This window comes from Podarcis tiliguerta, assembly GCF_965153285.1.
Source record: "Podarcis tiliguerta genome assembly, chromosome: 16".
Taxonomy (NCBI): Eukaryota; Metazoa; Chordata; class Lepidosauria; order Squamata; family Lacertidae; genus Podarcis; species Podarcis tiliguerta.
In genome coordinates, this window is record NC_139549.1 from 41,265,734 (window position 1) to 41,547,399 (window position 281,666).

At 49.8% G+C, this 281,666-nt stretch overlaps 6 protein-coding genes and 2 long non-coding RNA genes across 15 annotated transcripts; 5 read left to right on the top strand and 3 right to left on the bottom strand.

Annotated features, from left to right (window-relative positions):
* The first annotated feature begins 13,649 nt into the window (after positions 1–13,649).
* Positions 13,650–15,633, top strand: XBP1 (X-box binding protein 1). The gene is made up of 5 exons (XM_083419088.1): positions 13,650–13,993; positions 14,080–14,176; positions 14,265–14,438; positions 14,522–14,715; positions 14,977–15,633. The coding sequence occupies exons 1-5, from the start codon at positions 13,665–13,667 to the stop codon at positions 15,164–15,166; spliced, it is 984 nt and encodes a 327-aa protein (XP_083275214.1). The 5' UTR covers positions 13,650–13,664; the 3' UTR covers positions 15,167–15,633.
* Positions 15,634–17,647: 2,014 nt separating this feature from the next.
* On the bottom strand, positions 17,648–21,533 carry CCDC117 (coiled-coil domain containing 117). The gene is made up of 5 exons (XM_083419090.1): positions 21,459–21,533; positions 21,307–21,369; positions 20,991–21,203; positions 20,402–20,548; positions 17,648–20,110 (listed from the first exon to the last, which is right to left on the bottom strand). The coding sequence occupies exons 1-5, from the start codon at positions 21,524–21,526 to the stop codon at positions 19,858–19,860; spliced, it is 744 nt and encodes a 247-aa protein (XP_083275216.1). The 5' UTR covers positions 21,527–21,533; the 3' UTR covers positions 17,648–19,857.
* Positions 21,534–25,777: 4,244 nt separating this feature from the next.
* Positions 25,778–38,895, top strand: LOC310667238 (solute carrier family 2, facilitated glucose transporter member 11-like). Of its 3 annotated transcripts, none has more exons than XM_083419069.1 (12): positions 25,778–26,016; positions 29,695–29,793; positions 31,845–32,005; positions 32,539–32,663; positions 32,986–33,115; positions 33,234–33,382; positions 34,337–34,524; positions 35,793–35,903; positions 36,007–36,108; positions 36,433–36,505; positions 37,242–37,369; positions 38,455–38,895. In XM_083419069.1, the coding sequence occupies exons 1-12, from the start codon at positions 25,951–25,953 to the stop codon at positions 38,653–38,655; spliced, it is 1,533 nt and encodes a 510-aa protein (XP_083275195.1). In that variant the 5' UTR covers positions 25,778–25,950; the 3' UTR covers positions 38,656–38,895. The 3 variants fall into 3 exon arrangements, with proteins under 3 accessions (XP_083275195.1, XP_083275196.1, XP_083275197.1); XM_083419070.1 differs by lacking the exon at positions 25,778–26,016 and adding an exon at positions 26,052–26,425; XM_083419071.1 differs by lacking the exon at positions 25,778–26,016 and adding an exon at positions 26,608–26,731.
* Positions 38,896–39,864: 969 nt separating this feature from the next.
* HSCB (HscB mitochondrial iron-sulfur cluster cochaperone) lies at positions 39,865–44,770 on the bottom strand. Its single transcript, XM_083419092.1, has 6 exons — positions 44,462–44,770; positions 44,270–44,366; positions 43,871–43,960; positions 41,360–41,504; positions 40,762–40,809; positions 39,865–40,283 (listed from the first exon to the last, which is right to left on the bottom strand). The coding sequence occupies exons 1-6, from the start codon at positions 44,722–44,724 to the stop codon at positions 40,192–40,194; spliced, it is 735 nt and encodes a 244-aa protein (XP_083275218.1). The 5' UTR covers positions 44,725–44,770; the 3' UTR covers positions 39,865–40,191.
* Positions 44,771–44,806: 36 nt separating this feature from the next.
* CHEK2 (checkpoint kinase 2) lies at positions 44,807–58,057 on the top strand. 2 transcript variants are annotated; one of them, XM_083419067.1, is made up of 14 exons: positions 44,807–45,233; positions 46,319–46,443; positions 46,665–46,812; positions 48,684–48,777; positions 49,084–49,192; positions 49,971–50,027; positions 51,010–51,071; positions 51,690–51,789; positions 53,464–53,550; positions 53,959–54,122; positions 54,515–54,630; positions 55,811–55,896; positions 56,972–57,052; positions 57,879–58,057. In XM_083419067.1, exons 1-14 carry the CDS (start codon positions 44,978–44,980, stop codon positions 57,960–57,962), a joined length of 1,569 nt encoding a protein of 522 aa, XP_083275193.1. In that variant the 5' UTR covers positions 44,807–44,977; the 3' UTR covers positions 57,963–58,057. The 2 variants fall into 2 exon arrangements, with proteins under 2 accessions (XP_083275193.1, XP_083275194.1); XM_083419068.1 differs by having other exon boundaries at positions 44,839–45,233; positions 49,974–50,027.
* A 213-nt stretch (positions 58,058–58,270) lies between these two features.
* Positions 58,271–164,389, top strand: TTC28 (tetratricopeptide repeat domain 28; the record flags this gene model as incomplete). The annotated part of the gene is given in 24 exon segments (XM_083418970.1): positions 58,271–58,291; positions 58,294–58,455; positions 62,476–62,754; positions 134,214–134,361; positions 135,438–135,710; positions 136,287–136,417; positions 142,443–142,950; positions 144,108–145,449; positions 145,764–146,287; positions 147,478–147,587; positions 147,765–147,894; positions 148,123–148,341; positions 150,185–150,347; positions 151,438–151,578; positions 155,950–156,112; positions 156,809–156,988; positions 157,095–157,815; positions 158,424–158,548; positions 158,753–158,984; positions 159,113–159,189; positions 159,392–159,415; positions 159,714–159,843; positions 159,972–160,079; positions 160,541–164,389. Coding segments are annotated over 24 exon segments (7,566 nt in total). The 3' UTR covers positions 162,196–164,389.
* Positions 164,390–230,621: 66,232 nt separating this feature from the next.
* Positions 230,622–245,018, top strand: LOC310667260. 5 transcript variants are annotated; one of them, XR_014506238.1, is made up of 5 exons: positions 230,622–230,762; positions 237,208–237,351; positions 238,066–238,248; positions 243,220–243,368; positions 244,075–245,018. It is a non-coding gene; the product is annotated as an uncharacterized lncRNA (long non-coding RNA). The 5 variants fall into 5 exon arrangements; XR_014506239.1 differs by having other exon boundaries at positions 238,066–238,243; XR_014506240.1 differs by having other exon boundaries at positions 238,066–238,243; positions 244,078–245,018.
* Positions 245,019–273,062: 28,044 nt separating this feature from the next.
* Positions 273,063–275,441, bottom strand: LOC310667257. Its single transcript, XR_014506235.1, has 2 exons — positions 275,268–275,441; positions 273,063–273,613 (listed from the first exon to the last, which is right to left on the bottom strand). It is a non-coding gene; the product is annotated as an uncharacterized lncRNA (long non-coding RNA).
* Between the last annotated feature and the right edge of the window lie 6,225 nt (positions 275,442–281,666).

Genomic DNA, 281,666 nt, shown 5'->3' on the forward strand with positions numbered 1-281,666 from the left:
CACTCCTGGATTCTGCTAGCAACTGAGCCAGACATGAACTTATGACGCTCTTCACTGTAAATAGTTTGCACCAAAAATAAAGCCTGTAAAAGACAGGTCGGAGTCCTGCCTGGCTACTCTCGAGCAACCACAACAGCATCTGACACACTGCCTTAGGTTATGCCATACTTGGCTTGCCCCTAAATCCACCCCTGGACTTGTTCCTCTCCGTCCTATGGAACCCAAGTGAGCAGAGAAAGGAGAGGTCATTGCTCTGGAGCCTATCAAACTCCCTGATAGGAAGTGTGGGAAAGGGGTCCCCATTAACCATCTACCAGCAACAAAGAAATCGGCAAAGCACCATACAAATCCATTTTAGCAACAACAGAGAACAGGCCATTAGAATTGTGCAGGGCAGGCACTTAACACTGAAGACACCTAGCCTATATAAAACCGAACTGTTCTCCCATGTGTTGGAGATGGTGTCCCACTAGGGACTTAATGACACATGTGGTGGGAATATCCAAAAATAGAAACATTCTGGAAAAATGTATTTACAAAAATATATTTGATTACAAGGCAGATAGTCTCCGTGACCACAGGACTGGTGCTACTAATATACTCATGTTATGTTGCAATTAGAAACAAATAGCTCATAACACATCTATCAGTTACTGCAAGAACAACTATTATAAACTATGGACCAATGATATAATTTGGCAAACAGCATTATTGGAAAAACTAACACAAAAACATTAAAACTAGTAAGAAGCCAAAAGAAAAATGACAATTTTAATGCAATCTGGTGTCACATTATTGATTACACAAATATTGAGGCATATGGTAGAACAGTAACCAAAGTACTGGCATGCATCAAGTACATATTTTAATTTTTTCCCTTTCATCCCTCCCCCACTTCCTATAAATTCCTATAAATTATAATTGATATTGATACAAAATACCTTATAGTTATGGTCTCCAATCTAAGCAATACATTATTTCATATCTGTAATAACTAATAATTTTGGTATATACACTGACACAGTTTTGTTAATATATTCAGAAACGTTTATCTGCGTGTTGTTTTTTATTTTTTATTTTTATGTGATTGTTGTATGCCATATGCTCTGTGTAAACAAAGTTATATCTCAATGCAACCATGTTAAACAATTTAAAGATGCAAACGAATAAAAACCACATTAAAAACAAGAAACAAATAAATTGGCAAAGTCCAATCCTATACTGATGTAGTGGATCCTGAAACAGAAAGACACATGAGATTGCCAACTTCGTGGCTTCAGCTGAGTCATGTTAAGAGCAACTTCACCTGTGGCACAGCAGTCTGTCATGGAGCTTGCAAGGCTACAGGAGCCCGACCGAGACAAGAAGGTTGGCTGAGACAACTAGCTTTGCAACCCCAAAGAGGAAGAGCCAATAGCAACTGGGTCCTTGCTTTAAATAAAAAACAAAGTTTATTTATTGCAGAGGTTGGACTAGATGACCCTCAAGGTCCCTTCCAACTCTACGATTCTATGAAACAGAATTAAGAAATTGAAAGCTACTTCAGCTACATGGTTATTTTGGTTATTTTGCTTAGGGTATGGGAAGACACGTAGCATCTGTTTATTACCTGAAAGGCTTTTTTGTAATCGAGTGGACATCGAGTCGAATGCCTTCCCATTTATCCTGATCAATACTGGTAGCAACATCTTGTTCCCATAGCTACTTCAGGCTATCAGGTTCTAACCTTTAGTACTTTTCCTTAGTACTGCATGTTTCCATGTATAAGACCCCACCCCCCCAATGCATATGATGACCCCTATTTTTTTTTAATCCAAAATTAAGAAAACAATATTTTAGAGTCACCAGAACCCTAAAATTGAAATGAAAATCCAGACAATTGGATTCGTCTTATACACGGAAAAATATGGAAATTCATATATGTCAGATGTTAGAACTTCATTTCAAAAAGTGTTAGTGCCAATGTAGCCTATGTTTTTACCTCTAAGAGTGAATGGGAGTGTTGCTTCTGGCGTACCTGGAGCCAGCTGAAGGACACCATAGTGATTTTGTCTTAAATCTGTGCAGCAGTTAAGGGTTAAGTTGTTTCTAAATAAACCTTGTACGTGTTTTGAGTCCCACTTTGCCCTATGAATTTAATTGTTGTAATGGACCCTCACAGTAAAATATGTGGTGATACAGGAACAGAATGAGTGGTGATGTTGGTGGGACCAGTGGCGTAGCGTGGGTTGTCAGCACCCGGGGCAAGGCAAGTAATTTGCGCCCCCTAACCCGTGGATTTGCGCCCCCTAACCCTAACCCCCAGATGTTGCGCCCGGTGCGGCCGGCCCCCCCTGCACCCCCCCACGCTACGCCACTGGGTGGGACTAATTTTATCAACAATTCCTTCCAAATTTTAAAATTTCTATTAAAAATAGGTTGTCTAGTGTGTTCAATTTTTTCCAATGTATGAATTAGGAGTGCAATGCTTTTGATTTTTATTTGTTCCCAATTTTCAGGATATTCCACACTCAACCAGATTTTAGGATATTCATCTTCAGTAAGTGCAAAAAGACATTTTATATGAGAGACATTGTTCTAGCAGAGCACATCTGGAACACCCAGGGCTCATGTGACTTCTTTATAAAATGCTGAATTTCTGATTCTTGGTTTCCCTCATTAATAAATTAATTGATTAGTATCTGTCAGTTTTTCAGTTTTGGTTCAGCTGTTGCAATTAGAATTATTTGCTATAAAAGTAACCGCTCAGGAATAACAACCATTTCAATTACTGCAATTTTACCTAGGTAATATAGCTTAAACTTATTTTGTTGAAAAAGCTTTTTATTTATTTATTTTTAATAGAAATGAATAAGAATTAATTTTAAGATGTCATGTCCAAGTTTTAGGAATTGTGACATTCAGGTATTTAATTGACGAGTATAAGTCCAGTAGTAGTTTGTTGCATTTGGTGTTGTGGTGTGTGTGGTATATTTAGACAGAGCATTTCCAGTTTTTGAAAATTAATTTGGAGATCAGATAAAGCTCCATAAATGTTAGCACAGCTCATTATACCTAAACTAATCTAGACCTCTGCAATGGTTGTTGTAAGGGCCGTTTCATCTGCAGAGAAACGTACTATACTCTGTGGTTCAGTTTATACATGCTCTTAAGAAGGGTCCCACGCCTTAGGTTGCATCTCACTTTTTGATAAAGGGCAAGAGGGCAGTTTCCCTGCCCCCCTCCCCCTCCAGAGAGACGCTCTATTAAGTTTCCAAAACCATTTTTCTAAGGACTTCAAAAAGTAACGGCCAATATAATTTGCAAAATACTTTCCCCCCATCGTCACAGTACTGATAATGGGATATATCTCTTTCTTCCTGTGGTACAAAACATTCAGAATCTTACTAGGTCACCTGTAGATCTTTCCCATCATCATCATCATAGATTAAATCTATACTGCCCTTCATCTGAGGCTCACTGGGTGGTTTCCTCAATCTTTTTCAGCCTTCTGGCTGTTACACTTGTAAAAAATATGCATCTATATTAAAAGTATCAGTCTATATGAGTCTATTCTTTCTCCTGGCTTGGTTTGGGTATAGCTATGACTCTTGTATCTTGCCACAGTTCTGGAATAAGCACTCAATATTTAATGTCATTAAATAACAGGCACAAGAAATGAATCAATTCTTCTTTAAAACTTTTAAAATCCACCTACGCATCCATCTTGTCCAGGGGATTTGCCTGGCTTTACATTTTTAATGACTCTGTTTATTTTGCCGATTGTGATTGATCCTCATCTAGTTGTTGCACTCCTGTCCTGCCTAGATGTGTATTTATTGGTGTTTGGTCTGGTTATTTCTCAGTACTGTATACAGGTTTCCAAACAATTGTTACAATTCCAGTTAGGTTTTTTTTCTTGGTTCATACAGCCTCCTGTTTCGTTTTGTTTTTAAAGGAGGAAATAGCATGTCCTTTACATATTTGTAAGCCAATCATATCGTTCAGTATCAAATTCATAATATTTCTGATTAATATACTGGAGGGGTCCTGCAGTTTTATTTTCCTCTAAGAAATCTATTTCTGGGTTTCACCTCCTCCCCGGTTAATATTCAGTGCATCCTCTTGCTTCTAGATCTTTTATGTCTAAGTTCTGAATTCTTGATTTCTTAATTACTGTAATTAAAGCTGCTTCTGTTCCTGTCCGATCTTAAGCCAACTCCCTTCTCATATAAAGGTGCCCCTCAAAACTGCTTTCAGTGTATCCCATAGCAGACTGGTGGAATAAGCCTCTAGGCTAGCTGATAAATTGCAAAACAATAACAAAAAACAAAAAACCGTTTATGTCATCTCTGATTTTTTTCTGTTTCAAGCGTGTTAGCAATAACAGGTCAGGCAGGTCACAGAACTCACATATAGCAAATTTTTGGAGGGGGAGAGATGAGGGAGTTGCCACAGTGACCCATGGCAGCATTACAGTTTCCTTTGCTTCCTTTCGTAGGGTGCTCTGGGACACATACTGTATATGCTGACAGGACCTAAATTAGCAGTGTCCAGCCAGTAAAGGGGTTGTGAGGTCATGGCGAATAGCTTGAAACCACTGGCCAAATGTGTGGCTGCAATGTGGAGGTGTAAGCAGCCATTCAAGGCTGATCCGTTCTGCCATTCTTCATGGGGACAGGACTAAGTCTCCTTCCCCACCTCCTTGCAGATTTTAAAGGGAAAACCTAAAATCCACAGAGAAATATGAATGTTGACAAGTTGGATTTATCAGCTGGTTGACCAGTTTGTTCTTTGCATTGCACATCTGTTGAACAAAGAGGGAGCCAGCAAACAACTTTGTCTGACCCCTCTGGTTGAATCTGTTTCCTGTGACAACTGCCCTTCACTGCCTGCTCTGACTTGAAGCCTGGTGCCTGTGAATCATCAGGCAAGGTATAAAAGTCAGACACTTTGCATACTGTGTCCTTTAAATGAATATGCCATGGGGTGCTGTTTTTTAACTTTATTGTGGAAGGAGGAGTGGGGGAGTCTGTCATCCTGGTGCACGACCAGAGAGATGGAGAGGAACAGGACCACTGGTAACATCTGCAGAATGGGAATGCCAGCAATGCTCAGATGGCTTCATTTCCAGCTTCCTGGTCCTACGTAGGATCTTGAGACATTCTGAATCCCAGTTTTCCTCAGTTCCTTTATTCTGATGGGAGTGATTCTGTGGATGCCCAGACATAGGACAGCAATCAGCTCCCTCTGCTGTTAGCAAAAAGAAAAGGATTGGCCTGCCCAAAGTTGCTGCTGCACAGTCACACCTCCTGCCTCCAGGTGCGATGAACAGTTAGGGATTCTTCCTGCCCAAAGTGCACAGCTGTGCCAGGTGTCAAGCAGTGGCTCAGTCCACCTGCTTCCGGCAGTAAGGTATATATGGGCTAGTTTACATGCCTTTACCTTCAGAGAGAATACCATTGTGGGGAAATTGTAAGGAGAAAAGGCCTTAGAGCAGAGGTCCTAAAAGGGTGTGTTGTGCCACACAAGGACGTCAGGAGAAGAAGCCAAGGGCGGCAGGAGGATTGAAGGCCAATTATGTGAGCATTTCAGTACAGTACAGTATGGTACAGTACAGTAGAGTATCAAATAATTTTATATACACACACACACACACACACACACACAGAGAGAGAGAGAGTATCTACACCTCTCTTCAAGAACAGTGGCTATTCTTCTACAGGTCTCCACAACTGATGGTTGTGAACAGGGATTTCCAACTTTGACAAATATGAAAGGTTCACCACAGTTCAAGAAGGACACTGACAAACTGGAACGTGTCCAGAGGAGGGCAACCAAAATGGTCAAAGGCCTGGAAACGATGCCTTATGAGGAACGGCTAAGGGAGCTGGGCATGTTTAGCCTGGAGAAGAGGAGGTTAAGGGGTGATATGATAGCCATGTTCAAATATATGAAGGGATGTCACATGGAGGAGGGAGAAAGGTTGTTTTCTGCTGCTCCAGAGAAGCGGACACGGAGCAATGGATCCAAACTACAAGAAAGAAGATTCCACCTAAACATTAGGAAGAACTTCCTGACAGTAAGAGCTGTTTGACAGCGGAATTTGCTGCCAAGGAGTGTGGTGGAGTCTCCTTCTTTGGAGGTCTTTAAGCAGAGGCTTGACAACCATATGTCAGGAGTGCTCTGATGGTGTTTCCTGCTTGGCAGGGGGTTGGACTCGATGGCCCATGTGGTCTCTTCCAACTCTATGATTCTATGATTCTATGATTCTAGGTTAAAGAAAAGCTTATTTGTGTTGATGAAGAGAGGAGAGTTTGTCTCAAATTAGACCTGATATAAATAAGATTGCCCAGCAAAAGCAAGCCCACACCTTAAAGTACATATTTAAGAGGCTCATTTATAATTATATTTTGGAAATGATTCATGATTTTCTCTAGCTGTGTTCCATGTTATAAATCATGCACTGCTGGGAGATGTTTCTTTCTGTTTTCCAATGCAATTTTACCAATACACAATTTGGTGTCGTGTGCACAAAGTTTTATTCTGAATGTGTGGCCCAGAGAAAAAAGTTTGAGAACTACTGCCCTAGAAAGACTGAAAGGGGCTCTTGGTGTTGCCTATATTGCCTGCTCAAATCCCACAGAAATATCAATTCAGACTGCTGAAAATTATTTTTACAAACGAAACTTTCTTGTTCCCATTTGTGCTGGTGTACATAGAAGGGATTCAGTATTTGAAAGTGTTTTGATACAAGGCCATTGGAGAGGAGGTCGGAGGGGGAAAGGGATCTTGGGCAGAGGTGGATTTCAGTTGCACTGGGTGTAGCGCCTTGCAGGTGCTGTTGTGGGCACCACAACAGTTATTTAGAATGGAGTTTGAGAGGCAGAGGGGCACCAAATTTTGTTGTCACACAGGCTGCTGCTGAAATTTTAGACCCCAAGGTCTCCCACTATCTTGGGGTTGTGGTAGACAGCTGCATATGACCAGCATATCTCTGAATGCTTGCACTGCAGAACAGCAGTAGCAGAATACTAGGGCAGCCATGGGCTGCTTGTGGGCTTCCCTTAGGGGTGTGGTTGGCTACCACTGTGACAGACAGATGCTGGATTAGAAGCTAGTCCCTTGCTTTAAGTCAGCGGGGCTTCATGTTTTCTTTCATTTAACCAGATGCCTCAGGGAAGCCCACGGACAGGACAGCAGTGCCTGCTGTTCTTATGATGCAGGGGCTGAGGATTTCCTACATGCAGACAAGGAGGGATGTTCCCAGCTGGTTCAGGGAAACCTCTAAGAAGCATCTCCTCAGATAACTGGCAGCAACTGTTCCCTCCCTGATGTGCATAAGGGCAAAACCTGCCATGTGGGCCAGGACTTCTCAGAAAAGCACATGCTAGCTGCTCTCAGTGCTGGGAAAAGGGCTGCTGCTGGGAATGCAAGTGGCACAACCGCCCACACAGCCTCCCTGCTGCTGCCGCCTAAGTGTCCTAAAGGGCACCCTGGGGGTCCATAGGGCCAGGGCTAAGGCAGTGCCAGGCTTAGCTCATCCCTGCCTCTCCACTGCTGCCAGCTCTCTGGATTCATAGGCTGGAGGCAAAGATACTCCCCCCCCCCTTTTTGATTTAGTACTTTCATATTATGCTGTGCTATTGTTCTTCTTGTGTTTTCTTTTTTATTGCAAGCTGCTCTGCTTCTTATGTTAATGAGATAAGAACAATATACCTTGGGTTACATACGCTTCAGGTTACATACGCTTCAGGTTACAGACTCCGCTAACCCAGAAATAGTGCTTCAGGTTAAGAACTTTGCTTCAGGATGAGAACAGAAATCATGCTCCTGCGGCACGGCAGCAGCAGGAGGCCCCATTAGCTAAAGCGGTGCTTCAGGTTAAGAACAGCTTCAGGTTAAGTACGAACCTCCGGAACAAATTAAGTACTTAACCTGAGGTACCACTGTAAAGCCAACCTGAACCCCAGGAGGCTGCTGCTGTGCTCCAGGGCGTGGACTATCAGCTGGCTTGGGTTTGTGGCTGCCCACGGCTGATCTTTGAAGGACGAGACTGGCAATGTTGGGTGCCATGCCACTCACATCCCAGCACAAGAAAGGCTCAAGGCAGGGTCCACCTTTGCCTTCTCCCTTTACATCATATAATTCCCCTGGGCATTCACAAAGAGTCTTTCCCTCAGAAGCCTCAGTCAGACATTGTGGAATTCAGGTGGGTGGCGGAGAAACAGTCTTCTTTGGCTTCCGATGCTCTAGTTTTGGAAGTTATGCTGTAGAGTTGAGAACAGCCGCATGACTGGCTTGGCAACAGCCTGTTCGGAAGAAGAGTGGCAAAAGTAGCCTGCTCAAGCCCATGTGTCCATATGCAAATGAAATCTCCCAAAGACCCGTGTGGAGCTGGACCCTGAAAAGGCGTCTAGGCCTGATTGCTCCAATGAGAGGACCATCTGCCTGCCTGCCTGCCTTGCATGGCTTTTCCTCTTCTCCCCTGGGCTGGGGAGGTAGCTCAGTTGCTTCAAGGCAAGGACAATCTGGGCAGGCAGCCTTTGGATCAGCAAGTGGCTTTTGTTTGTTCTCCACCCCAGCTCTTCCCTCAACAAGAGAGAGGTGAGCAGCACCCGGACTTCACAGGTAGTTACAGGAAGGAATTCCTGCTCCAAACCAGGATATGCAAATAAGCAGCAGCTTACGGGAAGGGAGACTGCCAAGATCTGTAAGGCAGTTTCCCATGATAGCCGGTTCAACCAGCTGCCTTTGGAGCACAGCCAGCCTGAGGCAGCAGAGAAGGAGTGCCTGTCAGCTCAGACCCTCAGCCTTCTTCCCCCAGAGGCCTGATAGACACAAAATGGCCAAATCGGAATGGCCAAATCTAATGCACCTCTGAGGCTAGAAAGAAAGAAGGCAGTTTCCTTCAATAACTGATAGCAGTAGCAACCCTATTTAAGGAGTATAATGGTAGCAATGTTGGCATGGTGGAGATGCTCCAAGTACAGTGGTACCTCAGGTTATAAACACTTTGGGTTACAGACTCCGCTAACCTGGAAGTAGTACCTCGGGTTAAGAACTTTACCTCAGGACGAGAACAGAAATTGTGTGCCACTGGAACAGCGGCAGCGGGAGGCCCCATTAGCTAAAGTGGTACCTCAGGTTAAGAACAGTTTCAGGTTAAGAATGGGCCTCCAGAACGAATTAAGTTTGTAAGAGGTACCACTGTACTGGAAGATGGGAAGTGACCCTTAATGGAATAAGCAGCTCATCACTGATATTTTATATCCTTCACAGAAGTGCCTGATGGTAGGTGCAGTTCAGACATGGCAGTAGCAATGCGGAGTTTCTTTGCTACAAACCTTGGAGAAGATGAGGCTGGGTCCACCACAGAGAGAAGACTTTACTCTTGGCTGGGGACTCTAGGGCAGCAGTGGGCCAGTCCTTCAGCAGGGGCAGGAAGAATCATTCCTGTCCAAAATGCTCAAGGGCAGGCACACACGGCTGACTGCTGCGAGGTCCTTTCTGGATGTGACCTGCCTGGTGGGCGCTTCCTGTGAAGAGGGAAAGCTGAACTCTGAAAAATGGGACTTCCCTGGCAATTGCTGCTCCAAGGGCTTGCCAAGAAACTATTCCCCTTGGGACATGTGGCCAGGTTCCCAATGACTACTATTTCCAAGACTTGACTTTCTGCAGCCCAGGAAGAATCCTGATGCAAGCTGTGTCTCAGACAAAGTGACACAGGATGCTAATGACTCTGCAACATACTGTGGGAGGGAGGGAGCGGTCCAGGCTGAGTCTCTTCTTACTGAAATTGTCACTCGGTTTTGTTATGTTTTTAAATGTGCCCAGTTTCTTTTGGCCAGCAGCTGCTGAAAACCTATGGGATTGTGGCTGCTCACTTATTAGGCGCTTCACCCCCAAATGCTCCCAGGAGGATCCATACTTGCTTTGGTGGGTACTGTCCCATCATCGCCACATCTAGACAGCCAGTTTATTGAGCATTCCATCTGATTTTCTTGCACAAAGTTTGTGGGGAGATTATATCACAACATAGGCTGTTAATTGAGCACTCATTCCAAGTTGTCTGTGAGGAAGTTATATGGTGATGCCACAACAAGTAGTCATTATTCCACACTGTCCATGGATCACTTTATGTATTGCAAAGAAGGCTGATTTTGTTGTGCAAGAGTAACCTGAATTTGCCGGCATTCAGTTGAATCCCACCCACAAAAGAGAAACTCATTTGAAATGCCACCATAGGAGCTGGTGGCTGCATCTGCCTTTATGCCTTACAAAGGTAGGGAAAGGTATGTTGGGGGGCAGGCTGGGAAAGGGGCACACATGGCGCAGGAAGGTAGTGACTGTGCCATGTGCCAGCCCCTCCTCCAACCTGGGGAATTGCAGTTGTCCTATCAGCCAGCCCTCCATGTGCATAAGTGAAATCACGTAAAATGGGGAGCTCCATCTAAAAAGCCACTAAATTTCTTTTCTTTCTTTTTTTTTTTTTTTACTACTGTCCAGCTCTCTCTCCTGCTCTCTCCAATCCATACCAAAATATCTAGAGTTGAAGCTCTGGGGCTGGCAGGCCACAGGATTCACGGGAAAATGGCAGCAGCTGCTGCTGCTGCACTACCCTGCAAGTCAGCTGTTAGGTGGGGGAGGAGAGGGCTGAGCAGCCTCCTCAAAGCCCTGCTGCACCTCCGGTCTCTTCTGGGCTTTCTCCACCCTCACTGAGATCCTATTCGGGCTCTGGGGAGGGTCTCCTTGCGACCCATGAGGAATCTCTAGCTTTCTTCCGCCATTTCCTGGTATGATTCTATTTATTTATTATTTCCCAGCACCATATGTATACATGGTCATGCGCAAGCAGAATGCACACGTCGGGTGTGTGCCTGTATTATGTTGTAAATCGTCCTGTGATCTTCAGATGAAGGGTGGTATACAAATGTAATAAATAAAATTAAAAAATAAATCCAATGGCTCTGCTTGGAGAAATTTTAAATGCTTTACTTGCCCTGTTTCATGAGCAACTAAAAAAGGGGGGGACAGCTCCTCTGAGTGTCATCTTCTTGCCTAGTTCCCCTCCCAGAAAACCTAGACCTAATCTGGAGGAGAGAAAATGCTTCTTTCTTCCCTTCCCTCCACACTTAAGTGAAATCCTCATCCTGTCTCTCCGCTTCCTTTGCTAATTCACTTCCCCTAGATATTGTTTTTCTCCTTTAAAGTCTGTTTATCCCACTCTTCAGTGCAATTAGAGAGTCAGTCATTGCTCTCAAGCTTACCATCTAAGTCAGTGGTTCTCAAACTTTTTTCTCAAAAATTTGCTCATGCCACACCAAATCTTTTTATTGGAAACACTACAAGTAGCAGTGCTTGATTTGTAAAGTACAACACAACTACTTTATATGACCATGGGACAGCCAGAAAGTACAAAACAATGTGGCTACATAAGACCATGAATCATTCCCAAAATATAATTATAAATGAGCCCCTTACCTATGTGCCTTAAATATGTATACAAACTCAATGAGAGGTGTGAGCTTGCTTTTGCTGGGAAATCTCGTTTATATTACCGGTAGGTGTAATTTGAGACAAACTCTGATCCCTTCATAAACACAAAGAAGCCATTCTCTTTTCTGATCTTTCATATGTATCAGAACTGAAAATCCCCATTCATGCTATGTCGTGGAGAGACTGTAGAAGAATAGTCAGTGGTCTTGAACAGAGGTATGGATACTGTTTCTGGTTGTATATCCAAAAAGAGTCCAGTGACATTTTCAAGGTGCAATCATTGGAAATGGATGTCATTGTCTCATCCTGAACAGCTGCGATTTGCAAAGGAGTCTATAAGCCAGTCAAAATTTTATGTAGACAATGATGCAAAGTACTGAATCCTTCCTACCATGTTGCAAGATGTTCCTGTATGAGGCTGTTCAGTTCACTGATTGCTTGCCATCCTCTCCTGCCACAGCAGTGCGGAGTGCCATACCCTCCGAGAACCACTGATCCAAAAGGATCTAGGAGTCTTGGTTGACCACAAACTTGACATGAGCCAACAGTGTGACGCGGCAGCTAAAAAAGCCAATGCAATTCTGGGCTGCATCAACAGGAGTATAGCATCTAGATCAAGGGAAGTTATAGTGCCACTGTATTCTGCTCTGGTCAGACCTCACCTGGAGTACTGTGTGCAGTTCTGGGCACCACAGTTCAAGAAGGACACTGACAAACTGGAACGTGTCCAGAGGAGGGCAACCCAAATGGTCAAAGGCCTGGAAACGATGCCTTATGAGGAACGGCTAAGGGAGCTGGGCATGTTTAGCCTGGAGAAGAGGAGGTTAAGGGGGGATATGATAGCCATGTTCAAATATATAAAAGGATGTCACCTAGAGGAGGGAGAAAGGTTGTTTTCTGCTGCTCCAGAGAAGCGGACACGGAGCAATGGATCCAAACTACAAGAAAGAAGATTCCACCTAAACATTAGGAAGAACTTCCTGACAGTAAGAGCTGTTTGACAGTGGAATTTGCTGCCAAGGAGTGTGGTGGAGTCTCCTTCTTTGGAGGTCTTTAAGCAGAGGCTTGACAACCATATGTCAGGAGTGCTCTGATGGTGTTTCCTGCTTGGCAGGGGGTTGGACTCCATGGCCCTTGTGGTCTCTTCCAACTCTATGATTCTATGATTCCAAGTCATGATACATAGTTGTCACTAGGTGACAGCTGAAGGAGAGCCAAAGATCTTGGAGAACAAGTTGAAGGAGAGCCAAAGACAATTGCTAGCCCCTCAAGGGAGCTGGTGGAAAAGCCTCACTTGATTTTCTCCTTTGCTACCTTCCATCTGTTTCTGGCTTAATCCAGCCACCCCACTGAGCTCTGCCTACTGCAATCAGTCCCTGTCGCCATCACTGGCCCTGTGGGAGGGGTGGTGGCAGAGTAGCTGTTGTGTGTGCAGGGCCAGAATGGCATGCTGAAGAAGGGCACAGAACTGTATGCAAGGAGGGCCAGGAAGAGGGGCGAGGGTGCTTTTCTCTCCACAAAGCACAGGGAGAGTGTCCTTCGCAAAGGTCTGGCCCCACCCTAACTTCAGGAGGGAGGGCCCACCTCGTAAGCGCTGCCCATCTCCACAAGGCTCCTGGGTCTGGGCCCAGGCTCGCCTGCTGCCTCGAGAATGGCTTCTCCCAGGAGAAGGGACGGAACAACTCCTGTGGGAAGGACGCCGGCAGCATCGGGAACTTTTTACTTTAGAGCCAAGAGGAGTAACAGGGACATGAGAGACCGTGTAAAATGTGCCATAACCCTGGAAGCTGAAGGGGGGGGGGGCCGAGGAAGCGAAGCTCTCCTCCCCGGTCGGACCACGAAGCGCCTCCGCGGGAGGCCCCGGGCGGGGGGGGGGCAAGGCTCCAGGGCCGGAGGCAGCGAAGGCTGCGAAACCGCGGCTGCGAGCGAGGCTCTTCCAGGCCAGGCTCCCCCGCTCCCGCCCCTGCAGGCGCCTCGGGGCAGAGCCCAGCCAGCGGCGCGGACAGAGGCGGCTGCGCGGAGACCTCCCCCTCCGCGGGGCTTCTGCGGCTGCGCGCGAGGGCGGCCAACGTGGCGCTGCTGGGGGGGGGGGGAGCATGCGCAGCGCCGGCAGTTCCTCCGGCTGACGCAACCGCCAGCTGCCCAATGAGCGCTCTCCCTGCGGCGGCGTCGCCGCACGCTGACCAATGAGCGCGAGCCACGACGTTAGCTATGCGGAAGGGTCTGCTGGCGAGCCAGTCCGCCGGAGCGAGAGCGAGCGAGAGGAGCCGCCGCGCCGAGAGCAGGAGGAGGAGGAACGAGCCGCCGCCGCCGCCGCCGCCGCCATCATGGTCCCCCTGCCGGTCCCCGCAAGCGGGCCTCCGCCTCCCCACGCGCGGCTGCTGCTCTTGCCGGCGGCGGCCGCCTCCTCCTCCTCGGCAGCCGCGCCGCCCGCCCCCGGCGCGGCCTTGTCTCCGCCGCCGCGCAAGAGGCAGCGCCTGGCGCACCTCAGCCCCGAGGAGAAGGCGCTGCGCCGGTGAGGGGGGCAGGGAAGGCGGGCGGGCGGGCGGGCGGGAAGGGGCTCCGGAACCGGGCCTGGCCGCTGACAGCCTCTCTCCGCAGGAAGCTGAAGAACCGCGTGGCGGCGCAGAGCGCGCGGGACCGCAAGAAGGCGCGCATGGGCGAGCTGGAGCGGCAGGCCGTCGAGCTGGAGGCGGAGGTAGGGGGGCCAGGGAGGGCAGCGCGGGCCGGAGAGGGCTCCCGGGGCCGCGTCCCGCCGCTCAGCGCCGCCTCTCTCCTCCCCGCAGAACCAGAAGCTGCTGGCCGAGAACCGGGCGCTTCGCGAGCGGACGCACAGCCTGGCGCGGGAGAACCGGGAGCTGCGCCTGCGCCTCGGGCTCCCCGCTCTGGAAGCGGCGGCGGCGGCGACACCGCCGGCAGGAGCAGAAGGAGGGGCAGCACCGACGGCACTAGCGCTCAAGGTAAGAGAGCAGCTCCAAGAGGCCCCACCTGCCTCCCTGAACTGGAGCGCTCACCTGAGTGTCTCTCTCCTTCCCCCTCACAGGTGGAGATGCTGGAAGAAGATGAGGGAGAGCAGCCCGAGAGGGGCAGCACCACTGGGGCAACGGCCGGGTCCGCTGAGTCTGCAGCACTTAGACTACGTGTTCCTCTGCAGCAGGGACAGGCCCAGCAGCCGCTCGCCTTGGTGGTGGTGGCCTCCGCTTGGATCCAGACAACTCTGATTCTTCAGATTCTGAGGTGAGTTCTGTTGCAACCCTTTCTGGCCTGCGGTGCACAAATGCAGATGGAACATGGACCCCTTTGGCTTCCTAGAGCACAGCTCAGACTGGGCTTCATCCCACAAAGAACGGTCTTGATTTCCTCACATTCTCACAGCAACGGCTAGCCACCTTACTTTCACCAACGGGTTAGGCAGGTTGTTAGGAGCTGGGGAGCTGACTGGGACATCTTGGAATGGGATGTTTTTTGTGCTAATGAGAGGACTTATTCCCTTTGCAGTCTGATCTCCTCTTGGGCATTCTGGACAGCTTGGATCCAGACTTGTTCCTGCGCTATGGAGGAAGTGCAGAACCAGCCTGTGTGGAGAAGTTGCACCAAGAAGCGAGTGGAGAAGCAGATTCCTTACCAGCCTCCCCCAGTTCCTCTCTGGGGACCACAACACCCAAGCTGGAGGCCATTAATGAACTGATACGGTTTGACCATGAGTATACCAAACCCTTCTTCCTGGAGATTGTGGCGGAGGGGGAGGGCCAAGCCAATATGCTAGTGAGAATAGAGGAAGTTGTTCCTCCCTCCTCTGAAAGCGTCCCCCTGGAGTACCCCATCTCTGTCAAGGAGGAGCCTGTCAATGTTCTCTTACCTGAGCTGGGCATCTCCCACCTGCTCACCTCAGACCAGAAGCCTCAGCTCACCCCCTGTCTGCTAGATGCTTCCAGTGATTCAGGTTACGAGGGCTCCCCTTCCCCTTTCAGTGACCTGTCCTCCCCATTGGACGCAGAGTATGGCTGGGAGGAGGCCTTTGCCAATGAACTTTTTCCACAGCTGATCAGTGTGTAAAAGAGTCTCTGACTCCCCCAGTGAGCCCCTGCCCTCACAGCCAAAAGGAGAGCAGGGCTACTTATAAAGAACATTCCTCTTGAAAGTGTTTCAGCAGAACCTTAAGTATTGTTCTCATTTGTATGTTTTATCTACCCAACATTTGCCTAATGCAGAGATGAGGCGATCTAAGAAATTGGCATTTTACAGGGTTAGAAGTGGGCACCTGTGCTCTTTGAGTAAGACATTGCCCTATGAGGGGTGGGTGGGTTTCCCCCTTTTCATTTATGTAAATAATGGGGCAATTTGGGATAGAAATCTTTTGTAAAACAAAAAAAGTGTAATAATTATTTTTCCTCCGCTGCATATTTAAACAACTATCTGCAATTAAAAAAAATGGAAGTGATTTCTTGCCTGCCTTCCCCAACCTATTAAACGTGTAAAATACTTTTCCTATAGACAGTATTGCACAATTGCTGGCAATAAGGTGGTTTAGGGTTTGAAGAAAGATTATTATTATTTGGGCAGTCAGAACAGAAAGTATGGTATTGCTACATAAAGAACAGTCACTATCTTTGCACCATTCCTTTTCATTCACATTAAGATCTTGAAAGGAACAAGGTATCAAAATTGACGCTTGCTTGTTTGCCACCCGACCTGGGCTTCCCTTACTCGGTGCCAGCGCTGGACACTGGCGACACCCGGAAGCGGTGAGGGGATGGCCGATGCTGCAGTGACAAAGGCAGCAGAGGGACCCAGCGCCAGGGAGGTGGCGACGGCAGCACTGCAGCATCAGCCCCGCACACTTGTCCCTTCAATGGCACTTCAATCAGTGCTAGTTTTTTATACTTGGTAGTAAATTGCAGCCTGGTCTATTGCTGTCATTTTGTGGATCAATGGTCTCGTCAGATAGTAAAATTCATGTTAAATTGCTGTTTTAGGGGTTGTTTTTAATTGTCTGGAACGGATTACAGTCATGTTACGTTCTTTCAGGTTACATCCCGCAGCAACCTGGAAGTACCGGAAAGGGTTGCTTCCGGGTTTCGCCACTCGCACACGGGCAGACGTGCAAAATGCCGTCATGCGAAGTGGCGAATTGCAACCCGTGCGTGTGCAGATGCGCCACTGTGGGTTGTGTTCCTTTCATATTGTGAACAGGCCTCCAGAACGGATCCCGTTCACATCCAGAGTTACCACTGTAATCCATTTTGCATTACTTTCTATGAGAAAGCGTGCCTTGGTTTTGGACACTTTGGTTTTGGAACAGACTTCCGGAATGGATTCAGTTTGAGAGCCAAGGTACCACTGTACTATTAAATGCTGTGAAACTGCTTTTGATCCAGACCAGGAAGCAAGAAAATAGGCCCACCTCTCTGATTTGGAGGGCTTAGTGAACTAGACAAAAACTTCTGACTGATAAAAATAGCAGTTGCATGAAAGCAGCAGCTGTGAAAGCCCAAGAACTCCCCATATTGTTCTGAAAGAGCCAAGCAGAAGCGGTGTATGCCTTTTTTGTTGAAGTGGTTTCCAGCAACTTCCCTGCTCAATATTTCTCAGAGGTGTACATCTCATAACAGCAGAACTTGATGTCACCCATCTGACTGGGTTGCCCCAGCAATCCTGTTAGACAAGGAGCAGGTAGTCCATGTTATGTAATGAGGCACAGTACATGGTGCCTTTCCATTAGAACTTGCATTGACCTGCAGCTTCATTTCGGCTGACACAGAAATACAGATTACTACAAGTACTAAGTCACAACATCATAGGCTAAGAACTGTGCACCTGAAAGACTCAAAATCCAAGGGTGCCACTAGAAGTTGTAGGGGGAGAGCCAGATAGTTACCAAAACATTGAAAGTGCAATGTGGTAATGTGTCCCTCAAGACAGGTTTTTTTTTTGGGGGGGGGGTCCCATTTAGGCCGCTGTTAGTGCTTGAGATGCAAGACAGCTGCTCCACCTTACACAGCAACTGCAGGTGCTTTTATTGCTTTAGCGACACAATGTCACTTGCTGATTTGCAACACAGCTTGTTCAGGGAGATGGTTTGATCACTTCAGTAGGTTGTGAGTGCTCGGTGGTGTATATTTTTCAGGGCCTTCTTCAGTGGTCAAAACAGCAAGACCATCCCACAGCATACTACAAACGTTAAAAAAGTTTATTGACATACAAATTGGTCCAACAGACAGACCACAATCCAATGTTGCTTATTTCAAACGGACGGACCAGCAAACACACTCTGAGAACTCCCCCTCTGAGCTATACTTGTGTGGCACTGTCTTCCTGTGAGGAAGCCGAGACAGGTCTCAATGACAAAAATGAATTGGAAAATAAATTAAAGTGATCTGGATCTATTTACTTCTGGAATCAGAAGAATTCCCCTTCTCTCACCAGTATTTGTGGGATAAGCAGCCTCATAACCAACATGCTGTCCTGCTAGGCTTAGCCCACCTTGAGAGACTAGATAATCAAGTCTTTGTCCGCTCAGCATGTGTTCCAGCTTAGCCGCATGGCTCTAACAAGCCTCCCTTGAGTTCCTATACCAATGATTTAGGAACTTTCACCACTTTGTAAGTAAGCCAAGTTTTACAGCCTGTGCAACTTTCTGAGTGCTGTTGCTGTACGGAAAAGCACATGAATCTGACCTTTGGACAGTTTTAGACAATTTTAAGCTTACCAAATGTGTTGTCCTTTAGAACACACAAGGGCATATTCTAAAGGTCTGTATTCCCACACTTTGCTTGTGTCCTCACCATGGAGTACTTGCCCCAAACCTGGATCCTGGCATTCAGGAATTCTTTCTTTATATACCTATTTTATCCTTCCACCAATAGAAGTAGTCTTCATTAAACAGCATTCAGCCAGCATGAATGGTAACTGCAACATCTGAAAAAGAACCACCACTCACTCCTTCTGACTTCCAAGCCAGACATTTGCCTTCACTGTCTTCTCACATCAGCTGTGGAGGCCCTTCCACATGCTACCAGAGTGGGGACCAGCAGGTTCTAGCCGCTTTGTGTCCTTCCCTCCATCCTCTGAAACTTGGGCAGTTTAAAAGCCACTTCTGCTTGCATGTAGAGGACTACCAAAAAGGAAAACAATGGGATAAATGCTTTTCTCATACTTCTTTGGCCCACCAGTTGTTGCCAGGCTACATCTCCAATCTCTTGACCACTAGCCCTGCTGGCTGCAGGTGACAGTTTAGTCTTAACAAGATTGGGGGGTGGATGCACAGGGTTTCTACTCTGAATTAAGATGTAAATGTTTAGGTACAATTGTTCTAACGTTTTGAAGAAGACAAGGAGTGTGGGCAGGGAGGATTAATAAAAATAAAAAAACACACCAACAAAAAGGACATATACATAAACTCAAGTGACCATCCAGGAAATGAAGCAAGAGCAGGGGAAAATGAGTGTGGTTTTATAGTCTTTCAGGTGAGGATGTTTTGCTGATGTTGCCCTTCCTGGTGATTCTAGATTTAGGAAAGGACCATTTTGTAGCTTCCTGGCAGCCAGGAAATGGCTTTTCTGAATAAAGACACGAGGTATCATTCCAGAGGAAAGCAACTTTGTGTTCTATGGCATTCAGACAGTTGTCACTGGAGGACTGGCAGCACCAGCCATGGCTCAGATTCAGGCACAAGGTGAAATGAACGTTAAAGCTGCTGTTTTGGGCAGGCTGATACTTGTATGACATTGGTTTTGGGAATGGTTGGCCCAAAGCCATCAACTGTGTCCCAACTCCCTCAACCCAATGGAGCAATCTTTGGGAGGAAGGGGAGAGTAAGCAGGAGTCAGCCAACAGAAATGGCTCTTGACTCAAAGCTAAGGCCTGCAGCCAGCTCTGTGGCTTGGCCTCTATCCCGCCCCACCTCTTGACAATTTCTAGGCCACACTTGAGCCAGCAAGGATGCCTACAAGGTGCCCTTTCCTCACAGCAACGCTTAAGCCACACGGCTCAAGGAGCAGCAGTGAAAGCGAACACAGGCAACCAAACACTCAAGATTGAGACTCTCCTTTTGAAGCAGGTGAAAATCCTCCACTGAAGTTCCAAACAGAACAACACTTGTAGCTCAGTGGGCATTGAGGGTGGTCTGAGCCAGAACTACTACACTGTCAGCTCCTGACTTTTACTCCATGAAAAGGGAAGAAAAGTCACACCCAAAAGGAAAAATACGAACCCTACCCATCACGTTTCTTTACAAGGACTCTGAAAGCGTCTTCTGCTCCATGTTCCAGACATGTTACTATTCCACCCTAGACTCTTTATGGTCCTCACAGTCCCCTCCCCCGAAAAGTCCACTCTCAGCATGTCTGGAGAACTCTGCCTCAGCCCCTTCTTCTTTGCCTACAACTCCATCTCTTCGTCTGCACCTGCAGGGCGCCCCAGGGGGCCATAGAGGGCTGAAGGCATCTCCTCTTGCTGAGGCTGCTCAGGAAACTCTGCCGTCTGTGGGCAAAAGGCAGCTTCCTGGGCTGCTGGCTTCGTGGGGCATCTTCCTGTGATCAGTGGCTTGAAGTTTTTCACAGAAACAGGCGTCCTTTCAGTGAGGAACTCTGGGAGAGGCTTCCAAAGCACCAGCTCCATGGAGGGGCGGCTCCTGCGTGGATGAGAGCACAGGAATCACAACAGAGAATCCTGTTGCATCAACCCCTAGCCAAAGCCCTGCAATGCTACTGCTGCTCTGGAGTTCATCCCCACAGTTGCCTATTTTTAGTCCCTTCAACAACCTCCTCCTCAAGCCAAGCAGGAAGATCCTGTCACAGCCTGCCTTGCTATGGCCCTGGGCAGGGTGTGTGTGAAACTGGCAAATGCACTGTTGGTTCAGTGGACTGTGCGGCCCCCTCCCAAGCACCACCATGAGCCAGGCTTTGCTCTGGCAGCTCCTTACATGGACTCGATCATTTGCCTTGTCAGGTCTCCTTCGTAATCCCTCTTCAGTCCTGTTTTCAGGGTGTCAGAAAGAACCAAGGTGGGAAGGGTGCAGACACCTCCTGCTGGAAGGGCGCTCTCATCTTCTTCATCCTCGTCAATTATTCTAGCAACAGAAAGGGAGGGATATGAATTTTTTTCTTTCAAATATAAAGCTGTATAGAAATGAAATGAAAAAAATAATAATGATGTCACCACAAAAAAAGAAAAAGCAGCTAGACATTCCGTTGCGGCAACTGCAAGTTTAAGGTGCTGCTTGGCAATTAGCTTATACTCCAAAGTTTCCAACACGGCTGTGAAGGCAACATTGGAAGTGTTTGGGCAATTTCTGATGGAATCATTGATGGGGTGGGGGGAGGAGAAGATGAGGTCTATCAATCTCACCTATTCACCTCTGCACCTACTCACTTTCAGCCAAAGTAGAGAAAATACCAGTGCGAAAACAAAAAAAACAAGCAAACACCAGGCCAGCAGCAGCAAATCCAGTCCAGGGGGTTGCAAAAGGAGGCACCTTCCCCCCTCCTGAGCTGAACTGTCTCGGCCCCTACCTGTCCTCGATCTCCTGCAGCTTCCTGCGGGCCGCCTCGCACTGCAGCTCCCCCGCCGACTGCTCCATCTCTTCGCAGGGAACGTCCAGCGGACCAGGCAGGTGACTCTGGCCCTGCGGAGAGAGTCCCGGGCCGCACGGCTGGCCCGCGACAAGGAGCCACTCTCCCAAGGCAGGCACCGCCTCCGCCAGCCTCTTCTTGGCCTCCGGGCAGCTGGCGAAGGAATGGCGCAGCTTAGACGGGGCTCCGCGGCGGCCGAAGCTCCCGGGGGCCGCTCCCCGCCGCGCCCCCTCCCCACTTCCCCGCCGGCGCTTACCCGTCGGGCTCCCCGTCCAGGCGGCGCTTCTGGCTGCTGCGGCGGCGGCGCAGGGCGGGCGGCCTGCGGGAGAGAGAAGGCTGCGCTCAGCGGGAGCCGCCAGGGCGCCCAGGCCCGGACCCCCCCGCCCGCCTGCCCGCCCGCCCGCCTACCGTGCGCGGATCCTGGGCGGCGGCGGGGGCGCGCAGAGGCCGGCCCGGCGGGCCCCCAGCCCCTCCATGGCGCTCCCCGCGAGCGGGGCCGGCGGGGGCGCGGCTCCTCCCCCCGGAAAGGCCCCCTGCAGGGCCGCCATGGCGCGCCGGGGAGCGCAGGCGCGGGTTCACGCGGGCGGGCGGGCTCGCGCGGGGCCTGCTCGTCCTCGGAGGGGCCGCTGCTTCCGCTCTTCCGCTCCCGGGGGACGCCGGGAATGGCAGGCGGCGGCGCCCTGGGCATGCCGGGAGCGGTAGTTCCGTCGGGGAGGCGGGGAAGCCCCTTCCGCCCGGCCTCCTCCTTGCGGGGCTCCCCTCCCGCCCTCGGCTCCTGGAAGTGGGGCAGCCGGAAACGTCAGTAAGAAGCACACGACCCATTCCCCCCCCCCCTTTCCCTGTTTAAGCGCCGTCGGGAGACGAAGGGATCGCGAGGCGTCTCTTATTTTGACGGCTGCTTGCGAGGCAGCGCCCCCTAACGAGGACCCCCGGTACTGCAGGTGTAAACCAGGCATCCTCGCCGGGGACCCCGCGGAGTCGGGGCAAGGGGGGAACTGACTCGCAACATTGTATCCAGCCTTGTTACTTTGTACCCAGTAGAGCCGCGGTCTCGTTTTCTACAGTAAAAAAATTCAATATAAAATCACATCTGTGATGGATTTTCATCATTCCAATGGTGTTTTGCTCAGGGAAAGGATGGCGACCAGAAGAGGGAGGTCAGGCCTGGGGGAGCCATCACGTACTCCCTGCAAAGCCTGCCCATACCCAATAGGTGCTGGGTCTCACCTTCCAGACTCAGACAAAGGGGGATATTGGACTTGGCCTGGATGTCAGAGATTGCGGGCATCACCTTTTGCCTTAACCAGTGCCAGGAATGCTAAATAGCCCTGGCTGACAAGGCATCAGTTTTCAGCCAAGATGCCACTCCTAGTTTATGACATGCTTGTGACATATGTGTGACGATTTCAATGTGGTGTTATGGGTAATTCGGGAAAACCTTTAAAAGAAAGTGACACCCTTTGTTTGGGGCTTCTCTCTGCATCTTTTATGTTGTAGTTTGGAGTCATTGTTGCAACAATAAAGATCAGGCCTATTGGCTGCTGTTTTGCTTCTATATCCTGGCTATGTTCTTTGCTTGACTCTTCAACCTGAGCCTGCAAAACTCTTTGCAGCAGTGGCCAGCATGGGACAGTGGCCACACCCTGCGAAATGGCTTTGACTGGCCCCATACCTGCGAGGCCGAGACGGGGGTGTTGTCATCTGCACAGCCCATGACACCCCCCCCGCCTCCCCACTCTGCCCAGGCTTGCCCAGAGAGGTCACTTTGGTGCTGCTAACACAGCAAAAAACAATGCAGAATGGCAACAGTTACAAGTGACCGGTCTCTGCAGCCGCAGCAGGCACTGTGATTCCCCTGCGGTTTGACTTCACCCCTGGAGGCACATTCCATTGTCTCTCCAGACAGATGGATTGCAACCAAACCTGCTGTCCACCTGACTTCCACTCTGCTGCTGCAGCCAACTTTACAGCCCCCTCGCCCCTCTTCCCCCCCCCCCAAAAAAAAGAAAGAAAGAAAAGAACTACCGGTACTAGGCTAACAACATCCAGCTATTCTTCAGGGTTGTCTTTACTTTTTCCCACCTCCCTTCAGCAAAATGGGGCTAACAACAGGAGGCTGTTTTGCAGGGCTGGCATAGCTCACATTCTCTCTGCTCTTAAAGCACATTCTTGCAAACCTGCTCCATGCAATAGGGGTATAATCACAGACTTCATCTACATTGGTACTAACAGAGGAATTTTAAAAATGCTTACAAACTCAGGAGAAAATCACCTCCCGTTTTGGCATGAAAGCCTAAATGAGAAGGATCATGACACACCACTCTCCAGTTGCAGCTGCACTTAAATCCCAGGTACCATGAAGTGGTGGCAGCAGCAGCCCTTCACCAGGGGAAGCCAGTGGGAAAGGCTTAAAGTCAAGCCAAAAATCTCTGGTCACCTCCAGGGTTGTATTTTATGGGAAAGGTTTGAGGGCACACTGGAAATTTAGGTTTGTGCAATTAAAGTGGATTAAAGTGCCCCATTGTCCTGGTGCAACAAATTCACTTCAATCAATTAGTCTCCTATATTGGCATAGAATACGTGCATCATTTACATGGATGAGAACACAACACTGTTAACAGAACATAGTAGAAGATACTTTAGGATAAAACTGTCCAGACACCGTGAGGTATGAAAATGGCTCTTAGGACCTAGAGTGACATAATTTCATGGTTTCATTCAAAAATCTTGCCACATTCTCCACAACGTCATTCCTACAATTTGTCAGTCTGCATTTCTTAGTAAAGAAAGTGTTGATTTATGTGTAGAGATTTTTCCTGTTCTACTTAATTCAAGAGTGTTCTGGAAAGTTTTCTTTCTATGTGAAAGAAACAGGCAGAAGGTTATTGTTTGGGTTATTTCTTCTGGGAAGCTGAGTACAGCTGGTTTAAACTAGTTCTGTTATCTTTCTGTCAAGGTTGTGCTGACTATTAAAGTCAGACCAGGAGGAGCCTGGGTCTCACTTTCCCCTGTTATCTCATTGTTCCTGTGTGGTATTCTGTATGCTGTAGTGTTAAGGTTTGGTCTTATTACAACTGGATTTTGAATGTACTGGATTTGTGACCATTATGCTCATTTGCTTTCAGTAGCAGTAAAGCTCTGCTGGATGAAGTACAGTACAATTGCCTTTGGTCTATTTTTGGGAGCTCTGCAACATGTTTAAGTTTTTTTCTCCTCTGAAGAAGCTGGGGCGACACAATTGTTCAACAGATAAGACATCCTGGAAGAGTCAGAGCGATAAATCCCCTTCTTCCACTTTTCATATATTTTTTGCATAAAATGGGCAATAAAAGAAAATGTATGTGATGGATTCAACCTGTTTTGTGCCACAAGGGCAGTATCTCTTATAGGATGGGTTTTAAAAAAAAAATCTACCTTGCAAAACTGCATATGGTAAGACGTTAAATCTTTCAAGGGAAAGAGCTCTACCTAGGTGGGGATCATAAAGCTGATGTAAATATGGAGTGTCTTGGCCAAATGAGGGTGGAATTCTCAGCCCCAATGGGAAACAGGTTTTACTGGCTACGCTGCTAAGGGTTTGGAATTAAATATCTAGGATTCTGTGCTTGATTGTTTAGAATGCTTCCAATTGTGGGAACATAAGCAGTGACTTGAGTGATAGGCCACAGGTTCTGATTTTGCTCTCAATGCAAGCTAGCCATTCAGAGTGGTGGGATTCTGCCAGTATGTGGAAAGTTAAAGAGGAGGAATTGGGCATGGAATGTAGGCGGAGTCAGTACTTTATAGTGGTGAGCCACGCTTTGGTTTCCAGCAGCTCGTCCAGTTTCCAGACACATAGCTGCATGTGGCACACAATTTGGCAGGATTCAGTGCAATAATTTGGATTGGATGCATTCCAACGCCTGGTTAACTGCACCAGTCCATAATGGGATGCCATAGAGGAGTTTGGGGGCTACTTTGGCCTTAAATACCTTTACACTCCAAGAGTTGGGGTGCTTTTCTTCACACAACACCCTACCCTGAGTGCCTAAAGCAGGCACAGGCAAACTCGGCCCTCCAGATGTTTTGGGACTACAACTCCCATCATCCCTAGCTAACAGGACCAATGGTCAGGGATGATGGGAGTTGTAGTCCTAAAACATCTGGAGGGCCGAGTTTGCCTATGCCTGGCCTAAAGGGTTGCTAGCTGGTCAGAAAGGAATGACCTTGGCTTGCCCCTGTTCCTTTGGCTGAGACTCGAGATGCAGGGATCTGCAGGAGAGGTTTCTCAGGTGAGGGACCACAGAAACTCCAGGTTTCTCCTCTCACCTCCCTCCCTGGGTTTTCTCTACTGACATCCTCTTTTCTCCTTGCTGGCCTTGGACCCCCTGAATATTCTGGGAAGCAGCTCCTTGGGTTTGTCTGCCTCTTCTCCCAGTGACCGGATTCCTTTGCCAGCCTATCCACCTGGGTCTCTGGCTGGCTGCGGCCATCTTTCCTTTGGCTCTTTTTCTGCATCCACTTTGGTGTCACCAGCTCCATATTCTGGAGGCTTTTGCTGCATCTCCAACAGAATTCTGCCCAAAGGGGGCTAGTTTGAAAAGCTCTGGACTGTGACCCGCTCTTTCCAGGCAGACGTGAAGCCTGGAGACACCAAGGGATTCAGACAGCCCCATTTCTTCCCAGGTCTCTTCTCTCGCATTGTGTAAGCAGCACTCAGCTGGGAGCCCCCCCCCCCCCCGGAAGGAGTTTGCAGTTTAAAGCCAGCTTAATTTTTTGAGCCAGCAACATGTGAAAGCCAGTCAGGTGAGGGGGTCAGTCTTTCTTATTGGCGCTTGAAGGGGCCTCTAGGTGGAAGAGCTGAGATGCGAGAGAAGGGCCCTTGGATGCTTCATCAGCTCTGCGCATTGCTCCATACTCCATGGACTGCTCCAAGTGTCCTGCCAGAGGCTCGAGGTCCAAGGGAGGAATGAGGGAAAATCACAAGGTAATTGTCTCCTCCCAGCTCTCTGTTTGCTTCTTTATATCTCTCTCTTCACGGACAAATGGGGGCCCACAACAAACTAGTCACTAATGTGCATGTTTCCCTGAGCAACCAAAACGAATGGACTTTTCACAGTTGGTGAAAAAGTTCTTTGTGGGGTGACCCCCAAAATGCTTTGACTCGCTGGCAGGCTGTGATGAGTCCCAGCCCATAAAACTCCATAGACAGCCGAGTCTGGAGTACCTTGGCATGACGGCTCTGGGGTCTGCTGCAACAGCACTTTGCCACCCCAACAGTGGCACCTCTCAGCCTCCTTTTGCTGTAGCTCAGCCACCTTGGTGAGAAGGCCACCTGCCAGGTGTGGAGAATGGAGCACCAGCCGCTGCTGAAAGGTGCTGGACAGCCTAGCAAGGTAAGCAAGCTTGCAGAGTCACAGGCGACAAGGCGGCCGTGGGCTTAGGTTTCAGGGAAAAGGCAGAAGTATTGAGTCTCCTAATGCAGGAGGGGATGTGTGTGCGTTGTAGAGGCAACTGAAATGAGGATGCAGATTTGCATACCCTGATTTTAGAGGAGATCCCTTCTAACAAACAGATGGTGGGTTGTGTGAATACTTTCATGAGGCAACTGATAATGGAAATTGCAGCATGAATTTGAGAAGTATCTGCCTGACTACCTACCCAGCCTTTTAGGATACAAATTCTTCTAGAGAGGCTTGCAGGTAAGATTACACTACCTTCTTAAAAGCCCCCAAATACCCTTAGAGACCATCCTGGGTGTTCAGATTGACTCTTGATAGTTCTGTGCTCTTGATAGCTCTGGTGGCACTAGCTGTGTCATCCCTCCTTCCCCACAGAGAAGGGGCATCTGGCGCCTTTGTCATTCCGCTCCCACCCTATGCTGAAGAGGCACCGCTTCATCCTGGCCTTTGATACCTGTGAAATATATATTTCAGGACCCACCCTATTATTCCGATTGTAAATGATTTCCAGTGATTGTAATGTTGTTGCAAGCTGTGCAGCTACCTGTTGATGAAGGCTGGCAATAAATTCGACAGATAGATAGATAGATAGATAGATAGATAGATAGATAGATAAAGTCAACAGCATCTTTCGTACAGGGCAGTTGATGGTAGGTACCTGAGGGGGGATTTGTTTTGATTGTTAAATTTCCATTTTCTACCCACTGCACTTCAACCATTTTGACACCACTGTCAGTGAGTGAGCAAATATTTATATATTGGTGACTCGTGTAGAGAATTGTCCTCTCTCTCTCTCAGGGTGCAGAACAGAGAAATAAAAGCGGAGTTTAATTCTGTAAGTAATAAATGGGGGTGGGGTCAGAGTCTGGAATGGCTTCCAGGGGGCGTATGGCTGCAGCTACTGCTTCACCATCATTTCAGCTTTGGTGAAGGCATGTGTTGAGCTCTGATACTTGCTGCTGTTGGCAAGAGACTGATGGCCCAAGTGACCGCACTGAACTCTGTTTTGGGTGAAGAGTCTAACCAACTGTGCTGGAGCATCCATGTCCCTGAACAGACACCTCTCCCATCCCTCAGCCCCCATTTGCTTGTCTCAAGGTGGGTCAGTTTAATGTTGTGGCATGTCAGGAGTGAAGGAAAGGAAGCAGGAATGCGAAAAGCTAAGAGCGTAATGAATGACAGCTCCTCATCCTGTCAAGTGATTAATTCCTCAGATAATCCATCCACATCAGCATCACAAGCAGAAAGTCACGAGGCTCTCAGCAGTGATGGGGATGGTTCTCCTGCATGGCTGCCCTGCTCTGCACACGCAGCTTGTTGCCCGAGTGCTTGGTCATCTCCTTGTCTGCCAGCCTCGAGGTGAAGCCCAGCCCGCCCACCGCCCAGTCTAGGACAAAAGGGAAACAACGAGGCACTGGCGGTTGTGTCCCAAGGAAGTCCTTGCCCCCTCCCCCAGGACAAAGGCAAAGTCAAGAAACACAGTGGGAAAGGGCTTGTTTGTTTTCCAGTTTGGGGCTTTGATTTCCTCACGATTCAGAAAGTCCAGAGTGAGTCATGACTAGCCAGTAACTTTGGTGTTGGGGTGGTAGTTTTGTGTGTGTGCATTCCTTTCTGCTCAAGCCAGACTTGATCAGCCTGGGTCACATGCCAAGGGATTACCTGGCAAAGAGGCTATTCCTACGTGAGGACCAAGGCGGGAGGCCAATGGGCAGGTTTCCAGGTGGGGACAGATGCCAAACGGCTCCTGCCTCTGCTGCCTGGTGGAGCAGGATTCCTCCATCAAACAGGGCAGCAGTTCTGTGGTGTCACCCGGCAAAGCTGAGGTGTCACCCGGCAAAGCTCGCTTTGAACAGTTGGGCCACTCAGCAAACACTGTTCTGCAGCAGGCTCAAACCTCATGAGCCACCCCCAAACTTGCCTGCTCTCCTTGTTTTCCAATTTTTGCTAAAAATTGTTGCCTGCCACTTTTTTAAATTCACGAAGCAAGAATGCAAACTCACAAAGAGGAGAGCTCTGATGGGCAAGAGTGAGCTGTGCTCAGGGAGGGATCCTGATTCTGCAACTCTTGCTAAAGGTCACCATGATTGTCTTGTTGGATCAGGTAGTAGCTAGTCAGGTCCTGTGTGCTTTGCCAGGATTCTAGCGACCTGCAAGCATCTGAAGTTTGTTGGTGCTGACCCTGGGAAGCTGAACTGCATTAAGGAAAAGGAAGGCCAACACCTCTGTAGTGCTGGGAAAGATCCAAGGCAGGTGGGGAATGGAGAAGCTGAATCCTAGAATCCTAGAATTGTAGAGTTGGAAGGGACCACGAGGGCCATCTAGCCCAACCCCCTGCAATGCAGGAATGTTTTGTCCAATGGGCATGGGAGTAGCCAGGATTTTTGTTGAGGGGGGGCAGGACTTTCTATTGTTTTACTTGATCGGGGGGGGGGGGTAGCTGCCCCCTGCCCCCCATTGGCTATGCCCATGCCAACGGGGGACTCAAACCCACAACCTGAGATTAAGACTGAGCTATCCTGCCTCTGCTTTAAAATGCAAGAGGAAGAGAAGAAGACAGCTGGATGGAACACCTGGAAGCAGAGGCAGCACAAGGAGCAGAAACCCACAGGCCAAAGGGCAATGCCAGACCTGCTGTTCAGTGGGTGCCCAATTGCTGCCACTGTGCCATGCAATCAATGGTGCTTGCTTGTCTTTGTTGTTAATTCATTGGTATGCTTCTGAATTAATTGCTTGATTCAGTTTATAAACCATCTGTTCACATTTATTATGCTTGACTCCAGTGTGAGTACAAATCCGCTTCTCCCTTAGTTCAGAACTGTGGATGTTACAGGGTAGTCCAGCATCAGCCCACCTCTGCGGCAGCCTCTCTGCTGGAGAGGAGGGTGGCATAAAATGCCTGCCCCCTGGGCCTGAGGGAAGCCTTCCCCAACCTGTTTCCCTCCAGGTATTTTGGACTGCCACTGTCATCCGCCTCAGCATCATACAGCAGCCATGTTGGCTGGCTGGGGCTGATAGGACTGCTAATCCATAACATCTGCAGAGCTTGGCAAAGGCTGCTTAGATGTCAGTTATAATCTGCAAAAGTGAGAGATCCCATTCTCTGGAGGAAGGCTCTTGGGACGAGGGGTTGTGGGGGAAGGCTCCAGTCTGTTTCAAGCAGCATGACTCTCTGGACCATGAGGGTCTCTGGCTTCTTTCTCTAGCTCCCGACTTGGACGCTCCTTTTGGCTGTTTGTGCGGCAGGAATCGGAGGCACCTTTCAATATGGGTACAATGTTTCAGTCATCAATGCACCCACCGAGGTGAGATGCTGTTTTTATCTCTTTTCTATTGCTGGAGATGGGAGGGTTACTCTGCACTATTCTCTGACCTATCAAAGGCTTGGAGCAAAGTTGCCTGTTGCTTTCGTAAACCTCTTCCCCAGAAAGACTTCTTATCAAGCCATGAGGATAAATAAAAAGCTGTCAGGTTGTCGGCAGGACACACCATCGTTCAAATATCTGCATCATGCAGATGACTCATGCAGTCCAAACTAAGTGAACACTCCACCCCAGATTTGTGTCAAGGAACGGGGGCCACTTGCCCTCCCCAGATACAGGGGGGCTTTGTCCCTCTCCCTTCCCTCAGGGCTACTTTGGCTGCCATCATTGGGCAGGAGGCCACAAGGGCCAACCAGAAGAATCTCTTCCTTCCAGTCCTGCCTCGCCCCAATTGCCCCTGAGGATGGGGAGACTGGCCAAGAGCTGGTGATGGCTCCATTGTGCTGTCATAAATCGACAGTAAGGCTATAGATCGTAAAACTGAGCAAGTCTGGAGGGAGGCAGGCGGCTGCCCTCACCCATCATCAGCTGATTCCCTTTCTGATTAAAGAGTGCAATCTTGATTTACCAAAACATTTCATGCATTTTAAAAATAATTAAAACAAAGTAACCATGGAGAGATAAAAGCACGAGACTGAAAAAAGAGTGAGACAAACAGGCTGATGTCTCATGGATTGAGAGCCTGGGGCTGCACAGATAGCAGAGTTCAGAGGATGCCAGTATATTTTGGTCTGTTGAAGAGAAAGTGGCCTCCCCTTCGTCTCACCGTGACCCAGCATTCAGAAAGAGGGATTCCCTCTTTTAGAGGACAACCAGTGCCTGTGTGTAGTGCTGGTGGCGGGGGGAGGGGAGCACAGTTGGGGACATTGTCAGGAATCGGCACCGGGGGCCCCCCTGCTGGCCCTGTGAATCTGGGAAAGCCAAGCCCCACATCTTCCCCACTTTCCCTCTCACCAGCCTCTCTGGTTTCATGGTGGCCTGGCAATGGGAATATGACTGTCCTTCAATAAGAGGGTTAGGCAGCTGTTGCCATGGAAACAGAGCCACCTCTCTCTGCATGGAGAGGGGTAGAGGCACGGTGCCCACAGCCTTGAAGAGTGGCAGTGGCTCAGTGAATGGAGCACTGGGTGTGATTGCCCTAGCAAGTCCTAGCGGCTCTGCCAAGTCATTGATCAGCTGTTCACCAACAAATGTAAGCATTACCATGTCCTGACTCCTGCTGCTACTTCCTGCTTCTTGCTGCAAGGTTTCTACCTCACACTGTAAATCTCCTTTTCAAACTAACAAGATGCCCCACAGCCTGCCCAAGTCCATAAGTTAGAGGGTGGGAGGGGGCGAGGACCACAAAACCCCTGAGCACCTGCCAATTTATTTAGAAGAATTTATAAACTACTTTTTAAAAGCCTAAGCAGTATACATGAAAACAATACGAGCAATTATCAATAAACAAATAAAATAAGCAAAATTTAAAAACAAGTGAACACAACTAGTCTTGCCAGGTTTGCTTGAGCAATTTTTAGCTGGGTGTTTGCCTCATATGAAGACACAAGGAGCCTCAAAGCACAGGTACCAGTTCCTCACAAATGTGAGGTGAACATCATATGGTCCTTGTAAGAGTTCAAGGTCCATGGACTGAATTGTCGAGAGGCACCTGGGGGCGGGGAGCAACCCCTCTAGTAAACTCTGCATTCACCAGGCCCTGGCTTGCTCTCTCTCTCCTGTTGTGTAGCTGGGCAAGGACAGAGATGCTTCTGGTCAAGGTGGGAGGCTTTGGATTAGATGGGCCAAGCCCTGGGTAACTCCATGTCAGGCTGCAAGGAGATGGCTGTGTAAAGGGGATGCTGCTCACCCACGAGGTCCCACTTTCCTGGCCCAATTAATTCCTGCCTGGGATCAGGCCAACCAGCCACCATGCGCTGGGTCTGGGTCTCAAGGCAAAGAGGCAGAAGGGCTTGCTGCCCCTGGAGAAGAGGAGTTGGCCGTTAGCAGCAGCAGCAGCAGCGCTAAATGATCTCTCCACTTTGTCCTTCCAGCACATCCACAAGTTCCTCAATGACACCTGGCAGAGGCGTTACCAGGCAGAGCTCAGTTCCAGCATGCTGACCCTCCTCTGGTCCACCATTGCTTCCATTTTCTCCCTGGGAGGGCTCTTTGGGGCTCACCTTGGAGGCAGCCTGGCCATCCGCTTGGGCAGGTGAGCAAGAAGGAAGAGCACACGCTTCTGGCTTCTGCAGAAGAAGCTTCACTCTTCTGCAGGACGCTTCTTATCATAAGAAGAAAAATGGTTGTACTGCTTTCTTTATTTTTTTGCATTGCTTAATCCGAAAGATGTGAGGCCACGTACGCAGTCCCCAACTTAATTTCCCCTGCATAACAACCCTGTGAGGCTGAAAGAGTGAGACTTGCCCAAGAATAACCAGGACATTGACTGAGTGGGTCTTTCAGCTCATCTTCCAGCACTCAAAGCCAAGCACAACCCTATCAGCAAAAAGAGGAGTGTTGGGGGCGGGGCGGGGAGTCTCCAGAGGGGTGACTTTCCATTGTGTGGTTTAGTGGGAAAGAGGCCCTTGTGGATTCCAACCAGCTTATCTAAGATGTTTAAATTTGCCTGTTTCTCTTGGAGGACCTTGAACGCTGTGCCAACTTTGTCCAGGAGCCCGTCAGGGTCTGTGACAAAAAATTCTCTGTCCCTCAAGGGTGCAATCCTGTTACCCTCCTCCTTTGCAGGAAAGGAGCTCTTTTAATGAACAACTTTATTGCCATCCTGGCTGCCATCCTCATGGGAATTAGCTTTCCGGCTGGATTGTATGAATTGCTGATTGTTGGGAGATTTCTGATTGGTATGAACACAGGTAACACTTAACTTTGCACCTGGGAAAATTCACCTGGTGGGATTTCAGGGGCATTAAGGGCACATGTGGGATATGTTTGTGCACCTGTGACTTCATCAATGATCAGCTAGTGGTCTTACTTTGTGTGAGCACATCCTACTGCAAAGGGCCTTTATGTCGTTTTATTTTGTGAGCCTTTGCTTTCTTTTCCTGGTGGTGTTGTTGAGGCTGAACACCCTGTGACACCACCTATAATGAAAGGCCACCTGCAGCCCCTGAGGGTCCCCCGTGTGTGGATCCTGCAATGAAGAAGGGAGGCACTGATTTCCTCTTCCGTTTCCAGGCATCGGCCTCTGTGTGCAGCCTCTCTACATAGGCGAGGCTGCCCCTAAGCACCTGCGAGGCGCTATGGTCATGGGCAGCTCCATCTTCCTGACGGGGGGGATTCTAACAGGACAGGTTATTGGCTTAAGGTGAGTGCCGGGGCCCTCATCACCCAGAGGGGCTGCTCAGCTCAGGCCTGGCTTCTTGTCCCAGGATCAGAATGGAGCTGGCAGCCCCTTGTCTCAGCAGTGTCTGTTCTTCCTGCAGGGAGTTACTTGGCGGAGAGGCCTACTGGCATTTCCTGCTCTCAAGCAGCTGCTTCCCAGCCTTCATCCAACTCTTGACCCTACCCTGGTTTCCAGAAAGTCCCCGGTTTCTCTTCATTGACCAAGGGGATGAGATGAAATGCATCAAAGGTGAAGTCTGCCCTTCAGCATCCACTGCTCCTTGCTTCCCCCCCCACCCCCCGCTCTCAGCCCCAGACACCCTGTTCCCCCAAAGGTTGCTTACCTCCCCAGAGAGGCTTTTAGCCACGTGGGAATGTTCAGGGAGGCAGGAGAGGATATATTGTTTAATTATATCCTTCCCAACTTGTGTTAACAAGTTCTATAATTTAGCAGAGTAACATTCCCCCTTTTAAAAATTGCACAGCGGATAACGTCTTTGCCAGGCTTGCATAAGCCTCTAAAATAAGTTTCCTGGGAATTCCCCTTTATTCCCTCTTAAAAGAATAGACACAACACAGTCTTGTATAAAAGTATATAAAATAGTTTGCTCACATTCTGTTCACAGAGGTTTCCCAGAAGGCAGACTTAGATTACAAAATATATATATGTGGAATCTATCCCATAAGGAGATAGAGATGTTGCTTCTTTGAGGAATGGAGTCAGAGAGAGAGATGGGTGCCTCCCCTGTGCTATTTTGTTACCTGCACAGGTGAGGTCACGCCCACCTCTGGTCACATGTAGAGGAAGTTTGTCCCAGCCCAGGAGGAAACAGGAAGTTCTGACTGGCTGGCCCAGACACCCCCTTTTTATGTCCACTCTAGGAATGTTGTATTTGACTACTCTGTGTTTCACACCCCACAAGCCACTGCTGGTTGTTTCCTTCTGCTCCAAAGAGTTGTGAGTCCAAGGACTTGGTGTGGGGCCTTGGGCAAGCCAGTTTGTGCCCAGTCCAGGTGCACCTGTGAAGTAGCCAGCCCGACTCCTCTCCCATTGGGTGGTTGGGAGGGTGGTTTCTATGATCCAAACTGCAAGGCCCCTTGCCTGTCTCTCTCTCGAGCTGCAGCAGCTCTTGGCAGCCTCACAAAGATCTCCTGCGCTCAAAGGCCCACTTGGGCCCTAAAAGCTCTCCTCTATCCTTCCCAGCAATGAAACGGTTCCATGGCCCTTTGAACTACCAGGCAGAAATGGAGGACATCCAGAAGGAGCGCTTTGCGCTTGGTGGTGAGGCAGCCAAGAAACCCTGGCAACTCTTCACTGACCGCAGCATCCGATGGCAGCTCATCACCATCATCCTCTTGACAATGGGCCAGCAGCTCAGCGGGATCAATGCGGTGAGTACCAGGACTGAGCCACTCCCCACTCAGGAGAAGAGCAGCTCTCCATTAGGCATCGCTCATTTGCCTGCTGCCTAGTTTCCCCCCTGCCATGCAAGGACATGCATTGACACTCCAAGCAAACATCAGCCAACTTGGAAATGGCTTAGCTGCTGGGACTTCTCTAAGAGATTCCTGGCAGCTGTCACCTTGAGGAAATGCTGAGTATGGTTAGGTCAGGGGTAGGCAACCTAAGGTCCATGGGCCGGATGCGGCCCAATCGCCTTCTCAGTCTGGCCCGTGGATGGTCCAGGACTTGTCGTGTTTTTACATGAGTAGAATGTGTGCTTTTATTTAAAATGCATCCCTGGGTTATTTGTGGGGCATAGGAATTTATTCATTTTTATTCCCCCCCCCCCCAAATATAGTCTGGCTCACCACATGGTCTGAGGGATGGTGGACCGGCCCATGGCTGAAAAAGGTTGCTGACTCCGGGTTAGGTGCTCTGTTCTCTGATAGAACTACAGTTCCCAGGATTCCTTGGCTGGGAGCTGAGAGACTGAAGGTGGTGAGGAGCTGGCTCAGTGTAGATGTGTCCAAACAAAGGGCACACATGTGAAAGGACATTTATTCCCATTGTTAGCACAAACAGGGAAATGTGCATTGGGCTCAAAGGTGGACTGGGAAGGGGGCAAAATATCAGCCTTTTTAGGAACTGGGGTGACAGGGAAGTGTCTGAATGTCACTCACTATGGGAGAAACTCCAAGCCATCCTTTGTTCCGAAGCAACTGTCAGAACCAGAGTGGGGTTGTTTATCTGCCAGTTTCATCTCCAAGTCCAGCTTTCCATTTTACATACCCAAGCTGGCTGGCTGATCTGCTTCTTAAACTGAACTTTGCCTGGTCCAGTTGTCTATGAAGAGCAAAGCTAATGTCAGCCAGGCCCTCTCCCCACCCCATACTGTTCCCCTCCATGTGCTCTCCCTTGCACTGGACCTCAGCAGTGAGGGCATGGCTGGTGGCACTCTTGACCAGCCCTTTCACAGCCAGCTCACTTTCCTGTGAAGATTGGAGGGCAACCCTCCCAGGGAAGAATGCAGAGCTTCCAGGCCCCCGTAGTGGGCAAGTTAGGCACACCAGTTTTTAGAAGGTGGTAACATTAAGCAGTTTCTTTTCTTTTCTTAGCTGCTTTTCCAGGTAAGATACCTACCCAAATTAACTCTGCACAGGCCACGTTGCCTGGTGATTTGCCTCCCATGCATTATGTTTTTGGTATTTACTCACAGATTTACTTCTATGCAAGTTATGTATTTGAGGAAGCTGGGATCCCCCGAGAAAACATTCCTTACGTGACCCTTGGCACTGGGGCTTGCGAGTGCCTCACTGCCCTCACCTGCGTAAGTGATGAGTGTTCCAATTGCGCCCATCTGAATTTCTGAGGCAAGAAAGAGAATCCTCCTTGCTGCTGAGTGAGTGAATGCTTTTCTCTTCTTTTCGCAGGGCTTGCTCATTGAGTCTATGGGGAGAAGGGTCCTGATCCTGGGAGGCTACTCCCTGATGACCTTGTGGTGCATAGTGCTGACTTTTTCCCTGACGTACCAGGTAGGCTGGGTAGTCTTGTTCAGAACACATGTGGGCCAGCTGCAATGCAGCTTTTCAACATGATGCCTGCTCATGTGGTGTGCATGGGTGCTGAATCTTGATGAGCAAGGCACCATGAGAGGAGTCACTGAAGGCCAGCAGGTCTCAGGAGTCTTCCGCGCAGCAGGAGGGAAGCCAGGAGAGACAGCATGCTGCACTTGGCCACTCTGCTATTGGATTCCCACCCCCGGCTTGGCCCTGATCCCCTTCAGGGTGGTTACATGAGGGAGGGGCATGGTGGCTGCAGCCAGTGCCAAGCCTTCCCATGTTCTCTCTCTTCCCCAGGTGTACTCGTGGGCACCCTACCTGAGCATGGCCTGCATATTTGCCTTCATCTTGAGTTTTGGGCTTGGACCAGGTACCTCTTCCCAGTGATGAATTTGGGGCAGACACTGCATGTGCCCTCAACTACCCGTTGCTGGATTTTAAGTTGGGGACTTTTGGAGCCACAGGGTTTTACCAACAGGCAGAGCGGGGCTACCAACAGGATGCTGCAAAAGCTAAGCAGGCTGCTTGAAGGCGCTGAAACAGCCCACCTGCTGAGGGCAAGTGCAGGAAATGCATGGAGGCATCCTAAGTCCCCAAGAAGAACCAGGTTGCTGGACAAAGCCTCCTGTTCCCATGGTGGCCAGCTAGCTGCCTCTTCCAGGAAGCCCTGAGGACAACAACCCTCTCCCACTTGCGTTTCCCATCAACTGTTCCTCAAGATTAAGCACCATTGGATTCTCCCAGAAGCTCAGGGCAGGCATGAAGGGGATGGGAGCATCCTAGGTCAAGAGGTGGAGCTGTTATTAGGTGCATTCTCTCCATTTTATGGGCATCAGATACTACTATTCTGTACTGACGTGCCTTCCCTCCATAGACCCAAGGATGACAATAGTTGCCATGCTTTAAAATAAGAGGGAGTTGCCACAACTGTCCGTTTGTTCTTAGCATATGGCTCTGTAGCCAGATTCCAACAAAACCTAGCTGCTAGCCTCCCCCTCAAAGACATGCAAGCAGCTTCCTAATCTAGGAAAGGAAATCGTTTCATTTTCTGTTTATTGAAATACTCCCCCAGCATAGCACCACCTTTTTTAAAAATTGGTTTGCAGGTGGGGTGACGAACACTTTGACCACAGAATTATTCACCCAGTCTTCGCGCCCAGCTGCTTACATGATTGCAGGCTCGGTGAGCTGGCTCAGCTTCTTCACTATCGGGATGCTCTTCCCCTTCATTGTGGTAGGTACACTGGCAGTTTTTAGCCACCCAACCTCCCCTGGCTGCTCCCGCAAGACACCACTCAGGGGGACTCATCAGGAGATGGCGCTGCTGTGCCCGTTGCCCTGGTTTTTGCATTTATTTGTTGTTTTTATTATTATATTCCTAGCTGGGCTTCTGTCCACTTTCACATCAGAAAAGGGGCTCATAAATGTTGATATAAAATAGCGGGAACCCCAGAGAGCACCCTTCTCTATTGTCATCATCATCCTCCCCACCGCCTGACATCAATGCAAAATGAACTGAAGCTGGCCTCTGACGAGACAGCACCAAACCCTGGCTGGGCTCTATCAGCAGCACCCCTGGCTGCCCCTTTTCAGTAAAGCCCGAGAAAGATGGTTCACCTCTTAGTGCAATTGGAGGCAATTCTGTACGATGAGCTGCCCTTGAATCAGGGAGGTGCCTCATGCACGAGGGACAAATCTTCACGAATTCCTTTCCAGCTCTTAATACCTTTAGAAGCAACCCCCTGCGAAGGGAGCTGAGAAGTACATGAATGAGCAGAATCAGCTGCCAGTAAAACAGCCTGTTCAGCCCAGAAATGCATTTAGATCATGTTTTCTAAGCCTTTAATGACCTCTATTTAGAACTTGCCTCCCCAAAAAATGAAAAGGGAAAAATGCATCTAATTCAAATTCCTAGAATTGGTAAGATGTGCAATGATTCCAAGTTCACTAAGCAGGAGAGATTTCTAGCCAGTGATAGTGGATGCAAGAATTCAAATGACCAGCTTAAGCAGATAAAGCCACTCCAGGTGGGGCTTGGGGTGTTGCTCATGGTCCAGGATCTCCTTCTGAGGCCAAAGAGCCCCTCTAGCACAGCATCCTGCTCTCACAGCGGCTGGCCAGACAGATGCAGCCTCTCTGGGGAAGGCTGCAAGCAGGGCCCAAATACAACAGCGCTCTTCCCACTAGTGATGATGGAGGTAACTTGTAGCCATTGAGAGAGAAATTCATGGAGAAGGCTGAGCCATCCAGCAGTGCCTGGAGGGGCACAGAAGGTGTCCCCCCCCCCCATGTGACATGCTTTCTTTTTCCTTCTTCCAGAAAGGCCTCAAGCAGTACTGCTTCATTGTGTTTTTGATAGAATGCTGCTTGGTTGTCATTTTCATCTCCTTTGTTATTCCTGAGACAAAGAACAAAACCTTCCTGGAAATTAAGAGAGAATTCCACAAGCTCAACTTTGGTAGAAGCAAGGAACAAGAGGGAGAACTGTGCGAGAGACAACATCTTAGCAATGAGTTCTAAAGGGTGGGACATAGCTGTGAGGCGCAGGACCTTGCCAGCTGCGCCAGGGAACACTCATACCAACCGACTCTGCTAGCAGGCCAACTGTTGCTCCCCAACACTAGCAACCCCCCCTGTTGGCTACAGAGAAGTAGGCTGTTCTTGCTGCCAGGACTTTGTTCTCCCCCACCCTGTCCCTCCTTAAACACATTTTGTATCCTGTACAAGGACTCAGTTCAATAAAGTCAGCTGTTCATCTAAGTGACTGTCTTTACTGCTGAGCCACAAAGCTGTGAGATGCAGCCTGGCAAAATCAAGGTAGGACAACCAAATGAAAGGTGACCAGCTCAGCAAGGAAAGCATCTCGGGGGCTGAGATACCCAGTGGGCATCTTTTGTGACGGAGTATTTGGAAGAGGAGGGGGGAAAGGAATGGTGCCCAGGGAAATATAAACAGAGACCTCACCCTTTACACCCCCTTCAATGTAACCTTTCTGGTACTTTTAAAAAACTACCTTTAGTTGTTTATTTTGTACTGTTATAAAGTCCCTTGAAACATGTATGCAAGGTACTTCATAAACTATGGATGATAACCTACAAACTTTGGGGGGAAAGGATTGCAAAGGGACAGAAGAATTCTACATCAGTCTCTGCCCTGTACAGTGCCCATCCTGCTACTTATGCAACAGCGCATAGGTTTTAAAAAGGGATTAGACACACTGAGGGAAGATGAGGCATTAGTTGCCAGAGAAGGGCCACTGTTTTCATGCCCCTCAAGGGGGGTGGGGGCAGATCTGGCTGGCCACTACAGGGAAAAGGATGCAGAAGTCAATGGGTCTCCACCAGCAATGGTCCAGCTGCAAGGCTCTTCTTAGTGGACTGTGTACCAGTTGCTCCTAAGAGTCCTTCTAGAGCTCCACTTTGCACTAAACTGGAATGAGGAACCTTCGACTCTCCAGGTGTTGGGGCTCCCTTGAGCCATGCAAGTTGGAGTGTCCCCCCCCCCCGCAGGAAACATTCAGAACTGGACATGCTAAACAGTAAGTTGCTTAAGTGCCAGAAGATCTGGTTTCCTCAGAACTTCTACAAGCCTCACCTAGTTTGTATCACTCCCTGTCTTTCCCTGTGCCGCATCTCACAGAACAGTCTTAGACCAACTCAGCCCTCACCAAATCAAGACAGCATGTCACCATCTAGCCTAACCTCATTTCTTTAAAATTCTAAACTGAAGTGTATCCAGAGGCCACACATTTATTTTGATTTATAAGCTTGGGAGCTCAAAACAATGCATAACATGTATTTCCCAGACATAAGCAGGCCTAAATTAGGCAGTTCCTAAGTATGGCCTCATCCAAAGCAGGGTCTCTGTACTCAAGTGTTTATCGGAGAGCATCTTGACAATGGAGCAGTGAGATGCTTTCCACAGGTTGAGGAGCAGGTATCATGCCCATTCTCTTCCATGTCATGCCAAAGAATGCACTGCACCGTGGCCTCATTGCTTTGAGTTGCCTATCAAACATTCAGATGGGAACCACTCATCCTAGGAAATACTGTGAAGTCAGGAAGGGATTTTCTTCTTCTTCAGCTTTTCTTCTAGGTTTGCAAAATATTTCATTTTGGCTAGATATTTTTTGGCTTCTTGAAGATCATCTGCAATTAAACAAAGAAAAAGCAAATTTGTACTCCAGTGGGAACTTTGCTCCCAGCACTGAGAAATGGCTACACCATCAGAATCAGCACACTCCTGGCATTCAGGAACCCAAAGAACAGCAGGTTTTTGCAATATGTCAGTCAAGTGACTTCAAGAAAGTAGGGTGCTCTGCTGCTGGGCCATCCTGCAGAACTTAGTATTAATATTTCCTAACAGGACTAACCATTGTGTGCCTTAAGATCAATGTCTGTAGAGAAATGAGCCTCAATAAAACAAGTAAATGCATTCTATTTCTGAACAGCTCAGCTTTCCTTGAAAGGTAGTCTATAAGCAAGTCCTTATAATCCAGAATGGCTTTTGATGAGCACTCAGCCCTGTAAGCCATGTGGATGGCACGTGCCACATGCAGCTGGGAGCAGAAGAGGTCATTTGCAAGCAGGTAACACCCCAAAGAAAGTAGGAAGGAAATACTCCTACCATGTTCAAACGCTCTGCTCACATCCTTAATCAGCTCCTCTTGTTTAGCTGGAAGGGAAAGAAGAGGGCATTGATTTCATTTAAGACAAAGCTGTTATCTACATGTGCCTTCACCCCTGTTCATGAAGATCAGCTAATGCATCTTCACACAGCTGTATTGAACGTCAAGATCAGGAACTTTCCCCAATCTACACTCCCAACCCTCAGAAACTCTCAATCCTATCAAGGGGGTGTGGGGAAATGACGGATATAGCATCTGTTGTGCCCAAGTGGCCTGCCCAGAAGTAATAGCAGCAGCTTCTGTGAGTGGGACACTTAAACTGAGGAAAGGAAGAAAGAGTTAAGATGCAAATGAAAACCCACAGGGGAGCCTAAATTCAAAAAACCTCATTTGTTAGGGTTTGAAGCAGAGAGACAGGAGTCGTGTGTTTTTTCATCCACAGGGTGACCTTTGAGGTGGCTTTATAATTCTAAATACTGCTTCATGTTGTTCTGTGGAGGTTTTCATTACTGTGCTTTCACTCCTTGATAGATTCCCACCCCTCACCCCACTGAAAGACAGCATAGACACCTCTTCAGGCACAATTCTCCATCTTACCTGCAATAAAGTTTTCCATCTCTTCTATTTTAGCATCATTGTTTGCATCTGACAGTTTCTCGTTAATTTCCATGATTTCTGAGAGAAACTCAGGGTCTGCCTCAGTGTCTGTTCCTTTCTCCAGCTCTACTCCATTCAACTCCAGCTAGAAAAGAATGATAATGGCTTTTAAGAACTTCCTCACTTCACTCTGAAGGCAGCCTGTGAACCATGAGAATTGATCAGCACCTGTTGATGCAAAAGGCAGTAGCTACTTCCTATGGAAAGCTGAGGTAGACTGGAGCATGCAGATGCAATGCCACTGCTGGGCTGGAGATTCACTCTGGTTGGCTGCAGGTACAGCTAGCCTGAGGAGGGTGGGTTCAGCACTTTGGGAGGGAAAAAGAAAAGGAATTGAGAGTTGGTATTCTTGGCGCTCAGCTGGATAGGTGGATAGCCTTTTGGCTGTTTGTGAAACATCCACCCTGAGGGAAAGATCTACAGCCAGAGAAAGGAGTCTTTGAACTGAGTGTCAGATTTAAAGACAGTGGAGTATACAGACAAATGAGAACTGGGAAGCTGAATTTGAGAAAGGAAAAGTGGAGTTGTGAGGGAACACTCCACTTAGGTTTCAGTTCAGCAAGAAGGGGATAGATCTTCTGGAGACAACTAATCCCAAACCAGTCAGGAGGGGTGTGGTGATCCCCTGGTCTGTCATACTAATAGAGGAGCCTCAGGAGTGTGATTTATAGAAGGCTGGGAAGCCAAGAAAAAGTACCAACTTGTGAAGAAATCATCCATAAAAATGAATGCTTTAGCTTAAGTGCTACTTTTATTTCAAACTGCTCTAGTAATTAATAATACAGGCTGCTTCAAAGAATGGCAAAGCGAAATTTCTAGATTTGTCTAGCACGGGAAGAAACTGAGAATAAAGTATAAAATTCTGATAGAAGCTAAAGAAAGATGTGGGTTCTCGCTGCCAAACTTACTTTATATTATGACACTGCTTGTTTATGTTGGTTAAAAGCTTGGATACTGTTGAACAATATTCAGTTAAATTTGGAGGGGTACAATATTAAATTTGGTTGGCATGCATGCTTTTGGTATGGTAAAGCTAAAATTTATAAGAACTTTTTGAACCATGTAATTAGGAAGAATTTATATAGGGTATGGAGGACACATAAAAATCTGCTAGAAAGGAAAACACCCTTATGGCTCTTGCCTATGGAAGCAATCTCACTGAAAAGACTGAATATGGGTCAACAGTGGACAACATACAGAGACCTTTTGGACATTTTAGATCAAGAGGTAAAATTGAAGAAACTAGAAGACATCAGAAACCAGGTGACGGACTGGCTACATTACCCGCCTACTGAACGAAGTGTTTAAGTAAGATAAGCAGTGTGGATTTATGGACCAAAGTTCCAGATCTGAAAGGGAACCAGTAGAAAATAGAGGAAAATTAATTTCTAGGATGCATAAGAGTTTGTTAGAATGGGAAACAAATTATGACTTGGTAAAATCTACTATGATTCATTGGGCAAGGGATGTAGGACATAATACAGAATTGAGCCTCTGGGGAAAACTGGTTTGAAATTTACAGTATGTTATGCTTTGAAAGGGGACGCAGGTGGCGCTGGGGGTTAAACCACAGAGCCTAGGGCTTGCCGATCAGAAGGTCGGCGGTTCGAATCCCCGCAATGACGGGGTGAGCTCCCGTTGCTCGGTCCCTGCTCCTGCCAACCTAGCAGTTTGAAAGCACGGCAAAGTGCAAGTAGATAAATAGGTACCGCTCCGGCGGGAAGGTAAACGGCATTTCCATGCGCTGCTCTGGTTCGCCAGAAGCGGCTTAGTCCTGCTGGCCACATGACCCGGAAGCTGTACGCCGGCTCCCTCGGCCAATAAAGCGAGATGAGCGCCGCAACCCCAGAGTCGGCCACGACTGGACCTAATGGTCAGGGGTCCCTTTACCTTTATGCTTTGAAAGATGTGAAAATGATTTATAGAAAGTATCTGGCACTAAGTTAGCAAATATGTATAAGTCAGAATCAGATACCTTCTGCCAAGAAACAGAAGGTACATTTTATCATATGTGGTGAACATGCAAAGCAGCTAAAGGTTTTTGGGAGATGATACGTAATGAGAAGTGGAGGCAGCAGGGACACATCCCTCCTTAGCCTTTCTTTAAAGAAGCAGCTTACTGTCAACCAACATCCTCTTCTTTTCTAAACTGTCCTTATCATCTCTCTCCCAGCCTGTCCTTGTCCAGGGGCCAAACTAGGCTTTATTTCACCTGGGTCAAAGACCCCACTTGGCATCCCCCATGTGCATTTGTGTACACAAACACACAGGCTGGGAGACTCAATGGAATCCCTCTGGAGGCTTCATCTGTAGCTAGGGGTCTGCATTCTCCCCTTTGCTTCGGTTGGCCTTTGACCTGAGCCAGCAGGGCTTTGCTTCTCACATGGGTGGTGTGAGGCACTTTGGCCACGTGTGAGTGTGTCATCCTGTGGAACACAGCAGGTATCTTACCAGGTACAGCCCACGGCTCAGGGGGCTCAGGAGCGTCCGGTAGGCTTTGTTAGCCAGAGAAGAGTGTTGCTTGGAAAAATTCTGCTCCGCCTGTTGAAAGAGCATTGGGAGATAGGCTCACCGGTACTCCTGAGCCACCACTGGGAGAAAAGCGCAGCGAACCCAAACAACGGGGTTTACCTTACACTTTAACTTTACTCTGACTCGCTTGCACAAGAGGTATAATCCATTTACTGTTCTGCTCCCTCCCATGGCAAGAGAGGGTGGCAGAAGGGAAGGAGGCACCCGGCCTAGGCCTTGCATATGGAAGCGGAGGGGACGCCCCCCCTAAATAGCCATGGGGTGTCTTTCTAGGACGTCTGCGAGGCCCCCCCGGGGTGGGCGGCCTGCCCGCCTGACCTGAGGTCTCTGGCTGAAGAAGTCGGGGTGCAGCGCCCGCTGCAGGCTCCGGAAGCGCTGCTGGACGAGGCCCACGTCCACCTGGAAGCTGCGCTCGCTGCAGGCGAAGGAGAGAGAGAGCGAGCGTGAGGAGGGGGCGCGGAGAGAGACCCCCGCCCGCCCGCCCGCCCGCCCGCCCTCCAGGCCACGCACCATCCCAGGAGGCGGAAGAGGTCGGCGCGGGGCTCGGGGGGCTGCAGCGCCCGGCACGAAGGGCAGAAGAAGCGCGGCGGCGGCGAGGCGGGCGGCAGAGCCAGGCCGCAGCTCCAGCACGACGCCGGAGGCGGCGGCGGCGAGGACGAGGAGGGCGAAGGCCAGGCGGCGGCGGCGGCGGCCCAGGGGGGCGCCCGGGGGTCGAGGAGGCGCCGCGGCGCCGCCGCCCAGCGAAGCCTCCTGCTCAGCGCGTCCCACCTCATCCGCCCGGACTACAACTCCCGGCGGGCCCTGCGCGCCGGCTCGCCGCGGTTGGCTTGGGCTCGTGACGTAGGCCTCCGGGGGCGGGGCTGCCGAAAAGGCGGGAGGGAGCCGCCAGCCAGGTGCGCGGCGGGGCTGGTCTCCTCGCCGGGGGAGTCGCTGCGGAGAAGGCCTCGGGCGGAGGAAAGCGCCCCTGCCTAGCGCTCGCTCCCCCTGGGCTCCCTCGCCGGCAGCTCCTTCTCCCGGGAAGCCGCCATGTCCCACGAGGAGCCCGGAAGCGGCTCCCAGCCGCCGCCGCCTCCTCGCCCGCCGGCGGAAGGCTCCAGCAGCTCCAGCGGCACCCCGGGCGCCAGCCAGTCGTCGTCCAGCTCCGGCACCCTCAGCTCCCTGGACACGCTGCCCACGCAGGACCTGCCGCCCATCCCCGAGGACCCGGAGCCCGGCCCGCAGGAGCCCTCGCCGCAGCCCTGGGGCCGCCTCTTCAGCCTGGCCAGGGGCTTCCCCAGCTGCGGTGCGTGAGCAGGCCGCCCTCTCACCCCGGCTCCATCCCTCCGTCGTGGCCCACGAGGAGCAGCAGCGGCGGCGGCTCCCCTGGGCTTCAGACCAGAGGAAGGGACCTCTGCTTAAAGAAACCACAGCATATAGAGCTTCACCCGCAAAACGCTATGGAAAATACGCTGCTGTTGCCTCTTCAGAATCACAACTGGGGGGAGGGATGAGCAGGCACAGGCAAACTCGGCCCTCCAGATGTTTTGGGACTACAACTCCCATCATCCCTGACCACTGGTCCTGTTAGCTAGGGATGATGGGAGTTGTAGTCCGAAAAACATCTGGAGGGCCGAGTTTGCCTGTGCCTGGTCTAGAGGTGCGTTTGCTCTAAGGGAGATCCACCCATGCCAGTCAGAGAGCCTGTTCCTTTGCTAAGAAGGGTGCTCTTATGCACCAGGTGGGAAAACTCAGTGCAGCCAGCATCCTCCACTGTGGAGTTCCAGAAGAACCAGATCCAACTGGGATATTGCTTGTCCAGCTGGGATGTGATCTTGTACCCTTTTCTTTTATATGAGCACTTGGGAATAAGGCAAGTGGTGGAATGGGCTCCCAGCCCAGCCACTCGCTAAGGTGTTTCCTTGTGTTAGAAGGAAAAGGTATCGGGAATTCATCTACATGTTTTACAATCTTGGCCAAACTGCAGCAATTCTGGTCTTCCTCTATATTTGAACTGCTGTTCATTATTTTCAGCAGCCCACTATATGTTTTGCTTCCTTCTTTGTCTCTTTTTGGATGATTCCTCATTATCAGGGACTGGGGTTTTGCTGGGAATCACCTTTTCCTTCTGTTAATACCGTTCTGGTCTTTGATGCCAGCAAGCAATTGCCCTTCTGGTGAATAAAAGTAAAAGGAGAGCTTGTTTATAAACCCATGTCAGATAAATCTCTGGTAGGTTTTAATTTCTCAAAGCTTTTTGATTCAGATGGGGAGATGCCTACTATGCTTGAGCCTCCTTTGCTCTTCTCAGACCCGCAAGAGGATGCAGGTGTGTTTTCCACATGCTGTTTCCTTACTCGGGTTTTGTGCTCTTCTTTCCCCCCACCCTAGACTGCGTGAAAAATGAGTACTGGTTTGGGAGAGACCCAAGTTGCGACTACAGTTTTGCTAAGCTGAATCTGACTGAGACAGAGCTCTATAAACAGTACAGCAAAAGGCACTTCCGCATCTTCAGAGTAAGTACTGCAGAGATTCCTTTTTGCTTTCTGCTCTGGGCAACAAGTTCCACTTTGAGGAAGTTTTCTGGTGGCAGTGGGTTGTGTGCCCTTCTGGCTTGCAAGGTTTATGTGGGGCTCTTTCTGCAGAATTTGAACCCTTCCTATTTCCTTGCTTGTGATTCTGCTGTGAGGGAGACCCTGCCAAGTGGACTCTCCTAGCTCACTGTCCTTCCTCCAAGGAACCAGGGCCCGGAAGCTGCCACGTGGCCTACATTGAAGACCAAAGTGCCAATGGGACTTTCATCAATGGAAAGCTCCTTGGGAAGAGCAAGAAGCTTCCCTTGGCAAATGTTGCTGAAATCTCACTCTCCCTGCCCCACAACAAAGGTAGGATTCCTTGCAAACTCCCTGGCTTACAGGGGCATTTTGGGTAGTGAGTGTAATCCAGTTTTCAACCTTCATGGTTTTATAGTGACACAGCTTGATGAAATAGTGTCAAAATTAACCCTGAATGTAATGTAAGAGGCAGTCTGTATCAGAAGAAACGCCTCGCTCTCTGTGGGTGATAATCTCCCTCCACTCCTGTTCCCCAGTGGCTGCTGGTCAGAGTGACGCACTTGGAGCTGTTGTGTGGTAGTGCACAGGTAGACAACGAAATTCGTTAGCCCAACATGTAGGAATGGACACTAGCTTGGATGGTTGTTGTTTTTCTAACTGATTTTAAATTTCAAGTAAGAAAAAAAAACCCATACAAAGAAAGCAGTTTAGTAGTAGTACAGAAAGGAAATAAAAACAGCATCTGATGTTTGTAGTTTTAGACCTTTTAATAAAGGCAATCCAATGAAAGTGTCTCTCTATAAGTCCAGTCCCTACCTATTGATATTCCTTTTGTGACATAATTAATTTGCCCATAAGCACAATGTCACATATTTGCAAAATCCAGGCTTCAAAAAGATTTGCATTTGCAGTTTTCCCTTATTTTTGTGATCACTAATCTAGCTGCAGTTAATAAATTGAGGATGAAGTCTTTATTGGTTATTGGTTATGTTCTTAAACTGAGGGGTAAAATAAGATAGGAAGGCCAATTTGGGGTCTTATAGTAGTGATTGTCCCATTGTTTGATTGATTAATTGAAAAACTTTCCCCAAGGGAAATTTCTTTGGGCAGAACCACCACATGTGCACTAGATAGCCAGGTAAGTTGCATTCCCACCAGCAAAAGTTGGAAGTGTTATAATTAATTCTGTATAATCTAGCTGTATGTAGCATCAATGTGCTATCTTAAAAGCATGTTATTGAGTTCTAATTGAGATAGATCCACATGGTAGTTTATTCCAAATTTGTTCCTCTAATTCTTCTTCAAAATCTTTTCCCCATTTTAGTCTTAATGAAGTGAGAGGAAGACTAGCCAATTGTGTGTGGATTTTATTTTATTTTAATTTTTATTCAATAAGAAACTTTATTGTTATTACTGTATTGTCATTTTCATACAGAATGGTTATTGACATAAGCACATACAAAATGCAGTAAGAATGATGAATGTAGAAATACAAGTAGAGAAATAAAATGAGAATACATTGGGGAGGGGATAACCGGGAGACAACTGAGAGTGCAGCGCCGCGTACACTTATCACATATAAGAAGAAAAAGGTTAGTCAAATTATGTCTGAGGATTTTCTATGGTTGGGAGTGATTCCCTTTCCCAGTGGGTTGGTTGAGTTGAGTAGTTGCTCAAAACTATTTAAGTCGTGTAATGCTTGAATCTTATATTTGGCTGATTTAGAAAATGTCTAATCTGGTATATCTCTAATCAGCCACATCGTATATCTTCCATTACAAAGGAGCAGTTGATTAGCTTGGCTGGTTTTAAAAGGGGAATAAGCAAATGCATTGAGGACAGGGCTGTCAATGGCTTTTAGTCATAATGGTTGTACTATCTCAAATATAATAATATCTGCTGGAGATCATGACCCAAAGAGGGTTGTTGCGCTCATGTCTTGCTTATGGGGTTCCCATATTGCCCTCCACCTTCCGCAGTGAAGGCAGACCTTCCTGGTGTGTAGCAAAGCAATTTGGAAAGGGATCTCATTCTGTCAGCATTATTAGCGTTGTTACATATACAAACACATTGTTCTTCTGATCTCTTCCATTATGTTTGGCCACAACACTGAGCACTGGAGATCAGGAAGAAAGTTGTATGTTTTCCTTGCAATAGTAGTTATTGGACTGGGGTCTCCTCTCCTTCCTCTCGCTTTCCAGTATTTGTATTCTCTGACCTCATGGAAAGTGATCATCAGCTGGAGTATCCCAAGGAGCTCACAGACAAATATATCATATCAAAAACGTTGGGCACGTAAGTTAGAGTCTTTCTGCCTGCCTATCTTACATGTTTTCTGCAATGCTGTCTTTAGGGAAGACCACTGAGAGTTGCACCTGTGGGCCGGGGGTGGGGGAGTGGGCATCATGAGGTTTCAATGGTAGCCCTCAGTGGGGGTGAATCAGCCTCCTCGGTCTTTTGCTCCCACATCAGGGGATGAGAGAGGACAGGACTGTCCTCTGAAGCCCTGTTTAAATCTGGGGCACTGCAGGCATTTCTTTCACAGTTTCACCATCTAAATGTTAGAACCCTAACCTTGAAGTAGCCTCCTTTTTCTGCTAGTGGTGCCTGTGGAGAGGTGAAGCTGGCCTTTGAAAGGGACACCTGTAAGAAAGTGGCCATAAAAATAATAAATAAACGGAGGTTTATGGCAGATGTTTTGCCGGAGAATGTAAGTATCTCTTTGTTTTTGTCCTCTGGGCAGGGAATTTTTGATGGAGGGAAATATTATTTGTAAAGTACCTTAGCTTGTCACCTGTGCTCTGTAGATGATTAAACATTGTTTGCTTTGACTGCTGCTGATTAAGATGATATATGCAAATTTATTTGTGCTAAACAAATTGTGGATAACACACAATCTTAAATGACTCACACCTCAGTCCTAACCATATAGCATGGAAGAATCAGTGGAACTTTTGTGGCATGTGCTGAGGTTTGTGGCCCTAGTGGAATTTGCAAAGTTCCCTGATTGTGCCTATGTGAGCTTTTGTTTCAAGAAAAGTATTGACTGGTTCAGCCTCCCCCAGGGTGGATGTTTTAGACTACAGTTCCCATCAGCCTCTGCCAGCAGGGCTGTGTTGCCTTTAGCTGATGGACATCTTTACCCAAAACATCTAGAAGGCACCAGGTTGAGGAAGGCAGGCCTAGTTTCCTTTTCTGTCTCTCAAAACAATCTCCCTGATACAAATCAGGCGGTTCTACAACTCTGTGAAATTTCAAGGACTCTTCTGCCAGCTGAGCCGAGTGCCTTATGTTTGGCTTTCCTGCTTTTTTTGCTGCAGCAATGCAGGCTGTCTTCAGCACTTTTACTGAGGGCAGGAGGCTTGTGTGTGAGCTTCCTTCTGTTTCGCTGTCCTCTTGCACCGTCAAGCACCCTCAAGCTAAGCAGATGGGCTCATGCTAAAGCTGTGCAAGTGACCTTTACGCTTTGATGTTCCATTGTCTAAAAGCAGGACAAGCCTTTTAATGTGGAAACGGAAGTGGAGATTCTGAAGAAGATTGACCATGTAAGTGGGCCCTTAAACCAGGCAGCTTTAAAAATTATTTTTACCTCCCCTCTTCTCACTAAAGGCTACGGCTGGGTGATATCTGGTTTTCAACTTCACAATATATCGCCAGCTAAACATCGTGATATCTTGATATGTTACAGTGTCTGAAATAAGCATGGAGCTGGTTTTCAACTTAGTGATATATCACCAGCAATATACTGATATATCATAAATGTCTGAAATAAGGATGGAGCTATGTAGAGGCATTGGCTGGCTTCATGGTTGCTTCCACATTGTGATTTTTGCATGGCACACACGCACACTCATGATTAGCAATATATTGCCAGGTCAAAAATTATGAAACTGATATCATGATACGGACTTGAACTGGTTTTAGATGATATATCGATATATTGTCCAGCCCTATTAAAGACCTGACAGTGGTTCTAATTTATCTCATATGCTACTAGCAAGCCCATTCTCTCGGGGCAGATTCTGATGTCTGCAAAATGGAATCCACTGTGCCCAACAGGCAGAGTATTGTGGGGCTCAGCCTCAGAGGAACCTAAAGGTGTTCAGAAGCACAACAAAAATCTTAGGGGGGAAATCGCTTAAACGTGGGAGGAATTGAGGCCAGGGAATGGTGCTGGCTGACTGACTGTTGAAAGGCAGGGAGGAAAAGTAAATTAATTTGAAGTACCTTGGGAGAGGGCAACACAGGCTGGAACGGTGAACAGCAACATACCATGCTGCAACAGTTTATTGCAGTTCCCACTTATTTTTGACTCAGTGGAGTGTGGCGGTATATTTAGGTCCTATGGTGGAGATGTCATTCTTGCCCTTTGTGCTCACATTTGTAAGCATTTCCCTTTGAATTGAGAGTTCTGTGCTGTTCTTTGGCTTCAGGAAAAAGGAGCTGCTTTTGGAGGGTGTTGCTTTCTCCGAGAGCAGCTTTTTCCTAGAAAATGTTTGGATGTTTTCCTTTCCTTCCTTGCTACAGCCTTGCCTTATCAAGATAATAGACTTCTTTGAAGGAGAAGACTTTTACATTGTTTTGGAATTGTAAGTTATTCTTCTTTTGTGCTCTTTGGGGCGGAGGGAGCGGTTTTGTTCCTCAGGTCTGTGAGTGGCAGTGTCTAAAATGAGCAGTTCAGTGTGGCTATAATTAAAGAAGAAGAAAACGCAGGTGAGGACTGCTGGAAATAGAAGCTAAGGAGATGGAATGAATGGACAACCGAGACAGCCTTTCTCAGGGGCTGGATTTGTATTGGAACCAGCCCTCTTCCTCCTCGTTCAGCTGTTGTTCAGACTGTTCCATGTTTAGTGCTCAAAATAATCCCTGTGTGTAGAGGTTCTCATCTCAGAGTCAACCCTGCTCACTTGATGAAGGAGGTTCTTGGTCACAAACAAGCCTCTTAGGCTCCAGGCTGCTTCAGAATTTTCCTTGTCATTTTGGAAGATATCCTTGGCCATAGAGATTTCAGCATACAAAGACTGTCTCTCCCCTTGGCTTCCTTGCTAGTGTTTGGCTAGTCTTGGAAAACTAATTCTAGATCTTTGCATGCTACACTGAAGAATTTTGTATCCAGTGATGAAAAATAGTTGCTACTTTCCATCATGAACACCATTTCCATTTTTATTTTGACTTCAAACATGGGTTTACTCCGCTCTGTCTTTCAGGATGGAAGGTGGAGAGCTATTTGACAAGGTTCTGCGCCCAGCAAGACTGAGTGAAGCAACGTGCAAACTTTATTTCTATCAAATGCTTTTGGCTGTGCAGGTACCCCTTAACTCTGCAAAACTGGTTGTCTCCCGGTAATGTAGGGTGAGCTTGGCTTAATGACTGTTAATGTATTCACTGGTACAATCTGGAGTCTGCTTTGTTTGCTGCACCACATGGATGCAACAGCCTCTTTTGTTAAACCTCCTGATGAGCAAAGGCTGTTGTGTAGCTGCTTCAAAATATGGTTAACTAACCTTCCCCTCATCCCTGACTATTGGCTGGCTGGGGATGATGGGAAGTGGGAGTCCAACCTGGAAGTCTACAGGTTAGCTGCCCCTGATGTAGCACATGGAAACATTTACTGCATAGACCATGCAATGTCTCTAAACAGAAGTGTACCTCTCTTCATCACTTGGATAATTCACAGAAAGACATTACATCTCTGCACCCTGAGGAAGTGCCACAGCTCAGTGACAGAAAAGATAAGAGCAGTTTGCTGGATCAGGCTGGTGGACCATCTAGTCCAGCATCCTGTTCTCACAGAAGTCAACCAGTTGCCTGTGGGAAGCCAAGCATGACCCCAGCACAAGAACCCACACTTCCTGCCTGCCTTGGACTGTGGAGGTGGAACATGGCCTTCAGGGCTAGAAGTCATTGCTCACCTTATTCTCCATGAAAGAGAGCCTTTTGTTTTATTCCACGACTGCTAAGCTTTCTCAAGAGTTTTTTAATATTATTATTTAACAAAATTTATATACTGCTTGATTATAATAAAACTAAGCACTTAAAAATACAATTATCAATAAGAGACAGTTAAAGCAGGTGTTTAAAAGCAACCAGAGTCTTGGACGAGGTCCTTTGTGAAAAGCTTTGTGAAATTCCAAATACACTTTGCCGGCTGGATCACGTCTGTAAGCTTGTTGACATTCTTAAAGAACACTAAAAGGTTAGCAAGACAGCATAGCAAAAACAGTAGCATAGCAAAACAGTAGCATAACATAGCAAAACAAAACAGTAGTAATTATAATAATGTACAAAGCCCCCGCATTTCAATACAGTGGTACCTCGTTTTGAGTCCACCCCGTTTAGCATCCATTTCATGGAATGCCTGTGACAAACCTGGAAGTGCCGGAACGGGTTACTTTTGGGTTTGCTGCACGTGCAGAAGCATAAAACCACTCCACGCATGTGCGCAGAGCGGCGCTTTGTCAAGCGTCCCTTTTGTCAAGAGGATCCCGGACTCAAAACGAGGTACCACTGTACTATAAATATAACAAGATTACATAAACAACATGCAGCATCCAATAGCAAAAATAATAAGGGAGCCTCATAGTTTCACCTTAGTCCTGGAAACACCCTTCCCATGATGTTGCTCTCATGATGTTGTTTCCACTGTGGAATCCTCTTCAGATTTTTCTTTTCAAGATTGGGAGTTCAAGATTTATTTTCTTCAAGATCAGCTCTAAGCATTGAACTTGCAATGTGGACCTGTTATGTTGAATTGTTCTGCTACACTCTGGTCAATATAGATCACACACACACACACACACAAAGTTGTCAGTTGTTTTTGTTTATGCAGTGCTCGTGGCTGTGCCTGTGAGGGGGTTGACTAGGCATGGAAGGCAGGACATGGTACTCTAAAAGGAGCGGAGATGCCACTTGCAAAGGTGTGTGAGCCACAACAATCTGTTAATTGCATAATATTCTTTCTCTTTTTGGCGCTGTGCAAAGTATCTTCATGAAAAAGGCATTATTCACCGGGACCTGAAACTGGAGAATGTGCTGTTGTCATCTCCTGAGGCAAATTGCCTTATAAAGGTGAGCAGGAGTTGTCTAAGAATTCAACCCTCCCCTCCTCAACCCACATCATGTGCTTTAAACAAAGCGAGATGCTTTGACCCAGGTCTCTGATGTCGATGGCATTCCAGTGCATGCCACTCAGTTATCATGGCATGAAATATTTAAGACAGAGGCCGTGAGTGCAGGCTGTGTTTGTGAAAGACCTTGTGACTCTGCTTGGTCTCCCAGGCCCTCTTTGTCTCTCCCTCTGCAAAATCTTGCCTTCCAAGGTTTTGCTTTGGAGACGAAACTATTGTCTAGCAGTTTTTTTTTACATACCTAGGCAGGGTGGCTTGGGACACATGCAGACCTTCATTGCAAGAAGCAGGTTAAATGACTTCTGAAGTTTTGATCAATCTATTCTTGTTACTTTTCTTGTTGTACAAGATAACAGATTTTGGTCAATCCAAAATTCTTGGAGAAACATCCCTTATGAAAACATTATGCGGTACACCTGACTATCTTGCTCCCGAAGTTCAAAACTTTGCTGAGACAGGAGGGTATGGGCGCTCAGTGGACTGCTGGAGTCTGGGAGTCATTCTCTTTATTTGGTAAGAAACCCAGGGAGGCTGACAAAGGTTTGTGTCCTCCCATAAAGTGTACCTATTTGTGGGTAAAATTTTGAACACATTGACTTGAATACTTTTTATTTTTAATTTTTGTCTCTTGCCCTTCCATGGAGAACTAAGGCTGAATTCTGTGCAAGACTTACTTGGATGTGAGTTCATTAAAGTTAGTTTGACTTCTGCACATGTAGGCTCAAGCTTTAGTTGCCTGTTAACCTTGTAACAATCCTGTAAGGCTGAGTGAGGGTTGCATTTCCAAGCGCTGTTGTGGCCGTGGAGTTGAGCCTCCAATTCCCACTTCAGACATTGCCCCTCTGCCCCTTGTGGGTTTTTGGCTGCAGGGCTGCCATGTTTTTCTTCTTGTTTGTCTCAATTAGCCTCTCCGGATATCCACCCTTCTCTGATAAAAATGCTCGTCTGTCTCTGAGGGAGCAGATCGCCCAGGGAGAATACTACTACTGTGCAGAAATATGGCAGCATGTGTCAGAGGAGGGTAAGGCATTGGTGTGACCCTGCTTCTCAGGACAGAGGTGTGTCTGTTGACCATAGAGGCACCAGCATTGTTTAAATGAGAGAGCTGTCTAAAAGACTTAAGCGTCATTGTGACTCAAGCAGAAGGTTGGTAGTTCCAGCCCATCCAGGGACAGCTGTGGGCAGGATTCCTGCATTGCATGGGGTTGGGAGGGATATCCTTCGGGATCCCTTCCAATTCTACAATTCTGTTGGTGCAAGGCATGTTGGCTGGGACTCAAACAAATGACACAAACTGAACTGCTGGGGTCTTCTTCCTTGCATCAAAGGGAAGCCTGGCTAAACAATGGCGCTGAAAGGAACTACTTGTCTCTTGAAGGCTACCTGTGGCTTCCAATAGGGAGCCAAGGAGACTTACAGCATCCTCCTGGCCCTCAAACAGGTGAAAGAGGTGAGGTACCTTTTTCCTCTCCCACTTAGGAAGCAAGGGCAGCAAAACCACACAGGTGTGTTCTGAATAGCATCTTACAAGGTAACTGGCTTATGGCTTGGCACTAAGTGCATCTGCATCTCCTCAGCCACTGTGCCATGACTGGTGATGTTAATGGCAGATGCTACCGCAGTCAGACTTCCTTCCTTTCTTGCTTGGGGTTGTGGCAAGGGCTCAAGGCATCATTTTAACCCTGGTCTTCTGGGTCCTAGCGCACTTAATATCCCTCCATGGTATTCTGCATTCCAAAAAGATGTAGAGTGAGTAAGCTGTAGGAGTGGAACAATATTTTCCCATGGGTTTGGAAATTTATGGGGTCCCTTGTTAACAGTCCTTTTTGGCCCCTGTAAGACTAACCGATTCAGGCTTTGTTCCTGTACATACTTATCACAGAGCAATCCCCTTGGAATTAAATGAAGCTTATGTTTGAGTAATGTACAGTTTCTTTGGCCTGAACCCACACTAGAAATTGTGACAGCAGGAGCCTCTTCTGAATATAGGTAAGGTACTTAAACATTGAGTACTAACTACAATGTTTGTGTATCAGCTGTTCCTTTGCAAAGGAGGAGGACAGGGAGGGAGCCAGAACAGGTGGGGGCCACACATGTTTTCTCCAAGCAGAGAAGCAGGTGTGGCAGGCTGGACTAGAGGGGCCATGAGGGTTTCATTCTGTTATTGCTGAACTACAGCACATTTTGCTTTGTTGTTTCAGCCTTTGACCTCGTGCAGAAGTTGCTAGTGGTGGATCCACGGAAGCGCCTTAAAATAGAAGAGGCTTTAGAACATCCCTGGCTTCAGGTATATGCTCACCTGAGCTGTCCTATCTAGGTAGAACAGGACAGGATGATTTTGTTCATTTGTTTTGTTGAAGATGTTTCTCAGTGGCCCCTCATAACAAAATGCATCACAATCCACAGTAGAACAGCCATATATCAGGCAGGTCTTTAACAAGCATTGAAAGCCCTTATTTTGAAGTGCAGGTGGTTCCATTTGCTGGGTGCCACAACTTCAAATTGTGGCATGATAAGACCTGAACAGGCTGTGACAGCCAGGATGACCTCCTCCAACAGTTTTAGTGTATGGAATGGTCTGTATTGGACAAATACAGGTTCCAAGTTGTTATTTTTTAAAAATATATTTCTACCCCACTTTTTTCCCTGACAGGACCCAAGGCAGCTTACACATAAAAGCAATAATTGCTACAAACCTAGAAAAGTCAATAATTAAAAAAGCACTTAAACAAATAATTATAATAAAACCAGCATGGCACCAGCCCTTTCACTAAAAGCAGTCAGTTCCCAAAAGCCTGTTGGAGCGAAAAGCTCTTTACCTGCTGATGGAGAGACAAGTTCTTAGCGTTTTGTATGTCAGCGAAAGACAGCAAATGGTCAGTGTGTGGAGTCTTCACAGGGACACCATGGCAGTGAAGATAATGCCTTGGCAATATGAATGGAGAAGGGGAGTTGGGGCAGGGGCTTGTACCTTTGGCCAAGGCCAAAGACCGCATTCCACCTTGTTTACGTTTCTGCTTGCTGAATCCTGCAGATATATTTCCCTCTCTCTGAAATATAGTGGACCCTCCGGTTCTGGGGGTCCGTCTGCAACCCGAAAAGTGTCTGAGGCAGAAAATCCAAATAACTCCTCCCACTGTAGTGGAGAAGGAATTTACTAATAAACTGACAATTTGATGCCCTCCAATAGGTACCCCAGAATATGCTGCCTGCCTGAGGCTGGAGTCTGCTCCTTGCTCCTCCCATTGCCTGCCTTGTGGCCAGCCTCGTTCTTGGCTGCTTCACACTGTTAATCAACTGCTAGAATTATGCCACCCTATGATTTCATTTTAAATATATGTGCAAATACATATTCTCCACAGGATGAAAATATGAAGCACACTTTTCAACGGTTAATCACTCAAACTCAGGAGCCGGTGCCTGCATCAGAGGCCTCAACTTTGGTATCTATTTCTCATGATGGGTTGCCTGAAGAACTTGTGAATTGATTTTAGAAAATATTTGGTGGGATTTTCCTTTTTTTAAAATGGGAAAATAACTTAATTCAACACTGGCTTGTGCTCAAGCAAGCACAGGCATTTGGGAGCGCTGCTGCATGGTGTAAGGAGCCAGAGCCCTTGGGTCACCTGAGGCTTTGGGTAGGGGTTTGACAGGTGAAGCTGTAGATAGACCACTGGAGGGCTTTGTGGGGGGGAAATGAAGAGTGAGGGGGGTGCATTGACTACCCATGAAGGCACAAATACAATTGGCATTTAAAGAAGTAGAACAGAGTCCTACAACCGTATGCTAAAACCAGCCAAATCTATATGGCAGCAACATAAAATGGTCACCAGATATGAGATGGAATAAACTGAAGCAACTTTTCCAAGGGGGGTGTGGAATGGACTTCTCACTGAGGCTAAAAGTCCTCCAAGTATTTTGGAATATTTGATAGGCGGTGTCTCTTTCAGAGCGGCTGGTCTGCTTTCTCTCTCTGTTTCATTTGATCCTCCTAGATAATGCAGTCGCTTCTGGAGGCAGAGTGGTGCCTATAATGATGGGTTGTGCCAGTTCAGGCCCCATGCCCAGCCACAGTTGGCAGCAATCCATGGTTTGCAAACCCACTTCAATCCGTGGTTGCTGGTTTGCCTTGTGGACAGCAAACCATGTTTTCTCCAATCATACAAGGGGCTTTCTTAGGCACCACGGAGTGTCTGGAGCACTGCTGCACCCTTCCATGGCCTTGCAGCAGGTGGTTCCACAGGTTAATCCTCCTGCTTTCTTTTTCAGCCATCCACCAGCAGGAGGAAACGGCGCCACTCGCAGGAGCAGGCTGGTCCCTCCAAGCTGCAAAAAGTGAAGATGGCTTCTTAAGGGCTGTTTTTTAAAAAAGACAATTTTATAAGTTTATGAAGTTCTTTTAAATTGTAGTACATGAATATTTTGGTAAATAAAAAGTTTTCTAAGACTAGCGTGACCTGGTTAATTGTGAAAAACTCCCCCTGTGTATACCGTGCCTGCCCTACCTGGGGAAGGGGGCGAGTGTCCCTGGGGAAGCGCGCCTCGGTCCCTGTCCTGCCCCGGACTTTCTGCAACTTTTCGCCTGCAGTTGGAGGGAGCGGAGGAGGGGCGCGGCCGCCCCCCGGCCCCCCCAGCGGGGCGGAGCAGCGCACAGCCCGAAGATGGCGCCGATGCCGCCGCCGGCGGGGCGGGCGCGGGGCGGCCGGCGGGCCGAGGGGGCGTCGCAGCCGCCGCGGTGAGCCGAAGCGGGGCCGCCATGGAGCCCGAGGCGCCGCGGAGCTTCAGGCGCTGGCGCCGAGGAGGCGGCGGCGGCGAGCGGGATCCTCGCGGGCCCCTTCTGGCCGGGGTGAGCGCCGGGCGAAGCTGGAGGGACGGGGGCGGCGAAGCGGGGGCCGGATTCGGACGCTGGGAGAGGAGGGGGTCGTCCGGGCAGGCGGGGATTTCTTGCCGCGCCCAGCGCCACGTCCCGGCTGGATGGGGCTCCCGGCGCGGGGCTGTGGAGGTGGGAAGCGCCGCCCCGTCGGTAGCCCCGACGTGCCGGGGGGCAGCCCCTGCCGGGAGGCGAGCACCGCCGCCACCCCCTCGCGCCCTGGCCGCTCCTTCGGGGCAGCCTCCCGGCCGGGGTGGCCCGCGCCTCTGTGGCGCGCCGGGGTCTGTCTTAGGGCAGCCGGGGAAGGGCGCTCGGACAGCGTGGCTCGGGGGAGCTAAAGGCGAAACTAAGCCAACTTGAGGCGTGTGCGCTGAGGCAAGTTGGAGGGTCGGGTGATAGTTGCACACTGTGAGGCGGGCTTGTGTGTTGGCCCCTTGAGTATAAAAGCGCCCCCCCCCCCCCCACTTCCAGTGTTTGTGCAATTTTTATACAGATGGGTATCGATCTCTCTGCCCTCCCCTTCTGGCCTGCCTTCTTTCCGTTTCCTTGCCTTGCCTTTCCCTTGCAGGACGGGAGTTGTAGTCCCAAACATCTGGAGAGCTCCAGGTTGGCTGAGGCAGCTCCTGGTGTGACTGAGTTGAGCAGACCAGAGTTTCCAGATCCAGGAAGCTGCCTTGTGCCAAACCAGGTGGTGGGCTCATCTCCTTCAGAACTGTCCACGTTGGTAATGCACTTCCAGCTCCTGTGCCAGAGAAAGGCTTTCCCCTCACCTGCTCCTTACAGTACACACACACACAGGAGGCATCCAAGTTGCACAGTTTCAGCTATGCTTGCCCTATGAGAGCACACCCAACACTCCCAGAGCTGTTGTGCTGCTCAGGCCTTGCTCCCGGGGGGGGGGGGGCTGCTCTGGGACTGGTAGGGATGCTCTCCCCCCAGCATTGTTTGCCTTACAGAAGGCTGGCTGGCTGGCTGGCTGGCTGTGGGGTGGCTTCAGGGGTAACATGATTGCGCAGTTTTCGCATATATATGAAAAGCAGGGCTGGCTCAGGGAGGGTGTCCTGCAAGGAGGTCCGTATCAATGCCTTGGCAATAAAGTGGTTAATAAAGAGCTGGTTGAGAAAATGCTCTCTCCTTCCTGGGGCGAGAGGGGAGAAAGTGCCATAAGCTGAAAATCCTGAAGAGTTGCTATTCAGCTTGTTTCACTTCACAGCGGGGGGCGGCTCCCCCCTGAAGGAGACCACTTTATCCGGCATTGTCTTTGGGAGGCCTTTGGAGGAGCTGGGGCTGTGGATGCTCTTGAGTGGGAGCTGCAAGGCACCAGGTGCCGGCCTGCCTTTTCTTACATGGGCCAATGATGAGCAGGTGAAGAGCAGCAAAGCTGTTGTTGCCTTGCTTGTTTTGCCTCAAGTAGCGAAGGGTTCCTGCTGTTCTTCCAGTCCCTGAAACCCTCCGCCCCTACATGCAGCCCTAAGGGCTGAGCGTGAAGCTTCCTAGCGAGAGGGCAGATTTATTCCTTGCCTCCTAAATAAAAAGTAGTAGAATTAGTGCGGCCCATCAGGCGGCTGCAGGTTCCATACTAGTCAGCTGTCTCCATCACTGCCTTAGACTGGCGTTGTGCAGACAGTACATTTTCCTTATTGGGTCCTGCTGCCAATTAGCAGTTACTCCAGGCCATTTGAGTTACTTCTAGGCTTTCTGAGATGCTTGCAGGAGCTGTGGCTTCTGTGCAGAGTGTCTCTGGGTCCCAGCACCTGACTTACGTTGGGCCAGCTGTCCTCATGCTGTCCACCTGATTCCACCAGGTACTGATGCCGGCAATGGGTGGGAAAGGAGGAGGAGACTGAATGATAGGAAGGAGGGTGAATTACCCGCACGTTGGGACAGTTTGAAGCTAGCTTTGCTTACACCCCTTAAAGAAAAGGTACTGGAAGACAGCGATGCCTTCCTCAAGGAACACTCGGTGGCCCTTGTGGTCTCTTCCAACTCTACGATTCTATGATTCTAAGTCCTCAGGCCCCAATAGCTGGCAAATCAACCCGGATGGGGTCATATGCTTTTTGCTTCATTTTAAAAAGGCAAGCAGTAGAAGGTCCTCACCTTCCCCAGAGGCTGACCTAGGAACCACAGCGAAGATCCTTTCACTATACTAAAACCAACCCCGGCTGGTGGGATTAGCCACACATCACAGATCACATCTGAGGGTGGTGGCTTTGTACACACTTGGATTAAATGCTCTGTCTTCCTCCTCCCAAACTGACCTCCCCGGTAGCTGCTCAGCAAGGAGCCCCACCTACATTTATCAGAACTGCTGATTCAAGGAATAGTAATGCTTATTTCTCGCCACCCCCAGTTATTCACTGAACATCCTTTCATCCGTTTCCAGTGCAGTACAAATACTTTTCTTGGAGGAGAAAGTTGTCAGCTGTCAGGGCAAAACATGTTCTCTGCAACGCCACAGTAACACTCCCCGAGAACAACCCCCCGCATTTTAGCAAAGTCAAAGTCAAGGAAGCTAAGGGGCAAGCAAACTGGCACACACAGGTAGGACTGGAAGTGGTACAAACTCTGAGGCTGGGGGCATTCCTGCATCTGCGAGGCCAAGCTCTCATCTATGGCTATGACAGAAGCCCACAAGCTGCTGAAGGAAGATCATCTACAAGGAGATAATCATAGAATCATAGAATCATAGAGCTGGAAGAGACCACAAGGGCCATCGAGTCCAACCCCCTGCCAAGCAGGAAACACCATCACAGCACTCCTGACATATGGTTGTCAAGCCTCTGCTTAAAGACCTCCAAAGAAGGAGACTCCATCACACTCCTTGGCAGCAAATTCCACTGTCGAACAGCTCTTACTGTCAGGAAGTTCTTCCTAATGTTTAGGTGGAATCTTCTTTCTTGTAGTTTGGATCCATTGCTCCGTGTCCGCTTCTCTGGAGCAGCAGAAAACAACCTTTCTCCCTCCTCTATGTGACATCCTTTTATATATTTGAACATGGCTATCATATCCCCCCTTAACCTCCTCTTCTCCAGGCTAAACATGCCCAGCTCCCTTAGCCGTTCCTCATAAGGCATCGTTTCCAGGCCTTTGACCATTTTGGTTGCCCTCCTCTGGACACGGTCCAGTTTGTCAGTGTCCTTCTTAAACTGTGGTGCCCAGAACTGGACACAGTACTCCAGGTGAGGTCTGACCAGAGCAGAATACAGTGGCACTATGACTTCCCTTCATCTAGATGCTATACTCCTATTGATGCAGCCCAGAATTGCATTGGCTTTTTTAGCTGCCGCGTCACACTGTTGGCTCATGTCAAGTTTGTGGTCAACCAAGACTCCTAGATCCTTTTCACATGTACTGCTCTCAAGCCAGGTGTCACCCATCTTGTATTTGTGCCTCTCATTTTTTTTGCCCAAGTGCAATACTTTACATTTCTCCCTGTTAAAATTCATCTTGTTTGTTTTGGCCCAGTTCTCTAATCTGTCAAGGTCGTTTTGAAGTGTGATCCTGTCCTCTGGGGTGTTAGCCACCCCTCCCAGTTTGGTGTCATCTGCAAATTTGATCAGGATGCCCTTGAGTCCATCATCCAAGTCATTGATAAAGATGTTGAATAAGACCGGGCCCAAGACAGAACCCTGTGGCACCCCACTAGTCACTCTTCTCCAGGATGAAGAGGAACCATTGATGAGCACCCTTTGGGTCCGGTCAGTCAGCCAGTTACAAATCCACTGAGTGGTAGCATAGTCAAGACCGCATTTTACCAGCTTCTTTACAAGAATATCATGGGGCACCTTGTCAAATGCCTTGTCAAACTTGGCAGAGACTTTCACAGGGCTGGAGCACTGAATAATGAAAACCTGCAGTGACTTCGCAGGGTGGAAGCTATTGTGTCTTTCCTATTACTAAACAGCATTTTAGTAAGTGGAGGAAGTGCTGCTTGTTCTAGTTGATAAATTGGATAAATGCCTCCTCCTCCTCCTCCTCCCTGTCTATTTGCAGATTTCTCTGTTTGGGTTGAAGCGCTTTGAGAGCAGAAGCCCTGATGGCCCCGTGCTGAGCAAGGCCGAGTTTGTTGAGAAGGTGCGCCAGAGCAACCAGGCCTGCCACGAGGGCAACTTCCACAAGGCCATTGTGCTCTACAGTGAAGCTCTGGCCGTCGATCCTCAGAACTGCATCCTGTACAGCAACCGCTCGGCAGCGTACATGAAGACGCAGCAGTACGACCAAGCCCTCGATGACGCCATCCAGGCACGCCTCCTGAACCCCAAGTGGCCAAAGGTAGGCCCCCTGACTTGCTCTCGCCTGTGGGTCCACCCGGCCTGTGCAGCAGAGCGTCTGCACAACTGGGCACCAACGGCTCCCGCAGCAGAGGTCCGTGAGAGCCAGATGCACTGCCTTCCCTGGCTTGCTGCCTTCTGCCAGAGGGAGAGAGGAGGGCTGTGTGCTCTGCCCAGGGGTGAGGGAGGGTGGCTCCTCACCTTCTCTGGCCCCTGTAATTTTCATTTATTTATTCATTTTGTATACCGCCCTTGATCTGAAGATCTCGGGGTGGTTCACAGCATAAAAATACAAGATAAAAACACAAAACTCAATAGAAACAGGAACAAGAGCAAAACAAACCGATAAACCTACCTTCCACAAACACATTTAAAAGGATACAGGATGTTGTTCAGCCAAAGGTCCGGCTGAAGAGGAAGGTTTTTGCCTGGCACCTTCCCCTCTGGCTTCTGAGGGTCCTGTGGATAGTTCCCATGCTTTTCCAAGTCCTGCCTGTATTTAGGACATTCACAGCTATCTGCTAGTCCTTCTAAGAGTCACACTTGGTACGCTTTCCATCAGGCTCCTGGGCATGCTGCTCTCCAAAAAGTTTCCATTACTCGGCTTGCTGAGCTAGTTGTTTGCCTTCAAGCCTTGGGGGAAGGGCTCTCACCTCTCTCCCCCCCCCCGCCCCCGCATTGCAGAGTCTTGCGAAGGGGACTGTGCTATGTGTGCATGGTCACGACTAACGTGTACATGGAATTCTATTTAGCTGCTGAATGAAGAAGCCATTTCTCCACTTCCTGGGCTCTTAGGTTATGCCGCCTTTCTGCTCACCAAGTGGAACTTGGGGCCCCTGAGGGTCCTGCTCCTGCTCGTGGGGGTCAGCCAGGCCCAGAGTGGGCAAGGGCTCCCCCCCCCAGCCATTCTTCTCCCTTGCTCTCCCTTCCAGCCCCTACAAAGCGTGGCGCCAAGGGGGCTCACTGCCAGGTTGAGCTCTTGATCAGAGAGACCTTGCTCTGGTTTCCATTTCCTTGCTCTAGACACACACGCAGTTTTGTGCTGTTGCTCTGAATGAACAGCAGTAGTCAAAAATGAAGTGAGATTACCCTTGTCTTTACCCCGCAATTGACACGGACACCTGGGTGCACGGGGCCTCTTGACTTTGCTGCCTACGGAGCCCTCCCATTCCTCCCTAGCCCGCTTGCTCTGACTCCCTGGCCACCATCGTCCGGACTTGCAACAGGCAGCTCTCCTTCTTCGTGGGGGGGGGGGGGGATGCAAGCATTTATCTTGTGGCTCCCGTGCCTCTGTGACCCCCTCCAGTACCCAGAACCCAGCATCTCCCAGCGCCTGCCCTGGCGGCTCTGGAAGCAGGGAGGCTAGGTAGGAAAAGCTCAGGTCATGTGCGAAATGGGTTTCTGGGTGCAAGTGGAATCTCCTCAGCCCCACTCTTCTGACCTCTTTGGATGGCCTGCTACAGGAATCACAGTTTTGTTCTCTCCCCTTCCCCCTAAAAGTTGGATGTTCTGAGCTCCTAAAAGGAACCCCCTCGGCCCAAAAGCACAGGATAAGGACAGTATCTTGACAACCTTGTGTAGTTGCCCTATAAAAAGCAAGTGAACGAAGCCTGGCCATTCTGGAATAAATGCCTGGTGTGGACTCTCCCATGCCGTCAGCTGCTTTGCAAGGCTGGGGCATCTCTCTTGCTCTGACGGGCGTTGGAATTTGTGCCGGATGGATTGTGATGCCTTCATAGTGGGACGAAACACGACGAGGGTTTTCTCGGCTTCAGATTTTGCTCCCGAGGCAGCGAGGAACGTTGTGTTAGGAGGACTCCTCCTCCTCCGTCCGTCCTGCCTGCCTGCCTTGAGCTGCCAGCACGAGCTGTGAAAGGGCCAGTCCCTGGCAAGAAGCAGCCTGCCTTCCTCTTGGACCAGAGGCTCTTCATCCCTGAGGCCGCTGTGCAAGAGAGGAAGCCACTCTTTCCTTGGCTGCATGTGCGGCTGCGGGTCAAGGGCTGCTGAGCAGAGAAGCCCCGGACAGGCTCTTCTTAGCTCTCTCTCTGGAGAAAGCAAGGGCAATTTTTTTCTGCCATGGGTTGGGGGGGGGGGCGGCGGCTTTTGCTTCCTTTCTATTTTGCTCTTGAAGGAAATGGCAGGTTTCCCATAAATGTTTGTCTGAGGCTGTGCTTCTGTTTCCATGGCAACAAGGGCCGAGTTTTACTCCGCTGACTCTGGTGATATGAAGGCTATTAATCTGTTCCAAATAGTAGGAAACGGAGGAGTCTGGCCCAGGAGGGGTCTCTCAGCCTCCCCAGGTGCAGGGGGCCAGTCCCCAAGGCCTCTCTGCACATTATCTTTCCATTTCCCTTTGTCCTGCTGTGTCACTGAAGAGACGCAGGGAGGGGAGTGAGACCCACACATTTCAGGCTACATTTTGCAGCTTGATCCAATTGTGCCCCCAAGCTGTTCTCCATCCTGTCAGTCTGACAGCAAGTCTGCCAGAGAAGAGTCTGATAAGCCGCTTTCTTTGTCCAAAGAGTTTATATTTTCTCTTGCTGTGATGTGAGACCGATCCCTGGCAGACACTCCACCGATTGGCACTGGGCTTGGAATGAGGTGGGTGTGGGGGTGTGCCAGACACATTGGTGCTTTGTACTCTCCCAGGGAAAATAGATGTGGCGTGTGTGTTTTGTTCTGTAAGTGTGAGACTTCAGAGTGATTTCTCAGAGACACTGCAGGGCCTTCCCCAGCCCCTTTCTTCCCATGTTTCATGGGCGCAAAGCCCCATCAAGGCTGGTTCTGGGCTTGGCAGTGCCTTTGTAAAACCAGATTTGTAATAGGAATGGAACATAGACAGAGGCAGCCCATTAGTCCATCTGGCTCAGCACTGTCCCCACGGACTGGCAGCAGCCCTCCAAGGTTTCAGGTGGGGCTGTGCCGCCCACACAGAAGTGCCATTGGGGAAAGAACCGGGGGTCTTCTGCCTGCCCCACGGCTGTGCATCTCCATGTCTGGCATCTTCCTGTGAGATTGCTGTGGATGGTCCGATCCTGCCTCTCTGTTCATGTCATCTTCCAGGGCCAGATTTCGCCAAGGAGAATCTAATGGAGAATCATGGAATTGTAGAGCTGGAGGGGACCCTGAGGATCATCTAGTCCAACTTCCTGCAATGCAGGAATAGGCAGCTATCCCATATGGGGATCAGACCTGCAACCTTGGCGTTGTCAGCACCGCACTGCAACTGAAGCTCAGGTCCACGCGCAGGCGTGCCAGAGGTAGCTCATAGGGAGCCTTACCCAAAAGAAAATTGCTCTGCTGCCAGGTGGTGAAACAGAGGAGGAGGAGGAGGAGGATAAACACAATGTTTCTGGAAACCAGTGGGACACTTATCCTTTCCTGCATTTCTGCCACATAGGTAATTAATTGTTTGAAAATTGCAAATCCTCCCTCCCTCCCGCCTTCCCTCCTTTGCTGCCTCTTCTTCCAGGCCTGCTGATACTTTTGTGATCATAGAATCATAGAATGGTAGAGTTTGAAGGGACCCTGAGGGTCTTCTGCTTCAATCCCCTGCAATGCAGGAGTCTCACTCCCAGCCTCATGCAACTGTCTTGGAAATGCTTGCTAGGAGCTGAGCTTCCTGAGATACTCTGAAAAGGCCAGGCTTTCCAAGAAAATAGGCACATCCTTTTCCATTCTCTTAAATCTGTTAAATAAAATGACACAGAGAGAAGTCCATTCTTAGCAATTCCGATAAATATTAACCATTGATCCCCAGCAAGCAGCCTGATAATGCAATTATAGTTACAGGTGAAACTCGAAAAATTAGAATATCATGGAAAAGTTCATTTATTTCAGTAATTCAACTTAAAAGGTGAAACTAATATATGAGATAGAGTCATGACATGCAAAGCAATGTACGCTGTATGCCATAATCATCACAATTATAACAAATAAATGCTTGACATATCTTGCTTTGCATGTCATGAATCTATCTCATATATTAGTTTCACCTTTTAAGTTGATTTTCTGAAATAAATGAACTTTTCCATGATATTCTAATTTTTCGAGTTTCACCTGTAGTAAAAAAAAAGCAATTTTGTACCTTGTGCCACTTATTAGTTTTTAGAACATTATAACATTTAATCTAAGATCAGAAAAACACAGCCAACTTTAAATGAATAAAACATTGTGGATCCGTTAAGTTATGTTCGGTAATAATTCAATAAAATTCTGCCACATTATCAAGAAGTTGTGTTCCAAAAGTCTAAGGGAATGTGTTGAATTCACCAGTGCTGCAAAGTCCCTGATTCCATCCAGCCATTTTTGGGTTGTCTATCCAGTCATTAGCAAAAAGTGCTCTGGCTACAGCTGAAGTCTAATGGGCTCGTTCTTTATGTTCTGGTCTAACTGATCATTTCGTATAATGTAATAAAAAGAATGCTGGATGAAATGGGACTTCATAGCCTATAATCCTTGTTAATTAATGTTTAATTTTCCTGCAGTATTTTTGACATCTCGCATTTCCACTGTGTGTGTGTGTGTGTGTGTGTGTGTGAAAACCACCCTGGCATTTTCAACAAGTGGGTGGGTAATTTTTTATCTTCATTGGGACAATGCACCACCTACTCATGATCTTAGAGAAATTTTCTCTTACTCCATACAGTATTTAAAGGGAGTCTATATGCAGTTTCCTATAGATTTCCCCAGATTTCTAAGGGGATTACTCCCCAGCCCGTAGTCTATGCCCATAAGATATTGTTTTACTTGTTCAGGTCTGGTATCTTGTTTTATAAAAGGCTGGTTAAGATTTTGGTATCTGTGCCTATTGGCCTTTATACTTAGTTTTCCAAAGTCTTTAACTATGGAATCATTGAACTTTGAGTCATAAGGGCTTTAACCCTGAAATGATTATGATCCTTCCCCATTTGGAAACCTGCTATTGCCTTTATATCAGGGCTCAGCAAACTTTTTCAGCAGGGGGATGGTCCACCGTCCCTCAGACCATGTGGTGGGCTGGACTATATTTAAAAAAATAAATAAAAAATGAACAAATTCCTATGCCCCACAAATAACCCAGAGATGCATTTATTCTACTCATGTAAAAACATGCTGATTCCCGGACCGTCTGCGAGCCGGATTGAGAAGGCGATTGGGCCGGATCCAGCCCCTGGGCCTTAGTTTGCCTACCGATGCTTTATATCATCTTTTATTGACTCCGAAGGGGAGAGGCTCCAAATTGGTATTGCTTCCAGATCTGTAACAAATAGGATGATAGTAGGGGCTGCGCTGGCTCCCCTTACCAGCCTCCCTCTCATTCTCCCATATCAACCCCCAAGAGCTTCCTGCCTTCTGCAACTGGTGAGTTCATTTTCCACTTTCCCAACCCCATCTCTCTCTTCTGTTCTGCAGCCATGCTGTGCTCCAGTTTTCACCTTTCTCCCTTGGTCCATGCCTCCCCCACTTTTCTCAGCTCCTCCTTGCACACACATATTGCTCCCCTTTCCATGCCTTGTTCTTGCTTGTTCTACATATATGGGTCTCTGCTTGTTAAATTATCTGTTCCACATTACTACATTTAGTAATCACCAGGAGTGAAATACATTATGTGACGGTGCTATGGAATATTTGAGGACTCCACATCCCTTATCTCTCTCACATGAAGGGGTTGAGGAATGGAAGAGGGAGAAGTTTGAGTTCAGTGAAAAGGGAGAAGCAGTGAAAGGAAAAAAAGTTGCTGTTTTAAACAATGGCAAAAGTTAGAGTAAAGCAGGGGCATATAGATATTGAGAGGAAAATGGTAATGTTAAACAACTGCAGAGGTTTAAGTAAACAGAAAACAGTTTTTACAAGGCAAAATAGCAGAGATGGGTAGAACGATATGATACGATACAATAATCTTTATTGTCATTGTCCCATACAGAACAACGAAATTGAAAAAAATCTACATTCTACATAGAAGGCAACACAGCGGAGCCCTTCCAAATTCCCTTCTCACTGTACTCACACCTCCCTGCAAACTTCCTAGAACTAGCTTAACATCACCTCATTTTTCCTTCCCCTTATTTATTTGGCTGCTGCTCACATGCATGCAGGGTTCTTTCCAGTAATAATGTGGTTTTCATGCTTCCATTTTGTTTCCAAAACCATGTTGTCTGTGTTCTCTGCTTCACTGCTGTAACAAGTCACGTGAGTTTGCCCAAGTGGGGCAGGCCAGGGGGTGCTTTCGATGTGGGACTAGTTACAGTGCACTGCGCTTTTCAACCCTGTTTTTAGCTGGCTTGTTTCCTCCCAGTGAGGCATCTGTATGTTGGGCAGTGGCAAATTGCAGGTTTTAAGTTTCCTTTCCTCTTGCATTTTTCTCCCACGTGATGGTGCGAGGGCCTCAGCCTTTTAGAAAATCTGCCTGGTGGTTTACGGCTGCTTGAGAGCAGCAGGAGCCAGACGGTTGCAGCCTGAGATGGGGCCGTATCCTCTGTGCATACATTGCTGCAGATAACCAGAGAGAAATGGATGAAGGGAGAAGCAGGAAAGGACAGCTGTTTTGCTCAAGACTAGCCATAGTCTGAGCCTTCCTGAGCTCTGCTCTGCTTCCCATTAAGGGCATGCCATCCACATTTCTCCAAGAAAAATAGGGACATCCTATTCAATAACAACAACAATAATATTTATACCTCACTCATCTGACTGGATTGTCCAAGCCACTCTGGGCAGCTTCCAACATATATAAAAACAAAATAAAACATTAAACATTAAAAAACTAACCTATACAGGGATGCCTTCAGATTGCTTGGGGGGTTGGATAACTCCATACCTTACAAACTTTCTCTTATGAAAATAGGGATGTCCTAAGGAAAAGCAGGACATTATGGGATCAAATCAGAAACTGGGGCAGTTTCTGTAAATCTGGGACTGTCTCTGGAAAATAGGGTCACTTGGAGGGTCTTTGCAAGGGCAGTGATGAGAGGAACGCTGGTCTTTGTACTGCTGTGGCATTCAGACAAGGAGGAAGCAAATAGCTTCTCCACATGTCTTCTCGTATAGCTTCTTGACTAGACTGGGCCCCCCAGGACCCCCAGCTGTTCCCAGGGAAGGCAGAGGAGACCAGCAAGGCCTTCCTGAAGTCCCATAGGCAGAGAGTGGATATGGTGAGGCCTTTGAGGCCAGAGCTGATACAGACCTGGATGCGCTGTGTCGTTCCCCCTGCACTGGGTACCGCACAGGTCGTTCCCGCAGGACTGGGGCCTCCTCTGGCAAGAGCTGGGCTCCTGTGACACAAGAAGGAAAGCTGCTTTTTAGCTGTCAGCCAGATGCCAGGGCAGCCACTGGTGGCCAGCCTTGAAGGCTGGGCAGTTCTGGGCGTTTGTGGGTGGGGAAGATGCCGCTCTCCTGCCTTGTAGGGCAGCTGATGGAGGCCTCTTGAACGAAGCTTTTCTGGCCCACCAAGGTGTCCAAGCACACCAGACAAGAATGCTGGGAAGTCACACGTTCAGAGACGCTGCTGGTGGCTGAATGCTCAAGGGGAAGCTGAGGCTGGATTCAAATAAGGTGGGCTTATGAAACCAAGAGGTTTCTCCACCTTGGTCCCTGCTTGGCTTGATATCCAGCTCTTAGAGGCTCAGCATCCTTGGCCGCCTTTGCATTTCATTCCCAGAGAAGCTGCTGGTGTGGTGCTGCCTCTCTCAGGACCTTTGGCAAACTCCTTCCCTCCTCTTTCAAAAAGATACCTTTTTGCTGTTAGTGATTCTGGAGACTTCTCTTTTCTGTATATTGTAATGCTTTATTGCTGTATTTCTGTACTTTATGTTGCTGCTCTTAGTAGTTTGTATGGATGGTTCTAGTATATATTTTTGTATTTTAATTTGCTGAACACCTTAATACAGAGGTTTTCAACCTTTTTGAATCCACGGCTCCCTTGACCAACAACGTTCTTTCTGTGGCTCCCTTGTGGGATAAGTGGTACAATCCTGACCATCATTCAAGGTGCTGAAGGGTGTAGCAGTGCACCAGTTGAAAACTACTGGCCTATGCTATAAATTTTGCACATGCTCAGAGAAACATCTTTAGAAGCAACCTAACACCCCCCCCAACAAACAACCAGGGAAGGCACAGACCTGCTCATAGATTTCCTGTCTTGCTTCGGAACTTGTCTCTTACATCATACTTGTTTGTTTGTGCCCAGCGGGCGCCTCGGAGTGGACTTGCTTGGTGGGTGCTTGTTTTAAGAGGTCTGCTTTGGTTGTCTGCCAGAATGTCTCTTAGACTGGCGCAAAAAGTATTTTTGCAGATATGAAGTGATCTCCAAGTGGCAGAGCAAGTGTTGCTCCATCCCTGGGAGCTCGGTGCCTCGTTTTGTGTACCCCTCTAGAAATGTCTTCCTTTTGCCCCCAACTCAGCCAAACTGCGGCCTTCAAGGAGGGTCTGTGATGCCTGCCTCTGCTGCAGCCCAGCTTGGCACTTGCTTCCACCTGAGCATTGGGGTTTGTAGATGATCAGGATCCTGAGCGCAAAAAGCAGAGGCTTTCTGCTCAGATCAAGCAGGTGACAGAGGGTCTTTCTCTGCTGCAGCTCAGCCCAGACAGAGCCACCAAATGATGGTCTCTTGCCTTGATCACCAGGTCTCCATCAAGGTCAGCGGTGGGGTTTGGGGTAGCATTAATTATGTTGTGTCTGTGGGAGGCAGTGTTGCACTGAGGAGGAGAAGGCTGCAGGCTGGCATGGAGTCTTATGGAGTCTTAAACCCACCTCGCCTGCTTGCGGTTAGGAGCACAGCTGATCCTGTCTGGAGCCTCCTCTGGGCCTGGTGGGCTCTAGAACATCCCAGGCAGCGCTGCTTCCACCTCCACACCTGCATGTTGATTTGACACCTGTCCAAAGTATGGGACGACCTCTCTGCACACCAGTTTGGCTTCCCTGACTCCCTCTCCCACCTTGCCGTTGCTGTGGAGGCCCAGCAACACCTCTGGGCGTGCTCCTGGGGAAAGGCAGATCCTAGCCAAAAAGGAAGAAGGAGGCCTAGCTCTCGGCATCTCTTGAGAAGCCGGTGTTGCCTTTTGCCTGCCAGCCAACGACCGCATTTTCTTGCCCATTGATCCTTGGCTGGGCTTTCCTTTCCAGGCATCTGCAATAAGGAAACTCCAGCTGGGCGTGGAGACAGCCGCATCCCAGAGGCTCCTGCAGAGCTGGGGGTGGAAGCTTCCTGCCTTGGCTTCCGAGTGGCTTCCAGCACTTCAGTCTGTGGAGAGGCACCTGTGGGTCGCACCTTGAGGTCCGTGTGCCTGGCCAAACTGTTTGAGTGACCCATCAGTGCAAGGCGTGTCTGTCACGCCTGTGGACAGGAGGCAGCAGTGCAGTGGTGGGCTTTGGGCTTTGGGCTCGAAGGGATGTTTCTTTCTTTTATACAAGCTCCTCTGGCAGCTGCTTTCATTGCGGCCCAGAAGAGAGGGGTTGTTAGGCTATGTTTTCTTTAGTTTGGGCTTGAATGTGGCAGACCTGGCTTCCGAGGATGGCCTTGGGCAGCCTCAGCCTCCTTTTCCTCATGAATCCAGTGAGGGGGAAAGTGGAAGCTTAAGGAGCTCTAGAAAGAATGGGCAGCAAGTGGAGCACAGGAGCTCTTTGCTCAAATGTCAGGAGGCCTAGGATGGTGGCGGCTGCTGCTGCATGTTACTTTATTTATAAAAACAAAACAAATAAATAAAAAGGAAGTTTTCCTGGCTCCCTGCATGTGGGCACTTTCCTTCCCCCCTTCAGTCTCCCTCAGGATGTGTCTGGCTGGCCAGTGCAAATGGCATCTGGCTGAGATGGTCCCCTGCCAAGCCATGCTCTGCTCTGGGTCTCGTCTTCTGGGGGTGCCCTTCCCTCCCAGAAATTGCTTGCTTGCTTAGAGATGCCTTTCAAGCGCGTGAGAGCCCAGCAACGTACACATTTGCAATGAGGGCACTCCCCTTGGTATTTGATGCAGAAGTCACTCTTGCGGCAAAACAAGCTCTTCGGAGACCCTGCACAGCGATGTGAAAAGTGGAGGCTTTCAGAGGTCCAGCTTTTATAGAGTGACCCAGAAAGAGAGCTTGGGGGGGGCAGTGTATGACTGCCTGGCATCCTGCTGTCTCTGAGCAAAACAGGATGGCCAAGTAGTGCCACTTGTGAGCGATGCTCCGCCTTGTGGCTTCCTGCCTGCCTGGGCTTTGCTCTCCCCAGCATCTCTGCTCTGCTTTATTTCTCCAGTGCCCACAGTTTACTATCCTCTCATCTCCTTTTGGCTTTGTAGATTTGGGAATATTGCCTGGAAGGGGCGGGTTGATCTTCACTCTGAGTTGCTGCTGCTGTTGTTGTGTCATGTGAATTTTGGAGGATGCAACAAAATACTGAGGAGGACTATTTACTTTTCTCCTTGCTTGCTAATTGGGCCCAGCTGTTGGCCACGTGAAGAATCCTTGGGATGGCTTGAGAATGGGTGCCCCCACCTAGTCTGCTGAAGGGGGGGGGGCTAAGACATTGGTCCCAGTGGCCCCCCTCACCGGCAGAATGTTGCTCCCCCTCGTGGCACATAAAAACACAAGAGTGAAGAATGTGACTTGACCACTGAAGAATTTTTTATGAATAGGGCTCTTGTTTTTAATTTGATGAGCAGAGAACTTTCCAGGTCTGTCCCTCTCTTTCCAATCTGTCTTTAATTTGCAGAGAGATGCATTCCAGTTTTTCAAACATGAAACTGTTTAATGGGTTTTTTTTGGCTCCTCCTGAGTGCTGGTTGCAAGAGTTTACCCCGAGACTTCGCATGTTTGCTCCTCCTCCCACAGTGCAGTGAGGCAGACTTGGGGGGGGGGGGGGAGACCTTTTGCAAGATCCCCTGGTAGCCTGTTTTTCTTCTTTTGCTGCAGAAGGTAACAGGTTGACCAGCCAGCCTCTTTTCCAAAGCTGAGTGAGCCCCACTAAGAATAGTCTGCAATAAGCTTGTGCCTCTCGGGCTGCTCTGGCCTCTCTGTTAATCCTTGGTGATGCCTTTCTCGGTGGCCAGTTTGTGTGGCCCCCGTGCCTTTCCTCTGGGAGATGGGACTGGCTTCTGCTGCAGGCGGCACCTGTAGTGCACTGTCTTGCAGCGCCTTCTTTGCTCCTGTGGCTTCAAGACTTTGGGTCTGGCACCTGAGACTGTGGGGTGTGTGTGTGTGAGAGAGAGAGAGGGAGAGGGAGAGATAAGGGGGCTCAGTGGGGATGAGGGGTAACAAATTCACAGCTGGGAGCAGCCCTTAGGTTTCTCTGCTGGCCCCTGTGTTCTTCTTTTGCCCCCCCATCCCCTTTTTAGAGCTAGGTGCGTTTAATGCGATACCTTAACTGAGCTGAATTCAAACCCTAGTTTGCTTTAATTCACACTTTGAAGTTGTTGGAAGAAACTGCTGATTTGGGTTTGTGGTTCATGCTGACATAGGGAGCGTGGGCTACACCAGTTTGAAGGCCCCTCCCACCTGCCCTGGCCTCCAGTAGAATTGTAGGGTTAGAAGGGAGCCTGAGAGTCATCTAGTCCAACCCCCTGCAAGGCAGGAATATGCAGCTGTCCCTTGCGGGTTTGGCATTATTAGTACTGTACTATGTTCTCACCAACTCAGCTATCTAGTTGATCTGTGGCAGCTCCACCCCTGCTTCTTCTGTGTTGTTCTGCCTTTAGACATCCTCAGCCGCCCAGAGAGGAAGCAAGAGAGGGGTTGCCCATGGGGAACACATGTGGCATGTTGCCATGAAAAAGTAAATATGAGGAATGATATCAATAAAATATTGGCTCAGGGAAGATTGGACCTCCTGCCAACCCATTCCCTTGAGTGTGCATTTTGCTTACGTTTGAATTCTCTGTGAAGAAAATACAGGCAGTGACCATTCCTCATGGGAGTTCTGTTCCTGGCCCCATGCATGTCAGCGAAGCACATAGAAGCATGCCCACCCCCTTTCTGCTTTCCTCCAGGTCCAAAAGGACCCGCACAGCGATGTTCACACATCAATTGGTCACGCTTAAGGTGGTCACCATCTGTATGTATGAATATACAGTGGTACCTCAGGTTACATATGCTTCAGGTTACAGACTCCGCTAACCCAGAAATAGTGCTTCAGGTTAAGAACTTTGCTTCAGGATGAGAACAGAAATCGTGCTCTGGCGGTGCGGCGGCAGCAGGAGGCCCCATTAGCTAAAGTGGTGCTTCAGGTTAAGAACAGTTTCAGGTTAAGTACGGACCTCCGGAACGAATTAAGTACTTAACGTGAGGTACACAGTGGTACCTCTGGACACGAACAGGATCTGTTCTGGAGCCCCGTTCGCATCCTGAGCAGAACGCAACCTGCATCTGTGTGTGCATGGGTCGCGATTCGCTGCTTCTGCGCATGTGCGTGACATCATTTTGAATGTCTGCGCATGCGCGAGTGGCGAAACCCGAAAGCAACCTGTTCTGTTACTTCCGGGTCGCTGCGGGACGCAACCTGAAAAGATTTAACCTGAAGCAACTTTAACCCAGGGTATGACCGTACTCTGTTTGGTTGCAGAGGAACTCAGCAAAGCAGTGCTTTTTGACGAAGAATCTGTTTTCATAACAAATCCTGAAGCTGACTCAGCAGACCCTCCCAATCCCCATGGCTGAGTCTCACAGGGGCTGCTCCTGTCCTGCTTGTGACCCATCTGGTTGGCCACCGTGAGAGCAAGAGGCGGGATTGGGGGGGCCCTTTTGGCCTCATGCTGCAGAGGCTCTTATGCTGCAAAGCCAAAGCGCCCTGGGTGGGGCACAGAAGCCATGGCTCTCTGTCTGCCTGGTGGAGCATATTTTGAAGATCTCCTCCTTAACTCCTAAAGCAATAATGCTTGGAAGGTGACTGAGCTGTTCATTCCTCAAGCGTAGACTAGAGGAAGGCAGGAAGCAGCAGCAGCAGAAGGTACCCCGGGTGTGGCCTCCTGTGGCTGGAGGGGGCGGATCTTGTGGTCCTTGAAATAACGATGGGATGATTCCTGGAAGGTCACATTAAGGAAAAGACAGTTTTAGTGACTCTCTCTCTCGAGAAACTATCTGCTTATTCAGTACAAAACTGAGGTGGTTGCTGAGCGATAGGGAGTGAGCCTTGGGTCGGGAACAGGAAGCTGCCATGGCAGGACTACCCTAAGCTCTCAGGAGCCGGCTTGCAGTCGCTAGCTCATGGGGTGACCAAAAGTAATAGAACCTGTTCAGGTGGTTTTTTTGGTTCCCTGCTGATTTGTAAAGGAGTGAAGCATTCCAGGTTATTTGTGAGCATGTGTGGCAAAGAGTTAAAAGTGAAGGCGCGAGTGGGGAGGAGGAGCTGCCAAATCAGCGTGGAATTGACACTGATTAGCAGCTTAATTGTGGGAGTCCAGTGTGCAATTTCTGCAGCCTTCTGCTCTGCAGCAAACTGTCACTGCACAGCCTTTCTAGCCGCCATCTGGCAACTCTGGGCTAGTCCTGGAGCAGGTTTAATAGCCTTGTGTGCTGCTTTGTGTGTGTTTTTCAGAGAGTGGCATTCCTCCAGCTGCATTTCTGTGTCATGAAATCAGAGCTAAAGTGGGGAAGAGAAGAATGCAGAGCTTGGAAATGCAATGTTTTATGCAGAACTGCTGTGTGCAGGCATAAAGAGAAAAGAAAAGAAAGCCGCAAAACCAGAATCACAGTTCAAATGAAAAGAAAATGTATTCATTCAACATGTCACTCCTGAATGGAGATGATGGCCAAGGCTGACGTGCCATTGAACGGAATGGTTTGCTGGGTTCTGCTCCTGGGATGCGAAGAGCAGCCTTGTTAAACATCAGGAGGGTGCACTGAATTGGCTCCTGCCTCTTGTACTGGTGTTAGTTTTCAGGAGTGACCAAACATGTATCACAGGGATGAGAGGAGTCTTGTTTGCTTTGAAATCCTAAGGGATTTGGCTTCTGGAAGCTGCCTTTCCATGCTCCCCAGTGGAACGTCTTCTCTGGATCCACCAGTGAGGGATGTGCCAAGGGAGCTGTTCCTGCTGCACAGTGGAAGGAGGCCTCTTCCAGGAGATGTGTTATCCTTCCATTTCACCTGGTGCTATCAGGGTTCCTGCCCGCCCTTCTCTGAAATGTTTTCTGTACTCTGGAAGTCTAAATTACCTGTGCCTGTCCCAAAATGCAATTGCCGAAATGTGAGAGGAGACACTGTAATTCCTTCTCCTGGTTTTGGACTTCGGTTGTGGTTTTCAGACTTTGATTTTACAAATTGTTGGCTGGGATCCAGGTTGCGGGTGGTGGATTGTATGAATAGTTATGGATTTAAAAAGTGTTATTAGGACTTGTGGTCAAGGAATCCTCTTTGATGATACTCCAGTTGTCGAGAATTCTCCTGCTGGTTTCTGCAGGTGGTGGATTCCTTTGGCACTGCTCTGGGGGCACCAGGAAGTATTGTGCTCTAAATGAAATTTGTGTCCTAACCAAATTTTTCCTGACCTGATTAGGACCAGGAGCATTGAGCTATATGCTAGGCAGACCCTCCTCCGCTTGTGGCTGGGCAGGCTGATCAGGTGAGGCAGGTGCTTTGTGGGAAGAGCCCTGCTGCCGGATCAGACCAAAGTGAGCCCATCTAGTCCAGCATCTCACCGTAGTCAGCCAGATAGTTTTGGGAGACCTTCAAGTAGCAAAACATGAGCACAAGAGCGTTCTTTCTTCATGGAGCAAACTCGCTGTAGGTCTGTGCTGGCCAGCAGCTTGTGTCTGATAGCAGATGCATCTTTAGCCTTGCTCTCCAGGCATAGCCAAGCCCTCCATGCTTCAGAACTTGATTTTCGTGGCCAGGATGGTGCATGAGTTAACTTCTCATGGGGAGGGGATGCATTTGAAGATGCAGTGCTTGTGTCTGCTCAGGAGCAATCTTGAGATCATCACACTTTGCTTGGGACTGCTCACTTCAGGTGCTTGAGCTAATTCAGGGGTGGCTGAGGGGCCCTTATCTCTCCTACCCTTAGGGGCCACATAGAACAGGTGGGTGGGGCCGCCCACTTGTCAGTCACCTAACGTCATACAAAGAGCCCTGCATAGTGCTCGGAGGTGCAGCTGATCAGCAGGCTTGAAGTCGCTTTGCGCTCTCAAGCAGTATCATACAGGTTGTTTTTTTTGTCCATAGCTTTATATACTGCTTTTTAACACGTGGTCTCCAAGTGAAATGCAAACCCTCCCAATAAAAAAAACAAAACATTAACCAGATGTTTAAGCAACAAATGTCAGTACAAAGCAGTCAGAACAAAAACATGGGTGAATGGCCCTGACAGGAGGGCCAGACTCCCTCAGGTCCAGAAAAAGGAGAATGATGGGCAGTAGTCTTGCCTGCCCATCCACCTACGGGGGCCATTCTAGGGGTCTGGGGTCAGCCTCCAGCCCAGCCCAGAAGGCCCTGCTGCTTCCGGTGGAAGTCAGGCAAGGCCGTGGACTTTGGAGATGGGAGTTGGGGCTTGGAGCAATTTGAGAGAGATCCTGGAGACTGCTTTGTTGAGCATGCAGTGTTGGAGCACAGCAGGAACCACAGATTCAAGAACATAACAATGAGCGTTAACTGTGTGGTTTTTATTGTGAGGTTTCTGGGGTTCGTCTGTAGTGTAATGGCAAAGAATCTGAACTCAAGCCTAGGAAGCCCCAGGTTGAAAACTCAGCCCAGCTTTGTACTGGGCAACCTTAGGGAGGCCTCTGTTCTGCCCGCTGGCAGAAGTGGGGTATTAATCCCAGCCCACCTTACAAACGGATGGTCAGGAGAGCTGCGAAAATTCACTGTTGTTGTATAAATGCTGAGTGTGAGTAATCATTTTTGCAAGTTGTCAGAGGTGCCTGGGTCTGTGGGTGGGCATTGCTTTCTGGGGTTCCATCAGGTGCAGCTGAAAAACAAGCATGGGGAGGTTGGGATACTGGTGTTTGCATTCAAGGGGGGTGAAATTCCTCAGTTGTCTTCTACTCACATTGAGTTTGGACTGTGAAGCGATCAGTTTTTGCTAGCAAAGCAATTGCCAGGTGGAAAAGTTTCTGGTCTCCAGCAGTGGGAGGAATTAAGCAGCTGTTAGCAGCTGCACTTGAGCAGCAGGGCCTGGCCTTTCCTGGGCCAACGGAGGGCCCCAGCCCCGCTCCTCTTTCAGCCTGAGGTGCTGCTGCTGCTGCTGCTGCTGCTGCTGCGAGTTGTGTCCCTGCATGGACTGTCACTGAGAGGGAGGCTGACGTGTCCCCCATGGCTGCTGCAGATCTTGTGTCCGAGGAAACGTGTGGCTTGGCTCATGGGCTGCTCTCCACCCACACCCCTTGAGGTGCATGCTGGGAAATGTTTCCTCACCATGACCTTGGGAAGAGCTCTGCAAACCATTTCCGTAGCCAGAGTTGGACCATGGCCAGCTTCCTTGCAAATGAGAAATCAAAATGCAATTGTTGCTTGTGGGAGGCCTCCTTATTCCTTCTCCCAGCATATTTTATGGATTTATTCATCCAAAGGAACCTAAGGTGGCATCCATGGTGGCATAGTCAGGCTTTCAGGTGACTCCCTCATCTGTCATGAAACGTGTATGCTTGAATAGGCAAAAATTGAGCTTTCTGCCTCCCTCTGCTTCTCCCAACAGTTTTAAGATAGAAGTATTCTCTTGGGTTCCTTTTCAAGGAAGATTCATAAATGTAATAAGAAGCAAATGCTCATCAACTTTGCCCCTGTCACAGAGAGGAGGCCACAACGATTTAAAGAGATGTAGGACTTCACCCATGCTCATTCCTGCTGGTGGAAGATATTGAAGGAAGGATAGGAGGCTGGACATTCCCTAAGCCCCTGCCCTGGCCTTTGTTTTGAGCAAGAATTCCAGCATACAGCCATAGGGAATGTCAGTGATAACTGTTGGGACACTCCTGCAACTTTCTCCACCGTTCTGATCTTGGTGTGGAGTTTTAGCAGAAGTCAGATTTGCACCGTGTTGATTGGCAGGCCCTTGTGTCAGTGATGAAGCCACCTCACTGCAACTTCTCCAAGATAGTTTATAAAATGAGAAGAAAGATTTGATTTAGAAAAAGTGTCAGGCAAATGCTTTAAGATGGTTAAAATAAAGCTGACAGTTCATCAGAAGTACAAGGGGGTTTGTGTGTTGTTCTGTGTGATAGCATTTGCTCCAGAAGTTGCCTGTGTCTCCTTTGGTGGAACGAAGGCACCAGAGGTACACTCAGCCTCTGCCTTTTCACAGGCACAGGTGCCTTCGGGGACTCCTGAGGATGGCCCCCCTCCTGTCAGGGGATGGGCAAGAGTGGAAGGTGCCTTATACGAAGTCAGACCATTGGTCCATTTAGCTCTGTGTTGTCCACAACGACTGTCTTTCTTCTTGTTCAGCAGTTGTTCCTCCTCCAGAATGCAAATATCCCTTTGCAGTCACCTCTTGTTCCTTCCAGTCAGAAGGCAGGTTGCATTTGATCTGGCACAGCTGCTGCTGCTGCTGGGATTCCAGGAGCGGGGAATCCCGAGCTGAGGACATTCTTGTTGCTGCTCTGATGGCTTTCTCTCTGCCCACTGATGATTAAGTGATACCTGCATTTAGCACAACGCTCCCCCCCCCCGCACACAAGGTCTCATGGGCACCTGCATCCCTCCACCCCATCTCTTCTGGGGCCAAAGACTCCTGCTTGAGTCAACATCTGGCTGGCCCACCGCCTGTGGCTTATGGGGAGATGTTGCCCACTTGATCCACATTGGGGACTGGGAGGGACAAAGGCCCACTGGGCTGTTTCTTTTGAGCAAGGGAGGGAGGGAGCAGCCCACAGGGACAGGGGCTGCTGGTGCCCCTCTGTGTGCCAGCACTCAAGAGAGCTGCCCTCCTTGTGCCCCTCTGCTTGCTGAGTGGCCAGCAGCGCTTTCACTGCCAGGACTGACATTCTTTGCATACCTAGGGAATGTTTGTTTTGGGTTTTCTTGTCTCCCTTTGCAAAATGCATTCGAGGAAATTACATTTTATCCTGCATTTTTTGGTCATGAAATGCAGGCAACTGTTTTTGAGGGAGTAAATTTTTCATGACTAGCACTTGGATACTAAATAAAAAATGACGGCTTCTTGGATTTGATTGCACTCTAAATATGTGCCTGCAACTAAGGGAGGCGGTGATGGTTTGGAGGTGGCAGGTGGAGGAGCGGTGAAGGTATTGAAGGAGGGGGGTGTCTCCCTCTCCTAGAGCACTGCTTGGCCTCCTGTGTGGATGCCACGCCTTCGGACAGAGGTGGGGGGGGGCAAGAGGCAGAAGTCCACCTTCTTCACACAGGCACAATCCTTAATTGCATGGGGGAGCAACAGTGGGCACCAACGAAGTTGGTGGGAACTTGCCTCATTCTGCTCATGCGCTATGGTGGTCTGGAGTTCCACAGGCCAGAGTGTTGCTTCATTTGGGAACATACCCAAGCTCCTTTTCACCTTGGTTACTGCATGGTGTTGGGAAAAGGAGGGGGAGCTTGTGCAAGAGTGGAGAGGCTGGGCCTGGCCTGGCAATGCCTCCTGCTCCGTAGAGCTCAGGAAATGACTCCATCTGTGCCAGGTAAGGCAAGAGCTCCCCATTTGGTTGAATGTCTGCATGCATACAATTGATTCCCTAGAACTGGGACACCTCCTCCCCTGCTGAGAGGAGGAGACAGTGGGTGGACATTCTTGGGAAGGGGAGCCCAGGCTCGACTGAGACTGGGGGTTCTCTGCGCTTGAAATAGAAGGAAGCGCCATCTGTTCCGCTGGGTGCCAAGATCAGCTAGCATCTGCCTCGAAGCTTCTCCCACTTGCGCTCTGGCATTTTAGCACTAAACTGGAGCAGGCGGCTGGTGGGAAATTTGCAGAGGTTAAGCTGTGGGAGAAACTTAGTTTGCAGATGTGCCCAAGAAAATGACCTCTGTCCTGCCAAATAAGTTATAGCCCAGCTGGTCATCAGCTGGTCTGGATCAAGCTACATATTACACCAAACCATGTGTGTAGCAGTGAGCTCGGCCAGTGTGGCGGAATTTGGAGCACACCATTGGGGGTTTTTTTGGGGGGGGGGATAGGGCTGAATGCTCCCTTGCCCATTTCCCACAAAATGCATCTGCCTCCTTAAGTGGCTGGTCTGGTGTGACGTGGAGGGGTGGGCTGGGGGATGGAGCCCCTCCCCCTCTTATTGTCCTCCATGGAGGAAAAGCAGCCTCTGGGGTCTTGCCTCTGGGGCAGGGTGGGGTGGGGCGGAGGGAGCCACCACAGAGGCAGAGACCTATGGGGTGCGTCATAAGATAGAGTTGCAGGGGGGAAACCAAGAACCAAGAATGGAAGAAGTCTTGTCAAAGGCAAATGAACTCCCCCTTTCTATCTTAATGGCAAATGCAAGGACGGGGTTGCTGTGGCAGGATGCCTTTGTGGTCAGAGCTGCCTCTGCTTCCCCTGCCTGCCTCTTGGTGACGTCTCTTCAGAGAGTTGACCGTTTGGGGGACAAGTTTGGGGCATCTCAAGCATGGCTGGCAGGGTCATGTGCCATCTGCCCGGGAAGCATTTCGTGGCTCTAGAAAAGAGCCTGTGTTTCCATCACCAGTTGGCCACGTTTCCTGTAAGCAAATGGTTTGGCCTCCCTCTCTGCCTATGGAGCAGGCACCGGGTGGAGGAGTGTTTCTGAGTGGGAATGTGAAGCGTTGGGGTGAACTTCAGCCTTGATTGCAAAAATCGAACCCCTTTTATGCAGCTAGCTCTACATAACAAGAAGAGGACTGTTTAAAAACGAAGATCCATGTTGGCTTTTGCTGTCTGATCTTGGTTTCAGCAGAGAGGAGCAGAACTGCCAAAGCGAGAGAGATATGAGGTGCTGGCTGGTTGCTTCCCTGGCCCACAGCTGCTGCAGCGGCAGTCGGAAGAGATGCTGCGAAGGGGGGGGGGGGGAGGTGGCATATGGTGCAGGAGGAAGCACCGTGGAGAGATAGGGTGGGCGGACATGCTGTTATTAAAAGCAGCTCTCATTAACCCCTCTATTTTCTTGGAACCAATTTCAGAGGGAAACAAGTAATTAATTAGAGTGAGGAGGCTACATCTCAATCTGGGTGCCTCTGTGAGGCATCCTACAAAAACATTGCATTGCTTCACTATGCTCTGTTGAGCCACAGTCTGCCTTCAGATGTGCCATGCGCAGAGGTTCAAGGCAGCACACTGTGACTGAGACAGGCAAGGAGTCTTGCCCTGGGGGGCAGGCGAGAGACGTCTGGGCCAGATGAAAGGGGAACTGGATCCATTCAGGGAGAGAAGAGGCTCCATTGGACTGAAAAATGGAGTGGCTTTGTTGATTCAGCTGATGACTGGTGCCCTGCATTGAGGCGGAGGCAGGTTTGGAGCCGGGTGGGGGAGAAATTTGATTCTATTCTCATCTGAAGCCGAATAGATCAAATTCACATTTTCTGAAACAGTATGTGAACTGAAACACAGAACCGTCCTTTGAAATTCATGGTTGCCTGAATGCTGTGATGCAGTTCTTCAGCCAAACTATGTTTACAAAAGCACATGTATTAGGAGGAAGTGTGCAGCACAGTGATGTGATGGAAGATGGAGCAAGCTTGTTTTCTGCTACTCTGGAGGGTAGGACCTGAACCAATATTACAAGACAGGAGATTATGACTAAACGTTAGGAAGAATGACAGGGGAACAGACTCCCATGAGAGGTAGGTGGACTCTTCTTTCTTGGAGGTTTTAAAGCAGAGTTTGGTTTTCCATCTGTCACGTATGAAGCAGTTCCTGCCTTGCAGGGGGTTGGGCTGGATGACCCTCAGAGTCCCTTCCAACTCTATAATTCTTTGATTCTATGAGAACTGAAATGGAGAGATCTTTCCATCCTAGTTTTGAGAGTGTTTTGTGACCATGGTAGTCCTCTCAATATGTTTCAGAGATAAAGGAAGAGCACTGAACCTTCTGAGCAGCGCTTCCCTTTCCCCACTGGTTGCTTGTTCCTATCCCAGCCAACCAGCAGGGTCCTTGGCAGAGCGGAGCCTGCAGCCACCTACGGGTGGCATCTCCTGCTGCCTCCATCCTGTTTCCAAAGCCCTTTACGTGTTTCTGAAGAGTCATGGCGAAGCTGGTCCCAACTGATATGTATGGCTTGCATTTCCTTTCATATCCTGCCGCCTTATTAAAACACTGTTTAATGGCTGGAAGGAAGTTATGCCAAACAATTCTCCTCTAGGAAGGGCATCCCTGCAGACTGCTTATGACCTAGAAAGGCAGCATTAACAGTGCTCTCCGCCAGAAAGTAAAATCCATCCAACCCCTGAAGAGTTCATGAATTTATAATCAAAGACCTCCCTCTCTCCTTGAATTGCTCTACATTGCAGAAAACTCTTCCAAAATACTTCATTCCGCCAAGAAAATGTGTGACGTGGTGACTGACTCTTTGAAAGCTCAGTTTCTGTCTTGTCAGAAGCAAGGTGGTTTAAAGAAATTAAAAGAATCAATATATACCCTGTAATGCAGAAATACTTCATAGAACCTGTCAACTGTTAATCACACACATCAAGAAACAGCATGTAATACAAAGTGGGCACCCACCTCTTGTTTCAGGGATCTCTTCTCCCTCCTCTCCCCTCCTCACCTTGCTCTCCAATTTAACTTTTTCTTTCTGGCTGATACCAGGTACAGTGTTACATACGGGTTACATACGCTTCAGGTTACAGACTCCACTAACCCAGAAATAGTATCTCAGGTTCAGAGCTTTGCTTCAGAATGAGAACAGGAATTGCATGGCACCAGCACAGTGGGCCCCATTAGCTAAAGTGGTACCTCAGGTTAAGAACAATTTCAGGTTAAGAACGGACCTCCAGAACAAATTAAGTTATTAACCTGAGGTACCACTGTACTTCTGAAGAAGAATACAAAGACCCACAAAGGGCTCTTTCAGGCTGCCGGAGCATAAAGTGGGCCAGTTAGGGGGGACTTTGGATGCCACTGCTGGAACTGTCCTCTGGCCAGCCTGCCTAAGCCTCAAAGAGGCCCTTGTGTGCCTCCGCCCCGTTAAATGAGGTTGCGTAAACCAGGGCACCACTCACAATAGCCTGGGTGACTTAGTGCTGGCAGCCAAAGGCCCTTTCTCTCAGCAGAGGACGGCCAAGATGTGACTTTCTGCTGGAATTGGGGTTGGGGGAGGCAGAGCGTTCATGATGGAGCACAGGATGTACCAGGAGAGATCAAGTGCGGCAGCTGGGATATTGCCAGTAAAAGTTTGGCCTCTTAGGCATTAAGTCTCACAGCTTCTGGATCACCTGCTACAAGTGAGAATATTGTGTTGGCAGATGCAATGTCTTGTTTCCAGAAGGTCCTAGAGATGGGGTGAGGAGCCTGCGGCCCACCTTCAGCTTAATTTCAAAGGGCCCACAGAGATGGGGTGGCAGAGGGAGAGCTTATATGGGGCAGCAAACTCCACTTGCCACCAGCTCTACAGATGAGAGCATCTGCCCTGCAGCCCTCTGTTGATGCTCCCCACATTGAACCATAGAATTGTAGAGTTGGAAGGGACCCTGAGGGTCACATAGTCCAACCCCTTGCAATGCAGGAATATGCTGCTGTCTCATATGGGGATTAACCTGCAACCTTGGGGTGATCAGCACCATGCTCTAATTGCTCTTAATAGAAGCTCTCCCGGCTTTTACAGTCTTGCATGTGAAGTCAGCCTAGTGGTGGTCCAGCTGTGGTCCCCTAGCCACAAACCACATAATGGCATCTTCCTTGGCAGAAATGGACCGCAGAAGAGCCCTGTGGCCCAGGGCAAGCTTGGTCCATCAAGGAGTCCAGTAGCCAGCCAGCCAGCCAGCCAGCCAGCCAGCCAGCCTTCTAGCCTTCTGCTTCTAGGCAGCACAGTCAGACCAGGCAAGACTGCATGGGCCAACCCACTCCCATTTCATGTTCCCATCATCTGGTCCTGGTGTTTCCATGTAACTGTATAAGAATGTAAAAATGGGTTCGTTTTCAGGGTCTCTGTTTGACTTTCCCACAAAGGATATCGGGTTGTAACTCTTCCCCTTGGTGGCTCCCTGTCCACGGATGTGAGGCAGGCGCTGTCTCTGCTACCTTTCCAGGACCTGCTGCAGATCTCCTTCTTCCAGCAAGCCGTTTCAATGGGGCTCTTTCTTTCCTAGCCAGCATCTGTGTTAGAATTCTTTTAAACACGTTTTTAAATGCTTTATTCTTTGTGTGTTTGCTGCCCTGGGCTCTTTTTGGAGGCAGCACAGATACAGGATACATTTAAAAAATAAAAATAACAAAGTAGATAGCATGTCTGCAAATGAGAAACTGGCACCCACAAAGGAAGGGTGGGCATAAGCTGGAGACACCTCTGGGGCAACCAGACAGGGGCCCTTCTGCTTCCTGGAGGGGCAGCTGGAGGGACGTGGCATTTTCCTCCCCAACTGAAGCATCATATTGTGGAAAGAGGGTTGACAGGTTGGTACATGGGCAAGAGATTTCACAGCTATATTAGGACAAAATATCTCTTCAGTGATTTTAAGCAGTAAAAATCTAAAGCAAAGATTGTTTTCATTGGGACTAGGCTGAAGGCCAAATGACGCTTTAAGCAGGAGGGCTTCCACAATGGGATCTCGGGGTACTTTGACTGGCTCTGGGCTGGGGGCTGAATTGAATGGGGCAGTGGTGTTCTGGTCTTCAGTGCGTTTTCTCCCTCCAGACCTCCTCTCCAGCTGCTAGTTCCAGAATCTCCCATGTGAGGATCTTGCTCCTGCCGTTGTTGGAGTGGTCCTTGCATGTGTCCCCATTGCATGTCAGACCCTCCAAGTGTCCCTGTTTTCCAGGGACAGTCCTGGATTTACAGAAGCTGTCCCAGTTTCTTATTTGATCCTGGCATATCCTGCTTTTCCTTAGGACCTCCCTGTTTTTATCAGAGAATTATTGAAGGGTATGGAATTATGTGACCCCCAAGCCAAGGAGCTATACAACCTTTAGAAGACATCTGAAGTCAGCCCAGTATAAGGAAGGTTTTTTTTAATGTTTAATGTTTTATTATGTTTTTATATATGTTGGATGCCCAGAGTGGCTGGGGCAACCCTGTCAGATGAGCCAGGTATTATGTAAAAGAATGTCCCTATTTTCACTGGAGAAATGTTGGACAGTTTGGTGGATGGAGCTGTGCTCTTTCTTAATGGTTGGGAATGCCTTTTACCAGCTGCAGCGGGAATGCCAACTATGGCCACCCTTGGGCAGAGATGATCTGGCCATAGTGATTCATGCACTTCAAGATGACTTCTTCTTCTTCTTGCATAATCTTCATATCAGCTTTAATTCATTTTAGTTCCATTGTTTTGAGCCTCCTGTACTCCACTTAGAGGCTACTGTCATTCAGTGGAATAGTAAACAAGGTGGTTGGGGTTTTTTTTGCACAGGGGGCAGGAAATGTGGCCCCTGATGCAATAACAGATGGAGGGAGAGGGGGGCATGATTCTTATGGTATTGGAAGCCCATCTTCTGTCAGAGGTCACTTGAAAGACCCCAAGAGGCTCCTGATCTCTCCTCGAGAGCCAGTGTGGTGTAGTGGTTAAGAGCAGTGGACTTGTAATCTGGGGAACTGGGTTCGCATCCCCACTCCTCCACATGCAGCTGTTGGGTGACCTTGGGCCTGTCACACTTCTCAGAAGTCTCTCAGCCCCACTCACCTCACAGAGTGTTTGTTGTGGGGGAGGAAGGGAAAGGAGAATGTTAGCTGCTTTGAGACTCCTTCAGGTAGTGATAAAGCGGGATATCAAATCCAAACTCCTCCCCTTCTTCTTCTTCTTCTTCTTCTTCTTCTTCTTCTTCTTCTTCTCCTCCTCCTCCTCCTCCTCCTCCTCCTCCTCCTCTTCCTCCTCCTCCTGCTCCTCTCTGTACACTCCTTCCACTGCTTCTCTGTAAGAGAACCTATCCTTGTTCAAGGAGGAACTCCATCCTCTGACTAGACCCAGGACTGGAAATTGGAAGAGGCGCCTGGGTCCCTCCAACAGCTCACTTGTTGCAGAAAGATGAACTGAGGGGGAAATTCCTGGTGGTTCCTCTCTGAGGGCTTTGAGATGCATTGGGAGGCAAATGAACCCTTAAAAGGGTGTGTGGAGGCCCCACGGAAGACACAGGGTGGCAAATAACTGCTTTGCAATGAGGAAAATGGTGTTTTCTGGACAAATGAAAAGAAACCAGGGCTGGAAGAACCTGTGGGAAGATCTAGTGGTGAAGGAGCAGCTCTGGGGCTCCAGTGGAGGGGGGGGGGAGGCAGCAGTGGTTTCTGCCCCACTATTTCCAGGGTCTGTTCAAGAGTGGCTGAACACTGGTTGGCAGGCAGGGGTATGATGTCACTAGTGGCAGAAGATCCCTCCCCCTGTCCCCAGGCTCCGCAAGCTTGTTCACAGCCAGATGTATATGTGCTGGAAGGGAGCTGCCATCCCTGGGAAGGCAGGAGGAAGGGAAACGGGATCAGTCTCCTTCCCAGCCAGCTGCCAAGGCCTTTACTCCTCCCTCCTGATGCTCCAGCCTTTGGGGCTGCTGCTGTGTCAGTTCAGCGCTTGGGAGCCGTCTGTCCAGAAGACCTGAGTCAGCATTGTTCTCCTTCCTGCGCCGCTCTGGGAACAAGACGGAGCAAAACTCTTTGTTTTATTTTGCTTTCTGTCTGGGTGATTTACAGCCTGGGCTTCTCTGGCCCTGCCAGGCGCTTCCTGTGTGTGTTTCTTTTGGAAGGACTACACCAGGGGACCTCTTGGGTCACTGCCAAGCTGCCCATGCCAGTCAGGACTTGGGCCTGGTGGCAACTCCCCCATTTTGCTGCTCGTGTCTGAGTTTGCTTGGTTCTTCAATTGCGCATCCTGAACAAAGACAGGTTTCTGTCTGCAGCTGAGAGGAAGAGAGCTTCCAGGCAATAGTCCTGTTAAATTGAAATGAAGAGAAGGCAGGAAGATCTGGGGCTGCAGCAACTGGCCCATGTCATGAGAAGGACTAAACAGGTTGTGGCGATGGGGCCAAGGGGCAGAGCACAGTGTCTTTGGCCAGTCTGTGGACCCCATCCGCTCCCTCCCTGTGCATTCTTGACTCTTTCAGAGTCTTTATTCTTCATCTGTACAGGAGGCCTAGTGTTTGGATTGTCCAGCACTGCACCCCCTGGATGGTGAAGGTGTCTGGTTGAAGAAGCCATGTGGGTGTTTCAAGGCATTCATGGAAGAGGCTGGTGTGTGTGTGTGTGTGTGTGTGTGTGTGTGTTTTAAATGATATTCCAATTTTAACAAATACAGAAAAATTTGAAAAAGACAAAATACAATAAAAATAAAGAAAGAAACAAGAATAGAGATTTTTTTTAAAAAAAATGCATAAAAACCACCCCTCCACCCCACCAACAAGAGAAAAAACAAAAACATTTTAAAAAGAAACCCTTCCATTTTTCACAATTCCATCCTTCAATGACTTGTTTCCTCGACCTCCTCCCACCTCCCTTTTTGTATTCCAGTTAAAAATTAAATCAGCAAATTCTTTCCATCTTTCCCTGCTTACTCACTTATTTATCTTAATCCATTTAAACCTTATCCTCCCATCAATATCTAAAAAATTATCTATACTCCAATCTAATAAAAAGAGAAAAAAGAAAAAACCTTAAATCTTATACCCTTAAATCCTGAAATCTCAAATCCTTATCATGTTTCCACTAAAGTCATATATATTCATTCCACCATCTCCCAACATTCCTTACTTATACAATATTATACTAAATACTGTTTTAAAAATTCCTAATCTTTTTCCACCATCTCTTCTCCCTGGTTTTGGATTTTATCAGTCTTTTCTGCCAATTTTATCAGTCTTTTCTGTCAGTTCCATAAAATTCATCAACCTGGTGCTCTTATGTCCGAGGCTCTTAACTCTTCTCCCTGTTCTGTCTGCAGATTTCTTTCAGTACCTAAAATTAAGTCCCAAAGGACTTTCTTCTCAGCAGCTCCTTTATCCCATTTCAACATGTTTGCCCATACTCCATATTCAAAATTGTAATCCAAAAGGTATTCCAAGGCATATTCCACAGTCCCTTTGAGGTAACAGAGCTCCACTTTTCCGAACTTTCCCGCAGTGCCTCCCTCCAACAGAAAGTCCACCCATCTTGCCTTATTCAGTCCAAGCGGGGCACTGTCTCTCCAATTCTGGCTCTCAAAGTCCATCACCTCAAACTTCAATTTGTATCCATCAATTTGGTTCGCTGGGGCCAGGGTATCCACTTGAGTTTCTTCTTGCAGAGCCGAGACCGTTAGTTCCGTCTTCTTCTCCAATGCTTGCCATTTCAAAGTTGGTTCCACATCCCGAACAGTTCCTGTTGAATTACTCACTTTTTGTTCCAAGACAAATACATTCTGTTCCAAGTCAGAAACGCTTTGTTCACAAGTGTCCAATTTCTCTATCATCAAGTCTGTCGTTTCATGCAAATGCTCCAACAGAGCATTTATTTTGTCAAACATGTTCCCTAGAGATTATTGTTTTTCCATTCTTATCTTAAAACTCTTCAAGCCCGCTTGTTTCTCAGCCTCTGTTTTTTGGTGGAAAGTTCCACCTCTCAAATGTAACAGTTGCAACAGTTTCTGAAGCTCCCTCTATCGGCAACAGTTTCTATTTTTTGTTATTTTAAGTCAGAATCCAGTAACAAAATTACAATTCAACTTTTCTTCCTTTTAAATACCACAAATCCAATGCGAAAAAATATATATCTCTATCAACCGTCCATCAAGATGTGTTTCATTCCCCGTTGTTAATTTTTTCAAATTGTAAAACTTTTTGACAGCCCGATCCCAGGCTCGAGACAGTGGTGAATTAAATCGTCTTCCTCACTCTCCTGCAGGCTTAAATCGTCCACAAAAAAGTTTCCCCTTTTCCCCTGCTTCCGAGGGGGTATTCAATATCTTAAATGGTGAAAATTAATACTTTGCAAAATACTTTTCCCCAGGCTTTAGCTTACGACGGCTTTGCTTTGATCTTTTTACAAAACGGAAGGCGGACTTCCTGTTTAGACCTTCACGTTCAAGTGCCAAATTAAAATATTTGGTAGTCCAATTTTCTGCTTACTTACAAATATTTACTTAGAGTCCAAATGTCCACAGGAAAAGTCGGCGCTTTCTGGCAACAGCTATGTGGCTTCACTCCTTGAAAGTAGCGGTTGATTCGATGTACCGTGCCACTCACCCCACGTCGCTCCGGAGCCCCGAAACCGGGTCTCCCTGCGAGTAGGGGAGGCGCAAAAGGTACCTGCCGAATCCCAAGTCCACGAGCTTCTTCCGCCTGTGGTTTTTAGCGGGTCTCCGCCTCGCCGTGGCGGTCAGACCCTTGTTTCCAAGGAGCGGATTCCTCCGAGATGGAGGAAATCCGCCATTACCAGAAGCGCCAACCCGGAAGCCCCCCCCCGAGGCTGTTGTGTGTGTGTTGAGGGCCCCTAGGCAGATGCCACCGTCACCCCCTTCTTTGCTCATTTTGGAAGGGGTCTTGTGTGTTGCCTCTGTCTCTGAAGATTTCAGAGCGATTGAAGCCAGTATTATTTCTCTTCCAGGCTGTTTATAGAATCATAGAATTGTAGATTTGGAAGGGACCCCCAAGGGCCATCTAGTCCAACCCCCTGCAGTGGAGGAATCTAAACTGAAGCATCCATGACAGGTGGCCATCCAACCACTGCTTAAAAACTTCCAAGCGAGGAGAGTCCACCACCTCCTGAGGGTGTCCAGTCTACTGTGGAGCATCTCTTACTTCAGAAAGTTCTTCCTGATGTTGAGTCGGAATCTCTTTTTTTGTAACTTGAAGCCATTGGTTCAAGTTCTGCCCTCAAGAGCAGGAGAAAACAAGCTTGCTCAATCCTCCATGTGGCATATTTGAACAACTTTGTAGCTACTTGGACCTGGTGCCCTGAGAATCAGAGGAACAATACTAAAGCCTGAAGGTTTGCTAACATTTGGAGCAGCTGGTGATGGTGGTAGTAAAGGTAAAGGTAAAGGGACCCCTGACCGTTAGGTCCAGTCATGGCCGACTCTGGGGTTGCGGCGTTCATCTTGCTTTATTGGCCGAGGGAGCTGGCGTACAGCTTCCGGGTCATGTGGCCAGCAGGACTCAGCATGACTTCTGGCGAGCATGACTTCTGGTGAACCAGAGCAGCGCATGGAACCTCTGTTTACCTTCCCGCCGGAGTGGTACCTATTTATCTACTTGCATTTTGATGTGCTTTCGAACTGCTAGGTTGGCAGGAGCAGGGACTGAGCAACGGGAGCTCACCCCGTCGCGGGGATTCGAACCGCCGACCTTCTGTTCAGCAAGTCCTAGGCTCTGTGGTTTAACCCACAGCGCCACCCGCGTAGCTTTGACCACAAACCCGGTCAGGGAGGGAGTGGGGAGTGTTGGTTTGAATTGTGTCTGGAGGTAATGCAGGGGCCATGTCCTGTTGTGCACCTGGGCAGCAGGTGAGGGTTCTCCCCTTGGGTGGCTCTTCCAAGAGAAAATGCTCGGAGGCTGTAGCTGCAGGAGCAGCAGCATCTGCCAAAGGGTAGCAGACGTCTTCCGCAAGCTTGGATCTATGCATGAGAGAGACGGACAGATGGACAGACAGATCATTGGCATGTCCCATATTCTGTGGCATTAAACTGCTTATGCCTAAACTTTCAGTAAATGCCAATGGACTCAAGGCACACATGGCAAAAATGCTGCAGATGCTGGGATGTTCCCTGTCAGGTGTGACTTCTTTAGCTTGGCACTACTTTCCCCAAGAGAGGCGCTTGGTGACCCTTGTTGCCCTGTTCAGGGTCTGATAAGGCCCTGGGCCTGGTCCTCTTTTCAGGAGGGGGGGGGGCACAGGCCAGGGCACCAGTCCTCTTGCCCTGCACCCACAGCTGCTTCTTAGGAATGGCCTCCTTAGTGAGGATAGGGGAGTTAGCTGCTCTCAGCGTGGTTTTCTGTATAAATTGGGACTGGTTTGGCAGAGTGTTTAGCCATGGCTACTGCACAGAGGTTTCCCCCATGGACAGGAGGGAGGTTTCATGTGGATTGGGAAGAATGGGGTGCTGCAGTGGTCACTTGCATCTTCCTGATGTCTTCCCGGCAGAGTCTGCAGGCGGACACCGGGCACTTTCTCCTTCCTCGCTTGCAGCCAGCCACCTTGCTTCTCCTTGCAAATCAGTAAGAGAAGACTCTGCAGCAGAGGAGCCTGAGAACGGTTGCTGGCTGTTACAGGATCCTGTGCAGAACCCCTTGGGGAAGGACGAGCAGAATGGATGTTGTAACCTCCATATGTTTCCAGAGCGTGGAGGAGAATTTTGAATAGACAAAACAGATCTTTTGCAATACAATAGTTTTATTGTGCAGCCTTTTGAGGAAGGGAGAGCTGAGCGAAGCTTACCTTTCCTTCAGTGCATTTGCATTGGAAACAAGCAGCCCAGCTCCACAGCAACTACAGGGAGCTGCCCACCTGCAGGCCTTCTGCTCTTAGGTTTCCGTTTTGCTGTGTTCTCCTTTCAGACACTCCATGTGAATGGAGAATGTTCTCCTCACCACAGTTGTGAGGGCTGAGATTTCTGCAGCTGCTCAATTGGGGAGAAGCAATGAAGAACCGAGATGGCCACTGGGAGGATCAGAGATGCATCAAAGGCTTGTTCAGCAAAGGGAGTATGTTGTGGGCTTGCAGTTGTGTTTGCATTCCCCTTTAATTTGCGTACTTCGTATGGCCCTCAAACCACACCCATCTTAGTACTCCCCCCCCCCGTAAATTTGGATTTACTTGATATGGGGGAATTGTGGGAACGTGGGCTCCAAATTGCTCCACTTCAGGTCATAGGTGATTAGTTTTAGGCGTTTGGGGAGGGGGGCTCAATTGTCACTTTCATTTCTTTTTCCACTGTGCTTGCAACTCTTTCCAGTATGCTTAGCCTTCCCTGTAGTTTTCTTTGGATCTCTCAGATTTACACAAAACCAGAAAACTGCACAAGCAAACCACGTTTTACATTTCTCCAGCAGATATTGCACAACAACCCGAGAAGTGTTTACTGAGAATTTATAGCTGCCTTACTGTGTGCTTTTATACACTTGTTGGATGGGGGAAACTAAAAAAACAACCCCCACACACCTGCGGTGTAGCTGTCTCTGCCCAACTGGAAGTTCCTATTCGTGTACCAAAGTGAGCGGGTTTGGACTGCTACAGTCCAATCTGAATGTGGGGAGAAGCACAATAATAGCTAAATAATGCTCCATTGTGGACAGGCCTTGAGAAAAAAATCAGAGCATGGGGTGGTTTTGCCTGCTTTTAGCCAGCGGATGTGATTCAGTATCTCTGGACATTACTCCTGTTTCTGGAGAAAGTTGCCCCACTTTGGACTCATCCACACTTACCTTTGCTCTGTGCTTTGTAGGCACATCTCTGGGCTTTCCAGGTCTGTCCATGCCTGAGTAGTGTTGGGTTTTTTCGCCTAATGAAGCTTAACCCTGGGGAAACTGCATCTTACTGCTGAATCAGAGCAAACGGCAGTTGGGTTTTCTGCAGACGACCCCTCTGAGATGCCAGCAGGACTGGGTTTAATTGGCAAATGGGGCGGATTTGAATGAGCCAGGTGTCAGGGAGTGGGTGCTGTTGTTGGGGTCTGCAGACCCACTTCTTTGAGGCTAAGAGGGAGTGAGTGAGAGGACTGCTGCTCTCTCCGAGGACTGGAGTGGCACTTGTTGGTTATTTGTACCTACTCACCTGTGTGATTCTTAGTGAACAGCCAGATAACTCCCTCTCACCTTTGCAGAGTGGATAAAGGCAAGGTAGGGCAGGATGCTCAAGCAGGTGCTTCTCAACCATAGAGAACCTTGGGCGGCTTCCCGGTGGGCTTTGGGTCTCCGCCTGCCTGGCGTCTCCTCGTTTAGCAGCCCCACTTTCTAGGCCAACCACAGCCTTGTTGCACCCATCCCAGCAGCTGCAACCGCCACCTCTTGCACGCTGTGTAGAAGGGGCTGGGAGGCAGAGGCGTGTGGGGTGGGGTGTTAGGGTGTGGGGAGGAGGGAGGAGGGAGGTCTCCTAAAGGAGAAGGAAATTAGAAAGTGAGATAAAAGGTTGACATTGTTATCAAACATAAATCAAGAAATAGATAGATAAGATAAGATAGATAGAGGAAAGATGTTACAGGTGAGCGTGAGGAAAGAGTCCTGGCCATTTGGGGGAAAGAAAGGATAAAGTGCAAGTTAAGTATGAAAGGATAACGGGGGAGAAGTTGTTGAAGGAGCTAAGTCAAAATATTTGAGAGGCACATGGGGTGGGAAGGGAAATGTATGAAAGAGTCAACCTTTTCCATTCGGAGCCTCTGAATGAACAAATTCTGCATAAAGAGGTGGGCCAAAATACCTCCAAAGCAAAATGTCTGTAGTTAGGTTTGAGGAAAGCTGAGCTAGATAACACCTTGCCACAAGGAAAATGGTGTGGCAAAGAATTTAGAAATTTACAAAGATGGATCCGATGTCAGTAGAAAATGTTGGTAATTGCAGAGCTCCACCCACCTGCCCCCATTTTGAGACTGGCGGGCCTCAGTAATTTCCATCCATTTTCTTTTTCTTTTTTTGGGAAGTCTGAGATCCCCTATGATACAGGCAGCTTTCCTCTTCCAATCTCCATTTGCCCTTGGCTGGGGGCTGCCCGCTCTCCACGGTCAGGCATCTTGCCCTCCCGGCCTCGTGTCTGCCAGAAGAGGGTCTTGGAGGCCCACTGACCCCTCTGCTGCCTCCTTTCCATTTTTTCTAGGCAGGACAAAGCCCAGCGCCCTTCCTCAGAGAATCCCAGCAACAGAGCACCAAGGAAGAGGGGCATCTCTGGAACATATTAAGATGTGTCTTGCCCTTCTCCTGTGCAGCCTGTGAAATAGTTAAGTTTGATGAAGTGCTAATGAAGAATTATGGAGTTATTTGTTTGACTTTGTCACTCGGGGCTCTTTGCAAATGAGACTATTCATCTCACAGTGCAGCCAGTCGTGTTTCTTAAAGGGAATTAATTAATGCCGTTTGTCTTCCTACCCAGATCTCCGGTTCTTCTCCTTCCCAGGCCTGGTCTGCCATCATGCCAGCCACCCTCCTGTTCTTTCTCAAATGGTTTCTTCTCTTCTGCAGTTTTGCTTGTGGGTGGCCACTTTTATCTGATCACCCACACACTTCCAACTAACTCCCTTGGGTGCCTGAAAGAGCTGGCGAGGGGGGGGGGGTTGTTTCCTTTGGAAGGGGCCATGTGTGGGAAGGGTCTTTCCAGGGCCAGCTCCCAGCCATGAGGATGATGGCTTGGCAAGTTCTCAGGTCTCTCTCCTCCCCTTGCTGGCAGCAGGCTCTCTTTCTCGGCCCCTCCTCACTGGCCAAATGCCCCCCCAAGTCCATTAAAGGAGGAGGAGGCATGTAGCTTTGTTGATGGAGGTTCAAGGCATAGTGGAAACTGAACCAGGCACCGAAGGGCCTTCAGACGGAGCAGAGAAAGGCAGAGTCTGCAACTGACAGGACCATGTGCCCTGAGGATCTAGCTGTCACAACGCCCAGCAGAGGCTGTCAAGTCTTGATGCTGAAACCATTGATGATCAGAGTGATCCCCTGATGAATGGTTGGTGTCAGCTATGGACTTTTGACTGAAAGTAAATTGGTGGCCTCTGCAGTTGCTAACTGCTGAGGTTCCCCTAGCAAATGGAGCAGGTCTCCTGGCGGAGGCAAGGGCTGCCACGGTCTTCTTCATCTAGCCCCTTCTGGCCACTGAAAGCTTTCCGATGTGGTGGGCACAAACGTGAGCCCCGTGGATCCCCCCGGGTGCGCCTCAGAGATGCTGTGCAAGTAGAAGAAGCCACGTTTCCTTGTTTTCTGCACGGACAAAAATGGATGTGTCGTTTTCCAGCAAAGGTCTGGGAGAAGCACAGGTGGGAAACATGCAGCTGTGTCCCTGGGTGCGTGTGCGCATGCATTCATGTGGCAGTGCTGAGCGGCTTTCCCTCTCGTCCTGCAGCAGGTGGAGCTTATTGTCTGTCCACTGAACAATGCAGGTATTTGATGGCTGAGTGGTTGTGCACGGGGTTTGGGTGTGGTGTTATTTCTGGCATTTGGAAGAAGCTGTGCCCCCCAGGCAGCTAAGAGGTGGTGTGTGTGTGTGTGTGTGTGTGTGTGTGTGTGTGTGTGAGTGAGAGAGAGAGAGAGAGAGAGAGAGACAGGCAGACAGAAAGATGCAGAGAAAGAAAGACAGATAGACAGACAGACAGAGAAAGAAAGACAGACAGACATTGATGTCTGCCTGCAGGCACAGAGGTGGGGGAAGGAAGGCTTCCCCCCTTGTCTTTGAACATCCCCGATCTTTACAGTTTCAGACTATACATTTCTGCATGTCTAGATGTGGTCCTCTCTGTTGATAGTTAAAGCAATGGGGTTGGGGTTGCCTGGCAACCGCAGGGAGAACTAGGAGGAGGGAGGGAGGAGCTGTAGCAGAGAGAGAGAGAAAGAGAGAGAGAGAGAAGCAGCAGAAGAAAGAAGGAAGGAAGGAAGGAAGGAAGGAAGGAAGGAAGGAGTCCCTGCGTGGTTAAGCCACCTCCATCCCACCCACATGGAGCAGAGCTGCCCCCCACTTTTTCTGGGGCCACCAGGGGCTTGCTCCTATCATCCCCACTGTGGTGAAAGCTGCATTTGTGAATTTCAGTTCTTGCTTCTTCGTGACCTTCGCATGTCCACCCCATAACGTGGCATTTCCTGGACTGAGCTTAGGTTTCCTCAGGTGGGCGTTGACAACCGCCTCACTATAACCATGGGCTCTGCGGAGACTGCCCAGCCCTGGGGTCTGACCCTTTGACTGACCCAAGCTGGGCTGAAAGCCAAAGCCTCTTTCTCTGTGCATGAGGGCAGACGCTCCATGGGGTCAGGTGGAGTTTCTGCACTGGGAGTGGTTCTTGACCCACATCTTGATCAGATTAAATGTTTCCATGGCAACAGGATGTGTGCTTTCTAGGAATGGAGGAGAGGGGCAGTTATGATGGGGCGGTTGGGGGGAGGGAAGGAGTCCTTCCAAACAATGCATTTTCTGTTCAGCATCCTAAAAAATTCAGCGAGGTAACCAAAGCCTCTTAAAAATGGGGTCACAATTAATGTGGCTCATAAAATCCATCGCCTTCTCCCCGAAGATGTCGCATTTTGGGCCTCCAATGAAAACAGAAGTTAAAATCCATTTCCTGTCAAGTGAACCGCAGGAATGAACCGGGTGCCTGGGGACTCTACCATAAATAATTCACAGGCACAACATCACATTAAAATAATGCTGCTGAGCTCAGGATACAAGCCCTCACCGGCCAGGAAATTCCAATTTTCCCACTCCAGCCTCTCCCCTGAAGCTGAAGCCCTCTCAAGGCAGGTCGCGAGACTGCTGCGGTGGGGGGGGGGAGCAGGAGGGCACCCCATGCCCTACTCTGTCCCTCTTGGCCCTCGCTCCCCAGAACACAGCTCCACCCTGCCGGGACAGCACCTTCTGGGGCAGCAGGGAACTGAGCCTCCCTTGGATGCCATCAAACTCCAACTCCCATCGGTCAGTGTGGCTACCTGGGTGACCGCAGGGTCAGCCGCCATCCCTCAGTCCCCGTGGACAAGATTGCTGCCAGCATGGGGCTTCTCCCAGAGTGGCTTTCCCCCCAGATCATAGAATGGTAGGGTTGGAAGGTACTGCAAGTGCAATCTAGTCCAATCCTCTGCAGTCCAGGAGGCTCTTGCCCAACGTGGGGCTCAAGCCCATGACGCTGAGATTAAGAGTCTCATGCTCAACCAACTGAGCTTTCCCAGCTTCTTTAGTTCTGTTCACTTGTGCATGTCGGCAGCTTCCCAAGCAAGGCCTTCCAGCAGTGCCTTTGTGCCTTGAGACCTCTGCAGCCCTTCCTCAGGGTATTCTGAGGTCTGGCCAGCTGGCCTTGTCTGCCAGGGCTCTCAGGCTGGATTCTAGCCCATCCTTGGCTGCACCCAAACCTCAGCTTTTCCAGGATGGCTGTACTGCTTTGGGGGCATTTTGAGTGCAACAGCAGGATGTGACCTTACCCCATGGGAAGGTCTTGTGGTGGCCTCTTGTGGCCTTGCGCTCATCTGCCCTCCTTCCTCCCCAGAGTCAGCTGCACCCCGTAGCTCTTGGCTGGCCTCTGACCTGCTCAGAAGATCAGCAGGATTTCCTGCAAGCCCAGAGTGACTCAAGGCCAGGTCAGGGCAGCTTTGCAAGGAGAGGGAATTCAGAAAGCCAAAGACCATTGTGAACATTTCTCTTGAAAGCAGGATAGAGATGAGACCCAGGGAGTTTATAGGATTCTGCCCTTCCTGTTTTGGCTGTGATTCTAAAATGGTCTTAGCAGAAGGGACGATCAGAAGTGGGGATCCACAAGGTCGTTTCTCTTCTCTTCGCTTTCCATGTTGTACAGTGACCCTTTCAGGGAGAGGCAGAGTTTCCCAGAGCTCTTTCTCAAATCTTTCTTTCTCTGTGTGTTTCGCATCTGTTGGGGTCATTCTGAGTGCTGCAGCGACCAAGACTTCCCCATCCTGTTCTCTTAGCTGCAGGGGAGGGGGGGGGGGCTGTGCTGCGCTGCGCTGTGGCAGCCCCTGCCTCCTCTTCCAGGGGCATCATCAGCAGCAAGCAGGGAGGCGATTCTCTATTGCAACAAGATTAAGCTTAATCCTGCATTAACCTATTTGATCATTTTGCAGCCCAGCTGAATAAATTGCAATTAATGGCAGGCACCTGGAGCCCTGTGATAATCCTGTGTGCGAGTGCGTGTGAGAGAGTGAGCAGCCTCCCCTACAGCAGCCCTTCAAGCCCACCAGCCTGGCAGTTGGTGATAAATGCTGCTGGCACAACTTTTATCTCCAGGCAGGGTGCTCTGCACCTCCTTGAACCAAGTGACACAACATCTCTCTAATTAGTGCTAAGCGGGGAGTTTTCCCCAGCCTCTCTTGCCCTGTCAGATGGGGAATTTTCCAGATAAGCTGACCCTCATTTTGCAAAGGCCTGTCTCTGGATTATACCCCTGAGAAAAGAGCTTTATTCTGCCTGGATAAGCAAAGTATTTTTTCCAAAGTGATTTGCAGTCTTTTGAAGTGAGTCACCCTATGCAGAGCCCAGATAGCCTCTGTGCAGCCAGACCCGCCTTCATGGCCAATGGGGAGCTGGAGGGAGAGGCAGCCCCTTCTCCCACTTGCCTTTAAAGCAATGTTGAAAAAACAGGCTGGGCCTCACTTTTTACTTGAATGGGTGGTAAGTCATGGGTTAAAATGGATGAAGAAACTGACAAGCTGAGTGTTGGAACAAGGCGCTGCCAGGGCATGCACACATGGGGACTTGTTTAGCTTGGCATGCGCACCTTGAAAACATTTTTAATTGTTTTTAAAATACACATTTCTTGAAATACCAGATTTGCACAAAACAGCAGTGAACAATTGGTCAAAAACACGTGTTGCTCCAAGAAAGGCAAGCTTTTGCAATTGTTTGCATGAAATGCTGCCTCTTCCTTTCCCACCTCCTGTGCTTGCAAGGAGAAATTGTTAATTTTAATTTTAATATAGCTGTTTTGTGCAAAAGCACTTCTGTGCAAAGAGCTGTTTTAAAAATAAAAACACAATGAATGTGCCTTCACCAACAATGGGCCATGAAGGGCCACCTGCATCCCTTTCTTTGCTCTGATGACAACAAAATGAAAGCAGGATTCGGGGCAAGAGATGGCACCCCGCAAAATTGTCACCCCCAATGTAAAAAAGCCCCGCCCACTCCATGTGCTTCAGCAGCACTTTTCTATGGGATTTTCTTCCTTTAGCAGATTATCCATAGATTGGGAAAATCCGGATTTAGTGGGGGAAAGTGCTGACTGCCACTTTGACGCTGAGGATGACACAAGGCGCTCCGGCTCCAAAGTTGTGCTGCGGGGAGCAGCTGGGGCTTGGCTCTCGGCCCTGGCCTCCGAGGGCAGCTGGAAGGAGACCGGCGAGGCGGGGGGGGGGGGTCCTTGTGAGCAGGTGGGCGCCGGAGAACCCAGGCCTGGGCCTGGGAGAAGCCCCTTGGGGCTGCCCACTCTGCTTTTGCAGGAGGTGTCTGCACAACAGCCATCGTAGCCCTGGAAAACGAGATAGATGCACCGTCCAGATCGTGGGAACGTGTGGCTTTGCTCGGGAGACAAAATAGGTTTCTTTTGTGCTGGGCCGGACTCCTTCCTTTGTTCGGCTCGGTCCAGCCTGCTCGGCCCCCGATGCCGGGCTCCCCTCGGGAGCTGCGCTTGGCAAGCCGGCGCCAACCTGGGCGGGAGGCAGCCTCCGGGTGCGCGGGCCCCGCTGGCCAGGCGGCGCTGCCGGGGACGCGGCTGGGAGCTGCGCGAGGCGGCGGCGGCGAGGCTTCCCGGACTCCGCAAAGGGAGGGCGCCCGGAGCGGCGAGCACTAGGGCCCGGGAGGCGCCCCGCTCCCGAGCTGAGCAGGCGGGCTGCGCGGAGCGAGGGAAGGAAGTCATTAGTGCAGCGGCAGCGGCGGCGGCGGCGGCGGGCGGAGAAGCAGCGCCGCGGGCTGGCCGGGGCGTGGATGTGGGGCTCGGGCCGGCGGGCAGGCAGGCGCTGCTGCTGCTGGGGGCGGTTCGGCGCGCAGGGCCCGGAGCCCCGCGGGGGCGCGCGGTCCGTGGGGCTTTCCTGCGGGCCGGGCTCGGCGGCGGCGGCGGGGCTTGCATGGCCGCGGCAGGGCGGGCGGCTTCCCGGCGCGGCCGCCGCCCCTCGCCCTCCGGCCTGCCTGGCGCTCTGCGGAGGATGCCGCGCCTCCCGGACTCCCCGCGCGGCCGCCCAGCGCCGCGCTCCGGCCCCCGGGCGCCGTGAGCGGCGGAGCCGGAGCTGTCCCGCCCCGAGGGCAGGCAGGCAGGCAGGAGGCAGCAGCATGAGTGCCGCTGCCCGAGCCCTTCAGCCCGCCGCCAGCAGCGCCAGCCCCGTCCCGGCTTGATGCTCAGGAGCCCGGCTGTACAAATATGATGAAATGGCAGCCCCGGAAGAAGGTGAGCGCGCGCGGCCCCGGCAGGCGACTGGGGGGGGGGGGGCTCGTCCCGGGGGGGCTGGTGTGGGGAGGTGGCTAAAGCGGCGAGGGGGGCCCTGCTGCCCGGGATCCGCGCATGGCCAGGGAGGGTCCTGTCATCCGCTGGCTTGTGCTCCTTCCTTCCCAGGGAGGGCAGCCCTGCGGGGAGACGGGGGTGGGGAGACGCTTTGCCCCGCCACGTGTGGAGCGGATGCCCCCTGGACCCGTCTCGGTGCAGCCTTGTCCGCTGCGCACGTGCCAGGCGGCTGCCCTTCTGTGTGCCACTGCGGTTGTGCTGGACTGCTGCTGCTGCTGCTTGGAGCTCACGTCTCAGCTGGCAGTAAATCTCCCTCTTTCAGGCCATTTCCTTATATGGCCGCTTTGTTGGAAGTAGAGTTTCCTAAGCTGATCGCCCTTCTGCAGGCAGCGCCAGCCAACTGTGGCGTTGGGTGGGGAAGGGACGGCTGCTGTGGGTGATGGGGGCTCCTGGGGTTCCCAGGGCGGCTCGCTGCTTTACCTGGATGGCTCACCGCTGAGCAACAGGACCTGTCAGTCCCCTGTGCTGCATATTGCAGCTGTGCCGGCCACCAGGTATTGCTCTTCCATGGTACTCTGCTGTGCCACGGAGCTGGCGCAACCAGGGCCATTGCCTATCTTTCCTTGCCAGGGACTTCCTGCCTTTTGCCTCCGTGCGGGAGCTGGGAAGGGCAGGCAGGCGGGCGCCCTTTCTCACACCCATGCACACACCCTGCCTGCCTGCCTGCCTGCCTGCCTTCCCACCCACCCTCCTCTGGCAGTGCCCTCTCCACCTCTCCAGCATGTTCGTCAAAGCCTGTTTTTGTCATTCGGTGGAGCTGGCCGAGTCAAGTCCTGTGGTTTGCGCTTTGGACCCCCCTTTGGGCTGCAATTGCAGAAGCCTTGACTCAAACTGCTGAAATATTATTCTTGGCAGCTGGAAGAGGCTCTTCGAAGTGTCGGGGTTCTCTCTGCAGGATCGGTTCACCCAGGCGATGCTTAATCACAAAACCAGAGGCTGGAGTTTGTTCTTTGTGCTCACGTCTCAGCCACAATCCTCACCAGGGCTGGTTCCACCCTCTGCCGGAGAAAGATCACTTTGCTCTTGGCCTCGGCTATCAAATGTCTCCTGAATCTGCTTGGTCTGTGAGATGATGGAAACACTCCCTCTCCATTTGCTCAGACACAGCAGGAAAGAGCTCCCTGGCACAGGCGGCTGGCAGGCCCCGCTGCATTTGTGGCGTGAAAGGGGCTGCCTGATCGGCTCCAGACTAAGAGTGGTGCCAGGACGGTGCCATCTGTGATGCCAACCAATAGCACTTGACCGTCGTTCCCGCACCATTTGGCTCTGAGGTGAGGCCCATCCGCTTGCCTGGTGAGCCCAAACATGGTCAGCTCTGAACTGCTCCAAAGGGCTCTCTTCTCTGCCCCACTCCTCTTGTGGGTTGCTTGCTCTTCATAGTTTTACCGGAGCCTCTTTGTTCGGGGGGCGGGGATGGCAAGGGAAGGCTGGCAGGTGGGGAGAGTGTACTGTAAATGCCCATGCGTTTGGAGCTGGTGGTTCTGGTGTGGGCACCCTATGGAAAGCACGTCTCTTCTGTTTGTATTTGTATCCAGTTATGCCACTTTCATCAATACCACACCAGGCAGTGTCCCTTAAAGGCAAGAATAGATGGGCACCAACCCCTCCCCCAAGATGGCCCCTGGGGAGCTGGCCTTGGAAAAGGAGTGGTCTTGTTTCAGACTTGCCCCTCCTTGTGGTACATGTAGCTTCTGGGGGGTTTCAGGCACAGAAGGTGTACAGTGGTATCTCGGGTTACATACGCTTCAAGTTACAGATGCCACTAACCCAGAAATAGTACCTCAGGTTAAGAACTTTGCTTCAGGATGAGAATAGAAATCGTGCGGCGGCAGCGCAGCAGCAGCAGGAGGCCCCATTAGCTAAAGTGGTGCTTCAGGTTAAGAACAGTTTCAGGTTAAGAACGGACCTCCAGAACGAATTAAGTACTTAACCCGAGGTACCACTGTATCCTCTTTTGGCTCACCTTAACTCTTCTCAAGTCTTTCTTTCCCTTGACAGGGTCTTGCAGGCTTTGAGATATTTAGCCAGCTCCATCCCATTCTGTCGGTTTTGCTTTGGGGTGGGGGGTGGGGTGGGGAGAGCTCTGAATCCAGCACTAATTCAAGGAGGTTCCTGCCTTGAATTTTTCTTCCCCTCCCCCTGCCGACAACTATAAATAAGAAAGGGAGACAAATTCTTCTTCTTGATTAGTTATTAGTTATTCGCTATCCTGGTTAGCTCAGCTGGTGAGAGTGTGGTGCTTCTAATACCCACGATTGGAGGCTTGATCCCCATAAGGGACAGCTGCATATTCCTGCATTCCAGGGGGTTGGGTCCCTTCATCATTTGAACACCAGAGATACGGCAATCTGTTTGGGGTTAACAGGGTACCCCCCTCCAGGACTACAGCTCCTGTCATCCTTGACCATTAGTCATGCTGGCTGAGGCTCTTGGGAATTTGGGTTGCTGGAAACCACAGGAGGGGAGAGTGCTGTCGTGCTCAGGTCCTGCTTGTGGCTTTTCCACAATAGGCCTCTGGTTGGCCCCTGTGAGAACAGGATGCTAGACTAGATGGGCCCCCTTAGGCCTGATCCAGCAGGCTTTTCTTATGCTCTTATGTGATGCCCTCCATATGTTTTGGACTACACTGAGTACCCTTGATATAAACTAAAGGTTCTGTAGTCTCAAGCCTACCCATTCTGAACAGAGGAGAGGTGCAAAAGGCTTCTGTTTGTGTGGCAGTGGCTAATATAGGCAAGTTCCCCCCAGTGACTGGGGGCAGTGGGTAGGAGGCATGGATGTGGGTGCACCCTTCTGTTTTTGATTTGGCTGCCATTTTGTGTCATGCCACACCCCACCGGAGCCATTTTTAAAACTGATGCCCATGGTACTTTGGAAAAGAGTGCAATTGTACTTAGGAACTATGTGCATTTGTGTTCCTACCTGATTTTGGGATCAATATTTGTCCTTGCCTGCTCCAAAGCCTTGGATTACCCTGGCTGACATTCACTCATCCATGGTATTAAGCAATGGTTGACCTGCAACATCTCCAGATACTTCATAATATTCTGGAGGTAATTGGCCAAGACCTGGTGATTTGTTCTTCGTAGTTTTCTTTGTTGTTGTTTAGTCGTTTTGTCGTGTCCGACTCTTTGTGACCCCCTGGACCAGAGCACGCCAGGCACTCCTGTCTTCCACTGCCTCCCGCAGTTTGGTCAGACTCATGTTTGTAGCTTCGAGAACACTGTCCAACCATCTCGTCCTCTTTCGTCCCCTTCTCCTTGTGCCCTCCATCTTTCCCAACATCAGGGTCTTTTCCAGGGAGTCTTCTCTTCTCATGAGGTGGCCAAAGTCTTGGAGCCTCAGCTTCACGATCTGTCCTTCCAGTGAGCACTCAGGGCTGATTTCCTGAAGAATTGATAGGTTTGATCTTCTTGCAGTCCATGGGACTCTCAAGAGTCTCCTCCAGCACCATAATTCCAAAGCATCACAGCCTGTTTAAACTAAAGAAACTAAGGATCCTAGAAACTAAGATAATCCTTAGGAAACGCAGGAGCCCCTCTTTTCCCTTCTTGAAATTCTGCTCTAGGCAGGGGAGGGGGAAGTGTCTTGTGATGGTCCCAAGGGCCAGCCTGTCAGCATCCTGCACCGCTGCCCTTAGCCGAGCTTGACTATTTACAGGCAAGTTCTGCATCTGCCCCCAGAAGGGTTATTGATCTGGAGCTGCCTCATTGCTCCAGCGAAGTAGATGTGTGTTTGCTCTCAGTGTGTGAGCCAGATTCTTTTGTGAGAGAAGGAGTTGCCCAGAGTCCCCAGAGCTCACCTTGCCTATATGTGGGGCCTTGTGGTGAGGCGGACAGAGTTGTGACAGTGTATTGGGACTGTCCACTGCTTTGCCTGTGGCTGCAGGAAATGGGATCTCTTGCTTGACCTTCTTCTTGCCAGGGATTGTGCAGCAGGAGGTAACACACCTTGACTCCTCTTCGCACCATTTGTGAAATATTGCAGGCTGGAGAGTTCTGGGTTGTTTTCAAGACCTCTTTTCTCTTGAGATGACAGCTTTGGAGAGAGCTGCTGCTGGCTTTGAGCTGAGTTGCTGGGCGGGGGGCAAAGCAGGAAGAGGAGTCCTTGTGGCGGCTGGAGGGGATGCTGCCCCCTTTCTCCTTCCAGTGGCTACCCCTCTCCCTTGCTCAGTGCCACTGCATCATTAGTTCATGCAGGTAGCATGGATGGGTGGCCCTGTTGCGAAACCCCTGGGTGCCACCTGCCTCTGCTGAGCATCCCCCAGGGTTCTGGCTGCTCCAGCCATGCCCTTGCACCATCATGATGGAAGCTCTGAGCACCTCCATCAGGGAGCTCCCCTTCTCCCTGAAGAAGAGCACCTACATAAGAGACTAAGAAAAACCTTGTAGCTGCATTAGGCCAAAGGGGGCCCCTCTAGTCCTTATTATGGTGCTTATTATGGGAAGCCTGCCAGAAGGGCACAGGGTTGTTGTGCCTCCTTCTTTTTGGGTGCAGCGATACGTCCTCCTGGGTGGGTCCAGGCCATCCCTGGGGCTCCCCGTTTGTCCTCAGGGAAACGGTTGTGTGAAGTTGTGGCGTAGACAATGCTTGGTATGGGCATGGATTCTGCCATGTCTCTCTTTTCCCTTCTGTGCTCTGCCACAGGTAGCACTGCTCTCCATCTCCCCTCATTCCCAGCCAGCATAGAAAAGGCTCAGAGCTGCAGCCAAAGGGTCTCAGGAGGCCTCCCTTTGGACTGCTTTCCACTTTCTGTGAAGTTGAGGCTTGGTTAGGCTGCCTCACCTTCCTGCCAGGCCCAAGGTTCACCAGCCTGGTTTGTGCTTTGAAAGTCTCTGGATAGTTAGGTTAACAGAAACGCCAGATGCTCTCGTGGGCAGAAATGCTGAGAGGAGGTCAAGCGATTTTGTTTCTGGCTCTGTTGCCTTGTAGTATATTGGAAGCTGAATCCTGCAAATGGCTGTGGCTCCTGAGTGTTGTGGGGATTTCAGAGTGGAGGGGCTGAGCCACACCCTGCTCTGCTTCCCTGCGACTGGCATGGCTGGGGGGGGGGGCTTTCCTTGGGCCTCTTTGTCTGGCTGAACAGGCGGCTCTTCGTTTGTTCCTCTGTCAGCTGCGGGTGGGGCTTTTGGGTTTGCAAAAAGCCAAATAAGGGGAGGGAGATTGGACTGGGGGCTGAAGGAAAGTGAAGCCTATGTGAGAATGATGAGCCCGGAGAGGGGAGGGGGGTTTGGGACCCATGAAGGCTGCTGCTGCTGCTGGTCTTGGAGGCTTCACATCTAGATAGGCAATAGAGTCTGGTGTGGGGAAGACTGTCTTTTCTAGGGCTGGTCAACCTGGGAGCAGATTTTCTTCTGCCAGGTCTTTGTTCTGTGCCTCCAGAATAAACTGAGCTTTCATTGCCTACCTGAGAACTGGAGGAGGTCTGAGTTTTGCTTTGTTCTGACTGTGGAGCTTCCCACTGTCCCTGCTTTTGCCCGCATTCTGGATTCTGTGGAACAAATCCTGGCTACTGCCCCACCTGTTTCTCTTCCTGTTTGCCCCCCCCCCCATCATTTGGGGTTTAATTTTCAAAGAATTTGGCATCCTTATCCTGCCAAATGGTTTTGTGACAGGCTTGAGGATGATGGTGGTGATTCAAAAAGGTTTTTTCTACCTTGTTTAAATGTCATGTTGACGTTGGCTCTAAGTGAGGAGTGGCCTGGTGACTGACACAAATACCATCCAATCAACACTGTGCAAAGCCACCTTCAGAAGTTGCCACATGTGGCACAGCTGTGATGAGGCTCAGGGCTGAAATCAGATGGGATGCCTTCTGGCCCACAGGGGAGGAACTGAGGCAGCACCTAGGCTTCCTTGTGGCACCCTTCTTTCTCTGCGAAGCCTCCTCCGATTCGGGGGCAAGCACTGCTGTTGCTCCTTAAGGAGAAAAGGTGTGTGTTGGGGGTGGGGAGTCCGTATTTGTCTGGGGAGTGGCAGGCCTCTCTTGGATGAGCCTTTTGACAGCAGTTCTGCTCCCTTGGAGGAGCAAGTTCTTGCTTTCTTTGTGGGGAGAGCAGAATTGGGCACGTCCTCCCCCCTTGCTCCGAGGCCTTGTCTCTTTCTGCGTGGGCCACAGGCTGAAGCTGCTGGGTTGGAGTGAGATTTATTTAATAAAATTTATATACTGCTTGAATATAAAGGAAGACCTCGGAAGGGTTTCCAAAGCAGGTGAGGGGGGCACAGTTCACAGCTGAAGGAGCTCCCTGGCACAGACTTCGTTGGAGGTGTACAGAGGTTTGTTTTGTGGCTCCGTTTTGCTGGCCAGGCTTCATCCCTCCTCTTTCCCATTTTTTGTTTCCTCTGGGGTGTGGGGTGCCTTTGGGAGAGTCTCCAAAGGGCCGTGTTAGGCTTTGTGGGGTGTAGGGTAGGAGTCTGAATGGTAGAGTGGTCTAGTCCTTAATCACCAGGTTTGTTCTGGGCTAGGAGTCTAGCTGCTCCACTGGTTCTGTGCCACTGGAGCCACCACTGAAAAGCCCTTTTTCTGGGGGTCCAGACCTCTTAACTGAAGATGGACCACCAGGAGGGAAGTGTAGAGTTGGAAGGGACCCCAAGGATGACCTAGTTCAGGCATAGGCAAACTCTGGTCCTCCAGATGTTTGGGACTACAATTCCCACCATCCCTTGCTAACAGGACCAGTGGTCAGGGATGATGGGAATTGTAGTCCCAAACATCTGGAGGGCCAGAGTTTGCCTATGCCTGACCTAGTTCAACCCACTGCAATGCAGGAATCTCAATGCTTGTGGTCTACTAAGACCCCTTGGTCCTTTTCACATGTACTACTGGCAAGCCAGTTGTTTCCCATCTTATATTTGTGCAGCTGGTTCTTCCTGCCTAAGTGCAGAACATAACCCCCCCCCCCTGAAATTCATTTGTTAGTTTTGGCCTAGTTTTCCAATCTGTTAAGGTCATCTTGAATCCCTAGTCTGTCTTCTGTGACATTGGCTACCATTCCCAGTTCAGTGCCAGGTACAAATTTGATGAGCATCACCTCAGTTCCTTTGTGCAAGTCATTTATAAAGATGTTGAACAAGAACAGGCCCAGGACAGAACCCTGGGGCACCCGACTTGTCCCTTTTTTCCAGGATGACGAGGACTCATTAATGAGTACTCTTTGGGTTCAGTCAGTCAACCAGCTACAAAGCCACCTAACAGTTACCTTGTCCAGCCCACATTTTACCAGCTTCTCCACAAGAATATCATGAGGGACTTTGTCAGAAGCCTTACTGAAATTAAGATACGCTACATCCACAACATCCCCCTGATCCACCAAACTGGTAACTCTATTGAAAAAAGAAATGAGATTTGTCTGGCATGACTTGTTTTTGAGAAACCCATGTTGGGTGTTAATAACCACAGCATCCTTTTCTAAGTGCTCACAGACAGACAGACTGGACCTTTCCTGGTATCTGTGTCAAGCTGACCAGTTGGTATTTCCCTCCCTTTTTGAAGATGGGGACAACATTTGCCCACCTCCAGTCTGCAGAGACCTCACCTGTTCTCCAACAATTCTCAAAGCGTAGGGGCTCTGAGATTACATCCTCAAACTCTATAGTACCCTTTGGTACAGCAAATCAAGCCCAGGTGATGTGAATTCATTTAAAGTAGCTAGGTGTTCTCTTACCACCTTTTTTCCTGTCTTGGGCTTCTGGTCCTTGCTGGCATCGTTTATACTGTTATCACCAGGTTGGGAACTGCTTTCCTTTGGGGTAAAATAGCTGTTGAACAGTTCCTCCTCCTCTGTGACACCCAATAACATTTCTCTGTTGTCTTCATGGAAGAGACCGACTAATTGCTTGTACTTTGAACCAAAGCCAAAGAAACCTTTTTATTTTTAACCTCCCTTGCAAACCTGAGTTCATTCTGAGCTTTGGACCACCTGACCTTCTCCCTGCAATTGCTGGCTACTCATATATACTCTTATTTCATGATTTCTCCCGTTTCCCATTTCTTATACATGCCGCTCTTAAATCTCAGTTCATCTTCAAGTTTCCTATGCAGTCATAGATGCCTCCCTCTTTTATTGTGCCTCTTTCCGCCTTTGTGCCTCCAATATTTCACTTTTAAGAAACTGCATCCATCTTTGAGTGTTTCTGACCATACTACATCCAGTAGTTTCTTACACTTTTTGAAATCAGCCTTCTTAAAATCCAGAGCGCATGTCCGACTACAATCAGCTTTCCCTTGCCTGTGTATAATGGAACCCAAAAGGCTATGATCACTTCCTCCCAAGGTTCCCAATACTTCCATTTCATCAATCAGCCCCTCCTTGTTGGTGAGGACCTGGTCCAAGAGAGGTAACCCCCTTGTTGCTTCCTTCACCTTCTGGGAAGTGAAATTGTCAGTGAGGCAATTGAGAAATTTGTTGGGGAATTTGAGTTCCAACAGATATTGGGGGTATTTTAAGTTTCCCATGGCTCATCCTTCCTTTTTGAATGTTTGGTAATCTGCTCTAGGAAGGCATCATCCAAGTCCTCAGTTTGGCTTGGGGAGTCTATAGCAGCACCCACAGTAAGGTCATTGTGTTTCTCTCTTTTACAGTTTTTACCTGTATACTCTTGATGTACCTTCCGTGCTTCAAGTCATGGATCTCTTCACATCCTTTCTATATAGTGCTACATCCACTTTGCACATCCTTTATATATAATGCTACTCCTCGTCTCTTTTTGGTTAATTTCTTTTGAGCAGACTGTTCTCAACTTCTGTATTACAGTTAATGGTCTCATCCCACCAGGTTCCAGTAATGCCTATTAGGTCATATTTGCCATCCTGTATTATTAAGAGCTCAAGTTCTTCTTGCTTGTTTCCCATACTCTGTGCATTTGTGTTGAGACAACTGAAACCATGAGCCATTCCTCTGCACACTGCTGCTTTTGTCCCCCTCTGTAGGTAGTCACGTCTCTTCCTTCTCTGGGAAGTAGCAGGAATTGTTCTGTACACACTGATCTAAGAGCAGATCTTAGAGTACAGGCTGATCACTAAGGATGAAGGTGTTCTTGCAGATATTTATTTAGATCTCAAGCCTTTTTGGGTTTTTAGTGTCAAAGTAAGCACCTTGAATTGGACCCAGAAAATGATAGCTAATATGCTGTCCCTATCAGCAGTCTTGCAGCAGCATTTCAGGGCTGCCTTCAAGAGCAGCTCCATGGAGAGCACATCACAGTAGTTGAGCATGAGTATCCCTGGCCAGGCTATCCGTGTCCAGAAATGGCTGTAGTTGCTGCATTTGGCTAGCTAAAGCCAGACATAAAGGCTCCTAGTCACCAAGGTCACCTTGGCCTTAGGTGTCAAGATGGTTTCAGAAGTACCTGTTGCTTCAAGCAGGGTGCAGCCCCATTAAGAACAGGTAATTCCACCAGTTCTGAGGCCCTTCTTTGTGTGCCGCCTCCTTGAGAGGTCTGGAAGGTGACAACACGAGAACAGGCCTTTTCTGTGGTGGCTCCCCATCTGTGGAATGCTCTCCCCAGGGAGGTTCGCCTGGCGCCTTCATTATACACCTTAGGTGCCAGGCAAAAACACTCCCCTTTAACCAGGCCTTTGGGTGATTGCCATCCAATGCCCTTTTAAAACGTGTTGGGGGCGTTATTGGGTTGTTTTTGTTTTGATTACCGTATTTTTCGCCCTATAAGACGCACTTTTTCCCCTCCAAAAATGAAGGGGAAATCTGGGTGCGTCTTATGGGGCGAATGCAGGCATCGCGGACCTCTCCGCCAGCAGCGGGAGCGCTCCCGCTGCTGGCGGAGGGGTGCCTGCATGCCGAAGCCTGCGCGCGCTGAGCTCAGCGCGCCCAGGCTTCGCGGACCTCTCCGCTAGCAGCGGGAACGCTCCCGCTGCTGGCGGAGAGGTGCCTGCATGCCGAAGCCTGCGCGCGCTGAGCTCAGCGCGCCCAGGCTTCGCGGACCTCTCCGCTAGCAGCGGGAACGCTCCCGCTGCTGGCGGAGAGGTGCCTGCATGCCGAAGCCTGCGCGCGCTGAGCTCAGTGCGCCCAGGCTTCGCGGACCTCTCCGCTAGCAGCGGGAACGCTCCCGCTGCTGGCGGAGACGTGCCTGCATGCCGAAGCCTGCGCGCGCTGAGCTCAGCGCGCCCAGGCTTCGCGGACCTCTCCGCTAGCAGCGGGAGCGCTCCCGCTGCTGGCGGAGACGTGCCTGCATGCCGAAGCCTGCGCGCGCTGAGCTCAGCGCGCCCAGGCTTCGCGGACCTCTCCGCTAGCAGCGGGAACGCTCCCGCTGCTGGCGGAGAGGTGCCTGCATGCCGAAGCCTGCGCGCGCTGAGCTCAGCGCGCCCAGGCTTCGCGGACCTCTCCGCTAGCAGCGGGAACGCTCCCGCTGCTGGCGGAGAGGTGCCTGCATGACGAAGCCTGCGCGCGCTGAGCTCAGCGCGCCCAGGCTTCGCGGACCTCTCCGCTAGCAGCGGGAACGCTCCCGCTGCTGGCGGAGAAGTGCCTGCATGCCGAAGCCTGCGCGCGCTGAGCTCAGCGCGCCCAGGCTTCGCGGACCTCTCCGCTAGCAGCGGGAGCCAGCACTGGGCTCCCACGGCTTGCAGAGAGCTGCCTGTTTGGGGGCTGGGGTCGGGGGAAGCTCGGGCTTCCCCAACCCCGCGCCTGGGGGGGAAATAATTTTTTTCCTTTATTTCCCCCCCAAAAAACTAGGTGCGTCTTATGGGACGGTGCGTCCTATAGGGCGAAAAATACGGTATGTATTTTGTGGTTTTATATTCTGATTTTATCCTATGAACTGCCCTAAGAAGTGCAGGTATAGGGCGGTATACAAATTTAATTAATTAATAATAACAATAACAATAATAACTCTGGGACTTGGGAACCTGCCCCACGTCCATCTTGCCTGGTTCCCGTTTCTGCCTGCAGGCCCTCAGGCTGCCTCCCCCCCCCCCCCGGGCTTGAGCCTCTCTGTGCTTCTCCTGGTCCTGATGAGGGAGACGGAGAGCAAGGGGAGGGAGCGAGAGCGCCATGTGTCACTTCATCCCTGTCTTGCTTTTGCTGGGGAGGGAGGAGGGCAAAGGGCACCTGCTGGGTGTCTGGCAGCTGCCTTGGCAGAGCTGGGGGAGGGAAGTCTCTGGTGTCTTCTCTGCTGCTGGCTGTGCCTTCCCTCTGGCTTTCTCTCTCCACTTCCATGTCTTCTGCTGCCAGAGGGATCTTCTTCCATGGAGATTCTCCTGCAGATGATGGACTCCTCCTAGCAGCATGTCACCTTGCCTTCAGATCATTGTGCTGCCAGTGCATTTTGGTGCTGAATGTAGGGCAGAGCCATTCCTCTCTGAAAATGTGCTGGAGCCAGCCAAGAACAGCAGCTGGCTCTCAAGTGCCGTGTTGCTGGGCCTGCTTGCTGGCCTGGGGGGGGGGGGACCCTCCTCCTTGTTCTCCAGACTGAAGGAGGAAGCAGGAGATGGGAGGGTGCTGATGGGTGCCTAGCCAGGGTGGCTGTGCAGCCATGATGGGGAAGCGGTGGCGGTGATTGTGGGGCTTGGCTTGCCTTTCCCTTCAGCTCACCAAGAATCCTATGGGCGCAGCTCATTGGTCATTCTTGTGCTCTCTGTGCTGTTTTGCTTGGCTTTGAGCAGCTTCTGCAACAGCTGTTGCCATGTTTTCCCTAATTGCCCTCAGAAGAAAGAGCCCCTTGGAGGAGAAATGCCTTCAGGCATTGCACACTCCTAGCACAGAGAGGGGGGAGCTGTGCTGGGCTTAGGGGAGGGGGGACTGGTTCCCCACCCCACTTGGCTGTAATGGTGGGGCTGAGTCGTGGGGAGCGGGGGGGGGGGGCTTTTTTCCACAGAGATGGAAGAGTGATGAAGGCATCACCCAGCAATGGGCATTCATGAGCAAAGGCCCTGCTGCTGACCCCACAGCGACACCAAGCTCTGACCTCCTGCCATGGTGGAGAATTTTGGAGGGCACAAGAATGGCTTGCGATAATGGCACTCCTTCCCTCACCCCAACTGGTTCCTGTTAAGAACCATAATTGCAGCCATTGAATGAAATACTTCAAGGCGTCATTTCTCTTTGGGCTCCATTCAGTTTGTTTGGAGTGGCTTAAGCAGGAGGGATGGATCATTTTTTAATGCTGCTCCTTTTCACTATTGGCTGGGCTGAATTTTGTGTTTATATTCTGGGCAGAATCTGGGGCTTTGTAGTATTGGTGTTTTATAAAAGTTGTGGGTCTCTTGCAGAAATTGCTCAGTATTTTGTATTCTTTTACATTTCACTATTGCAGAAGCTGTATTTTTACACGGTTGTTACGTCAACCACTGTGAGAGAGTATTACTCAGAAAGGTGGCTGATAAATGCTTCAAAATAATAAATGAAATGAATTCTGATACCAGGAAGGTGGCTTCTTACAATTTCTGTGGGGAGATGGTGATATGGGGACGGCAGAGGTGCTTGGCTTCTGTGTGGGAAGGAGCTGCCCGGTGGTGGAGGCAGCGAGGAAGGAGGAGTGCCAGGGCCACTTTCCCCTTCGGCCTTCGTCTGGCGCCAAATCCAACAGGAATGCTCCAGGGCTTGAGGAGCTGAGTCTCCACGGCCGAGGTGGGCAGCCCTTTTGGCCCTGGGAACCAGCTTTGATGGTTGGACAGGGCAACCAAGATGTCTGTTGCATGATGGCACTATGTCACCACATGATTGACAGGTGGGCTGCACCACTTGCTTTTCTGCAACCCTTGCGTGGGGTTGCCAAGCTTAGGAAGCGCAGTGCCAGGCGCTTTGCCTACCTCCCAACATGGGTGGCAGAAAAGGGAAGGGTTTGGGGCTCACAAGGCCCTTTGCTAGCCTTACCATCTCTTCTCCTCTTCAATGTCAGGGGCAGAAAGGAGGAGCGGTTGCCATTGAATGGAGAACGCTTCCTCCCTGCTCCTTGAAGAAGGGGTGCTCCTCCCAGCTGTTGGGTGATGGGCTCCTTCGATGCTCCACTCCACTCCTCTAACATGGGGCTTGACTTCATGTGAAGGGGGCATGAGGGTTCCCTCAAAGTGCCTGACAGGCCAAGAATGCTTCTCAGTTCTTTTCTTTTGTTTCTGCAACCAGTTTTGGGAGAGATCAGAGAAGACAAGGAAATGAAGTGTGGCTGATTTCGGGATGCTCCTCTGCCTTTCTTTCCTCACACCCCACTTTTCGCACAATTAACAAGGAGCGTGTGTGCCAAAGTCTTGGGCAAGCTGTTTACAAAGCCTGTTCCTGGCTGGTGCTCCCCCCTCTGCCACAAGAAATCAGGGGGCAGCGGGTTGCAACTGGGCAAAACCCATGAGGACTTTGAGAGCGGCAACAGCCCTGAGGCCTCCAGACCAGGCACAGCAAAGAAAGAGGGCTCCTTTTCCTGGTGGAAACAGTTGCTGGAGCCTCTGAGGAGCCGGCCCAGTTCACAAGGCTGGATCTCACCCAACAAAGCGCCTCAACAAGCCTTCCTGTTTCCAGACATGCTTTGGAAGTTCTCACCCGGGAGAGAGATGGTCCCTGGGGAAGCGTTGCTTTTGCACTTGGGCAGAGGAGGAGTCGAAGTGGCTCAGCAGGCAAGAACGGGGGCCGAGGGAGCTCCTCCCACCGTGAGGCAGCTGTGGTCCTTCAGTGGAAACTCTTCATCCTCTCAAGTTTTCAGATGAGCAAGATGAGGTTGGGGGCTCATTGGGGACTAGCGTTCCTCTTGCAAAGCAAGTATCGTCAGCCAAGCCTGCCTTCTTGCTGGCTGCTTGCTCACTCTGCCTCAGTGGCTCTCGGATTCCACCTGCTCAGCACTTTCTTCCCCATCAATTGCAGGGTGGCTTCCTAGGGATGCACCTCCCAGATGTGCTGCTCCCAGCATTTCTTGGGCACCCACATGGAGCTGGTGTGGCTGATGTAGCTTTGCTCAGAGCCTGGCGTGCTCTCCTCCTCCTCCTCCTCCTAGTTAATGGGCAGCCTCCAGTAATTATGGGGAAGGTGATCCAGTGGCCCAGTTACAGGATTTTGAGGCATTTCCCCTCCCAAGCGCCTGGGAGGTTTGGTTTCCTTGGAACTCGTGCACATCCTGAGAAGAGCTGCTGGAGAAGGAGGAGGAGAGGCCTTGGATTTGTGTGAGCAGCAGGAAGGTCTCCCAAGCCACACCCTCGATCCTATGTGAAGTGCTCCACCCTCCCATGGCCTTGGCTTTGGGGCCACTGGCTTTTCTGGGTCCTTATTTGCTCTTGAGTAAGAGCCGTGAAGATCAGGTTGGGACCTTTGAGTGCCCATCAGGTGCGGTCAGAAGGAGGTCCAGAGTGCAATGTGCAGGCAGCCTTTGTGACTGAAGGGCAGGAGCCTAGCCTGGAGGGGGGAGCCTTGGCAGCAGGAACAGCCTCAAAGGGCAGAGGCTGTTGAAGAGCCCTTTGCCTGCCTGCCCAATAGCTGCCTCCCCCCCCTTTCAGAGGCTGCCCTGCCGTGTTGTGGATGGGGTCAGGAGCCTCACTTGGAGCTGGAAGACAGCTTCCTTGCGGAAGGGAAGGGGTCTGGACAAGGGGTCCAGTCTGCCACCGTCCAGTCCATTGTGGGAAAAAGAGACACCACCCCCAGCTTTCCACAGTTTTGCCAGAAGTTACAGAGTTCTCACTTAGTACCATTGTGGGCTGACAGGTGAGAGCTGTCCTTTAAAAGCAATGTGTGCATTTGAGGGCTTATCCACATGTGCTTTCATGCTCTGCACTGCTCAGTGTCCGAGCGGGAAAAACTGCAATTCTGCAGAAAACCCAAATGGCTGTTTGTTGCACTTCAACTTCAAAGAGCAGGTTTTTGCAGGGAAACCTTCAGAAAGAGAGGGAGACGGGAAAGGAAAGTGTGGAGAACCCCTGAGTCTTGTGCCCCCAACCTGGGCACCCCTTCGAGAGGCAGCGCTGGTGCTGGGCCTTGGGGGGCGGCAGGCAGGCTTCTACAGCCAGCACTCAGCCAGCTGCTGTTACTGCAGGAGGGGAAGGAATGCGGACCTGGCAGTCAGAGGGGCCCCCTAGCTGCCCCCTAGCTGCAGGAAGAGGCTTCATGCCCGAACAGCCTCCTTTGTGTTGGCCACCCTTTGGGGAGGCGTGTAGGGGTTTCTGGTCTGCTCCAGTCTTTGGAGGGCCCTTGTGGAGTTAGGCCGCCTGTTCCTCTGCAGCCCCTTCTTCTACCCAAGGGTGTCCGGACTGCAGCCGACCTCTATTTCCCAGGTCCAGAGCCCCCTCCCGGTTGCAGCCTCCAAGAAGGCGCTTCATCTGAGGCTGCCTCTCCTCCCCAGGGTCTGCATTCTCTGTTTTGGAGGGGTCTCCATTGTGAGGATGCTTTCCCCTGTGTGTGAGGAAGGAAAGGGGGCCCCTCTTCATGTGCCAGGAAAGGTGCTTGCGAGCCTTCTGGGTGTTGCTGCCTTGTGCAGAGGAGTCTCCTGCCCTGCCTGGAGTTGCAGTGGCTTGATCCGGAGCCGGAGCCGGAGCCTGCCCCAAGCATTTTGAGGGGAGGGTGTGGGGCTGCGAGGAGGCCTCTGCCTTTTACGCTTCCGTTCCTCTGTGTACGTGACTTTTTCGAAATTGCAATTTTATTTCCTTGCTTGGTAGTAAATGCACTGGACGCATCTGAGGCTGGAGGAGGAAGGCAGCGGTGGCGGCAGCAGCATGAGCAAACAGCAGCATAAATTGCGCTTGGCGGGTTGGAAGTGATTCCTGCCCCCTGCAGGGCTTTGGAGAGGTTCAGCTCCTCCAGAGTCATGAATAATGAAGCCGGAACGTGGAGGGCCATGCGCCAGTTGCAAGGAGGCTTTCTACTGGGGGTGAGAGCTGCGCTTAGCAACTGCTGCTGCTGGGGCCACTCTGGGCTGCATCTGCATTAAGGGATTTCAAGTGCTGCAGTGGAGCCACTTGGACGGCACTCTGGTGCTTCCCTAAAACACTGATGTCCGTTCAGCAGCAGGTGCTGCCTGGAGTCCCACAAGTCGCATATTCCTTTGCTGGGGCTGGGGGAAGTCTGACTCCCCGGCTTGCTGCAGGATCAGGGAAGGCCTTTGCTGCATCTTCCGTGAGGCTAGATGGGGCTCTGGGTCAGGGTCCTGGCAACAGGAGACAGATCAGTGATGCAAAACACTCTGCTGTGCGGAGGTGCTCCTGCGGTCAAGTGTACAACCTTTGCCACTGACACCTTTGGTTTGGATGTGGCCATTTCCATTAGCCAAGGAGCTGGCTCCCCAAAGGGCACTGGCATTGGACCTGGAGTACTTGGGAAGCAGCGGGCCACGCCACCAGCTGTCCTTGCTCACTCTGGTGGGACGTTAGACAGGCTAAGGGAGCTGGGCATGTTTAGCCTGGAGAAGAGGAGGTTAAGGGGTGATATGATAGCCATGTTCAAATATATAAAAGGATGTCACAGAGAGGAGGGAGAAAGGTTGTTTTCTGCTGCTCCAGAGAAGCGGACACGGAGCAATGGATCCAAACTACAAGAAAGAAGATTCCACCTAAACATTAGGAAGAACTTCCTGACAGTAAGAGCTGTTCGACATCGTTTCTAGGCCTTTGACCATTTTGGTTGCCCTCCTCTGGACACGTTCCAATTTGTCAGTGTCCTTCTTGAACTGTGGTGCCCAGAACTGGACACAGTACTCCAGGTGAGGTCTGACCAGAGCAGAATACAGTGGCACTATGACTTCCCTTAATCTAGATGCTATACTCCTATTGATGCAGCCCAGAATTGCATTGGCTTTTTTAGCTGCCGCGTCACACTGTTGGCTCATGTCAAGTTTGTGGTCAACCAAGACTCCTAAATCCTTTTCACATGTACTGCTCTCAAGCCAGGTGTCACCCATCTTGTAAAGAAGCTGGTAAAATGCGGTCTTGACTATGCTACCACTCAGTGGATTTGTAACTGGCTGACTGACCGAACCCAAAGGGTGCTCATCAATGGTTCCTCTTCATCCTGGAGAAGAGTGACTAGTGGGGTGCCACAGGGTTCTGTCTTGGGCCCGGTCTTATTCAACATCTTTATCAACGACTTGGATGATGGACTCAAGGGCATCCTGATCAAATTTGCAGATGACACCAAACTGGGAGGGGTGGCTAACACCCCAGAGGACAGGATCACACTTCAAAACGACCTTGACAGATTAGAGAACTGGGCCAAAACAAACAAGATGAACTTTAACAGGGAGAAATGTAAAGTATTGCACCTGGGCAAAAAAAATGAGAGGCACAAATACAAGATGGGTGACACCTGGCTTGAGAGCAGTACATGTGAAAAGGATCTAGGAGTCTTGGTTGACCACAAACCTGACATGAGCCAACAGTGTGACGTGGCAGCTAAAAAAGCCAATGCAATTCTGGGCTGTATCAATAGGAGTATAGCATCTAGATCAAGGGAAGTAATAGTGCCACTGTATTCTGCTCTGGTCAGACCTCACCTGGAGTACTGTGTCCAGTTCTGGGCACCACAGTTCAAGAAGGACACTGACAAACTGGAACGTGTCCAGAGGAGGGCAACCAAAATGGTCAAAGGCCTGGAAACGATGCCTTATGAGGAACGGCTAAGGGAGCTGGGCATGTTTAGCCTGGAGAAGAGGAGGTTAAGGGGTGATATGATAGCCATGTTCAAATATATAAAAGGATGTCACATGGAAGAGGGAGAAAGGTTGTTTTCTGCTGCTCCAGAGAAGCGGACACGGAGCAATGGATCCAAACTACAAGAAAGAAGATTCCACCTAAACATTAGGAAGAACTTCCTGACAGTAAGAGCTGTTCGACAGTGGAATTTGCTGCCAAGGAGTGTGGTGGAGTCTCCTTCTTTGGAGGTCTTTAAGCAGAGGCTTGACAGCCATATGTCAGGAGTGCTCTGATGGTGTTTCCTGCTTGGCAGGGGTTGGACTCGATGGCCCTTGTGGTCTCTTCCAACTCTATGATTCTATGATTCTATGAGAGGGCGGCGGCTGCTGCTGTAGTGCTCAGGTTCTGCTTGTGGGCATCTGCTTGGCCACTGTTTGTACAGGATGCTGGACTAGAGGCCCCTTTGGCCGGATCCAGCTGTAGCCAGGCTCTTCTGATGTTCTTAGAAACAGAAATGTAGTCTGATGGACACTAGGCCTGGGCGATGATCCATCACCCAGGATCGCTCTCAGGGCCAGGGCACATTGGCGCCTTCCCCCGGTGGTATATCCCGGGGGGAGCCTGCCTGCTCCTGAGTCCCTCTGCTGCCAGTGCCCCGAGGGAGGAACAAGCTGCATTGGCCTTGGGAGGCTCTGGGGTGAAACTGCTGCCACTCCCACCGAGGGAGGGAGCTGAGGGGGTTTCACCCTGGAGCCTCAAGGGGCTGCTTCTCCCCCTCTGCTTTTCATAATCGCAGCGCATCACTATATCACGACGTTTGGCTGGTGATACATTGCGATGTTGAAAAGCTGGTATCGCCCAGCCCTAATGGACATCTTGCTGAATGCTTAAAAGCTATGTGTTGTGCATTTCAAGGTTAACAATGATAACATTATGGACGTGGATCCTGTCTGTTTTGGAAAGAAGGCCCCTTGTTCTTTTTTGTAAATATTTTTGTTGAATGGTTTTTTGAACATACAAATAAGAAACATCGATATAAAAGAATCATAGCACATCTGTCATATCAATCGCTGTGAACAGACCCTCCCAAGTGTCCCTATTTTCCAGGGACAGTCACGGTTTTACAGAAGCCGTTCCGGTTTCTGATTTGATCCCAGAATATCCTTTTCCTTAGGACACCCCTGTTTTCATCAGAGAAATGTAGGAGGGTACGGAAGTCTCCATGAGTGGATGCAGGAATTATGGTATGACTAGATCTGTTAACATATGAAATAAAACCAACCCTCTCATCCTCTTCTGAGTGGGAGCACTGCAGCTGGCAGGTGATGGCCTCTGCTCTGGGTCCTCCGGCTCACATGCCCATCTCCTCTAGAGCTTCCCTTACTATCAACAAAGTGCTTGTGTGTACAGGCAAAGCAAGACTGGGGGGCAAGGATGGCCAATTGCTGGACCCCAAATCTGTACGCCTGCCAGGGGAGATGGGCAGCTTTGATGCGCCTTGGAAGTTTGACATTGCATTTTCCCATTAATGAGCCAAAGCATTGCTGGCTCCCTGCTTCAGTAGCTGCTGCCCACCCTTGGCCCATAGCAAGGAGCAGATGGTTCCATGGTCTGCTCAGACATGTTTCCAGATCGCAGGCTGAGGTGGGGGGATGTCATCTTCTCCCCTGCCTGGTGGATGGCACCTATGCCAGTCCTTGCATTTCTCCCCCCCTCCCTGCCGCCCCCTCAGTGAGGCTCCTGTTGATTCCTCTCTCCTCCTCTCTCCTCCTCCTGTGCCTCCTTGGTGCCCCCCTTGCCTTTCCCCTCTGCCTTTCTGACCCAATTCCCCAGTAGCCTCCTTGGAGGGGCAGCTGCACTTATTCCTCCACATTTATTCACTCAGAGGAAGCTGCATTACATTTGCTGCATGGTTCCAGCAGGAACTTGAGGGGTCTGCAGATGGGCTCCTTGCAAGAAGTAAGCTGAGTCCCAGGAAAGAGTGGAGCAGCCTCTACTCGTTCCCCTCTTTGTTTCGGGGTTTGCATCTCTCCCTCACGGAAGAGTTCCTTTGAGTGGACCCCCATGAAAGGACAAAGGGGAGGTACCTGTAGGGGTCTCCTTGGGAGAATGAAGTCACAGGTACTCACTGGTTTCAGAGCAAGTTTCAGAGGCAAATACTTGTGTGTGAAGGTTGAGTTGTTGTGATTTGCCCTGGAGGAGGAGCCACGTTCCTTCAGATTTATATCAACCGGAGATTCCCCTGTTTGCCAGCCTAATGGAAGGGCTCGTAATTGCTGAGTAGATTCTTTTTATAGATGAGCCTCCTTGGACTAAATTTAACAATCCGTAGCTGAATCAGGTAAACACAAGACATTCAGAGCACCTCCAGAGAGACTCCAGGGGAAGGGGGCATGTTCTTCATGGCTTTGTTTTTCAATCAGTATCAAATAGTTTAGGGGTTCTGTGTGTGTTTTGCATAGAAAGCTGACTCTTCCAGTTGGCTTGGTGGTGTTTGCAGTCTGTTTCCTTGACCAATCAGCTTCAGAGGAGTTCCGCTGCTGTCCAACCAGCAGTTGGGTTTGAGACAGCAGCTGTTCATGGGAAGGTGGCCGTATTGGGTCTGCCAGGTCTCTCTTGGTGGCCTCTCCCACAGTTTGGCCTCAGTGTCGAATCATGGAATTGTAGAGTTGGAAGGGAAACTCTTGACTCTGGAAGAATCAGAGCAGAGATCCTTGTGACAGGTGAAGCAGGTGGAAACTTATTTCCACTTGAAGGTGGATGGCAGTATCACCATTGTCAAAGAGCAAAGCACCTCCCTCCTCACCGCATCAGGCTGCTGGCATCTCACATGATCACACAGCAGAATTTGGGCAAGGGCCAAATCTTGCACTGGATGACCCTTGAAGGCTAACTTCTACTGCCAAAGGATTCTGGGATGGAGGGAGCTCTGCGGCTTGGTCCTCGCAATGCCTCTCTCCCACCAACTCTTCTCAGGATCAAACAGAAGTGGGGTGCAGTTTGGAGCACTTGGGGTTCAAGGCTGCAACCCCAGATTAGGCAAAGCAGGAAGGTTAGACCCCTCGGCATTACCCACAGGACACCTGGGCCCATTTGTTGATCTTGGATGTGTTGGGATGTGACTGCTTTTAAAGTCCAGATTCTTCAAGTGATAGCAGTGAATATTTTATATCTTCCACTTAAGTAAATTATTTAAGCAGAGGTTCTTGAACAGCATTGCCAGGCAGCTCCAGGGAGAGGATTTGTTGCTGTGAAACTGGTTTGTACTATTTTAAGCTTATGCTGTTCCCCAGACATGCTTTCTTGGTGAAGATTAAACCAGTTCTTAGAAAATATTCCTCGCTGTTAGTCTTATCAGGTGTGGGGAAGCCATTTCAGCCTGAGGGCCACATTCCCTTCTGGGCAGCTTTCCAGGGGCCGCAGGTGGGCAGAGCAATGCATGTGAAGGTGACCTTTGCGCAGGAGTCCAGTCTTTGCACATGCTCCCTCCTCCCCCAGGCAAGCAAGAAGATTTATCTGTGTCCAAAGACCCATCCCAGCTAGTCAAGGACACTCAAGGAGCAGGTGCAAAGCAAGGCTAGTGGGGGTGTGGCCTGGGAGGGTCCCAGGGGCCAGACAGAGAGGGTTTGAGGGCCACATGTGCCCCCCATCACTGCACTAAGCCATGATGAGATGTCTCGCTTTCTGGGAGGAGGCAGGAGCAGAATGTCAGAGGCTCTTTCTGGTGGGGGGAGGCAGATTGTTTGGGGAGCTTTTCAGGGGGCCTCAACTAAGAAGCCTTTGGGGACGCAGGGAGGTGTTTTGACTTGCTGAAAGGATCCTGCTCCCAGCTCCTCCAGGCCACCATCTAAGTGGGGCAAGCAGTGGATTCTACATGCAGCCCTCTGAGCTGCCAGATCTCAGGGCAGGAGGGGCTTTCCCTGGATTGTTGCCTCTGGAGCAGAACACACCCGATGTTAGCAGCTGCCTCAGTTGAGGGGACAGTGCAGATTTCCGGGGCCGGGGGGGGGGGGGCTGGGACAAGGCTGGTCCAAGAGGAAGGTAGCTCTCCTTCCCTCCTGCTCGTATCCAGGTCATTGCAAGAGGGCAGGAAGAAGAGGCGAAAGGTGTCTCAGCCAGTTTTCCCTCTCCAGCCTTTAGCTTGCAGGGGCCCCTGATTTTAAAGCTAGTGAGGGCTGAATCGCCACAGGGCCATTACTGTGTGATCCTGGGGCTCAGCGACCCCCTCCTTTCTCCCAGACCACTCCTGAAATTCTGCACAGAGCCCTGGCATTTAGGAACACAGGGAGCTGCCTTACATCCAATTCAGCATTTGTCTGCACTGACTGGCAGCAGCTCTCCCTGATTTCCGGCAGCATTGCTCTCCCAGCATTACCTGGCAATACCAGGGATTGAACCTTTGACCTTCTGTATGCAAGGCAGATGTTCTGCCACTCAGCTGTGGCCCACAAGATTTAGGGATACTTAGAAACCACCTGGCAAATGCATGTTTTATAAAGTACAATGGAAGTCTAAAGACAGCCAACAAGATAAAGGCAGGCAGGTTGGCTTAGCTGGCGATGGCAGGGCCATCCAAGGCAGCAACTTGAGCTGCAGTTGGGAAGAAACAAAAAGCTTCTCCGGTGAGGGATTGGCAATGTGATTTCTGCACAGACTCTTTCTTGAAGAGCTCTGTATAAAATAAGCATTTTAATTTGCAAGAGCAAAAGGCGACAAGCCAGTTTCCTGTCAAAGCCAAGGTGGAGCCAGATCTGGCAAATAGGCACCTCTTTCCTAGCAGAAGACTTGGATCGTGGTCCTCCTCACGCACGAGAGATGAGCTCTGAAACATGCAAGGCCTTCATGTGGGCAACCATAATGTTTCATACAGAGAAGAAAGGGCTTGTGTTTGTCAAGCACCACAGAAGGTTCCAGGGACGTCCATCTGCGTGGAAGTTGCAGCCCTCTTGCTGTCCTCTATCTCTGTTTTCCTCATTTGGGAGGAGCAGATGAGCGCACAACTAAGTCCATCTCACCAAGATGGGTGATCTTGTCATTCTGCATTGGCAGCAACCAAAATTCCTGTCACAGAGGATCCCCCATCTCCTTTGGTTCCAGGTTTCAGCAGGTGAGAATGAATAGCTGATTGTTGGCCTCCAGTGTCAGAATCCCATTTCTTGAGCACCTTCTCTTCAGGGGCCAGGGCAGCAGGCAGGGGGGACTGATCCGGAGAGTGTGGATGGCCATCCCAGGCATTCCCACCCCCTTCCCCAATGCCAAAGGAGAGGGTGGGCTGCTGCTGGTGGTCCGTCATCTGCTGCATGGGGTAGAAAGGGAATTAGCAAGCAGACGAGTAATTGGTGTGTTGCAAATCTGTGAAGTACATACTTGGTTGCAACCTTCTGCAACCCCTCCCCACCAGCCCCCTCTTTTATTCCCATCTCAGAGCCCCCTGGGAGGGACAGTGCAAACTCCATGTGTTTTGGGGCCAAGAACAATCCTTTTTAAAAAAAATAATAATAATATTTATTGAATATTTTATAATTATGAAAAAAAACAATAAAGAGAAACAATAAATAATTCAACAAACAATACATCAACAATAAAAAGAATACAATACAACAATACAACATAAAAAAAGAAAACAAAAACATTTAAACATACATCCAATTTTTGTATCTATATCTTTCATTTGCTTATTTCCTCAACTTCCTCACACCTCCCTTTTTTGTATTCTAGTTCAAATTGCTGGTTCAACAAATCCTTTCCCTCTTCTTCAATTTTTGTTCTGTAATTTATCCTAACACATTTTAACTTTGAATTTTCCACTTTATCCCATTCACAATTAATATTCATATAATTCTTAATAACACTTCTGCTAAAACCTTATAATTTCATTCCAATATTCTTCTAACATTCATTAATTTTGCAATATTTCTGTAAATATACTTTAAATTTTTTCCAATCTTCCTCCATCGACTCTTCTCCCTGGTCTCGGATTCTGCCAGTCATTTCTACCATTTCCATGTAGTCCATCAGTTTCATCTGCCATTCTTCCCGGGTGGGTAGCTCTTGTGTCTTCCAGTACTTTGCGATGAGTGTTCTTGCTGCTGTTGTGGCATACATAAAAAAGGTTCTATCTTTCTTTAACACCAATTGTCCGACCATGCCCAGGAGAAAGGCCTCTGGTTCAGAAAGGTATATTTAAATACAATCCACCCCCCACTTGCTATGTCTCTAAGCCAAGGCTGGAGTTCGGCTATTCCTCTGCTGTCTAGGGATCCAAACAGAAGAGAAGAACCGGTTTACTGAGAGCCTTGGCTGAGCATCCTCTCCAGCCCACTGCCAGGCCTGCTGGCTCTGGCGTCCTCCTTGCCTCTTCCCTGCCTCTCCTGCTGCTGGGTGAGGGCGAAGGCTTCCTTCAGGCAGGCTGGCCACGTATTCTGGCCTCCTCTTCCTCAGCTCCTTGGAGAATTGGCTCCTAGTGCAGCCGGCCTTCCCTTTCCCTTCCAAGCGCAAAGGATGGCCTCACATGAACCATTCCTGCTCCTTGCTTTTAGAGCAGCCACCTGCCGATCTCTCTTCCTCCTGGGTAGGGTGAGGAGCTAAGTCTTTGTCCCTTTTCTGAATGCTTTTGGTGCACCTGGGAGAGCCAGGGCAGATTAGGCCAGGGTTTCCTTCCTTCTTTCTCCCCTGGCTCCTTGTCCTGCCTTGCAGGAGACACAGAGCAGAGGAGAGGGATGGCCTGGCAAGGAAGCACATCTTCCAAGAGAGAATCCAGGAAATAGTTTTGTCTGGGATCAGAAGACGCATTTATGCCTGTCAAGAAGAGACCCTTGAGTTGCAGAGAGATCGGAAGGGGAAGTGGGTGACATCTGAGCAGGCAGCTGGTCTAGCCTTTGTGGAATCTACCTTTTGCCTCCTTTTCCTTGGTCCTTATTTCCATTCTCCAGAAAGAAATCAGAGGCTCTTGGCTTCAAACCTGCAGCAAATGGCAGCGGGGAGTTGGGGGCTGGGGATTTGAGTAAACCCTCTCCAGTTCCCCGCCAATCAGTTGAGAAGCTCTTTGCAATATAAATGTGAGCGTATTTTAATATGGTAATTAATTGAGGCGTGCCGCAGAGGGGCATTCATTGCCCCGAGAAAGTGCCCCTTCCCTCGAAAGAGATGCCCATGGGACAGCTCAACTATGAGGAATTCTTCTGTAATTTACAGGATGAACTGGGAGGTAATTACTTATGCCTGGCGGGCCAGGAGAATTCGTATTGACGGGTGTGTGTGTCTGTACTGGGATGGCGGTCGATGGAGAGGCTTTTACTGGGCCTGCCGCTGTCAGTTGAAATCCTGCTGGTTTTGTTTGGCTTCATTTTGTTGGAGTGGCTGGAAGCCCCCAAGAGGAGAGAGGGGTCTTGGGGTCAAATCCTGCTTTTCCATGATGGACACCTGTTTGGCCACTGTGAGAACAGGATGCTGGACTAGATGAGCCATTGGCCTGACCAATGACTCTTACTGTGTTCTTATGTGCACTGTATGTGGGTTGGGCCCTCTGGCCCACTCACAGATTAGCCTACGATTTGCATACGCTTTCTGTCATGTGCAGATTTGTGATTTCTTTTGCAGATGGGGTGGAGGGCCTCAAAAGAAGTGTACATCCACACATGTAATTTTACGACAGACAGAAGGTGCACAAGTGAAGCTTTTCCTATAATGGCGTTTCCACATGAGGAAAGGCTTAACCTGTAGAATGCCCGCCTGCCACGCAGGTGAAAGGACCATGCTTTCCCCCCATGTCATCCTAAACCGAAGTCTGGGCTGCAACTCTGTGCCCACTTAACTGGGAGCAAGCCCCATTCAATGCGGTGACTTCATTCTCAATGGATGTGCACCTTTATGCTGTAAGCACACAGCAAATTATTCACAAGAAGGTGCCCTGGGGCGTTGGGTGCGGGAGCCGCAGATGTGCCGTCGGGCGGCAGGACCTGCAGACTTGAGTATGTTCATTTAGAAACCACTCGATCAAAAAGTTCCCAGAGTGGTATGCAACAAAAAATTATAGATAAAACATGAGTAAAACCAACAAACCAACTAATGTAAAATATATGTGTGATTTTTTAAAAAAAAAATCCCCACAAAATTGATAAAACTTTAAAAACAAATGTAGGCAACCTAGTTGTGTGCCTGGACAGGGCTACTGAAGCACGGAGGTTTTCAGCAGGTGTCCAAAACCATCTCTGGAGGGAGCCATCGTGGAGCCGCCGGGGTTTCGGCTGTTTCGTCAGATGCTGCCACTCACTTTTTGTTATGTGCACCACCCTCTCCATCACTCTCAGTTTTGGGTGGAGAAGTGGAGGCTGGGAGGCCTAGAGCGCAGGAGGGCCTGTGACTGGGGCAGCGGCAAGGAAGCCCTTTTGCGGGAGGCGCTGGGACGGGGGGGGGGGGGGCAAGTGAAGAAGCCACAGCAGCCGGTTTGAGCTGTGGCATCTGGAGGCCCTGTGTGCTCCGGCCTCTTGCCAATGTGTCTCTGGCCTGAGACATTTGCTTGCCAGCCTGGGTCCTGTTGCCCTAGGATTGCACCCAGGGCCCCCTTGCCACTTGGCCTCCGATGAGTCTCAGGAGCAGCACATGGCAGCTCCCAGGAGGCCGAGGAGGAAGGCTGGGCCAGGGACCCACGGTGCTCAGGTGAAGGGGTGCATCCTCGTTGGGGGGGGGGTTGCTGTTTTTGTTCTACCACCCACCTTTGCTGCTCCAGACTTGGTCCTGTCTCACCAGCGAACAGAAAGTTGATCCTATTAGAGCGACTCTTGTGTTTGAGACTTAGAGTTCATAGAATCATAGAGTTGGAAGAGACCACAAGGGCCATGGAGTCCAACCCCCTGCCAAGCAGGAAACACCATCAGAGCACTCCTGACATATGGTTGTCAAGCCTCTGCTTAAAGACCTCCAAAGAAGGAGACTCCACCACACTCCTTGGCAGCAAATTCCACTGTCGAACAGCTCTTACTGTCAGGAAGTTCTTCCTAATGTTTAGGTGGAATCTTCTTTCATGGAGTTGAAAGGGTCACCCATGAGGGTCATCTAGTCCAACCCCCTGCAATGCAGGAATCGTTTGCCACGATCCTGAGATTGAGAGGCTCGTGCTCTACCAACTGAGCTATCCCAGCCCTGAAGAGTTGGGCTTCCGTTTTTGGTCACTGTGCTGGCTGATGTATTGTCCATTTTGTCTACGCTCCCTAGGGCTGTCAGCCGGGGGTTTCCTGAAAGAGCCCCCAGCCGACCCCCTGCCAAGGCTTGGGCACCTGAAGGGGCTGAGGCCATGGGACCTTGGGTGGGCAGAGCAGCTCCCCAGGCAAGTCGCCCCTTGCAGGACTGGGTCAAGGGGCGGTGAGGCTTCTTGCAGACTCGTGTGCTGTTCGGGGGCAGGCAGCTAAAGCAAAGCAGATGTTCTGCTAGGAGGGGTCTGCGCAGGATCAGCCAAGCTGATGTTTCTTGACCTTTTTAGAACAGTTCAATAAAAACAAGCAGTTGCCATAGCAACTACCACATTATTTGGTGCTTCAGAGATTTGCGATAAAGGAGGAGAGCTGAGTGAAAGCAGCACATGGTGAAGGCGTTCCTCCCCTTTGTGCTGCAGGCTTGAGAGTCCATGAAGACGCTGCTGCGTGGTGCAGGGTCTGGGCGTAAGGAGCCCCTGTGGTGGAGGCAGGCAGGCAGGCAGGGGGCCTTGGTGTTTGTAGTGAGGGGATTGCCTCTCCGCCGCAGGAGGAGGAAGTGATTGGCCGAGACCTGCCCTGCAGGACTGATTGTGATGCCTTTGAGGGTCGGCACCCCACCACCCTTTGCTAACCTTCCTGGCTGATGCCTCCCAGGCTGCCTCAGGTCCTTGTCTCTGGGGCCAGGCATTGCCTCCCTTTGGACTCCTCGAGTCGTCAGATTTTGTGCAGCCATGGTTGGGCAGAGAGAAGCAGCATGAGCAGAAGCTTTGGCTGCTCCCTTCAGTGCGAGGGCTTGTGAAATGGCCTCTGTACCACATGCCAGAATTGGGCCTGAGCTACGTGGCCCTGGGAAAGGCGCCTGCATTCTGGGGCAGCAGTGTTTGGGTGCCTGGAGGATCAAGGCAAAGAAGGGGACAACCTGGGGACAGGGGTCCAAAACTGATCCTCGCAGGATGTGAATGAAATATTGCTGGCTGCAACCGATCTTAGGACAAGAAGAAATCTTTAATCACTCCTTGCAAGGAGGCAACCAGGAAGAAAGATGTTAATTAGAGTAAAAGATGTTGTGGCTTTTGAAGCCAGACTTCCTTTCTCTGAAGCAGGCCTCCTTTGTTTTTCCTTCACTGGAAACTCCAAAGATTTGCTTTCAGGCGTTTGGCTGCTGGCTTATTCTTAAAAAGGCAGACAGGGTGGCTCTCTCGAGATGGAATAATAAGCACCCAAAGGCTTTTCACCATGCCTTTTGGAGAGGGCCATCTTGCTGACGCTGTTGAGCAGGAATTATGTACTTGGCTGCCCAATTTTTATTTCTGCCACAGCGAAACGGCTGCAGCTGCGGTCGGGTCCGTGGGCTTCCTGCCTGTCCCTTGCAGGAAAACCCTCTGGAAGGCTTGCAGCAGGAAGCGACAGCCTTTGAGGTGCTTGGTTGTTGGTCCCTGACCAGGATCTCTCACTGGGGGCTTACCCACACTTCCATTTGCCCCGCCACGTCCCCTCTGGTGGAATCCGCTGCTGAATTGGAGCAAACGTCAAACCGCAAGGGCTCTGAGCTGTGAAGAGCACCTGTGGAAAGGGAAGTGAGAAATGGGTGGGAATATAGGGGTGTGCCAAGCTGTATGCTTTTTGGACCGTTAAGTGCTTCAGAGAGATGTTTTGGTTTTTCCTCTGCCCTCTCCTCCTCTTTGTCTGATGGAAACACCACGATGGTTCAGTGTTTAGTCCAGCAGGACTGACATTTTACTTGAGATTCTGAGATACCCACCAAGAGTGACAGTCAAGGGTGGTCCACCCCGAGGCTCTTTGCAAACAGAATGCAATTTCTGTTCTGCATGGAAATGGGTGGCTGGACCGAGCCTTGAGGGAAGGGCCTCCTGCAGCCTCTTCCTAGCATTCGCCAGCCTCAGGCCCACAACGGGGCATGTTCTGGCACATGTGAGGCAAGTGTGCCCCTTCCTCTCCAGGACCCTCCCCAAGAGGCATAGCAAGGGCTCCTAAGTCGAAGCAAGGAGACCTCCAGGTGTGTCTGGTCAGGGCACACACAGGCAAAGCAGCCAACCCAGCTAAAGCACCTGGAAGCTGGAAAAGGAGGGGGAGTTGGCCCCAGGAAAGCGGGGAGCGAAGGCTGAGCCAGCTATAGCACTGCAGTGGCAGCCTGGCCCTTCATGGCAGAGAGGAGGAAGGCTCAGCACAGAGGGTGGCCCCAGTGTCTGCTGCAGGTCCTCTTCTCTGGCGATGCACCTTGACCGTATCAGGTGTGGGGCTTGCGTGCATCAGCCGGCAGAGGAGCGCTGAACAAAGCCGGTGCAAGGGGCTGGATTGAACGGTGCTTGCTGTGCAGGCCCTGCAAGGTGGAAGCAGCTCCTCAGAGCTGTGCCTTTTCTTCCCCCTCCAGGCTCTGCAGCAGTCCTTGCTGGATTGAGACTGCCTTTGTCTGGTACTGGCAATGCATTGCCTTCTCCATTGCCTTCTTACAAATTGGCCAGCAATTTGTTATGCAAATGATCCACACTCTGCTAGCGCAGTTTTCATGACAAAATTACAGGGTGAATGCTAATGAAGAGCCTGGGCCCTGAATCCGTTCCATTACCTTCTTGTGTGGAGCTTATTCCGCAGGGAGCTGCAGCTTCTAAGCCTCTGCTCTACAATCACTTTGCAGCCGACTATACTTGGCTCCTGCCAGGATTAACCCTGTAATCTGGTCACCTTCTTGCCACCAATTAAGCTGCTGTGGCCACAGCCACCCTGCTTCCCAAAGGGAGGGAAGGCACCGCTCACAGGGGGAGGAGGGGTTTTTGCTCCCCCCTTGGGATCAATGAGCAGCAGGCAGGTAGCGGGAGGCCCCTTGTGCAGCTGCAGCAGATGCTCCTGATGGTTGCGGAAGGGGAGTAGAAAGCAGATTCTGGGAGGGGCTGCTGCTCTTTGGCACCCCCCCCCCCGCCACAAGAGAACCCTTTTGATTTCCAGTGTCAAGGCACTGCCCATCATGCAGCACAGCTGGCGACTCTCCATGTCTGGAGGCCCCAGATTAAATCCTGGTGTCTCCTGCAAAAGGCTCTCCTGTCACAAGAACAGTGAAACTTTGGAAACTCTTACCAACGTAAAACTCTGACATTGTGAGAGGCTTTGGGGCAAAAGGGGATTCCTCCTGGTCCCACTGCCAGCCTGGCTGGTGGGTCTGGCCTGGAAGCTGTGGTGGAGAAGGGGTGCTTTCCACTAGCCCAATTTGGGCACTCGGGGGGGGGGGGCTGCTAGCCCAGATTCTGCGCCTGTCTTTGGTGTTTCCCAGTCGTATGGGAGTCGACGAGCCCTTCTGTGTTGATGCCAGGTGGAGTAGACAATGCAGGCTAGATGGCAAAATGGCCGGGCGGGAATCAGGTCCCTTCCACCAGCCCCGCATGGAACTGGCAGAGCCTGGCCAGGAAGAGGACCTCGCAGGCCACAGCGGAGAGCTCAGTGAAGACGCTGACCCCGCATGCGGCAGCTGTGCCAAAGGCGAATGCCCGCCAGGGATCCGTAAGAAAGGAATGGGAAATAAAAGTGCCATTGTGCAAATCTATTTAGAATACAGACGACATACAGTTCTGGTCGCCTCACCTCAGGAAGGATGTTTTGGAGCTGGAAAAGGTTCTGGAAGGGGCAGCATGGGGGGTCCTGGGGTTGGTGTAGCTCCCCGTGAAGAAAGGTTGCCGCAGTTGGGGAGCCAGATGGGGTGTGGAGACGAGATTCTCTGCGCTCCCTCAAGATGCAGTGATGGTTGCCACGATGAGCGGCCTCTGGTGGGGACTCCTGCTGCCGCTTGTGGCCCCATGGTGAGAGGGGGGTGCCCAGGGGCGTGCGTTCCCTCCCCCCGCCCCTTCGTTTTGCAGCTTGGCTCCCTTTCTTGTGGGCGGCTGCTGAGGGGCCGCTCTTCCCTCTGCCTGATGCCCAGCAGTTGCTGCTCCAAACGCCTTTCCTCCCAGTCAGACCTGGAGGCTGGCAAGGAGAAGGAACCGCCAAGCGCCAAGGAGGCCCAAGAGGGCGGCTCCCTTGGCAAGGGCTCCTGGGCTTTGTGTGCTTCCAAAAGGCGAGGCACCTTGCAGAGATTCTCTTCTCCCGTCCCCTTCCTGCTGCTGGAGCCAAAGACAGGAGCTGGGGCCTTCCGAACCACCCCCATCTTGCAGAGCTCTGCTTCAGGGAAAGAGGCCTGAGTCACCCCGGCTGCACCGCCTGTTCCTGGAGGGCTGGGGAGAGCCTTCTGGCTATTCCTGGATGGCCTGATCTTCCTCCTGCGTCCTCACAAGGCATGCGTTGCTGGCAGGAAGCTGGGCTGTGTCCACCATTGTTCTCCCTGAGCCCAGCCTGCGCTGCCTGCTTGGTACCCTTTGCTTCCACTGTGGGTGACTCTGCATCCTGCCCCCCCCGCTAGTATCGGGCGCAGGATGGGGTCAAATCACGCCTGGTGGGTGATCTTTTGTGACACCTCAAGGCTGGAGAGTTGGGGGATTTGCTGCCTTTTAGGGTCTTGGGTGTGCCTGGGAGGATCTTGGCCCAGCCCATCCGCTCTGACATTGGCAGGTGGGGTGTTTGGGTAGCATGTGGCTGAGCTGGGGCAGCTGATTCCCTTCTCTGTGCTGGGGGCAGTGCCCCTTTCCTGCCCCAAGATGTCTTCCACGCTGTGTGTGGCAGCGCTTTGAGCGGCCCACAGACTGCACACCAGCTGTCTCTGCCAGGGTCCTCAGCCCTTCTCTTGGGTGCTGAGCTCAGTTTGGGTCCAGCAAAGGGGTCTGGAGCCTGGGCTGGGTGAGCTCCTTGGCACCCTCCGTCCGGCTGCCTTTCTGCTCTCCCCATCTCTCTGTTCTCTCTGCTGCCTCTTCCGCCCAGTGGGCTCCTCACGAGTCAAAGCCTCTGGCCCTAATCTAATTGCTCTGCTGCTGGATTTGTACTACAGTGGCCTGTTTGGTTCAATAATAACACATTTATGCTAAAGGTTAATGAAATGAATTCTGCTTCCATCCAATTCATTAAAAATGGTTCTACAATCAACGTTTGCTAATGGAAAAGAGATTAAAAATTCATGTCTATAAATTTCCCGTGTCATTTCTGATTTTTCTTAATCTCTGCCTCCGTGGACTGGCTCCTGAGCAAGCCTGAATGCCCTAATGGACAGCCACTTTGGGTATTAATTGCAAATCTGTTCCACTTGGGTAACAACAAAGGCGTGTGTGTGTGTGTGTGTGAGAGAGAGAGAGAGAGAGAGCATCCTGCCACATGCCTTGCATCCAGGCTATAGAAGCAGCTTGGGAAATGCCGCAAACTCTGTTCATAGAAATACTATTTCATGTAAAAGATTACGCCTGCTTTGTGGATGAATGTGCTGAAACCCTTGTGAGAGACACACATTTCACATTTAATAAGTGTGTATCTGATGTTAAGTAAGTGTACAAAGTTTAAGCATGGAAATCAGCACAAAACATGATGGAATGGCCTTCCATGATGGCGTTCCCACGAGGTGAGGGCCCCGTCTGAACGGTCTGCTTAAGGCAGCACCATGCCCCTTTAAGCCGCCCTGGCCTCCCCCAAGGAATGCTGGGGAGTGTAGTTGGGAGCGTTAGGAGGCTGCTCTTCCCCTGAGGCTCCTGGGCTGCTCCCTGCTGACCTTTGCCTTGTGTTGTTGCAGGCCTACTTCCGACAGGGTGTTGCCCTCCAGTACCTTGGGCGCCATGCCGATGCCCTGGCAGCCTTTGCCTCTGGCTTGGCTCAAGATCCCAAGAGTCTGCAGCTGCTGGTGGGGATGGTGGAAGCCGCCATGAAGTCTCCCATGCGAGGTGAGTGAGGGCCCCTGGGATTCCTGCCCAGCGCCGGCTGCACTGTGTCGTGCGGAAGGTCCCACGGGTTCACGCTTGCTTGCTTCCTTGCTTACCCTGTGTTTGGCCCCAGCAGAACTTGGGAACTGGGACCCAGCGCAGTCGGTAGGGGCCAGCCCCCCCCCCCCCGCCGTGTTGTCAGCTTCATGGATTTCAAGTGCAGCCACCTAAGGGGCTCCCTTTTGCATTGAAGCATGCGGGGCACTGCCAGGCTACCACGGTTGTTTTCCCACCTCCCCAATAGTCCTTTTGCCCTCCTTCCATATTCTCTTGCACCAGCCACCTCCTTCTTTGTGAGTTGAGTGATGATGCCCTGAAGAGAGGTTGAAATGAAGTCTTCTGACCATCTCTCTGATTGGGGAGCCTCTCAGGTGTGTTCCTGCTGTGGATGGAGGGTTTTCACTCTGCCCAGGCCTGGCCTAGTACTGCTAGGAGTCCCTTCCAACTCTCCCATGCTATGACTCTACCTGGAATGCTGCTGGGGATTGAATCTGGGGCCTTCTGTAGGCAGAGCAGATGTTCTACCTCAGAACCATGGCCTTTTCCTAAAAATCAGAGGTGGGGAACATCCAGGCCACAGCCCAATCTTGGTCCACTGGGTGAGGGAAGGTCTAACTAAGTTGGCTTGCAAATCCATTTCTTCCAAACCATGGTATTTTCCCCCAAATATTCCCCCAAATATTTCCATTCTTCAAGACTTTCCCCCTCATTTTGTTCTTTAATTCTCACAGTTAGTATAGCCATCTCAGCATATTCCAAAATCTTCACGAGCAATTCTTCTTTGGTTGGGAGTTCTTCTTTCCATTTTTGTATGTAGACTATTCCTGCCACCGTTGTAGAATACGTACACAAATTAATTCCTTTGCCAGCTCTGGACCAGTTATACCTAACAGAAAGGCCTCAGGATTCTTGGGAATCAGATGTGAACCTGAGACTCCTCTGTCTTCCCTCAGCTGCAGCTGTCCTGGGTGGGTGTGTTTGCTTCTCCAAGGCGGAGGAAGGATGGTACATGAAGCCTGTCTCCCTTCCTCTCGCAGAGTCCCTGGAGCCAACCTACCAGCAGCTGCAGAAGATGAAGCTGGACAAGAGCCCTTTTGTGGTGGTCTCTGTGGTTGGCCAGGAGCTGCTGACGGCCGGCCACCACGGGGCCTCGGTGGTGGTCCTGGAAGCGGCCTTGAAGATTGGGACATGCAGCCTGAAACTGAGGGGCTCTGTCTTCTCAGCCCTGAGCAGCGCCTACTGGTCCCTGGGCAACACCGAGAAGAGTGCGGGCTACATGCAGCAGGATTTGGACGTGGCCAAGACTTTAGGTAGCCGTTTGGACCACCCATCCCAACCTAGAGGGCAAGCGGGAGGAGGAGGAGGAGGAGGATGTCATGTTCAGCAGCATAGAAGCAGGTGGTGACGACTGGGTCTCTCTTGGGGTGTCAGCAGGCCCTCAGAGGGCTGCAGGGGGTCTTTGCTCCATAGCCTCCCACACTGCAAGGAGGCTGGATCCAGGCTCATCCTTGTGTGGAAAGGGTGGCTCATTTTCTGGAGCAGCCAAGGACCCTGCCTCTCCCTCTAGAGAACGGGGTGAGGAACAGCTGCCCCCCTCCTCAAGCGGTGGGGCATCCTCTTTGTGCCTCTACACCCTACACAGCAGTTGGCTTTGAAAGTCTAGTGGCCGGCAGGGGAGCAGTGAAGGGATGCCGCTCGTCTCCAGGCAGATCCCCTCTCTTGTGGCATTTGGGCTGGGAGAAAGCGAAAGACGCCTGGTTGGTGGGGTGTGTGTTTGCTGTAAGAAGAGATGAGCATGGGTATTAGATGTGAATTTGCATGCATTTGCATAAATGTCTCTCTCTGGCTGCTCCTCACTCTTGTGTTTCTGCTTGCTTGCCATCCAGGTGACCAGATGGGTGAATGCCGAGCTCACGGCAATTTGGGCTCTGCATTCTTCTCCAAAGGAAATTACCGGGAGGCCTTGACAAACCACAGACATCAGCTGATGCTTGCCATGAAACTCAAGGACAGAGAGGTAGGTGGGGCTGGGGGGAGCAGTTTGTGCTGGCTGGGCTGGGGGTGTCCTGCACTTCCAGGGAGGCAGCTCTTCTGGGCTCAGCTGTCTCTGCCGCTTCTTTCTGCCAGCTTAGAGGTGGCTGAAATGGGGGTGTCGCCCTGGAATACACCCTATGAGCCATGCCAACAGAGCAGATTCTGAAGGGGCCCAGCGGGCACGTCTGGCCTTTGGTTCTGGGGTGGGGTGGGGACTCTGAATTGTGTTTCTAAGAGCCAGCCACAAATCCCTTGCTTGCAGAATGGCTTTGGGACATGGGAGAACAGCGGCCTTTGGGTGCTGGGAAAGTGTCCTTGCAGGGGTGGAGACCAGGCGCAGGCCAGCAGTGGAAAGTCTGACTGCTTGTGTCTGTACAAGAGGAGGCTGGCTGCCCGGCACCGTGACTGAGCAAGCCAGGATCAACACGGGGAGCTGCCTTTGGCAAACGGCACAGCTTCGCCCCACTGCCTGGGGGGGGGGGGAGATGGGTGTTTTGTGCACCTCCAGCTTGCTTGGGCTTGGTGCAGGCCGGTGGATCTGGATTCTGCTTGATCACAATATTTTTTCCATTTATGGCCCATCTGGGCACATAATTAGCAGCTATTGACAACAAACGGCTACTTGGATTGTGAGAACCCCGAGCCTCTTGGATTTCCTGTGGATGTAACCACAGGAAATTGCTTTGGCGCTTTCTGATGACATCACCCTGACCACAGGGCTTCCTCTGAATGCACAGCTGTTTTTCTTGGCCCCCTCTGCAGACTTCTCTGTAACACGCAGACTCTTATAATGTTGCAACGGTGCTGATGTGAATTCCACCAGAAGGGCTTGTTCTGGGCTGGCCTGGAATGAGGTAATGGTCACCCGGAATAGGAAGAAGCACAGCTTGAACGCTGGCCAAGCTCCTCCCGGAAGAGCCTTTTGCTGGGCAGCCTCTGCCATATGGAAGAGGTTTCCGGAGGGCTCTGGGTCCACCAGCAGCGGGCAAGCTGGTTTGGAGGCCACCCTCACCCACAGAAGGAGCAAAGGGAGCAGGAAGAGAAAGGCTCTGTGCCAGCTTCCTTTGGGATCAGAGAGGCTCTGAGCCCAGAGTCGCTGGAAATCGGTGAGGCAAGCCCTGCGAGAGGAGCGGGCGACGGCATGGCCCCCTCTGCCCCTCAGCACTGTCAGGGGGTGGAGTAGGACTGGCCTGTGGCGGGCGTGGCTCTTAATGATGCCCCTTCCCATTATCTGGGAAGTCTTCTTTGGCTGCTACAGGAGTCCAGAGGTGGCGGAAACAAAGCGTTCAGATTGCTGGAACCTTTGCCTCACAATGGCTGCGGAGACCACAGAAATGCTGCAACATAATCACCTCTCCCAGCTCCCAGGCCTTTCTAAGGTTACCAGATTTTTTCCGTGAATCTGGGGACGCTTTTCAACTTCAATAGGAATGATAGGATTTTGTCAGGGGACTGATTTGTAAATTCGGGGACTGTCCCCGGGAAACGGGGACGTCTGGTAACCTTACTTTGGATGTCTCCGATTACAGGATGCCCCGCTTTTAATAATAGCAAAGAGAGTGAGATGGAATCGGAGCCTGGCTCTGCAGAGATACAGTGGTGCCTCGCAAGACGAAATTAATTTGTTCCGCGAGTCTCTTCGTCTAGCGGTTTTTTCGTCTTGCGAAGCAACCCTATTAGCGGCTTAGTGGCTATTAGCGGCTATTAAAGGCTTAAGGGATTAGCGGATTACCTGCTGAAAGGCTATTAGCGGTTTAGCGGCTTAGAAAAAGGGGGTGGGGAGTGAAAAAAAATCTCAAGACTCGCAAGACATTTTCGTCTTGCGAAGCAAGCCCATAGGAAATTCGTTTTGTGAAGCACCTCCAAAACGGAAAACCCTTTCGTCTAGCGGGTTTTCCGTCTTGCGAGGCATTCGTCTTGCGGGGTACCACTGTACGGGATTACTTGGAAGGGGGTGGCAGAGGAGGGGCCCTGGCTGCTGCAGGCGGCTCCAGGTTGCCGCTTCCAGGCCTGTCTGGATGGAGCAGGACTGGGCCCTTGAGGGGAAGACGATGGCTGCCTCTGGGGCAAAGTGCCGTGAGAGCCAGGTGCTCACCTGCCAGAGGACATTGACTGTCTCACCCTCTTTGGTCTTGTTAGGCAAAAGGGCCTGGATCTCAAGCAAGGCTCACTTCTCTGCCTTACAGTCCGAGGGACAAGGACATTTCTCAGGGCCTGCGATGCCTTTGGATGGAGCTTTGGCCTATGAAGGCAGGGGCATCCTGCAGCAGCTTGGAGTGGGTGGCAGCCCCCTCACCCTCTCCCCCCAGCCCCCTTCCTCGCTGGGCCCCACACGGATTGTGTGGCCATGGTGCTGGGGGGAGGGAGGCGGGGTCTGATGTTGCCACGCTTGCCTTGTGCTGGAAGAGAAGCCCCCTGAATTGTGAAGGGAAGGAGGGCTTTGTTTCGGCTCAGCTGTCTCCCCGCAAATCCTGCTCTCTCCCCTCCATTGTCTGGCCATTAATCATGGGGGAAGGCTGGAGAGCCTGATGAACGGCACCAGAGTTTGGCAGCCGTGTAATTGCTCTGCTGCTGTGGTGGAGCAGCCTGCTCTTCTCTTGCTCCTTGGGAGGAGGCCTGAGCCTCCTGGCTAGTGATGATCCGGGGCCTTTTCTCTCTGGACCCCTCTGCTTTGCTACTCGGCCTCCCGCTGCTCTCTGGGGACGTGATGCAGGCTCTTGAAAGTTATGGCATTCCTCTGAGTCGCCTCTCTGACGCTTGCCAAGGCAGCTGTTTCAGGGGAGTGCTGCCACCAGTGGGTGAGGTTGCCACCTACCACCTCTGCAGAATTGGGGTGTGTTTCGGGGGAGGGGGGTGAGCCTTGGTGGTGAGTGTGTCTCTTCCCAGTTGGCATGGGCATGTGGCAGAAAAGAACCAGCTGTGTGTGGCTGTCCCACAGCCAGCTTCCTCTGGGGGGCCAAACACTTCTGCTCAGAACTTTTAAGAGGGAGCTTCTCGCTCCAGTGACATTTTGCTGCAAATAAAATACAGAGAGAAGGATGGGACGACCCAAGGATCCAGGCTGCCCCCCCCCCATCTCCCTTCAGCATTGGCTGAAAATTCAAAAGGAGAGAAACTCCTGGGGAATTTCTCTTGGCCTCTTGGTGCCCACAGAAATTTCCTTGTGTGAGGTCTGAATGGCTTTATACCACCACAGCTGAGGAAGGAGGCCTCCGGGGCTCTTCTGCACTTCCCCTGTGAGAAGACAGAGCAGGGGGCTGGGGAAGTGATGGCCTCCCCAGGGTAGCCCGCAGGTGCCAGAGGCTGGCCGGCCTGCCGCCTTGGGGTCAACCCTGTGGGGAGCGGATTTGCCCCCTGCCGCATTCCAGCCCAATGACAGGGGTCCCTGCCTAGAGAAACCCCTTGAGCCTTGGCTGGGCGGCTGGGGGGGGGGGGGATCAAAGCTGCCAGCAGAGTCATGGGGAGCAGATCCCCTTGAAGGAGCCATGAATCTGGCGGTTCCTCTCGACCGACTCAGCGCCCTGACTCAGCGTGGGGGTGAGCACCATCTTTGGCTCAGGCAGCCAGGTCTGATGGCCCAGCTCTTTGCCCTGGTGGCCTAGGCCTTGCAGAGGGAGGGGCTCACCATTGCCTTTGCCCCCGTGGCTTCCCCAGTTGGGTTTCTGCCTGGGCTGCCAGGAGGAAGAACTCTGGGCTCCCTTTGCACTGCGTGGAGCTATGGAGGAAGGAACGAGTGGCGAGAGAGCTGTGCTCAGCCCCCCAAAGGGAGCAATCAGAAGCGCGTCCATCATGCGCTAATCTCTGCAGCTTACTCCCCTGCTGGCTGGCGGGGGGGGGGGGGAGAGACTCTCCCTGCATCTTCATTATTTCACTCTCTGTTTGTGGTGACAGGTTGAAGATGGTCAGCAAGTTGGTGAGCCAGACCAGGAAATGAAATCTCAGGGCAGGGGTGGGGGGCGTTAGGCATTTCGGCAAAATTCAGTGTGTGTGGAGGGGACACTCCAAGGAAGCATGTGTTCTTGAGACCTTTTTTTGCAGGGCGTGGGGTGCTCATCCACACGGCAGTTGAATCGCTGAACTGTGAGCCTCCAGTTCCCATTCACAACCCCAGGTGTTGCCATTTTGGCTCCTTCCTGGCTGTGTCTGCTTAGCCGCCCCCTCTCCCCATTCTGTCCCCCCCCCCAAAAAAAAAACCCAGGCTGTCTGAGCAGGGCCAGATCTGACAGGCTGGCAAGGCTAAAAGCTTCTGCCTGGGCTCTCCCCTCCCCGCTGCACTCACATCTGATTTGGGGGTGGGCTAAGGGGGGTTGCAGTGGACGGAGCTGGCTTCCCCTTCCTGCTCCTCGAGGAAACAGCTTGCTTTGAATGATTAATTTGCAGGAAGCAGGGTTTTATTTATTTATTTTTAAAGAAACCCATTCGCAGTCAGTTGCGCGGCCAAGGGGGTGTGGAGGCGGGGTGTGTGTGTGTGATTCAGGACACTGCACAACAGCGCTGCACAGCATCCCCCCCTCCCATCCCTCAGGATTGGAGCAGATCTGAAGTGGGTTCCTCCCCCTCCTTCTGGATTTCCCCCCTGTGTGCTGACATGATAAAGGGAGTGGGATGAGGTTGATGCCGGAGGGAGGCCACTGATTAAGCAGAGATACCAGCCTCTCCACCAAGGGCACACCTGAAGCCACCTGGGCGTGGACAGGCCCCTTTGCCCCACCAGCCCCTTCCTGCCTTCACTCCTCTTCTCTTCCGAGGGGTGGAGGGAAATGGAGGCTGGCGCGGCCTCAGGGTGGGAGGGCTTCTGGGGGCACCTTTCCTCCCCTGAGGAGCTAGTGCCAAGAGACAGAGCCCAGCAGAGGGTTTGCCCGGCAAGAGCCATGCTTTCTCTAAGGGCACATGGAGTCAGCTGCAGGCCCATGCGCTGCAGGGTGTGCCCTCTGCTCTTGGCCTTCAGTCTCACCAGCACCCAGGACAGCCCCGGGTTGCAAACCATTGGGTGGGTCTTGCTCCAGGGTGAAAAATCTGATCCTTCTGCCCAGCTGGCTAAGGCGGCCTCTTCTGGGCTTGGCAGGGATTCTGAAATGCAGGAAATTAAGAAAATGCCTGTCTATGATAGCTGATCTCTGCTTTTAAGTGTTTGCATGGTTTTTATTGTATTTAGGCAGGTTTGTTATAAGCCGCTATCAGTATATATTTTTATGAATAGTGGTATACAAATGTTTTATAAATGGAATAAATAAACATTCCCCTGGTGAGAAGAGGTCCTCCTCCTCCCCCCAGGGCTCCGTGAGATGCACGCCGCCACTGTTGGCTGTCCCAGGGACTTTCCCCCAGGGGGTGGCCTGGATGGCTGGGCCTTGACTCCTTTGGCACACGGGGCTCTGTGCCAGGGGGGAGGCACAGGGGCAGGCGCAGCCATGCCGCTGACAGCGACAGCCTTGGCTGGCCAGGGGGGTTCAGTTCTGAGTCACCTTTGACAACTCGGGAACTGCCTCCGCCAGCGCCTTCTGTCAAAAAACAAAGCAACTGGAGAGCCCATGAAGTTGCTGACTCGCTTGCAAGTCCTTGGGGGGTGGGCATGTCTGCAGGGCTGTGTGTGGTCTTCCCTCAGGCGTGGGTTGCCACTGGCTCTCCTCGCACGAAGTCTCTCATTCTGCATGTCCCGCCAGTTGCAGAAGCAGAGCTGGGCTAGTTTGTCCTTCGCACAGGAATGCTACGTGGTGCCTCTTTGCCCAAGTGCAGCCAAGCAGGGGGCTTTGTTAGCCATGATAACAGAAAGAAACGGAGGCCTGCTGTGGCTTTGTGCGTGTGTGCCAGGGGAGCAGCACAGCGCCCCAGTTGCTGCCCTCTCCATGGGCTTGTGAAGAGCTTCCCGCAGCATGCCTTGTCTCCTGCCCGCTCTGCCCTGTGCTGGCCCTGCGTCTGGGCTTGCGGGGGCTGTTTGGAGGGCAGGGAGCCCTGGTGGTTCTGTGGGGCTCACCCCTTTCTCTGCCCCCTCTGCCTCTCCCCTGCAGGCAGCCTCCTCGGCCCTCAGCAGCCTGGGCCACGTCTACACGGCCATTGGGGACTACCCCAACGCCTTGGCCAGCCATAAGCAGTGTGTGCTCTTGGCCAAGCAAGGGAAGGATGATCTCTCCGAGGCCCGGGAGCTGGGCAACATGGGGGCCGTCTACATCGCCATGGGCGACTTCGAGAACGCCGTGCAGTGCCACGAGCAGCACCTGGCCATCGCCAAGGCCCTGGGCTGCCGGCGGGAGGAAGCCCGTGCCTACAGCAACCTGGGCAGCGCTTACCACTACCGCCGAAACTTTGACAAGGCCATGTCCTACCACAACCACGTTTTGGAGCTGGCCCAGGAGCTGGAGGAGAAGTCCATCGAGATGCGTGCCTACGCCGGCCTGGGCCACGCTGCCCGCTGCATGCAGGACCTGGAGCGGGCCAAGCAGTACCACGGGGAGCAGCTCAGCATCGCCGAGAGCCTGCAGGATCGAGCCGCCCAGGGGCGCGCCTCCTCCAACCTGGGTGAGCTGCTTCTGCCTTTCTGCCTGACCCCAGCCCAGTGAGGAGGAGGGGGCCCTGTGGGGCAGAGGCGGTGGCAGGAGGGTGCGATGCTCCCTCAGGAAAGAAGGAGGCGGGCAATGTGGGGCTGTCCAGGAGGCTCCACGGGGGGCTGGGGGGCTTATTGAGCTTGGTCTGTGATGTGGGGGCTCCATTTGACAGGCACTTCAAGGACTGGTGCAGATGTGCTTATTTGTATGTGTCAGCTGGGGAATTAGAAGGGAGGTGGCCCCTCGTCCTCACATCTGTAGAAGAGCAGGAACAAGAGAGAGAGGAGAGAGACCCTCCGCTGCTCCTTCCCTTCTCCAGACAACAGCACCAGCTGTGGGTTGGCCGTGGGGCAGGAGCAGAGGAGTGTCTCTGGGCAGCCGTGGAACACATCAGACCTTTTCAGCCCCAGCCCCCTCTGCTGCTCAGCACCAGGTTCTGGATGTGTGCAGAATTTTCCAGATTGCTGGCAGAGGAGCACCTAGTTTGGGATGTTTCTAAGGAGGGTTTCGGGTTCCCTGGAATTTAAGAACAGACCTAGAATCATGGAATCATAGAGTTGGAAGGGGACCCTGGCTATCATCTAGTCCACCCCCTGCAATGCAGGACTCTCGCCTAAAGCATCCCCGACAGATGGCCATCCAACCTCTGCTTAGAAACCTCCAAGGAAGGAAGGCCCTCACCTCTCATGGTTGTGCTTCCCAGCCTGTGAGCCCACCTGCACTCTTTTCTCTTTGTTTGGAAAATATATTTATTATTTTACATTGATTAGATCAAATGGCATACAATTTACATCAAATTTTATTTATTTACCTTGGTGACTTTCCATCCTTTATTCTGTGATGGTCTAATTCTCTCTCTGGTTCCCTCCTGCCTGTCTATTTACCGAAATCCTATATTACCATCTTTTCTGTTTCCTTTCCATTGCTCGTAAGTCAAAACCTGCTTGAAATTTTATGTGGCTGTATTGCCGTCTTCTTCTATAGACTGAGCACTCCAGTAGCTAGAGTAGCTTGAGCTTCCTCCTTGGTTGGGATTTCTGGGGTTTTCCATTTTGGTGCCCAGAGTCCTCTGGCTGCTGTGCTGGCCTACAAAAACAACTTTGCCAGCCCGTTTGTGCTCCTTCCTGGCAGGGATCATCCATCAGATGAAGGGCGACTACGAGGCGGCCTTGAAGCTGCACAAGGTCCACCTTTCCATTGCGCAGGAGCTGAACGACTACGCGGCGCAGGGTCGGGCCTACGGGAATATGGGCAACGCCTACAACGCCTTGGGCCTCTTTGACCAGGCGGTCAAGTACCACCGGCAGGAGCTTCAGATCTCCATGGAGGTGAACGACCGAGCCTCCCAGGCCTCCACCCACGGCAACCTGGCGGTGGCCTACCAAGCCCTGGGCGCCCACGACCGGGCCCTGCAGCACTACCAGAACCACCTCAACATCGCCCGGGAGCTGCGGGACATCCAGAGCGAAGCCCGGGCCCTGGGCAACCTGGGGAACTTCCACTGCTCCCGGGGGGAGTTTGCCCAGGCAGCCCCCTACTATGAGCAGTACCTGCAGCTGTCCCCGGAGCTGCAGGACATGGAGGGGGAGGGCAAGGTGTGCCACAACCTGGGCTATGCCCATTACTGCCTGGGCAACTATGAGGAGGCCGTCAAGTACTACGAGCAAGACCTGGCCCTCGCCAAGGACCTGCATGACAAGCTGAGCCAGGCCAAAGCCTACTGCAACCTGGGCCTGGCCTTCAAGGCCCTGGCCTGCTTCGGCAAGGCTGAGGAGTGCCAGAAGTACCTCCTGTCCCTGGCCCAGTCGCTCAGCAATGCCCAGGCCAAGTTCCGGGCGCTGGGCAACCTGGGCGACCTCTCCGTCTGCAAGAAGGACGTGGCTGGTGCCGTCAAGTTCTACGAGCAGCAGCTGAGCCTGGCGCACCAGGCCACGGACCGGAGGCTGGAGGCCAGCGCCTACGCAGCCCTGGGCGCGGCCTACCGCCTGCTGCAGAAGCACGACAAGGCCCTGGGCTACCACACCCAGGAACTGGAGGTGTACCAGGAGCTGGGCGAGGCCCTGGGCGAGTGCCGCGCCCACGGGCACCTGGCCGCTGTCTACATGGCCCTGGGCAAGTTCACCATGGCCTTCAAGTGCTACGAGGAGCAGCTGGAGCTGGGGCAGAAGCTGAAGGACCCCGGCATCGAGGCCCAGGTCTACGGCAACATGGGCATCACCAAGATGAACATGGGCGCCATGGAGGAGGCCATCGGCTACTTTGAGCAGCAGCTGGCCACCCTGCAGCAGCTGAGTGGCACGGAGGCCGTGCTGGACCGGGGAAGGGCCTTCGGGAGCCTGGGCGACTGCTACGAGGCCCTGGGCGACTTTGAGGAGGCTGTCAAATACTATGAGCAGTACCTGTCCGTGGCACAGAGCCTGAACCGTGTGCAGGACCAGGTCAAGGCCTACCGGGGCCTGGGCAATGGGCACAGGTAAGGCGGGGGCAGCGGGGAGGCCCGAGGGATGCATGAGCAGCTCCCCAGTTAGGGGTCAGGGGAGGGGGATGTGGCCTTTCACGTCCAGAGGGGGACCCGGAACGGGATGGAGGGGAGGGCCCAGTAGATCTGCGGTCCCGGCTCTGTCCCATAGAAAGAAAGGGGCTGCCTTCCTCCGTTGCCGTGGAGCCCAAGGGGTGGATTTCAGGGCTCAGTGGCGGGTGGGAGGAGGCTGGCACAGAAGCCGCCTGCCTCCGGCAGCTTCCTTCCCGAAGCCTTAGTAGAGTAATGCTGGCTGTGTCCCCCCCCAGGGCAATGGGGAGCTTGCAGCAGGCCCTGGTGTGCTTTGAGAAGAGGCTGGTAGTGGCTCACGAGCTCGGGGAGGCCTTTGACAAGGCCCAGGCCTACGGGGAGCTGGGCGCCCTGCACAGCCAGCTGGGCAACTCGGAGCAGGCCATCTCCTGCCTGGAGCGCCAGCTGGGCATCGCGCGGGAGATGAAGGATCAGGCCCTGGAAGGGAGCGCCGCCTGCGGCTTGGGCAGCATCTACCAACAGATGGCTGAATACGACACGGCCCTGCAGTACCACCAGCTGGACCTCCAGATTGCCGAGGAGACCCACAACGCGGCCAGCCAGGGCCGGGCCTATGGCAACCTGGGCCTGACCTACGAGTCCCTTGGCACCTACGAGAGAGCAGTGGTCTACCAGGAGCAGCATCTGAGCATCGCGGCCCAGATGAACGACCTGGTGGCCAAAACGGCCTCCTACAGCAGCCTGGGCAGGACCCACCACGCCCTCCAGAACTACTCCCAAGCCGTGATGTACCTGCAGGAAGGTGAGCAAGCTGGCGGGGGAGGGGGCAGCACGGCCAGCCAGGCCAGGCTGCCTGGAAATATTCAGGAGAACCAAGGCCGTGTGGGCAGTCCCTCCATAGCCCGCATGTGTCCAGGGAGCTCCTTGGGGAAACCCTGACTGGATACAGGGGCGTCCACAGTGGGGAGGAAGAGGCAGCAGAGGAGGAGCTCAGCATCGTACTGTGGCAGCTGTTCCACCAGGACCAGCATTTCAGCTTGCACGCTGATGTGTGTGTATGTGAGGGGGTCTCCTGACCTCCCCAGCGCCAATTTGGGGGCAGGATGCAAGGAAAGTGCAGAGGAAGAGGGTTTGGGTCTGGGCTCCTGGTGGTGGACATCCGGACACACCCAGAGGAGGGGAAGAGCTAGGAGCCGCTGGAGCCTGGGAGCTTGGAGGGCGAGGAAAAGGAGGAAACAAGCAGGTGCCCCAGCCCAGACCCAAGACAGGAGTCAGGCTTAGCAGCTTCACCACAGAGACCCCCTGCCAGCTCCTCGCACTCGCAGATCCAGCGTTTGCTCCACATAACAGACAGAGGGTCCCTTGGGCCTCACTGTAGACGGGGGGGGGGGCGCGAAACAGAGGGAAGGGAGGGAAGGGGAAGGTGCAAGACAGTCTGGGCAACTAGGAGTGTATCTCTGGAGCCTCCATGTGAATTCTATTCTGATTCCTTAATAAAATGACTATTGGCAAGTTAGCTGGTGTTGCCTTCCCTCTCTCCCTGCGGGACCCCTGAGTAGATTCCCTGCCCAGGAGGCAGCGTGGAAGTGCGGGGGGGGGGGGCAGGGGGGGCGGGTCTTGTTCTCCATGGAGCCCTTGCCTGGCTCCCGGGGGTCCAGAGGGGCGGGGGCCTTTTTCTGCCCTGCGCTGGAGCTGGGACCCAGGATTTGTGGGCACCTCTTGCATCCTGTGAGAGAGACTGTGCTCCTGCTCCTCCTCTGGCTCTTGGGGCCCCGCCGCTTGTGGCTGACAAGAGGGAGGGGCAGGTTCCCCGTTCCTGAGAGGCCAGCTGGGCCAAGGGGGCTGCAGGGGGCTGGAGGGGCCAAGGAAGGAGGGTGGCTTCTGGGTCTGGCTGGTTGAAGAATCCGCATGAGTCAGAGAGCAGAGCCCCACAGCTGCTGGGGCCTTCTGCAGCAGGGGCGAGGCTCACCCTGCCCTTCCTTTCTCCTGCAGGGCTGAGGCTGGCGGAGCAGCTGGGCCGCAGGGAGGATGAAGCCAGGATCCGGCACGGCCTGGGCCTTTCGCTCTGGGCTAGTGGGAATCTGGAGGAGGCTCAGCACCAGGTGAGCACCAGGGAGCAGGGGAGGAGGTCCCTCAGCCCCTGCAGATGATCCCAGATGATCCATGGGCCATTCTCCATGGTGCCCCATCCGCCCTGGGCAGCCCTGGTTTGGGCAGCTCAGCTGAGCTCCAGGATTCTGCCTCCGCTTGACGGGCTGCCCCCTCCCCTTGCCCCACAGCTCTACCGGGCCTCCGCCCTTTTTGAGACCATCCGGCATGAGGTGCAGCTCAGCACAGACTACAAGCTCTCCCTCTTTGACCTCCAGACGTCCTCCTACCAGGCCCTGCAGCGGGTGCTGGTGAGTCTAGGTAAGAGAGGGCAGCACCTGGGGGAGAGGGGCATTTGGGACAGATCTTCCTGCCCTGGGCCCGGGGGGAAGAGTGCTGCAGATTTAGCAGTTCCTGTCGGTGGGGAGGGCAGGTTTCTCCTTACCTTCTCGTTTCCATAAGCGTGTCAGGCAGGTGCATTGCTCCGGGATACCCCTCCCCCTGGCAGCATGAGCCTCACGTGTGGCTCCGCCTCCCTCCTCCCCACAGGGCACCACGATGAGGCTCTGGCCGTGGCGGAGAGAGGCCGCACAAGAGCCTTTGCTGACCTGCTGGTGGAGCGCCAGACAGGCCAGCAGGAGTCGGACCCCTATTCCCCCGTGACGGTTGAGCAGGTCCTGGAAGTGGTGAACGGGCAGCGGGGGCTGGTTCTGTACTATTCCTTGGCTGCAGGGCACCTTTACAGCTGGCTCCTGGCTCCTGGAGCAGGTAAGTCACAGGGGAGGGGTGTGTGTGCCAGGTAGGGCTGGGCGATATATCTGCTTTTCAACATCGTGATACACTGCTCTTCAGTTGGGAGAAAGCCACACTCGCAGAGCTCAGTTGATGCTGGATTTCGGCATCAGTGTGGAAAGATAACTGCCCAGGTAGGAGAAGTGATCAACATTTTCCAGCGTTACACCGTTGAGTTGGATTTGTGGTGCTGCAGAGGGATTGTTTTGTGTTTGTTGGTGCAGCATTTGGTGTACTAGAAGAAGCAAAGCTCACCAGTGTCGAAGCCATGATTCTTCAACACCAACTTCATTGGACTGGTCATGTTGTGCAGAGGCCTGATGATCGTCTTCCAAAGCAACTACTCTATTCCGAACTCAAAAATGGATAGTGTAATGCTGGTGGTCAACAAAAGAGGTTTAAAGACTCTCGAGGGAAATCTAAAAAAATGTATAAACACAGACAACTGGGAAACACTGGCCTGTGAGCGCTCCAGTTGGAGAACAGCCTTGACCAAAGGTGTCATGGACTTTGAAAACGTTCGAACTCAGGACGAAAGAGGAAGGCACATTTGGCAAACCCTCATCGTGATCAACTCCCGCCCAGAAACCTCTGTCCCCACCGTGGAAGGATGTGTGGATCCAGAATTGGCCTCCACAGTCACCTACGGACTCAGTGTTAAGACTATGTTCATGGAAGACAATCTTACTCAGCTATGAGTATCACCGAAGAAACCACCGGCTAAACATCACGATATACCAATATATCACAATATCTGAAATAAGGATGGAGCTATGGAGAGGCATTGGTTGGCTTCATGGTTTACATCGCATTGGGATTTTTGCATACTGCACACAAACACACATCAAGATTTGTGATATATTGCCAGGTTAAAAATTATGAAATGGCTATCACGATACGGACTTTGAATCAGTTTTGGATTTTATATTGATATATCACCCAGCCCTAGGGCCTCCTGGGTCCTCGCTCAGAGGTGCTCAGCTTTCTTTTGGCAGGGCTGGATGGAAGGAGGTTCCTGGGGGTGCTCTTTGAGGCTGGGGGCAGCCATCTTGGGTGGGATGCCACAGAGGTGAGGGAAACACACCATGGGGCAGCTGCCTGTTCCCAGGAGAATTCCACCCCCCCCCGGCTGACTCAAGGCCTCCCTTCCTCCTCCCGTGTAGGCACCCGTGTGCTCAAATGGTGTCCTGGGCTCACCCAGCGAGGGGCAGGGGTTCTGGCTGGGGAGGAGGTGGAGCGGGTGGAGGTCCCTGCCACACCCCACTGAGCCACCACTTCCTGGCCTCCATCCCCCCCCCCCCAGGCTGGCTCCCTTTCTCTGTGTGGTTTTGCCTGGGGAAGCTGTCAGGCAGACAGAGGAGCCTTTGATAGAACCATCCTGTATTTTGGTTCTGAGAAACCTTTTTTATGGGCTGCTTGAAGACACAGGTGACTCCGGCAGAATGCGCCTGGCTTATCTGAGGCTCCTCTCCTCATGGAAGGCTGTCTGCTGCAAAGCAAGGGGTGAGGGGGGTGGGCGTCCTGGCTGCGCCCTGTCAATGGCAGTTCCTCGTATTCTCTCCAGATGCAGGAGGTGAGGAAGAGGGAAGGCGGCCGTTTCCCAGCGTGACCTTCTTGCGGGGAGGGGGGGCGGGTCTGACTGCCTGTTCATTGTTGGGAATAACTGAGGCTTTAAATCTCCCGGCCGATGAGCAGAGGCCGTTCTCCCTCTGCACGCCCAGTTGCAGCAGAGACGCAGCAGGGCCCATCTAGCAGGTCTGGGGAGGAGGAGGAGGTTTTGGCCCCTCGTGGCTTTCCTGATGTGGGGACTCCTTTTCAGGGATCTTGAAGTTCCACGAATGCTACCTGGGCGAGGGCCCGGCCGAGGGTTCCGGAGACTTCCAGGAGAACACCGCCAGCCTCCAGGCAGTCACCAGCTCAGCTCTCGAGCTCCTCAGCGCCAGTGTGCGGGAAGCGCTGGGCGTGGACTCTTACTACACGCGGTAAGGGGGGGGGGGGGCTTCAGGGGCAGAGGAACCACAGAGAAGAAGAGGGGGCAGCTTTTCCCCGGCAGCCGCTGCCCAGGAGAGTGCCCCTTCCCCTTGCAGGCTCAGAGGGGATGGTTCCTGGCTGAGGCAGTTCTCCAGCAGGTGCGCCAGGAGGTCCTGGGGCTGCCAGGGGGCGGGGGCGCTGCCTGTGAGGATTTGAGCCAAGGGAGCCCAGGAACCCGGCCGGCATTCCAGCTGGGAGGAAGGCAGGCTGCTTGGGAGGATTCCCGGCAATTGGGGAGATTTGTGAGCCGCGTGTGAATGGGATTCCTTTCCTCACAGCTGCTGTCAGAGCCTGCCTGGAGTGCAGAGGCTGCAGCCTGGTCCTTGCAGAACCTTCCTGTCCTGTCAAGATCCTGCTCCCTCCTGAGCCTCTGCTTGCCTGCGAAGGCTGCTGCCAGCTGCATTCCTCACCCTGTCCCCTTCATCGGGGGCCAGCCATGGCCAGCCAAAGAGGGGGAGGCACTCCCTTTTGCAGCAGAGGCAGGAGCTCCCTTCCAAGCCCCCACCCTGAGCTTTCTGGCAGCAGCAGCAGGAAGATTCCTCCACCCTCTCCTGCAATGGGCCTCCTAGTTCTCTGCTGCTGGGTCTCGTGGCTCTGCTGCTCCCCAGTCATGCCAGCAGGGCTGGCAGCAGCCCCTGCTCGGGGGGGGGGGGGCAGGCCAGGAGTGTTGGCTGCCCTGAAATCTGTTTTGGGAGGAGAGTAGCGTGCAGATGGGCTCTGTTAATTGATCTGTACTGGCCAAATGAAGGCGGTCAAGCCAGCTGCATTCTGAGAAGGGCAGCTGCAGTTGAAATTACCCCAAATGTGCTGAAGGGGAGGTTTTGAATTGTGACTGATTGAAAGCATCATGCTTTTTGCGAGGGGGGGGGGAGCAGAGAACAAGCTGGAATTTGAAAAGCAAAAACTCACCACAGCTGTTCCTTTTGTGTTGTTTGCCCAGCTATTTCTCTGGGCCCTGCTTGCTGCTGGGACCACAGGTACCCCCCCCCCCGGTGTTCTCTCAGTTCCTGCTGACATTCCTGCCTCTTGTTCCTCTGCCAGAGCCTCGGCCAGCAGCGAAACTGAGAGTGAGGCGGGAGACATCATGGACCAGCAGTTTGAGGAGATGAGCCACAAGCTGGACTCCACCTCGGACCCCACTGGCTTCCTGAGGATGGTCAGCAGGAACAACCTCTTCAACAGGTAGGGGGAAGAGGAGAGCCCTGGGGGCCCCTGCCCTGTCCGCCTCGGGGGGCTCTCTCCAGCCACCCTCCTCCTCTCTAGCCTCTCGGTTTCTGCCTGCTGAGACCCCCCCCCCCACTTCGCTGTCCAGGGTGGGGGCAGAAGAAGCAGGCATTCAGAAAAGTGAAACCTCCTGGGTGGGGACTGGGCTTTCCTCCTCATTCCAGCCCACTCAGGAACAACAGTTACTTTAGACAGTTACTGAACATACACAGTGCAATCTTTAAAATCAAAGCAAAAACACAGCTAAGCTTGCTTCACTACTTTAAGAACATGAAATGTATCCCTGAAAACAACCATTTAGTATATGTATGAAATTTAAAGATATACCATAAATCACCTCTTACACGAGTATTGTGTGTATATGCAAAATCACATAAAGTCTAGAAAACAGTAGAAAAAGAAAAGAAATAGCTGCACTTATCGGTGAATGTGGCTCTTCATCTTCCTCCCCTCCTCCTCTTCGCTGGATGTTGCTTGAGAGTTGACCGATAGCCAGAAAAGGTGCATGGCTGTGGTTCAGATCCAGAGGTGGGTTGCACGGGCTCATTTGGTGATGGTGCTGCTGGGTTCTTGACCAGGAACGTGGTGATTGGCAACTGCCGCTGCTGTCTCTTGAGTTTGTCAAACAATTCCTAGTATGCAACCCCACAGATTATCTTCAGGCTGCATTCCATGGAGGGGGTCAAACACTGCAAGTCAGATCATTTGCGTGCATTGTGACTTGGAAGAGGCGAGAAAATTTCTGCAGGTTCCCACATGCTGGCTCATCCTGCTCACCATCCTCAACCTCATCCTCACATTCTGAACCTGATCTGACCAGCTCCTCTCGCTCTTCAACAGTTGATGCCTGTTGGTGCTCAGTTAGCCCTTCCACTTCTTCCTGGATGAGGCCAAGAAAGCCATCCCCTGGCCATCTGCACGGTGTCCTCCACCTGGAAATCCCTTGAAATGTGTGTGCATTCCTTCCACAAGTTCCTCCAGTGTGCGCTCACTGTTTCAGGCGTGACTGAATAATTACCGCCCAGTCAGTCTGACATCAATACCAGGGAAGATTCTGGAGCAGATCATTAAGCGAAGCACCTAGTGAGCACCTAGAAAGGAATGCTGTGATCACCAATAGTCAGCATGGATTTCTGAAAAATAAGTCATGTCAGACTAACCTGATCTCGTTTTTTGGCAGAATTACAAGCCTGGTAGATGAAGGGAACGCAGTGGATGTAGCCTACCTCGATTTCAGCAAGGCATTTGACAAGGTGCCCCATGATATTCTTGTAAAGAAGCTGGTAAAATGCGGTCTTGACTATGCTACCACTCAGTGGATTTGTAACTGGCTGACTGACCGGACCCAAAGGGTGCTCATCAATGGTTCCTCTTCATCCTGGAGAAGAGTGACTAGTGGGGTGCCACAGGGTTCTGTCTTGGGCCCGGTCTTATTCAACATCTTTATCAACGACTTGGAGGATGGACTCAAGGGCATCCTGATCAAATTTGCAGATGACACCAAACTGGGAGGGGTGGCTAACACCCCAGAGGACAGGATCACACTTCAAAACGACCTTGACAGATTAGAGAACTGGGCCAAAACAAACAAGATGAATTTTAACAGGGAGAAATGTAAAGTATTGCACTTGGGCAAAAAAAATGAGAGGCACAAATACAAGATGGGTGGCACCTGGCTTGAGAGCAGTACATGTGAAAAGGATCTAGGAGTCTTGGTTGACCACAAACTTGACATGAGCCAACAGTGTGACGCGGCAGCTAAAAAAGCCAATGCAATTCTGGGCTGCATCAATAGGAGTATAGCATCTAGATCAAGGGAAGTCATAGTGCCACTGTATTCTGCTCTGGTCAGACCTCACCTGGAGTACTGTGTCCAGTTCTGGGCACCACAGTTCAAGAAGGACACTGACAAACTGGAACGTGTCCAGAGGAGGGCAACCAAAATGGTCAAAGGCCTGGAAACAATGCCTTATGAGCTAAGGGAGCTGGGCATGTTTAGCTTGGAGAAGAGGAGGTTAAGGGGTGATACGATAGCCATGTTCAAATATATAAAAGGATGTCACATAGAGGAGGGAGAAAGGTTGTTTTCTGCTGCTCCAGAGAAGCGGACACGGAGCAGTGGATCCAAACTACAAGATATGATAGCCATGTTCAAATATATAAAATATATAAAAGGATGTCACATAGAGGAGGGAGAAAGGTTGTTTTCTGCTGCTCCAGAGAAGCGGACACGGAGCAATGGATCCAAACTACAAGAAAGAAGATTCCACCTAAACATTAGGAAGAACTTCCTGACAGTAAGAGCTGTTGGACAGTGGAATTTGCTGCCAAGGAGTGTGGTGGAGTCTCCTTCTTTGGAGGTCTTTAAGCAGAGGCTTGACAACCATATGTCAGGAGTGCTCTGATGGTGTTTCCTGCTTGGCAGGGGGTTGGACTCGATGGCCCTTGTGGTCTCTTCCAACTCTATGATTCTATGATTCTATGACAGCAGGGAAGGAGCCAGTCCAGCTTCTCTAGGGAGAGAGTTCCAAAGTCTAGGAGCAGCCACCACCAAGAAGGCCCTCTCCCAGCAGTGGTTAATGATGATGACTTGCATTTGGGGGCCCTTCTGCAGTCTGCAACTCGCTGCAAACTCCACCACGCTCCTCTGACTCTCCAACCACACCACAACTCTCTTGCAGTGGCTGCTGGGATTGCCAGCTGTGCCCCCCCCCCGCTAAGAATTTATTTATTTTTTGATAATCCGTGTAAAGCTATGATCGTGAAAGTTGATTGTTCAGTTATTTAATTTCTTAATATATTAAAAATATCTCTGACTGGTGTGCAGAAAACTGAAGCAACAACAGACAACTTAAACAAAATAATATTACAAAATACACCACTATGTAGAGAAATGTTACCTTAATGCAAAGTTACTAATATATATAAAGCCGTATTGATTCATTTTCCTTTTGACCCACCCTCCCTCTCAGCCTCCAGGGTCCAAAAAGTTAAATCAGCGAAAGATGTGATCTACCCATAAAAAGCTTCATTTTGTTCAAAGGGTAATTAACAATATATCCAGGTGTTTGAGACAGAGCAGCTGTGTCGGAAGGAACTTGGGCGGCAGCTCCAAGGCTTTGAGGTTGGGAGAATAAGGGGAACAGAAACCATCAGTACTGCAGTAAAATGGAAGAAGGTTTTTTATCTGGTTTAGAAATAGTTTGTAGACTCACAGTGTTAGCATACAAAAATGAAGTAAATGTTTAAAGATTTAAAATGCAAAAAATAAACATTCTTACAACAATGTTGTTGTGGTTATTTATTAAATTTACATACTGCCTTCCCCTGCAAATCCCAGGGCAGTTCACAACAGAACCCCCCCCCCAAAACAAAAAAAAGGCAAAACTAAATGCAGTCGTTTTACCGGCAGCAAAGGGGCCCGTCCAGGTCTCCATTCTGCATGTGTCTTCCTGGCGGCAAACGTTCTGTGGGCTCCTGAGCTGGACCTGCCGCTTTCCTGGAGGGAGAGGTTCTGTTGCACTGGGGGCTGGGGGGGCCTGAGGAGGCTCTTCAGCCTGAGGCCACATTCCCTTCTGGGACGGGAGCAGAGGCAGAGTGATGGGGGGGGGGTGTTCCTTTGTACTGTGGCTTAGCTGCTGGACACAGCCAGAACCAAAGGGGGCAGGCTGGGGAGAGTCCCAAGGCAGCACCAAAAGAGTGGGTGGGGAGGGAAGCAGCGCCTTGCAGGGCCAGGAAGAGGGTGCTTGCCGTGCAACCTGCCAGGCCTCCCTTGCTCTTCATTAAGCTGTGCCCCCCCCCCCCAACCTGTCCCTGGGATAAATTCTTGGTCTCACAAACAAGGCAGGAGGGTGGAGAGGTGCTGCCCCCTGCTGGCTGTTCAGAGCCTATGCTGCTTCTTCCTCTTGCATCTCAAACTCATCTCTGTGTGGTGAGCAGCCATGAAGTCTGGGCCCTTTGGGAAAGGAGATGCAGAGGGAGAGGGAGCCTCCCTGGGCAGTGTTGAAGTGGACCCATGCCATTCTCCCCAGGTCAGAGCTGGCGGCCGCTGCTTCACTCAGCCACTTGTGCTCAGCTGCAAAATGTTCCCCCGTGGAGGTTGTGCCAATGCCGTGGGGCATGGGCTAACTTCTGGAGAAGAAGCAGGTGCCAGGAGGTCCTGGCACTGGGCTGATCTGCCCCCTGCCTCCTGTTGCATTCCAGCCAGTGCCCATGGGCACCTCAGGAGGGGCAGCAGAGCCCTCCACTTCTGCAGGGCTTTGGGGTGTGTGTGCCAGAGGGGTTGGGGTTCTAGACCTGCAACGCTCTCCCTCTCCCTGCTCTCCACAGGAGCTGCCAGAGCATGAACAGCCTCTTCAGCGGAGGAGGCCCAGCGTCCCCAGCCAAAGAAGCCGCCTCCTCCTCCTCTTCCTCCTTGCCCCGCCGGCTCAGCTCCTTCAGCAAGTCCCCCCTGCGCTCCCTCTACGACCTGCTGATTGGGCCCATGGAAGGGGTAAGTCCTGGGCAGTGCCTCCCTTGGGATAGCAAGGCCCCTCTGGACACTACTGGGAGGCAGGAGGGGGGGGGTTGCAAGAGGGTCCTGGTGGGGCGAGGTGGGGTGGCTTCCCTTTCTGGGATTCCTCCTTTTTGGCCTGATGTGAGGGTAAATGAAACCTAGTTGGCCACCAGTTTTGTCCCACTCCAGAAAGGAGAAGTACAGAGCTGAAGTCTTTCCTGCCTTCTTCCTCCTGGCCACCTGCTGTGGTGGCGGCATCTTGTCAGGGAGAGTTTGGCCTGGTTCGGCCGCTTGCGAGAGAGTCCCAGGCAGGCAGGCAGGCAGGCAGGAGAAGCGGGTGGCTCTGCCTCTCTCCCCAGACCTCCTTCTCCTGGGCCTTGGGGTCTTTCATTAGCCACTGACCTGGGTCCCCTCTCCCCTTGGCCTTGCTGCCTTGCTCTCTTGTGGGCAGCTGGGCTCCCTGGGTGGCAGTGGCGGGGGGGTGGTGTGTGCAGGAGGAAAATGCAGCTCAGCCTGGCAGTTGGGGAACTTGGCTGTGAGGGTGCTGTTTTAATAATTCTGAATGGCTTTGGTTTGTTTTGTGCCACCCCAGGCACCTTTGGGAGGAAGGGCAGGTGTGTTCCTGTGTGTGTGTGTGTGTGTGTGTTCCAAAAGATCTCTGCCTCCTCCTCCTCCTCCCTCCCTCCCTCCCAGGGCCTGATGCACTCCAGTGGGCCGGTCGGCCGCCACCGGCAGCTGGTCCTGGTGCTGGAAGGGGAGCTGTACCTCATCCCTTTTGCGCTCCTCAAGGGCAGCTCCTCCAACGAGTACCTGTACGAGCGCTTCAGCCTCATTGCAGTGCCCTCCCTCCGCGCCCTGAACCCCAGTGCCAAGGTAGGTTGCCTGGTCCCCCACTTCTTGGATTCCCTGTGTGGGGCTCGCTGGTGTGAGCAGTCCAGGCCTGGGGAAGATGACACAGCTTCTCCTTCTGCCCTTCCAGAGCCAGGCCAAGAAGGGTCCCTCGGCGTACGGCAGCTCCCCTGCCATGGCTGCCGTCGTCGGCAACCCCAAGCTGCCCCCCTCGGTGATGGACCGCTGGCTGTGGGGGCCCATGCCCTCCGCCGAGGAGGAGGCCTACGCAGTCGCGGAGCTGCTGGGCTGCCAGCCCCTGGTGGGCAGCATGGCCACCAAGGAGCGGGTGATGAGCGCCCTGGCCCAGGCCGAGTGCGCCCACTTCGCCACCCACGTCTCGTGGAAGCTGGCCGCCCTGGTCCTGACGCCCAACGCCGAGAGCCTGGCGGCCGGCAGCAAAGGTGCCTTTGGCAACTCCTACACCATCCCGGAGTCTCTGCGCATGCAGGACGACACCAGCGACGCAGAGAGCATCTCCGACTGCCCGCCCCTCCAGGAGTTTCTGCTCACGGCAGCCGACGTGCTGGACCTGCGCTTGCCTCTCAAGCTGGTGGTGCTGGGCTCCTACCAGGAGTCCAACGGCAAGGTCACGGCCGACGGCGTGATTGGGCTGACGAGAGCCTTCCTGGCGGCTGGCGCCCACTGCGTCTTGGTCTCCCTCTGGCCGGTGCCCACGGCCGCTTCCAAGGTGTTTGTCCACAGCTTCTACACGGCGCTCCTTGGAGGCCTCAAGGCCAGCGCAGCACTGGGAGAGGCCATGAAGATGGTGCAGAGCAGCAAGCAGTTTGCCCACCCCTCCAACTGGGCAGGTGAGGAAGGCTCCTGAACATGGCGCCCACCCCAGACCAGGAGGTCACTGTGGCTGTGAATGTCATGAGCCGAAGGTGGCGCTGGCATAGCTTGGGGGGCTGGGTGCTCCCCCTGCCCTGCCCTTGCCGTGGGTCAGAGAGGGTGGCTCTTACCCCTGAGACCATGTGCAAGGCGAGCATGGCCAGCCCACCCATGAGGCAAGGTGAGGGACTGCCTCAGGCGGAAGGATCCACAGGGACACCTCCAAGGAATGGCAACGATGGCACATTCCTTGGAGGTTGGATCTGCCACCCATGCTGCCTCTAAGTGGCCTCTTGGCGAGTAGGAGGGGCTGCTGGTCTCCGTGCACCCCTGGGAAGAAATGGCAGGGGCTGCCTTTGGGGAGTCTCAGCACTGGCCCGGCGTGATTGAAAGTGGGCCGCTTTTGCCCCGACAATGGCCTCTGATTCCGACTTCAAGTGATTTTGCAGCCCCCGCCTTGTTCCCAAAGCATATCACCTTCACTCCCCCTTTGTTCCCTGGCAGGAGGGGGCAGCATTTTGTGGTTTGCCTCGGGTGCCGAAATGCCTTGGGCAGGCCCTGAGAGTGAGACTTGTCCCCGCTGCAGGCTTCATGCTGATTGGGAGCGACGTGAAACTGAACAGCCCTTCCTCTCTGGTTGGCCAAGCCCTGACCGACATCCTGCAGCACCCAGAGCGGGCGCGCGATGCCCTGCGGGTCCTCCTCCACCTGGTGAGGGTGCAGCCGCTGCCGCAGAGGAGCTGAGCCTGTGGGTGGGGAGGCAAGCGGCAAGGAAGGGGCTGGCTGCGCTCACCTCCAGCCTTGAGCTTCTCTGGGGGCTCTCGCCGGATGTGGGGCATGTGGAGCCCCTCAGGAGCCTCCCTCTGGCTTGGGATGGGGCAGGGAGGGAGCTCACACACTCTGCTTTGCGCATAGGTTGAGAAGTCCCTGCAGCGGATCCACAGCGGGCAGCACAACTCCATGTACACCTCCCAGCAGAGTGTGGAGAACAAAGTGGGCGGCATCCCAGGCTGGCAGGCTCTGCTGACCGCGGTGGGCTTCCGGCTGGACCCCCCGGCCAGCGGGCTCCCCGCAGCTGTCTTCTTTCCCACCGCAGACCCCGGGGACCGTCTCCAGCAGTGCAGCACCACGCTCCAATCCCTGCTGGGTGAGGCTCGGGCAGAGGCTGGGCAGGGCAGCCTCTGGGCCCCTCTGGGGCACCCAGGGCCTGGGGTGGGGGTGAGGGCGGGGCTTTTCCCCAGAGTGATGGGGCCTCTCTGCCTCTCTCCATGGCAGGTTTGCCCAATGCTGCCCTTCAAGCCCTCTGCAAGCTCATCACCGCCTCTGAGACGGGAGAGCAGCTCATCAGCAGGGTGAGTGGCGTGCCACCCCCCCCCCCGGAGGCCCCTCTGGCAGTGATCACGGGGGGCCAGACAAGGAGCGCTGCCTGACGCCCACCGTGCTGCAAAGGGACACCATCAGGCTGCTGCCTGAGCACGCCCTCTCCTGGCTCTAAACACCTCTCTCTCTCTCTCTCTCTCTCTCCCTCCCAATTCTCCTTTCTGCTTCCCAAAGGCTGTTAAAAATATGGTAGGAATGGTGAGTATCATAACCCTCCCTTCAACCCTCTCTCCCATCCTGCACCTGAGTTCTGGGGTGGGGGGGGGCAGCCTTCTGCTTCCCTCCTTTGTGTCCTTTCCAGCACCAGCAGCAGCCGCCTTGCTTTCCAGCCTGTCCCCTGGAGCAGCACATTCCTTGCTCTTTCCTTCCTCCTGCTCCTCCCTTGGCTGGCCTCCAGAGAGGAAGGGGGCAGGGGAGGGGGAGGAGAGTCGAGCTGGGTTGGCCTGCCTCTAACTAACTGCTTCTCCTTCCTCCTCCTCCTCCTCCTGCACTCCAGCTCCATCAAGTCCTGGTGCAGCTCCAGGTGGGAGAGAAGGAGCAAGATTTCTCCTTGGCCCCCATCCAGGTCTCCATCAGCGTCCAGCTTTGGCGACTGCCAGGCTGCCACGAGTTCCTGGCAGCTCTAGGTAAGGCAGCGGGTGTGCCTTTGGGGTGCCAGCCGGGAGGGAGGGCAGGACAGGTCCTCCTGCTCCAGGGGCTGCCCACTGGGCCCCTCCCTGGGGGCTCCCGGCCTTAAGCCGCGTCTTGCTTGCAGGCTTCGACCTCTGCGAAGTTGGCCAGGAGGAGGTGATCCTGAAGACAGGCAAGCAGGCCAGCCGCCGGACGATGCACTTTGCTCTGCAGACGCTTCTCTCGCTTTTTGGTGAGGCTTCTGCCTGGGAAAGGGGCGCCTTGTGGCTGGGGTGGTGGGCATGGGAACACAAGCTTCCTGCACGGGGAATGTCCTCCAGCAGCTGCCCAAGAGATTGGGCGGGGGGCACCAAGGGGCTGGGAAAGGAGGCCGGGGTGCCACCGCTCCTTTGCTCAGCTGTTGCTCTGGAACTGTGCCTGGCAAATGGCAACCATGCCTGGGTGGCCGGCAGGACAAGCGGCAGCAGCTGGAGATACTGGCACCAAATCCTCAAAGGAGGGGTGGGGTGGGGTGCCTGCCAGCAGCATGTGGCCCTCGGGGGGGGGGGGTTCCTGAGGGGTGAGCAGTGGGGACTCACAGCTTGGCTCCAAGGGGTCAGCCCCAGTAAGAGCGCTTGAGGCTGTTCCTCTCTGGGCCCCAGGGAGCACCCCTGCTGCCTCCTTGGCTTTCATGCCCCTCTCTGCTTTCTCTAGACTCCACGGAGCTCCCCAAACGACTCAGCCTGGACAGCTCCTCCTCCCTCGAGTCGCTGGCCTCTGCTCAGTCCATCTCCAACCCTGGGCCGCTGGGCTACCAGAACCCGCCCTTCTCCCCGCCATGCCCCGACAGCCTGGGCTCCGACGCCATCTCCGTCTACAGCCTCAACTCCATCACGTCTTCCATCAGCTTTGCTTCCAAGCCCGAGTGTGGGGTGGCGGAAGGGGGCGGCTCCAGGGGGCGCCTGGACCTCGAGAGGCCCAAGAATGCCTATCCCCAAAGGGCTGCCCCGCCCCACGGGCAGCTCTCGCCTCCAGGCAGTGCTGTCCCCAGCAAGGAGGAGGAAGATGAGGAGGAGTATGAAGGCTTCTCCATCATCAGCAACGAGCCTCTGGCGACCTACCAGGACAGCAGGCGGGGGCGCTTTTCCCCTGACCACAACCCCTCCCGGACTCGCAGAGGCAGAGGCGTTGTGGTCTCGGTCAGTTCCAAGGGGAGCGTCAGCTCTCCCAACTCCCCTGTGAAAATGGCTCTTATTCCCAGCCCAAACTCCCCTTTCCAAAAAGTTGGGAAACTGGCCAGTTCGGACACTGGTGAGTCGGACCAGTCCAGCACTGAGACAGACAGCACCGTCAAGTCCCAGGAAGAGAGCGCGCCCCCGCTGGACCCCCGCGAGTTGGCCCAGAAGATCCTGGAGGAGACGCAGAGCCACCTCCTGGCCGTGGAGCAGCTGCAACGCAGCAGCCAGCTGGCACAGAGCAGCAGCAGCCTGGACCCCCTCCCCAGAGCCCCCCTGCTGCCCACGGGGCGTGCCTCCTCCTTCCGCTCCTCAGAGACCAGCGCCTTCAGCAGGCCCCCATGCTCCGGCCACAAGGGCCAGGCCTCCCCTGCCCCCCTCCGGCCAAAGCCCCCTGCCAGGAGCTCCTCCCTGCAGAAAGTCAGCTCTGGCTACAGCAGCCCCACCACCTCCGAGGCCTCCCACCGAGAGGAAGGGGCTGGCCCCCACAGCAGCCAGCCCTCCCCCAGCTCCGAGCCTCAGGGGGGGTTCCTGCCCGGGGAGCAGCAGCCTCTGCTGTCCTCACCCTTCCGGCTCAAATACCCCAGCTCCCCCTACAGCACCCACATTTCCAAATCGCCCAGGAACGCCTCCCCAAGCTCAGGGCACCACTCCCCGGCCGGCAGCACCCCCTCACCCGCGCTCTCCTACTCTTCCGCCAGCTCTGCCCGCTCCAGCCCCGCCGACGCCCCCTCCCTCGACAAGCTCAAGATGGCCGCCATCGATGAGAAGGTGCAGGCCATCCACAACCTAAAGATGTTCTGGCAAAACGCCCCTCAGCACCCCACGGGGCCCCTCAAGATCTTCCGGAGCTCCTCAGGGAGGAGGGACGTCCTCAGCTTGCTGAACTTGTCTCCGCGGCACGGCAAGGAGGAAGGGGCCGACAAACTGGAGCTGAAGGACTTGTCTGCCCCTCGGCCACTTTCTTCCCCTCAGAGGGGTGCCCCCAATGGACACACCAGCCCCCTGGCCCCCCCGGCACAGGCCCCAGCCCCCACCAGCCCCCCAGGCCCTGGGCGCCCCGCACGGCTGCCCTCTGGGAATGGCTACAAGTTCTTGTCGCCAGGACGCTTCTTCCCCTCCTCCAAGTGCTGAAGCGCCCGGCCGGCCACCCGCTCTGCTGGTCAGGAGCCCAGGGCCTTGGGCGAGGCAGAACCTCGAGCAGCGAGCTGGGAGGGGTGGGCAGAGGCGGATCCAGGCGCTCAGTGAGCTGCCTGGGCAGAGGCTAGAGCTGTGGATCGGTGCCAGCTGGCAGCTTGCCTCCTCTCAGTGCCCCCCTCCCCGGTTGCCGGATACCAGCTTCCAGAGTCACCAAGGACTGGAGCGGGAGGAGGGTGTTCTGGCAGGCAAGATTCACAAACAGCTGTCTGTGGTGAAGAGGTACAAGCCTCGATGCTTCTGGGGAGGTGGGCTGCTAGAAGTGGGTTGGCACTGCCCTTCTCTGGGAGATGCAAGTGTGGTCTTGTGGTCGCCTGCCCTCCAGGGGTCTTCTCTGGAATGACCAGACCCCACCTGGAGACCTCGTCTGGCTGGGACAGGCAGGAGGATCCCTTGGGTGCCGGAGCTGGCGCAGAGTCAAACCACAGCAGGCTCTGTCCTCTGCAAACAATGACGTGACTCTGCTCTGGGGCAGTAGCTGCTGGCCTGGAGGTCCAGGACCCCCCATCTGGCACCAGGCCTCCTGCCTCCCTTTGCCACCTTGCCGCCTCCTGGGGGCTCTCCCCTGCTCACCTGATTTGGGTCAGGCTCCGCGTCCCAAGCACAAAGGAGAGGCCCCCCTGCTCCTCTCCCCACCTTCCTCCCCCACATCCCTATTACTGCGCCAGGGGCTTTGGGTTTCTGAAGGCAGGAGTGTGGGGGTTGCCAGGAGCTGCCCAGCTTGCCGGCACATGGGGAGCAAGTGTTGGGGTTCCTCTCCTTTCTTTGGTTTTCTTTCTTCACATTTCCAAGCTATGCAGCTGCCTTCGTCCAGGCCAGGAGACGCAGGCGGACGCCAGAGAGTGGGAAGCCAGGGCAGGTCCCAGCAGGCCGCTTGCCCATCAGTGGGAACCCAACCCTTCGGGGTCCTGCCCATTGGCTGGTGGGTGTGGTGGGCCTGCCCCCCAAGGCCCAGCCTCTTCCCTTGTGGGTGCCAGCTCTCGGGAGCACCTCTTGGTCTTCGTCTACTCTATGCAAAGCCACTCTGCAGGCAGCTGCAGGAGGTTTTCTGCAAAATCTTGGGAGGGCCTGTAGCCCCGCCCCCTGCAGCCTGCAGAGCTTCTGTGCTTCCTTCCTTGCTTGCTTCTTAGGCAGAAGTCTAAGCAATGGTGCTTTCATGGGCTGCCACCCTTCTCCGCCCGCTTCCTGGTGGTGCCAGGCGCTGCAGCCTCCAGCCTTCTCAGAATGCCAGTTCTTCCCTTGGGGGGGGGAAGAGGGGGCTCCCTGCAGGGCCCCTTTGGCCTCAAGTTCCACGCTCAGCAAAGCCTCTCCCCTCTGCCCCCACCCTGGCTCTCACCTCACTCCTCTGCTCCCCGTGAGGAGGAATCGACCAGGTTTGTCGCTTATATGGGGAAATTCAGGAAGGATCATATCTTGCACCCCAGGAATCTGTCCCCTGTGGAGCCCCTCCTCGTGCGTCGTCCTCCTTGTCGTGTTTGTGCATGTCTGAGTGACAACACTGCTTCTCACAGTGAGCAATAAGCGTTCGGTGTGATGCCACGTACAAGTCCCCCCCCCCACTCACTCACACACACTCACACACACACCCCTCGCCAAGAGAGGGCCCTTCCATTTGACTCCAGGCTGCAGAGGTCCCTGAGCCACCTGGGCTTTGGTCTCTGTGGGGCCCAGAGCTGGCCAGAGCTGGCTGCCCGCTCCCCTCCCGCGCCTAGGCCCTCGCCCAATCTAGGGTCATGCTGGAGAACGGAAAGGTCTGGGGAGGGTGGGTTTCCAAAGGCCCCTCCCCCACCTGCCTGTGTCCATCTGCTCTGCCCCTTGGTCACGTCTTCCTGTGAGGTGGGGCTCTTGTGGGGAGGATCCTGGCACACACACACAAAGACACATGCTGCCTCCCCGCCTGTCCAAAGCTGGCTGGTCCTCTGCACTCTCTGATCTTTATGCAGCGTTTGCCATGTTTGGCCTATATGGACTTTTTTGTAAATTAAAACTCCCGTTTCCAGACAGCATTAAACTTTTTATATTACGAAGTTTACCATGTAAAAAGAATTTCATATTTTTATTGCAATTCCTAAGGCATTTGGCCGCCTCCTTTGTGATTTCCTTTGTGTCTATTAAAGCATGAGATCTCTCAGCTCCTGTGTTCCTTGTCTGACATAACTGGCTCTTGGCCTCCCCAGCAGCGCACAAAGGGGGGTGGGGGAGCTTTGGCTGCTGAGCTGGAAGTGGGGAGTGGCAGCCACGGCTGTCCTGCCCCTCGACTCTGTGGGGCACACCCCTTCCTTCATCCTCTCCCTCTGAGCCAGCATGGGCTTCCTTCTCCAAGATGCAAGAGGGGTTCATGTCTCCCCTCGAACTCGGCCATTGAACAGGATGCCCGGCAGATATCGGGCCCCCTCTTGGGAGGAGCCCAGCAGCTTGCTTCCACTCCCACTCAGACTTTCTCCCAGCTCCTCCTTCCAGGGCTGCTTTCTGCTGGGAAATTGTGTTGCAGCCCCAGGCTGAGCAAGGGGGAACTGGCAGCCGCCTGTTGTTCTCGCAAGGGCAGCCACTCTGGCCCCTGGCACACGCAAAGGCACCTGGAGGGCCAGGAGGGGGTGGGGTGTTGTTATGATGGAATGTTGATGCTTGCGCACCAAATTGCACCTGCAAATGAACAAGAGCAATGGATGGGTTGGCATTGGAAGTCCGCAAGCGCTGTCTGTCTGTCAATGAATCCCACTTGCAAAGGAACTGTGGAGAGTTCACTTCAAGCTCCGAATGGTTGCCTTGGAGCTACACCCATGCCTGTCCCACACGTGGTGTCAGATGTGGGCCAGGTGGCCATGGTTTGGCAAAAACAGCCTGGTGGACTGAAGGCTCTCCATCCTTGGGCTAGCTGCTCCCTCAACAGCCCCAGCTCCTGTTGGGGACAAGATCCGACACCTTCCAGCCTCCAAGCTCCTGGGGAAATTCCCTCACCTTCAAACACCTGCCCCCAGTTGCCTGGTGGGTTTTCAAAGGCCTATGTCTTGCCCTGCCACAAAGTTGTTGCTGGAGTCATTCCCTGGTTCCTTTCTTATTCGGAAGCCCTTGACTTGCTCTCACTGTCTCTGTGGGAACATGTGATATTTCTGAACCTGTATTTTAAAGTAGCAGTTCCTGTAAAATGCTGGGCTGGTGGACTGGAAGTATCTTTATCCAGAAAGCAGCTTCCTCTGCTGATGTCTGTGTAGGAGACATATTCTAGGCACAGGCAGAAGAAAATGCAATTACATTTTATTGCAAAGAATGTAAAACAGATTTTTTTTTTTAGTAACAAAATTAGCTGTCTGAATTACCTAGGGGTGTCTTTAATAGTCTCTCACACATGTGAAATGTAATAAAATACACCAAAGTTTATTAAGCATGATCAAAATTGTATCTTAATTACTAGCTTCATTTTCTGAGGCAATGAGAAATGAAATGGACACAGAAATCAGTTATACAAATGGTGCTTTCTGTCTCTCTTAAAGGCCAATCAAACGCAGGAGTTGTTTTACCCCACACAGATGGTTCCTGGCTTACATCTCCTAATGCTTCTAGCAGTTTTCAGGCCTTGGCATTAAATGGGGCCAGGATCTCCAGAGCTGATTGTGAGGAGGAGTTGAGAAGAATTGAGGGGAACAAATGACAGTAATGGCTGACATCGGTTACCCTCACATAGACTGGCTATGCATGTGTTGCAGTCTCGACAAAGAAGTAACAGTTCTAGATACCCTAAATGACCTAGACGTGGCCTAGAACAGGGGGCCATGGAGCAGACTAGGAGGCATTGGCACAGCACTTCGTGCCCAGGACCTGCTGTGAGACATGCGGTTGAACCAACTGGGAGTGGTGACCATCGTGTTACCAGATTTAATCTATATGTAAATTGCCAGGAAAAGCAACAGAGTTGACCAGTTAACCTGAAAGAAGGAAACTTAGCCAATATGAGAGTATTGCTTAAAAAGGCAAAGTCAAGAAGGTCAGATCTCTTCAAGGTGCTTGAGAATTGTTTAAAAACACAAGATTAGAAGCTCAGTGAGAAAATCTACCACAGATCAGGAAAGGTATTACAGAGCCCAAGAGGACGCTGGTATGGTTAACAGTTGGAGTCAAAAGCACCCTTAGAGGCAAGAAGGCTTCATTCAAAAATAAAAGTCACGTCCAAGTGAAGAGAACAAAAAGGCAGACAAACCTTGGCAAAAGAAGTGAAAGCAAGAAAGTGTGGGATGCTTAAAAAAACCCAACAACTTGAGGAATACTTTGCTAAAAACCATTTAAGATCACCAATGGGAATATATTAGTTTCAGGAGACGGTCCAGGGAGGCAGCTGGGCTTTGGGATGACCTTGGACACAAAGGCGTACTAAAGAAGAGTGAGGAGACCGCAGAGAAGGGGAAGGCTGCCTTTGCACCTGTCTTCACAATGAAAGCTCTAGGACAGATCCCTGTGCCTGAACTAACTTTTGCCGGAAGAGAGTCTGAGGAACTGAGCCACATGAGGACGAGAAACGAAGTTCTGGGCCTTGAAGACAAAATAGAAACTGGCATCCACCTCAGAGTTGTTGAAGAACCCAGTACCTACTTTGCCTGTCTTCACCCCAAAGGAAAGCAGTGTCCAAACTGCTGATAACAGAATTAATGATGCCAGGAAGGAGCTGAAGCCCAAGATAGGAAAATAGGTGGTAAGCGACTACTTGGCTACTTTAAATGAATTCAGATCTCCAGGGCCTGATGAGCTGCACCAAGGATGCTAAAGAGTTTGAGGATGTAATCTGGAGCCTCTCAGCTCTGAGAATTCTTGGAGAACAGGTGAGGTCTCTGCAGACTGGAGGCGGGCAAATGTTGTCCCCATCTTCAAAAAAGGGGGGAAAGAAGACCCAGGTAACTACCAACCGGTGAGTTTGACATTGATACCAGGATAGGTATTCAACAGATAATTCAACAGTCAGACTGTGAGCAATTGGAAAAGGATGCTGTGACTACTAAGACCCAGCATGGATTTCTCAAAAGCAAATTATGCCAGATGAATCATTTTTTAAATAGTAGTAGTAGTAGTTATTTATTATTTATACCCCGCCCATCTGGCTGGGGTTATGAGCTTGGTGGATTGGGGAATTGTGTGGACGTAATGTGTCTTGGTTTCAGTAAGGCTTTTGACAAAGTCTCCCATGATATTCTTGTGAGGAAGCTGGTAAAACGTGCACTGGATGAGTAAACTGAGGGGGATTTGTAGCTGGTTGACTGACCGAACCCAAAAAGATCTCACTAATAGGTCCCCATCATCCTGGAAAAAACTGTCAAGTGGGGTGCCCCGGGGTTCTGTCCTGGCGTCATGTTGTTCAATGTCTTTTTACTAGGACAAAGGAATTGAGGAGATGCTCATCAAATTTGTAGATGACACCAAACTGGGAGGTGTAGCTAATGCCCCAGAAGACAGAATTAGACTTCAAGATGACTAACAGACTGGAGAATGAAGCCAAAACTAACAACATGAATTTCATTGGAGACAAACTTGAGCAGGAATAACTAGTTGCACATATACAAGATGGGGGACATCTGGCGTTTAAAAAATCATTTTATTTTATTTTTAAAGAACAGTTTAATTGAACAAAAGAAAAGAAAGTTAATTACAATTCCATATATGCTCATATCTGTAATATACTTACAGAAATAGGTAACTTGTCCCTCAGATCCGCCTCCATACCTCTGCAGCTGGAGGCAGGGAATGTTCCTGGGTGTCCATCTCTAGGAATGGCAAGTGTGGGGACCACTGTTGCATTCATGTCAAGCTTGTAGGCTCCCCAGAAGAAGCCACTGTGGGAACAGGATGCTGAAATAAATGGGCCCCCTTTGTCCTAATATAAGGAGAGAGTTTTTGAGCAAGTGCAGAACATGTGCAGGCTCACAAGGTGTTACGAGTGTTGCCAAGAAGGCCCTTTCCTCACCTCAGGGAAGACAGGCACAGCTGCAAGGCTCAGACGGGACCTCTATTTGCTACAGCAGAAGCAAGCAGGAAAGAGGGGAAAGAGGAACTAAAACTCTCAACTATATGTGCCAAGTTACTCTATGGGACTTGGGTACCCAAATTCTTTTCCTCTGGGGGCCCAGCCCCCTCAGTACTTCTCCTGCCCCACCTGCACCCACCACTGCCCATCTCTCCTCCCCCTCTTGCTTGCAGCTTCCTACCGTGTGGCCTGGTGTGGAGAAGCCAAGCAGGAGCACACGGGTGGAAGGAGCTGCCGGGGCCAAGCAGCCGCCACATTTGGCTCTGCCCCATGTCATGACGTGTGACATCAGGGCATTGTACAGAGCCCCCCCCCCAAACATGTAAAAAAGATGGTGCCTCTGCCCACAACTCAGGGAAGCCACTTCCTCTATAGTTCTAGTGGGTTTTGATACTCATTTATCCCAATCAACTGAAGGCACACATGATGCATTCCCACTGCGACTACAGAAAGGAAAGGGCAAGTCCCCCTCCCACACACTGTGGTCCTGAGGCCGACCCGTCTGCAGGGGAGTAGGCCAGCTGAATCCCACTCAGACTCCCCATCTAGTGAAGGCTGCTGCCACCCGGGCCCTTCGGACGGACCTTGAGCTCTGCCAACGAATGTCTGGAACCTGAGCAGAGCCAGCTGGGTAACTGGCAAACATGGTGGTTGCCTGAGGAAAACGGCCCTGGCAGCGTCTAGGCCCACAGCAGGCAACAGGTCTCTCGATGTATCAGGCCACATGCCCCAAATAAACACGGATCTTAAAGAAAAGGGTTATGAGTCAGGCTGTGATTGTAACTTAATGACAGCTAATTATAATGGTGTCACACTTCAAGGCCAGGCTGCAGAGCAGCAGCTCGGGGTCTATGGACCCAGAGTCAGTGGGCTGCTCGTGAGTAAGCAATCCCTACTGCTCCTTCCCTGCCACTAGCTGGGGTTCAGGTGTGGTCTAGGAGGCCATAGTATATCTAGTCTCCTTCTTGCAAGAGACAACGGCATCTCTGTCTCCCTGTTGACTTGCCCCTGTCCCTCATTATGCCTCCTGGTGGTCTTGTACCTGGGGGGGGGCTACGCTGTCATGAGTGTTTCTGGACCATATATGGCTTATATGGATATGATATGATGCTGTGGATTCTGGACTGTGCTGCAATACAAACTCTGTGCTGCTGGGATGGACTCTGGAGAGAAGCTGATCTTTCTGGGGCCTTAGCCCCTCTGAGGACCCTCTGGAGCACCTGCGCTCAGGTGTGCTCTTCTGATGAAGAATCACTTCTTTGGTCCACCTCCATGAGGATGGCTGTGTATCAGGAGACAGGCACTAGCCCTTTGGAATAAGACTGCCTCAAGGGATCTGGTTGCAGGCCAAGATGGGCCTTTGGTCAGATTCAGCAGTCTGGCTCGTTGGATATTCTTACTGGCTGCCATAAGAAGATAAGGAGAGCCTCCTGGATCAGGCCAATGGCCCATCTAGTCCAGCATCCTGTTGTCTCAGTGGCCAACTAGATGCCTATTATAGGAAACCCACAAGCAGGACCTAAATGCAAGAACATTCTCCCCTCCTGTGATTCCCAGAAACTGGCACTGAAAAGCATTTCTTCCTCCAGCTCTGCTCTGCTTCCGTAGTTGCAGTAAAGCAGAGCTTTCCAAACTTTTTATGTTGGTGGCACACTTTTTAAAGAATGCATCATTTTGTGACATGGTAATTCAGTTTTAAACGGCGTTTCCGTGTGCTGCGCTGGTGCAGGCTCGCCAGAGCATAGAATCATAGAATCATAGAATCATAGAATCATAGAGTTGGAAGAGACCACAAGGGCCATCGAGTCCAAGCAGGAAACACCATCAGAGCACTCCTGACATATGGTTGTCAAGCCTCTGCTTAAAGACCTCCAAAGAAGGAGACTCCACCACACTCCTTGGCAGCAAATTCCACTGTCGAACAGCTCTTACTGTCAGGAAGTTCTTCCTAATGTTTAGGTGGAATCTTCTTTCTTGTAGTTTGGATCCATTGCTCCGTGTCCGCTTCTCTGGAGCAGCAGAAAACAACCTTTCTCCCTCCTCTAGGTGACATCCTTTTATATATTTGAACATGGCTATCATATCCCCCCTTAACCTCCTCTTCTCCAGGCTAAACATGCCCAGCTCCCTTAGCCGTTCCTCATAAGGCATTGTTTCCAGGCCTTTGACCATTTTGGTTGCCCTCCTCTGGACACGTTCCAGTTTGTCAGTGTCCTTCTTGAACTGTGAGCAGCTTCGTCACGCTGGCCACGTGACCTGGAAGTGTCCCCGGACAGCGCTGGCCCCCGGCCTCTTAAGCGAGATGGGCGCGCAACCCCAGAGTCGGTCACGAGTGGCCCGTACGGGCAGGGGTACCTTTACCTTTAATTCAGTTTTACTAGCAAATTAACCCCTTTCCAGCCCCTGGAGGAGCACAGGGAGCGTTCACATGATACACCTACACACTGCCTCCGACACATTAACGTGTCGCGACGCACAGTTGGGGAAGCTCTTCAGTAAAGCTGCTTAATACCAGTTGCTGGAAACCACAGGAAGGGGGTGACACTCAGGTGGGGGCACCTGAGCAACTCTGAAGGAGGCTTTGCTTCTGCAGGCAGGCCTACTGCTCCTTGCCACACGGCCGCTGTGCCACTCGGTGACGTCTGCCAGTTGCTCTGCCTTGCATCTGTTTCCAGAGCAGAAGCAGCCATGCAAGATGCCTCAAAGACTGTGAGCCCTTCTAGGCAATCTATTCATTGTGCATTCCTGATTGGTGCTCATGACGCTTTCTGGGTGGTCACACACAATCCCACTTCTAAATTTGTTTGCAAAAGTTTTGGGGGTGGTTACACGGCTTCATTTCCAACCAGTGCATCCCCTGTAACTTCCTGCTGAAATCCTTTAACTTTGCATTCCACAGGTGCTCTGCCTCTCACCACTTTATTTATTTAATGTATTTGTTTAATTTATATCCCTTTCTTCCCAAGGAGCTCAGTGTGGCAAACAAATACACTTAAAAAAAGAAAAGCATTCTGAAGCAATTAAAAAGTTCTAAAAACAATTACAATTTAAAATATTCTTCCTTTTTTGTTTTTGTTTTTTTATAATATTTTTATTTTCACAATCAATAAACTGACAATACAAACAAACAGATACAAACAGAAAAATAAAAACAACACACACAAGCAATATACAATACAGTATACAAAAGAAAGAGAATAAAAGAAATAATTAAAAACGATCATTGTGTCTTTACGTTATTTAGCATTAACCTGGGTCTGCGACTTCCCCAGACCTTCCCACTCTGTATTCTAGATCTTATATTCTGACAGTAAATTCTTTCCCTCTGGCATATCTTTGGTTCAATTTAATCTTAATATCTTAACATAATTACATTTCCGTATGTCTTTAGATATTAGTCTTTCTTAATCATTAAATTTTTATACTAATATTCATTTAAATTCAGTCTATTGTCCTCAGACATTCTTTATCTTGTAGTGCTTCTGTAAATAATCTTTAAACTTCCTCTAATCTTCCTTCACCGTCTCTTCTCCCTGGTCTCTGATTCTGCCAGTCATTTCTGCTAGTTCCATATAGTCAATAACCTTCATCTGCCATTCTTCCAGCGTGGGTAGTTCTTGCGCCTTCCAATATTGTGCAATGAGTGTTCTTGCTGCTGTTGTGGCATACATGAAAAAAGTCCTGTCCTTCATCTGAACCTGTTGGTTGACCATACCCAGGAGAAAGACTTCTGGGTTCTTTCGAAATGTGTATTTAAACACTTTTTTCAATTCATTATAAATCATCTCCCAGAAGGACTTAATCCTTGGGCACGTCCACCAGAGGTGAAAGAAAGTACCTTCAGATTCTTTACATTTCCAACATTTATTATCAGGCATATGATAAATTTTTGCTAGCTTGACTGGTGTCATGTACCATCTGTAGATCATTTTCATTATATTCTCTCTTAAGGCATTACTTGCCGTAAACTTAATTCCAGTGGTCCATAACCTTTCCCAGTCAGCAAACATTATATTGTGACCAACATCTTGTGCCCACTTAATCATTGCTGATTTCACTTCCTCATCCTGTGTATTCCATTTCAGCAGCAGGTTATACATTCTTGACAATATTTTTGTTTTGGGTTCTAACAGTTCTGTTTCCAATTTTGATTTTTCCACCTGGAAGCCAATTTTTCTATCCATTTTAAACACCTCCATTATTTGATAATAATGGAGCCAATCTCGGACTTTGCTTTTTAATTTATCAAAACTCTGTAGTTTCAATTTATCTCCATCTTGTTCTAAAATTTCCCAATATTTTGGCCAGCTGGCCTCCATATTGAGTTTCTTTAAAGCTTTCGCTTCCATTGGAGACAACCACCTTGGAGTTTTGTTTTCCAAGAGATCCTTATATCTAATCCACACATTAAACAATGCTTTTCTGACAATGTGAATTTTGAACATTCTATGCACTTTAACCTTGTCGTACCATAGGTAAGCATGCCAACCAAATGCATTGTTAAAACCTTCTAAATCCAGTACATCTGTATTTTCAAGAAGTAGCCATTCTTTCAACCAGCAGAAAGCTGCTGCTTCATAATAAAGTTTTAAGTCCGGCAGGGCAAAGCCCCCTCTTTCCTTTGCATCAGTTAATATTTTAAATTTTATTCTTGGCTTTTTGCCCTGCCAGACAAATCTAGATATGTCTTTCTGCCACTTCTTGAAACAGTCAATAATCTGCAATGTCTGGAATAAGAATAACATTCTTGGCAATACATTCATCTTAATCACGGCAATACGTCCTAAAAGTGAGAGTTTCAAATTAGACCATATATCTAGATCCTTTTTTATCTCCGTCCAGCATTTATCATAGTTATCCTTAAATAGGTTCCCATTTTTTGCAGTCATAATAATTCCCAAATATTTTACTTTTTTCACCACTGTCAAGCCTGTCTCCTTCTGAAACCTTTCATTTTCAATTCCTGTTAAATTTTTTGTCAAAACCTTAGTTTTTGTTTTATTTAATTTAAAACCTGCCAATTGGCCAAATTCTTGAATCAGTTCTAAAACCTTTTTCACACTAGATTCTGGCTCCTGTAACGTCAAAACCAGGTCATCTGCAAAGGCTCTTAATTTATACTGTTTCACTCCGACCTGTATCCCTTTGACCAATTGGTCCTTTCTAATCATGTTCAGCAACACCTCCAGGACTGATATAAATAACAAAGGGGAAATATGACAACCTTGTCGTGTTCCTTTTTCTATTCTGAACTCCTCTGTCAAGACATTATTAACAATTAATTTAGCTTTTTGTTCAGAATAGATTGCTCCTATACCATTTTCAAACTCTTGGCCTACCCCCATGCCATGGAGATTCTTCTTCATAAAGCTCCAAGAGATGTTGTCAAAGGCTTTCTCCGCATCCACAAATATCAAAGCCGCTTTTGTATTTATATTTTCCTGTAAAAGTTCCAAAATGTCAATTATATTTCTTACATTATCTGATAGGTGTCTTCCTGGGAGAAAGCCTGCTTGGTCTTTATGAATCTCTTCTATTAAAACTTTCTTCAATCTTCTAGCCAAGATGTCTGCAAATATTTTATAATCCACATTAAGCAATGATATAGGCCGATAGTTCCTAAGCTGATGTTTTTCAGAGTCTGTCTTTGGTATAAGAGTCACAAAAGCTTCTTTCCACGTTTCTGGAGCCTTTTCCCCCTGAAGTATTTCATTACATATTTCCTTCAAGGGTTGGATTAACCAGTCTTTCAGTGATTTGTAGTATCTTGCATCAGGTCCTGGAGATTTGCCTAGTTGCATGTTTTGAATGGCACTCTCAACCTCTTGTTCTGTTATCCTGCTATTCAGTTTAAGTTTATTTTCTTGTGATATTTTTGGTAGCCCATTCACTTTCAAAAATTTAAAATATTCTTCCATCCAGTGATCTCAAGGTTGCCAGTAACAGTGATCCACAATCTCTGCTTCCACAGAAAAGGACTTTTGGCACCTCACAGCAGTTGGCAAGAATGTTTTTCCTAGGAGTCTCCCGAACCTGATTAGTAGAGCTTTAATGTGAACTCTGAGGGGCAGGATTCAGAGGACAGAGAGACACATACCAGGGATAATAACCTCATTGCAGGAATCTGCAATAGGGCAGGAAAAAAAGAAGGAAGCAGCAGGAGGAGCATGGAAGGCAGACTGAGAGTTTATGGGTCAAGACTGTAAGGGGAGAAACCACAGTGACCTTCCTGGGGGTGTCTGCTATAGACCGTCAAGCCAGACTGAAGACTTGGATGATGCCTTACTAGAGCAGATTACCAAATGTTCAAAAAGGAGAGAAATAGTAGCCACAGGAGACTTCAACTTCCCCAATGTCTGTTGGAACTCAAACTGCCAAGAATGTAAGGTCCAAGAAATTTCTCCATTGCCTCATGTCAGGGAACTGCCATCGGAGGAGGAGGAGGAGCTGAGAAGGCTCCAGGATGATGGCAGAGAAGCTTCCAGCAGAGGGAGGGGTAGCCCGCAAGCTGGGGAAGGAAATCAGCGTAGCACCAGTGGAGAAGGGGAGGAGATAGAGGAAGCGGAGAGGTGGCTCCAAGACTCTGTGCAAGAGACAAGCGGAGAAGGAACCAGTACTCCCTTGCCAGCTCCCACATTGCGTAGAAAGTTGTCACGCAGGGAGAGAGGGAGGAGACTGGGAGTAAAAGAGTTCTTATGCTGGAGAAGGTTTAAGAAACGCCCACTGACGGATTCTGCCAGCGACTGAGGCAGCCACGAGATAGAGGCTGCTCTGTCAGGAAGGGGTTCAGCCATGCCAGACCACCACGAGTGAAGGCAATTTATGCACAAGCAATCCCTAGAACCATAACAGCAATCCGCCAGTCACTTACGTTGCTTGTGCGCAGCGTGGAGGAGACACAGCATGAGCGTGACCAAGGGAGCCCCAGAGGGCGCAGCTGGAGGACAGAGTCTGGTAGAGAGAAACCGAGACTTGGAACAGCATGTAGCTCTCCTAACGGCGAGGCTGGATGAAAGGCACGCTCAGGATGCACAGGTCAGACCCACGCCCATCGCCAGGAAGGTACCTGGGTTGGTGCAGAAATTTGGGGGGGACCCCCAGGACTATAATGCGTTCAGAACAGAAATAGAATATGCCCTAGATCTGCAGCATGCTGATTTTGCAGACGACTCAGAGAGGGTCGCTTACGTGGTGGGGCACCTTCAGGGCGGGGCTAGAGACTGGATTAGGCCCCTTATGGCCATGCAGAATGCTGCCCTGAAGGATCTCAGGAAGTTCTTCCAAGCAATGGATGCTATGTATTCAAATGAAATAGCACAAAGCGTGACTAGGAGAGAGCTGATGAGATGCAAGCAGGGGAGCCAATCAGTCCGGGAATATTGGTCACGTTTTGCTATGTTAATTCACCGTCTTGGATGGTCGCTGGAGGCGGAGCCTGTTCAAATGCTGTTTGAGGAGGGCCTCTCGGGCAGCGTCAGGGACGAACTGTCAAGGGCACCCCGTCCCCAGAACATGGATCAACTAACCAAAGCTGTGCTTGCCATTGGAGTTCGTCAGGAAACGCGCGCTCAGGAGAAGCGCGAGGGAAAGGGAGGGGAACGTTGCCTTGACTACCGCATTCCTGACATACCAGGAGAGTTTTCCCAGCCTGGGGAACCGATGGAAGTGGACGGGGGGAGGGCCAGCAGCATTTTGAAGCCCAGGGAAGGTCGGAAGAGAGATTGGAAGGCGGGAAAAAAATGCTTTCTTTGTCAGCAGCCAGGGCACTTTGCCCGGGTCTGCCCTCAGAGGAAGGCGTGGCCAGGAATGGCTGGAACTGCTGCCAGTGGGGAGGAACAGCCAGAGCCTGAGCAAATGCCGGGAAACGGAAGAGCCTGGCTGCCCAGCAAAAGAGAGAGCAGCCAGGCAAACGACCAATAAAAGTTCCCCAACCTGAGCCCCCCAGAGCAGCCATAGCCGTTGAAGTGGTACTAGAACTCCCAAACGGGTACCCAGTCAAGGTGGAAGGGTTGCTGGATTCAGGCAGCTCCTGCAACTTCTTCAGCAGGGATTTTGCCCTAGAGCATCAACTCCATTTATTACCTTTGGACTTTCCCTTGCAAGTGAGCACCATAGATGGGAGGGAGCTTCTGGGAGGTGAAGTGACACATCAGACCCCCCAATGTGAATGAGGGTGTCCAAGCACACAGAAACCATTGCCTTCCATGTGGCCACGCTAGCGGGACCTCCAATCATACTGGGAATGAGCTGGCTAGCCCTGCATGACCCAGTAGTGTCTTGGCACCAGCAGCCAGTCACTTTTGGATCTACGTACTGCTTGGAGCACTGTTTGGGGGGGAGAAAGACCCCGAATGACGGTGGCCAGGGTGGCTGGGCTGGCAGTGGGAACAAAAGGGGAGGTGCCAAGACAATATGCTGACCTAAGGGAGGTATTCAACGAGAAAGAGGCGGACAAACTACCCCCCCACCGGCCCTTTGACTGCCAAATCAACCTGGTGCCTGGGGCGCAATTACCAACGGGAAAATTGTATGCCATGTCTGACAAGGAGATGGAGGAGTTGAGGCAGTTTATTGACAAGAATCTGAAGAGAGGGTTCATAAGAGAATCAAAGGCGGTGGGGGGCAGTCCCGTGTTCTTTGTGGACAAAAAGGAGACAAAACAACCCAGACTAGTTTGTGATTATAGGGCGCTCAACTTGGTGTCTGAACCAGTGACCTTCCCCATGCCCAGGATTGACGACATTTTAACGCAAGTGAGGCGGGGAAATTTTTTTACCAAACTGGATCTCCGGGGAGCGTACAATCTGATTAGAATAAGGGAAGGGGACGAATGGAAAACCACCATGTTCACCCCACTGGGGGCGTTTGAGTACTTAGTTATGCCTTTTGGATTACAATCAGGCTCCGCCTGCTTTCAAGCGTTTATGCACCACGTGCTGGGTCCCCTGCTGTTCAAGAACTGTGTGGCTTTCCTGGATGACGTTTTAATCTATTCGGACAATGAGGAGCAACATGTCAGGGACGTCCGGGAAGTGCTAAAGAGACTGCATAAGCATCAGCTGTGGGTTAAGCTGGAAAAGTGCCAGTTCCATGCCAGAGAAGTCGAATTTCTGGGGTACTGGTTGTCGGACAAGGGGCTGGCCATGGACCCGAGCAAGGTGCAAGCAGTGCTGGAGTGGAAGGCACCCAAAACCCGGAAAGACGTGCAGAGGTTCCTGGGGTTCAGTAACTTCTACAGGAAGTTCATCAAGAACTTCGCCCACCTGACAGCGCCAATCACCGATTGCCTCAGCAGCAAGAAGAAATTTGTCTGGACAGAAAGCGCCCAGCGGTCCTTTGAAAGGCTGAAGGAGGCATTCGCCTCGGAGGAGCAGCTTCTGCATGTGGACCTGACAAAGCCCATGAGGTTGGAAACCGACGCGTCCGACCGAGCCATTGGAGCGGTCCTTCTCTTACGGGAAGGGGCCGAAGAGGAGTGGAGACCGTGTGCATTTTTCTCGAGGAAGTTGAGCAAATCGGAGCAGAACTATACCGTATATGACCGAGAACTGCTGGCGATCTATGCGGCGTTCCGACAGTGGAGGCATCTATTGATAGGGGCGCAACACAAGATTCAGGTCTGCACTGACCACAAGAACTTAGAATACTGGAGGACAGCGCGAGTACTCAACCAGAGACAGATTCGATGGGCGCAGGAATTCTCCAAGTTTTCCTTTGAAATCCGGTACATACCGGGAAAGGAAAACATACGAGCAGATGCGCTCTCCCGTAAGCCGGAGTACATGGACGGAGAGGGACCCCCTGAGATACGACATGTCATCCCCGAGGACCGGTGGGTGTGCGGGGGAGCGTTGGTGGGTAAAAGGGAGCTGGGGGAACTCACTCGAAATGACGAGTTCGCCCAAACAAAAATCGGAGAACTCCGAGAAGGAAGGGAGAACCATGGGGGGTTTGAAGAAAAGGGAGGGTTGTTGTATTACAGGGGGGCACTGTATGTTCCAGGGGAAAACCTAAGGGGAAGGGTGCTCAAGCAACTCCATGACAACCCCACAGCGGGTCATTTTGGACAGCACAAGACCATGCTGCTGGTCACCCGGGACTTCTGGTGGCCAAGGGTAAGGGAAGACATACGGGAATATGTGCGGGGGTGCGACCACTGTCAAAGGGCCAAGGGAGAGAGGGCGGCTCCGGCGGGACCCACACCGGGAAAACCCTGGGAGGTGGTGTCCATTGATTTCATGACGGATTTGCCCAAGTCCAGGGGGAAAACAGCAGTCATGGTGGTAGTCGATCTCCTGACCAAGATGTGCCATTTCATAGCCTGCTCCCACGCAGTAACAGCAGAGGAAACGGCCAAGTTGTTTGTGGAGCACGTCTTCAGACTGCATGGCGCTCCCACGAGGGTCATCTCCGATCGCGGGAAACAATTTACTTCCCGGTTCTGGAGGAAGCTCATGAGCTTGTTGCAGGTCGAGGTGGGGTTCTCGACGGCACGACACCCAGAAACCAACGGGCAGGCAGAAAGAGCAAACGGGATCCTCCAACAATACCTGCGGTGCTACGTAGGGGAAAGGGAGAACGATTGGGTAGAGAAGTTGGCGTTGGCGGAGTTTGCATATAACAACGCCGAGCATGTATCCACGGGTATGAGCCCATTCATGGCCAACTATGGGTGCCACCCCAGGGCCTTCCCAGGGAGGGCGGAGGAAGGATGGAGTGTACCAGCGGCGGAACAGCTCGTGGAAGAAATGGAGGCCTTGCATCAACAACTCAGGTGGAATTTGGAGAGGGCGAAGGAGGTGTACAAAAGGCAAGCTGATAAGCACCGCAGGGAAGGCGAAACCATATGGGTGGGAGACCGGGTGTGGTTGTCAACCAAAGGGTTACCCCTAAAGGGAGGATGCAAAAAATTGCAACCAAGGAGACTGGGGCCTTTTGAGTTAACACAGCAGGTGAACCCGGTGGCATTCAAACTCAAACTGCCCAACAGCATGAAAATACACCCTGTGTTCCATAGGTCTCTACTCTCGCTGTACAGGGAGGGGTGGGAGTTTCCAGGGCAGAGGGGAAGGAGCACCAACCACCCGCAGGTGGAGGAAAGGGAACACCAAATGCGAGCTATGGAAATACTCGATTCCAGGTGGCGAGGCCGCCAGGTGGAGTATTTGGTAGCCTGGGAAGGGGAACCCGAGTCAGAGAACACGTGGGTCCCGGCAGAGGCAGTCAAGGATGAGTACCTTGTGGAAGAGTTCCACCACCTGTTCCCGAGGAAACCCAAACCGCCAGTGAGGTTCTGGGAGGAGGAGTTTGGCACCACCGACGACGAGGAGGACTTTGTCGGCTTCCCGGCCTCCGGGGAGGAGGGAGGGGGGGTGTCCGAAGAAGAAGAAGCTAACTGGGGGGTTCCACCCACGGAGAGGTGCAGAGGTGGGTGGGAAGCAGGGTTTGAATCATCAGGGATGACGACAGCTCCTTTTGGGGATTCCCCGCATCGTCGGCCGAGAATAGTGACGAGGGTAGGTCAAATGGTCGGGCCGGGGGGTGGAGGGGGTCCTGGGGGGGAGGTGGATGTCAGGGAACTGCCATCGGAGGAGGAGGAGGAGCTGAGAAGGCTCCAGGATGATGGCAGAGAAGCTTCCAGCAGAGGGAGGGGTAGCCCGCAAGCTGGGGAAGGAAATCAGCGTAGCACCAGTGGAGAAGGGGAGGAGATAGAGGAAGCGGAGAGGTGGCTCCAAGACTCTGCGCAAGAGACAAGCGGAGAAGGAACCAGTACTCCCTTGCCAGCTCCCACATTGCGTAGAAAGTTGTCACGCAGGGAGAGAGGGAGGAGACTGGGAGTAAAAGAGTTCTTATGCTGGAGAAGGTTTAAGAAACGCCCACTGACGGATTCTGCCAGCGACTGAAGCACCCACGAGATAGAGGCTGCTCTGTCAGGAAGGGGTTCAGCCATGCCAGACCACCACGAGTGAAGGCAATTTACGCACAAGCAATCCCTAGAACCATAACACCTCACTGAACTTTTCATTTCCCCAAAGGTGGAAGAAGCAACAAGGGTGGGTGCCACCTCTCTTGGACCTGGTCCTCACCAACAAGGAGGGACTGATAGGGAGAGAGGGGAAAATAGTGGAAGTAAACAGCTGGCTTCGCAACAGGAACGGTTTGGATTCTTAGATCACGGACTGCAGTTTCTTGAAGATGGACTTCTGGCAAGCGATGGGCTGCACCTCACAACGGTTGGGAGGAATGTTTTTGCCAAAAAACTCAGAAACCTCATCAGGAGGGCTTTAAACTGACTAATGTGGGGGAGGGAGACAGTGCTCCTGAAGGTAGGAGTCTATCAATTGATGAAGATGATCATCCAAATGTCATAGACCAAATGGAGCAAACAGCAAGCAGACCTAGTGGTGGGAGGAAAAAATCCTTAAATAAGAGACACGGGGGAATGACTAATGGACTTCAATGTCTGTACACTAATGCACAAAGCATGGGAAATAAACAAGATGAGCTTGAGCTCTTGGTACAGCAAACTAAATATGACATAATAGGCATCACTGAAACCTGGTGGGATAAGTCCCACGATTGGAATGTAAAAATGGAGGGATACAATCTATTTCAGAGAAACAGACCAGACAAGAAAGGAGGAGGGGTGGCGTTATATGTCAGGGATGTGTATACCTGTGAAGAGATCCAAGATTTAGAACCTCAAAGCCAAAGTGAGAGCATTTGGGTCAAAATTAAGGGAGAGAAGAATAACAGTGACCTCATTGTGGGAGTTTACTATAGATCCCCAAGCCAAACGGAGGACATAGATGCTGCCTTCCTGGAACAGATGGCCAAGCATGCAAAAGGAAGGGAGATAGTAGTAATGGGGGACTTCAATTACCCAGATATTTGTTGGATGTCAAACTCAGCCAAGAGCATAAGGTCAAACAGATTCCTCACTGGCCTTGCAGACAACTTCATTGTCCAGAAAGTGGGAGAAGCAACAAGAGGAACAGCCATTTTAGATCTGGTCCTAACCAATGTCGATGACCTGGTTAATGGGGTAGAAGTGGAAGGATCATTAGGCGCAAGTGATCATGCTCTTCTGAAGTTTACTATACAACGGAAAGGAGCAGCCAAGCATACTAGGACTCAATTTCTTGACTTTAAGAAAGCCGACTTCATAAAACTTAGGGAAGTGCTGGGTGAGATCCCATGGACAGTAATACTAAAAGGAAAGGGAGTTCATGATGGCTGGGAGTTTGTTAAGAGAGAGATAGTAAAAGCACAACTTCAGGCAATACCAATGAGACGGAAACATGGAAGGTGCCTAAAGAAGCCAGGGTGGCTATCTAAAGAACTTTTAACTGAGTTAAGATTAAAAAAGGATGTGTACAAAAAATGGAAAAGGGGGGAAACCATCAAAGAGGAATTCAAACAAATAGCCAGCACGTGTAGACACAAAGTCAGAAAAGCTAAAGCACAGAATGAACTCAGGCTTGCTAGAGAGGTTAAAAGCAACAAAAAAGGCTTTTATGGGTATGTTCGTAGCAAAAGGAAGAACAAAGAAACAGTGGGGTTACTCAGAGGAGAAGATGGTGAAATGCAAATAGGGGACACAGAAAGGGCTGAACTCCTCAATGCCTTCTTTGCCTCAGTCTTCTCAGATAAAGAAAACAATGCCCGACCTGAAGAATTTGGAGCAAATTATTCAGCAGAGAAAACACAGCCCAGAATAACTAAGGAGATAGTACAAGAATACTTGGCTAGTTTAGATGTATTCAAGTCTCCAGGGCCAGATGAACTGCATCCAAGAGTATTAAAAGAACTGGCAGATGTGATCTCAGAACCACTGGCAATCATCTTTGAGAATTCCTGGAGAACAGGCGAAGTCCCAGCAGACTGGAGGAGGGCAAATGTTGTCCCTATTTTCAAAAAGGGGAAAAGAGAGGACCCAAATAATTACTGCCCAGTCAGTCTGACATCAATACCAGGGAAGATTCTGGAGCAGATCATTAAGCAAACAATCTGTGAGCACCTAGAAAGGAATGCTGTGATCACCAATAATCAGCATGGATTTCTGAAAAATAAGTCATGTCAGACGAACCTGATCTCATTTTTTGACAGAATTACAAGCCTGGTAGATGAAGGGAACGCAGTGGATGTAGCCTACCTTGATTTCAGCAAGGCATTTGACAAGGTGCCCCATGATATTCTTGTAAAGAAGCTGGTAAAATGCGGTCTTGACTATGCTACCACTCAGTGGATTTGTAACTGGCTGACTGACCGGACCCAAAGGGTGCTCATCAATGGTTCCTCTTCATCCTGGAGAAGAGTGACTAGTGGGGTGCCACAGGGTTCTGTCTTGGGCCCGGTCTTATTCAACATCTTTATCAACGACTTGGATGATGGACTCAAGGGCATCCTGATCAAATTTGCAGATGACACCAAACTGGGAGGAGTGGCTAACACCCCAGAGGACAGGATCACACTTCAAAACGACCTTGACAGATTAGAGGACTGGGCCAAAACAAACAAGATGAATTTTAACAGGGAGAAATGTAAAGTATTGCACTTGGGCAAAAAAAATGAGAGGCACAAATACAAGATGGGTGACACCTGGCTTGAGAGCAGTACATGTGAAAAGGATCTAGGAGTCTTGGTTGACCACAAACTTGACATGAGCCAACAGTGTGACGCGGCAGCTAAAAAAGCCAATGCAATTCTGGGCTGCATCAATAGGAGTATAGCATCTAGATCAGGGGAAGTTATAGTGCCACTGTATTCTGCTCTGGTCAGACCTCACCTGGAGTACTGTGTCCAGTTCTGGGCACCACAGTTCAAGAAGGACACTGACAAACTGGAACGTGTCCAGAGGAGGGCAACCAAAATGGTCAAAGGCCTGGAAACGATGCCTTATGAGGAACGGCTAAGGGAGCTGGGCATGTTTAGCCTGGAGAAGAGGAGGTTAAGGGGTGATATGATAGCCATGTTCAAATATATAAAAGGATGTCACATAGAGGAGGGAGAAAGGTTGTTTTCTGCTGCTCCAGAGAAGCGGACACGGAGCAATGGATCCAAACTACAAGAAAGAAGATTCCACCTAAACATTAGGAAGAACTTCCTGACAGTAAGAGCTGTTTGACAGTGGAATTTGCTGCCAAGGAGTGTGGTGGAGTCTCCTTCTTTGGAGGTCTTTAAGCAGAGGCTTGACAACCATATGTCAGGAGTGCTCTGATGGTGTTTCCTGCTTGGCAGGGGGTTGGACTCGATGGCCCTTGTGGTCTCTTCCAACTCTATGATTCTATGATTCTATGATTCTATGATTCTAAGTACTGGTAACCTTGGGAATAAGTGATCATGTGCTCTTGGGGTTCATTATACAGAGAAGGGAAAGCAGAGTGTAGTCAGACACACACATTAAGAAGGCTGATTTTAAAAAACCTTAAGGAACCACTAGATGATATCATATGGTCAGTAATATTCAGAGAAGGGAATCTATGAAGGATGGGAGTTCAAGAAACCTTAAGAAACTTTAATGTGCGATATTGAAGACACAATCACAAACAATTCCAACAAGAAAAACTGTGAGGCATCTAAACAAACCCTGACAGATTGCCACCCAACCTCTATTTAGAAGCCTCCAATGAAGGAGAGTCCCCCACCTTCCAAGGAATAATAACAATAACAATAACACTTTTAATATTTGTTCTCTACCCATCTGAGTGGGTACAAATTAAAAACCTTCCTGATACAGGAATGCCTTCAGATGTTTTCTAAAAGTTGTGTAGGTCTTTATCTCCTTGACATCTGAAGGGTGGGTGTTCTACAGGGTGGGTGCCACTACTGAGAAGGCCCTCTGCCTGGTTTCCTGAAACTTCACATCTCGCAGTGAGGGAACTGCAAGAAGACCCTTGGAAGAAGACCTCAGTGTCTGGGCCGAATGATGGGGGTGGAGATGCTCCTTCAGGGATACTGAGGCCGAGGCCGTTTAGGGCTTTAAAGGTCAGCACCAGCATTTTCAATTGTGCTCGAAAATGTCACATCAGGTCTTAACATCAGGAAGGTCTTCCTGATGTTTAGTTGGAATCTCCTTTCTTGTAACTTGAAACAATTGGTTTCAGTCCTACCCTCCAGAGCAGGAGAAAACATACTTGTTCCCTCTTCCATATGACAGCCGTTGAGATATTTGAAGATGGCTCTCAGTCTCCTCTTTTCCAGGCTAAACATACCCAGCTCCTTCAAGCGTTCCTCATAAGGCTTGGTTTCCAGACCCTTGATCATCTTGGTTGTCCTCTGCACACCTTCCAGCTTGTCAACATCCTTCTTAAATTGTGGTGCCCAGAACTTGACACAGGACTCCAGCTGGGGTTTGAACAAGGCAGAACAGAGTAGTGCTATGACTTCTCTTGAGCTGGACACAATGCTTAAAAGGTGACAGCTTTTAAGTATCTTGTTCTGCAGCGAGTCCAATTACAATTTTTGCCCCTGGATTTACAGGTTGGGAAGGGAGAATTCTTTATTGTCTGTTTTTGTTGTTCAATAAAATTATTTTAAGTAATAATAATAAAAGACCTTGGCTGATGCTTCCATTCCTATATGTCAGTAGCGATGATCAGGCAGAGCTTTTTACTGGTCTAAAACAAAATTTCAAAAAGACTGACCAAGCAGTAGATGGTGCTCTTGCACAAGGAAACTGCTTAGGCACCTTCCTGCACTGGAGAGTTTCATTTCTGTTCTCTTTGGCACAGATCAGGCAGGCAGGCAGGCAGGGGCTGTGCAAATTTCTGGATGTGGATTTGCTGGTAGCAGATGCTTTGTACAGGAGAGGCCAGGAAGAGGAGGACCAAGAGAAAAGCAGAGGATTGTTTGGTTCCTCTGAAGATGAGCAGTGTGAGATCCAGAGAGTGCTCCCCCACCACTTTCACTTTCCCCAGGAAAACCCACTCTTTAACACTGAATTCAGGTTTTCAACAGAGTGGGTTTCTGCAGAGAAAGCGCAAAGGCAAAGGCAAAAGGAGGAATAAAGAAGCAGCACTCAGTGTACTTTAAAGGGCAAACCTTTGCCTAGAAACATGACACAAAAGGAAATCTGGATGATCCCCCCGAAATGGGAGTGACTCAGAAGAGGTCCCTTTGCAAGCCCAGTGCAAAGTACCACCTGCGTAGTGGGCGACCCATTTCTGAATGTGCATCCCTCCATTTATTTAATTTCTCTCCTATTTAGCCTCTATCGGAGTCAGGAGAATAGTGGGCTGGATATGTCTGCACTGAGATTTGAACCCAAGTCTTCATAAGAACATAAGAAGAGCCTGCGGGATCATGGCAGTGGCCCATCTTGTCCAGCAAGGAGGAGCCAAGCACGAGAGCCAAGCACTCTCCTCTCCTGTGGTTTCCATGGCCAGCCCTGCTTGCTCTGTCTGCTCCACCCCCTGCTGCACCCCCTGCAAAAAGGAAACACTGGGGCTCAGCATAGCCCACTACAGTTGGGACTTACTCCCAAGAAATCACAGTGGCCTGCTGAGGCCATTTCACTCTCACAACAGCCCTCTGAGGGAGGGTAGGCTGAGGGGCAGGTGTGCTCCATGGCTGAGCCCTGGGGCTCTTGTTCCCATTGCCTCCCTTTGGCCTCAGACCCTCGTGGGGACAGCACTGCAGATGTAAACGTTGGGCCAATGGGCAGCTATTTTTAATCAGTTTTATTGATCATATTGATATTTTGTGCAGCTGCTTTTATGCGTTCACTGTTGTATTTACTTTGTATTTTGCTGTTTTCAGCTGTTGTGGTAGAAAATTGGGACGCAAATTTAAACAAAGCAAACTGCTTTTGTCTTCCCAGTGACTCTGCAGTGACCAGGGATCCTCCGGCCTCCTTTCCCTTGACAAGCTGGTGCAAAGCTCTCGTTGCAAAGGCCGAAAGCCCTGTCTGAGTGGAGCCCTGTCTGAGCTGCTGCCCTCTGGCCCTCCAAGACTGTGCCCTGTGGGCAGCACCCAATTTCTCCTCCCCCTCCTCCCCCCACCTGCATCTGCTCATTAATCCCCAACGCTGCCAAGCCAACCAGCCATCTGTAATGAGATGCTAACTGGATTTTCTGTAATATCGGGTGAGGGAGGTCAGCAAGGTAAGTCTGCAGTCAGCGTATTGTTATTATCAATCAATAACCTATTTATTTTCCAACACTCCTATTAACCTCAGCCAGCCAATCGCCATTTCAATTTGAAAAGGCTTTGTGGGACGCCCTGCTGACTGGACCAGCCTGATTGAGAAAGCAATGGTGGTGACCCGACCCCGAAGGTGGAATCCAATTACAGTCATTTTCATTTGGAGATGAATATTTTTAGCATGTTCTACATCCTCTTGGTTTTGGCAGTTTCAGCTGATAAGTACTGGGTGACTCGTGAGGAAATAATGAGACTCCAGGACACAAGGGGGGCAATAAAGGTGGCAGCTTTTAACTTCTAACGGCATCCTTTTACCAGGAGGCCTTTGCACAATCCTGGGTTCAATCCTCAACAGCATCTCCAAGGAGGGCTGGGAGCGATTCTTGGTCTGAGATCTCAGAGCTCTTGACCATTCTGAGCTCGATGGGCCAAGGATACAAGGGCAGCTGCTACTGGGGAGCTCCCTTAGCATCACCTGTGGGGCGGTGGGGGGGGGGGAGTATCAGGCTTAGTATCTGTCTGAAGAGTTGCCAGAGGGCAATCCTGTTGCAAGGGCTGGCTGGTCCAAGGTAAAGGACCATCACCAAGGAGAGGAAGAGGAGGAGGAAAACGCCCCCACCAGAGTGAGATGTATTGTCTTTAATAGACATTATTTCCAAATGGAGATGCATGGGAAGCAGCCTTCTCCAATGTAATGCTGGCCCAGGTTGTCGTCTTTCTTTCCTCAGGATGTCCGAGACAGTCTGCAGAAAGTTTTACGTGACAAGAGGCAGTCCATACTCGCACCTTTCAGAGCAAACAGTCTTGCAGAGGGGATGCCTTCATGTTTTTATGACTGCAAACAGTCTTGGGGGAAATCATGTTGTTGGCTGCCTGTCTGTTTCCAGGCACAATCCCAAGTGCTGGTTTTGGACCTCAAAACCTTCAATTATTTGGGGCCAGGTTATCTGAAGGACCATCTGCCCCTGAAAAAGCCAGCAGCTGAGGCTGCCATCTGGCCTGCCAGTATGCAAGGCTTGAGACTGATGGTTACCAGGGACTTTTCAGTGGTGGCCCCATATTGGTGAAATACACATGCTTCTGTCATTGGGAGTTTTGTAGAGAAATCTCAATGTGTTTTTATTTCAATTAGCATTTTTTTAACAGCTGTCCTAGGGCTCCATTGTTACTGTTGATTTAAAGAGGGTGATGTGGTTATTATTTGATGGTTTTATATATTACGGGTTTGTTTGTTTTTAGGAACTTTGTATGTCACCTTGTGAAGAAAGTTGTGCCCCCTGCCTGGCAGTCTAGTAATCTCTCAGTAAATAAAGAAATGCATCCCCAGGGGGCCTCTTTCCCCATTTGTTTCCTCTCCCCTCGCTTCTCGATGCTCCTCAGGGTTCCTCTGTGCCAGTCAGGAGACCGGAGGCTGAGGGGAGGGGCACTTTATCCACCTCCCAACTGCAAAAGAGTCATTCAGCTCGATGGATCCTGACTTGCCAAGGCTGGGTCCTCCTCACCCAACACCAGCTGCTATTAATAATATACCTTTCATAATGAGCTTCAACTTTTTAAAAAATGATATTTATTTTCAATTTTATCATCATATTTCACACAAAAGAAATCCAAATAGAAAATAAATCCCCCCAGGACTTCCCTCAACTACCTTTTCTGGTTTTTTTGGCATTTTATCTCACCCTGCTTATTGGATATTTCTTATTCTTTTAGATAATTATTACTCTTGTCTTATCACTCTAACCTCATATTTCTATTTCTACATTTATTTTGTTAGTTTGCTTTGTTAGTTGCAAGTGTTTAATCAAACCCTTATAATGAGCTTCAGCTTCACCTTCTGCTTTGCAGGCTGCCCTCTTGGGCTGTTTCCAAATGGGCCACAGCCAACAGATCAAGTCCTTGTCTATCAGACGGTTGTCCAAATCCTCTAACCATTGCAAGACATAACAAAATTTAAATAGTCATATAAGCAAGAAAACATTTCGTATTAACACACAATAAAATTAATCCTCATAATTTATAATAAGGTCCCAGGGCAGATTACAACAATTAAAACAGTATTCACAACAGTTTCAAGCAACTTCTAATCACAAAGATGCATCTTGCCGCAGCAAGAACCCCTAAGCAAAGTTCCCTTTGCCCGCAGCCAATGGTCTCTGGGCCCCCTGAGCAGCAGCTGGAGTCTGCCAGGCACCTCCCTGTCCCAGGTCAGGCAAACAAGCGCTCACAGCAAGGCAGGCTCCTGCAGTCGCTGCCCTTGTAACTGCGCTCCGTCAAGGCCCACCCCACCTAGAAAACGGGCCACGCCAACAGAGACCAAGTCTCCTCGTCCCCCACCTGACAGGCATTTTCTCTTGTGCATGTGCGTTTAGATTTTAAAACGTACCTGGAAAATGCCACTTTTGCTTTGACACTGCCAATGGGCCAGCACAGGCCAACTTAGGGGGCACAGGGCAGGCCATGTGGCACACCCACCTCTGCCCACTTCCTGCCCCTCTGCACCTGCCACGCTCCCTCTCACGGTGGGGTGGGGCCAGCCAGCCCTGTCGCCACCGCCAGTGGGCCACGTCTAAGGTGCTGCCTGCCGCACACTGAGGCCCTTTGGCGTCACCCCAGCCCCCTCTTCTGTGCTGCCACGGGCTGCTTCTGGCACAGCCTGTCTCTGCGGAAGAGCAGCTACAAATTCTCCAGAGTGGGCTCATAATTCTTGGCTGCATCTTCCAGATGGGAACGATTTAGGGCCAGGGAGCCACAGATTCAGTGATTTTGCACTCTGTTTTATGGCACGGGGACCTGAAAGGATGGTGTGTGAGTGTGGGTGAGAGAGAGAGAGAGAGAAAGCGCACAAATGGGCACCCTTTGAGAAAGCTGCCTCCTTGTCTTCGAAACAAGATCCAAGCAGTTGTTTTTGCAAGAGTTTTGCAGATTCTTCTTCTTGTTGTTGTTAAAGACCGATGGATCACTTATCCCAGTGTTCACTAACCTCTTAAAACTTGCCTTTCCTTGTCTGATCCCCGTGTCCCTCAAGCACACCCGAGCCTAACACAAAGGCCGCGGACAGCCCACCCAAGCACACCTGCTTCCCCCACTAGCCCATCAGGCCCCCGCTCCTGAGGCTGCTTCCACCACTACCCACTCAGTCTCCTGCCGTCCTCAGACCTGATCCTCTGGTGGGAGGTGGCACCGGGGAACAGGAGCCCAGCTGGTGCTCAGCTCCCATTGCAAAGTGGAACCAGGATGCTCCAGGGGAGAAGGCCAGAGGACGTGGGGAGGTGAGTGGCCGGGCAGGGGGTCCCAGTGGGATGGGGGCAGGATGGGCTGTGGGTCTTCTGGGCCACACGGACCCGATGCCTGCCCTGCTCCAGTTAGTGTGGCCACTGTGTGAAGATTCTCGCGCATCTGTGGTCTTGAACAGGGTCCTGAAATTCAACAGGAGTCCCTGACTCCCTTGGAAGACAAGGTGGACTATATTCCACCTGTGGTGAACTCTTATCTTTGGAACAGACTCACAGGGGTCCTTTGAGTGTCTAAGATCTTCCACCCATGTTGTTGTGAGCCCTGAACATGCACACATCCCCGACTTTAATCCCTTTAATCCCTTAGCCTCCCCCCAGCTGGCCTGAATGGATGCAGCGGCAGAGCCTTTAAAGCAGTGGGCCCAGCCTCTAGATGAATGGCTGTTTGGCCACCTAGAGCAGGGGTCAGCAACCTTTTTCAGCCGTCCCTCAGACCATGTGGTGGGCGGGACTATATTTTGAAAAACAAAAATGAACAAATTCCTATGCCCCACAAATAACCCAGAGATGCATTTTAAATAAAAGCATACATTCTACGCGTGTAAAAACACGGCAATTCCTGGACCATCTGCGGGCCGGATTGAGAAGGCGAATGGGCTGCATCCGGCCCACGGGCCTTAGTTTGCCTACCCCTGACCGAGAGCTTTGACATCAGACATGGGATGTTTCCCACACCTGGCCAAAAGAACCATCTGTCCCCATTCAGAGGTCAGTTTTTCCTGCTCTAAGATTCTCACAAGTAGGTAAGCATTGCCTCTGTGCTTGGTGTTTTGGAACTACTCAGCCAGTTGACCAAAGGTGCTTTCTCTCGGATCCTCTCTTCTGAAAGGAACTCTGCACGTGCTCTGAAATTCAGGCTTGTGCCCAAACGAATAACATGTAACTAGCTAAGTTAAAATGAAACCAGTCTCTCTCTCTCTCTCTCTCTCTCTCTCTCTCTCTCTCTCTCTCTCCCCCCCCCCCCCCCGTGTGTGTGGTGGTTGCCTTGGCTTCTCCACCACCTACGGTTCTCTCATCTATCCTTACAGCAACCCTGTGAGGTAGGTAAGGCTGACTGGCCCAGATCTGCCCAGCAAGCTTCAGGCCTAAGAGGCGATTTGAACCCCGGTCTCAGAAGTCCCAACCACTGCACCTTACTGTCGCTCTTTGTGCCTTCTGCACAAGCCCACCGCTGCTGCATTCTGCCACATTTGCCTTCTCCCCTGCAAGGAAGCCCAGGCTCCCTCCTCCACCCCTTCCTGGCCCCTCCTCCCTTTTAACCATAAGCACAAATCCTTTTATCGCATTGCCTTGGGTGGATTTGTCCTTTGATTTAAACTGCATCTCCACCACCCTTCTCCGCCCAGGGGTTTTCATCAGGCCTGTGCTTGCTATCTCTTGCCATTTATCTCTCGCCTGGAGGCCTCTCCTCTTATTTCTTGGGACCAGATCAATACGGCCAGGCAGGGGCTGCTGGCAGGCTCCCTCCCTCCCTGCATCGCAGTGTGTAGTTTTTCTTGGGGGACTTGTCCAGTATTTCTTGTTAAGCTTCCGTCTTGCCTTGTTCTTTTTCTCATTAGGTCTGAGCATGGGGCCGGCCGTATTTCTCCTCCTGCTCTGGAGGATCCCTGGCCATTCGTAAGAACAAGACTTTTAAAAGTTTCATTTGACTCTAGTAGACTCTGGAGCCTGTTTGGCTAAAAGGGAAGAAGCAAAACAACCAGGCTGGCATTTTTATTTTTCCAGCGGGGAAAAGGATTTCCGCCCACAGCTTTGATCCCAGCAATGAATTTCCAGGCAAATGGTCAATGCAGAAAATGATTTTTTAAAAAATATTAAAATACCACAAACCATCCAATAATGCCTCTGCCCTCCCGTCCCCCCATTTTAAAGCCCATAGGATGTTAATCAGCCAAAGGCCTGATTGAAGAGGAACATTTTCACCTGGTGCCTAAAGATATGTAATGGAAGGCTCCAGGTGAGCCTCCCTGGGGAGAGCATTCCACAAATGGGGAGCCACCACAGAAAAGGCTCGTTCTTGTGCTGCCACCCTCCGGACATCTGCATTACAGGGGGTTGGACTAGATGACCCCCAGGGTGCCTTCCAACCCTATAATTCTATGTTAGATTCTCTCTCTCTCTCATTTTTTGGATTACCCTATAACAATAAATAGGGACGCGGGTGGCGCTGTGGGTAAAACCTCAGCACCTAGGACTTGCCGATCGAAAGGTCGGCGGTTCGAATCCCCGCGGCGGGGTGCGCTCCCGTCGTTTGGTCCCAGCGCCTGCCAACCTAGCAGTTCGAAAGCACTCCCGGGTGCAAGTAGATAAATAGGGACTGCTTACCAGCGGGAAGGTAAACGGCGTTTCCGTGTGCGGCTCTGGCTCCTCAGAGCAGCGATGTCACGCTGGCCACGTGACCCGGAAGTGTCTCCGGACAGCGCTGGCCCCCGGCCTCTTGAGTGAGATGGGTGCACAACCCTAGAGTCTGTCAAGACTGGCCCGTACGGGCAGGGGTACCTTTACCTTTACCTTTTATAACAATAAATGATGGAGGCAGAAAGCTTCAGTTTCTTATTTGGCTTTGGCCCCACCCAAAGTTGAATTGGACTAAAGGGTTTTAGATTGAATTGGGCTGTTTTCTGGAGCCCAGAATTGTCCCCAGTCTCCCTGGGGCACAGCCCTGCTGCACAGGTTGCATGAGGGTTCCTTGGAGCTGCAGAAACTGGACTCTCCAAACCTGGAAGAGACAGATCCATCCCTCCTTGCACCCTTGCAGCCCCCTTCACTCCACAGCCAAGTTCCTCAGAGACAACAGTCAGATTCCTTCTCTCTGCATCCTTGGATTGCTCTGTGCAAAAGCCGCCCTTTGCTCTGGCCGCAGCGCTGCCTCTTCCCTCCCCAGTTAATAAGCCGTGTTCTCTTCTGTCATCGCGCAAGAGCCATTTCTATGTAGATGACTCTCTAATCTAAGAGAGGAGTGGGGGAACGAAAGCCCTCCAACTGTTGATGAAATTCAATCTCAGCTCCAGTCTGATTATGATAATTTGCTACGCGCTGAGGAAAAGTGAATTATTATTAAATGCAAATAAAAGTTAAATAATGCTGTTTGGGAGCTGCTGAAAATGACAGAAAAGCTATAAATTAGGAGGAGAGATGTGAACTGCAGATAATATATCATGGTGAGAGTAGTTAAGCGTCTCTTAAGGCCTGGTCCTGCCAGCCGGCCGGCAAGGGGTCCCCCATCCCCACAGGGCTGCAGCATATCAGCAGCCATCAAGAGAAACAACCGCCTTGTGTGGATACGGGTTCTCTTGCAGGGGGAGGCCTGTTTGCTATACCCCAGGTGAGGGATTAAAACAATTCTGCGACCTGGGTGTGATGGGAGCTTGCACTAGGCCATGAGAACCCCCTGGGAGACCTTAATAATAATAATTTTTATTTATACCCTGCCTTCCCCAGCCAAGACCAGGCTCAGGGCGGCTGACACCAGCTATAAAAACAATTAAGCTATTATGAGTTCTGGGGTGGAGGGTGCTGAATGAGATGGTCTTTTGGCCCCCCCAGCAGGGCTGGGAGGCACCTGCCAAAGCTCACGGGCCCCAAGTCTTGCAATGGCCTTTGGCAGATTTCGCCTCCTCCTTCACAGTCTGCTTTTGCCTCCGATGGAGACAAGCAGATGACATCTCCTTTTTCCTTACTCTGCAAGCATCCCCACCGCAGGAAGTTTCACTATGGGTGCATTGTGATTTGGGGGGACTATTTCATGGGGGCCACCCTGAGTTATTTTGCCCCAGAAATCCAAGAAAGAAAAGAAAAAGGTATTGCTCTAGACTGTGTGGGGCTACATAGAAAAAAACAAGCAGATTCCCATTGTTTCCGGAATAAAATGTGTGTACACAGTCTGAGTCAAATAGGCTTTCGCATGGGTCCCATTTGGACATGCTGTCAGGTGAGGAACTTCAAGAATACACATTCTCATGCAGCAGTCTTACTATTTTTATCAGCAAGACTTGAAAGAATCAGAGCTTTCAAAAGCATCCCAAAAATGAAGTTGAAACAAAGAACTGAGAAGAATTGTGATTTGGGTTTTTCTAAGGGATCCAGTTTTCTATTGTGATTTCAGCTCTAGCATAATCCTGTTATGTTGAACGCACAGCGGATCAGCCATGCCGTTCTACAGAGCACTCCATTCCACCCTCTCCACAAACCTTGCCACCTGCCTACCTTGCTGCTCCCTCCCTCCTGTCTGGGGTGGGTGCTGCTGTCCTGCTACATTAGCTGCAGAACAGATAATAAAATCATGGGATGGAAAGCAGGAAGCTGTGCTCACATTTGGGTCCTGAGGGTCATCTAGTCCAACTCCCTACAAGGCGGGAATAAGATCCTCTGATATTTAAAAGAAGCAGAAAAAGTCCCTGGCTGCCCCTTCCCTGGGTGGAGAGATGGTCCTTCCTGGGGCCCACCCCCCTCTGCTCATTGCTCTCCCAAAGAGCAAAGGCTTTGTAGTTTACTTGTTAATGTTCAGCATAATTCTCTAATGGCCCACCGCGATTACCTCGCCTCCGCTTTCTGCGGTCTCTTACCCTATGCAATCCCCCAGCGATTCCTCAGTTATGCCTTATTTTATTAAAGCACCGTTGAACTATAGCCTATTGATTTTGATTTCACAGACAATTGAAATTTAAATTGACTCCAAATTGAATCCCTCCACGTGCTGCACTGAGGAAGACAGGCAGCTGTTCAGGATGATGGTGGAGTATATCTGTATACTTACTTTGGGCTCTGGAATTCATCAAGAGACAGCTGTGAGGAGCTCCACCCTGAGAGGTGGAGGAGAATTCTCCTGTAGCCCCCCCCCCCCCCCGAGAACTGAAGCCGGCCATCTGACTCATGCACACGCCTTCCACTTTGGGCCCCCTTGCTGAACAGATTGCACAGGTTTTATTTCAAAAATCGACTTGATCAGAAAGATCAACGGGTCAAAATCTCTGTGTGTCCATCACATGTAGCAAAACAAACCCTAAACCACTTTCATCTCTCTTAAGATGCAGCATTCCTATGGCCTTTGCCTCTGGCACCTGAAAATTTCTTTCTGCTCTTCCAAAGAGGCTCTCCAGAGAGCAGCAGATTAAACCAGTAGGCTAGAGATGGGGAAATGTGTTGATTCTGGTTGTCTCAGTTTTTCATTTTTTCTAATTTAAAATTGAGTTTTCCACTGTGATTTTTGTAGTTTACTTTCACTAATACATGCATTTATGCAACCCCTTTCCCACCAGCATTCACATTCTCGAATGCATTCCATGGCTGAAGCACCACACTGCAAAATTCGGAGAAGTGCAGATTCTGAAGGGTGGCTGCATTTTGTTTTGCTTCTTGTTTGCGAAAGTGTGGAATAGCTGACTTTGCCTTTACATGTGAACTCAGACAAACTTTCCCTCCATCCTTAGAGTAGACAAGACTCCTTAGCAGTAGTTTGTGTAGCATATCTCCGTGTTAGAGGGCCAGCCTAGGCTTCTGGTTCCTGTCCCGTGGCGGTGGCTCCGTCAGCATCAGAGAGGGGCACAGGTGAAGGGGAAGGGAACAAAAGGGGTTAAGGCATTCCCTGAAAATCTCCCGAGGTACAGGAGAGCAGGCTGACTCGGTTGCCTCAATGGCTCATTCCCACGCAGATCAGTCCTGGTGCTAAGCACACCTCCCCCCAAACTGCCATCGAAGGCAGAGGTCATTGGGTCATAATTGGCACAAAGTAAAGGTGCACATTGGAAGAGATGCGGACTCTTGCCCTGCAAACGACCCAGCTGCATGGAACTGAAGTTTGAAATGCGAAGAAGATTTTAGTCCGTGTTGGTGGTGGATGGAGAAGGGGGGCAGTCTCTGCTATATTTTATATTATGGAAGCCCCAAGTTCATGATTTGGCAGCCCTCTCCAAATACAAGATATAAAGAGATACAAGTGAGGATGGCTTGATTTACTATGTAACTTGGATATTTAAAAGAAGACTTAAAGACCACGGACTTGCATAAAAGAAAACTTAAAGCTTTGTGTGGATGGGAAGGAATGAAGGAGGGGAGAGCCCTGTTGTCCTTCGGGATGTTGCTGGAGACTAGAGCTTATCCCCCTCCACTTAGAATGAGACTCTGGGCTTAAAGAAAGGTTAAGATACAACTTATGTTTAAAAGTCACTGTGAAGGTGAGAGGAATTTTGCAAAGTACAGTGGTACCTCGGGTTACATAAGCTTCAGGTTACAGACTCCACTAACCCAGAAATAGTACCTCGGGTTAAGAACTTTGCTTCAGGATGAGAACAGAAATCGTCCTCCGGCAGCGCAGTGGCAGCCAGAGGCCCCATTAGCTAAAGTGGTACTTCAGGTTAAGAACAGGTTCAGGGACTTCCGGTTGGTTGCCCGGTTATGGTAGTCGGGAGCTCTTTCGGCTGAAAGAGCCCCAGCTCTTTGAAGTTGGGGAGGCTGAGAAATAAGTGGCCTTGAAGAATTTTAAGATAATACTGGAAAAACAAGAAGCTCTTGGGAACATGGCTGATAAAATAACTGCTCTGTTGGAGCAATTGATAAAGACAGTGGACACTTTTGAACAAAGTGTCTCTGACTTGGAACAGAAAGTGAGTAATTCAACAGGTGCTGTTTGGGATGTGGAACCAACTTCGAAAGGGCAAGCATTGGAGAAGAGGATGGAACAACCAAAACAACCTGTTTTGTCTCTGCAAGATGAAACTCAAGTGGAGGCCTTGGCCTCAGTGAATCAAATTGATGGACATAAATTGAAGTTCGAGGTTATGGACTTTGAAAGTCAGAACTGGAGAGGCAGTGCCCCACTTGGACTGAATAAGGCAAGATGGATGGACTTTCTGTTGGAGGGTGGCACTGCGGGAAAGCTTGGAAAAGTGGAATTCTGTAACCTCAAAGAGACTGTGGAGTATGCTTTGGAATACCTCTTGGATTACAATTTTGAACATGGAGTATGGGCAATCAGGTTGAAATTGAATAAAAGAGCTGCCGAGAAAAAAGCCCTTTGGGATTTAATTTTAGGTACTGAAAGAAACCCGCAGACAGATCAGGAAGAAGAGTTAAGAGCCTCGGACATAAGAGCACCGGGTTGATGGAATTAATGGAACTGACAGAAAAGACTGATAAAATTAGCAGAAAAGACTGATAAAATCCGAAACCAGGGGGAAGAGATGGTGGGGAAAAATTGGGAATTTTCTAAACCAGCATTTAGTATAATATTGTACAATCAAGGAATGTTGGGAGATGGTGGAATGAATTTATTTGACTTTAGTGGAAATATGATAAGGATTTGAGATATTAGGATTTAAGGGTATAAGATTTAAGGTTTTTCTCTTTTCTCTTTTTATTAGACTGGAGTATAGATAATTTTCTAGAGGTTGATGGGAGGATAAGGTTTAAATGGATTAAGATAAATAAGTGAGTAAGCAGTGAAAGATGGAAAGAACTTGCTGACTTAATTAATAATTGGAATACAAAAAGGGAGGTGGGAGGAGGTCGAGGAAATAAGTTATTGAAAGGATGGAATTCTGAAAAATGGAAGTGTTTCTTTTTAAAATGTTTTTGTTTTTTGTTTTTTCTCTTGTTGGTGGGGTGGAGGGGTGGTTTTTTATGTATTTTTAATTGTTACTTTTGTTTTTTCCCCCTTACTCTATTGTATTTTGTCTTTTTCAATTTTTTTTGTATTTGTGAAAATTGGAATAAATATTATATTTTTTTAAAAAAAATGAAGTTGGGGAGACCGTGAGAGCGTTGTTTTCCCCACTAAAAACCTCAGATCGGGTGTTCTGAGGACCTGGTGTTCCGGCAGGTGCCTTCCAGCGACTCCCCCGCTCCCTGGTAAGCTCATAAGAGCCCCGGGAGTGAGCGGGGTGGAGACGCAGCACAGCGGAAACGAAAGCAGCGAAGCTCCGAGACGTGATCGTGAGCGGCCAATTCCTTCATAAAAAAGATTGAACAATTTGGAACTGTAAGTACTTAAAAAACTAATTTGGAAAAGATTGGGAAGAAAAGGGAGACTTAAAAACGGAGGTCGGTCCCCTTTGTTGGAGAAGGCGAAAATTGGTGCACAAAGACCAAAGCCCTAAAGGAACGAAAAACTTTTAAAATCCTGCAAGCAATTTTGACCCCCCACTTCAAGGGAAGAGGGGGTATTTGTGCCTTGGATATCACTTTAGGAAGTCTGTGAATACGATTGAGACCTCCCCATTTGGCAGCGGACCACCCGGGAGGGAAGACTAGTCTCCATTGTGACGTCACATTGGAAGAGGAAACATTCAATCTCCGTTTCCACTGACTTGGTTACAAACTTTTCTGTGCTGCCTGTCTACATTCTGAATTGGCTAAAAAGTGTCCCCCTTCCTCAGAATAAGGGGAGAATTGGAAAATTTTCTCTTTGCCATTTTTGTCTTTGGCATCCAGCTAATTTGGAGGATTAAAGAAGCTGCCTTTGGGCTGGTGGAAGGAACTTGTTTTTCTCCTTTATTGTGCCAGCCTGTGAGACTGACCTTGACATTCTTAAGCTATTATGAGTTCCGAAAGGCTGAGACATAAAACTCCACAATTTGAGGAGTCGGTGATGTCAATGTTAACTGACATCAAAGAAGGTTTAGATTGTAATACAGTATGTGTGAAGAGGTGCTGATGCTTCTGGTTGGAGAGGGAAGGAGGTCCCCCTCAGACAGAAGAGAAAATGGCAATTTCCTGGAATTTGTTGATCTAGTCGACAAACAGAAAGGACTATTATGGGATGGAAGGGACAAGAGCAGAACTGAGGAGGATTGGAGCTAACCAGCTCCGCCCCAAATCACAACGAAACCATAATATTGTGACTAGCCAATGAAGAATGCAGTTTAAAAGCATCAGTTGCAAACATACAAGGCCAATGAATGTCAGTGCATGGATTTATTGGATTACACGCAGACTACTGAGAAGAAAATAAATATTGCTCCTCACTTGATGTTATTTGGAAAGTTAAATAATATAATAACACGAATAGAAATCATTAAGAGTGCAGCTGTGGATTAAGTTATACTTTTGTAAAATGGATGGAACCAGAAGTAAATAAGAATATGAAACACAGCAATAGTGGATTATAAAGACACATCAAAACGACTCATGGGAAACCACTTTAACAAAATTGTATTAATATGTAAATAACTAGCATAATTTGCATAATTGGGTTAAAATTTGGAAAATCAATAAAAATAATAGGCAAAAAGTAGAGAGCCTGCCTAACATGCAGAGGGTTCTGGGTTCAAGCCCTGCTGTCTCTGGGCTGGACAGCGGCTGTGATTCAAGAATAGACAAGACTCTGCTAGACTCAGCAATTGTCTGCCTCTGTACTACCCCACCTCCTCTTCCCTGGCATTTCCTCACCAGAGCAATTTCAAATGTGAGCACATCTTGCAGGAGGAGCAGTTCAGCTCTCCCCCTTTTCCTGTTGGATGCGGTTGGGGGAACCTCTTCCAACCTGTTGGCCACCTGGGTAACCTTGCAGGGTCCACAAGCCAGTGGTGGGTGGGACAAGAGGCAAGAGTTGGTGGAACAAAGGATGTGACGCTTCCATTTGCAGTGTGCTACATTCCAAACACAAATGCCAGAGGTTCCCACACACCCACATGTCCCTCTCTCCATCCAGCACGAGATATTACGAGGGCCTATTCCAGGTGGGCAAGAGCACCTGAGGGTGCAAAACAGGTCTGCTGGAGGGCGTGGCCTGTGTGAAGCCCTGGAGGGCTGCGTGGGACCAGAGGTGCCCCAGTCCTGCTGCCTGGAAGTAGTGGCGTAGTGTGGGTTGCCAGGGCCTGGGGCAATGCAGAGGTGGGGGTAGAAGGGAGGGAAACGGATGGAGTACACATGCTCATTCAACAGTCTAATGACATCCACATCACCCGGGAGATCACAGCCACAGAGAAAAGAAGAGTCATTCCATTGTCTGGAGAGGTGACTTCCTGGTTCGCATGGAGAAGTCGTTCTCAACACAGCTCAGTGACGGAAGCAGGCAGCTGTATTGAGGCAGCACCGGGGGTTAAATTTTCCACCCCTAACAATTTTACACCCGGAATAACTGCCCCTGTGCCCCCCCCACTGCACCACTGCCTGGAAGCCTTCTGAGGAGAGCCTCTGGGGGTTGCCTCTGCTGCCACCATTCTGGAGATATTGAGATCGGCAAAGACTGGCCCCAAGGGGCCCTGATGGCCCAGTGGTCCCCGTTCACGAGGGCCAGGCACACTGCAACCTTTCCATAAATGAGAACTAAGTGGAGTCGCTAGGCTGGCCCTGCCTTTCCTTCTACAGCTCCCATTGGTAATAATGCCTCCATTATGGCTGACCTTTAATGCCAGCAAAGGTAATTCTCTCTACAGCAGTAGTTTAGTGGCTGATGGATAGAGCCCAGCTGGAGAGGACCAGCCCGCCAGGCCTGCAAATCTGCTTGGCTGCCAGGCACACCCCCACCCCGGCTTGCCAGCCCCTCCAGCCTGCAGCCTTGCGCCTCCTCCAGCTGCCCTGTGCCAAGGGGAGCTTTGAATGACCCACTTGGGTCTTTTGCCTCAGGCTTGCTGTCAGTTATTTGGTAGAATCAGACCAGGAGTTTATTTTCCCTCCCGTTCAACTAGGCTCTACCTATTGATGTGTCAAAACCTGCTCTTCATTCTCCCCACTGACACAGTCTCAGCCTCACCCACTTGCCAAGGACCCACATTTTTTGTTGAGAATGGAACAGTGTTATGTCCACCCATTTCTGTTCTTCTGCCAGCTGAGGATAAACTGAGAGGGCCTCTGACCATGTGCAGACTAGATTTCCCCTATTACTGAGTAATTATAGCATAAAGCCTCCTGTCTGGGACTTAGGCGTGTGGTTTCTGCAACCTTGAGCCCTAGAATGTATCTTTGTAGCTTGAACTTACTTTTGTAGATCCCCTGGAGGGACTTTGGTTGATGGGTGGCCTAGAAATCATACAAATAAATAAATTACACAAATAAATCAGAAGCTTTTAAGGAATTTGGTTTGCTCCTGGGAATGGATGGGCTGGATTCCCTGGCACCACACCAAAGCCTGCTGAACTAATCCCATCCTCATAGTTCCTCACACACCTTCCCAGGTTCCTGCTGTTTGCAAAGATTAATTGACAGCAATTAGAGAGGTGCTAATAATCATCTTGCTAGTGACTATTCTACAGGGGAACTTGGTTCACCATTATCTACACAGAGATTACAATTTGTAATTGGACTGAGTTGAATCAAGCACCTTCCAACCGATAGTTCATCAGTGAGTGATGGGCTGAAATTTTGTATCATGTGGGAAAATTAACTTGGAACCAAACAAATGTGAGGGTAGATCACCCGATTGGCTGAGAAAGTGGTGCTGCCCCTCCCAATGTAGGGGGCACAGTCATTGTGTGAGTGTATGGAAGCTGGTAGCAGTAAGACGCAGCAAAACTACCCCCCCCACTGCTGTGGCAAACAAATGTTAACATAACAGAGCATTTGAAAATGTCCTGAGCCAAATGACAACTTTATTTCACGGGGAACTAATGAATATCCCCGTCTTCTTCTTTGCACACAACAGGCTGCTCTAAGAAGCTCTCACTTTCCTATGTCAAAGATGGCCACACTCTTGCCCAAGGCAACTTGAGGAGAAACAGTGAGCCCATCTTGGATCATTAAGAAGAGCCTCCTTGTTGTGCAGCCGCCTTCCCCAACCTGGTGCCCAGAGCCACGAGGCCCAGGGCCCTGGGAGCTGGCTGCAGGTCCAGATCCAAAGCACCTGGGAGGCCCCCAAGCGGGCAGCCGTTTGTGTTCTCCAAATATCAGCTGGGCATTGGTGGCTGGCCTAGGCACTGGATCTTCTGGCAAAGTTTCAGGCTAGCGTGCCCTCCCTGCTTTGTCCTGTGGACCAGGTGGGCACTGTAGAAGTCTCTTCTGCCTCCTGCTCAGGGAAGCCACAAAGAGAGGCAAGCTGTTTTTAGCTGGGCTTGAAGGTCCTTAAGAACAAAGGAGGCGGTGGTGGTGGTGGTGGGGTGTGTGTGTGTGTGTTGCCTCTGGCCTTTGGGGGCTGGAGTGGGGGTGGGGAATGAAGCAAGCAGGCTGAGAATGCTCGTGAATGGAGATCCAGCCCTGTCGCAGAGTAGCAGGATCAGGCCAAAGGGGGCTCAGCTGGTTAAGCCTTGTGTTCTAGCAGGGTCCAGCCAGAGACCCCAGAGGGAATCCTCCCCACTTCTGGTCCCCAGGCATCCTGCCTCTGACAGTGAAGGCAGAACATCACCAGCAGGGCTAGTAGAAGCCACTGGGAACGTCGTCCTCCAGCAATGGGGTGGGCTTCACCTGTTGGATTTCTGTCTGTCCTGTGATCACACATGGGGCAGGAGTCCTGTTGGTGGGACAGCGCAGACTCAGAACTCTACTCAGTTTTTGCTTTCGTTTTTCCAAATCACCTGTACCTGAAATGGTCTTTGCCCAAACCAGTTTGATGGGCTGAATTTTGACCCCACCTCTTGATTTGCCAGGAGAGTTTATAAACTTTCCTAGATTGCTCAGTTCCAGACCCACTTTCCTTTTCCACTTGCCCCCATTCACGAAACTTTACTGAGCTCCCCAATGTATGTAGAGCAGCATCACATTGACAGCGGGTGTTTCTTTTAGGGTGGCCTACACTCATCCCAGAGTTTTTAATTATTGCATGCAGTAATTGTTATTACATCTCAGTATTATTACCCCTGGTGCAATGTCATCGTTTGTTTTAAAGCACGATGTATCTGCTTCGTGAATGAAGGGAGCAGGATTAATACCAGCAGTGAATCATCTTTGGAGGCTTCATTTCAATTACTATTGTTTCGTCATTTGAACATTTATTATAGTAATAATTACGTATCTAATATGCTCATTATTGTTGGGTATGAAGAAGAAGTCTGGATGAACACAGCAATTAAGAGGATTGTGGTACTGGCAGGGAGCTGAGGAGCAGGAAATATCTCCCCCCGTCGGGCTGGTCGGAGTCCCTGGCAAAGCTTCCAGCCCCAAGGGGGACGGGCCCTGCCTTGCCCACACGGCTTCTCCCTCTACCTCAATTCTGTTGTTTGCAAATTCTCCAAAGAATCAAAGTCTGTAGAAAGCTCATCGTGGCTAAGTGTGCAAGGACGAAGGAGGCACATCCACCACAAAGCACATTGCAGCAGTTTTTAAAAGTTTCTTTTTGGCCGCTTTGAGTCCCAAAAACAGCATAAATGTTACCATGAAGAACAAAGAGTCTTGTGGCACCGTAAATCAACAGAGGATGCCCTAACAAGCTCTCTGGGCTCATGCAGACAAGGGCGACCTTGAACGCAGCAAGCAAAATAGTAGCTGGCAGGAATATGCAGGAGAAAAGGGTCAGGTGGGAGCTGAATGGCAGTGAGGGACAACAGTCACAGCCAGGGGCCACTAGCACTTATGGTAGCAGATTGGTGGCTAATACTAACAGAACTCTAAGTCGGGGTGAGGCATGTTTTTCAGCCTGATGGCCACTTTCACTCCTGATAAGTCTCTGGGCCCTGTGGGCCGGTAGAGAGCAGGGCCAGGGCAAGTGGGCGGAGCCATGGGTGTGACCCTTACCTTTGTACAGTTCACAGACGTCAGGCACACACGCAGAGCCCTCCATCCAGGAATGCAAGGGGCATTGCCGCAGTTCCAGGACCCATTTCTGACAGCAGCCCCACATCAGGCCAATGGCGGGTGGGGTCCTGGGTGCAGCCATTTCTCAGCCGCCTCTGTGTCTTGCATACACCCTTACCAGGCCAGAGGTCACCCATCCCTGCTGTGAGTCAATCCTAAGAACATCTATCCCTTTACGTATTTTCAATATTTATATATCAATCAATCAATCAATCAATCAATCAATCAATCACAAAAGTTATCTGCATTTCATGTTGCAAAGTGCATTCTGAATCAGTGAAACTCACTCTCCATCTGTCCACACACACAGACACACTTCCTTTAACTCATTTCTAGGGATGTCTGTGGAATTTCCCAGTAGTGATGTATGGAAGTGAGAGCTGGACCATAAAGAAGGCTGATCGCCGAAGAATGGATGCTTTTGAATTATGGTGCTGGAGGAGACTCTTGAGAGTCCCACGGACTGCAAGAAGATCAAACCTATCCATTCTTAAGGAAATCAGCCCTGAGTGCTCACTGGAAGGACAGATCCTGAAGCTGAGGCTCCAGTTCTTTGGCCACCTCATGAGAAGAGAAGAGCCAATGTGGTGTAGTGGTTAAGAGCGGTAGTCTCGTAATCTGGGGAACCGGGTTCGCGTCTCCGCTCCTCTACATGCAGGTGCTGGGTGACCTTGGGCTAGTCACACTTCTTTGAAGTCTCTCAGCCCCACTCACCTCACAGAGTGTTTGTTGTGGGGGAGGAAGGGAAAGGAGAATGTTAGCCGCTTTGAGACTTCTTAAAGGGAGTGAAAGGTGGGATATCAAATCCAAACCCCAAACCCCCTCCCTGGAAAAGACCCTGATGTTGGAAAAGATGGAGGGCACAAGGAGAAGGGGACGACAGAGGACGAGATGGTTGGACAGTGTTCTCGAAGCTACCAGCATGAGTTTGACCAAACTGTGGGAGGCAGTGGAAGACAGGAGTGCCTGGCGTGCTCTGGTCCATGGGGTCACGAAGAGGCGGACACGACTAATGTGGAATAATGTGGACACGACTGTGGAATTTGATCTTTGTGATACCAGTGGACTTGATCCGCTGCGCCTGGACTAACGTGTGGGTCAGAACTTCGTTGTCCAAAGGCTCTGGCTGTTTCCCAAATGTTTCAATGCAGTTCCTGATATATCAGATTGTGACTTTTGTGAGAAAACAAGTCTAAAAATATATTTACATGTGTATTTAAAAGTGGACTTCCATGTGGGCTTTTAAAAATCACAGATGAATGTGGGAATGGGAATCCAATGGGTCAGAAGGGGCCCAGATACAGCTGCTGGCAACCCCCCCCCCCACCTCACGGCCATCTCCATTCTGTGTGTCAAAGTACATTGGAATTAACTCAAGTCTATTGATGTGTAATCACATGTAGGGCCTGTTACAGCATCTCTAAACTCTGCTGTGACAAATGCTGTGGGTGAAAACGGCCCTGGAAGGGACTGGATCCATTGGGATGGATTTCTTCCCTTCTGCCTTTGTTGGAGTGGAGGGGTGCGTGTGCCCTGGCTCACGGGCATGGGTGTAGCCAAGGGGGGCAGGGAGGAGCAGTTGCCCCCCAATCAATAAGAATCAGTAAAAATACCTCCCCCTAACAAAAGGCCTGCCCCCCCCCACAAAAATTCTGGCTATGCCCATGGTCACAGGCGCCCTTTAATCATTTAGTTCCTTTCTTCATAAGATTAGCTGTTCTTTCCCAGCCCTGGAACGTAGTGTTCCAATAACACACAGTTTGGGAATTATAATTAGAAACAATACTTAAATTAAAATATGGCTTAAGGAACTCACGGCTAGAGCTTCTTGTCACAAACAGGCCTTTTGGAACCAATATTTTGGGCTGTGCAATCTGCACAGTAATGTCTGCACATTTGTGGTTTGTTCTTTCAGTTTGTTCAGCTGTTTGTTTGCTTGCTCAGCGAGTGGAGAATGAGGGACATTTTTCTAGCCTGCCCCTCCATCATTCCTCCTCTCCTGCCCTCCACCACCTTTTCCATTCCAGGCTTCCAGACTGGTGTTTCTGAACTTTTTTTTGTGAGTGCCACCTTCAAAAAAACTTTTTAAAAAACACACAGAAGTTTTTTTGCCAGAAGTGCACAAGACCAAATGTTAGCAGCCCTTGGTTCTTGCATTTCACAATAAGCATAATGTGAGGGGGGGGGGGTATTGTGTGCTGTTGGGAGGAGAGCAGGAGGAGGAGGAGGAGGGGGAGGGCCATTTCCATTTGATTTTTGATACTGAGTTCTTGCTCCAGAGTGATATTTAGCTATATCAACCTGCTCTGTGATTTAGCAGGTCTGTATGGCTATATATATATATATATATATACACACACGGGGGACGCGGGGGACGCTGTGGGTTAAAGCCTCAGCACCTAGGACTTGCCGATCGAAAGGTCGGCGGTTCGAATCCCCGCGGCGGGGTGCGCTCCCGCTGTTCGGTCCCAGCGCCTGCCAACCTAGCAGTTCGAAAGCACCCTTGGGTGCAAGTAGATAAATAGGGACCGCTTACCAGCAGGAAGGTAAACGGCGTTACGTGTGCTGCGCTGGCTCGCCAGATGCAGCTTGTCATGCTGGCCACGTGACCCGGAAGTGTCTTCGGATAGCGCTGGCCCCCGGCCTATAGAGTGAGATGAGCGCACAACCCTAGAGTCTGGCAAGACTGGCCCGTACGGGCAGGGGTACCTTTACCTTATACACACACACACACATATGGAAATACCCCATAGGCCCCCATTACCATTAACAGCACAGCCCTAAATTCTGCCCCACCTAAAAACCCACAGCAACAATGAATTACTGAAATCCTAATACAAGGTCTTGTGCAGATCACCACCAGCATTATTTCTAAAGTCAAATGCACAGGACCCTGCTTACATCTGAGGCCAGGCCCTCACACACTTACCACGTGGGAACCTTGAGAGATGAGCCCCCCCAACCCAGGTGCTGAATTTCAGGGGTGTCTTCAGCCTCTTGTTTGGCACTGTGGTCACCAGAAACAAAAGGAGGAGGTTGTGCCCAGGAGAGGAGGAAAAAGAAACATCACCAAGTATGGCACAAACTGCCCATTATTTTTACTCATCAGATTTTCTGTGGTGAAGGGAAATGTGGATTAAATGCAGGGATTTTGGGGGGTGATGGTCCAAGGTAGCAGCACCTCTTTTTTTTTTTACCCCCATAAAAGTTATTTTGTATGGGCACCTGTGGCGCTTTTATCCATGTCAGTAATGGCACCTCATCTTTTCTTTTCCTCCCAAAGCACCGAGTAAATGCAGTCAATAAATTAATACTGCCCCACCCCCGCCCTGGAAATCGCACCTTTCTAGAGAAGAACTTGTGTTTCGTTGGGGCAACAAGAACAACAAGAACACCAGACATTAAAAACAAGGACCCAGCGAGCGTTTCAGTCAGGAGGCATTGAATGACCTAATGCCCCCATTTCAATAACAATTCCAAGAGGAAGCGAAAGTCAAGCCGCAAGCTCTGTCTAGATAGGAAAGTCCCAGCCACCAGCCCAGCAAAGGTCGGGAGAGTAAACATCCCTGCGCACGGAGCCCCTTCTTCCAGCAAAGCTTGCTAGCTGCCCCCCCCCCGCTCCCCAGGAGCCGCCTTCTCTCTGCTGGCTCAGAAGCAGGACTCTCCACACGGGGTCCCCCTTCACCTGCGCTGGAGCTCGCTGCCTCTCCTCCCCGCTGCTCCCAGGTGGAGGCTGTGTCTGGAGCTGTGCGCTGGGGCGGGGAAGCCCTCTCCTTCTCCGGAGAAAGAGGAGCTGGGCTGTTAACACCTGTCAAGGAAGGTCCCAGCCCCACCCTCCCGCCGAGGGCACCTAGGCCAGCCTGGAGGGCCAGCCAAGCCCGTTCATCTGTACCAGGTCACAAACCATAAGCCGTGGGCTTCAGCCTCCACCCCACCCTTGCTCCCCGATGATGCTCCCTTTCCTCACCCTCACCAGCCCATGAGCTGTGGACCCTCCCCACTCCTGTCACCCCTGACTGCAGAATGACCACCGCTCCACTGGCGGGGGGAGGGGGGCACTTCTCTCTCCTTGCCCCTGAGATGACTCTGGGCTTCTTGGCAGCCCTGGCTGTATTGGACATTCTCTGGCAATTGCCAACATGGAGCAGGCGGCAAGCCTTCCAGCCAGTGCCTGGCACCTGGAGAGGAAGCAGCCCTGGCCCACGAGACCTTCCGGCCTCTTGCCTTCCTCTGCGTGGACCTTCCAGGGGTGGGGTGGTCTTCTGGCCTTGTTGTGCGCTCCCTGCCTTTGCAGGAGGTGGCTGGCGAGTGGCAGGGCCTGCTTCACTGTGGTGCCCTGCATGCTGAATGCCCTCTCTGGTGTGCTCTGCCAGACCCCAGCCTGATGCCATTTCCTTTGCTCAGGCCTTTGAATGACTTGCAGGGGCGGCATGATCTTCCCTGCTGGAGGTTGCCACACAGCAACTGGACAGCTGCCGGGGAGGGGGGGGGCGACACTCTCTCCCTTAATGTCCCAGTAGGAAGCAGGTGGTTGGAGTAGGCTGGGATGAGCCTCAGCACCACATTTCCTTGTGGGCACACCCCGCTCTCCATCCTCCATTGAGATGAGCAAGAGGTATCATCCGAGGACACAGTGGAGCAGAGTCCCAAGGGGCAGGCAGGGGGGGATTTTGTCTTCTGGGCCTGAGGTTCTCCACCTCTGAACTTGATGCTTCCGTGAACAGTCTGCACAAGTTGCGGGGAGGTTGTGAAACAGATCAGGAAACATTTCATGGCATGTCTCCCAAAAGTCTGGCCCGGTCACTCACTCTCAACCTGTCTTTCCCTCTGAATTATGGGTGTGATAATACTCTTGTTCATTCATTCATTCATTCATTCATTCATTCATCGATCACTTATAGTCCACCCTTCTTGGCAATGACCAGAAGGAGACTACAGCAGCCAACTTAATGTTGGTTCTTGGATGCCCAACTCCTGCCAGCCCCAGCAAGTGTGGCCAGCGGTCAGAGGGTGGGAGCCCACCCACCTCTGGCTCCCACCCCTGGATTGCAAGGAGATAATGTTCAGCAAGCGCTTTGGCCACTCAAAAACATTTGCAGATGTGGTAAGGGTTATTGTTATTATTTATTCCTTATGGGGTTCCCCAATTCTGCCAACCAACAGTGGTTTCCCTGTTCCTGTAAGCAGGAAAGAAATCACTGTGTACATTTATTTGCATGTATATATATTGGCTCCAGTTCCACCCTGGGAATGAGCAGGGCAGCCTACACAGGGCATGCCTGCGAAGAGTGGAGACTGAGAGACAGAGCGAGAAACAGGCTCTGCAGGTAAAGGCTTGTGGGATTGGCCGCAGAACTGGCTAGTTGACCCCAATGGACAAGCTACTGCTATGCATTATAGTGGGAGGCGATTAACCCCCTTTCATCAGATACTTAACTCACACTCCATAAACTCATTTTGAGAGAGAATGATTTTATTACGCTCTTTGCTGTTCCAGGGCAATTAGTTATCAGCTCTTCGCCTTTTTGTAATTTTTTGCAGCAAATAATGGCTGTTTTAGCTGCACAAATTCCTAGCATTCATTAGCAGCAGAACCAGACTCATCATGTTCATTAAGAGAGAGCAAGAACAAGAATGAGGGAGACTTAACTGTGTTCTGCCTGGTGCTGGAGCCCTGGAAGCAGCCTGTGTGGAGCTGAGCTGGGTTTGCGAAGAGGCATCTGGGAGGCAGCCTTCTTGCTGGGGCTGGCAGTTTGGAGGGCAAAGGGCAGGCAGGCAGCCCAGTCTGCCTCGGGGCCTGCGCTGCTCCCATACTTGAGACCGCAGCCGCTCACTGGAGGAGCACCTTGTTAGCCTGGGAAACATCAAGAGGCAGCCTTGGATCCCACTGAAGTGCAAATTCCTCTAATCAAATGTGCATCATAATGCTATAATGCTCATCTTGTTCAGCAATATTTCACCCGCGTCGTAATCTAAACACAATTCAGTGCATATTGTGAGCATGCATTATGCACAGCGACAGAGATATTGTGCCATAAATGTGCCGCATCTCTTGTTTTAAAAATTGCCAAAGTGTTCTCTAGCTATTGAAACAATTCAAGCATCTTAGCCATTACTGTAAATAGTGGATTAGCAAAAAGATTCCAAGGAAACAGACCTGGGCTTTCAAATTAATATTTTATGTAAATATGACATATCTGTGATCCTTTCCAGTGCACATTCTTTGTCTCTATACCCCCTGCCCACCGCCCATCAGCTGAGATGCTCCACCAACTGTATTCAGCAAGTCTTACTCTCAAGAGAAGGCATTGATCATTGAATCATATAACAAAGGTCAAGTAGTCCAACCCCCTGCAATGCAGGAATCTTTTGCCCAATGTGAGACTCGAACCCACAACCCTGACATTAAGAGTCTCATGCTCCAGCGACTGAGCTATCTCCATGGCAATGACAATATGAGAGGGCCTGCTTACGGGTTGGCATTTGGTTTGGGGCCACTTAAAAGTAAAGGTTACCATTAGGTCCAGTCGTGACCGACTCTGGGGTTGCGGCGTTCATCTCGCTTTATTGGCCGTACCCACAGTGCCAGCCGCATCCCTTTGGGGCCACTTAGTTGTGAGTTATCAGAGGTTCTGCAAAGCCTGAAGCGTTTCATGCAGCAGGACACCCATTGGGGCAGAGGCCTCTCCCTGCCCAGATCATTGAAAGACCTTGCTGACCTGCTACAAGAAAAGGATGAGAATTTGAAGATTTTGGGATTCTCTAGTCTATGGATCCAAACTACATTGGGTGTGTTTGACTTCTTTATTTTTTAAAAAGAATACCAGGCTGTGGTTTAATTTTGAATGTGCAGTGGTACCTCGGTTTTTGAGCGTCTTGGAAGCTGAACATTTCAGTTTTTGAATGCTGAAAACCTGGAAGTGAATGCTTCCGTTTTCAAACGCGCCTCAGGAGTCAAATGGCTTCCACTGTGTTTTTTTCAATTTTCATTGACTTTGTGCCTCGGTTGTCGAACATTTCGGAAATCAAATGGTCTTCCAGAACGGATTACGTTAAACAACCAATGTACCACTGCATACACTTAAGCGTTATTTGTGTCCTTCAGGGTTAAATCACTCATCTGGGCTGCCAAAGTCACAGATCGTACAGAGATGGAGCAGGCAATGTCTTCTGTGGATGGATGGAGCTATAGATGAAAAATAATAATTTCATTTCTTTTAATTAGGTTTTTTTCGAAGATTTTCTTGTGTTACAAAACAAGCAATATAAACAAGGAAAAGTACACATAGTGTCTCCATTTTTGATTCATAGAGCCTTTTTCACGGTTTCTTTATGTTTGGTATGAGACAATATTGTCATAGACCTCATGTGGTTGGGGGGGAGGGAGGGGGGTAATGTTCCTTCGTTCTATTGCATAGTGATTATATGGGGGTTTGTGTCGGCAGCACTTGGGTAGGTCCTTTGTTTATATATTTATTTATTTATATTGCTATTGGCATTGTGAGAGATTAGAGGGTCCAGAGCATTCAGTTGGTTGCAGTACAGCTTGTTTGTTTGTATGTGTGAGGCTGGTGTCTTGTGGGTCAGATCAGCCATATTTATTCATATGCCGGGGGGGGGGGGGAGAGGTCATTGTCTTGTTGAGTTGTACATGTGATAAAGGGGAGTCACACCGGGGTGAAGGTGTCCTGTGTTGCTAATTTAAGTTTGTTGCAAGCTCCCAGCTCCCCCCACTCAGAGCACAGTTGTATGCTCCAGCACAGTTATAGGCTTACAAAATGCTATTTTTCTAGAAAAATAGGTGCCGGTACTCACCATGAGGGACACGGGTGGTGCTGTGGGCTAAACCACAGAGCCTAGGACTTGCTGATCAGAAGGTCGGCGGTTTGAATCCCCGCGACGGGGTGAGCTTCCGTTGCTCGGTCCCAGCTCCTGCCCACCTAGCAGTTCAAAAGCACGTCAAAGTGCAAGTAGATAAATAGGCACCGCTCCGGCGGGGAGGTAAACGGCGTTTCCATGTGCTGCTCTGGTTCACCAGAAGCGGCTTAGTCATGCTGGCCACACGACCCGGAAGCTGTACATTGGCTTCCTCGGCCAATAAAGCGAGATGAGCGCCGCAACCCCAGAGTTGGTCATGATTGGACCTAATGCTCAGGGGTTCCTTTACCTTTACTCACCAGTAAATGCCATACTTTTTGACAACAACAACAACAAAAAAGAGGTGCTGGTACTGCGTATCCTTGATTGCCCCCTGAAAAGGGGCTTAAAATGCTACGTCTGCCTTTCCTGCTGGGTGCAGCCTGGCCTGCATGGAACCATTCAATGAACCAAGCCATTGGTCTCACCCCAAGGGAGCAGCAAGAGCAGCAGCACCCCAAGGCTCGGACCATTAGGGCTGCCCTCACTGTAAGAACCTAAGAAGAGCCTGCTGGATCATGCCCATGGCCCGTTGAGTCCAGCATCCTATTCTCACAACAGCCAATCTGATGCCAGTTGTGAGAAACCCACAAGCAGGATCCAAGCACAAGAGCAGACTCCCTGTCCCAGAGTCTTCTTCCTCCTCCTCCTCCTCCTCCTCCTCCTCCTCCTCCTCCTCCTCCTCCAGTGCTAGGATGAAAAGAGCTTGGCAGCCATGGCCAAATGACTGCCAGAGCTGCCTGTGGAAGGAGATGCTCTAATAAAGTCTCCACACCGGAGCTTTGCTAAATGATTTGTCTTTTAACTATTGCACAGGCCTTATTTCTATCTCTCTCTCTCTTATAAAAAGCCAAACATTGTTTTATGCAGGAATGCAAAAATTATTACACATAATTAGAGTCATTTCGATTCCAATCTCCGCTTGGGCCTGACATATTTTGCATACTCTGCTGGCATATAACAAGCCGGCTCATAAAAATGCAGGCAGCTCGCAAGGATGGCGCGGGCGAGATCGGAGGTTGTCTAAACTAGCGTAAAAACTGCCTCTGCTTTGGGGAAGGGGGGCCTGGCGACGACATGGGCGTAAATTTATTTTGTCTCATTAGGGAGCGAGGCAGAAGCGAGGCTCTGCATCCCAATCAAGCTGCGGCGGCGTCCGTCACCCAGCAAGCGGGGGGGGGGGAGGCGGGCGGGGAGGTGACAGGCTGCGTGGAGCTCTTGCCCACCCAAGGGAGGCGGTTGGGTTCTGTGGCTCACTGTGCATCCGCTCAGGAGGGGTTGCCCCTCCAGCTCGCCTTGCTGCACACCTTTGGGTTGTGGTTAGCATTTCACGAGTGAAGTCCCGCAGGAGCCTTCTGCGTGCAGATGCTCCCCACTTTCCAGGAAGGAGGAGAAGATGCTTGCAGCACGAGCCACACCTGGGCATAAGGAGAACCTGGTTGCTGGATCTGGCCCAGGGCTGGATCACCTAACAGGCAGACTAAAGGCTCATCCACACCTTCACTTCATCCGTATGTTGCTCATCTTGTGTAACAATTGGTTTCCCCGGATCCAAGAGCTTTTCTTGTTGTTCGGCAGCTCAGCCTTGCGAAAATCTGATCTTGCCAGCTGAACTGAAGCTCAGTTAAGCAAAATCTCTCTCTGGGTTTTCCTTGCATCCGATAAGATCTCATTCCGTGGGTAAGATGGTATTTTCACAAGGCATAGCCGTGGAGCAAAAAGGAAAGCTATTTGATCTGAGAGAATTAATCAGGACATGATGCAATCAAAATACAGGTCAAACGAAAGTGTGGATGAGCCCAAAGTGCAAAGAATGGGATGGGATGGGGAAAGAAAAGAAAAGAAAAGAAAAAGAAAAAGAATTTGGGGAAAAAGAATTTGGCATTTGATATTTCAAAAAAGAAGAAAAAGAAAAAAGCATTTAAGTCAACATGAAAAAAACCAGAATTTTGTTAGACTTCCTTACCCTCTGCCCCCCCCCCATTTTCCTGCCCTCTGTTTTTACTCCTGCCCACCTAAACCTCTTTTTTTGTTTTTAAAGAGTGTAATAACTTCATACTGGCACCTATTTTTTCTTGAAAAAAGCACCGGCACCAGTATGCATAGCATTGCTGAATATATTTTTTTACTTAAGAGTCAAAACATTGAAAGAGTATGTCAAAAGTTCCTCTGAATTCAAACTTTAAAGTGGCATTCAACATTTCTGAATTACAAAACTATGCTGTATTTTGAAACTGTGAAACTTCATTCCATCTTTTGCTCCTCAGTGGTAGCAACCTTCCGCCCGGCACAGGGGGCTGTTCCACCCATTTGCACAGAAACAAAGCTGTATTTCCCACAGAGTGCACACTCAGCAAGGAGCCACTCCCAGATCCTGGCTCCCTCGATGAGCACAGCTGTATGATACGTGGCTTGCAAAAACCAGATTGCTCTGTTCACATCCTGCATTTTTAAGTGTAGGGATTGATTGCTTATTTTAAAAAAAGTAAATGTACGCTGAGAAAGTGTTATGTGTGGAGTTGAAGAGCCTCCAAATGTGAAGGAAGGCAGTTTTCAGTCCTCCTCATTTCACAGAAGTTAGCAGTTTGAAATAGCTCCCTCATGGGGGGGGGGGGAAATTTGGACCCAAAGATTGCAACCCCTCAGGGGGCCCCATGCTAGAGCAGTGGGCCAATGCCAGTGAGAGTCGTCTTAAGGGGAAGACCGGGGGGGGGGGTTAACCCCTCTGGGATGCCACTGGAGCCAAGGGCTGCACCCCCACAGAAGTGGCAGGTAGATTAAGGAAGGACCCTGATTGAGAAACCGGGAAGTGGAGCTCTCAGGCTGAGAGAATGGGAGGGGAAAGGGAATCTCCCAAGAGCGAGCCAGGAGGGTCTGTCATTTTCTGCAGGTGGCCAGGATTAAGAGCTACCATCTGGGATTCATGGAGTCTTCTGTATTTCAGATACCCTGCCCCCCCCCCCTTTGAATGCTGCTGCACTTATGAGAATCTGCATTGTATTGTGTAATCTTAGAATTGTTTTAATTTCTATGCTGCGCATGCAGGTCTCACTATTCAAATGCTCACAAAATGAAAATTCACTTATCCAAACATAAGGAATTAGTACCCAAATCTCACAACGCACACTGCAGATTCAGATATCCAAACAGCTGAACCTGTGTATAATACTGTAAAGAAATGAGTAGCCTTAAGCAAGCCTTATTTTTGGTGTTATGCTGGTCCATGGCAGCCATTTCACCAGAAACCATGGTGGGAGGGAGTAGGGAGGGAGCAGAAGAGATCAGACACACAGTGCTACCTCACGTTAAGAACTTAATTCGTTCTGGAGGTCCGTTCTTAAGCTAAAACTGTTCCTAACCTGAAGACCACTTTAGCTAATGGAGCCTCCCGCTGCCACTGCCGTTCAATTTCTGTTCTCATCCTAAAGCAAAGTTCTTAACCTTTTGTACTATTTCTGGGTTAGCGGAGTCTGTAACCTGAAGTGTCTGTAACCCAAGGTACCACTCTATAAAAGAACATTTTTTTCACCCTTTGTTTGCCTTTTGCAATGTTTTCTTGGGTTTCCCCAGGTTTTCCAGTCATTTCTGTGGTTGTGACCATATTAGAAATTTCACCGCAGGGATCAATGGAACGCTTGCCTAACAAATGTTTTCCTGAGAACACATTGTGTTTGGAAAGGTATGCATGTATAGATAGATAATAAACAAGAATAATGCTGGGCATGGCTCCCCTGTGCAGCTGGCACAGGTGCCCAGAGTGTGCTGGCATCATTACCCACCAGTGTCCCAAGGCTCCCAGGGATCCATCCTTCCTGCCAGCCTGAAGCAGCTTGGCCATCTCTGCCTGGCATCTCCAGTGAATTCCAGTCTCCCTTCCGCTTCCCCCGTCCCTGTGTTGTAGATCTGCCAGCGACAATTGCTTCCAATCTCTTTCCTTATCGCTTTCTACACCAAACGCGGAGTCCGCCTGCATCTCAGCACAAGGTTCTTGGTCTGCTCTCCATTTGTCTTGCTTGAAAACAGCAGCAGCGTGTGAGAGAAACTTATTTGTTTATTAACCATAAGATGAATCACCTGGAGCTGGCGACGAAGGTGATGGGGAGATGAAGGATGACAGATAGTGAACAAGTGGCTGAAGGACAGGCTGGACACATTTTTGATGGAGACGAAATGGGTTGGCAAACGAGCATTTCCTCATGACTCTGGGTCCGTATACACAGCCCAGCTGGGAAGCCGAAACCAGTATTGGCAGTGGAGGGGCAATGGGGAGGGGAGCTCAGCTGTAGGGCTATTCTTCAGGGCTGGAGCCATGATGTCACCAGGATAGCTGATGGACCCTCCTTGCTCTGGCAAGAAGATGAGGTGATAACAAGGCTTTCAAATGTTCCTATAATGGGTTGCAAATTAACATAGATAAAGTCTGAGAATGTGGGTGGGGGAGCGGCTGGATCTTTTGAGGAGGTTTCTACTTCACACCTGCAGGCTAAATGGTAACTTCTTTGCAAGGCTAGTTTGGAATTTCAAATTTAAAGTGACATGCTGCATTTCACCTGGTGAAAGAGCTTTTACTAGCATGCAGCATGCTTTACAAATTGTATATCCCTCTTTCATCTTTTATATTTATCTATTTCATGAAATGTATATGCCACTTGGTTGTAAAATACCCCCCCCCAACCCTCAGAGCAGTTTCTATGAGAGTCTGCTGGTCCTCATAAACTGGGTATTGTCATGCCGTGTGCTAGTGCTCCTTGGGTGCATATGGATGTATATATAGAATCATAGAATCATAGAAGAGTTGGAAGAGACCACAAGGGCCATCGAGTCCAACCCCCTGCCAAGCAGGAAACACCATCAGAGCACTCCTGACATATGGTTGTCAAGCCTCTGCTTAAAGACCTCCAAAGAAGGAGACTCCATATAGAGAGATCAACACAGCTGCCTGCATTTTGGGACTCTCCTTGCAGCAAGTGGTGGAGGATCATCGTCAAAATTTATGCCACATTGCACCAGTGGCTAAGAATGGGATGTGTCCACATGTGCAGTTTACTGTTCTTTGTGTATAAGCTTTATTGTCACCAACAAGCAATACTGGCAGTTGAATCATTGCCCCCAGCTCCCATGGGATAACCAGCCTCATATAACCAACATGCTTAAGTCTAATTAATGTATGAAGGGGTTAAAACCATAGATTAAGCTGTCCTGTCAGGTTTACCTCATATTGGAAGGGATTAGGTAATCAAGCCTTTGTTCCCCTTCCTCTACCTGAGAAGCTCAACTTGTTTAGCTCAATGCATGGCTCTCACAAGCCACTCTTTTGAGTTCCTATAGCAATAATTTATGAACTTGCACTGTGTAGTAATTAAGCCAGGTTTTACTGCCTGTGCAAGTTTGCATGGAAAAGCACATTAACCTGACCTTTGAAGAGTTTGTAAGTAAACCATTTTAAACGTACCAAATGTTTGGTCTTTCTCTATGCTAGTGGAAGAGGGAAGTTTTGGAACTCCCAAGTGCACATTTTCAAAGTCTAACAGCCTATATTTCCATGCTTAACTGCCTGCCAATTCAAATATAGCAAGGTCAGCCTAGCTCTTGCACAGAGCCCTCATTTTGTGATTTTCTCACCAAAGATCCAAACCTGGATCTTGGCATCCAGGAATTTATCCTTTTACATACCCATTTTTTCCTTGAACCAACAGCTCCCACCCAAAAGACTCTGGAGTGCTGCCACTTCCTGCGCACAAAGAGTTGGCTGGTGTCCCTTTCAGAGGCAGCCTCTCCCTGGCCTGCTCAATGCAAGGAGCACATATAAGCCACTACTTCCATCATGGGGGGGGGGAGTGGGTAGGAACACCAGCCACCTAATCCCCTTGTGAACCCCTGTGCAGACAAGGCGGGGTCATTTGCTGCTCATCTGGAAAGGCGGGCAGGCTGGATGTCAGAGGTGGCTGCGGTGATCTCCCCCTAAAACTGGGGCAGTCTGGGGGCTTCTGCCTGAGGCCACTTCTGGAGAGGAGCCTGGACTGGCAGTGGGGAGGGCGGGGCAGAGAGGAGGCTGGTGATATCTAGTTATCCTGTTGCTGACAGGTAGTTCAGAGACTGCCTGAGGATATCCAGTCAGCAGCAGCCACTTCAGAGCCGGGTTGCCGTGGTGAGAAAGCTGCCAGTCGGAGCTGTGCTGGGCTTTGAGATTCCTCCACCGTCTCATTAATCCTGATTTACCGAAAGTGGCAGCAGGCTGGGGCCCTCTTAACAGGCTGTCCGGGCTGCTCATTTGCCTTTGCGGAAGACGATGGGGCCCCCGAGACCAGGCCGTGCTGAATTATTCAGGTTGGGAGTGAGCCGGGAGATACTCTGTGCTCCTTCCACCTGCGCAGGCTCCGAACACGCACACACAACACCCACCTGCTCTGCCACTTCACTGCGCTTGCTGCTTGAGCTTCTTGGCACACAAAGGCTCTGACCTTCTGCTTGCTGCCAGGAGGAAGGTGGAAAGGTCAGGGGGCACAGCGGGACAGGGAATCGGGGCCCATGATTTGTAAGCATCTCAGCTCGTTGGCAATGGACCCAAAGGGGCGCCTCCCACCTCACTCTCCCTGGCATAGAGGCCAGGAAATGCCTTGGAGCTTCTTGCGATGGCAGCGGGGTGTGCTGGCAGGGGAGGGGGTGTCACTGTGCACCGGGGGGGGGGCAGCTCTGAGCTTGCCTCAAACAGGGCACTGTAGGGTGGGGAAAGGTTCAGATAAAGGGGATGGAGCAGCTCCTCCACGAGGAAATGTTGCAGACACCTGGGATTGTTTTGTTTAGAGAAAAGGGAGTCAGAGGCAACATGACAGAGGTTTGTAAATTACGGATGGCATTTAGAAAGTGGACAGGGAGAATCTTTTCTCCTAATACTAGAACTTGTGGTAATCCAGTGAAGCTGAACGTTGGAAGATGCAGGATTCTTGCTCAAATCCTGCTAAAGGATTCCCATTGCGACATCTGGTTGGCCACTGTGTGAACAACATGCTGGATTACATCGGCCATTGGCGTGATCCAGTATGTTTGTCTTATGTTCCAGCAGATTTTAAAAAATAACAAAACAGACCTGTTTGCCACCGGAAGCAGTCAAGACACAGAAGTTGCCTTGAGGATTAGCTGGTTCCTTGTGGATCTGGGGAGGAACCCCACAGGGTGTGGTGCTTTGCAAAGGACCAGAGGCCAGGGGTCCTGCCCAAACTGGCTTGCTTTTTGAAACTCAGTTTGTCATGTACTGAAGTTCTCAGCCTGGGCCAGCAGAGGGATACTGTAGATAGTTTTCACTCAGGTGCAAATATATGCAAATAAGGGATTGAAAGTGACGTTCAGTGATTGGATAGTTACAGAAAGTTGTTACAGTTGCATGGTACTGTAGCTCTATATAAGCAGGCTGGCTGAACCCTTCAGTTCAGTTCTGTTCTGGCCTGTGAATAAACAAGAGATGTTTGAAGAATCGCTGTGTCGTCTGATATGTTCACCCACAACTTAACACAATTCATGTTTGGCAATAGTGAAAGGGGGATGGAAACTGAGGCAGGGAGTAAGCAGGGACAGAAGAAAACCCGCCTGTATTGCACACAAACTTAGGCTGCGGACAGTTTGTGGCACAAAAATGTAGTTTTTCCAATACAGAATTGTTCATGCCTGCTGATGACATGCTGCTTATCATGCAATGGCGCCTACCTGAGAGGTGCTGGAGTTGAGTTCAGGTGAGTTCTGGCTGAAAAAAAAGCACTAGCTCTATCCCAGATGTTCAAAAGGCCTTGCACTGCACGTCTTCTCCTTTGGCTCTAGTTGGTGGAACTTGAGAATCTCGCAAAAACAGAGCAGATGTGTTAAACCTGATGTCTGCTCGCCCCAGACATTTAAAGGTCATTCTGGCCCTTAAAGAATCCTGGGAACTGCAGTTTCTCCCTCATAGAGCTCCAATTCCCAGCACCCTTAACAAAATACAATTCCTAGGATTTGGGGAAGTCTGGCGTGTTTGCCGCCACAGACTTGGCCAAAGGGCGCTGTGGGGGGGTGGGTCGGGGGCAGAGACTCGATGCCATTGGCTTTCCAGGTGGAGGAGACTGGGGAAGACGAATCCAGCGGAAGTTTATGCCATAATAATGTGCTAGGCTTCCAGGTGCCACAAGGCTCGGGGCGGCCTTTGCTGCAGCAGACTGATGCGGCTGCCTCAGGATTCCTCTGGGAATCCTTAAAAGCAGTAACACAAATCCTTCCATGACTCCCAAAAAGGACCTTATTTGAAGGGCCGCTATGTTCTCTCAAATTCTGTCTCAGAATGGCAATGTGCCATTACCATCAGCCAATATTTCCTCCTCCCGCCATCCTATTTTGCCAGGTGAAGAACTATAGAGAACTCACTGCGCACTATTTCCCAATTATCTTGACTGACCTGATGAAGGTTGTGCTCTAAGATAGTCCTAGAAAGAGGAGTGTCTCTGCCCCCATGTGGAGGACCTGCACATCGCTTGCTGTGGAAATGCAGCAAGGGAGAAAGCCACATGGGTTGAATTCCTGCCTGCTTTGCAGCTGAATCTAGCCTCTTGTGGCAAGCTTTCTAATGGAGGAAGCGGCAAGCGAGGTCTGAAGGAGCCTCTTCAGCTGTTAGCTGAGTCCAGCGGCTGATCTGGGCCCCATCCTGTTACTGTGCTGCAGATCCACATGGCCCCAGGTGACACCAGAGGCAGGAAACTCGTAATTGCACCTGGCCCAGGCTTCCTCCTCCAATTAACCTTGCACACAAGACTGGCCAGGGACACCCCAGGCTTGCAGGGGTTCCCCCTCCCCCTCCTGTGCAGTGGAGGCTAACAAGCAAATCCTGCACTCCCACGTGGGCACAGGGGCCAGCTCTGCTCCAAGGGAGGAGGCCAACCTCTGTGCCTTCTGCTCCCCCAGCACCTCCTGGTTCTCCTGGGCCAGCCGGGCCCTCCTGTTTCGTAATCAGATCGGATTCCTTCATGGCTGGCGTTCCTTGCAGATGAGGATGTCTCGCCCGCCTTTCATCTTGCCTGAGAGCTGCAGAGCCGCTGGCTTCGCCCCAGGCCCAGAGCAAGTCAGGTTAATAGGCTCGTTTGCAGCAGGGCTGGTTCAGCGTCTTTTAGCCATGGAGGCTCCCTGGGGCCCAAACATGGCGCGGGTGGAAGTTAAGGCTGTGATGCTGGACACCCACACACTGCGCGCCCCCCCCCCACTTCAGGTGTCAGAAGGAGTCTGTGTCCTGCTCACCGTCTGCAGCCCAAATGCAGCAGCAACAGGAACCCCACTGAGCTGTCACAGCTAACAGCCTAAGCCCCCCCCCCTGATTTGTGTAATCCCCTGTTACAGCTGGCCTGCCGAGAGTCAGATATAAGATGGGGGACACCTGGATTGCTACAAGATGAACATGAGTCAACAGCGTAATGCAGCAGCAAAACAATCCCAATGCTTTAAAATCTTGGTCAAACCATACCTGGAATACTGTCCAGTTCTGGGCACCACATTTTAGGAGGGATATTGACAAGCTGGAAGGAGGAGATAGGATAGCCATCTTCCAATATCTTAAGGGCTGTCACGTGGAAGATGGAGTAAGCTTGTTTTCTCCTGCTCTGGAGGGCAGGACTCAAACCAATGCCTTCAATTTACAAGGAAGGAGTTTTTCAACATCAGGAAAATCTTTCTGATGGCAAGAGCTGCTCCACAGTAGAACGGTCTCCCTTGGGAGGTGGTGGACTCTCCTTCCTTGGGGGTTTTAAGCAGAGGTTCGACGGCCACCTGCCATGGATGCTTTAACAGGGGGTTGGACTAGATGACCCTTGGGGTACCTTCCAGCTATAATTCTATGATTATCTTACTGAGTGGGGATTTGAACCCGGCTGTCTTCCTCTACCCATGCAGCATCTGGATAGCCCCAAGTTGTGGAAGGCTGATTTAAACCAAGGATGTGGAACCCAAGACCATTGAAACAATGTTTTCTTCCAACTCCCCGACCATCACAGCCACATAATGCCAGGGCCGATGGAAGCATAACTTTGCTGGCTAGGGATGATGGGAGTCCAAAATCACCTGGAGGGCACCAGGCTGGGGAAGGAGCCCATGATTGCCCGAACCTCACCCTGCGATGCACTGCTGAAGGAGACTGCGCTCATTCGCTCTACAAAAGCCACCTCACCACACCTTGGAAAGCTGCTGTGTTTTTCCTCATGGTTAAAGGCAGGAAAACAGCCCCATCTCTAGTATTTTGCGAGCTCAGATCCAGACAGGGCCCAGCCTGAGGCTTCAGGCATGGATGTGCATGAAAGATCAGATGCCACCTCTCCCCACCTCCTCTCCCTGTCTTCCTTCCCCTCCCCCATTTCCATATCTGCACTTTAATCCGGCTCCCTGAGGGGGCTGCTGTTGCACCGCATCTCATGTTCCACCCCATCCCCTGCCTCCTGATGTTACACCTTGTCAGGGCAGCTAAGATGCCACCCATCTCCAAAACACTGAGACCTGCTGCTGGTGTACATCTAACAAGAGAACGTCAGCAACAAAACGTGCCGAGCCCCTTGGGGAAGCCCTGAAGGCAGTCTCCTCCTTCCCACCATCTGTGCCAACCAAGGCAGCACTCTCCTCTCATGGGGATGATCATGATGCCTGGTGTCAGTTTTGCAAGGAGAAGTTGGGAAAAGGAGGGGTGCCCAAGTTAGATATACAAAGTGGGGAGCCATTTCCAAAGGAAGGCTGGGCCGGGACTGCTAAGGCAGTGGGCAGTTAAGAATTTGTCAAGAATGTATAACTTGTTGCTGAAATGGAATACTCAAGATGAAACGGTGAAATCTGCTATGATAAAATGGGCACAAGATGTTGGGCATAATATCATGATGGTTGGCTGGGAACAGTTATGGACCACAGGTTTGAAGTTTACGGCATGTAATGCCTTAAAGGAGAATTTAATGAAAATGATCTACAGGTGGTACATAACACCAGTCAAGCTTGCAAAAATTTATCACCTGCCCGACAATAAATGTTGGAAATGTAAGGAAACTGAAGGTACATTCTTTCACCTTTGGTGGACGTGCCCAAAGATTAAGGCATTCTGGGAGATGATCTATAATGAAATGAAAAAGGTATTTAAATATACCTTCCTGAAGAAACCAGAGGCCTTTCTCCTGGGCATGGTCGGCCAATTGGTGCCAAAGAAGGACAGAACTTTCTTTATGTATGCCACAACAGCAGCAAGAATACTTATCGCAAAGTATTGGAAGACACAAGATCTACCCACCAGGAAAGAATGGCAGATGAAGTTGATGGATTACATGGAACTGGCAGAAATGACTGGCAGAGTCCGAGATCAGGGAGAAAAGTCGGTGTAAGAAGATTGGAAAAAATTTAAAGCTTACCTACAAAAACATTGTAAAATTAATGAATGTTATAAGGATGCTGGAATGAAGTCATATGGTTTTAGCAGAAATGTACTAAAGATTTAAGTAAAAGTGGATTGATAACGGGATAAAATGAAAAATTTAAGGTTAGACAGTTAAGATAAATTATAGAACAAAAATTGAGTAAGATGGAAAGAATTTGCTGAAACAGTTAATTGAAATAGAATACAAAAAAGGGAGGTGTGAGGAGGTTGATGAACCAAGTTAATGAAAGGTAAAGATATGGAATATTGGATGTGTGTGTTTAATGTATTGGGTTTTTTTTTCATTTTTTTCATTTTTCCTTTTTTTCTGTATTGTTGTAGTGGTCTTTTTTCTTCTTTTTATTGTAATTGTAATGTATGTTTTGTTAAATTTATATTGTTTCCTTCTTTCTCTTTTTCTTTTTTCTGTAATTTCCAAACCCTTAATAAATATTTTATATATATATTAAAAAAAGGATGCTAAACTAGAAGGTTACCAGACAGTCCCTGGATTTGCAAATTTGTCCCGGGACAAATTCTATCCCGGAATGTCCCCAGATTTCAAGTAATGTCCCCGGGAAACATGGCGGCAGCAGCAGCAGCAGTTTCCTGTCTTCATTCATTCATTCATTCATTCATTGATTTATTAAATTTATATACTGCCCTCCATTCCAAACATTCATTCATACCAAACAAAGCAATTTATAGTGTACAAATACAAAATGAAAACACAAAAAACAAAAAATATACAAAATGACATATAAAAAAACTGCAAAATACAAAATGAAAACACAAAAAGGAAAGCTATAGTCCTTTTTACACAGAAAAGGATCTTAGTGACAATTCAAGTATGAGGAACCCCTATTCTGTGTGTGCAGTGGCCTCTGCCCATTTAGAAGAAAACTCCATGACAAAAAAACAAGGGGAAAAATCCTTTTCTCCTCCATGGTTTGTCTTGCCTGAACTGGGCCTGCAATTGCGGAAATATGCAGGGTCACTGATTTTCACCAGAAAAGAAATCTTACCAGCAGCACAGACGTGACTGCCGTTTCCCCTTGAAGCCCCCATTCTGCCACCCCCTGCAACAGAGGTCTGGCCTGCCAAAGCCTCTCCAGGTGAAATCCCCAGAGGGTTGTGTCAAGGACAGAGCGGTGGATCCCTTGGGTACATATAGTTAGCACAGCTGCAGAAAAGAATTTATTTCTTGTTTGCGATATCATTTTTAAAGGATGGTACACAGGAACCTTTAAAAATGAAATTATAGCATGCAATAAAGGGGGGAGTATGCACATCTATGAACAGGCATTATATTCAAATTATGCAACAGTAATATTCCAAGTTCATAAATAAACATCACTTATTAACCCTTCTCTGCCACAAAACTGAAGAAAACCTTTTGCATGAGTCCCAGCATCCCGAAGCCCAGACAATCTGTTGTGGAAAGTTCCAACCTGAGATGGCTAAGCCACTTCTTCTGAATGGCTTCCCTGCTCTGTAGGGAAATGCACAGTTATTTAATTATAATGGGGAATAGTCAGGATGGAAAATGAACTCACACATCTCTTTAGGTGCTCCAAGATTTGCAGAAGAGGTGAAGCTAAAATTCACTCAGCTCAAAAGGTTAGCGGTGATTCCTGCATTGCACAGGGGTGGACTAGAAGGGGAGAGGAACACTGAAGGCACAGCCTCCTCTTGGTCTGAGAGGTCCTCTGAACCCTGAGGATGGGGTTCTGCAATCTTGGCCATCATGACCCCTGACCATTAGGTCCAGTCGTGACCAACTCTGGAGTTGTGGCGCTCATCTCGCTTTATTGGCCAAGGGAGCCGGCATACAGCTTCCGGGTCATGTGGCCACCATGACTAAGCCATTTCTGGTGAACCAGAGCAGTGCACGGAAACAGCGTTTACCTTCCCGCCGAAGCGGTACCTATTTATCTACTTGCACTTTGACATGCTTTTGAACTGTTGGGTTGGCAGGAGCAGGGACCAAGCAACGGGAGCTCACCCCGTCACGGGGACTCGAACCGCCGACCTTTTGATCGGCAAGTCCTAGGCTCAGTCCTAGGCTCAGTGGTTTAACCCACAGCGCCACCCGCATCCCTATGTGATTAGGGCGGCAGCCTTAATCTCACATGTGCCATCCTAAATCATTGGGCTGGAGCTCTGTTGATGACTTTGGATGTCCTCACTTTATTCACACTCAGAGATGGTGTGCAGCAATGGAATAAGAGAGTGGAAGTATTTAAAAACAAACAAAAACAAACAAACAAAAAAACTGAGGCAGGGAAGAAGAGGAGGTACGGCCAAGAGTGAAGAGGCATCAGAAGTGGAACTGGGGATTGTTTTACCTGGTATGTTGCATTACAAGTCTTGCAAATGGGGCGGGGGGGGGGGGAATATGGATGACTCCATTCAAAGGATAACTCCAGCAGTTTTCCGTGCCAGTTCTATACTGAACCATGGATTAAACCTTTTTGCCCCTGAAGAACAGTAACGTGGATTGGTTTATTTGTTAGGGCAAATAAATCACTTGCAGCTTCCTCCTCTGCGGTCCTCTATCTCTCCCTGTTGATTTTTAGCCACCTCTGTCATGTTGTTGTGCAGAGCAGGAGAGCAGGTCTGGGATTTTTTTCAGTGCAGGGGTAATGGTGTCATCTGCTGGAGTGCCATGTTGCCTCGCAGACCCTCCTGGCTCTGAATCAGATCTTGATGAGGCTTTTAAGCTTTACTATTGTTTATGACTGATTAGCATGGAAGGAGGATGAGGAAGACAATCAGATAGAGGCTGGACCCCTCTTTTCTTTGAAGGGGTTCCTACTTCATGCTTGCAGTTTTAATGATTAACACATGTTCGCTGGGTTGTTTGCACTTCTAATTAAAAGCTAAAGGTTACATTTCAGCTAGCTGAAGATCTTTTGCTAAAGCTCAATGTGCTTTACAAGCTGCACTTTAGCAGTCAGAAGTCAATGTATCCGAGGTCTGTTGAGCTTCCTCCCCAGAAACAATGTGTAGGGTTGTGATCTTGGGATGTTATGGCGTTGTTGCTGTTTAGGGTGTGTGGGTGTTATACCCATGATCAGAGCAGCATTTTTGCATTCTCCATGGTTCTGTGGCTGCTGTGGGGGCCTCTCATTATGGCTCCTGCACTTCAGAATTTACCTCTGCTTCCCCAAAGCAGCTTCCCCCTGAAGGCCTCGTTATTCCCTGATGCTGCCTGAATTTTTTTGAGCTATGGGAAATACACAAAGTGGTTTTGTTTGCATGTTCAAGTGGGGAAACGGTTGCTCCATTAGTGCAAAAGGGGACCCCTCTCTCCTTCCCTCTCTCCAGACCCTTTCCGCCGCTCCAATAATTCTCTTTAAAGTTATTGGGAAGTGTATGCTTAATTATATTTGCATATGAAAAATAGGGTCTAATTAGTGTGATTGATTATTATTTTAACCTTAATGACATTTTGAGTATCTGTCCCTCCCTAATAGCAAAAGTATCACTAATAAATCATGGTCTTTGTATGGCGATGCTCTATTGAGCTGCCTTATGAAATATATTTTATTAATGTTCCAGAATGTATTGAATCTGAAACAAGTCAAACAACTGCTCATTTATTAAACCGTTTAAATGTCAGCTTTATACAGGCATAATATTACAGGAAATATGTTCCTGTGAAAGACATCTGCAGGCCAAGCCGACTCAAAATATTAGTTATTTCACTCAAATATATGAAGGAAATAAAAATTCAATTATGTAATTTATGGCACTAAATAAATTTATATCGGCTAACATAAATGTTTTGAATTAGCAGGCGTACTTTTCTCGCAAAGTTTCCTGCCTTCCCTAAGAAGCTCAGCAGCTGAGACCCATTTGCACATTTCCCCCCCTCCCAAGACAAGCGGCAAGCAAGGAGCGAAAGGAAGGAAGCGGCCAGAGGGGGCTGCTTGCACCATCAGCATGCAAAAACACCTTGCCAGAGAGGAACTTGGCCGGCAAAAGAGGATCCTCCGCCGTTGCCTTAAGAAGGTTGCCTGCAGTTCATATGCAGCATTGGCATTTCAGCCCTAATTAGAAATTAGCATAGTCACATTGAGATGAATTGAATCAGACTAAAGATGATTAGCAAAGTAATGCAAGAAATCATTAAATTAAGCCAGTGTGCCAAGTCCACTGCTGATCTATCACAAATTTGGGCTCCTAATGAGCTATTAATTAATGGGTTGGGTCAAAATCATGTCATTCAGCCCAGGGAAGATACACCCCCCCTCACCCCCCCCATGAGTGCTGAAGACAAATTTATCAGGGGTGAGTAAACAGACTGCGAAACTAACAGAATGCCAAGGTGGCAGGTGGCATTGCAGCAGTGATGAAGAGGAGGATTTGTCCTGAAATGTTTGTGGGATTGTTGGGGAAACAGCATAGAATCATAGAATTGTAGAGCCGGAAGGGACCACAAGAGTCATCTAGTCGCCTGCAATGCAGGAATCTCAGCTAAAGCATCCGTGACAGATGGCCGTCCAACCTCTGCTTAAAAACTTCCAGGGAAGAAGGACCATTGCAAGATTGGAACTGGGAGCTTCCTGGCTCACAGCTTGGCTTTTTAACCTCAACTGGTCCTTCCCCTACATGACTGGCCTTTTGCATCTGTAGAGATTCTTCCACCATTCTCTCCCCACCCTGCAACTCTTTTGCCTCCCACAACTTCTGTCCCCAAAATCACTTGTGGAAAGCTAGAAGTAAGGCAATTGCATGGTGAAAGAATCCTTAGCTGATTAATCCCACGAGCTGGACTAATCAAGCAATCAATCAAATTTGTATGTATGGGCAGAAACCATAGTTCTGAAGTCGCCATCATAGTTTCTGTGCCTGTAGCTGATGTCTGCATCACAAGCGTTGAGCCAAGCTAGAAGTGAGCAGCACAGTGTTGGTAAGAGCTCTCCATCCACCCCCCTTTAAACCTTACCCAACACCCCCAAACAGAAAAGGATGACAGAGAACCTTGGAACATCAAAGCCCTCCAGCACTGGACCACACATGTGCAGGTGCCAGAGCCAGTTGTTTGTGCAACATGAAGGACAGGTAAAAAGCTCTTTTTCACACAGCACATCAATAAACCATGGAATCCACTCCCACAAGGTGCCGTGACAGTTGGCCCCAAGTTTTTCAGCTGCCCCAGGTCTCATGATGGCCAAACAGGGCAGGGGACACTTTTCTCCAAAAAAGGATGATCAAGTTTTTCCAGGAACAGGTGGAAGCCCTAGCCACACCTGAACCGCAGCTGGTGGCAGGGAAGGAGCAGTAGGGACTGCTTACTCATGAGCAACCCAGGGGTTCTTCCTCAGTTGTGACACCATAGCCTGGCTCATTTAAGGGCCATGTTTATTTGGGGCCTGGACTATTGGAGAGAGGCAGGGGTCTTCTGATGTCCTCGAGTCCAGCAGGATTTAGGATCTCCACAGGTGTTGCCATGTCAGGAACATATTACTTTGGTATATTTAACAGGGTTATATACAACAACAAAACCCTGGGAATGCCCCCCCCCCCCCCAGTGTTGAGAATGCTAAACCACAGAACCTCTGTCTGGATTCTCACTGAGCCAGAGGTGTTACTCCTGGGCAAAAAGGGAGGTGGAAGGGAAAGCCACCCTGGGACAGCAGGGACAGTGGGCTTTGATGGACTTCCCACGCCTCATATTTGGCAGCCTGGTGCCAGGAACTGCAAGCAGGATGAGATAAAGAGCCATTTCCAAAGAAAGCAAGGGGGGCTGATCACACACTCACACACACACACACACACGGAGGGGGGGGGGGGAGATGTGAGAGCTAACCTGACCAAAACCCTCTCTTGCCATCTCCACTTTCAGCTGCTTTGACTACAGAGAAGCCTGTGGAGGAATTAAGGAAAATGCATCACTTTCCCTCATGCTTTCTCTCGCTTTTTGCATAATTGAATTCCGTGCCTTTTCCCTTCTTCTGTCTGTGAATAATTTCCCTTTCATGTTACTTCCCAGATAGATAATTCAAAAGCTGCTTTCCTTGGAATGAAAACAGGAACAACATCCACACGTGAGGAGATTATTGTGTATTCCACTTGTTGTAGACTCACTAAGGAATCATCTCACAGGCACTAAATATCTGTGCAGGGGCCGGGGGGGGGGCCCAAGAAAAAGGCACCCCCTCCAAAAAAGAGACACTCCTTTCTCCAACTTGTATATGAATTCACTGCAGCAAAAGCTCATTTTTGTCTGTCGTACATACCACATAACAGTGATTCCTTCAATGGTGCCATTAAAAAGTAGACACCCCGGAATATCTTATTATTGCTGTACAGTGGATGCTCGGGTTGTGAATGTGATTCGTGCGGGATGCACATTCGCAACCCGCAGCGTCCGCAACCCGCAGCGGCTCATCTGCACACATGTGGGTTGTGATTCAGTGCATCTGCACATGCAGAAAGCACGATTTAACCTGTTCCAGTACTTCTGGGTTTCGGCGGTCCCCAACCAGAAAAAATGCAACCTGAAGCGTCTGAAACCAGAGGTATGACTTTATTATTACTTACTAAATTTGAATACTGCCTGCATCTGAAGATCACAGAGCAGTGATCTTCAGATGCAGTGAATAAAACAGAAACAAAACAGATATAAAATTATATTATGAAGCTTCTTGCATTTGTTGGATTTGGGATTGGATAATATTAAAAAAACACAGATTTGTTAGATTTAGAAGGACTTGATAATAGATTTGATTGGCCATGCGTAATTGTGGTACCAGAAGGCAAAAGTGCATAAAAGCTTAAAGAACCACATAATAAGAAATGCGATTTTTAAAGTTTGGGAAAAATATAAAGTTTTGTTAGAACAAAAAATACTGTGGTGGCTTTCCCCACTGGAAGCAATATCCATGAAAAAAGTAAATATGAAACCTAATTGGGCAACATGTAGAAAGCTGTTAACGGAAAAGGATAACCAATTAAAATTGAAGGAACTTCAAGAAGTAAAAGGAAAGGTAACAGATTGGCTACAATCAGTGGCGAAGCTAACTGCTCTGGCACCGGGAGTGGCATACATCTGGGGGCGTGGCTGGCGTGCGTCCCAGGGGGCATGATGCGCTGCCCGCAGGGGCGTAGCATGTGTCCGGGGGTGCACATAAAGCGGTGTGGGCGTGGCAAGCGCCACACATCCCGGAAGTAGGGGCAGCCACGATGTCACCCCCCCGGATGGCACCCAGGGTGGACCGCCCCCCGCCCCCCCTTTGTCCGCCAGTGGCTACAATAGTTCCAATTAAATGAAGTATTCAAAAATGATAAAAAGAAAGGATTCACCTATGAAATTTCAAATTTCCAGAGAAATAATAGAAAGTGATACTAAATTATTATCAAAAAAGGACAATATATTGTTGGAATGGGAACCTAGGATGAAGAGGTCAAATGTGTTATGATAAAGTGGGGCAAAAGACGTGGAACATAATATTCTGATGACAGATTGGGAAAGACTATGGAAGAAGGATATAAAATTTACGGCCTGTACCTTACTTAAAGAGAAATTTATGAAAATGATGTATAGGTGGTATTTAACTCTAGTTAAATTGGCAAAAATGTATAAAACAAGGGAAAATAAGTGTGGGAAATGTAAAGAAGTAGAAGGTAGAAGGTATGTTTTCTCATACGTGGTGGCAATGTACGTAAGGTTCTTAATTGGGGGGGGGGGGATGCTATATAACGAATTGAAAAAAATAACCTTTATCAAAAAACCGGAAGCTTTCTTATTAGGTATTACAGGAGTGGATTTACCTAAAGCAGGGGTCAGCAAACTTTTAAAGGAGGGGGCCAGTTCACCGCCCCTCAGACCTTGCGGCGGGCCGGACTGCATGCATGTACGTGCATGTGGTGGCGGGGGGGGGGTTCCTCTCCCCCCTCCCCAGCCCCTCCCCTCCCCCTGCTTTCCTACCTCCTCCTGGCATTGGCAGGAGCGCCTCTCCTTTCTGGGCCAGCTTTCCTGGGCACCAGGCACGGGGCCAGCAGGTGCGCCAAGCTCCAGCTGAAGCCCCACGATGCGCCCATCATGATGCCCACAGCACGGCCATGAACGGAGAGGCTGGTGGTGAGTCTGGGCTGCGCCTCAGCATGCGGGCAGCGAGGCTTTGGATTGGCTGGCACCAGTCAAAGCCCAGCTCCCTTCCTCTGCAGGGCAGGGAAAAGCCAGGAGGAGGGAGAGAGGAGGGAGGAGGTGCCGAACGGTCACGCCAATCCAAGCGGCAATTCCAGGACCGTCCGCGGGCCAAATCCAGAGGGCAGTTGGGCCTGATCTGGCCTGCGGGCCCACGACATAATAAATACAAGCATTTGTTCATGTATGCAACAACAGCTGCTCGGATATTGTTAGCCAAACACTGGAAAGAAAAAGTCCCCACCAAGGAAGATTGGCAAACCAAGTTAATGGAGTATGTGCAAATGGCTAAATTAACTGGGAAACTTAGAAATCATATCATATCATATCATAAATATAACATATAACCTAACCTAACCTAACCTAACATAAAACATAACATAATAATATAATAAGAATGGGAAATGTTTATTGCATATTTACAAAAGCATTGTAAGGAAGTTAATACATTAGCAGGATTTTTAAAACACTTGTAATGTTATGGATAATGTTTACATTTGGAGGTAATTAGAGATAAAGACTTTATTGACATGCATAAATGAAGATAATACAAAGGAACCACGGGAGGGAGTGGAGGGAAGTCATCCCATAATGTGGATCTAATATTAAGTGTGCATACAGTTGTTTTAATTTTTTTACTTTATGTTTTTTCTTTTTTCTTTAATGCAATGATCTTGTTTATTGAGAAAATTAATAAAAATATTATTAAAACAGAACACAAAATAAAAAACTAGCCCCCCTTCCACAAACAAAAATAGAAGGCCATAGACTGTTAATCAGCCCCAGGCCTGGTTAAAGAGAAACGTTTTCACCGAAAGATATGTAATGAAGGCACCAGGCAGGCCTCCCTTGGGAGCAACAGAATATTGTTCAACCATCCTCATTTAAAGGGGACATCCCGGAATTATAGAAGCCATTCCCGGATTCTGCCTGGGTCCCAGAGTGTCTCGTCTTTTGGTCTCATGCTCTAGCGCAAATCAGTTGGCTTGCACCAGAGCACAGGGGCGTAGCCAAGGGGCCAGATAAAGTAAAACAATAGAAATACTTAACTGACCAATCACGTCGGTTCTGCCTCCCTAACAAAGTGCTGGCCCCCCATAACAAAAATCCTGGCTACGCCCATGTCTGAGCGCCAGACCAAAAGATGCTTGTTATTTGGTCTCACGCTTTGGCATGGGCTCCCCTGAGAGCTCAGAATCAAAACAACGAGCGTCTCGATTTAGATCACCAGCAGAAAGGGACTGTTCTTGGGTTGCTACCTCCAGACCACTCCTGGAGGAGGCCTCTGAAGAAAGGCCTCAGATGATGACCACAGGTTCATATGGTGAGACGCAGTCCTTGAGATATTGCAGTCTGGGCAACCATGCCCTGCTTGGGGCCTCTTGCAAGGCATCATCTGGCTCACCATGTGGGAATCAGGATGCTGGTCTGATACAAGAAAGCAAGATGAACATTCTTAGGAAAATCATGCTTAGTAGAACCCCCAAGTTCAGAGGCATTCTACCACCGGATGTCGGCTGCTGTTGGGAAAGGGATGATGCTGTTGAGTTGGAAGGATTATTTTGTATCAGGTCATTTCGCATGACTTGGTTCATTTTTAAAATTAATATTTTATTAGAAGTGTTTGGTTATAAAATAAAGGGGGGGGGGAAGAAAGAGAAAAAAGTGCAAACAATACAATAAAGAGGAAATTATCATGTGATATAATAAGTATTCTCAGTTACAATAGATTATTATATAAGTATATAATTTGTGTATGATACTGGATAGAAGTATTTAGATAGTATTGTTATCCTAATGCAGAAGTGCGATAGAACAAAGATATGTTCCATTCCACTTCTGCATTGACCTGTGGGGCTTGGGATTTGATCATTTTAAAAATATGCACAAAACTTTGTACAGTGGTGCCTCTGGTTACATACTTAATTCATTCTGGAGGTCCATTCTTCACCTGAAACTGTTCTTAACCTGAAGCACCACTTTCACTAATGGGGCTGCCACCTCGCGATTTCTGTTTTTATCCTGAAGCAAAGTTCTTAAGCTGAAGCACTATTTCTGGGTTAGCGGAGCTTGTAACCTGAAGCGTATGTAACCCGAGGTACCACTGTATTTAAATATGGCATGTATCTCAATGCATACATTTATTTCCTATTTATTTATGTATTCTTCTGTGTGTGTGTGTGTGTGTGTGTGTGCGCACAAGAGAGAGAGAGAGATGGCCCATGTGACCACGGTCTCTGAGTGCTTTACATAAAACAATAAAATACACATTACAATTCACAACAATAACACAAATAAAATGACATAAAATCACAAAGGCAGCTGAAGTCAGCACAATAGATGGCAGTTAAAACCATTAATACCATCATAAAACACCCAGATGAATTTGGTGCAGAAGTTAAAGTCCCCAAATGGATTGTAATAAAAGGGACAGGAAGTTCCTTCTCTGGTGTCAAAAAGAACACAAGGGAGGTGCCAGGTGAGCCTCTGTGAGGAGGGCATCCCATAACCAGGACGCCACCACTGACAAGACCCAAGTCAGAGGGTGTGGCAGGAGAGGATGGCAGGTGTAGAGGGAAGGTATAGAGGGACAATCACAGAAGCACTGAGACATTTCAGGGTAGTCTAGTTTGTCTATCTCAAAATAGAGCTGATCTAAATGGGATTGCCTGGCAAAAGCAAACTCACACCTTAAGGTACATATGTCAGAGGCTCGTTCATAATTGTATTTTGGGAATGTTCTTTTATAGCTACATTGCTTTATACTTTCTGGGTGTCCCATGGTCATATTATGAAGGTGTTGTGTTCTGTTTTTGTTTTCCAACATGTTTCTGATAAAGAAAACAATTGACGCGGTGTGAGCAAATTGCTATTCTGCAGGTGTGGCCAAGAGAAAATTTCATGAGAGCCCTAGTATCTGCCAATCCTAAAATATTTATCACAATATATACATTTTTGATGTGTTTGGGTAAATTTTGTGATATAAGGGCTGTATCACAAAATTCAAAGGATCCTCAGGATAATTATACAGCATTCCAATCCACACAGTATTTCAATCTTGGAAGGTAAGGATCTGGTAAGAATCTTGAGAAAATTGATGGAATACGTAGAGATGGCAAAATTTACTGGAAGAATAAGAGATTAAGATGACAGACTTTTTAAAATAGAATTGGGAAAATTGTTGAATGCATGAAGAAAAATTGTAAACAATTAAAAATGTAAGCAGGATTGCCACATAAACATGAGCAGTAAGAAATAACTTAAAGGGAGTAAAAAGGTTAAACTTGTAAGTAGGTTTGAATTGGTTATGCAGTAAGATTCCGATTTAAAATAAGGAACTGCGGGGGGGGGGGGGTAAAAGAAAATGTAGCTTTAATTTGTTTAGATTTAATTTTTGTTGTTGAAATATTGTAAAATGCAAAAATGCAAAATAATAATAAAATACCTCCCAGAAATCAAATCCCTTCAGCACTACCTGATGCTAGTCTAGATGGACCTTTATTCTGATCTGGCAAGGTGATCCTTAAGTCTTTGTCAAATGAGGAGTCACTGCATAGAAATTACATAGAAACATGTGCCTATAAAGAGAATATTGCATCAAAATGCAAACTGATGTGGAAATGTGGAGAACTGAATTTCAGATTGGAAAAATGAGAACCCAAGAGAAAGTGATATTATCAGATCTGCTCATCCCTATCTATAAAATCCCTTTGTTCATTACTGCCTCTGCCCTGGTGGCAGAGCTTGTGGTTCGTGGCCACTGAGAGAGAGCCCTTCTCCTCCATGAATCGGTCTCATCTTTTGAAGCCACTGAAGTTGGCAACCAGCCCTGGCCTCCTTCGCGAGGGAGTTCCAAGGTTTGTGCTGCAGGAAGAAGTGCCTTCTTTTATGCGCCCTGAACCTCCCAACATTCAGCTTCATTAGCTATCCATGGGTTCTGGTGTCATGAGAGAGGGAGAAAACCTTTTCTCCATCCATTTTCTCCATGCTTGTGCCTGGCATTTTATAAACTTCTCTCATCTTGCCTCTTACTTGCCTTTTCTATAAACTAAAAAGTCCCAAAGGTGGCAACCTTTCTTCATAGGGGATCCCCTCCACCCCCTCTTCTGAACCTTTCCCAACGCTTCGTTCTCCTGCTGGAAACTCTGGGCAGCCCCTGATGTGGACAATGCTGAGCTAAAGGACCAATGGAGTGACGCTGTCAAACGCAGCTTCCTGTGTTCCTGAGAGAAGATTCCATCCTGGCAGCTCCACTGCCCTAGAGATGCCCACTAAGGACAGACTGAAGCCAGTGCTTCTCCCTAAATCCAGAAGGTGTGACGGAGAGGAGGAGCAATGAGAGAGAGATCAGAGGAATGGTTGGGAATGTTCCTCTACAGCTCCCTCTTAATTTGCTCTGGAACAACTTTGCTTATGGAGGCAACTTCTGGCACCAGCTCTTATTTTTTAACCTCAAAAATGTCAGCAAATTTTCAAAAACTGTAAGTTGCCAGCCTCCCATCATCATGGTGCTGCAGCTTAAACCTCTCTCTCTCTCTCTCTCTCTCTCTCTCTCCAAGCTATGTCATTTGTGGCTATCTCTCATGGTAAATTATGTGGGAAGATGTGGGGTTCTCATTGTGCACAATGGGGGGGGGGGAAGTGGGGCAATATTTGGAGAAACCCTCCCCCCACATCTTCAGAATTGTCCCCCCCCCACTTTTGCTACAAGGAGCCCTCAGTCTCTTCCCAGTCCTGCCTTTTGTTAGCTCTTCTCACCTCAGAGATGTTTCAGTTAATCTCAGTTTCTTCCTATCTCCCTCTGATAAGCTCCTTCCATTCTGGAAAAGGTCTCACTCCGCATCCAAACTCCAGAGGAGCCCCACCCCAGAGCTGCAGCAAAGCCAAAGGGGGGGGGGAATCTTTATTTGGTTGTGTCTCAGGGGGAAGCCATGGTGTGGGCTGGAAGAGCTGGGCCATGCGCTGAGTCAGGAACGCTTGCCTGTCAAGAGCCTTGTCAGCATCACACTAACAGTAATCATTATGTGGCCTCCTAACCCATGGCGCCCCCTCACGCCACCCTTTGTGCTGCATGCGAAAAGTAGCTGCCATCTTGGCTGTCTGTTTTGTGGGCCGACATGACATTCTGAGGCCTGCTCCTGAGTGCACGGAGGGAGAGGTCAGGCGCTTTGCAGATGACGCCGGCTGCCTGGGGAGGACGGCCACTCTCCTGAAATAAGAAGTGCTGCTCTCAAAGTGTTTGGACAATGCCCAAAGGCAGGCCAAGGAAACTCATTACAAGTCAGGGCGTAAGTGGCAACTTGGACAAGGTGCCCTGAAGAGTGGGAATCCTCTCAAGTGGAGGATCTGATTGTCACAGCCGCAAACCCGATGAGATTCTTCTTTGTCAGGCATTCACAGGAAGGGGAGCCACAGAGAGCTTGTGCGCAGGAGAGAGGTTTTTCCTGTGGAGTTGCATGAGCGGGGGGGCCGGGGGGGGATCCTTGACACAGGAGAAATGTGAAATTGCCCTGCCTCAAAGAAGGCATCATGCTGAGTAGAAATGAATGAGGAATTGGAGCAACGAAGAAAGCCTAAAGAAATAGATGGGATAGCTCAGCTGGTAGAGCATAAGACTCTTAATCTTAGGATTGTGGGTTCGAACCCCACGTTGAGCAAAAGTTTCCTGCATTCCATGGGGTTGGACTAGATGACCCTTGTGCTGCTTCCAAGTCTACAATTCTATGATTCTCTTAATGTTGTGCAATCTTATTTCTGTTTTGTTCCTCCCTTCCCTTCCCGTTCTGCTCAGGAATACTCCAAGGGAAAGACTGTCTTCCTGGTGTGATCAGCTCCATCCTGACTCTGGGAACAGAGGACCTTTCTGGCTGACCCCTTCCCTTCCTCTGTGAAGGCAGCTTGTTTTGGCTGCTCTACCCAAAGACCTTCCTGGAGCTGAGTGGGAGAAGGAGGCAGCTTGCCTTGAAGGGCACGTGGGGGGCGTTCTGGAAGGAACCTCCCCAATTCAGAAACACCCCTCCATGGCTGAGGCCTTATCACTTTTATTCATGTAATAGAGACGAAGTCGCCCGGCCTCTCAGGAGCATCCATCTAGAGATTTATTAACCAATTTAAAATACTATTGTCTTTCACTTCAGTGTGAGATTGAGGTGTGTTGTCGGAGGAATATAAAGCTACAATCAGTGAGGCGCCGTGCAGCCAGACGCCACTACCTGGAACTCAATAGATATTCATGAACACTCCCGTATTTAGTGAAGGAAATAACTTAATGCCGACAGAGTCGATGGAATAATAGCCGTTTCCTGGCTGACTTGCAGCCCTCAGAAAATGAGATTGCACCTGCCTTCATTTTTCTTGTCTTTTTCTGGGTTTCTTGCAGCAGAATGCGCCACTGGAGGGAAATGTGCCACGCATTCCTAATGAGCTGCAGGGACAGGAGGCGGCAGCTGCCCTTCCTGCTCCAGCCTTGCAGGAGCCTCTGCTGGGCACGCCCCTCTCCCCTCCTCCTCCGCCACCAGGTAGGGTTCATTTCATGCTTGCTTAGATTATGAATACTCTCAAAGGCAATCTCCTCATCTTTCTTGCCCTCCACCTCTGCTCTGCCCGCCTTTCTACTCCCATCAAATTCCCTACACTCTTCCATGCAGGCAGCCACAGATAATCCCCTGCTCATTTCAGTGGGACCCGCCCAGGCATAACTGTGCACAGGGGGGCAACCTTGGAGTGAAGGAGGGAACCTTTGTATCAAATTGGTTTGCATCTAGGGATCATTTGCTTGTGGGTTGTGGGAGAGGCCTGGCTTGTGGGGGACGGCTTAGACACAGCAAATTGGAGAGAGCTTCTTTCTTGCTCTCTGTATTACCTGCCATTTCCCAATTGTATGGATCTCAATGGCATTAAGTTGCCCAGGGGAGTCTGACAGGCTGGCTGGAAGGGTGTGCCGCTGGCAGAAGCCTCATGAGGAGCAGGAGGGGCCCATTCAGGAGGGGCCAATTCAGCATTTTGCCGCTGTTCTTTTCTCCTTACTAACAAAAAAGATTATCGTAGGCAGTGATGCTGCCCAGCAGCTCCCTGGTAAAAGGGAAACAATCTAAGAAGGACCAGTTTATGCCCTCTGCAGACCACATGAAACAGCTTTCCCAGGCAAGACCAGTTTGCTGCGCACTGGGGGAGATGTGTATCTGCATGTTCTGGGCAGAGTCTCTCCACGCAGGGGAAAAGAGCACACAAGGAGAAGTGCCGGCTCAATCCTTCCACGTTTCTATGTGCAGGAAAGAGATTCCTCTGTAGCCGAGTTCAATGCCTAGAGCAGCAGCTCTCCAGGGATTCCTCAGGCAGAGGAGGGTCATCTTTCCCATCACCTGCTGCTACCTCACCCAGGGATTGAGCCAGGGGACTTTCTGCAAGTCAAGCAGGTGTGGTGAGCTATGGTCCTTCCCTGAAACTGCTGATAACTTGATGAACCTGCCAGTCTTCTTTTCCTTCTTCTTCTTCTTCTTTGGTCATCCCTCGTAGCCAAGTAAGATTGTCTTCCATGAACATGGTCTTAACACTGAGTCCGTAGGTGACTGCGGAGGCCAATTCTGGATCCACACGTCCTTCCACAGTGGGGACAGAGGTTTCTGGCTGGGAGTTGATCACAGTGAGGGTTTGCCAAACGTGCCTTCCTCTTGTGTGTTTCTGCTGCTGACATTGTAAACGGATCCTCAGATGAGAGGCAACATTGCTTGTGTGGAGCAACCCCACAGATATTCAAAGGTTGGCTCTGAGCACCAGCCTAGCCAAGTGTCCTGTCTCTGACCCTGGGCTGCCAGGGAGTTTCTTCTTGCAAAGCCTCATTTCCTCTTCTGATCTGTCATTCCAGCTGAGACAGGTTGGGCCAAAACCTTCCGACCCCAGTTCTGTGGGAATGTTAAGGAAGGTAGGAGAGGATATATTGTTTAGGCTCAGGGTGGCCTGTCTAATGTTTGTTCCTAGAGAATGGTCTTCTGCTACTCCTGTTCACCCACATAGTTCAAATGCGCCTCTTTCTCCTGCGAGGAGAAATTAAAAATAAAATCCTCACACAAATTCATCAATGTTTTTGTGTTCCCTGTAGCAGAAAAACCTGTTTGTCTGCCCACCCTTTCGCCTTAGTGAGCCAGGCATACCCTTCTCCCCAAATTCACAAACGCAGGACAGGTTTTGTTTGGCAGGAAGTTTGAAAAATCCTGGTGGCGATTTCTGTCACTTCCCACAGCATTGGTGGGAAAACCTTAAAGACGGAGGCCATGCAGTGCTTTGCCCCTCCCACCAATGCCCCTCAGCCCTACTTGACCATCAGAAAACCTGCAACTGACCATCTGCCTTGAGGCAAGAAGCCTGCTAGTAAGTAATTGGTTCAGTATAAGCTAGACCTGAGCTCAAGAGCTCCTTTTGTTTTCCATATTCTGCTTTATCTCTTTGTCCTCTCCCTTGTCTTCTTTATTCCTAATAAACCTGACATAATTTGACAGGCGGGTCTCGTGTGCATCGTTGGCAACTCACAAGGTTAGTGGAGGACCCCCCCATGAGCCTAAGCTGCTTGGTTCATGCTACACAGAGGTATAGGATTGGGGTTGACAGGCTGCTGGAATCTCTGCAGGAGTGAATGCAGTAGAAAAAAAGCAGGTTTCTTTCACCCCAGGGAGCAGCCAGAAAACCGGATGCCATATTGAAGTCCCTGTTTGCACATTTGCCTAATAACTCCAGATTCTCTTTCCCTATGCCCCTCCAAGAGCTGTAGCTACAAAGAGGGCTGGAGGTAGCACCAAGTGTTGTTGTTGTTTAGTCGTTTAGTCGTGTCCGACTCTTCGTGACCCCCTGGACCAGAGCACGCCAGGCACTCCTGTCTTCCACTGCCTCCCGCAGTTTGGTCAGACTCATGTTTGTAGCTTCGAGAACACTGTCCAACCATCTCGTCCTCTGCCGTCCCCTTCTCCTTGTGCCCTCAATCTTTCCCAACATCAGGGTCTTTTCCAGGGAGTCTTCTCTTCTCATGAGGCGGCCAAAGTCTTGGAGCCTCAGCTTCAGGATCTGTCCTTCCAGTGAGCACTCAGGGCTGATTTCCTTAAGAATGGAGAGGTTTGATCTTCTTGCAGTCCATGGGACTCTCAAGAGTCTCCTCCAGCACCATAATTCAAAAGCATCAATTCTTTGGCGATCAGCCTTCTTGATGGTCCAGCTCTCACTTCCATACATCACTACTGGGAAAACCATGGCTTTCACTATAGGGACCTTTGTTGGCAAGGTGATGTCTCTGCTTTTTAAGATGCTGTCTAGGTTTGCCATCGCCTTTCTCCCAAGGAGCAGGCGTCTTTTAATTTCGTGACTGCTGTCACCATCTGCAGTGATCATGGAGCCCAAGAAAGTAAAATCTCTCACTGCCTCCATTTCTTCCCCTTCTATCTGCCAGGAGGTGATGGGCCCAGTGGCCATGATCTTCGTTTTTTTTTATGTTGAGCTTCAGACCATATTTTGCGCTCTCCTCTTTCACCCTCATTAAAAGGTTCTTTAATTCCTCCTCACTTTCTGCCATCAAGGTTGTGTCATCTGCATATCTGAATCAAGCTTGGGATTCATCCAGCCCAGCCTTTCGCATGATGAATTCTGCATATAAGTTAAATAAGCAGGGAGACAATATGCAGCCTTGCCGTACTCCTTTCCCAATTTTGAGCCAATCAGTTGTTCCATATCCAGTTCTAACTGTAGCTTCTTGTCCCACATAGAGATTTCTCAGGAGACAGATGAGGTGATCAGGCACTCCCATTTCTTTAAGAACTTGACATAGTTTGCTGTGGTCGACACAGTCAAAGGCTTTTGCATTGTCAATGAAGCAGAAGTAGATGTCTTTCTGGAACTCTCTAGCTTTCTCCATAATCCAGCACATGTTTGCAATTTGGTCTCTGGTTCCTCTGCCTCTTCTAAATCCAGCTTGTACTTCTGGGAGTTCTCGGTCCACATACTGCTTAAGCCTGCCTTGTAGAATTTTAAGCATAACCTTGCTAGCGTGTGAAATGAGTGCAATTGTACGGTAGTTGGAGCATTCTTTGGCAGTGCCCTTCTTTGGGATTGGGATGTAGCCTGATCTTCTCCAATCCTCTGGCCACTGCTGAGTTTTCCAAATTTGCTGTCATACTGAGTGTAGCACCTTAACAGCATCATTGTTTAAAATTTTAATTAGTTCAGCTGGAATATCATCACTTCCACTGGCCCTGTTATTAGCAGTGCTTTCTAAGGCCCATTTGACTTCGCTCTCCAGGATGTCTGGCTCAAGGTCAGTAACCACACTACCTGGGGTGTACGAGACATCCATATCTTTCTGGTATAATTCCTCTGTGTATTCTTGCCACCTCTTCTTGATGTCTTCTGCTTCTGTTAGGTCCTTTCCACTTTTGTTTTTTATTATGGTAATCTTTGTACGAAATGTTCCTTTCATATCTCCAATTTTCTTGAACAGATCTCTGGTTTTTCCCATTCTGTTGTTTTCCTCTATTTCTATGCATTGCTTGTTTAAGAAGGCCTTCTTGTCTCTCCTTGCTATTTTTTGGAAATCTGCATTCAATTTCCTGTATCTTTCACTATCTCCCTCACATTTTGCTTGCCTTCTCTCCCCCACTATTTGTAAGGCCTTGTTGGACAGCCACTTTGCTTTCTTGCATTTCCTTTTCGTTGGGATGGTTTTAGATGCTGCTTCCTGTATAATGTTACGAGCCCCCATCCATTGTTCTTCAGGCACTCTGTCCACCAAGTCTAAATCCTTAAACCTGTTCCTTACTTCCACTGTGTATTCATAAGGGATTTGGTTTAGATTGTATCTTACCGGCCCAGTGGTTTTTCCTGCTTTCTTCAGTTTAAGCTTGAATTTTGCTATAAGAAGCTGATGATCTGAGCCATAGTCAGCTCCAGGTCTTGTTTTTGCTGACTGTATAGAGCTTCTCCATCTTTGGCTGCAGAGAATATAATCAATCTGATTTCGATGCTGCCCATCTGGTGATGTCCATGTGTAGAGTCGTCTCTTGTGTTGTTGGAAAAGAGTGTTTGTGATGACCAGCTTGTTCTCTTGGTGGAACTCTCTTAGCCTTTGCCCTGCTTCGTTTTGAACTCCAAGGCCAAACTTGCCAGTTGTTCCTTTTATCTCTTGACTCCCTACTTTAGCATTCCAATCCCCTATAATGAGAAGAACATCCTTCTTTGGTGTCATTTCTATAAGGTTTTGTAAGTCTTCATAGAATTGGTCAATTTCAGTTTCTTCAGCACCTGTGGTTGGTGCATAAACTTGGATTACTGTGATGTTAAAAGGTCTGCCTTGGATTCGTATCGAGATCATTCTATCATTTTTGAGATTGCATCCCAGTACAGCTTTCACCACTCTTTTGTTGACTATGAGGGCCACTCCATTTCTTTTATGGGATTCTTGCCCACAGTAGTAGATATGATGGTCATCAGAACTGAATTCACCCATTCCCGTCCATTTTAGTTCACTGATGCCCAGGATGTCAATATTTATTCTTGCCATCATAATTTTGACCACATCCAACTTACCAAGGTTCATGGTTCTTACATTCCAGGTTCCTATGCAATATTTTTCTTTACAGCATTGGACTTTCCTTTCGCTTCCAGGCATATCCGCAACTGAGCGTCCTTTCAGCTTTGGCCCAGCCGCTTCATCACCTCTGAATCTACTTGTACTTGTCCTCCGCTCTTCCTCAGTAGCATGTTGGATGCCTTCCGACCTGAGGGGCTCATCTTCCAGCGTCATAATTTTTTGGTGCCTGTTGTCTTTGTCCATGGAGTTTTTTTGGCAGGGATACTGGAGTGGCTTGCCGGTTCCTGCTCCAGGTGGATCACGTTTGGTCAAAACTCTCCACTATGACCTGTTCATCTTGGGTGCCCTGCTCGGCATAGTTCATAGCTTCTCTGAGTTATTCAAGCCCCTTCGCCACGGCAAGGCAGTGATCCATGAAGGGGGCACCAAGTACTGAATAGTTTGGGCCATGACTGGCCCACCTTGCAAGGTGGTTGCGCAAGGCAGTTAGTGCAAGCAGGCTCTCCTTGCTCTTCCCCTTTCTTCACATGCCCTTTCTCTTAATAATCACATTTTTGTAGACAATTTTCCACAATGTACACATTTTTGCAAGTAATTTCCCTTTGTATAACACTTTATTTCTATTTTATTTTCACTCTGTCTGCATTTTATGCACACTTCCTCCTAATATATGCAGTTTGGGTACAAAATCTGGCAACTGTGACTTTCAAAAGATAATCTGCATTTTGATGTGCACGTTGTTTCAAGAAGTGTGAATGAAGGTAGGTTCAAATAAAAATGTGAACCAAACTGAATTTCCCTCTTTTCCTACTTTTCAATACACAGAAAATGCCAACTTGCAACCCACCCAAGATAACAGTAATGGCAGAATGATTTTCAAGGGATGGAATTCAGGAGTAGGGCTCACTGTTGCCTGAAAATGGGGCATGACTTCCTCTGCAGAAGAAAAATTGCAAGGAAGAAGGAACCTGGAGGTTGGTTGTGTGAATTCAGTTTCCGTGGCTAACAGGGTTGAGGAGCTTGAAACATGATAAGGAGAGAGATGAGCTGCATTGCTATGGTAACTTAATCAGTTAAAATCCTCCTGCTCAATTCACTCCTGTTAGCATTAAGGGAGGGAGGGAGGGGGGACAGAGAGGAGCGATGAATTCACCTGAGCTCAATTGGCTGATTAAATTAATAGGTATGGATGACTAGGGTTCTATTTCAAAAGAGCTATTTTTAAAAAAATATGCATAATTTTAATTACACATTGACACACGCTCTATTCCTAATGAAGAAGAACTTGACTACAAGGGCAGGTGCTCTTAATTAATGCTTCGATGGAAACCAGCACAAGGAACCTGGGGGGAGAAGGAGGACTCTGTGCTCTTCTTCCCCCCGCCCCAAACCCCTGGCAGCACTCAGCTCGCCTTCCATTCTTTTCTATTCGTTCTCTCCTTCCCTTCATTAGTGTAATAATGAATAGTTCCAGAATTTTAAAAAGGAAATATGCAGAATCCTTGGGAATAACACCTCCTTCCAACTCAGCCTTTCTCAACATGGAGCCCTCTGGCAGTTTTAGACTGCAACGCTCATCAGCCCCAGATCTAAGCAGACAGAGGGCACCAAGTTGGGGAAGGCTGTTTGAACTCATCCCTATTTTCTGACATGCTGACATCCTTCCTTCCTTGCTTCTAGCAGGACTTGGCATGTACCTGATTGGCTGATCGGCTGTGATGTCATGGAACCTTCACAATTCATCGGGGAAACCATCACACAAGGGCAATGGTGGCTCTCAGTCTTCCTCATCATTGGAGGACATTCTGCAAACAATGACAAGCAGGGTAGGCCGGTACCCCAAAGAGCTTGGCTGTGGGTCAGATGCACTTGGTGGGGCTGGTGGTGTCTCACCAAGGAACATGGCAATGGGCAGCTGGCGCTTTTGTCTTTTCCGCTGGTCAGGGCGCACTTGGTGTCTCCTCAGCTGGTCAGGGCATGCTTGGGCACCCTCCTGGTCCACGGATGCAGCTTCAACATGGTCGCCAATGTTCTTCAGATTGACACACCATTTGAAGCGGCTCAGAACTCCTTTGCAGGCTGCTTGAAGCGTGCATACAGCCTGAGAGTCTTCTTGCGCAAGGTGCTGCCATCAATGGGGATACGCTGGAGAGTCATGTCCTCTAGCCACAGGTTCAGGGCCTCATGTGCCTTCCCCATGGCCTCGTCTCGCACGTACCTGGGGACCTTGGCAGTTGCAGGTGTACTCGCTGCCGCTGATGCCCGGATTTATTTCTCCCACATCTTAGTGGCACCTGTGCTGGATTTATTCCTGCCAAACTTGTGTGCCACAGCACAAACGCTCATGCCATCCTGTAAACAGTCCAGCACTTCCAACTTCTCCTCCAGTCTGGGCACCACTTGCTGCCTTTTGGGTTTGTCATCACCTGAGGAAGACGACGATGCGTGTGTTCAGGTGTCATCTCAAAACAACAACAACAACAACAAAACACCTCTTCAAAAAAACCTCCCCAAACAACTAAAAAAAAAATAATCTCAAAAAACTCCTCCAGAAACTCCTCCAAACTCCTCCAATAATCTGCCAAATTCCACCACAATTGCTTCCTCCCTCCCTCAAACTCCAACTCTCCACAGGCTTCAAAGGTTGGTGCAAGGGCTCCCGGGATCAGGGCCGTCTTTAGCAGATGTGGCGCCGGGGTGCAAATATCCGCCCAGCACCCTCCCCAAATTACCACAGATAGTGTTGGGGTGGCCATAGCTGCGCACTGCCAGCCACCCAGGGGGGGCACAACTCTCCCCCATGCCGCTGCAGGACAGCGATCCTTGCAGAGGCTTGGGAGTGAAGTTGCGCCCCTCCCAAGCCTCCACGGGAGGAGAGCGCAGCTTCCCTCCCAAACCTCCTCGGGAGGAGAGCGATCCCCGCAGAGGCTAGGGAGGGAAGCTGCACGCCTGCCAGCCTTATGGTTGGTGGGCGTGCAGCTGGCGGGCGTGCAAGGAAAGGGGAGGCCGCCGGCAAAGCCACGCAGCTCCCCCACTCATTGGGGCACTCCTGAGAGGCCGGCGCCCTGGCGCAACACACCACTAAACTCTATGGGAAAGACGGCTCTGACCGGGATTCCACTGAAAAGCTGTTTTCGCATGATTTTTTGGCTTCTTTTAGGTGTTTCTGTCCCTTCCGCACTACTTCCAGGCTTGACACCATACAAGTGCACCTTGAACACGTGTAAAAGCCTGTATTTTAAATTGCCTCTCCATCCAGTGTCACTGGGATAAAAGAGTGGCCTGATTCTCACACGTGTGGCTGCCACTGTCCCATCTCTGGGCTGCAGAGCAGGGGGAGGTCTAAATCCTGTCAGAATGGGAATATGGAGAGACAGAGAGAGGGCTGGGAGCAGATGCCTGCTGGAGTCAAAGACTCCGGAAGCTGGAGGTGTGATTGTGTTTGCTGCTCCCTGTTGGTGTCGTGAGCCAGTTGCTGCTCAAGCGCCCCAGAAATGATGGCAAATGTGTTTTAAAATTTTGTGACAGTCCATGCACAAATCACCAATTAAAGGCTCCCAAACCGCACATTAACATGATAAGTTATAACAGCTCCAAAAGAGACATTCTTGTTTATCACGGCAGCGACCCATGGATTAAGGGCTCCCTCAGTACACATTGACAGCCCGGCGCCAGCGGCACCAAAGCTGTTGCGCTCTGCGTTGTGCCAATGATCTGTGGAGAATGGGAGGAGGGCGCCTCCTCATTCCCCCTCACAACTTTTAAACAAAGGGGAGAGACCGGGCTTCCTGACCGGCTACAGATCAGTGAGTGAGCATTTGCAGTTCCAAGGGGGGAGGAAGAGAAGCGTCTTGGAGCAAACGTGAAAGGGAATGAGTACAGAGCACCAACAGGCAATGAGGGGGGTAATCTCAGGCTCTGGTAGGGCCCAGGCTGGATTACCGTGGTGTGTAATTCATGGAACTGTCCTTGAAGACAGCTCAGAAACCTCAACTAGCACAGAATTCAGCTGACAGAATTCTGGTTAAATTCAATGTTGGTCAGAGTTGTCCTATTAATAAAATTGATGGAGATGGCCACATATCACCTCATATCTCCTCTTTTCCAGACTAAACATAACCAGCTCCTTCAAGCGTTCCTTGTAAGGCTTAGTTTCCAGCCCCTTGATCATCTTGGTTGTCCTCCTCTGCACACCTTCCAGCTTGTCAACATCCTTCTTAAATTATGGTGCCCAGAACTGGACACAGTATTCCAGGTGTTGTCTGGCCAAGGCAGAATAGAGTGGGACTATTGCTTCCCTCTGAATCCCATTGATGCACTCAGCAGCTGGCAGTTCTGCCAGCCGAGCAGAGCGTGGGTTTCCACCAGAGAAAGTGGCACCCCTAGAAAGCCAGCTTGTTTTCAATCCAGCTTTTACGGCCACAAATGTGCATCTGCAAAGGATAAAAGGTAAAAAGTTAAAGGACCTCTGACAGTTAAGTCCAGTTGCAGATAACTCTGATGTTGTGGCGCTCATCTCACCTTACAGGCCGAGGGAGCCGGTGTTTGTCTGCAGACAGTTTTTCCGGGTCATGTGGCCAGCATGACTGAGCTGCTTCTGGCGAACCAGAGCAGCGCACGGAAACACCGTTTACCTTCCCGCTGGAGTGGCACCTATTTATCTACTTGCATTTTTGGTGTGCTTTCGAACTGCTAGGTTGACAGGAGCTGGGACCGAGCAACGGGAGCTCACCCCGTCACGGGGATTCGAACCACCGACCTTCTGATCAGCAAGTACAAGAGGCTCAGTGGTTTAGACCACAGTGCCACCCACATCCCTTTCTGCAAAGGATACATTTCTCTAATTCACTGGTGGTGGCTATTACTCCCTCCCATGGCAAAGGGTTCCAGAAGCCACTGATGTGTAGTAGCAGCAGCAAGTACTTGGAGGTAATAATGGACTGGATGAGGACCAATAAACTGAGTCTGGATCCTGGTAAATTCAAAGCAGCACGTGGACTTGGGGAAAGAATTCAATTCCATTCACATACAAAGGTCAACCTCCCTAACTTTCATTTTCCAAAACACAGAAGTATTCTTCATGATTCAAAAGTTGCACTTCTCTGAATTTTGCAAAACAGTTTTCCAGGCAAGTAATGTACCCCAAAATAAAAACAGTAGGGTAAAATGTGCATAACATGCATAAAACATAAATTGCATTGTATTATGGAAAACTGATTTGCAAAAATATGCATATTGGGCAAAATTGCACATAGGAAATGTCTATATTAGGAGAAATTCACACTAAAATGCTGGTGAATTTTCATGAGGCATTTTTTAAATGGTACAAGTGTGGAAAGATAGAAAACTGAGCTTAAAATGGAGAAACAGAAGAACCAAAGAAGAGAAGAACTAGACAGAGTCAAACCCTCTAGCTGTTGGCTAGCTGGCATGTTCTGAATGGGGTTGCCCTCCCCATGAAAGCCCAGGGGCAGAGTCTGAGGGTGCTCCTTGAGCCACTCGAGTCCCTGGAGGCTTGGGGGGCCCAGAGGGCCTTTGCTCACCTTGTTTTGCTGGGACAGAAAGAGCCTGTCTGCCGTGAGTCCTGCTCCCATAAACTCCCATTGGATGACCCTTCTGTGCTCTGCGCAGAGATGCCCTGACAGACAGCCTGGAAGTCGCAGTTAGTAGGGGCTGCTCTGGCATGAATGCTGACTGGGGGCCCCCTCAGGGAACGCGGAGCACCAACCCTGAAGACTTGTTTGTTTCCAGACTGTTTGTTTCCAGACTGAATTCAAGGTGCTCCGCGTTAAACAACCCTAAATGGCTTTGGGGCTCACTTGCCTGAAGGAACCCAGCAGCCTGAGTCCTCAGCTCTGGGTGAGGTCTTCATTCTTGTTGCCCCCCCTCCAGGGGGAAGTTCACTGGGTGGGGACAGGAGTAAGGCCTTCCCTGTGGTGACGCCCTAATTATGGATTGCCCTCCTCTTGGAATTACCACTGGCACCAATGGTGCTGCCATTTCAGCACAAGGTTAAAACCTGCCTTTTTCACCTGGGCATTTTTGGGATTTTGACCCACTGCTGCAAATTGTTGTGCTGGAATTCTTCATTTTATTTTTTAAAACTTTTGCTTTATATGGTTTTAAATGATGTTGCAACCCATCCTGGGATCAACTGACCAATGTCCTCAACAAATTCACGAATATATATTTATATACAGCAAGTGCACCACAGCAAATATTTCATGTTCAGCAGTTAATATCTAAAATGAGGTGGAGGGAGCCCCCCACGGGGGATGACCTAACATCTTGCAGGGGTGGCCTAACTGGTGGGGGTAAGCTGCTCTGTGAGGACGCGGGGGCTTTATCAATGAATCCTTTTGTTCTGGCACTATCAAAACAGGTTTCAGAACAGGGTCATCATAAATGTGGGCTCTGGCAAATTTGGTTTATCTCTTAAAGCTGAACAGCCTCCTGCTGCTGGGATTTTGATGTGGTTCTTTCTCCTGAAGTCTCCTGGCCCGTCCCCCCACCATGTCCTCTCCAGCTATGCTTAGGGTAGGGCCCTCTGTCACTGCCCCAGCCGGGGAGTTGTGAGTGCGAGTGCTGCGGCAGTGGAGGAGGCCAGGCGGAGCCCCCGTTCTCCATGGACAAGATATCAAAGTTCTCATTCTCCATTCTTGGTGAAGAATCAAGATGGCACATGACAAGCCCGTTTGCATGCAAATGACCGCAGAGGAAACAGGAGGCAGCGTGGAGAAGCAACTCGGATGGCTCCCCAAGGATTCCACCCCACTGTGCTTGTGGGCCCAGGCGGCACGTTGCAAACAAGACAAGGGCCATTTGGGAAGGCGGGGTTTGTGTGTGCATTGGAGGGCAGGGCCTTTAAAGGCAATAATGGGGCAGGGCTGTGGGGGGGGGCCACCCATCCCTTAAAATACAGGACAGTCCCATTTTTGGAGTCATAAAAATAAAAATTGGCATTTGTGCGCTCACCCAAACTGCTTGTTGCTTAGGCAGTTGAACCCGCCCTTCCCTCCAAATCTGACTGATTGACGCTCCAGGCTAGCCAATGCCAAGCAGCAGCCTTGCGAAAGAGCTTGTTCCTGATGTATAGGGGGTGCATTACACCAGTAAAATTGGCAAAAATGTATAGAACAGAACAAAAGACTTGTTGGAGGTGTAAAGAAGGGGAAGCTACATTTTATCATATGTGGTGGGATTGTAAGATTATTACAAAATTTTGGGAAATGATATACAATAAATTTTAAAAAATGGTTAAAATAACATTTGTTAAAAAACCAGAAGCTTTTATCGTTAGGTATTTTAGGACAAGTGTTGTCGAAAGAAAAAAAGACATTATTCATATATGCTACTACAGCGGTAAGAATTTTAATAGCTCAAAATTGGAAAACCGGAGAAGAACCATCAAAAGCACAAGGGATAGAAAAGTTAGCAAAGTTAACGGATAAACTGCGTGAAAAGGACAATAGTGACTTTGAAAAAGAACGGGAACTCTTTACAATATATGTGCAGAAATAACAGAAAGAAAAGGTCTCGTTGGCAGGATTTAAATAAACATTTACAACTTTATTTACAGAGAACAAGAAGTATAACAATGTGATAACATAACATTGTATATAAACAGCAGAATGTATCATCTGATGTAATAAACCAGAAATGGTAGTTAAGGGAAGTCAACGGAGGTCAGGGGGATTGGAAAATGTGTGTTGACTCCTGCTTCTTGGGAGAAAAGCAATGACAAACCTAGGCAGCATCTTAAAAAGCAGAGACATCACCTTGCCAACAAAGGTCCGAATAGTTAAAGCCATGGTTTTCCCAGCAGTGATGTATGGAAGTGAGAGCTGGACCATAAATAAGGCTGATTGCCAAAGAATTGATGCTTTTGAATTGTGGTGCTGGAGGAAACGTATCCATTCTGACTGAAGAAAATCAGCCCTGAGTGCTCACTGGAAGGACAGATCCTGAAGCTGAGGCTCCAAGACTTTGGCCGCCTCATGAGAAGAGAAGACTCCCTGGAAAAGACCCTGATGTTGGGAAAGATGGAGGGCACAAGGAGAAGGGGACGACAGAGGACGAGATGGTTGGACAGTGTTCTCGAAGCTACAAACATGAGTCTGACCAAACTGCGGGTGGCAGTGGAAGGCAGGAGTGCCTGGCGTGCTCTGGTCCAGGGGGTCACAAAGAGGCGGACATGACTAAACGATTAAACAACAACAAATTGGATACTTGTTTTGAGAAAAGAAAATCAATAAAAATTATTGAAAAGAAAGAAAAGAAAAGAAAAAAGAAAGAAAGTAAGAAAGAAAAAAAGAGCTTGTTCCTTGGCGCAGAGGCAGGGAGGCAGCAATTCGGGGAAGTTCAGTGCGGAGTCTGCTGAGCACGTGGCCAGGCTTTTGGGGAAGGGGGCTCTCTTTGTTTTGACCTCGTACCTTTTTATTATTAGTGTTTTGTCCCAGAAGCAACAGCTCTGGTGCACACGAATGTGAGTGATCACTGGTCAGGTGTCCTCTATTTATTCTACCAATTATCTGTTTTTGAATGTTGCTTCCCCTCCCCCACCATCTCACATGCGGAACTACCGTAAATGCATATTTTTTGATGGCACATGTCACCTACAATAGTTAGAATTTGTTGTGGGTTTAAACAAACAAAAACAAAAAAACCCAGCATTTTCCCCAGCACTTCTTACTCCCCTGTATTGCAGACCAGCCTTCCTATCCCTTATATTACAAATGCAGAGGGGGAAGCAGAGACTGGGGTGGATCTAGACACGGGGGAAAAACCACTATAAAAAAATTAAATCATTATAACAAAAGAAAAAAAGAATCACTTTTTTTGCTCTCCAGTGCCATCTCGTGTCATATGGTTATAATGCATTCAAAGCGCTGGTTTTTTTGACTAATGTAGCTGAGTCCTGGCAGAATCGCTAGAACGTAGTGACTTTTATCTAGGCAAATGCAGAAGCTCCGAATGGTGACCTGCTCAGGGAAGCCGTTCCTGTCTGTAACAGTCTTGGGCAAGCTGCCACCTCTTTTGCTCAGCAACCCTGATGGTTTGCTGCTGTTTTCTTTGCAAATCAGCACCCGCCCTGCTGCACAAGGTTGTTGTAGACACTGTGGATCTGAAGACCTTTTGGAACATAGAAAGATTCCATGTTAATAAGCTAGAGCTGAATATTTTCTGCAAGCCCCAAAGAAGTCTCACTTGGCGGGGGGGGGGGCTTTTTTGGCAATTGTTGCAATAATTTCCACTTATTTCTTTAAATTGTCTTCACTGGCCCCCATGTTGTAGGCACCCAACTCTTGACATTCAGGATGCTCTCCTGTTTGAATCCTGCCTCTGTCACATTTCTCTTAGCCGCTCATGTCCTACCTTACGTGCTTGTTTGTAAGGACTGCAAGACAGGAGTTCTAATCTTTATTTACTAATAAAGATATAATAAATTATTTACTAATAATAAATTATTTACTAATCTTCTGAGCACCCAGAAGGCCTCTACAAAAATGTTAAGTGGTTGTCTCAGTTGCTGTCATGGACACAATTTCATCACCAGTCTCTGGAGAATCATAGAACTGCAGAACTGTAGAGCTGGGAGGGACCACAAGGGTCATCTAATCCATCCCTCTGCAGTGCAGGAATCCTTTGCCCATGACCCTGGGATTAAGAGTAGATTTCATCTTGCACGAGCTTTCTGAGAACAGGAGGAGACCCTGGCTCTGTTTGCTAGAAGATCCTTGGTTTGGGGGAAGATCAAACAGAAGCAAATCAGAAAGAAGGAAGTCACACAGCCAGGGGGAGATGCTGCCAGCAAATAGTGAAAAAATGGAGATGGAGAAATGACTGCCATGGAGCTGGGAGCAGCCCAGGGGCAGAAGGTCCCAGCTTCACTCCCCAGTGGCATCTCTAGGCAGGGCTGGGGGGGAACTCTCTGCCGGGGACTCCGGAGAGAGGCTGCCAGCCAGTGTTGGCAGTGCCAAGCTAGATGGGCCCGTGGCCTCAGACTCCCTAAAATGGAAAAGCCTCTCCAAGGCTATGTATTCTGAATAAAATGGAGGCGGAGACACAATCCAAATTCCTGTGCCCCTCCAGGGCCTCTTGTCTCTCCTCTCCCCCCATTCGGGGTCCCAGGTTGCATCTGCTGGAGCTCTGGCACTTCCTCTGCGCACTGAGCGGCAGAGGAGGAGAGTGCGGCGGGGGGGGGGGGGTATCAGGCTCCCTCTGCCATTGTTATCACGAAGGAAGCACCGGTTTGCGGCTGCACTTCCAGGCCTCCATCTCACTTTGCTTCCAGCAGGCAGGCAGGGAAACTAATAGGGTGTTGCAGAGAAGGATGGAGTTTGGGGTTGTTGTTTTTTATGAGAGAGGCTGTGGTTGGGGGTGAGGTTTGAAGGGGGTTGGGAATTAAGCCAAAGATACATTACTACTATCGTAACTCTTGCACTTCCCTCGGATGTGGCTCTACATCAAGTGACAGCCCTGAGGAGGCTGCAATCAAAAAGTGGTGGAAGGCATGCAAGAGGGGAGGTGGGGGTGGCGTGGAGAAGCTGAAGGAGGTGGGCTGCTCATTAGGGTTTAGAAGCTTCCCCCCGACTCTTCAGCCTGCCCAACCTGCAAAACTCTGGACCCAAGCCACATGTAGAGGTGTAGCGTGGGGTAGGGCCAGGGCCCTGGGTGCACATTGTCGGGGGCACAATCAGGTGCCCCCACAACAGGCATAGAGCTCCAGTAGATCAGGTGTGGCAGCAGGTGCATTGGTCTAGCGGGCAGGTGGATGGAGCGTCCTGCAGGAGTGTCTCCACCCCATCCTTCTGCCCAGACACTGAGGTCCAGTTCCGAGGGCCTTCTGGTGGTTCCCTCACTGCAAGATGTGAGGTTACAGGGAACCAGGCAGAGAGCCTTCTTGGTGGTGGTGCCCGCTCTGTAGAACGCCCTCCCATCTGATGTTAAGGAAATAAACAACTATCTGACTTTTAGAAGACATCTGAAGGCAGTCCTGTTTAGGGAAGTTTTTAATGTTTGATGTTTTATTCTGTTTTTAATATTCTCTTGGGAGCTGCCCAGAGTGGCTGGGGAAACCCAGCCGGATGGGTGGGGTATGTATAAATAAATAAATAAATAAATAAATAAATAAATAAATAAATAAATAATCATGGAGGCATTGGGCAAGGAGCAGGCTCCGTTCACCCTCCACATGCCCCCACCCCAGCTACCCAGGCCCCTGGGGGTGCAACACTTGTCCCACCCCCAGCGTCAGCAACCCATGCTATGCCACTGGCCATCCTCCTCCTCGCTGGCTCTGCTGTGTCGCCTCCTTGCCTTTGCTGTCGCGGCTGGAAGGTGTCTTTGCACAGTGGCAAGGCCTCCTGGTGGCCTGGGGGGGGGGGAGAGCCTCCAGTGTTTTGCCGAGCTAGAGTGTAAGGGGCAGTACAAATTGAAGCGTCACCTGTGTGGCTCTGCCTACCTTTGCCTCTGGCCCCGCCCAGTCCTCTGCCTCCAGGTAGCCCTAAACAGGGCAGGAGGGGGGGCACTCTTGCTCTCCTCCTGCTCTTTCCCGCCCAGAAACAGATGTTTCAAAGGTAAACTGCCTCAGGAGATGGACCCCCCCCCCCCCACTGCAGCTCTCTTCCCTGATGAAACTGCCATCTCCCTTTCAGACTTGCCCCAAAACCCAACTACACCTTAGAACATGAAGCCATGTCTGGTTGGTTGGATATTCTTCAGAATTACAACCAAGTGAGGGAGAACGAGAGTTTAAGTCCTTCCCTCCCTCCCTCCCCACCTCCCTCCCCACACCTTGTTGTAGCAGAGAACTTTTTTTTTTTTAAAAAAAGAAAGGAAATCTGTTAGCAACTAGACTTTTAGCAGGGTGGTAATTGCCTGTGTGAGAGCAGGTAGCAAGAGGGCTTATTGGCAGGCGTGTGCTAGGATCCTGGACTCAGCTGCTCCATCCAGCCTCTACTTGGCTGCGGAAGTCCGGCGTGAGAGCATCCCCTGCAGATGGGAGCCAACCCTCCACTTGAAGACGTCCAGGGAAGGGGGGAGGGAGGGAAGGAGAGAGGACACCCCCACTAGGTAGCTGGTTCCATTGTCAAAAGGCTCGTACAATGAAGACTAAGACATGCATCTCAAGGGAGCTGCCAAGGTCAAGAGACAACCTTGACAATTTTTGTTGACAACAATTTTTGTACATTTCAGCTATGCATGCACAGGGAGGAGTGGAGGAAGAGAGAGACATCTAATTAACAAAGCTACGCAGCACAGTTCAGTACAAACTTTGGTCCTCCTCACACATTGATGCTTTTGTGGAAAAGCATCTGCCTGAGTAGTGGCTGGGAAGAGGCAAAAGGTTGGCAGATCCTGGGGAGCTGCACAAATTTTTAAAATAAAATAAAAACTCTGTGCTTCCCTCAAATATCTGTTTAATTACTGAAACAACTGTTTGAACATTTTTATATATTAATTTAGCAAAATGATAATTGTGTGATTACAAATGCACTTTGACCAGGAGCCAGAGAGTTTTCATTTACTAAAATGAAAACTTTGATTTTAAAGGGGATGGAAATAGAACTGATTTAATTCCATCCCACTGGGAGCTGTGTTAAGTTTTAGCACCCCTTCATTTGTCAAAAAAGGGAAGGCCATTGTGCTGAGTTTTTCTGCTACAAAACACCCCAAATGCTGAAACTGACGGCTGTTTGAACTTGCTGGACTCAGAAGCGGCAGCAGCAGCAGCAATTGTTGGGGCCACAGATCCCTCTGCCACCTTTGCATTGAAAGCTTTACTCTACCTAGTTATATCACCTGGTCTATGATGATGGATCCTCCAGCTCTGTGACCCCAAACTGCATGAGGCAAAGGTCTCCTGCTCTTTAAATGGAACCATCCATCCTAGAGTGACATCTACTTATTCATTTCTGAATTATTATTTTGACCACCCGATGAATAGCTGCTTGCTTTTTTTTCTCTGGGCAGTTTACAAATCTAAATTAATAAAAGACAAAGGGAAACAATCAAAGAATAACCATAAGAACAGGAACAGCCCTGCAGAAGCCAAGCACAAAACCACCATGAAGCCATTGTGGAATCGGAACCAATTAAAGCAGCCCTGAGGGGGGGTAACAACAAGTTCAAGGAATCTAAATGCTCCAAAGCCACAGATATTAAAAGGTCTGGGAGAACATTCTTGGGGCGGAGAGAGAGAGCTACTAGGTGTCAGCAACTAGGCGTCATGAGAACCATCTGGACCCACCATTATCAAGAGCAGTCTACCTCAATGTAGCAGGTGCTAAAGACAAAGAATGGATGAGGGCAGTCTTCTTTGTGCCTTGCTGGAGGGCTTCCTGGAAGCATCTGTTGGTCGTAGTTTCCTGCTGAGCAACAACAAGCAGAGCTCATGGAGTGGGAGGCCAGCCAACCAGAAGAACCTTTGAGGTGTACTGGTGGAGGCAGAGTCGGTATCCAAAGTCAGGACCAGTCCTAGGGCCAGGCGAACAGCAATCCACATGGTCAAGACACTCCAGAGGTCAGAGAATCCAATGGTCATGGGTCACGACGAGCAGGAAGCAGTAAGGTTGGGCCAGGAGCTACCAGCGTTGTTTTCAGCATCTGACTGCTGCTGGAAGCTCTGCTTAAAAAGGCTGAAGTCAGTTGGTTCTGATCAGTGCCTTCTCCTCTGCGTCCTTGAAGGCTAATCAGCTGCAGGTGGAGTCACTCTTCCTTCTCCCCCTTTCAGGCTGCTGTTCGCAGGCAAAGTTGACTCCTAGCCCATGACGCTGGCTGGCTGCAGTTGGAAACAGGATGCAGGTCTGGATAGACCCACCTTCGCCCAATCCACAGGGCTTCTCAAAAACATAAGCTGTTCATGGGTAGGGATTTGCCTTTTTCTTTGCGCTTCCTTGTATGCCTACAAGTTCTAGAGTTGTGAGGAAAACAATGAAGCTGAATTTTGGAAGGTTCAGGACAGACAAAAGAAAAGAACTTCTTCATGCAGCTCATAGTTAAGCCATGGCACTCGCTCCCACAGGAAGCGGAGATGGCCACCTGCCCAGATGGCTTTAGAAGAGGCAAATTCATGGAGGAGGCTCTTGAGGGCTACTGGCCAGGATGGCTTTGCTCTGCTTCCACAGCTGGAGGCAGCCATATTTCTGAATGCCAGTTACTGGGAACCGCAGGAGGGCAGTGCTCTTGAACTCGGGTCCTGCTTTGGGCTGGGAGAAGAGGGGAAGAGGAGCAGGGCTCTCCTTATGCCAGGTACATCATTCTGCAGACCACAGCTAACTGCATTTGGGCCACCCTTTGCATGCCTCTCTGGCATCTGATTCTGACCAACCCCTGACATCACCCCCCTCTCCTGAACTCTCCTCCTCTTCCTTGTCTTCCCTCCACCCTCTTGGTTTAGGTTTGTTGGGATGGCTACTGTGAAATTCCCTTTGTAACTCTGGGGTATGAACGTGCTCTGCATATTCCCATGACCTATCTTCAGGCCCATACCCTTTCCATGCTATGAGATATGGCAGCTTCTTCTGCCTCCATCGTAAATTCAGCATCTGCTCCACTTCGAACACCTCCTTTCCCTCTACAACTACAGGAGGAGGGGGTGCTTCCCTAGGAGTCTGGTAGGGGTGTGCAGGGATCACTGGGGAAAACACAGCTCTATGGGATACAGGGTATATTTTAACGGAGGCTGGTAACTTAAGTCTGAACGTTACGGGATTCATCTGCTCTATTACTTCAAATGGCCCCACCCTCTGTGGATCCAATTTTCTGCATCTACTTTTCTGGGGCAAATCTTGTGTATACAGCCACACCTGGTCCCCCACTTTTATCTCACTACCTGGTTGTCTGTGGGCATCTGCCACTCTTTTGTATGCCTCTTTGGCCAAGTCCAACCATTCTTTCAGCAAACTCTGAATAGTGGCCATTTCTTCAACGAACTATTCTGCTGCTGGTACTGACAGGTTGTCTGCCTGTGAAGGAAAGGTACGTGGGTGTCGCCCGTGACTGGCAAAGAAGGGGGTCTGCTGTGTAGATGCATGAAGGGCATTATTATATATGAACTCCACCAGTGACAACTTTGACACCCAATCATCTTGCTGATAGTTCACATAACACCTAAGGTACTGCTGCAACGTGGCACTGGTCCTCTCTGATTTACCGTTCGACTCTGGGTGCCTAGCTGAAGAGAGACACACTTCTAGTTCGAGCAGCTGCATGAGTTTCTTCCAGAACTGCCAGGTGAATTGGGTCTCCATATCCGACATTACCCTAAGGGGGAGTCCGTGCAACTTAAAGACGTGGTCTACAAAGAGCTGAGCCATCTCCTGCGCCATTGGTAGACTCCTACAAGCTTCCCTGGGTCTCTTCACCCACTGGCAAGTCTCACAGGCTTGCAGAAGCTCCTTGACTTCTCTCATTCTTGGCTATCAGAACTGCCTAGTCATTGGTATAGCATCTTATGTTTCCCGAAGTGCCCTGCTGTAGGGTTGTTACGGCACTGACGTAGGACTTTAGGTCTCAACTCTTCCTCTAGAACATAGAGTTTATACAATCCTTTATACAATAGTCCATCCTTTCCCTCAAACCCCTCCGCTCCGCCTGCATTCCTTTGCAGTGTCTCTAACTTCCCCTTTGCAAAAGCATCCTCCCGTGTTTTCCTTCAGAACATGGAAGCTTTGGTGACTGAACCAGCTGCTAGCTGTAGTTGCTCTGGCTTTAGGATGTGCTGGTACACTGGAACTGGCTCCTCCTGGTACACCAGCTTCCTTGAGAGAGCGTCTGCCCGTTGTTTCTGATTACCCGCCACATACTGTACTCAAAAGTCAAACCTGGCAAAAAATTGTGCCCAACGAATCTGCCGTTGATTTAGGTGTTTCATTGTCTGCCAATACTCCAGATTCCTGTGATTAGTGCACACCTCTACTTGATGTTGCACCCCTTCTAGAAAGTGTCTACAAGTCTCAAAGGCATCTTTGATAGCCAACAACTCCTTTTCCCATATGGTGTAGTTCTGTTTTGAGGAAGCACCTCTATAACGTGCCATACGTGCTGCTCCAGGCTCTCAGAGTATATTAGCAAATCACTTGATGAGTTCGCTAAGACAGCAACTGCTGTTCTTAGTAGCTCAGAGAAGGTTCAAAGTGGTGCAGGAATTAACCTCTAAAGATGCTGAACCATGGCTTAATGCCATGAAGGCCGAAGTTGATTCCTTGAATAGGAACCAAACCTGGGAGCTGGTGCCAATAGTCCCAGGAATGAGACTGGTTGGCAGCAAATGGGTCTTCAAGGCCAAGACAGACCAGACTAGCAAGGTTGTCAGGCACAAAGCCAGATTGGTCACCAGAGGTTTTTCACAAGTACCAGGACAGGATTACCATGAGACCTACTCACCCACCGTCAAGTATGAGAGCATTAGGCTAATGCTCAAGATTGCTGCAGAGGAGAAGCTTCACGTTTCTTATCACAATGTGAGCACAGCATTTTTGTACGGGATTTTGGGGGAGGAGCTGTACATGCTTCCACCTGATGGAATGCAGGTACAGAAGGGAATGGTCTGTAAACTACGGAAATCCCTATATGGTCTCAAGCAGAGTGCCTGGTGTTGGAACACAAAACTCACTGAGACATTGCTTTCTCTAGGTTTTCACCAAGGCAAAGCTGATCCATGTGTGTTTGTCAAAGAGGAGGGGCAAAACAAATTGTATTGTTTACGCTTTGTTGATGATCTGCTTCTTTTCTGGAAGGATCAAGCTTTGTACCAAAGCACCCTAGCTCAGCTGAAGGTGCACTTTAACATGAAGGGTCTTAGTGAGGTATCGAACTATCTTTCTCTGCAGGTGGAGAAGGACCAGGCAGGTAATTTTCTGGTACACCAAACACAGAAAATTGCTGATGTATTAACCAGGCTGAATTTGGTTGATGCAAACCCAGCAGACACACAGATGGTGACAGATTACCAGGTAGATAGTACTGCTGAAGCATTTTCTGACACCACACTGTACAGATGCATTCTAGGCAAGCTGAATTTCATTGCTAGATGTTCAAGACCTGGCGTAACTGTAAGCACTAACCTGGTTAGCAGATATGCCAACAATCCTACTGTTCAGGATTGGAAAGCTTTGAAGTGCATAGCCTGCTATTTGAAGGGGACTTTGCACAACAGACTAAGGTTCACAAGACTGGAGGTCTTGAAGTCTTTGAAGATGCTAGTTTTGGAAGTGACACCACGGATGGTACCAGCACTTCTGGAGTATGCTACATGTACAACCACTGTCTGTTCGACTGGCTGTGCAAAAAGCAAACATCAGGAAGCCTAAGTTCCTGTGAAGCAGAACTCAATGCCCTGTCATTTTCACTTATGGATTGTGAATGGTTGATGCAACTGTTTCAGGACATCAAGGTTTCTGTGAAATGTCCCATACAGGTGTATCAAGACAACAGATCCTGTTTGGCTTTGCTGAACTCAGAGAGTTGCAAGCAAAGAACCAAATACTTGCAGATTAAGTTACATCATGCAAGGTGTCCTACATGCCAGGAAATGAAAATCCTGCAGATCTGTTGTCTAAGGTTGTTAACAGAGAACAACTTAAGGTTTATGTACAGAGGTTGCAATTGGGTTGAACCACAGGTAATACAGGTTACATGGAAAGGAGGAAGATGTTAGGATATAGTTCCATTCCACCTTTAGAACAGGCATGTAGAGTTGTTGTATGTCACATGTCTGTTTACTTCCAGCACAGTCTGCTGGGAACTTCCGTTGTATATAGCTTTTGTCTATGCTGCTTTTTGTTTGGACACAAAGGGAAGCAGACATGTTTTTCTTTTGTCCCGATGCTGAATAAACGCTTGTAAATATGCTTACATATGCTTCTGTCCGCCACTTCCGTTGTGAAGAGTTATTCACTCTGCTGATTAGAGCGTGCTCAGTATCTGAAGGTTTCTGAGGCTTGAGTCACTGATTGATGCTATTTTGAGAACTGGAGTTCTCCCGGCTGCCGGGCGGTGGCTGGAGCCAGCTGGAGGCCTTCCAAATGCCCCCGCCTCCCTGGACGCATCCCAACAAGCTGATCCACTTGGGTCTTCAGCATGGCATTCTGTTGGAACAGCGCCTGCATCTGGCTACTTACGGCTCCAGCACTCTCCTGTCCCTCCTTGAGCTCCTGCTGCCTTTCCTTGCTCCGCAGACATCCTTGAATACTTCTCTTGCACTTGATGTGAGGAGTTTCAAAGTGAACAAGTTGTGAGATATGCAGCAGGGGAGTTTCCCCTTCTCTCTGGGAGGTTCTTATAAGAATTAACAAGCCTCTGACAGGTTTATAGTCCGTTTTATTTACAATAACACACAGAGTGTGGCATTGAGCCACCCCCTTTTAGGAGCTCAGTTGTTCACTCTGAATCCCCGCCCCTTCCGCAGGAAGAAGTGCGCCACTATCCAGCTCTCCCATTCCTGTACTTCCATTGAACTGTAATGCTTTCAGACCTCCTAGTAACGAGGACTGGGAGGAAAGTCCCTGCTGCTCTCAAATGAAGAGTCTCCCAAATGCTCACTCCCTCCTGGTTGCCTAGCTACTGACTCAGAGTTATCTAGCTCTTCCCCCGACTGTGCCATCTCTAAATCGACTACTGGGAAAGTTGAAGGACGGGGGGGGGGGGGAGAGGCAAACTCTCCCCTTCTTCTTCTGTCAGAGGCTGCTCTGTCTATCCCTGCATTCCTTCATCTTTAGAGGCAGAACAGTCTCTGGCATCTGAGTCTGACCAGGCCCTGACAGCAGGTCTCTGCGGTAAGGATGGAAGGGAGCTGCCAGTTTCTGTCCTTTTGGTTTTCCATTTTTCCAACCACAAATTTAGTTCTCCACATTTCTGAAACAATTCATGGATTCTTTTTCATTGGCATATCAGTGCAAATTTCTGTTAATAAACACCTTTTTGCATGCAGTTTCGACCAACGTGCACATTTTGCCAAGCAGTTCCCTCTAATACAATCTTTTTTTTGTACGTTAATTTAACTAATATATATATTTATGCACACTTCCCCATGATATATGCATTTTTGTAAACCTTGTTTGGTAGGAGAATTGCATTGTGAAATTCAGATGAGTACAAATTTCAAAGGATGATTCTGTGTTCCAGTCCTCACATGGTTTCAGAAAGTGTGGATATGACAGATTTGCCTTTAAATACAAACTGAATTTCTGCTTCCATTCCTACTGGGTTGTAAGAAATTGTCCTAAACCTGCCTCCCCTTGCAGGAAAGTGGGGAGCTCCTTCCCTGCGTGACGCAACAAAGGAAGCCTCAGCAGCGCACAACACTTGTGGGACTCTCCCTGAGGACAAAGCCTCCTGCATTTGTCTTCCACCACCTCAAAGATCTTTGTGGGGAGCGGTTAGGGCAGCTTTAGTCCTCCATCTGTAAAATGAGATTATATGTTTGCAGGGGATTTGCAAAATCTGAGTGAGATCAAGGTGGCAAAGAAGGAGAATTCCTCGAGCCATTGTGGAAGCATTGGTGGACAATTCTTGTGGCTTTGGATGCAGAAAGGCCACCCTCAGCATCTCTCTCTTTTTTTAATAAATATTTTTTATTAGATTTTCCACCCTCAGCATCTCTTGGCAGGGCTGGGAGAAACCCCGGGGTCTGAAACCGTGGGGAGCTGCAGCAGAGCAGACGTTATGCTGCAAGAAGGACCAAGAGCCTGGCTCAGGATGAAGAGGCAGCTTCCTGTCTTCTGGGAGCCTCAGGGACATGATCCAAGTTCCCCTTTCTTGATATGCCACAAACGCTCAGTGCCTTTGTCAATCCTCCTTCTCCTCTTGAACCACTTGTACTACTGGCAAGCTGAGTGGGGTGGGGAGGCAAAGGGCTGCCTTGGGGGGGAGGGGAGAAGAAGAAGAAGAAGAAGAAGAAGAAGAAGAAGAAATTATTTGTACCCCACCCTCTGTCCTTTCAGCTGGTTTTTTCTTTTCAAAGCTTTGTATCACACTTTAAATTACCAATTTCTGACCTTAATATTCTTGTACTCAACTCTGTCTCTTTGGTCTGAAAAGTTTTAAAGTTTATCGTTGCCGGATTTATTTCAGTCCCGCTAATGTCTTCACATTTTTACAATAATTGTTTATAGACCAAATAAATTTACTCCAGTCTCTTTGAAAGTTTTGGTCATCTTGGTTCCGGATTCTACCGGTCAGCTTGGCTAATTCTGCATTGTCTTTGTCTGCCACTCCTCAATCATTGGCAATTCCTGCGCTTTCCACTTTTGAGCTAAGAAAGTTCTTGCTGCCGTCGTGACGTACTTAAAAAGTCTTTGGTCAACCTTTGCAATTTCCTCTCCCATCAAACTCAACAAAAATGCTTCTTTTTGGGGGGAAAGTTACATCTAAAAATCTTTTTCAACTCATTGTAAATCGCTTCCCAAAATGTTTTTACTTTATCACAAGGTCCACCACATGTGATAAAAATCTCCATCTTTCTCTTTACATTTCCAACACAATTTATTCCTCATTCTATACATTTTGGCCAGTTTCACCGGTGTCAAATACCACCTATACATCATTTTCATGACATTCTCTTTTAAGGCTGTACACGCAGTAAATTTTAAATTTTCATTCAACTACTTTGACCAAGATTCATACTCAGTATTATACCCAAAGTCTATAGCCCATTTTATCATCACTTCTTTAGTGTCCTCGTCTTTTGTGTACCATTCTAACAACAAATTGTACATCTTTGTCAATTCAATTTGAAATCTAGATTTTTTATTTTCAAAACCAAGATTTCTTTTATCTCCATTAAATATATCATTTACCTAATGGTATTGCAACAAACCTGTAAGTACTTCCCATCTCCTTGACATCAGATGGGAGGACGTTCCACAGGCAGGGCGCCACCACTGAGAAGGCCCTCTGCCTGGTTCCCTGTAGCTTCACTTCGTACAGTGAGGGAACCACCAGAAGGCCCTCGGAGCTGGACCTCAAAGTCCGGGCTGAATGATGGGGGTGGAGACGCTCCTTCAGAATCTCTTCAGCCATTTCCTCTTCCCCCAGGAACTGCATAGGGGTGGTTGTGGGGGGCCACCAGCATATTTAAAATACTAACAGCTGTCCTCCAATCTCCACCAGCATCCCAGAACTATTTGCAGGACAGAACAAGCAATGAAGAACTTGCAGAAGGAGGGGGTGGGGTAGAGAAACTGGTTTTCTGAAGCCTCCCCTCCAACCGCAGAGGCCCACCCTGCTGTCTGTGTAGTCTATATGTGTGCATACAGAAAGCGTACATAGACTTGTGGAATTTCCATTTCAACATGCCCCTTCAATTTTAACAAGGGGAGGGAATTTCATCCCCTCTTTTGCATGTTACATCCCCCACAATTCAGTCAAAAGTTCCTAAATAGAATTGTCAGCCCAGAATTAGGAAACTCACAACACTGAAACTGGGTTGGGAGGGGTTTATGCGCCTTAAAACAGCCCCTTTTCCAGACTCCTCTCCTGACTCAGGAATGCAAACACATGGGGGGGGGGGGAGGAGAGGGGGTATGGGGGGTCATTTATAATTAAGCAAATGATGCATTTGAGGTAATTAATAGGCAAGGAAAGTGTATATGATTTTGTCAAAGCCGAAATAATTACTGGGAATGATTAATAGAGCTAACTATCCACAACTGTTTTAGTGAAACATGCTACACAACACCCCCCCCCCCACCAAATTTCTTTATCTTCATAGGCTAATTTGATTGAAGAACTAATTTGATAGATATCAATTTCCAAACAAATGAGCTTCATCTTTATCAGATGAATGCAATTTGCTCAGAGAGTCCAACCCCACCCCACAAAAAAGTCTTTAGTCCCAGTTGGTGCCTCTTTTCTTCTTTGGGATGTGGAAAACCATATATCAAAACACTTTCAATACATTTTTTAAAATGTTGTTCCAAGCATGCACTGCTCATCCACTGCCACACAAAAGAGAGATCGATGGGGCTTGGTACTGTCAGCTTGCATGTACCATGTTGCTCATGTGATCTGACCGAATGTCTCCTTTTTGGTGCCAATTAGTACTGTGTCCGTGCCCCAAATTTTCCCTGCATTTTTTGCTCTTCTTCATCATTGGTAGTGTGAGAAAAGAAACTGCACTGATGATGATGATGATGATAATAATAATAATAATATTTATTTATTTATTCATTCATTCATTCATTCCCCGCCCATCTGGCTGGGTTTCCCCAGTCACTCTGGGTGGCTCCCAACAGAATATTAAAAACACGATAAAACATCAAACATTCAAAACTTCCCTAAACAAGGCTGCCTTCATATGTCTTCTAAAAGTCAGGTAGTTGTTTATTTCCTTGACATTTGATGGGAGGGCATTCCACAGGGCAGGCGCCACTACCGAGAAGGCCCAGAATTCTCAAGGGTGAGTTGCAGGGTTTTACTGTTGTGTTTTATTATTTTATTTTATTTTAGAATATATTTCATTAGTTCCCACCCCTCTACAAGAAAACCGAACAGAGTACAATCAAGTATGCAGTACAACAAATGCCACTTGTATAGCAATTTAAATCATTGGTTGTCTAAATGAGCCGGGCCAAAAAGAAATCTGAGTGAGGGGAGTAGAAAGTAGAAAGTCAAGTACCCAGTGGGTCCAAAAGTGGCTGGCCATGCCCCCTGGTGGGCAATGTAGTGTGAATGACGACCAGACTTTGAAAAGCGGGCATCGCTGGATCAAGTTCATCTGTTTTGTTGAATTAATTGAACTAAATAGTTTTAATTGGATTTTGAACTAAAGTGCAATTAATTGTTACTGTTTTGAATTTTATTGCGTTGTTATCTTCCCTAGTGAGTCGTGCAGTGTGCTATTCTGAGTAAATGCTTTTTATAAGGTAGGAGGCACTGGGGATGAGTTCACTGGACCAAGGGACAGGATGCCCCCCCAAAAAATTAGGGCACCACTGCATTGACCTATGTGATAAAAGGATGCCAAACATTTATCATGGTGAGAGAAACAAGGGCCCACCCAGCTAAGCAGCATCGGTTTCCCTGAGAGGGTCGTGTCCCATTACGGTTACCACCATTTTATGGCAAATTGCATCACAGAATGGAGGGGGGAGGAGTTGGGAGGCAATCCCCTCCCCCCCGCCCCCGGTTCTGAAATGATTTCAAAGCAATCCGTTACAATCTATTGCAGCATAACTGGATGGCCCCTCTGGAGATTGTCAAACGCACACACATACACAGGAATTTGTAAATCTCTCTCTGCTTTGCTACCTAGAGCTTAAATGTACAACCTGGGGTGGGAGTGGAGCAGGGGGGTGGGGGGCAGTGAGTGTTTCAATTGCACGAGGTATCACACAAGCGAGCAATGATCGCAACCACCATGCAAATTGGGGGTTGCCTGTAAATGCAGGGAAATAAACAAATAATGAATGAATGGGCATGTTCTGATGAGGGGGTGTTGGGATGAGCTTTGTTCCACGTGTTAAATTTGTGAAGGAGAGAGAAAATATATGGGGGGAGGGGGGTGCCCTCCTCTCTCACATATCATGCAGATAAAAAGGTTCAGATTTGGGGCTTCCGGGCTACACCTAGGCCTTCTGGCAGTTCCCTCATTGCGAGAAGTGAAGTTACAGGGAACCAGGCAGAGGGCCTTCTCAGTAGTGGTGCCTGCCCTGTGGAACACCCTCCCATCAGATGTCAAGGAGATAAAAAACTACACAGCTTTTAGAATGCATCTGAAGGAATCCCTGTATTGGGAACCACAGCATTATAGTGCCCCCAGCTCTCAACTCCTCTAAATGGTCCAAAAGGATACCATGGTCAATGGTGTCAAAAGCCGCTGAGGGATCCAGCAGAACTGGGAAACAGATTTCACCTCTGTCTCTAGCCTGCCGGAGGACCAGCACAACCAAGGCAGCTTCAGTCCCGCGATGGGGTCTGAATCCTGACTGGAAGGGATCCAAATGGTCCGCATCCTCCAGGCTTGCCTGGAGTTGTTCAGTGACCACCCGCTCAATTACCTTGCCCAAGAATGGAAGATCATAGAATCATAGAGTTGGAAGAGACCACAAGGGCCATCGAGTCCAACCCCCTGCCAAGCAGGAAACACCATCAGAGCACTCCTGACATATGGTTGTCAAGCCTCTGCTTAAAGACCTCCAAAGAAGGAGACTCCACCACACTCCTTGGCAGCAAATTCCACTGTCGAACAGCTCTTACTGTCAGGAAGTTCTTCCTAATGTTTAGGTGGAATCTTCTTTCTTGTAGTTTGGATCCATTGCTCCGTGTCCGCTTCTCTGGAGCAGCAGAAAACAACCTTTCTCCCTCCTCTCTGTGACATCCTTTTATATATTTGAACATGGCTATCATATCCCCCCTTAACCTCCTCTTCTCCAGGCTAAACATGCCCAGCTCCCTTAGCTGTTCCTCATAAGGCATCGTTTCCAGGCCTTTGACCATTTTGGTTGCCCTCCTCTGGACACGTTCCAGTTTGTCAGTGTCCTTCATTTGAGACTGGACGATAGCTGGCCATAATGGCTGGGTCCAAAGATTATTTTTTAATAAGCAGTTTAATAAGCACTTCTTTAATTAGGTCTGGGAAGACCCCCTCACAGAGGGAAGCATTCACCACCCAGCAGAGCCCATCGCCCAGCCCTTCCCGGCTTGCTTTTATGAGCCAGGACGGGCAAGGATCAAGGAGACAGGTGTTTGGTTTCACTCGTCCAAGCAGCCTGTCCACATCCTCGGAGGTGACAGGTTGGAACTGATCCCATACAACCTGACTAGACAGAACTCTGGCATTCTCCTGCCCCAGCCCTGCCCCTGCAGTGGAGTCTACCTCCCTCCAAATCTAAGCAATTTTATCTGTGAAGAACAGATAAATACATGCCACAAGCCATCTTGAAAATACTTTATTAATAGACATTCAATGTCCTTTGGGCAGCGTGCATCATTGTCCAGGTAGCAAACACAAAGGCCTAAATGAGACCTGACAACTTGCCACCCAATGGATGACCCGTGAAACACAAACCAGGGATGGTGATCAGTTTTTCAGCCCATGAATTTTTATAGGGTTATGCAAATCCATATGCAAAATACTTGGCTTGCTTTAAACACTGATTTGCATAAACAACTGCAAGGTTTGTTTGTTTTTTGTCCACTTGGCACTTTCTGTTTTCTTTTCTTGGTGAGTATCTTGTTCTGCATATAGGAAAGATGAGCACCTTCAAGAGCATTTCAGCAGAATCATCCCTTACTGGAGTGTACCCAGATTTTGGATATGGGGGTGGGGAGCACTCTTCCATCACCACCACCCTGCAGTCTTGGACACGGAGCTCTGCTGAGCCAACAGCTGATCGGAACAGGGGCAAGGAGATGCAGATCTCTTCACAGCAGCAACAGGGATTCGAAGCCACGTTTCACAGGCTGGAACATATCTCATGGGCTGCAATGTTGTTGCCTTGCTCTAGCTTGGAAATAGTTCCTCTGAAGCACAAAAGGCCTGTCTTTCAGCAGCAAGATTTCTTCTCCTTTTGATGAAAGGCTTCTCCCCTGCCCTTCCTTGAGCCGGACCCTGACCAGAGGCAGACCCAGGCCAGCCCTTTCCAAAGCCTCCGCATGGTGACAAGGGACAGGGTCTTTTCAGTGCTGGCCTCCCAGCCAGGCACATCAGGCACGGGCATCTTCATCTTCTCAGCACCAAGTGAAAGCGTTCATGGGATGTGTCGGACCAATTTTTAAATATTGTCTTCATGCTAGTTGGCTATTCTTGATGATTTGTCATTCTTAGGGTGGGCATTGTGATTTTGGCATATTCATGGGTGTGTTGTTTTTGTTTTTTTGGATTTATTTGGCTTGGTGATGATGATGATATCAATTACATATACTGCCCTCCATCTGAAGATCACAATGAGGTTCGCAACATAAAAATACAAAACGACAACACAAAACACATAATCAAAACAAGAATAAAAGCAAAAAACGCAAGAATGTCTGCCCCCCCCCCATGCCCACAAACACGGCCATATAATGTTAATCTACCAAAGGCCTGGTTATAAAGGAACACACGGCTCTGTGTGAAGGTTCTCCTACTTCTGAGTCAGATCATGCCATTGACAAGGCATCTCCAGGTGGGTCAAGAACTCCCTGAGCTTCTGAGTAGGTCTGTGGCTTCAGATGCCTGAGGGGGTGCAAAATTGAGAAAACCCATAACGAAGAAGATCCATTTAGGGGTATCAGTTGTTGGCCATTCTCAGGGCATCCTACTACTGAATATTACCAATGTCCGCCCTGATTGTCGCGGCCCATTAGCAGTGCTTTTTTCTGGGGGTCCTCATGGGTCCATAGCACTGGCCCCTTTCCTCCCTCCCACATGTTAAAAGTGTGTGCTGTAACAACTTCATGGCAAATACAGGCACCTTTTTGTCTTTTTTTGTTTTAAAAGCTAGTTGCTTTGCTGGTTGTTTTTGAGAAAACACTGAGATGATTCCCCTCCAACGGGACATGGGATCCTAGGAAGATGCCTTATCCTGAGTTGGACCCTTGGCCATCTTGCACAGTACTGCCTACACTGGCTGGCAGCAGCGGCTCCCCAGGGTTTCAGGCAGGGCACATTCCCAGCCCTAGCAGACGCTCCCAGGGTCCCTATTTTCCAGAGACAGTCCCAGATTTACAGCAGCCATCTCGGTTTCTGATTTGATCCCGGAATGTCCCGCTTTTCCTTAGGACTTCCCTGTTTTCATTGGAGAAATGTTGGAGGGTATGGAGTTATCCAACCCCAAGACATCTGAAGGCAGCTCTGCATAGCGAAGTTTTTTTTTTTAAAAAAAGTTGAATGTTTTATTATGTTATTTTATATGTTGGAAGCCATCCAGAGTTGTTCTTGTTGCTGTTGTTATGTAATAGGATATGCCTATTTTCATTGGTGAAATGTTGGAGGGTATGCCCTACCTGGAACTGAAGCTGGGGCCTTCTGCATGCACAGCACCTGCTCCCTGACGGGGCTCCTGGGGCTCCTTCTCCCTTCGCCCTGCCTATTCTCGTTGCCACTCGAGGCCTCGTTGCCACTGTCACCCTCCCCTGTATAGCCACGCCTGCCACCCCTCTCTCCCACCAGCCGGGCCCAATATTTATCACTCCAGCATGGAGATGATGCTGAAGATGCACATTATCTGCCAGCCGGAGCCTGATGGCTCTTTGTAAGCTGTGGCATTCTATCATCTAAAAGCTCTACTTAGGATCTATTTTAAAATTCATATTTTCTACCACAGAACATAACGGCTCCTTGGGAGCCAATTTTGAGATTATCAGATAATGTTTTTAGAGGTTTTCTTTTTATAAAAGCCACACATTTGTTTGCAGAACATCTTTCAAAATGTGTATTATTATGTATCAGCAAACTCTGAAAATGCTTCCCAAGATACAGCCCTCAAATGATGCCAGTCAAAGTGGGTGAATGGGGAGTGTCTTACAGAGATAATGCAAGTTTACACGACTTTACAGCAGCTTCCCAGGTTGCTAATGCCACAGAGATATCCTTTTACCATCAATACAATTGTGCCCGCTGAGAGAGCAGATTTATGAATTGCTGTTTCCAGCTACACTAGTTTATTATGCAAATTACTAGGAACTGATAGGTCAATTTATAAGTGACAATGTAAGCAAAATCTGATGGGACTCCAAAAGCTACCTCTGTGAACCTAGGCTATAGGGCATGCTGCAACCCTTCAAAGATAATCAAGTCTGGAAGTGTACTGGTCTTCATAGCCCCAGCTTGGTCAATAATGCAGCCACCTGCGAAGCGAGAAAAACACTTAGTTGAACAAGCACACTGAACGGTACACCCAGTGTCCAAAATCATGTAGGCTGGGTGCCCAAATAGTGATCTGCTTTTTTCTATTATGCCTTTTGAGTGTGGAATTGATTTTTAAAATATAGATTCTGCAGCTGACTGACTGCATTATCCATGGGGGCTTGGGAAACGAACTGCTGCCTTCCTTGTGACGGAAAGCCCTGGGTGAATGCGAAGAGAGCAAGAAAGATGACGAAGGGAATGCAGAGGAAAAACTGCTATGGAGAAGCTGAGGGAAGTGGGTTTTGCTCTGGGAACAAGAGTCAAAGAAATGATTCCCGCAGTCCTCAGATAGGCCAAAAGACAGAATGTCACCGAGGGATGCTCAGAGGTCTGCCCAGGGGGAGGTCGTGTGCAGACCAGAAAAAGCTTCACCAGGCCAATTTCTGCCAGTCAAGGTACAAGAGCTTGGCTAGAAGAAAAAGAAAGGAAGGAAGGAAGGAAGGAAGGAAGGAAGGAAGGAAGGAAGGAAGGAAGAGGCGCAATCTGGGAAGGTACCGGTACTTTCTACCACATGTGGTGGACATGTAAAATAGTAAAAGACTTCTGGGAAATTATATATAATGAATTGAAAAAAAGGTTTAAGATAACTTTTATCAAAAAACCAGAAGCCTTTCTATAGGGTTAACAGGAGATGAATTACCAATAGAATTCAAAAGACTATTTATGTACGCGACAACGAATGCTACTTGCCCAGAAGTGGAAGGAAGAAAAAGGGTGTATAACCAAGATGATGGACTATGCCGAAATGGCAAAGATGACCGTGAGGATCAGACACCAAGAGGACAAGAAATGCAATCAAGAGTGGAATTGTTTATAGAATATCTTAAAAACCACTGTGTATATTTAAAAACGTTAGCAGGATTATTGTAAAACGTATAATGTAATATTAGTTAAGTGGGGGGGAAGAGTGAAAAAATGAACTGGAAAAATGTAATTAGATGCAAAGAAATAGGGGGAAATTTGGAAACCAGGGGTGGGGGGTGGGGGAAGTCCGAGGTATCTAAGTAATCCCAGGAGTGCAAAATTTGAAAATAATGTGAATATATGCAAATGTTGTTTAAAAAATGAAAAGTAAAATATATTTTTTAAAAAGAGAATTGTTAATCTGCACATACTGTTGCTTGTATATTTGTGTATTGCTTTTCATCCCAGGAGCTCATGCCTGTTTTCCCATTCCCTCTTTTATCTTCACAACAGCCCTGTGAGGGAGGCTGAGTTTGTGAGTTGGACATCAAAGTTGTGAAACTGCATATACTTAAGGTTTGTTGTTGTTCTTTTTTGCTTGGTGTCATTTATAAAGGTCAGCAAACCCTCCCCTCCCCTTTGTTTTGGTATTTTGCTGTAAGAATCAGGACTATGAAGGATTGAAGGAGACTGCTTTTCTGCCTTTCTTACATGATCTCTGAATGTAAGAAGAGCCCTTTGGATCAGGCAATGGGGTGCAGGTAGACCATGAGCAGGACTTGAGGGCAGCGGCACCCACCCTCCTGTGGTTTCCACCAGCTGGGATGCAGAAGCCTTGCTGTCTCCCACTGTGGAGGCAGAGCAGGGCAGAGCATGGGGGAGCCAGGGAGGCTGGGGCCCCGGGTGCAGATGGGGGGGTGAACCAGGCACCCCCCGCATGGGCCCAGTGTGTGTGCCCCCTGGGTGAGTGCAGAGGATGTTCTTCACCCCCCATGCCCTGCCCCGCTCCTGCCCACCAGCTGACGCCCCCCAGTACCTGGTGGGGGGAGGGTGCGGAGGGGGAAGAGCACCCTCTGCACCCCACCCCTGCCTGGTGCGCGAGTGCCCCCCATCAGCAGCTGGGGCTGGGTGAGCCCGGAGGGAGCCCGGCAGCAGCAGCGAGGGCTGGGTGAGCGTGCCCCATTCCCGCTTGGGGAGCGTGCGTACACCCCCACCCACCCCGGGCACCTGTGGACAGTGCTACACCCCTCAGCAAAGCCACCATGGCTAGTAGCCCTCTTAATAAAGGTAAAGCCCTCTTAATAAAGCCCTCTTTGTAAAGGTAAAGGTACCCCTGCCCGTACGGGCCAGTCTTGACAGACTCTAGGGTTGTGCGCCCATCTCACTCAAAGAGGCCGGGGGCCAGCGCTGTCCGAAGACACTTCCGGGTCACGTGGCCAGCATGACATCGCTGCTCTGGCGAGCCAGAGCCGCACACGGAAACACCGTTTACCTTCCCGCTAGTAAGCGGTCCCTATTTATCTACTTGCCCCCGGGGGTGCTTTCGAACTGCTAGGTTGGCAGGCGCTGGGACTGAGTGACGGGAGCGCACCCCGCCGCGGGGATTCGAACCGCCGACCTTTCGATCGGCAAGCCCTAGGCGCTGAGGCTTTTACCCACAGCGCCACCCGCATCCCTCTTAATAGCCCTCCTTCCAGAGTTTAACTCTGCAGTGTATGACATATATTTTGATTTTCCAAACAGGTGCTCAAGTCCTGCCAAAATTCTCCCCTATATCACCTCCTGAAAGGAGCCCACCTTCTTCTTCGGTGTTTGCAGGATGGAAAGACCCTGGCAGCATCCTTGCAGAGCAGAGGCCCTTCACACCTTGGTATGGGGAGGGTCCTGCAGCGATCGCTCACCCCTTCCGATCAAGGCAGCACCGATTCCCCCCCCCCAACCCCTTCGCTTTTTCACCCAAGACTCCCAGCCTGCTCTTGGCTTCCTTCAGCCCAACGCCTCTTTGCAAATGGATTCCCCTTTGTAGCTGAATATTTTGATTACAAATTTGCCGAAGTACCTGGCACAATAATGAGCCCATTTTGTTTGGCTAATCGCAGCTGCCTATTCCCCACAGGCAGGCCAGGAAATTCGAAGCCGGGGTCTCCTCTTCACGATCACATTAGAGTTTATTAAATTCTCATTCAAACATTAGCATTTTAGGTTCCTAATCCCATTACAGCCAATTAGCTGGCCCTCCGTATAGCGTGCCGTTGTGGGTGGGCTGGGCTTGCCAGTTATTTTGCATGTGTCTGAGAGAGAGGCTCCCGATGGGGGTTTTCAGTATTCTGTGAGTTTCCTTTAAAGCGGAATTTAAAAACCTATGAGTGGGATGAACATGCAGGCAGAAGGGTCGTTCTCTATCAGAGCCCCATCAAAGAAGCCCAGGTGTTTCTAGATGGCCAAGAGCTTCCAGGACTTCCCAACCTGAGACACTGGCAGCTGTTTGAGAAGGGGACCTCGTAGTATGCAATTGTGGACGTGTTTGGCATTTTAACACTCCAACTTCAGTTGCAAAAAGAAAACCCCAAAGCAAATGTTTCCCGATATAAATCATGCAGGGCTCAGGTTTCCACTCTCCTCTCAGCTCTGAATTTGCTGGCTGGCTGTGCTGCTTGACTCTCACTCCTGCCCTCCTTGGCCCCTCTCACAACAACAATCCTACAACACGAAAGATGTGGGATGGGTTTTACTGGGTAGGAGAGGATATATTAATTGCAATTTAGCCTTCCAGGCTCCCACGTTTGTGGGTTGAACAGAGTTTCAAAATCCCATTCTCAGCAGCAAAACTAAGAGCATAGGAATATACTTCCACGGAAGTCTAGTGTCCAGCTCAAGGGAAGATATAGTCCCACACTCTTCTGCCTTGGTCAGACCACACCTGGGATACTGTGTCCAATTCTGGGCACCACAATTTAAGAAGGATCTTGACAAGCTGGAACATGTGCAGAGGAGGACGACCGAGATGATCAAGGGTCTGGAAACCAAGCCTTACGAGGAGCGCTTGAAGGAACTGGGTATGTTTAGCCTGCGAAAGAGGAGACTGAGAGGAGATATGATTGCCATCTTCAAATATCTAAAGGGCTGTCACATGGAAGAGGGAACAAGCTTGTTTTCTCCTGCTCTGGAGGGTAAAACTTGAACCAATGGCTTCCAGTTTCAAGGAAGGAGATTCCAACTAAACATTCAGAAAAACTTTCTTGACAATAACAGCTGATCGACAGTGGAACCGTCTCCCTTGGGAGGTGGTGGACTCTCCTTCCTTGGTGTCAGGGACTGGGCAGAAGAGGACACTGAAGGGGGGGGGGTGATGTCAGGAGCTGGGCAGATGAGAAGGAGTGGAGACCACCTCCCCAGCCTGACCCTTTGATGGAGGAGGAAGAGGAAGATAGTATAGATTTACAACAGGGGTTTGCAGGAGGTCACAGCTCAGAGGCAGATGATGGGAGAGGTGGAGCAGGCAGCTGGAGCAGCAGTTGGCTGACACATTGTCACTAGAAAGCATTCCAGACCCTTCATCTCCCAGAACCCGGCAAGCCTTAAAAGTAGGAGAGCAAAGAGCTCAAAGGCAGAGGGCACAGAGGAGACAATGACCAATGAGGGAGTGCGAGAGAAGGGGGGGTGGAGATTCACTCAGGACAGCACCATTATCCAAGAGGCTCTCTCTGTAAGGTCTGAAATAAAAAAGAACTGTAAGAAACTTTGTAGGAAAATGGCTGCTTATGCATAAAGGCATGGGCGAAAGTTTCTTACAGGGTCAAGCAAGACGCCCTTGGAGCATGGACAACGCGTGAACAGTCCATGCTATTTAGTGATTGGTCCACGTAACATGGTCTGAGAGTGGCGTGACGCCCGGTTATGATACTGCACTGTCTTTGTTTGCTAGCTGATACAATGTTGTATCATTTTGCTGAACACAACAATAAATCCCTTCAAAATCCATCTTGGTGTGTGAGATCCTTTCAAGCTATCTTGGTGTGAGACTGATGCATTACAGAAGACGAGCGGGCCTCGTCAAAACTTTTCCTTGTCTTTATACTTTTCTGGCCAACCAGCCAGGAGCCACTGACAGCATCCTGACATTTGGAGGTTTCTAAGTAGAGGTTGGATGGCCTCCTGTCCTGGATGCTTTAGCTGAGATTCCTGCATTGCAGGCGGTTGGGCTAGATGACCCTTGGTGTCCCTTCCAACTCTATGAATCCATAAATTAGGCTGCAAAGCCTTGTTTTGAGCAACTCCAGCTATGAAATAAGCTGGCACCTCTTTCTTACAGGCAATAACTTGGGAAATAAGTTTATAAATATAATTGACTTACTTACAATCTTGCATTGTTTCACAGCAATAGCAGCAGTAGAATCCATGCAGGCAAAATACTTAAATTTACAATATAACTAGCTTCGGGCATGTGCCTAAAGCTGGAGCAAGCACATGTGTGTTTGCATCCAACTCTGGCCAAAGGAAGAGAGAGATGGAGGAACAGGAAGTACTACATGCTCCTTCCTCTCCAGGAGGGGAGGGGAAATGACATCACAAAGAACCCCCTCTACCAATTGTATTTCTATGGCCTGAGTATCTGCCCATCAGCAATACAGCTCTGTGGCATTGGTCCCTTCTCATGCCAACTAGCAAGAATATGTATTTGTTAGGTTTGGCTGCTGATCTCTCACAAAAGACAGGGCATGTTTGGAAAGGAGACGTTGGCATAAAGACCGGGAGCGGACAAAACCAAAACAGCGAAGGGCTTTCACCCTGGCCCGTTGTCAGGCCCTCCCTTCAGCAATTCAGGAAGGCTGTTATAGGAAAATACCATACGAGGAGAGGAAATGACCATGTGGCTCTGGGCAGCAGGAAAATGGAGCACACCCTTCTTCACTGCCAGTATTATATAGACATTTGAGCCAGGTTTATCCAGCCCATCCTATATACATTCCCAGGGCGTTCAGAACAACACAACATCTTCCTATTACTACAGGACAAAAGCCCAGAAATCACATATTCAGTTACCAGATTCTGCGCTGCCATGATACTCATCAGAGGGTGGTCTATGCTACAAATCAGTCCTAAAATGAAGGCCCATATTGTTAGATCTGTATCACTGAAGCCCCACCCCATATAGCTGTTTTAACGGGTCTTTTGTAATTCTTCTTCTTATTTTTTATTCACCCATTATTTATGCTTAATCAAATATGCTATGTATATGTTTTAATCTACAATTGGTTCTTGCTCCCATTTATTTAATAATTATTCGCTTAGATTCATACTGTTACACTATTTATTTAGATGTTTTGCTTATGCTGATCTGTGACCGAATAAAGTAAATTCATTCATTAGGTATTTAAAAGACCCGGGACACCCAGACCTGGGACCTGTGCTCTGGTGGTGGACTTTGGGATCCTGAGGGCAGTGCCCTTTGCAGCAAGCCCAGGCCCCTCCAAGCCCCCCTTTGTTTAAAGAGTGGGAGGAGCAGGGGTCTGCCTCCCCCCCACCCTTGTGCAAAAGACCCAGACTCCGCTCCTGTGGCCAACAACCCACAAGGGCACCCATCTTAGGGGGTTTCCATATCAAAACAAAGCAAAACTAGAATACAATTTGCAACGCAGGGATGAAGTGCTTGGTCTATGGCTGCACGTTTGCTTCCCGTTCCAGGATAAATTTTCATGAAAAGGGTACAGAAACCAACCTTTTTGCTTCTGCTCTTTCATCTGGAGCTCTCCCCCCCCCCCGCCCAGAGGACACCCCTGTCTTTCTGAAAGACACAAAGAAGGCCTGAAAAGGGCCTTTCATCTCAGCATCGCTGCGAAAGCCTCTGCCTGAATGACAGGTCGGCGCACTTGGGGGCGCTGCCGCAATCTAAATAATAAATTACAGGAGTCCTCGTTTGTCACACAAAACGCACCGGCAAGGGAAGAAGCAAAAGCCCCGAGGAGCTGGGCGAGAGTGCAAGAAGGAGGGGGCGGTGGAGGAGAAGCCCCGTCAAAGGAGGAAGCCGCTTCCTTCGGACAAAATGGGCTTTTCCTTCTCAGAGAACGCCAGATTTATGGGTTAATAAGTATCTACAATTAGTGGCTGGGAAAAATCTACCCAGGTAGACAAGAATTATTCATTCCAATTAACTACAAATTAAGATCAAGCCAATTTAGGCCCATTAAAATGGAAACGCACATCATCTCCCATTCAAAGGAATTTGTATTTGATGCAAATAGAAGAAATTCAGAAACTTTGGAAATGTTTTCTGATTGTTCATTTGCATCGTTAAGCAGCACAGAAAGGGGGGGGGGTCCCGAAAAGGGGGGAAGCAGAGAGAACAGAAGGAACAATAATTAGTTATGTAAATAATGTGGCATTCTTGTTTATAATTAGTTCAGGAATAAAATAAAATTCACGCATGTCACAGGACTAATTTTCGTATGCAAATGAACAATCAAAATTATAAACGGTAATAATGCAGTTTGGGAGAAGGTGGCATTTCCAATTTATTAGTGGGCACGCATGAGGAAGCTGATTCCAGCTGACGGCAGAGGCTTCCAAGGTAGCTGCAGGGAGATACAAAAGGGGAGGGAGACGGGAGGGGAGGAACTGCCAGGGCCAAAGGCACTTCTGGCCACCTGACCCCCCACCCCACCCCCACAAGTTGTTTGCTTCAAGTGGCCAGGCCTTCTTCAGGCTCAACTGCATGTCAACGGACCCCAGGTGGTGTGTGGCTTCCACGACATTCCCACGGAAACCAAACATACCCTTAGTTCCTGCATCTCATTTTGCAGAAAGCTGATGTGCTGCATCAGGACGATTTTGGGCATCCCATGGCAGGACAGGGCCTCAAAGATGCCCCCCACGCACAAGCCCACATTCCCAGCAGGTTGGCACTCTTGTTCTGCGATGTCTGCGCTGCCTTGGTCATGTCCACAGAAGGGAAGAAGGCAGGGTCCCTAAGGATGCGCTCGATGGGAAGCTGACAACACACTAGCCTCTGGCCCATGGGACTAGCCATCAGCTCCTCCTGGGCCCATGCTTTTCCTGCAGCAGTGCACAACCTCCCTGTTTCCCAGCCCCACCAGGATTCCCCCCCCCCATGCCTATGCCCAGAAAACTGGGTGATTCAAGTGTTCGGCTTATTAAAACAACAACACAAAATCCCCCAACAGTCCGAACTTACCACTCAATGATTCCAGCTGCGCTGCACTTATAAGAGGGATGAATGAAGTCCAGGGACAAGAAATAGATGCGGTAAAACTCCCCAGATGCAGCCATTGGTCTGCAGAGCCCGGGTGCTGCACACTCTGAAGAGCAGCAGTGGCTCCCAGGGTCTGGGGGGAGAGAGGAGCCTTTCCTGCAATCTGAGCTGGGGGAACCACCTGCAGCCTCCAAGCTTCTCTCTCCAGCCCTCTCTGGCCCTGCTGCACACCCTGGTGCTCAGGCGCTTTGGCCTGCCTGGAATGTGCCCTTGGACTCTTTGCCTCAATGGAGGATGGAGAGGTGCAGGTCTGTGTGTAGAAACCTCTGACTTGTGAGGTGGGGATTGAAAGGTAGCCTGCTGTTCAAAAGCTGCTGCTGCTGCTGCTGCTCTGCTTCTTTTGCCTCTATCCCTGCCCAGGAATGAATGTGGAACTCAGGCTGGAAAAGAAATATTATTATCTATTTATTTATACCCCACCCTTTCCCCTGACAGGGACGCAAGGCAGCTTACAGATAAAAGAAGAACACCTAAAAACGGGGGAGAACACAATTATTAAAAACAATTTAACAGTGGGAGAGAGAGAGAGCATATAGATAATTACAATAGAAACAGCACAGCACCAGCCCTTTCATTAAAAGCATTCAGTTCCCAAAGCCTGCTGAAACAAGAAAAGTCTCCAACTGTTGTCAGAAGGACAGCAAGGAGGGAGCCTGCCCAGCTTCTCCTGGGAGGGAGTTTCAAAGTTGCCTGGCAGAAGCCACCACCAAGAAGGCCCTCTCCTGCGTCCCCACTCAGCCTGCCTGGGAGGGTGGTGAGACTGAGACTGAGAGAAGGGCTTCCCCCAAAGGTCTCAGAGCCTGGGGCAAGTTCTTATGAGGGAAGAGGGTCTTTCAGAAAGCCTGGACCTAAGCTGGGTAGGGTTTATAGGTCGTAACCAGGCCCTCTGCCCTCCAATTTAAATGGAGGCAGACTTGGACCTTCTATGTGTGAAGTAGGTGCTCCTTCCCAGCCTCAGTTGCTGGAGCAGGGGGGTCCCAGCTGGTACTGGACCACAACTCCTCTCAGACCCAGTCCCAAACCCCTGGGCTGGAAAACCAGGCTGGGAAAGGTGGGTATAACCAGGCCTCTCTTGACTCGTTTGCTGTAGGGGTGCTGTTGTCCATAGAATCATAGAATCATAGAATCATAGAGTTGGAAGAGACCACAAGGGCCATCGAGTCCAACCCCCTGCTAAGCAGGAAACACCATCAGAGCACTCCTGACATATGGTTGTCAAGCCTCTGCTTAAAGACCTCCAAAGAAGGAGACTCCACCACACTCCTTGGCAGCAAATTCCACTGTCGAACAGCTCTTACTGTCAGGAAGTTCTTCCTAATGTTTAGGTGGAATCTTTTTTCTTGTAGTTTGGATCCATTGCTCCGTGTCTGCTTCTCTGGAGCCGCAGAAAACAACCTTTCTCCCTCCTCCATGTGACATCCCTTCATATATTTGAACATGGCTATCATATCACCCCTTAACCTCCTCTTCTCCAGGCTAAACATGCCCAGCTCCCTTAGCCGTTCCTCATAAGGCATCGTTTCCAGGCCTTTGACCATTTTGGTTGCCCTCCTCTGGACACGTTCCAGTTTGTCAGTGTCCTTCTTGAACTGTGGTGCCCAGAACTGGACACAGTACTCCAGCTGAGGTCTGACCAGAGCAGAATACAGTGGCACTATTACTTCCCTTGATCTAGATGCTATACTCCTATTGATGCAGCCCAGAATTGCATTGGCTTTATTAGCTGCTGCGTCACACTGTTGGCTCATGTCAAGTTTGTGGTCAACCAAGACTCCTAGATCCTTTTCACATGTACTGCTCTCAAGCCAGGTGTCACCCATCTTGTATTTGTGCCTCTCATTTTTTTTGCCCAAGTGCAATACTTTACATTTCTCCCTGTTAAAATTCATCTTGTTTGTTTTGGCCCAGTTCTCTAATCTGTCAAGGTCGTTTTGAAGTGTGATCCTGTCCTCTGGGGTGTTAGCCACCCCTCCCAGTTTGGTGTCATCTGCAAATTTGATCAGGATGCCCTTGAGTCCATCCTCCAAGTCGTTGATAAAGATGTTGAATAAGATGTTGAATAAAGATGTTGAATAAGTCCAGATGTTGGCCCTCTCCAGATGTTGGCCATGGTGGCTGGGGCTGATAGAAGCTACAGGGCAGCAACATCTGGAGGGCACCTCATGGGCTGCGCCTGCTCTCGAGGGACTTGTGGTGACACTTTTCAGCCTCTGCTCCCCCAGTCCAGCCCGATTCTCTTGCTCCATTTCTCCCACTCCTTAGCCAAGATTGTGCAACTCCACCTCCTTCCAAGTGTGGCTGCATGATTAATGCTCAATGTGGAAAATCCAGGCTGTCCAAAAGTTAATTGTTATCACTTTGAGGGGCTAAGATGAATGACTGGGCCTATTATTTCTGTCAAGTTTTTTTGACTTATAGCATTTGATATTTTGCCCATCATTTCAGATCTGTTGGAGATGAAGGGTTGAACGGATGCAGGGAGAGCTCAAAGATTCTCCTTGAAATTAATTATTTTTTAAGTTAATTAAGAAAGGGGGGGGGGACCTTGGGAGAAAAAGTCAGGATCGATTTGGTAAAAGTTGAGAAAAAGAACGCCACCCCTCCTCCCACTTTGGAATTGGGAAATACATCTTTTCGAGAAATGTGGATTTCAGGCCAAAGACACAAGGGGGATCCACCAAACCAAAAAGGGGTCCCTTCCTGATCCTGAGTCAGATGATCCTTGGTCCATCTAGCTGAGGACAGGCAGGGAGAGGCCTTTCCCAGACCAAAGGGTCAAGATGAAGAGCCACAGTTAGCGGACTGGACACCAGCAACCCCCACCCCCAGTGGGTGAAGCCCCTCCTGTGGTGAGGCAAGACAGGGCCTCCTCTGTGGTGACACTCTGCCCATCACACTCCCTTCCTCCCTGGGATTATGTGGAATGAAGGGTGGCCAGAATACAATCATGTATGTAATTTCAGTGATTATTTCTTGACTTGCATTTGTACATGTAAATTAGCCTCTTTTGTATTCCTTTTCGGTGGCGCTTTGGGGGCTGCCCAAGGTTGGGCCACAGCATCAAACAGCCCCTGGCCTTGGTTATTGCTCAAGGATGGAGGAAGAAGATGAAATGAGGGATGTGCCAAAACTGTATCTCAACCTCCACCCCTGCATTCTCCAAGAGAAGAAAATGAAGTAAAAAAATACCAAAAAGGGAGAGAAAATTTCAGTGCCATTCTTGGGGTGTGTGTGCGCAGAGTTTTTGTCATGCTTACCTTACTTTGAAAGTGTCCAATGGGTGCTTTGGGGAGCCCTTTATTTCCTTCTGAAAATCACCTGGCCAGCCGCTGGCTCTTTGCAGCCTTCCTGGGTGCCTGCACTTCAGTTGAAGCCCAGAGAAAGAGCTCATGTGACAAAGTGCTGGGTTTTTTTACATATAAAGCCTTAAATGGCTCAGAACTGAAACACCTCAAGGACTGCCTCTCTCCATATGAACCGATC

What these genes read in the sequence shown, in the direction of transcription:
- XBP1 (XM_083419088.1), top strand. Translation starts at nt 13,665, where the DNA reads ATGAGCGCGAGCCACGACGTTAGCTATGCGGAAGGGTCTGCTGGCGAG. An exon ending in CCGTCGAGCTGGAGGCGGAG is followed by an intron (nt 14,177 to 14,264) that starts GTAGGGGGGCCA and finishes TCCTCCCCGCAG; the next exon opens with AACCAGAAGCTGCTGGCCGA. An exon ending in CGACGGCACTAGCGCTCAAG is followed by an intron (nt 14,439 to 14,521) that starts GTAAGAGAGCAG and finishes TCCCCCTCACAG; the next exon opens with GTGGAGATGCTGGAAGAAGA.
- CCDC117 (XM_083419090.1), bottom strand. Translation starts at nt 21,526, where the DNA reads ATGGAGGGGCTGGGGGCCCGCCGGGCCGGCCTCTGCGCGCCCCCGCCG. An exon ending in CTGGACGGGGAGCCCGACGG is followed by an intron (nt 21,204 to 21,306) that starts GTAAGCGCCGGC and finishes TTCCTTCGCCAG; the next exon opens with CTGCCCGGAGGCCAAGAAGA. An exon ending in CTGCAGGAGATCGAGGACAG is followed by an intron (nt 20,549 to 20,990) that starts GTAGGGGCCGAG and finishes TTCTGTTGCTAG; the next exon opens with AATAATTGACGAGGATGAAG.
- LOC310667238 (XM_083419069.1), top strand. Translation starts at nt 25,951, where the DNA reads ATGGACTGCTCCAAGTGTCCTGCCAGAGGCTCGAGGTCCAAGGGAGGA. An exon ending in GGACAGGTTATTGGCTTAAG is followed by an intron (nt 33,116 to 33,233) that starts GTGAGTGCCGGG and finishes TTCTTCCTGCAG; the next exon opens with GGAGTTACTTGGCGGAGAGG. An exon ending in CTTTTTCCCTGACGTACCAG is followed by an intron (nt 36,109 to 36,432) that starts GTAGGCTGGGTA and finishes TCTCTTCCCCAG; the next exon opens with GTGTACTCGTGGGCACCCTA.
- HSCB (XM_083419092.1), bottom strand. Translation starts at nt 44,724, where the DNA reads ATGAGGTGGGACGCGCTGAGCAGGAGGCTTCGCTGGGCGGCGGCGCCG. An exon ending in TCTTCAGCCAGAGACCTCAG is followed by an intron (nt 43,961 to 44,269) that starts GTCAGGCGGGCA and finishes CTCTTTCAACAG; the next exon opens with GCGGAGCAGAATTTTTCCAA. An exon ending in TGAGCCGTGGGCTGTACCTG is followed by an intron (nt 41,505 to 43,870) that starts GTAAGATACCTG and finishes ATTCTTTTCTAG; the next exon opens with CTGGAGTTGAATGGAGTAGA.
- CHEK2 (XM_083419067.1), top strand. Translation starts at nt 44,978, where the DNA reads ATGTCCCACGAGGAGCCCGGAAGCGGCTCCCAGCCGCCGCCGCCTCCT. An exon ending in TTCTGAAGAAGATTGACCAT is followed by an intron (nt 50,028 to 51,009) that starts GTAAGTGGGCCC and finishes TCCTTGCTACAG; the next exon opens with CCTTGCCTTATCAAGATAAT. An exon ending in TAGAACATCCCTGGCTTCAG is followed by an intron (nt 55,897 to 56,971) that starts GTATATGCTCAC and finishes TATTCTCCACAG; the next exon opens with GATGAAAATATGAAGCACAC.